This window comes from Apostichopus japonicus, chromosome 13 (assembly GCF_037975245.1).
Source record: "Apostichopus japonicus isolate 1M-3 chromosome 13, ASM3797524v1, whole genome shotgun sequence".
NCBI lineage: Eukaryota > Metazoa > Echinodermata > Holothuroidea > Aspidochirotida > Stichopodidae > Apostichopus > Apostichopus japonicus.
This window is the reverse complement of record NC_092573.1, coordinates 14172026-14415818: the sequence shown is the minus strand read 5'-3', so window position 1 is coordinate 14415818 and position 243793 is coordinate 14172026. Positions and strand designations below refer to the sequence as shown.

The 243793-nt window shown below is 37.5% G+C and overlaps 5 protein-coding genes and 4 long non-coding RNA genes across 18 annotated transcripts; 2 read left to right on the top strand and 7 right to left on the bottom strand.

Annotated features, from left to right (window-relative positions):
- Nucleotides 1–1662: 1662 nt before the first annotated feature.
- Nucleotides 1663–11163, bottom strand: LOC139978586 (uncharacterized). The gene is made up of 4 exons (XM_071988928.1): nucleotides 10873–11163; nucleotides 6516–6854; nucleotides 5993–6201; nucleotides 1663–3765 (listed from the first exon to the last, which is right to left on the bottom strand). Exons 1-4 carry the CDS (start codon nucleotides 10991–10993, stop codon nucleotides 3643–3645), a joined length of 792 nt encoding a protein of 263 aa, XP_071845029.1. The 5' UTR covers nucleotides 10994–11163; the 3' UTR covers nucleotides 1663–3642.
- Nucleotides 11164–19739: 8576 nt separating this feature from the next.
- LOC139978581 (uncharacterized) lies at nucleotides 19740–70196 on the bottom strand. Of its 6 annotated transcripts, XM_071988911.1 has the most exons (6): nucleotides 55955–56571; nucleotides 55769–55905; nucleotides 52371–52706; nucleotides 51477–51689; nucleotides 50900–51096; nucleotides 45385–48176 (listed from the first exon to the last, which is right to left on the bottom strand). In XM_071988911.1, the coding sequence occupies exons 2-6, from the start codon at nucleotides 55893–55895 to the stop codon at nucleotides 48054–48056; spliced, it is 996 nt and encodes a 331-aa protein (XP_071845012.1). In that variant the 5' UTR covers nucleotides 55896–55905; nucleotides 55955–56571; the 3' UTR covers nucleotides 45385–48053. The 6 variants fall into 6 exon arrangements, with proteins under 6 accessions (XP_071845018.1, XP_071845012.1, XP_071845013.1 ...); XM_071988917.1 differs by lacking the exons at nucleotides 45385–48176; nucleotides 51477–51689; nucleotides 52371–52706; nucleotides 55769–55905; nucleotides 55955–56571 and adding exons at nucleotides 19740–21828; nucleotides 24497–24702; nucleotides 26026–26358; nucleotides 28122–28180 and having other exon boundaries at nucleotides 50900–51069; XM_071988912.1 differs by lacking the exons at nucleotides 52371–52706; nucleotides 55769–55905; nucleotides 55955–56571 and adding exons at nucleotides 66428–66763; nucleotides 69811–70196.
- A 3435-nt stretch (nucleotides 70197–73631) lies between these two features.
- LOC139978799 (uncharacterized) lies at nucleotides 73632–77842 on the top strand. Its single transcript, XR_011797013.1, has 2 exons — nucleotides 73632–74148; nucleotides 75489–77842. It is a non-coding gene; the product is annotated as an uncharacterized lncRNA (long non-coding RNA).
- Nucleotides 77843–84662: 6820 nt separating this feature from the next.
- LOC139978582 (uncharacterized) lies at nucleotides 84663–169157 on the bottom strand. Of its 5 annotated transcripts, none has more exons than XM_071988918.1 (5): nucleotides 168754–169157; nucleotides 164536–164871; nucleotides 163832–164028; nucleotides 88647–88742; nucleotides 84663–86714 (listed from the first exon to the last, which is right to left on the bottom strand). In XM_071988918.1, exons 1-5 carry the CDS (start codon nucleotides 168878–168880, stop codon nucleotides 86592–86594), a joined length of 879 nt encoding a protein of 292 aa, XP_071845019.1. In that variant the 5' UTR covers nucleotides 168881–169157; the 3' UTR covers nucleotides 84663–86591. The 5 variants fall into 5 exon arrangements, with proteins under 5 accessions (XP_071845019.1, XP_071845023.1, XP_071845022.1 ...); XM_071988922.1 differs by lacking the exon at nucleotides 88647–88742 and adding an exon at nucleotides 161062–161075 and having other exon boundaries at nucleotides 84664–86700; nucleotides 168754–169148; XM_071988921.1 differs by lacking the exons at nucleotides 84663–86714; nucleotides 88647–88742 and adding exons at nucleotides 102105–104185; nucleotides 161062–161075 and having other exon boundaries at nucleotides 168754–169148.
- On the top strand, nucleotides 113895–119058 carry LOC139978592 (uncharacterized). Its single transcript, XR_011796979.1, has 4 exons — nucleotides 113895–114759; nucleotides 115358–115515; nucleotides 118237–118352; nucleotides 119011–119058. It is a non-coding gene; the product is annotated as an uncharacterized lncRNA (long non-coding RNA).
- On the bottom strand, nucleotides 137202–148455 carry LOC139978593 (uncharacterized). The gene is made up of 4 exons (XR_011796980.1): nucleotides 144405–148455; nucleotides 142239–142644; nucleotides 141431–141636; nucleotides 137202–138778 (listed from the first exon to the last, which is right to left on the bottom strand). It is a non-coding gene; the product is annotated as an uncharacterized lncRNA (long non-coding RNA).
- A 4461-nt stretch (nucleotides 169158–173618) lies between the features above and the next one.
- On the bottom strand, nucleotides 173619–195971 carry LOC139978585 (uncharacterized). The gene is made up of 4 exons (XM_071988927.1): nucleotides 195617–195971; nucleotides 185807–186136; nucleotides 185026–185291; nucleotides 173619–180885 (listed from the first exon to the last, which is right to left on the bottom strand). The coding sequence occupies exons 1-4, from the start codon at nucleotides 195735–195737 to the stop codon at nucleotides 180763–180765; spliced, it is 840 nt and encodes a 279-aa protein (XP_071845028.1). The 5' UTR covers nucleotides 195738–195971; the 3' UTR covers nucleotides 173619–180762.
- Nucleotides 195972–206292: 10321 nt separating this feature from the next.
- Nucleotides 206293–213239, bottom strand: LOC139978594 (uncharacterized). The gene is made up of 4 exons (XR_011796981.1): nucleotides 211929–213239; nucleotides 210241–210574; nucleotides 209036–209241; nucleotides 206293–206444 (listed from the first exon to the last, which is right to left on the bottom strand). It is a non-coding gene; the product is annotated as an uncharacterized lncRNA (long non-coding RNA).
- Nucleotides 213240–231372: 18133 nt separating this feature from the next.
- On the bottom strand, nucleotides 231373–239995 carry LOC139978587 (uncharacterized). Its single transcript, XM_071988929.1, has 5 exons — nucleotides 239817–239995; nucleotides 239631–239767; nucleotides 236256–236591; nucleotides 235509–235705; nucleotides 231373–232848 (listed from the first exon to the last, which is right to left on the bottom strand). Exons 2-5 carry the CDS (start codon nucleotides 239755–239757, stop codon nucleotides 232726–232728), a joined length of 783 nt encoding a protein of 260 aa, XP_071845030.1. The 5' UTR covers nucleotides 239758–239767; nucleotides 239817–239995; the 3' UTR covers nucleotides 231373–232725.
- Nucleotides 239996–243793: the final 3798 nt, after the last annotated feature.

Here is a 243793-nt window from a genome sequence, read left to right as displayed (position 1 = left end):
ACCGTTCAATTAAATGATTGACTAGCCTATATAGGTCACCTTCTCCATATGTGTGTCCTTCCTCCCATCATGTCTTTCATAGATGAAACGGTATAGGTCTAGTGTAAAGTACAATGCCTCTACCATTCCCTAACGTCTATCTCATGTTCTAACTTGCACATTAAACCTTTCTCAGTCCGCTCACATATAGGAACAACGTCAAAAAGTAAGTGACATGTTAACCCTGAACCTACTTCGAGAAAAAGGCGGACATCCGCACGCACTGAGTGCTAACAGTAGCTACTTTTTATTTTGGAAAATCGTGGCTTCACCTGATCAGTGCAAAAATTATAAAGTTGGACAAACAAATGTTAATTACAGAAAACACAATACGACGATTGTCTCATATATAGTAAAATGTCGAATGAATTTAAGATTTGCCACATTGACACATGTAATGTTTGGCGTTAGAGATGGAACATTTGTCTGGTAGTGTAGCCATACGTCGGATGTACATGATAGACTACTCTCCTTTAAGAGAGATGGTGCTCGTTAAGGCCTAGTGTTCTTTGGGTTCATGGACAGGGCGTTTATGTCTAGGTAGGTAATCCTCATACCGAAAATGTAGCTACTCTCTCAGAAGATTAAATGCACACATCTGCTTACAGTGATGGTCATTATGAATAAGTAAAATGTTTTTTGAAGGACGAGTACGGAAAATGCTGGCAGGATTCTGCCATTTTCAACCTTGTGCGTCGTGAAGGTTGAAGCGAAAATTATTATTTGTTATGATTGAGAAGATGCGTTCTAGACCTATGGGTCTATGTAATATGTTGTTAAGGAAAGCGTCGAGTAAGAGTTCCGAGATAATCATTTTCTTAGGCCTGTAGATTAGGGAAATTCATGTAAGGGTATAGTGCCGAAATTCAAATATTATTCCTACAAGCCGTCAGTTATCACACAGTATTCCGGTCGAATTTCAATGTCGCAAGAGAGAACTTCAAGAAATCTATTTGTTGTCATGGGTGTTATCTTTCTCCTAAGAACCTCGTGGAGCAATTGTGTAAAACGAATTTGATTAAATCCTATGTTGTATATATATTACGTTCCTTTAAACATTTTAAGTAAGTTAAGTTGTAACATTAACGTTGGTATGTATCACTGGTCATCGCAATGTCATTCCGATATATATATATATATATATATATATATATATATATATATATATATATATATATAAATGAAAATCGTAATGAGTTGGAAAATCAAGAACAGTGAAAAAACTTTCAGCCTCCACCGGGATTCGAACCACGGGCCTCCCGCTCTGTACGCGGACACCCTAACCACTAGGCTATGGACGCTGATTGTATGTCCAGAGGTTCGAAACCGGTAAGGAAGATCGTAATTCCACTGTAGGCGTATATATATATATATATATATATATATATATATATATGTATAGGGAATAGATAGACCCCTGAGTATACATTTAAGCAGACTATTACCGTTCAAGATAGATGTCATCGTGCATTGTGTGATTTCTTTTTAAATATAAATGGCAAGGATCAAATCAATGGCGAACACAGCTTATGCATCTTCCGTCTATACACAAGTAATAACAAAGCTTTGTAGTACTCGAATTTGGCGACATTCAGCATAAACAATAGAAAGAAAGACATGAAATTTCCTTGTTTCAATAAACATATATTTACACTCTTTTGATTGTCAATATAGTCATTTTGGTTATTGTAAGTAGCTTATCAAAAACTGTAAAACTGCAATTTTGCCTTATTTTTCCATATATATAGTTTTTTTACAACTCCACCAAAACCATGCTAGGCAGTACAATATAAACTTCAGGCAGAACATTTTTACAATGTTATTCAAAGTAGAGTAGGCCTACCTTAATTTCAAATCTCAGAAGTTAAACTAAAACGGTCAATACACTTGCACGAACGAATAATAATGGTCTATTTTGAAACCAGTATAGCTTTTTGAGTTGATTGTAGTAAATGGCCCATAACCAACCAGTTTCTTGTTTCTGACTTAACGGTGTACGTTAGTCTACAGGTTGGATTCTAAATAACAAAGACAATATCGATACATTTGAAAATTCGAGATTTGTGAATTGTATGATCAATATTCGTTAATCCCTAAGAAAGTGTCTTTTATAGAAATTAATGGAAACAATAATTAGTTGCTAATTTAAACTACGCTCATGTTTTTTGGGATATAAAATTCATAAAAAAGGTGTCTTTTACAAAAGTCAGTGATAGATAAAAGTAACAAATAATAAAGCTGTCTTGATAGAAAACCGAGAAAAAGGAACTCTCAATGCAACACGGCGCACGTAAAACCAAAATATAAATATAACAGATTCTACTTAAGATAACTTTCTACTTTCCCTCCACTAAAACTATTGTGGTTATATAAATGCCATCAAGTGGCTTTTCATGCACTCATATTCTGCTGATAATTGAATCAGTATACTACTAATACTGAAGAGGGCCAAGAACAAGCTTCGCCGCCTCTTTAGCTTCCTCAGCTTTAGGCAAATGTTGTTGACCATAGGCTTATTTAATGCGGTCGTAGGTCATATTCAAATGTGACTGCCACTTAGCACTTAGCAAGCTATAATAAAAAAAAAACTTTAATGAAAAAAACACTTTCACGACCCTTTCAACCACACACAAAAAAAATACATATAGGAGCACAAAATTACGTGTAGACCTAATGCTCAGCTTAATATTATTTCTAAAATTTCATTTTTTGGGGGTAGGAGCGGGGAGGGGGCTTCTGGGAGGACCCTTTCCCTCACCTTACACGGGAGTCGGTTTGAACGAGTCCAAGGCCATCCCATTTTTATGTTTTAAACTTACGTCATGGGAGATAATTTCGTACAGACAAACTCGAAATGATTTAAGTGAAGTATAGTACAAAAGAAGAGGGGCAAGATTCTATACCGTTAGTTGGGTGATAATAGAGTTAATCTTCACTGTGTAAAGGATTGGTCATTATGGTTAAGGTTTAACATACACAGTGAATTGCATACTGTTCGCCCTGTATGTTGTGTAATATAGATATATATAGATATAGATGTTCATCACCCTTTTTCTATATACAATACATTATTGAAGAGCCAACGAAAAGTCTGAAAACATTTAACCTTTAAGTTGTGTGGATGTTTATGAAAAGTTCATGATAAACAGAAACGAAATTTGTTAGTCATGGATTATTGTTTAGAATAGGCTTACAAAATGGAATGTACTATATCAAATAAAAATGTTAACACTAACTGCCCAAATGTTTCGGCAAAAGCGATAAAAGTATATACCTGACATGAAATTCCACAGAACAAAAACTTCTTCTGTTTGAGCTAGATTATATAGGTGAAAACTGCATCATCGAAAGAAAACTGCATGATTATATCCTTAGTGCATACATCAGTGTTATATTAACGTGTCTGTATGGGTGAATATATATGCCTTTATATTATTTGTTAATGTAACATGTAATGATCAAAATTTCAACCCAACGCAACATAAACAGCATTATAGATTAACAGTACAAGGACTAGATCCATTCCAACTAGATATGATAGAACAAAATGGCTATGTTATGTTATGTTATGTTTTACTGGTAGTCCGCCATTTTGGTTTGTCTTTATGTACAAGTAGCGTAGGTAGAACCTTCTTTATCTTCTACAATCGCCATGTCCTTCATCTTGATGTCTTCTCCTGCCCCCGATGACTTTCCATCTACTGCCACATACTTAGAGTAGTCATGCTAAAAAAGAAGAAGAAGAAATATTGTGATTAACTTTAAAATACAAACATCAACAATTAGGCGATCCAGGGAGTTGCAGCTTTGACCAAAGACTGTACGATGTCACCAACATGTTCTATAAACAAGCATACACCAGGGAGTTGTTCCATAACAACTCCCTGCACACACCAACAAAGGTTGAAGTACATGGCCTTAACAGTTTAAGGTCATGTTTGCTGCTACACAGTGTTTGTTTTAAGCCTTGAAACGACGTTGACCTTTGAAATGTAATACGATGTAGAAATTAGAAGCCTGATAACTTAAACGGAATCAGTTAGTTTTCGTGATTAATCATGCTACAGTTGTGGTGAAACAAATATAAACCTAGTTTTGGGGTGTTTTAATTACCTTTGATCTCTGACTTTTGACCGTAAAACGTCATCGGCAAAGGTCAATCAAAGTTTGCAGTCCCCATATTTCATGTGCCGTTCTCGAATAATAGTTACCCCGGAATTGTCCCCCTTATTTATGTGCCTTCCCTGAAATATTCATGAAGTTTGTTAAAATGCCCTGAATTAGTTCAAATTTGCCTGTTTGGCTGCCTATTCAAAGAGACAGCTGGAACTTAGGGTGAGTTCAGTGTCTGATAATAACTATGGTACATATATACATATATTTCATACGTGACTCAGAGAAAAAATAGGCAACCAAGATCGTTGACTAATAGCCTGTTTATCCTTGGGCATTTTTGGAAACTAAAACACTGGGTGACCATCACAATGACTTTCATTCAATGTTCATTATAGGTACTAACCCTTGATGTCAACATTTCACCGGATCTCCTGGAAAAAAACTATGGTCACCTTATTCTATCTCTGAACCTTTGACTGAATGACATCATTTAACAAGGATGCTCAGTAGGCCTCACAGAGGCAAACGCAAACCAGATTTGATGCCGTTTATGAAACATCATTTCGTCCAAATTTGGTCAAATCATATTGGGAGACATTTGTGGAGGAGGAAAGTGGGGCAATGGGAAGGGTTTGGTATTGGTTGAACTGGGAAAAAGAGTTTGGTTGCAAACCGATGATAGCAAATATGCTTTTTATTCTCCAAAATGTACAAATGTAATTGTTTGTCAGAACGATTTGAATCGGGCGGAGGGGAAGGGAAGGACCCAATCACCTACCCCACTCCTTCCGGTCATTAACTGTGTGAGTTCCTAGCATTGAATGAATCATGTATGTTTAGTAGACATGAAACCGGCAATTGTCCGAAGTGAATGTTGGGGATGGATTGCTATTTGATGTACACACAAGCTTAAAACGGAACAAACCGAAAATGTTAATAGGTTTTTTTCACATGTAAAAATAATGAAGAATACTCCTTGCGCTTTGCTTGTTAATAGTATGCTTCACTCATTAAATGTATAAGCAGCCTTAGTTGTAGGCTACATGCACTGTAATATAAATTTAGCAGTTCCTTAAGTAAAGGAGAATACGACATATTTGCTTCACGATGAATGATGCTTGAATGGTCAACGAACGATAAACAGCTGTTATCGATATTATATGCCTGTATATATACATACACACACGCCTGTCTGTCTGTGTGTCTGTCTGTCTATCTATCATATCTGTCCGTCTGTCAGTCCATCAATGTATATATAAACATATATATATATATATATATATAAATATATATAAATAAATAAATATATATATACAGTAAATAAAGAACAACACACCAGAAAAAAATCCACTTTACTACCGGTTTCGTCCTTTTGGGACACATCAGACAAAGGTAGGAAACGAACCCCCGGATCTTGTGTCACGAACCGAAGTCCGTACCACTCGATCACAGTGATTCACTGGTATGTGAATGCGTATAAATTGGTTTTGTATAACTGAAATTGAGGGCGAATGACCAAAGTGTTATGATTGTACAGAATGCACCCCTGGTGATTTGAATCTGACAATTTACACATAATAACCATTCTTTATAGGCAAACCAAGCCGTAACTAAGAAATTAATGTGTAGCAAGTGGTATGTCAGATAGATATATAGTAAATAAAGAACAACACACCAGAAAGTGGAATACGGTCGAATAATTAATCACTTTAGGAGCGGAAATTAGCTAGATTCTTATCTTAAGATTGAAACACTCCTTGTTTCTTCTTCAAACAAATCACCATTTTGAAAAGAAAACAAATTCCTATCTTTACGTTCAGACGAAATTCTATCTTACCTGTGTGGCTTCCATTGGGGTGACATAGGTCTCGCAGTAAGTAGGGTTGGAGTTGGAGTCAGGGGGTATTTTGGTGGACGGAGTCGTCTTTCCTCGCTTAGCGAAGTAGTAGGCCAAATAAGCAAACACGAGTATGAAGAAAAATAGGAGCAAGGATAAAGCCACATCGAAGACTAAATACAACCACGAGGGGAAACCTTCTTCTAATTCTAAACGAAAAATGCAAAGAAAACATCCACGCATTATTATAAAAAATAAATCTCGATGTACTTAATTGACATTCTGACAAAGAAGAAATGAACACATTGTGTGTGTATATGTGTGTGTATATATATATATATATATATATATATATATATATATATATATATATATATATATATATATATATATATATATATATATATTTAAGGAGATAATGTTATCATGTAAGATTTTGTTAATACTAACTTCAATATGGTAATAATCCTCTAACGTATTCCCAGAGTATTCTTCATTCAGACGCTCATGCATGTAGACTTACCTTTACAGATGACCCCAAGGTCATTTTCATGATTCCAGGAATTAATTGTCAGCTGGGACGAGTAGGACAAGTCTGTGACGATGCTCTCCCTTTTACTTCTGTCACAGTCAAGGATTGACTCTGCCCCCTCGGAACACTTAATGTTCCATTCCGGTGAGTTGAGGGGTCCAAGATGCTCTGTGGATTTAATCGTTTCTGCTGGACCGTGAAATCCTTGTTGTCTGCATACCACCGTGGTTGTAGTCTCATCAAAGTCGATTGTGGAAATAGTCCCCCACTCATCCTCTAAGAAAACCTCTACGTGTCCCTCGCGAGGATCATCTGACACGATGCGAATATCTATACGAATGTAGAAGGCATAGTACAGGTTGACATGACAGGAATATATTAAATACTGCACTACTTATCATATACAGTTTAATGATTGTTCATTACTGCGAGCCAGACTCGAACACACTTTTCTGTGACTAGTAAAGTGTTATTTTGGATTCCAAGTAAGATTGAACTGGATCCAGCTATCTGCGTTTATATCATTCTGATCTGACAATACCACCAATTGCTTTATTCATCTGAACAAATCATTGTATAAAAATATGCCACTCCCCCTCCTACTCCTCCTCCCCTCCCACTCCCCCTCCCCCTCCCCCTCCCACTCCTCTCCCACTCCCTAATGTTAACAAATGTAAGTGTGAATTCTAGCTCAGTACCCTGTACTAAATTTTCATTTGAGGTCACGAGGGGCCATTTTCAGAAAACGTAACAAGTGTTACTCCTTCTAGAGCGTTCGTTCAAATTTGCTGAAATGTTGTGGATATAATGTTTGTACGGTGGTAAACCAAGTTTTTCAGAAAATTCTTTTTGTCGTCGTGTGAGGGCCCAAAACATGGCCGCCTTCTGTAAATTTTTCAGTTATGTATAAATGTAGGCCACATATCATATTCAAATGGTCAAGAAATTTGTTTGCCAATTTTTAAGTATTCATAACCAGTATGCGTTGTGGTTTGTGAGTAGCAAACTGCCTTACATCTTAATTTCCCCGTCATTTTCGGAAATAATTCCACCCGTGGGAGACTTGATAAAGTTAAATATTTATCTGTTATTCATGCCTGCTATGTAGTTCATTGTCATTCTCTCTAAAAGGGACTACTTAATTGGCAGATTTGAAATTTTAAACTTTTCAATAGTTTGTGTGTGGAATACGACATGTGAGAATGACCTATAGTTGGAGCCGATTCCGTTTTCTGTTCTTTAACGTTTCTTTGTGGTACGTCGGTCGTAAACAAGTTACATGTCATTCTATTATTGTGTACGGGTGCAATTTGTGTGAGCAATTTTGGGTTAGCACTATTCAAAAGTGATATTCACAAAATGTTAGTACATTTAGCAGAGGAATGCTTGTTGTACGTTTTCGTTCTATTATTGCAGGAATGAAAACTACGAAGTGCATATACTGTTGGTCCTTTTTTTTGGCAATGGGGTATAGTTTAACCCTAGTAATAAGTACAAAGATCTATTGTGTAAATTAAGTTCGTGACAGTGTTTCCACTTAGAAGGCAATTCCCCGAAATACAACAATATCGGAAAATATTAATGGGACTAACAAGGGTAAGAGTTAGGGGTTAGGGTTACGGGTCGGGTTCGAATATACCCTACAGTAATCAGGGCTAACAACCGTTGAAATCAGTTCATTTTGGGAAATAGTCACCCGATTTCAGAATATGCAGTGGCGCAATTCGGGGAATTTCATTTCTGAAATATGGAAACACTGTTTATTGATCAAATGTCACAACTCCCTTGTGGAACAATGGTTGTCCATTTACGAAATCAGACGATACGCAACATATCCTATCTAAATCATCTAAAGCATCAGCGTAGTGACGCCATGTCAAGTATAGTGCAGTGCGATATTGTCTTTCTTATCACATCGTTTCTACAGTGCTAGCTAAGATAGTAATGTTTTATACTGTACCAGCGACGTAGCCAGGAATTTTAAAGGGGGGGGGGAGCACTTTTTGCGATTGATATGGATTTTCAAAGTTGTAGGCACGACTATCTGAGCGGAGCGCCACCATCGGTTGGCGCGGAGCGTACAAGAAAATTTTTGGTTTTACAAACCCCCCAGATGGCCGGAAACGGCCCTTCCCGAGTGTTCATTCTGGTTTCCTGGCCTCTTGCTAACTTGAGACACCTCATTCAATATCACTTTTAAACCCAAAAAACAAATGAGTTAAAATAGTACGTAATTCAATACTTCATAATGTATTTAAAATTAGCAAGGTACATGTACAGAGTAGTCTTACGTTTCAACTTCTGATACTTATAGATACAAAGATAGGCCTGAAATGTCTTTGATACAACTATAGCCAGTAATTGTCTTTGATACAACTCTAGCTATTAAATGTCTAATTCAATACTACATAATGTATTTAAAATTAGCAATTAGGTACACGTACAGAGTAGTCTTACGTTTCAACTTCTGATACTTGTAGATACAAAGATAGGCCTGAAATGTCTTTGATATAACTATAGCCAGTAATTGTCTTTGATACAACTGTAGCTATTAAATGTTTAAGTTAGCCTAATAAGAGAAGGCGAGAGGTATCCGACGATTGCCATCTGATGCAAATTTCTCAACTGTTTTCTCAACTGAAATATTATCTGCGTAAACGGGTTCTTAACTACATGTTAAAAAACTGACAAGATCGGATCCTAGTCTTTTTCGGCGAGTAGAGTGTTGAATGAAACGGCACGCGATAGAAATGACAGTCTAGATGACAGAAGAATAGGTCACCTAATTTAGCCATATTCTTGCTACGTTCATTTCAATAGTTTTTCCTGTCTATAGACTCTTAAACTCGTCCAGCAAGCTTATCGATTTGAATTATGGGTGTTTTTAAAAAAAAAAGATAACTTGGCCAAAAAAAATATAGTCCCGGGCCTACAGTGCTACATACTGGCTACGCCCTGATCATATGATATCATAATCAGCAGATTTTGTTTCCTGTTTGAATTCTTTTACATGTTCTTTTACATAATATATCAGAAAGACAAACATAGTGCTCTTTTACATTTTTTCCAGTAGGATGATTCTTGTTTATTGTCCAATGTCTGGACTTTAATACATTTGACGAACTTAACTGATGGACGATATAAACTTTCATATTTTGTAATATTGCCAGATATGCAGTGGCCTAAAAAAAATATCGTTATCGCAGTGTATTAGCAGTGTAATAATTATTACAGGAAGTGCGTATCACGTACGATTGCTAGCTTAGCTTCATAACATGCTGTTCGTGCAACACCTTAGGACGACTCATAGAACGAACGTTGTCGACGTTGTTGTGTATACAGTTCGTGACATTCCATAGAGTGCGGTTAGGTAGGCAATATGTATTTTATTACGCAGTGGCCAACTGTAGGCTTGTAATTGGCTATAAGCTAAATTTAGCTAATTGCATCTGCCAAACTAAGTAAGTAGTTGAATCAGTAGGAGTGAATGTTACTACGATTACAATCGAGTTAACGGAGCTGACGAGTATTCAAGATCAAAAGAGCACTGACAAAATACCATGCTAAAAACGGCAGTTTAAAAAAAAATCGACACTGAAATGGGGGGAGCGGTCGCTCCCCCTGCTCCCCCCTGGCTACGTCCCTGTACTGTACAACCCCGCCTAACACCTTTTGCAATCATGTTACCGTTTTAGGGATTTTATCAATCGTATTCGAGGTCATGAGTCATCTGAAGTAAACAGGACAATACAGCGAAAACTTCTACCTACATCTCATATCTCAAGAATGGAAACATGTAAGTTACCTATTCTGAGTTGGACAAACCCCTTGATATTACTTAAGGCCAAAGTCATGTGACGGTAACTGACCCAAATGGGAAACCGTTGTGACCACCATAGGTAAGGAAATGGAAAATTGACAAGTCTCCTACTTCCGCGAGAAAGTTGTCATATTGAGTATAAATGTATTAATTTTTGTGAGCTCAAAAATTCATCAACGGTCCACAGTATCTGCAGAACTCATTTAAAAAAAAAAAAAAACATTAGCAATTTACACTCATTGTAGCAGAACAATGAGAAACTTTTTTAAGAAAAGTCACCCAAGAAAGAACCTGGACACAAAAAACCAAATAACGAACCGACTGTTCTCAACCCAGCATCCTTGCATCAAGACTGTTACAGTGTGATCATCGTCATGTGTTTATCACGATTCCCCTACAAGGGGGACATAATGTTACACATGATCTTAGCCACAAGGAGAATACATGACAACATTACCACATCCACTGTTAATATTCCAGTTCTACAAATAGTTTTCAAAAGGGAAGGGGTAAAAAGTGTCGACTTACCTCCGTCCATAACTTGAGCTTGGCAAGCGAAAACAGTAACGAGAAAGATACCAATGAGTCTATAAGAGAACATGGCTAACATCGATTTAGCTACTGAATTCAGAGTCATTACGTCTACCATATTCACTGAGAAGCAGACTACAATGGGTCAACTATATCTGAACTGGTATAATCATGAATGTAATGGTTTATCCGTCTTGATCAGTATGCTTATCGCTTTTGACTTCAACCGGGAGGATATTAAGGTTGTCGCTTCACGTCTATCACAGTTTGAAGTGACGGATGAACTAAACGGTAGTTGTGTAGTACAGTAATCTACTCTCTTCTATGTGATACGTCACTGTAACACATGCGGAAGCAGGATGTAACACGACTGGGCAATACATTCCAACTGGTATTATACATAGCAGTACCGGAAACTCCTGTTGTATTTAGCCAATGGGTCGAAGATCAATATTCAACTTTGTGACACAAAGAGGAACAGAACTTCCAAGAGATTGTTTTCTACAAGATGTCTATGTCCGCTGTAAAATGGTTAATTTCGTGAATGCTTCGTTAAGACTAGACAAAGTTTACACTATCCGAAATGTTATTACATATCGTAGACATAGAGGAATGGCTACCCATGACGTTACATTTGACTTGTTTCATCCAGGATAACAACTACCGTCTTCTAGGGGTTGAATAACTGGACAAAAGAAAAGACGTAAATTTCGGATGTATATCATCAGATGTTCAAGAATTATGTGACATCACAAACTATAAACGTGGTTACGAATTTGTAACCTCACTCTCTACGTATGATGTCTGAGTGCCAAAGCTTTGACAGACGATGCATGTGTTCTTGTTGGTTTGACGAACCTCTTCGACATAATGCATGTAAGCTTGAGAAAGGAAGAATCTGAGAGTGTTTATTGTGTATTCGTGTTAGTCCTAAAATAATTGTGAATAATTAATACTGGTCATTAAAAGGCAAACCAAAAATTCCTCACTAGCCATATTTTCGATTTCATATGCCTACGGACATTGGCATGTACGTAATATAAAATGTGTGGGCGAAGGGATGGGTGGGGAGGGGGGGGGGACGGGGGATGAGTACTTCTCCGACTGATTTACATATAGGATGCGAACCATTATGTAAGATCCAGTGAAGAGTCAATGGTTATATATATGAGGGTGTGGCCCTGGGGTCATCGAAGGCGACGCCCATGTAGAGGAGCCGGGAATCCTTCCCCGGATATAAATGCTGGGACGTCAAATGGTGCATTCTGAGACATATTCAGACTATATATAAGGTCTGTAATTCGTAAGGTTGTGCTAATAGTTACTTATGTATTCTACGTTGTGCATTGTGTAGCAAAATCACGTGACCTGAAGCTTTCGTCTCGACATCCATTCCGTCTTAAGGATTGGAGGTAAGTTAAATGTTACATGGACACCACAATGAGATGCACTCGCAAAAGATGGTCGAGATGTATAAAAATTGAATTTTAGATATCAAAGCAATGTCTTTTCTTTCAGTAGTGCTCCAGTACCGAATGAGTGCTAAACTTGTAATTTGTGGAGACCCGTGTGGCATTAGAACTCGGGAACCTTAAATGTGCTTAATATATATTATAACCTGTTATGTACGTGTGTATGATTGTGATAAATAACAAAGAAGTGTTTATAAATCTGTATCTGTGTCGTGGTGTTTGTTTCTGGCATCATTCGCTAGTTTGTGACTATAATATCCGTGTTTTGCTAAACATAACAACACATTAAAACAGAGCATGTCTACGCGTGCGCAATATGTACCGTACGTTGGTTTTGTTCATTCAACTGGTTCACCCAGGACCCTGTGGCTCTGAGGTTTAGTTCTAAAATTGTTAGCGAAACGAATCACAACCATAGCAGTCATGTCTTTGCATGAATAATTGAAAGACACTAACTTGCCTTGTCATAGTATGTCGTATTTCTCTAACAGCTTTTATAAGAGTTGTAGGCGAAGAACCGAAACTAGTCTAAATTTAAGAATAGTCTGAATTTAAGAAATATGGAATTTAGTTATACGAAACAGGAACAGGGTTTTCCCACGTAAGATCCCCTTTTTCGCGTGCGGGACAGTAAACTGTTATGCAAGTTGCAACGGTGTTATTAACTCACCCGAAATGTGAATTGCCTTGATATATCAAATATCAGCTTTTTACTCCTTTTCCAACCAAAATTTTTGACAAATTCTGTGGATGAAATCTGCGCTCAGTAGTACATCACTCGTTTCATGCGAGCGCGCAAACAAATAAGAAAAGATACAGATGGGGATCGCACAATCGAATTAGCCTTATTCTTCCTCCGGTTTATGTGTTATTATTATATGTGTGTGTTTTATGCTTATGATTTGTGTCAAGAACAGTTTAGATGAAGCAAGGGTTACGGGTCCCAGATTCACCTTTGAGCCGGGCAACTACAACTCTAGCTACGCCACTAGGGTCGGGGATGATACGAAGATATCTCGAACTTTGTACTGTGAAAGTCGAACGCAAACGAAAACACCATCTGTGGTGAGCTGTGAAGAAATAGCAAAATAGTCAATCTTTAATACCGAAATTTCTGCTTATTATCTTAAATTTTGACTATTTGACTTTTTTACTACTGATGTCAAACGTTCAGCTTATTGCTATCGTACGTAAGTTAAGCAGCAGTTCATGCATTAACATCGTTCACAATCATCCTGTGTTATTGGTTTGAAGTCATCAGTAGCATAGCACTGTATATACATATACACTCTAAAAACAGTTGGTTAAAAAATTAACCAATGCCTTAATCAACACTGGTTACGTATGCCAAATCCCACTTATTGATGATTTAACCAACACCTGTTGGTTCACGGCTTTATCCAGTTGTTGGGTAACATTGTTAACCAATAAAATAACTAGAAGTTTGTACCCAACAGTTGTTGGTTAAATTAATTGTGTAAATTATGCCCATGATTGGTGAACTTTACAAATGTAGGGATCATTAAATTGGGGAATTAAGAATCATTGTATTGGGCAATTACTACATTTAAATTGGGCAGTGGCTTTCACCATTACAAAAGGGTTGGGGAGTCAAATGAGCCTTCATTGCCCCAATATACGTTAGCGAATGGAATTCATTGGACAGTGACGGATGAGATCCTCAGTCCTCGTGGATGTTACTTAATGTAGTTGAAATAATCCTCAGTTTTGTGTTTTGTTCATGCAGGCCTTATTTGCAACAATCATTGGAATATATATATCAATGCAAAGAGTAAACAATTCCTTGAAAAATATTGAGAAATTAACAACAGTTACATGACAGAAGCCAGGTGGATGACGTTTTGAGAACTTGTTTTTATCGAAAACAATAATCAGCTGTACCATGTGAATAAAATACAAACATAAAAAACACACAAATGTGCTTGGATTTAACAACTTCTAAGCTGTGCTCTATCAGACCTTCTTCAAGAAGAACCGTATTAACACTAAATATGTACACATGTAACTATAGATCAATTAATGTATAAACAATCTATAAATCTAAACAACAATCATGATCTGATAGATGAAGGTTTACCTTAACGTTCAGTTAATTAAGAATTACATTGAGTATCACTTACATGTGTTGTACACGATTATATTTAGAGACATATGTATGATACATCCAGTACATTGCAGCCAGTGCATTGTTCTTATTTCCAGTATTTCAATTTATATTATTTACATCTTCACCATTAATAGAGATACATGTGTAGATGAAATTTAGCTACATTAAACCTTACCAACTCAAGAAAGATCAGTTGATCAGATCGGGATTCCAATAAAAAATTAATAAGGAAAGTTATGACTTATACCATGGCTCTTCAAGATGATGCTATCGGGTGTGTGAATTTTAAAATAGTAATATTATACAAACTTGCTTACAATTATTATATGAGCTTCTTGCTTACAATTTCCTTTTAGTGCACTTCTTACTTTTCAGGACCAAGAATGCTCTAATACAACATTTGCCTCTTTGATTCATAAATCACATTTTGAATGAACTGCCAAACAAGACCACATGAAGGTTGATAAGCCCTGTCCAAAATTTACATTGCCTTGAAACAGAAATATACAGCTTTTAGAAGAGATTCGAGGAACTGACCTCTGTTCTAAAATAGCAAATGTCTGGGTAGGTACCAAGGGAGCTCCTTTGCATACAAAGTGGCTGCAGTATTTTTGTGGCATCAATATCCTTTGAACTTTGTAGAATATCAGCCATGAATATCTTGCTTACAATTCTTTCCTTTTAAGCCACTACTTACTTTTTAACGCCAAGAATGATCTAAGATCGCTTATGCACGTGTTCTTCTTTGATTTCATAAATCACATTTTGAATGAAATGCCACACAAGACAGCATAAAGGCTGGTAAGCCATGTCCAAAATGTACATTGCTTTGAAACAGAAATCGATAGCTGTCGGAAGTGATTCTTGAGGGACTGGCATCCGTTCTAGAATAGCAAAAAGACAAAGAAAAGGAAGTGTTGTTGTCTTAACAAAATGTAAATTAAGGCTATTTTCAGAACAAGATCAGATATATTACAGATAATTGGTCAAACCTGATCTTTTGGAAGTTACTAGTGTGATGCTGGTAAAAGGTTCCAAGGAGTGATCAACATACAAAAGAAACTAAATCAGCTCAACTATGTGCACTGAACTAGAAAGGACTCTTACCAAAAGACAAACTCTCTAGGTAAAAGGCATTGAAGACTTGCCCCAAACCGCGCCTCGCGCTCTGAAAATGTTATCTTTCCATTGCTTGCAAGTGAATTTTTCTTCTTGTCGCTACAAAATGATTTGCTCTCGCTGTTTCCTCCGAACATATATACACGTAACTTACACATATGACAAGTGTACATAAATACATAAATACACAAAACAATCGATATCAAGTCAGCGCGAAATCAAATCTAAATTTTCCGTGGAATGGCAGAGTTAGAAACAAATGCGGCAACCGAAGTTCAAAGTGATAGTGGTTCTTCACCAGGCAGTGAAATTGGGCTAGAATTAGAGTGCCCTTTCTCATATTCGAAGCAGAGAGTGAAGGCAATGATCATGCTCATATTGAACCGAACGTTGAGGGTGGACCTGGGGTGTTACTGTTAGGCAAAGAACTGTATCAGTTCGAGCCTGTAAAACAAGCCGAAATTGAAGCTCCATAACATATCGAAGAAGAAAACCGTTCGGAACTATTACAAGGAGCATACAACGTGGAAAGAATTTTGTAACGAACAAAATTATTTAAAAAATCCAGTACATTCTTTGTATGTGTCGTTGGAATTCGCGGAACTGCCGAAACCGTATTGTTGGTTTTGTTACGGTGACTTAACAACCATAGAATCCTTACAACACATATGTACAGTATGTTGGCTATGTGTTGTACTACACCGGTGCTGCTAATAAGAGTACATCATACATTTACAGTATTCTGCGTAGTACTAGTAGGGTTGGTTGAATACTGAAAGTTGGCTCGGGGATGTAAACTGCATTATGCAGCGATGTTAGGTAGGCATATGTGTCATTTTATGCCCATTGTTAGGCTATTACTTAGGCCTGGAGTTTGCAAATCAATTGTCTGAAACTAAAGAATGTTTCATGTAACATAGAAGGTGTAAATTCATAACAAATGTAACCATAACTGTACATTGTATCACTGCTTGTTATTGTGGACATCATGGGCCCACCACATTTATACATTTGAACTTTCATAATTGTATTTCAGGCAGTACATATACACAGCCTACCGTCAACAGGTTCAATGGTGTTGGGGGTTCCTAGCAAGACACGTCAGGGTTGTGCTACCATCATGTGTAGTACAAAGGATCAGAAGTGAGTTTCCAGTCAATGGTCAGTACATTGAATTCAAGTTGCCATGAGAAAACTCAATCGTATTGGAAGCCTTGGTTGAGAAATCCTTTCAGAAGCACCTTTTCTATTCTACGATTGTGTTGGATTATCAATGCGTCAGTGTTCCCTCAATGTTGTTATATTGAAATTCAAGACTTCTAATTAAGGAAGAAATGGTCATTTTCCAGACCCAACATCAACAATGAAAAAAGAAGGCATGTTTGGAAGCATTTGGACACATTGGCGTGACTATGATGTCATGTAATATGTGCATAAGTGAAAGTGATTGACCTTTATAGGAGCATTTACCTCCCAGACATGTTTGCTTCGATCGTACCTTTAATCTGGAAGTCAAAATATCCATATCTCCAATGATATTTGCGGAAAGTCATAATAAAGACCAATGGAGGCAGCAGAACTCTTGAATGTTAAGACTTTGTTTCTTCAGCAGCAGGTTTGTTTAACAATCTATCTTCAGAAACTCAGCAGTACACCCTGTTAATGGTCTTCGATTGTTTTAATGCGTGTGATGCTGTGTTTCATGTTGCGCGACAGTGTTGTACATGTCGTCGTGCGTGGGTAACATTGTTCCATGTGATTTGCGTTGTGCAGTGTTTCTTGGTTTAAATTACCCTTTATTGTATTTGCTTCTGGTTTATTCTAATTAATTTGTCACAACAACGATTGATAGCGATGGACATGCATCTGTTTTTTAGGCTTAAAGCCAAAAATTTCATGTAAGTTATTTTTCCTTAAACCCCCTTTGTCACAAATTACATCAGTGCAATTTAAAAATGATATTGTCTATGGAAAGTACAGTTTTATTTTTATGTCATATAATACAATGGTTGTTGTTAATGTTGGTTTAGTCACAGGCTTGTTCGTATTGTCCAGCCTGTCTAGAACTGATTTTGAATGAACTACATTGTGTGAATTTTTGGCTCTTTGACTGTTTAAAATAAATCGCTGTGAGATTTAAACACCCTTTGGAATAAAGTCTTTTTAACTACTTATTTTGACCCATCCCTATCACCCCCACTCCCTCCCCAAGAAAAAATGGTTTTCCTGGAATACTTATAAGAATATTGTTGCCATAACTAATTGACCCAGCATATTCCAGAAATAAATTGGGCACTGAGATTTTTCACAAGACGATGTAAGCCATCCCTTCTGAAGCTTACCACATAGCTTACTACACAATAGGGCAATGAAGGGTGTGTTAATTCAGATGATAGAGCAAAAACTCTTCGTCTCTTGCGACTTCAGTGTAGTAACGCTAATACTAGTACTAGTGTTCGGCTGCGCTTCCTCAAAAGGATCGCCACTTGCCCAACTGGAGGTTTCCTCTTCCCCGATCTGGTCTTCGGAGTTTTTAGAAGAACGACTCGTTTACGTATTTGTTTATATCATAAGAAAGAAGGGATCGTAGTCTGCGTCCGTGAAGTGTTCGCTTAATACAGAGCTGTATACTTGCAAGGCCAAGTGAAATCGGCGCTGGTGTTCTGCACTAACTTGGTCATAATCGCAGTGTTTTTTCGTCTTTCGGCCATCGATGAAGGCTATTTGCATGGGATATGACATTACTGCAGCCCCCAACAACACAACGGACCGGAATTTCTCTCGGATATTTACAACATATTGTAAAAAACTTGAAATTTGTAACGAAATAGCGTAATACAGTGGTTGTGCTCTCAGTGTAAATGTGCGTGTGGTGTGAGGGTATGATCGTCGCGGATCAGGTACATGCCTGGGCTTGGCATTTGTGTTCCTAATATGACGTCATCATTGTCTTGTTTTGAAATCGCATTTTTCAGAAGTCTTTGTTCCAATGCGAATATTAAAACGATAATTTCTAATTAGTCCTTGAGAATAGTTTTGAACATAGATTTTCTCATATATTTAGAGGAAGTTACTCTCGATTAGTTGGATTTTACGTGTCATGACCTCTTTAAAGTTCGCCATATAGATATATGTAATGTATGACGTTAGAGATGGAATCTTTGTCTGGTAGTGTAGCAATACTGCCGGATGTACATGTACATGATAGACTACTCGCCTTATATTCCCTTAATTGTCACACGGTCAATTCACAAGTTAAAGAAAAAGGGATGGTGCTCGTTAGGGCCTAGTGTTATTTGGGTTCATGGACAGGGCGTTTATGTCTAGGTAATCCTCACACCGAAAATGAAGCTACTCTCTCAGAGGATTTAAAATGCACGCATCTGCTTGCAGAGATGGTCATTATGAATAAGTAAAATATATTTGAAGGACGAGTACGGAAAATGCTGGCAGTATTCTGCTATTTTCAATATTGTGCGTCGTGAAGGTTGAAGCGGAAAGAATATTATATTATTATTTGTTATGATCGAGAAGATGCGTTCTAGACCTATGAGTCTGTGTAATATGTTGTTTCGGAAAGCGTCGAGTAAGAGTTCCGAGATAATCATTTTCTTAGGCCTGTAGATTAGGGAAATTAATCTAAGGGTATAGTGCCGAATTCAAATATTATTCATACAAGCCGTCAGTTATCACATAGTATTCCGGTCGAATTTCAGTGTCGCAAGAGAGAACTTCAAGAAATCTATTTTTCGTCATGGGTGTTATCTTTCTCCTAAGAACCGCGTGGAGCAATTTTGTAAAACAAATCTGATTAAATCCTATGTTATATATTACGTTCCTTTCAAACATCTAAGTTGTAGCATTAAACGTTGATATCACTGGTCATCGCAATGTCATTCCGATGTATGGGGAATAGACAGAGCCCTGAGTATACATTTAAGCATACTGTTACCGTTCAAGATAGTTGTCATTGTGTGATTTCTTTTTAAATATAAGTGGTAAGGATCAAATCAATACAGAATACAGCTTATGCATGTTCCTTCTAACGTAAAGCTTTAATATACAAGTAATACAAGAACTTTGTAGTACTCGAATTTGGCGACATCCGGAATAAACCATAGAAGGAAAGACATGAAATTTCCTTGTTTCAATAAACATATATTTTATATTCTTTTGATTGTCAATATAATATTTTTTGTGTATTGTAAGTAGCTTATCAAAACTGTAAAACTGCAATTTTGCCTTATTTTCCCATATATTTACCCATATTTATATATATATTTTTTTACAGCTCTACCAAAACCATGCTAGGCAGTACAATATATGCTTCAGGCAGAAAATTCTTACATGATTGTTATTCAAAGTAGAGCACCTTAATTTGAAATCTCAGAAGTTAAACTTAAACGGTCAATACACTCGCACCAAAGGATATTCTGACACCAGTAGCTATTTGAGTTGATTGTACTAAATGGTAATTAAATTCATATTAACATCCTATAACCAATCAGTTCCTTGTTTTGATTATACGGTGTACCGTTAGTCTGCAGGTTTGATTCTAAATAACAAAGACAATATCGATACATTTGAAAATTCGAGATTTGTGAATTGCATGATCAATACTCGTACACCCCCAAGAAAGTGCCTTTTATAGATATTAATGGAAACATTAATTAGTTGCTAATTTAAAATACGCTCATTTTTTGGGAAAATAAACTTTAAAGAAAGGCTGGCTTTTACAAAAGTCAGAGATCATAGATAAAAGTAACAAACCATAAAGCTGTCGTGTTAGAAAACCGAGAAAAGGAACACCTGAACGACACTCTTGATACAACAAGGCGAACGTAAATACCAAAATCTGAAGATAACAGATTTTACTTCCCCTCTATTAAAACAAGGAACTATAGGTTTTACTTCCCCTCAGGCTCCATTAAAACAAGGAACTATAGTGGTTATATAAATGCCATCAAGTGGCTTTCATGCACTCATATTCTGCTGATAATTGAATCAGTGTACTACTAAATACTGAAGATGGCCAATTGCAAGTTTCGCCGCCTAAATAGCCTCCTCAGCTTTAAGCAAATAGTGTTGATCATAGGCTTATTTAATGCGGTCGTAGGTCATATTCAAATGTGACTGACACTTGGCAAGCTATAAAAAAAAACCTTTAAAAAAACACTTTCACGACTCTTTCCACACACAAAACACACGTATAGACCCAATGAACCGCCAAATATGACGTCTAAAATGCCTTCTTTTTTTGGTAGAGGGGTGGGGGCTTCTGGGAGGACCCCTTCCCCCACCTGACATGGGAGTCCGGTTGAACGAGTCAACGGCCATCCCCCTTTATATGTTTTAAACTTACGTCGTGGGAGATAATTTCGTACAAACAAACGCGAAACGATTTAAGTGAAGTATAGTACCGAAGAATATGCGCAAGATTCTATACCGTTAGTTGGGTGATAATATAGTTAATCTATACTTTGGAGGTCACTATGATTTATGTTTAACATACACAGTGAATTGCATACTGTTCGTCCTGTATGTTGTGCAATAGTTAAGGAGAGAGACATGTTCACCCTTTGTGTATAAACATTTACATTAATGTAGAGCCTACGAACAGTCTGGAAACATTTAACCTTTAAATGTGTGGATTTTTATGTAAAGTCCATGAAAACCAGAAATGACATTTTTAGTCATGAATTATTGTTTAGAATAGGCTTACAAAATGGAATTTACTATATAAAATATAAATGTTCACACTAACTGCTCAAAGGTTTCGGCAAAGGCGATAAAACTATATACCTGACATGAAATTCGAAGGAAATAAAACTTCTTCTGTTTAAGCTAGATTATGTAGGTGAAAACTGCATCATCGAAAAAAAAACCCGGATGATTATATCCTTAGCGCATACATAAGTGTCATATTAAGGTGTCTGTATGGTTGATTATATGTGCCTATATATTATGTGTTAATGTAACATGTAATGATCAAAATAACAACCCAACGCAACATATACGCATTATATATTAAACCTATGTAGTACATTGACTAGATCTATTCCAACTAGATCTGATAGAACAAAATACGTTTCACTAGTATTCCGCCATTTTGGTTTGTCTTTATGACATATTAGCGTAGGTAGAACCCTCTTTATCTTCTACAATCGCCATATTGATGACTTCTGCTTCCTCCGATGCTTTTCCTTCCACCAAGGCATACTCGGAGTAGTCATGCTAAAAAATAAGAAGAAGAAATATTGTGATTAACTTTAAAATATAAACATTAACAATTAGGCGATCCAGTGAGTTGCAGGTTTCATCTACGAATTTTGGTCGGTTGCCATTACTTTGACCAAAGACTGTACAATGTCATCACGATGTCATATTTACAAGCATACACCAACCAAGTTTGAAGAACATGACCTTTACAGTTTTAGGTCATATTTGCTGCTACACAGCGGGGTTTTTGTAAGCTTTGAAACTCCACTGACCTTTGAAATGTAATACGATGTAGAAATTAAAATTGTGATAACTTAGACGGAATCAGTTAGTTTTCGTGATTAATTATGGTACAGTTGTGGCTAAACAAATATAAACCCATTTTTGGGGTTTAGTGACCTTTGATCTCTGACTTTTGACCGTAAAGCGTCATCGGCAAAGGTCAATCAAAATTTGCAGTCCATTGTTCTTACGGTAGTCGGGGTTACGGTAGTCTGCACTTTTTCTACATAGTTAAAAACGTTTTGGTCAGTTTGTGAAAGCTTAAGAACGTTTTAATGACCTATATGACTAGACATCCCCGATTTTCGGCGACAGTCCCCATATGTCATGTGCCGTTCCCGGTTTAATAGGTACCCCGGAATTGTCTCCTTGTTTATGTGCCTTTCCCTGGAATATTCATGAAGTTTGGAAAAATGCCCTGAATTAGTTCAAGTTTGCCTGTCTGGCTGCCTATTCCTAGAGACAACTGGAACTTAGGTTGAGCTCAGTAACTGTTTACAACTAGGCTACATACATAAATTTCATGCGTGACTCACAGAAAAAAATAGGCAACCCAGATCGTTGACTAATTTCATAGCTTGTAATTAACCTTCGACATTTTTGGAAACCTGGGACAACCAAACCACTGGGTGACCATCATAATGACTTTTATTCAAAGTACAGTGTAGGTACTGACCCTTGATGTCAACATGTCCCCGGATCTCCTGGAAAAAAACTATGGTCACCTTATTCTATCTCTGAACCCTTGACTGAATGACGTCATTTAACAAGGAGGCTCAGTAGGCCTTACAGAGGCAAACACACACCAGATCTGATGCCGTTAATGAAACATCCTTTCGTCCAAATTTAGTCAAATCATATTGGGAGACATTTGTGGAGGAGAAAAGTGGGGGCAGTGGGAAGGGCTTGGTATTGGTTGAACTGGGGGAAAGAGTTTGGTTGCAAACCGATGATAGCAAATATGTTTTTTATTCTCCAAAATGTGCAAATGTAATTGTTAACCAGAACGATTTGAATTGGGCGGAGGGAAAGGGATGGACCTTGTCACCTACCCCCACTTCCTCCGTTCATTAACTATGTGAGTTCCTAGCAATGAATGAATCATGTATGTTTAGTAGACATGAACCGGTAGTTGTCCGAAGTGAATGTTGGGGATGGAATGCTATTTGATTTTGTTACCCGGGGGCGCGAATTACTATCAAAGCGGAGCGCCATATTTGGTTGGCGCGCAGCGTACAAGAACATTTCTGGTTTTGATAGCCCCCTAATCACCGGAAATGGCACTTTTCGGGCTTGAAAATGACCAACAGATGTACAATTTTGCCTGAGAACCAAGTTTTTGCCAATAGTTTTTTTATTATTCATAACCCTTTTCAAGATTGTCACCAGTCACACATCATGTTCGACCTCATTGCATCTCATGTGAATCATTGCTTTTGTAGGTAATACTACGTAACGGTCCACAATACCCGTCAGCCCCACTTTTCAAAGTTGTAAACCCATTATTTGTTCAGAATTTGAATAATAAATTCACTTCAAAACATACCCATAATGTTGCACAAAATTTCATCTATGGACAACCAATATGGAAAATCCCCTTCAACCCCTAACAAACCGGTCAAAAATTGCACGATTAGAGGGAAGTATGATGAAGAATGTTGGTCACGGAATTTTCGAAAATTCAGACACAGTTAATTTATTGGTGTACAAATATTAAAACCTCTTATAACGGCTAATATAAGACTTGGATATCATAAAAAATATGCTCGAGGGGGCAGTCTCCCCCTTCGCCCACCCCTCCCCCCTTGGCTACGCGCCTGCAGATAGCAATCTTGTAGGAAACAGGCCAAATGGAAACCCAGTGAACCCATATCAATGTGGATCATATATATGATTGTACGTACTTACACTCATACACAAGGGATGTACAGACATTATGATAATAATCATGAAATCACAGAAACGACCACGAAGAGTCATTTACCTAATGCAGCATGTGTTGGATGAAGTTTTAGCCACCGCCAAATAGGATTTGGATAAATAATCTCACGCATTATTTTCTATTTATAGCCACACATAAAAACTATACCACCAAAATTTAAAATTGGGGGGATATTAGATATTATATCCCCCACCTAAAATATTGGGGGACATGTCCCCCCCCCGTCCTCCCCACCCACCCCCGTGATCGCCTCCCATGCATCCATCCATCCATCAATAATTGCACTGTAAAATGCACTGATCCTTTTGTCTGAGTTAGAATAAGCGAAGCTGACGGAAAGTGGAATACAGTCGAATAATTAATCTTTTTAGGAGCGGAAATTAACTTAAGATTGACACACTCCTTTTTGTTTCTTCAAACAAATCACCATTTTGTAAAGAAAAGAAATTACTATCTTACCTGTGTGGTTTCGATTGGGGTGACATAGGTCTCGTAAGTAGGGTTGGATTTGGAGTCAGGGGGTAGTTTGGTGGACGGAGTCGTCTTTCCTCGCTTAGCGAAGTAGTAGGCCAAATAAGCAAACACGAGTATGAAGACAAATAGGAGCAAGGATAAAGCCACATCGAAGACTAAATACATCCACGAGGGGAGACCTTCTTCTAATTCTAAACGAAAAATGCAAAGAAAACATCTACGCATTATTATAAAAAATAAATCTCGATGATTTAATTGACATTCTGACAAAGAAGAAAAGAACGCATTTGCTATGCAATTCTTCTTTTCACTTAAACATTCGAACATACGAAATGGAGTCTGCGAAATATATATATATATATGAAAATATATGAAAATGAAAGTCGTAATGAGTTGGAAAATCAAGAACAGTGAAAAACTCCCAGCCTCCACCGGGATTTTAACCCGGGCCTTCCGCCCTGTACGCGGACACCCTAACCACTAGGCTATGGACGCTGATTGTATGTCCAGAGGTTCGAAACCGGTAAGGAGATTCGTAATTCCACTGTAGGCGTTTGTCACCTGTATCGAACAATACTAGTTCTGTTTTTGGTGACATATTTTGCCTTCCGCCAGAGATTAAACATGATGCTAACCAACTCGAAATCATTTGTGAATCCTAAAGCCGGATCTCGAAAGAGATATTTTGAAAAGACTTTAACTTAATGCAATGGAGGTAAACGACAAAGGCAAATGAATAAATATAAATGAAAATCTTAATGAGTTGGAAAATCAAGAACAGTGAAGAAACTTTCAGCCTCCACCGGGATTCGAACCCGGGCCTTCCGCTGTGTACGCGGACACCCTAACCACTAGGGCTATGGACGCTGATTGTATGGCCAGAGGTTCGAAAGCGGTAAGGAAAGTCGTAATTCCACTGTTAATATAAATATATATATATATATATATATATATATGTGTATATATATATATATATATATATATATAAATGAAAATCGTAATGAGTTGGAAAATCAAGAACAGTGAAAAAACTTTCAGCCTCCACCGGGATTCGAACCACGGGCCTCCCGCTCTGTACGCGGACACCCTAACCACTAGGCTATGGACGCTGATTGTATGTCCAGAGGTTCGAAACCGGTAAGGAAGATCGTAATTCCACTGTAGGCGTTTGTCACCTGTATCGAACAATACTAGTTCTGTTTTTGGTGACATATTTTGCCTTACTCTAGAGATCAAACATGATGCTAACCAACTCGAAAATCATTTTATATATATATATATATATATATATATATATATATATATTATATATATATATATATATATATATATATATATATATATATATATATATATATATATATATATATATATATATATATATATATATATATATATTTTAGGAGATAATGTTATCATGTAAGATTTTGTTCATACTAACTTCAATACGGTAATAATCCTCTGAAGTATTCCCAGAGCATTCTTCATTCAGACGCTCATGCATGTAGACTCACCTTTACAGATAACCCCAAGGTCATTATCATGGTTCCAGGTAGTAAGCTGGGACGAGTAGGACGAGTATATGTCAATGCTCCCCCTTTTACTTATGTCACAGTCAAGGATTGACTCTGCCCCCTCAGGACACTTAATGTTCCATTCCGGTGAGCTGAGGGGTCCAAGATGCTCTGTGGATTTAATCGTTTCTGCTGGACCGTGAAATCCTAGTTTTCTGCAGATCACCGTGGTTGTATCCTCATCAAAGTCGATTGTGGAAATAGTCCCCCACTCATTCTCTAAGAAAACTTCTACGTGTCCCTCGCGAGGATTATCCGACACGATGCGAATATCTATACGAATGCAGAAGGCATAGCACAGGTTGACATTACAGGACTGTATTAAATACTGCACTACTTATCATATACAATTTAATGATTGGTCATTGTTGCGAGCCAGACTCTCACACACTTTTCTGTTATTCATGCTTACTATGTAGTTCATTGTCATTCTCTCTAAAAGGACTACTTGGCAGATTTGAAATTTTAAACTTTCAATAGTTTGCGTGTGGAATACGACATGTGAGAATGACCTATAGTTGGAGCCGACTCCGATTTCTGTTCTTTAACGTTTCTTTGTGGTACGTCGGTCGTAAACAAGTTACATGTCATTCTATTATTGTGTACGGATGTAATTTTTCGTGAGCAATTTTGGGTTAGCACTATTCAAAAGTGTTATTCACAAAATGTTAGTACATTTAGCAGAGGAATGCTTGTTGTACGTTTTCGTTCTATTATTGCAGGAATGAAAACTACGAAGTGCATATACTGTTGGTCCTTTTTTTTTGGCAATGGGGTATAGTTTATCCCTAGTAATAAGTACAAAGATCTATTGTATAAATTAGGTTCGTGACAGTGTTCCCACTTAGAAGGCAATTTCCCGAAATACAACAATATCGGAAAATATTAATGGGACTAACAAGGGTTAGAGTTAGGGTTTAGGGTTACGGGTCGGGTTCGAATATACCCTACAGTAATCAGGGCTAACAACCGTTGAAATCAATCTATTTTGGGAAATAGTCACCCGATTTCAGAATATGCATTGGCGCAATTCGGGGAATTTCATTTCTGAAAAATGGAAACACTGGTTATTGATCGCACCTGTCATGCCATGATCAAATGTCACACATTTGTAACTTCCTTGTGGAAAAAATGGTTGCCCATTGATGAAATCAGATGGAACAATGGTTGCCCATTGATGAAATTAGATGGTACGCAACATATCCTATCTAAATAATTTAAGGCATCAACGTGGTGACGCATTGTCAAGTATAGTGCAGTGCGATATTGTCTTTGTTATCATAACCACGTTTCTACAGCGCTTGCTAAGATAAAGTACTGTGTTATACTGTACAACCCAACGAAAACCTTTTTCAATCATGTTATCGTTTTAGGGACTTTATCAATCTTATCCGAGGTCATGAGTTATCAGAAGTCAACAGAATAATACAGCAAAAACTTCTACCTACATCTCATATCTCAAGCATTGAAACATGTAAGTTACTTATTCTGAGTCAGACAAACCCCTTTGATATTACATTAGGCCAAAGTCATGTGACTTTAACTGACTCAAATGGGGAACCGTTGTGACCACCAAAGCTAAGGAAATGTAAACGTGACAAGTCTCCTACTTCCGAGAGAAAGGCGTCAGATTGAGTATAAATGTATTAGTTGTAGTGAGCTCAAAATTCATCAACGGTCCACAGTATCTGCAGAACTCATATAAACAAATTCAAGAAAACAAAATGGCTTTTAAAACCATTAGCAATATAGACTCATTGTCACAGAACAAGGAGATACTTTTTAAGAAAAGTCACCCAGGAAAGAACCTGGGCACGAAAAAAAAGAACCAAATAACGAACTTACTGATCCGTTTTCAACCCCAGTCTCCTTGCATCGTCAGGTGCGTATCACGATTCTCTAACAAGGGGAATATAATGCTATACATGATATTAGCCACAAGGAGAATACATGACAACATAAACACATCCGCTGTTAAATATTCCAGTTCTACAAATAATATTCAAAAGGAAAAAGGGAACAAAGTGTCAACTTACCTCCGTCCATAACTTGAGCTTTGCAAACGAAAACAGTAATGAGAAAGATACCAATGAGCCTATAAGAGAACATGGTTAACATCAATTTAGGAACTGAAGTAAAAGTCATTACGTCCGCTATATTCACTGGGAAGCAGGCTACTAGAGATCAACTATATCTGAACTGGTATAATCATGAATGTAGTGGCGAAGCCGTCTTGATCAGTATGCTTATCACTTTTGAATTCAACCGGGAGGATATTAAGGTTGTCGCTTCACGTCTATCAAAGTTTGAAGTGATGGATGAATTAGACGGTAGTTCTATAGTAAGCTAGTAACACATACGGAAGCAGGATGTATCACTACTGGGCAATACACTACAACTGGTCTTACACGTAGCAGAACAAGAAGACATGTTGTATTCAGCCAATGGGTCAAAGCTCAACATTCAATGTGACACAAAGATGGAGTCTCCTACCTTGTCTCCTAGAGTCTTGTAATGGAGTCTCCTACCTTGTTAACTCTTTTTAAGACTTTGTAGGAGACTTCCTATACCATTGTACACAATTGGCAATAACAAAAATAAATGAATAGAGAGGTACAGAACTTCCAAGAGATTGTTTTCTACAAGATGTCTATGTTCGCTGTAAAATTGTTAAATTCGTGAACGCTTCGTTAAGACTAGACACAATTTACACTATCTGAAATGTGATTACATATCGTAGACATACAGGAATGGCTACCCATGACGTTACATTTGACTTGCTTCATCCAGGATAGCAACTCCCGGGGGGGTTGAGTTACTGGCCAAAAGAAAAGACATAAATTAGGATGTATATCATCAGATGTTCAAGAATTATGTGACATCACAAACTAGAAACGTGGTTACGAAATTGTAAACTAACTGTCTTCGTATGATGTATGAGTGCCAAACGCATTGGCAGACGATGCAAATGCCCTCGTTGTAAACTATATTGACCAAATGTTGAAGTAGAGATCATTTCATGCATTCTTTTATTTGGTCACTATATCGATAGTTTCTTAGGTGTGCCGAACCTGTTCGACATATAATGAATGTAACCTATTATGTATTAATGTAACCTGTTATAGGGAGAGGAAGAATCTGAGAGTGTTAATTGAGTATTCGTGTTAGTCGTACAACAATTGTAACAATTTAAAATGTCTGATTAGGAGGAAAGTGTAGACCAAGGTGGTGATTGTTAGCGTGTTCGTGATCTTCGAATTGAATATTGAAGTACTGTTGATGTCTGTAAAATTGGCCTTGTTGGAATTATCACTTATTAAATTAAATTAAATTCCGTTTCGGTCTTTGTCAAGCTCACAATCAGGATGCAGGGACGGCTGGGAACGGGGGGGGGGGGCTTCAGCAAGCACCAGGGTAAATTTTGATTTACCGACAAGATTATAAAATCGCCGAGTTAAAAATGTGTTTCACACTCCACCCTTCACACTGCACCCCAACCACCTGTCCATTAATCACACACTTATAGTCTCAAGGATGAGAGAGAACGGTTGCTCACGTGGCTATTTATATTCAAACTATATGTATGCTCTTCGTCGGATATCAAATCATGTTTTATTTTGTAGATTTATTAGATCGGACATTTCTTGATGAGTCAATGTATCAGTGTTACGTAAAAAATCAAAGCAATCAATTCCACACTGAAGTGTTTCATTGTTTCGCCATATTGGAAGCAACCAAATTACCATACATACATGAGCGACATGTATAAATCTTGTCGTTTCACTGCATAGTAAGAAAATGTACCAAGACTGGACGGTCGTATGTGACGTGTTAGCACTTACTTTGATACTCTGTTTTTACCTCGATACCTTTATATTATATGTATTTGTCCTATGGACCATAGCAATTATATGACTTTGGACATCTCATTCCATACTATTAATGATAACTGATTTCTGAACGCTAACCACTTTTTTTTCTAAACCATCTCTTTGAAGAGCCCTACAGTCTTCAAATTGAAGCAATTGTTTTAAGAGCTTACTGAAGCTGGTCAGAAACAAATTTCTTTCTGAAATCCTACAGTGTATGTTACTGTGTCCGAAGACAACTTATAATAAGACCATGTGATGGTACGCTGGTTTGATGTCTTCAGAGTACGGTGTTACCTCCACGAATGTATCCCAGAATGCATCTACCACTGGTTCTTACACGTCATCTGGAAGTTCTTACTGTGTAAGGGAGTAAATATTTATCCTGAACATTTAACGCATGAGTGTTTTATTGTCTTGTGATATATCTTATCGATGTTGTTTCCTTCATTTAGCTCATTTTCTTCATTCACAACGAGTGTTATGAAGAAAACAATTTAATAGGTTTAGACTTTCATTTGGAAGGTGACAACTCTCTCTCTAAGGAGCTTCTCAATCGAAAATTTGTATTTTTAAATCTTTTGAAATTAAAGACGATGATATTCATTGACCGATATAATAGGTGAAAGGAACTTAAATGTCTTTGATTTATAATTTACTGTCCTTGTTTATTCTTTTTAGATCACAATCAAGACTTGTGATCGTGGTGGTAAACACGTTGACAACCGAATGGAATCATTTAGTTACCTGCTAATTAAAGTCCAATAGAGCGTTTTACACAACAATTTGTTAGCTATTGTCTTAGGACACATAGGTCGTTCATATGTTTTGACCTTTATTTACTAAACTGTGTATTGCGGATATGGGAAATTTGTCAGGGCAGATTGTATATACATTTAGACATGGTGTTAGTTGGGGCGCAATACGGTCGTGAATTATAAAGCAGGTGAATGTGTAATGTTATCGGCATTCTTCTTACGGGTGTAAGACCAGATTCGGAACGGGCTGATCATAATTGCATTTCGCAAAGCCCATTATTGAGTTCGTTTTTCATGAAACAACAGTCTCAAAACTATTTTCCAAGGATAAATTAGTTTTGTGGGAACTTACCTCTGTCTAGGGTGCCACGGTCATTACATCATCACAGTGTACTGCATAGGTTATGATTAAGAATTGTCACTCAATGATTAATTGAAATCTGCACTTTTCGTTGCTTTGAAAGCGAGACTTTTACCAGGAAGTTGTTACAACTCCCTGCTTTTACCAATCCGCATAATACTTGTACATGATTGAAACAGGGAGTTATTATGGACAACTCCCTGATTGTAACCATACGAGATTTATCATAACAACCTATCTACCCATCATATTATCGCGAGGTATTATCCGTTGAGTACAATGCATAACACTTTCGCGTCTTCTGTTGTTTATCGGAAAAGAAGTTTAATTTCGACTTTCCTAGCAATTTATTTGATAAAATAGCACTACATGGTAAAATAATTAGGGACACTCAACCAGATATAATAGTGTGACTGGAAGTAATTTTTACAGTGTGAGTTCTGGAGTACTCAAAGCGAAGATAACCTGTCGTACACTTCAAACCCAAATGGCATAATAGGAAATGAACAAGAAATGAAACTTGTCCGTATAATATCTACCACTTGATTCATGCATAATATTAATTCTTCAGTTTGAAGTAAAGGTGATAATGTATAAATAAGGTATAAATAAGGTATCAAGCGTGTTTCCACAAAAGTGTCCTTTATGTATTGGCTACATCTGGTGCCAATTAACATTCCAGTCAAAGTTTTCATCGTTCATCAAAATGTAAACTCATTGACTTGTAGATTACAACGGCAACCAGAAGTCAGTGACATTCTACAATATCCATTTTTGATCACCGACGTGCACAAACAGAGGTCGACATCACACTTTGTTGAAAAATCTTCAAACAATGCTTTAAAATGATCAATAGATAGTTTTGCTGTTCAACTTTGAATATTGTAGAAGATGATAAAATATCTCTCTGAGCGTTTAACTCCATGTATTCTATGGATTGATACAGTCCACCCTAATAGTACAACACTTTAAATTTGAATAATTATATTTAACGAAACTGTCTCTTGGGGTGGGATGAGGGATGGGGATGAGGGTGTTCCCTCATGCTATATAATTTCACTAACGTATGTTTCACTGGGCTAGCGTATATATGCCGAATAAATGAGTTTTTGCTAAGGTTGCTGGAAACTCATGTTCAACACCATGCATGTTTTTGCTTGGCCAACAATAAATGATACCTTTCAATTGCATTGAGTCCACCTACAGTATGTCAAGTTAGCTGTAATAAACAAACCAAGTATAGATACAGAACACTTCCTGAAAAAAAGAAGGCGCTAGTTTAAAACTCAACGCTATTTTAATAGAAAATTATATGATGTCTTATAAAAGCATACATACATTCCGATTTAGGAGAATAGCGCCTCATCAGGCCACATGTTCTTTTGCGGCATCAAAGGGAGACAACGACAAGGAATCATTGGAACACAAAATGCCATACTACCTCCAGAGCGTTATGACTCCAGTTTGACTTGAACCCTATATCACGACTTAGCAACCGGCAGAGCAATAGTGTTTCATCTACCCCGTATAGCACCGCACACCACGTCTGCTGTTTAAATATACTATTAATTTCCAAATAAAGAAAAATGGAAAGCAGTTTTACATAAAGTAACTTCAGATGGATTCGAGCCCGGAACACTCGGTTACCAGTCCACAGCTCTACCCACAGAGCCCGATGACTACAGTCTTTGTAATTATTCATGCAAAGACGTGACTGGTATAGTTACAACCAAACCTTGGAGCCCCATGTAGAGAACTGGGGGGAACTAGTTGAATGAACGAAATCAACGTACGGTACACCTTGCGCACGCGTAGACAAGCTCTGTTTTAATGTGTTGTGTATAGCAAAACAAGGAGTTTAGTCACAAACTAACGAATGATTCTAGAAACATGAACCATGACAAAAAAAAACATAATCACTTCTTTACTCTGTATCAGCATCATACACGTAACAGATTATAATATATATGTTCTTTTGTAACAAGTAAATCAATTAAGCACATTTAAGATTCCCGAGTTCCATTGTCACACGGGCCTCCACAAGTTACAAGTTTATCACTCATTCGGCACTGGAGCAATACTTTTAAAAATAGACATTGCTTTTGATATCTAATATTCACTATTTTTTATACATCTCGACCATCTTTTGCGAGTTCACCTTGTTGTGGTGTCCATGAAACATTGAGCTAACCTCCAATCCTAAAGACGGAATGGATGTCAAGACGAAAGCTTCAGGTCACGTGATTTTGCTACACAGTGCACATCATAGAAAATATGAGTATTTATTAGCACAACCATTTTATGTCTCAGCATTTTTTTTCCGGGCAAGGATTCCCAGCTCCTCTATATGGCCGTCGCCTTCGGTGACCCCAGGGCCACACCCTCATACATATAGCCATTGGCTCTTACATACTGGTTCACATCCTATTCTTAAATCATTTGGGAAAGTTATCCATCCCCTATCCCTCCCTTCGCCCACACCTTTTATATTAGGTACATGCCAATGTCCGTAGCCATAGCAAAGTCGAAAATATGGCGAGCAAGGATTTTTTCTTGCATTTTAATGACCAGTATTAGTACCAGATTACCTATAAATTGGAATGGTTACTACAAACGTATGTGACATAAATATATATGGGTTGCATTTCGTTATTTCATTTTGCACTAGATTCACTCAAGGCGGCATAGTATAATGTTCCCTTGTAACTCTTTACTAAACTAGATATAACTTAGCTGGTAAATGGCTTTCACTCGGTTAAAACAAAGATATCAGCAGTTCTTGTGTAACGAGGAAAAAGTAAGACGCATTCAGAAACAATATGAGTGTATCACCACTCAAAAAGGCCAGTGTGACATAATCTATTGGACTGTCCTTTCCCATTGACAGATAGAAAGCTCTAGGAAAACGAGATGTACAGTATATGACCCCCTCCCCCTAAATATGTATATATATACATACTAATAATACAAATAAAATGAATTAAATTGAGGAAGGAACTAAACCACTCCCTATACCCGTACACCGTACACTCGTTTATATATTCGACATTCACTATGCTAAATTTGACTATTGATCTAAGAGAGAAGCCGTTTCGTGAATTTCAAGAACGTTATCTACTTTTTCCAATTTTCCAATGCGTCGTTATAGAGACGGTCTATTTTCTTACCTGAGAAAGGTGCATTTCTTACTCAATATAGATGTCTCAAATCACATTTCAGTAAACACAAACGAAAAGAAAGGAGTTTTTGAATTTGTTCTTACACTGTTAAAACCATTACATCTCTGTTAAAAACCAAATGTCTTATAAAACATTATAATAGATAGAGCGCCCTCGTTTTCAAATTGACAATACTATAGGTTCGTTCACACAAACCTCGAAAAGTGCTCGTTGTAACTTTAAGAATAAAACACAATAACAAGTTTCGACGTGACGGGTTTTGCAGACTGTTTTAGAACGACAATAATGTAACAAGCTATCATAATAAGCCTTGAAGCAGGAGATGTTGGATGAAGAATGTAGGTATATCTCTAAAGTGCTCATTGCCTTTTTAGTTGTTCATGAGTATATCCCTTAATGTACAACGCAGACAAATACGTTAGCAACTACTATCAAAACGCAAAGGATTTTTCGACTAAAATGTTACCAGAGATCAAAGAAAGAATGTTTGGCGATATTACAACATTGGAAGCACAAAACGATACACACAAACCATTCATACCGTGCTAGTAAATACTGCAACAACAGTCCACGAATTTGTTTTGAAATATTGTCACTTTAGAATATAGCAGTGCATTGGGTCTCTATTGTATTTCATTTAACGTACCATAGTTAAACTTAAGCTTAACAGTTGTTAGGATATACGTGAAATGTAGTAGGGGGAATACACTTTGAGCAGTGACCTGTCAGATTAAGGGAGGTCAGAATGGGAATTGTACGTTCATTGCATTAAGCCCATTTACTATTGACTTGTTACACACCCTTCCAACGTTCCAGTTAGGCCAACGTATTGAAGGAGGGTAATCACTGGGTCCGTGAAAACCCACTTGTTCATCCCAAGTACATGTTGTGGGGTAGGGGGGGGGGCAGGCGTGTTAGTGACGGCGGACTGATATACTTATTTGAAGAACTGAATTGGTGGATACATTTCCCCTCCGTCAGACATTTCTTGATTAATTGAGTCCTGCCTGTACACGTAGCAGTACAGTTGATATGGTGTAATTACGCGTGATAGATTTCAGACACTCTACAATATATGAACAAGCAATGTCACTTTTATGTCTCTTCTCGTTTGTCTATAATCTAGCGGCACCTCCCCCGTGTCCTCCACCCACCTCTCTCCACCTCTCTCCACGCCTCTCTCTCCACCTCTCCACCTCTCTCTCCACCTCTCTCTCTCTCTCTCCTCTCTCTTCCCTTCCCTCAACCCATATCCGAATTTGGTATGTTGTTTTATGTCCTGACTGTAGACTTACCATTCCATTTAACTTATTGTAATAAATCTTGGCGATTTTGTACAGGTTATTGACAAATCGTTAATTTTGTTGTGCGTATTAAGAATCTACATAATGAAAATATATTCCACACTTTAAATTAATACAGAACATTTTGTGAAATAATGCATACAGGTAGAGGAATTGAAATGATTCCCTTAAAGCTTTTGAATGCCTTTAGTACTCTTACTTAGTCTCTCACTATATATACATTCAAATTTATGCTTGGTCCTTCCAGCGAATATATGTAAGTTTACTTCAAATTTCAAATCTACGTCTCTGTTGCATTTATTAGGAAGTGAAATAAAACTGAATAGAAACATAGTATACTGTAAGTCAAATACACATTGCCTTGGCCAAAGGGATGAGGAAGGTGTGTGGGACGATGTCTATTGTCATTAATTGTAGCATTTATGTACTTCTACTTATAGAGATTCAGAATGCTGTCGTAAACTTCGGATGAAATTACCTTTCTGTTCTACATCGCTGAGACCCCATTCTGCCCTCCCCCAGTCCATTCCTCGGTTACTACCCCCCCCTTCCCACCCCGCCCACTCCTCCGAGCCCAGTAGTTTAGAAAGAGTAAATACAACACTACGTCAAAGGTCAAATGAAGTCAAACCTAATGAGGGTCAAGATGGGGCATATGAATATTCATGAGATGATATCATCGCCGAAAATGACGTCATACTTAATGTGGAAGGAGGGCCAAGAGGGGGTTAAATTCATGAGATGGTTTCATCGTCGAAAAAAAATGAATGAAACAATGTATCCGGTGATAAAACCTAACCCAGAGGAAGAATTAACCGGTATATTAACCGGTTGCACTACTAGTACAGCCTACTGCTTTCTAACAGGATTAGTGCGTAGTATATGTACAGTTTGCATACCATATACCAATGCATTACCATTATCAGTAGTGAATACTGCCGATGCGAACATAGAGCTAAATACATAAACACAGGCCATGAAACAGTTATTTTTACGAGGATATGCTGTAATGAATGTGTGAAAAGCCCGCAAGGGCTATGGATTACAACTTCACGTCGGGTGGATTCCGAGTCAACACTTTAACTCAAATTTGAATCTAAAACTAAAACTTGAGTACAATGCATAAGTTGCACCGGTGACGCCGTCGCTGTTTAGTGTTACATCTTCATTACTCAACTCACATGTAGGCGTGGTCCAGCTCTTACAATGAGAACCGTTATTTCAAAAGTGCTTTCAAATTTTGCCGTTTTTTACGCCTTTTCCGTTATTTTTAACCAGTATCACTGTCATTTTCAGTCATTCCTGACATACTTTATCCATGAACAACGCCGGTGCTACATTGAAACATAAATAAATTAAATAAAACAACAAACATTAACTTATGTTTTTCCGGCACGCACGTAATCACTTTAAGTTCCAGGTATGATGGATCGTTGTTATTTCCTCTAAGTTTGAACACAAAACCGTGTTGTGGTCGTTTCCTTCCGCGTTTGAAAAATCGAATGAATTTAAACACGAAGATTTCTTTTACGTTGTATACGAAAATGTGTCAATTATCATTTAAACTTAACCTTTCATAAATTTTCATTCCCCTCCCCCCCCTTTTGTTGTGACAGTTCTTTTCTACAAACTGCAAATGATTGCTATGCAAAGAACGCCGTTCTTCGACCTGACGCCTTGTTTCAAACCGTACAGTTCTGCAAAGACTTTTCCCTTGACATTAAGCTTTTCTAATGCCGCCACCTTGAAGTTTAGACGGGCGAAACAGGGCTCCATGATGTGCAAAGCCGTAGGCAAAAACAATACATTTCCTGAAAGTGTGATAATTTCATTATTTTTCAATATATAGTTTGTATATTGAATGGACGATTGTGGCAGATTCCGACGTTTGCTGGAGTACCCAATTAAAACTAGGAACACTGCATTTGCACTGAAAATATGGTCATTGAAGAACTGGTATGATACTATAGATTTGCTTGAAGTATTTGTGTCATGCTGCTAACCTCTGAAATATTTCCCCAAAGAGAACGCTTTATTAAACCAGCTCGATAGTTTTCGGGAAAGGAGTGGACAGTATGAAGTAATTATTAAAGTTGCGTCTACGGTAGTTTATTTTGATCAATTTTGCGATCATATATCATTTGATGCTGTTAAATCCTATGCATAACACTACAGATCAACAACTTGACTATACGCAAGTTTCATTTCAAGTAATGAATCGAAAATCGACTCATTTGAATATTGTTTTCAATTGCCTGACATTTGTACAGAGTAACAATTAATAATATGATAAGTGCCAGGGGTTGGGGCGGAGTGTCAGAGACATGTATCCACCTCCTCCCCTTAGAAACCTTCAGTTGGTAAAATATCTAAAAACAGGATTTCTCGTAGCCTTGATCTCAGTTTCATCAAGTTTACCATCTTAATTTTGAATTATTCTAGGTAAAGTCTTCGTAACATTGCTGACTAAGCGTAGAGACAGCTGCTTTAATGTCTGATTCAGACCGGAATCTTACTGTAATCTTCCAAATAGCATAACGTAATGCGTATTTAGCGAGACATAGCCATGCCATGCAAATATATTTGAACAGCACGTCAACTGATGCTTCATGAAAGAGGTTTAAAACCTCAAGAAAATCTCGTTCTATGCCTTCTATAGGATACTAGTCAAGTCAAAAGATCATAGGAACGTAAAATTCACCGTAAACGTTCTGACGGAAATGAATTGGCACCTTAGCCCTAACAAAAATACAAATAAATAACAAATACAAGCTAATATTGACTTCATACCTGGTCAGGTAAATGTCAATGACGTCACATTACAAGCAAAACAACAAAATAAGTGTATTGCGTTGTTTCCTTGAAATCGGCTTAAATATTTTCCCCACTGTTGAAGTTTATGTAGCAACAGGATATTATGCATGAACGCAACTTAAGGGGGGGTTTTCCTTCGCGCAACAGTATATTGTAATAATTGGTTAGTTAGATGGAATTCAATGTTTGTGACAAACTAAATTTTAAGAACTAGAAAAACATTGTAATATATAAGATTGAGAACAAATGAGAGGAGGGAAAAAAGTGAGAGCTACTAATTGATCATACACAAGGGCATAGGAAGCGGGGGGCTGGGGGCGCCAGCCCCACCCCCCGGTGAAAAATATGGGGGGCGGAAGTATCATTCCGCCCCCCCAGCTCTGCAAGTCAGAAAACCCCTTTTTCATTTCCAAATCAGAAAAAAATCTCATTTGGAGCACCAAATTCATCTAAGGCCAGGTGAAAATGCAAAATTATTTACAAAATGGAGTGGGTGTTGAAGTGTGCTATATTGCACCAAATTGCATCTGAGGCCACCTGGAAATGCAAAAATATCCAAAGGGAAGGGGGAACCCCCTCCCCTTACACCCCTCCCCCAGGCCGGCCATCAGTCTTCAGCCCCCCCCCCCCCACTCAAAAGTACCTTCCTACTCCACTGATCATACAATGATTTAGATATAAATCTTTATTTAGTATTATCTATCAACGAAGCACAAGATTTTGAGAACGCTTTTGAATCATTGCCAGACATCTCTGGAAATTTTCAAGGTTGACATTTCTTGGTTTGCCCCAGATTAACTGATTACTTTCTATTGCCGTTAATAGTTATATATGCAGACTAGCAATATACAAACATACACGCACCCACACAAACATACACGAATACATACAACATACATAAACAGCCACAAGGCTCGTGCTTTTGTAGTTTTGCATATATGAAGGAATTTCCGACATGATGGATATCATCTCGAAATTAGCTTATACAAATAAATACCAAACGTAGCATTCGCTCCATTGACATAGGTTGTATACGCTACAAGCCGACATATGCACGGTACTGAATAGCTTAGGTTATAGTTTATCACACATTTTGTGTGTGTGTGTTTGTGAGTGAAATTACACTAAGTGTGAGCTGAGATCAAGATCAAGTCGACAGAAGTTTTATGGTCAGCTTCTTCCACCTGCATCATATAGACATAGTCTAAGGTACTTCACGGGACGTATTGTTTTGCTTTAAAATAAATTTAAACGACTTTGAATAATGTCTGTTGACTGACTTGCGTCCCTTATGTAGATTGGAGATAAATTAGCCTTTAGATATCGCACGCCATGTAAATTCCCCTTTGAATTACACGCTAAATCGTCAAAGTGATGTGGCGCACTCTTTAAAGCATTGTAGAAGTTCTCACCGGGTAAAAGCTACCCCTCACTGAATAATTGGGCACAAGTCATCATTCATCGGACCTTTCATTTTCCGTTACATGTCCATGCCTAGATTTCAACAACCGGAGAGCACAAAATTATGTTTGCATCACTTGTTAACAAACCTCGATCTTTTTTATTCACAACTAAGTAAAACATAATAATAATATATATATATATATATATATATATATATATATATATATATATATATATATATATATATATATATATATATATATATATATATACAGGGTTGTCACCAGACTATTTTTAGAGCCGGGTAATTTGTGACAGTGATCCGCGTCCTGGGGGAGGGGTATAAGGGGAGGGGGTGTCCCCCTCCCCTTTTGAAAATTTTTCAAATCCTGATGGTGCCTACATGCAAAATGGTGGCATTTAGAAACTTGGTTTTGATCCTCAAAACTCTCCTGAGATACCTTTGTTTTTTCATGTGGATCACTGAATTTTCCTGGGATCTTTTTTGGTATTTTTTGTATTTAGAGCCCCTCATCACTCACCCCAGTGTTAATGTTCCATATGCACATTGTTCTCATTTAGTACTCCCCCTGTGTCGGTGGTGAATAGCGAGCGAGGGGAATTTGCGTTCCTTTATTTGGAGCGGGGTTAATTACAGTTAAGCTGCGTTTTGCACTGAATCGCGCTAATCTTTACCAAGTTACTTATTGGCGGTACTGTAGGCTGATTTGTGCCGGGCGGTAAGGCTGAAATTGACCTTGAGTACCGGGCGGAAATTTTGAGAGCTGGGTAGCACCGCCGGCATATATATATATATATATATATATATATATATATATATATATATATATATATATATATATATATTATATATATATATATATATATATATATATCCTTCGTTGCTCTTGCCAAGGCCTAAAGTGGCCTAAAATGAGCTCAATGTTCTTATTTCTGCATCACATGTACTTCGATTTATGTACTTTGATATCCAAGCCCCAAACACTTAGTCCTCTTTGATAACATATATGGAAATACATTTTCTCCTGTTGCCTTTCGCCAATGTGTCTGCAAGGAGTAGAGAACATTTGGGCACATTGATTTGATATGGACATTAAATAATGATTGGTTCTACGTATAGCACATGCTTTTCCCCCGACTTTCTCCTGCACTCGTCTTGCCTTCCTTAATCATCATACAGAATTTTGGCGGGTTGCAGAGGTATTGGATGGCCGGGTGGTGGTGGTTGAGTGGGAAGGGAATGGAGGGGAGCGCGGGAGTTGGACGAAAACAAGCAATATTAGCAGATTTTGAAATTGTTAGTAACATCTTGCATGAAGTCATTGCGTGATTTCTTTTTCAATATATGTGGTAATTAAAAGAATCAAATCAATGGAGAATACAGCTTATGCATCTTCCTTTTAACGTTAAGCTTATACACAAGTAATAAAACAAAAAGTAAGATTCGAATTTGGCGACATTTGGAATAAACAATAGAAAGAAAGAAAGACAGACAGACTATGTCCTTGTTTCAATAAACATATATTTTCTATTTTTTCAATTGTCAATACAGTCATTTTTTATTGTAAGTAGCTTATCAAATACTATAATACTGCAATTTTGCCTAATATTCCCATATATGTTTTTTTACAACTCCACCAAAAACATGCTATGCAGTACAATATACTTCAGGCAGAAGTTCCTACAATATTATTCAAAGGAGCGCACGTTAATTTCAAGTCACAGAAGTTAAACTAAAACGGTCAATACACTCGCACGAAAGAATATTAATGGTCTATTTTGAAACCAGTAGCTACTTGAGTTGATTGTAGTAAATGGCGATAAAATACAATGTTAAGATCTCATAACCAATATGTTCCTTGTTTTGACTATACGGTGAACCGTTAGCCTGCAGGTTGGATTCTAAATAACAAAGACAATATTGATCAATTTGTAATATCGAGATTTGTGAATTGCATGATCAATACTCGTAAACCCCCAAGAAAATGTCTTTTATAGAAATTAAGGGAAACAATAATTAGTTGCAAATTTAAAATACGCTCATGAAATTACAAATAAAATAAAGAAAGGTTGTCTTTTACAAACGTCGATGACCGATAAAGGTAACAAATTATATAGTTGTCTTGATAAAACACCAAGAAAGAGGTACAACACAGCGAACGTATCTGATAAAAAGCAGTTTATCACATCTTTCTTTTAGTCATTTCTGAGTAAAACTAGAATCCTCTCTTTGTTAGGCTTAAATCAACGAGTTGCGCTAAATTACAACTTGATAAAACTGATTCTACTTTCCCTCCATTTTAACAAGGAACTATATAGCGGTTTATATAAATGCCATCAATTGGCTTTTAATGCACTCATATTTTGCTGATAATAGATTCAGTGTACTATTACAGGGGCGTATCCAGGATTTTCTAACCCGGGGGGCGCGAATTACTATCTAAGCGGAGCGCCACCATCGGTTGGCGCGCAGCGTACAAGAAAATTTCTGGTTTTGATACCCCCCAGATCACCGGAAATGGCACTTCTCGGGCTTGAAATGACCAACCAGATGTACACTTTTGCCTGAGAACCAAGAATATCCCAATACTTTTTTATCATCCATAACCTTTTGAAGATTGTCACCAGTCACACATCATGTTCGACCTCATCGCATCTCCTGTGGATCATTGCGTTTTGTAGGTGATTCTACGTCGCGGCCCACAATACCCCCACTTGTCAAGGTTTTAAGCCCATTATTTGTTCAGAATTTGAAAATTCACAATTCTCATAAATAAATTCACTTCAAAACATACCCATAATGTTGCACAAAATTTCATCTATGGACAACCAATATAGAAAAACCCCTTCAACCCCTAACAGACCGGTCAAAATTGCACGAGTAGAGGGAAGTATGATGAAGAATGGTGGTCAGGGAATTTTCAAAAATTCAGACATAGTTAATCTATTGGTGTACAGTGGCGTCGCCAAGGGGGGCCAGGGGGCACGTGCCCCCCTGGAAAACCTAGTGCCCCCCGAGTGCCCCCCCATCTGAGATTTGGGTTGGTAAAAAAATATATATATATTTTGTTATATTCAACTCCCATCATCTGAGTTGGTTTTTCATAAGGACAAAGAAGCACAGTAATTCGTATTTTCTTCATATGAGCTGCGAAAAAATGAAAAAGTTTATCCTTGAAAGTCGGGTGTCGAAGTCGTAACCCGCGCCATCACAACAGGTGTCGATATTTACACTGAATGTGTCAGTGCTCACGCCATACCAGCGGATATACACGTCCGCTTCGCGAGCTACATGACTGTGAGAAGGGAGGGTACTGCAATATGTTGCCTTGGTCTGAGGTTGACAGGTTAGGAGCTGACGAAATGTGAGAATGTGAGGGTCCGCAGGCACCATACTTGCCTATATTTGTGGACCCATATATTAACCCTGTTGTGTAGGGGGTGCATAGGTCATTTGAGGTCAGATGCTTGTAGGAACAAATGGCGAATGTTCACACCTGCATACTGAGCCATACTCGATGTGTGATCAAACTTTGGATTGCATGGTGAGATCATTGATAGGAGCCAATAACGATGCTGGAACCTGTAACATCTTAATAGATAATGGGCGTAAACGAGAAGGACAAGAAAGGAGTCGGGGTCATGCATACATTAATTCAACAATGTAGGTTCTATTGATAGGGTTAGGCATAATATCGACAGCATGTGGTTCATATCCTCTGGAAAATTCTGCGCTTGTTAAAATCATTACCTCAAAAATAGCAATTTCTGGAGATATCTTCAGATCGAATTTAGCATCAAATGTGGCAGCATTTTGCATCTAGCCCATCCTCCGTATGCGAAAATTTTCCAAAGGGGAGGGGCACCCCCTCCCCTTAGACCCCTCCCCCAGGACGGCGATCCGTATCCACCTAAGTGCCCCCATCAAATGCTGGTGCCCCCCTGTGCCCCCCAGACTGAAAAGTCTGGTGACGCCACTGTTGGTGTACAAATATTAAAACCTCTTATAACGGCTACTATAAAACTTCGTTGAAGGAATATGAAAAAATACCAAATATTTCCGCAACCGAACACTATACACATTTACAGTTTGGAGGCTGTTCATCCCGCGGAACGCCATTTTTATGCTCACTGATATGATGTGATATCTGCTGTTTGCTTTAAGCATTCGAATAATTGATATGAGACTGAAATAAATAACTATTATCTGTTTATTGTGAAATGCTCGACCAGTGGCGTAACGATGAGCCTGGAGGGGCTCCTGGCCCAAAGGGGCCCCCTATCAGGAGGTCCAAGCAAGGGTGTCCGCAGAAATGTTTACAAGGGAGGGGGGTGAGTAGGTAATATAGGTGTAACGCACTACTTGATACTATCTAAGCGGAGCGCCACCATCGGTTGGCGCGGAGCGTACGACGATTTTTTGGGGCCAAAAAATACTCCTAGATCGTCGGAAAAGACACTTCCCGTTCAAGTTGCATTTACACATCGGTTATTTTGAGATCTCATGTCTTAGGATTTTGACTTTCAATAATTTCAGTAATGCGTTATGGGTTCGTATGCAATGAACATATACTAGAGAACTGTTGGTTGGGGGAAATCATTGAAATGTCAAATGCTTAACTTTTTTCAAGGGGGTGGGAAGGTGCCCCCACCCCCAACTGTATGGAGTAAAATGGAGACTACTGTACAAATACAGCAATCAATCTTAAGCATAGGCCTAATTTCGGTTGAAACTTTGTCTCCATCTAAGCCTAATTTCCTGTGCTTTTAACACGACATCTAGACGTCCCTAATACACAACCCGGTCACTTGTTATCGATGAAGTGGTGCGTTGCCGGATTTTGTCAAGGTCTTGGTACTACGGGCGAAGGTCATTAATTAAGTTTCGTAACTCATCGGGAAGAGATTAGAGGTGTGGGCGTAGGGTTGTGGGCGCGCGTTTTCATGCAGATGGGAAAAAGCTCAAGAAGTGATGGGTGCGTCCGCCCCCCCCCCCCGCCCATGATACGCCCTTGGATCCACTACATGCTATTCACAGACGACGTGCTCAATTCTCCAATCGCATGCGGAATTTATTTTAGATTCATTGTAAGAGTTACGGTACTAGGTTTGGGGTAACAATGAGCATTCAGGTCCGGAGTATATAACATTTTATCTCTTGATGGCAGTGTTGCATCGAAGGACATATGTCTAGTGCAGTTCGCATATAGATCCTGGTCTAATACCGAAATGCGTCATGTTCCCCGACGACTCGGTCGAGTTCGAGACCAGCCACAGCTGGTTTCAAAGCACAATTGATTAAGGCGTCCATACACACACAAGCGTTATGATACACCCTATATATACATATATATATATACATATATATATATATATATATATATATATATATATATATATATATATATATAGATATATATATATATATATATACATACATATAAATATATATATATATATATATATATATATATATATATATATATATATATATATATATATATATATATATATATATATATATATATATATATATATATATATATATATATATATATATATATTAAAAAATTTGAAAACACCACAAACTTTAACTTAAACATCTATTTACCAAAATTGATACAAAAAGAACGACATGTTTCGAAAGTAGCGACTTTCATCATCAGGTTACAGACGCAAAATGAACAAGTAATAGCAGACAAATGTACACTAGCAATAACACACAAGGAAAAATAGATTAACTCAACAAAGATAACACTGGACAGTCAAGCTGTTTGTTGAGATTAGGTTTATCCCAATTGATATGTAGACTTTCTTTGATGATAAAGCATAGCCGCTTATGTGACAACAACTCATTCAAAATTATCGACTCCGCTCCCACTAAACTCCAGCTTATGATACACCCTATATATATATACATTAGTAAGAGTGGAAAAAATGGAGTTGTCGGTGTAAGTGGTAGGGTGAGGCGCACGCCCCCTCCGTGATCCTCGATCCGTCACTGGCTACCCTGTGTATATAATAGTGATCAGCGCTGTATGCAGGGGCGGCGATCTGTTTCAAATATTGGGGGGGACATTTGCTTGGATGCTGGCGAATTACTATCAAAGCGGAGCGCCACCATTGGTTGGCGCGCAGCGCCACCATTGGTTGGCGCGCAGCGCCACCATTGGTTGGCGCGCAGCGTACAAGAAAATTTTTGGTTTTGATAGCCCCCCAGATCACCGAAAATTGCACTTCTCGGGCTTGAAAATGACCAACCAGATGTACACTTTTGCCTGAGAACCAAGTTTTTCCCCCCAATTTTTGTTTTCATTCATAACCTTTTTTCAAGATTGTCACCAGTTACACATCATGTTCGACCTCATTGCATCTCCTGTGGATCATTGCTTTTGTAGGTAATTCTACGTAACGCCCCACAATACCCGTCAGCCCCACTTTTCAAGGTTTTAAGCCCATTATTTGTTCAGAATTTGAATAATAAATTCACTTCGAAACATACCCATAATGTTGCACAAAATTTCATCTATGGACAACCAATATAGAACCCCCCCCCCCTCAACCCCTAACAGACCGGTCAAAATTGCACGAGTAGAGGGAAGTATGATGAAAAATGTTGGTCAAGGAATTTTTGAAAATTCAGACACAGTTAAATTATTGGTGTACAAATATTCAAACCTCTTATAACGGCTACTATGAAACTTCGATATCATAGAAAATACCCCAAAAAATATGCTCGAGGGGGAGGGCGGTCTCCACCCTTCACCCTCCCCCTCCCTTGGCTACGCACCTGCGGTTAGAAATATTGTAGGAAACAGGCCAAATGGAAACCCAGTGCACCCATATCGATGTGGATCATATATATGATTGTACGTACTTACACTCATACACAAGATGCAAACCAAATTTCATTACGGATGAGTACCGTCTAGCTATTCATTCCGAGAAAAAAAGTAAAAACTACGGTACTTTCGGTCATATATAGTAACAAATTGTGACACCTTTAGATAGGGGCCTTGCAAGGAATTTGCCAAGGGAGGGGCAAAGCTTGTACACAGACTTTCTAAGCGTAGCGCCACCATAAGTTGGCGCGAGGCGCAAAAGAAAATTTTGGCCGAAAATGCCTCCCAGATCGCTGGAAATGGCACTTCCCAGGCCTTGTAAGTTGCATCTAAGCATTTTCTATTTTGAAATTACTAGCGATATCATAGAAACATACAAAACATATGCTTAAAAAAATTGATGCCACCAAATATTGGGGGGGATATTAGATACTATATCCCCCCACCTAAAATATTGGGGGGGACATGTCCCCCCCGTCCCCCCCATGATCGCCGCCCATGGCTGTATGTATGACTGTTCCTCTTCTCTTCCCGGAGTCTTGGGGTTTATCTTTCACTCCCTCCTTTTCTCCTTTTTCTCTCTTTCTTCTTTTTCTTTTCCCTTCCTTCCTCTCCTTCCTCCTCTTTTTCCCCCCTCTTTTTTCCCTTTTTCTTCTTTTTTTTTCTCTCCTCTTTTTCTTAGCCGGGGGGCGCGCGCCCCCAACGCCCCCCCCCCCCCTGGATACGCGCCTGTATTACTACTGAATATGGCCAATAACAAGTTTCGCTTTCTCTTTAGCTTCCTCAGCTTTAGGCAAATGTTGTTGACCAAAGGCTAATTTAATGTAACTTCATAGCTACAATAGAAATTAACACCTTTGTATGCGTCGTAGGTCATATCCAAATGTGACTGACACTTAGCAAGCTATAACAAATATTTTGAAAATCCGTATCACGACCCTTTCAACCACACACAAAATGTAAACATAGAGGAGCACAGCATTACGTGTAGACCTAATGAAAAGCCAAATATGACGTCTAAAATTTCTTCATTTTGTTTGGTGGGGGCTTCTGGGGATATAAAATATTAAGACTAACTGCCCAAATCTTTTCGGCAAAAGGGATAATAGAAATTCCTAGGAAACAAAAGCTTCTTTTGTTTTAGCTAGATTATATCGGTGAAAACTGCATCATCGGTAAAAACACATGACTATATCGTTAGCGCATACATCAGTGTTATATTAGCAGGTCTGTATGGGTGTATATATATGCCTATATATTTTGTGTGAATGTAACATGATTTGGTCAAAATTACAACCCAACGTAACATATATATCATTATAGATTAACCCTATGCAGTACAAAGGACTAGATCCATTCTAACTAGATATGTTAGATGGCTATGTTTTACTGGTAGTCCGCCATTTTGGTTTGTCTTTATGTAAAAGTAAAGTACGAATGAACCACTTTATCTTCTACAATTGTCATGTCCTTCATCTTGATGTCTTCTGCTTCCCCCAATGCCCTTTCTTCTACCACCACACACCTGGCGTACTCATACTAAAAAGGAAGAAAAAGAAATATTGTGATTAAATTTAAATAGCAAACATTAACAATTAGGCGATCCAGGGAGTTGCAGGTCTCATCTAAGAATTTGATCGTATGCCATTACTTTGACCACGGACGGTACGATGTCATCACAATGTACTATTTGCCACCATCCAAGTTTAAAGTACAGGACCTTTGCAGTTTAAGAGCAGTTGGCTACACATTTTCCTTTTTAACTTTGAAAATCCACTGACCTTTGAAATTAAGTGGTTTCCGTGATTGTTCATGCTACTGTTGTTTTTTGTTTTTGTTTTTTTTAACTAATAAAAATCCAGTTTGTTGGTTTTAATGACCTTTGGTCTCTGACGGTTGACCCTAAAACGTCTACGGCAAAGGTCAATCAAAATTTGCAGTCCAGTGTTCTTATGGTTAAAGAGAAGTTTGCAACACAATTTTAAGTCTGATCACGAGACCTTTATACGGTTTTTGATAATTAGTGCGAACTGAATATTGGTAGTTAGCAGTTTTTCAAGTAGCATGAAACCTTTGGTCAGGTTTGTGAAAGCTAAAGAAAAAGTTTTAATGACCTTCTATCTGACCAGACGTCCCAATTTCCGGGGACAGTCCCCATATTCCATGCGTCGTCCCCGGATTAAGAGGGTCCCGGAATTGCCCCCTTATTTATGTGTCTTCCCTTGAATTTGAAATTTGAAAAATGCCATGAATAATTGTAAGTTTGTCTGTTTGCCTTCCTATTCGCAGAGACAGCTTGAACTTAGGCTGAGCTGTGACTGTTTACAACTATAGGCTACATACATAAATTTCATGCATGACTCACAGATAAAGATAGGCAACCCAGATCGCTGAATAATTTCATAGCCTGTAATTAACCTTGGGACAATTTTGGAAACCTGGACAACCAAAACACTGAGTGACCATCATAATGACTTTCTATCAAAGTACAATGTAGGTACTAACCCTTGATGTCAACATTTCACCGAATCTCCTGAAAAAAAACTATGGTCACCTTATTTTAACTCTGAACCTTTGACTGAATGACGTCATTTAACAAGGAAGCTCAGTAGGCCTTACAGAGGCATACGCACACCAGAACTGATGCCGTTTATGAAACATCCTTTCGTCCAAATTTGGTCAAATCCTATTTGTTGAGGAGGAAAAGTGGGGGCAGTGTGAAGGGCATGGTATTGGATGAACTTGGGAAAAGAGTTTGTTTGCAAACCGATGAAGGCAAATGCATTTTATTCTCCAAGATGTGTAAATGTAATTCCTTCCCACAACGATCTGAATGGAGTGGAAGGGAATGGGTAGACCTTGTCACCTACATCCACTCCCTCCCGCCAAAAACTGTGAGAGATCCTAGCAGTGAATGAATCATGCATGTTTAGTGCACAGGAGTCCGTCAATTGCCCGAAAGTGAAAGTTGGGCGGATGGAAAGCTTTTTGGTGTTCATACAAGCTTAAAGCGGAACAACCCGATAAGGTTAATAGGTTTTGTCACTTATAGAAATAATGCAGAATACTCCTAGTGCTTTGCTTGTTAATATATGCTACACTTATTAAAATAACGTATTAGCAGCCTTAGGTGTAGGCTATATGTACTGTAATATAAATTATGCAGTTCCTTAAGTAAAGGAGAATACGACATATTTGGTTATAAATTAACTGTTATCATATCAAAACGATGAGAGATACTTGATCATCGATCCATACAGCTCGATTAAAACAAAGGCGCTAGGCTTTTACATCCATACTCCATTGTTATCATTAATAAATATCAATTAAGTTGGTAAATCAACTGATGATCGATGTTTCTCGATTAATTATCCTGGTTATAGAAATAATCTGGCCTATCAATTAGTATCTAACACAACCTATTAATTCAGTCACATGCCCACCCGATTTAAAAGGTGGGAGCTGTAAGCAGGGAATGCAAATGTTCCCCCGACTTAGGTAGGAGGAGCGTAAACCTTTATGGACGGGTTGCTACAGGCGAATGATGCATGTAGTGGTGGGTTGATGAATGCAAGTCCCCTACAGGGGAAGTCTGGGGAACCCCCTGGCTAAACAGTAAGTCTAAACGAAAGGTTTTGCTAATAAGTTTATTGAATTTGGTTAAAAACAATCTCCATACTAAACGTATTCGCCGCGACTGACAATGGATTTTGGAAAACCTGCGCCTCCCCCCCCCCCACCCACGCCCACTCCTTCCCTTGTGCACACCACTGGAACAATAATAAATGTTTATTTCGATGAGTGAAAACCTGGCTTACGTTTATCTGATAGCTGTTAGCCTGTAGTGTTAGAACATAAAATCATCTATAAGATGTCATGACGAAGATACATATATATATATATATATATATATATATATATATATATATATATATCCCCTTATACCCCTCCCCCAGGACGCGGATCACTGTCACAAATTACCCGGCTCTAAAAATAGTCTGGTGACAACCCTGTATATATATATATATATATATATATATATATATATATATATATATATATATATATATATATATATATATATATATATATATATATATATATATATATATATATATATACTACAGTCGAATAATTAATCCACTTACGAGCGGAGCAGCAAGATTCTTATTTTAAGATTGAAACACTCTTTTTATAAACAACACCAGTTTTGAAAAGAAAAGAAATTTCATTCTTTACGTTCAGAGGAAATTCAATCTTACCTTTGGGGCGTCGATAGTGGTGAAATAGCCATCGTTGGAAGAAGGGTCGGGGTTGGGGGTTGTAGTGGTCGGCGGAGTCGTCTCCCCACGCTTAGCGCAGTAGTAGGCCAAATAGGCAAACAAGAGTATGAAAGCAATCAGGAGCAGGGATAATGCCACATCGACTACTAACATCCTCGTCGGTGAACTTTTTTTTTCTAAACGAAAAATGAAAAGAAAACATCTCTGTATCATAATGAAAATTAAATCTCGATGTCCTTAATTGACGTTCTTACAAAGAAGAAAAGAAAACGAATTCGAGCATACGCAATGTAGTCGGCAGAACAGTTTGATGTGATTGGTCTTATGAGTTGTTTATAAAAGGCGATATTTTATTCAATAAATTCCCCCAAGATATATAGAAACTAGAAACGGAAACTGAACTCCTCCCTCCAATTTTCAAACCAAATACATTTACTTCGATATTGTAACCAGGGTTAGAATATATATATATATATATATATATATATATATATATATATATATATATATATATATATATAACTGGTTCCCCGAGTTTGTGTCACTGTTTCTGGACCTGTCGAAGTAACTGCCTGTGTTCCGGTTTGAACAGACGTGGAAGCATCGCTTGATGTTATTGGAATAGATGTGGAACCAGGAAAAGATGGCGATATGCTCTGTGTATTCGAAGATGATGGTTCACCTGAAACAGTTCCAGTTGAGGGCGTAGAGCTCATTACATCACGAGAAACTGAACTGGTTCCCTGGGTTGGTGTCATCGTTTGTGGGTCTGTGTTGGAAGTCATTTGGAACAGATGAATCAAACCATTGAAAGGACTATGACCATTTCATTATGTAATATGAAGCGCCTTTGTAGAGTCAAATCTGGCTTAACCATATTTAAAGTTGACAAAAGAACAACATTTGATATAGAATATAATATCATAGTCATGGAATTTGCAAATTCTCTCACCAACAGTTGAGGGAAAAAACGAAAATTTGCTCTATTGCTGAGAGTAAATTAATTAAACTTTCCATTTTAATCCTAAAATGAACCACCGATACCGTTTTTTAAATTGCAATATCTTTCTATTAGTTTCTGGCCAGAATAATATTTAGGTTATGAGCAAATGACCCAAAATGTTGTGATGATGTCACGGTATTCGTGATATATAGAAACTAGAAACGGAAACTGAACTCCTCCCTCCAATTTTCAAACCAAATACATTTACTTCGATATTGTAACCAGGGTTAGAATATATATATATATATATATATATATATATATATATATATATATATATATATATATATATATATATATATATATATATATATATATATTAGAAGATAGTGTTATCGTGTAAGATTTTGTCAATACTAAATTCAATATGGTATAAATCTTCTTTCTATATATCCCAGAGCATTCCTCATTCAGAAGACAAGGGGACGTGGCTATTCGTACGCTTACCTTTACAGATGACCCCGAGGTCATTGTCATGCTTCCAGGAAGTAAATGTAAAGTTCATGTAGGGCAAGACTTGGACATTACCCTCCCTTTTACTTCTGTCACATTCAAGGATTGACTCTGCCCCCTCAGAACACATAATGTTCCATTCGGGTGAGCTGAGGGGTCCAAGATGCTCTGTGGATTTAATCGATTCTGCCGGACCTTGAAATCCTTGTTGTCTGCAGACCACAGTGGTTGTAGCCTCATCAAATTCGATTGTGGAAATAGTCCCCCACTCATCCTCTAAGAAAACTTCTACGTGTCCCTCGCGAGGATTATCTGACACGATGCGAATATCTGTACGAAAGTAGTAGACATAGTACATGCTAACATGACAGGACTATATTAAATACTAAACTACTTATCATATAAAATTTAATGACTGGTCATTGCTGCGAGCCAGACTCGAACACACTTTTCTGTGACTAGTAAAGTGTTATTTTGGATTCCAAGTAAGATTGAACTGGATCCAGCTATCTGCGTTTATATCATTCTGATCTGACAGTACTTCCAGTGGCTTTTTGTATCTGTACACATTAGTACATGAAAATATGTCATTTCCCCTCCCCTCCCCTCCCTAACCCCTCCCCCTCCCTATATGTTACAAACTGAAAGTTTAAACTCTAGCTCAGTATCCTTTACTTATATACACGATTGTGATTAGTTAACGCTATTGATTATGCAGAATCTCCTTACCTATGTATTCTTTATTAGAAGTCGAGGATGGAATTTGTCGATCATGTAGGCCTGTATTATTTAAAATAATATACAGTAATAAAATAATAATTGAAAAGTCTCTTCTTGTTTACGTAGTTAATTGTATGTGACTAGCTCTTGCCGTAACTGCAAAGTTGAAAGATATTTCACTTGAATTTTTTACAATTATAACCAAATCCTTTTTGTTCAGTCTGCTACCATCAAACAAAGATGACATATTATATGAATTTACGGATGCTTTTGGTAAAAGCCTTGATTTATCTTTTTGAACGCTTTGTTCGGTATATTCGGGGAATTTATTTGAATTTTGACTTCCTGAAAGATGAAAATTGTAAAAATGAATTCGTTTATTTTCTTTCACTTTCTTGCACCTTTCACTTATGCTACATATCATAAGCACCACATACACATAACTACACTGTTAAGAAAAGTGTTGTAATTTTACGGTAGATTACCGACAGTCAATGTGCTATGTAGCCCCTGTTATAGCCCTGTGCTATAAGACGCAATTGAACTGCAGTTTTTAAGGGGGGAAACGGTGCGACGTTTTTTTTTTGACGTTCGAACGGTAAAATCACGTCATTAGAATTCAATTAAAGAACAGCTCCTCTCCTGTAAACGATTCTACTGTTATCAGATCAATGTTGACTAATTATGAACTTACATTATAAACTTATTCTGTATAATTACGAATGAGTACCACAACAGATTAATGTGTACGTTTTTTTAGAAAAGTCACCCAGGAAAGAACCTGGGCACCATAACCAAACAACGGAACGACTGATCCGCCCCTATAGTCCCCTTGCATCGAGACTGTGAGATATCGTCAGGATGTGTATCACGCTTCCCATTCAAGGGGAACATATTCAACACATGGTACTAGTGATCTGTTTAACTTTTTAAGAAAAGTCACCCGGGAAAGAACCTGGTATACGAACAACCAAACTACTAAACGACTGATCCGCTCTCAACCCTATAGTCCCCTTGCAACGAGACTGTGACTGTGTGATCATCGTCACGTGTATCACGATTCCACTAAAAGGGGAAAATATACTACACATGATCTTAATCAAAAGGCCGAAAAGTGATCTGTTTAACGTGCTTAAGTAATAGATGAAGTGCACTTGTGTAGGTTATAATAGTTGAAAGCCAAGTCAGCTATACATTCCGATTTTGTGTATTGAAGATTATAGTGAACACTGTCACTTTAGTGTAAATGCACAAAATTTGACACGAAGGGTAAATAATATGTTTCGAGTCATAATATCCACGGTTAATTTAAAGTGCATTCTCACTGTTATTCTACGACCAAAGGTGAATGTTAGTATATGGTATCATAGTATTTTTACTTCAATTACGTCCTGTGGTTTTATAGATGGGAAAGTGTAGGTACACAATGAATAAACATGCTTTATAACGGTTACTTTTATTTTAGCAGTAAAAACCGCTGTACTATACAAACGGCGTGCCACATTAATGTTACATTTCACCTTTAATTGACAGTTGCTAGCTCAGCTGAATGTTTTCTGCAAAACTGCAAAACTCATATAAACAAACCATTTCAAGATATCTTAGGATAACATTGACTCATATCCTGTTACGTTAAAGTCATCCATCAAAACTCAATATAGTTTTGCATTCTGGTTAAAAGATAATATAGAGGCAGCTCTGCATTTTAAGTATTCAAGAACACAGCCATTTTACTTTTCAATCTAATTTCAAACTTGTATCATGGTTTATTTCCTTAAAAAGAAGGAACATGAGACAAGGAAAAAGGAGATGAGAGGAAAGGAAATGACACTGTTATCCCTTGTCTTATATTTTTCTCAAACCTAAATGGATAAACTGCGTAGAAATATTCTCAGAGATCAATCATGATTCAAACCGACCCGCAATCATTTGTGAATACCGAAGTTCGAATCACGGTGGCGGCTGGAAGGTTTTTCACTGTTCTGGATTTTCCAAATCACTACAATTTTAACTCACGGACCCTCCAGTCTTGGTACGTTTCCTTGCTATGCAAGGAACGGCAAGATTTATACATGTCGCTCATGTATACATGGTGAATGGTTTGCTTCCATTATTGCGAAACTATGAAACACTTCATTGTGGGATTGATAGCATTGATTAATTACGTAACACTGGTCCATTGACTCATCCAGAAATGCTCAATCTAATAACTCTACAAAATAAAACATGATTTGACATTCGAAGAAGAGCATACATATAGATTGAATGCAAATAGCCACGTAAGCGACCGTTCTGTCTCTCATTCCTTTTCAATATTATAACGTTTAAGACCAAATTATACATATTTATTTAATATGTAGATATAAATAGATATATATATATATATATATATATATATATATATATATATATATATATATATATATATATATATATATATAAATAAATATATATATATATATATATGTGTGGGTGTGTGTGTGTGTGTAACGAACCGACTGGTTCGCTCATCGTCAGTTGTTTATCACAATTCTCTAACAAGGGGAACATAATGTTACACATGATCTTTGCCACAAGGACACATGACAACATAAACACATTCACTGTTGATTTTCCAGTTCTACAAATAATTTTTAAATTAAAAGGAAAAGGGGTAAAAAGTGTCAACTTACCTCCGTCCATAACTTGAGCTTGGCTAACGCAAACAGTAACAAGAAAGATACCAATGAGTCTATAAGAGAACATGGCTAACATCGATTTAGGAACTGAATTCAGAGTCATTACGTCCACCATATTCATTGAAAAGCAGACTACAGGAGGTCAACTATATCTGAACTGGTATAATCATGAATGTAATGGTTTAGCCGTCTTGATCAGTATGCTTATCGCTTTTGACTTCCACCGGGAGGATATTAAGGTTGTCGCTTCACGTCTATCACTGTTTGAAGTGATGAATGAATTAGACGGTTTTTGTGTAATAAGCTAAGTTCTTCTATGTGATGCGTCACTGTAACACATACGGGAAGCAGGATGTATCTCGACTGAGCAGTACATTCCAACTATGGTATTATACATAGCAGTACCGGAAACACCTAGTGTATTTAGCCAATTGGTCTTAGTTCAACATTCAAATGTGACACAAAGAGGAACAGAACATCCAAGAGATTGTCTCTACAAGATGTCTATGTCTGCTGTAAAATGGTTAATTTCGTGAACGCTTCATTAAAGAGGTTATGAAGTGGTGGGTTTTCATGTCTTGGAATGGTTTATCTACATAATTATAACACCACCCATGCACAACTTTCCGTAAATGCGGCTTCAAACGCCAGCAATTTGCTGTCAAAGTATTCCCTAGAGACCTCTCGAGCTGCCACTCATAAACAATTCAAAGCGGCCCATCGCAGTTCATATGACGTCATCAAAGAAACCATTTCAGCCAAAGCCGACTCCCCGTTTTTTACCGATACGGCGTCATACAGTTTACTACATGTAACCACAACACTTTGCTCATCAATTGAACATGTGTTTTTTCGAATCTTCCGATTCCGAGGAAATAGGAATAACCTCTCAGAAACTTCGTCAAGCTTTGACGAAAATGATTTTCTTGAAGAAGAAGATGAAAAATAGTTTTCGAGGGTGATGAGGATATCGGTATTTTTCCATATCAATTGAGCCCCTTGCAGAAGAATTGTAAAACGATCCCGATGGCCGAGACGCGTCGCTGCCGATCGAAGTCACCGAGCAGAACGGTTGGACTATCCTGAAACTGGTCGGTTGAGCATAAACAAAACCACCGTTATTAACACCATAATATGATTTATAATTTAAAATGATCCTGCTACTTAACTTCGTAGCGAAGTTTCTAGAATTTTTTTTACTTACAGTGCAAGGAAGGTGTGATATTCTGTGCAAGTGGAATCCTATAGTACTAGTCTTGGTAACATGGGGTCTAGACCTAACTAATAGACGTTGTATAACAGGCTAGCCTTTGTAATTGTATCATCAAACTGTTACGTAAAATCATAACACAAGGCCAGTTTTACCACAAAAGAAAAATTGCAGATGTAGTATTGATTGTTCTAAAAACCAACTGGCTTTAAGATTTGTAAAAAATATTAGGTAACCAAAAAAAAAATCGTCATTTACTGCATCAAGGAGGCCTAAGCTATGTTCATAACAAGTTATTTGACAATAGTATAGGCCCACAGGCACTCGTGACATTGTTTATGTGTAGTGTTTTGAACGAGTCGTGTCCAAATTCTTCGATTTCTGTCATCTTTTGGAAAAGCGTGCACTTTAATTCCGTCTTTACTAGTGGTGGAGCAACCTGCAACCACACATCGGCTCGGCATATTTAACAGTTACGAGATATATTTACGTAAAAACAAAACTACAAATCTCATAGCACTGTAACAGAGTAACGTCGTGTGTTCTTAGACGTTTAAGAATGTAAACATAGTGTTCTGGAAGTGAGCTGAGTTCCTCGACTGACATCACGCCGCATTGCCGTATATACAACAATATTTAGAAAGGTTTTATTACCCTCGAATGTTTGATCGTTTATTCCTCGAGGATGCAAGCTTTGTTCGACACAAATTGGGTATCATTGGAAAGCTACGAGTATATAGCAAACGATGATTTATATAAATGTTTCCATTTCACCCCCTCTTTAAGACTAGGCACAGTTTACACTGTCCTAAATTTGATTACATATACATGACGTAACATTTGACTTGTTTCATCCAGGATAGCAACTCCCTTCTTCTAGGGTTGAATTACTGGACAAAAGAAAAGACCTATATTAGGATGTATATCATCAGATGTTCAAGAATTATGTGACATCACAAAATGTAAACGCGGTATGTAATTGTAACCACACTGTCTACGCATGATGTATGAGTGCCAAAGCTTTGGCAGACGATGGATGTGCCCTTGTTGTATACTATATTGACCAAATGTTGTCATATGTATGCTCTTCGTCGGATATCAAATCATCAACAATACATCTACAAAATAAATACTATATGTATGCTCTTCGTCGGATATCAAATCATCAACAATATTTCTTCAAAATAAATATTTTGTAGATGTATTAGATTTGACATTTCTTGGTGAGTCAATGGATCAGTGTTACATAATTAATCAATGCAATCAATTCAACACTGAAGTGTTTCATTGTTTCGCCATCATGGAAGCAAACCATTTACAATGTATTAATGAGTAACATGTATAAATCTTGCCGTTTCACTGTATCAAAAGAAACTGTACCAAGACCGGAGAGTTGCATGTGACGTGTTAGCACTTACTTACTTTGATACTTTGACATATAAGCATATCCTACGCGATACCTTTATATTATATGTATATGTCCTATGGCCCATAGCAATATGACTTTGGACATCTCGTTTCCATACTATTAAATGATATCTGTTCTCTGAATTCTAACCACTTTTATTTTAATCCATCTCTTTGAAGAGCCGTTGAGTCTTCAAATTAAATCAATTGTTGTATTGCAATTTTCTTGAAAGCTTACTGCGAGCGGGTCGGAAACAAGTTTCTTTCTGAATTGATACAGTCTAAGTTTATGCGTCTACAGACAACTTATAATTAGACCATGTGATGGTACGCTGGTTTGAGGTCTTCAGAGCACGGTGTTACCTCCACGGATGTATCCCAGAATGCATCTACCACTGGTTCTTACACGTCATCTGGAAGTTCCTACTGTGCCAGATAGTATATATTTATCCAGAAAAAATCACTCATGAGCGTTTTATTGTCTTGTAATATATCTTACCGATATTGGGTCCTTTATTTACCTCATTTTACTTCATTCACAACAAGTGATGAAGAAAACAAGTTTATAGGTTTGACCTTCATTTTAAGGGCAACAGCTCATTGTCTAGAGCTTCTCAATCGAAGAATTGAACTTTTGTAACCTTTTTGAAATTAAAGACGATGATATTCATTGACCGATTTATTAGGTGGAAGGAACTTAAATGTCTTTGATGTACCATTACTGTCTTTGTTTATTCTTTTCAGATCACTGTCAAGACTTGTGATTGTGGTAGCAAACACGTTGGCAACCGAATAGAATCATTAGTTACCTGCTCAAGTCCAATAGATTGTTTTACACGACAATTTGTAAACTACTCACCGAGCACGCATAGTTCGTTCATATGGTTTAACCTTTACTTGCCAAACTGTAAATTACGGATATGGGAAATTTGTCTGGCAGAACGTATATGCATTTGACATGGTGTTAGTCAGGGCGCAATACGGTCGAGAATTATAAAGCGGGTGAATGTGTTATATTATCGGCATTCTTCGTACGGATACAAGACCAGATTCGGAACGCGGTGATCACAATTGCATTCGCCCATGCCCCTTGTTGACTTCGTTTTTCATGAAACAACAATCTCAAAAATCTTTTTCAAAGAGAAATTAGCATTTTGGGAACTTACTCCTGTCTGGAGTGTCAGTATATCATCAAAGTGTACTGCATAGGCTCTATTAAGAATTGTCACTCAATGATTAATCTGCAATTTTCGTTGCTTTGTAAGCTTGCGTGACTTTTACCAGGCCAAGTAATACTTGTACATGATTGGAACAGGGAGTTATTATGGACAACTCCCTGATTGAAACCATACGAGATTTATTATAACAAGCTGTCTACTCATCATATTATCGCGAGTTATTATCCGGCAAGTACTGTGCATAGCACTTCCGCGTCTTCTATTGTTTATTGGGAAAGAAATGTAATATCAACTTTTCCTGGTAATTTTTTGATGGAATAGCATTACTTGGTTATGTATTTAGGGATATAGCCAGATAGAATAGTGTTATTGGAAGTCAGTTTTTTACAGTGTCAATTGGAGTAATCCTAGCAAAGATAACGTACACGTCGAAACAAGATGACATAATAGAAAATGAACAGGAAACGAACAGTCAAAGCTTTCATTGTTCATCTGAATGTAAACTCATTGACTTGTAGATTGCAACGGCAACCAGAAGTCAGTGACATTCGTCAATATCCATTTTTGAAGACCGACGTGCACAAACACAGTTCGACAGCACACTTCGTTGAAAATCTTCAAGCATTCCAAAAAAATGATCAACAGATAGTTTTGCTGTTCAACTTTGAATATTGTAGAAGAAGAATCTCTCTGAACGTTTAACCCCATGTATTCTATGGATTGATACAGTCAACTCTAATAGTACAACAATCTTTAAATTTGAATAATGATATTGAACGAAGCTCTCTCTTGGGGTGGAAAGAGGGATGGCGATGAGGGTGTCCCCTCGTGTGATATAATTTAACTAGCGTATGTTTCACAAGCGTATATATGTCGAATAAATTATTTTTTGGCTAAGGTTGCTGGAGACTCCGGGCCTGTTCATCCCCATGAATGTTTTATTGTTTTTATTGGCCAACAATAAATGATTGAATTGAGTCCATCTACAGTATGTCAACTTTGCTGTAACAAACAAACCAAGTAGAGATACAGAACACTTTGTGAAAAAAGGGCGCTAGTTTAAAACACAACTCTATTTTAATAGAAAATGTTAATATGTCTCTTAAATGCATACATATATTCCGTTTTAGGAGAATAGTGACTCATCAGGCGACATATTCAATGGAAGGTGCCTTTACAGATGCCGGTCGAAAAGAGTGTTTCAACCCCCTGGCCATAAACAAGGATTCACGCACGCCACCTAGACCAACCCTCTGCGCATCCGTCCGGGTTTTTTTTTGCGCCATCAAAGGAGAAATGGGCACGGGATCCTAGGCCACAAATTGTGTCATACTACCACCAGAGCGTTACGAATCCCAGTTTGACTTGAACCATATAGCACGACTCAAGCAACGTTCTGCCCTGACATCGATTCCGCCAAGTGGTTCAGCCAAGTTATTTCGGTGTTCCGAATACCTTTCAAGTTTCCTTTTACTGTAAAGTTGATCCGTGAATTTTATATCAGCGATTTCAAAGAACAGTTTATGTACGGTGGTTTGAGTGCGAGAGTGTAGTATGTGCAACGCTACGTACGTATACCAACTGGGCATGGTATAGTACGCTGTATACGCTCGCGATATGAACGTATTGATAATAGGCAATCACCTGTGCGTGTACACACGAGAGTGTATTTGCTGCGGAAATAGGAGTGCTAACTTCAAGTCGCTCAAGTTTGCCTATTTGCCTGCACTACGTCAATCACCAAATTGATGCGTTCGAACAAACGGTGCTTTTGGTGAGAAACTATTTGAAAACCAGATTTCTACGAGAAGAAAATGTCGAATGGGGACAATTTTCATATGGTTAGAAAGAAAAAAATAATAACTACAAGGATAATGTATCAAAATTTCCACCAGACAATTCCTTTAAATCAACCTGTTGCGTTTAAATACCAAAACTTGATAATAACAGATTCTACTTTCCCTCCATTAAAACAAGGAACTGTAGTGGTTCATATAAATGCCGTCAAGTGGCTATTCATGCACCAATAGTCTGCTGATAATAGATTCAGTTTACTATTACTACCAAAGATGGCCAATTGAAAGTTTTGCCTCCTCTTTAGCTTCTTCAGCTTTAGGCAAATGTTGTTGACCAAAGGCTAGTTTAATGTTCATAGCTACAATAGAAAGTAACACCTCTTATGCGGTCGTAGGTCATATCCAAATGTGACTGACACTTAGCAAGCTATAAAAAATATTTTTAAAAACCCGTTTCACAACATATATCATCATAGACTAACCCTATGCAATACAATGGACTATATCCATTCCAACTAGATATGGTAAAACAAGGTGGCTATGTTTTACTGGTAGTCCACCATTTTGGTTTGTCTTTATTCACAAGTAGCGTAGGTAGAACCGTCTTTATCTTCTACAATCGTCATGTCCTTCATCTTGATGTCTTCTGCTTCCCCCAATGCCCTTTCTTCTACCACCACACGCCTGGAGTACTCATGCTAAAATGGAAGAAAAAGAAATATTGTGATTAACTTTAAATAACAAACATTAACAATGATGCGATTTAGGGATTTGCAGGTTTCATCTACGAATTTTGGTCTTATGCCATTACTTTGACCTAAGACGGTACGAAGTCATCACAATGTCCTATTTACCACCAAACAAGTTTGAAGTACAAGACCTTTACAGTTTAAGAGCAGTTTGCTACACAGTTTCTTTGTTGACTTTGAAACTCAAATGACCTTGGAAATGTAATACAATGTAGAAATTAAAAGTCTGATAACTTAGACGGAATCAGTGGGTTTTTAAAAATAAAAACCCAAAGTTCTGGTTTTAATGACCTTTGATCTCTGACGGTTGACCCTAAAACGTCTACGGCAAAGGTCAATCAAAATTTGCAGTCCACTGTTCTTATGGTTAAAGAGAAGTTTGCAACACAATTTTAAGTCTGATCACAAGACCTTTATACGGTTTTTGATAATTAATGCGAACTGAATATTGGTAGTTAGCAGTTTTTCAAGTAGCATGAAACCTTTGGTCAGGTTTGTGAAAGCTAAAGAAAAAGTTTTAATGACCTTCTATCTGACCAGACGTCCCAATTTCCGGGGACAGTCCCCATATTCCATGCGTCGTCCCCGAATTAAGAGGGTCCCGGAATTGCCCCCTTATTTATGTGTCTTCCCTAGAATTTGAAATTTGAAAAATGCCATGAATAATTGTAAGTTTGTCTGTTCGCAGAGACAGCTTGAACTTAGACTGAGCTGTGACTGTTTACAACTATAGGCAACATACATAAATTTCATGCATGACTCACAGATAAAGATAGGCAACCCAGATCGCTGAATAATTTCATAGCCTGTAATTAACCTTGGGACAATTTTGGAAGCTTGGACAACCAAAACACTGAGTGACCATCATAATGACTTTCTATCAAAGTACAATGTAGGTACTAACCCTTGATGTCAACATTTCACCGAATCTCCTGGAAAAAACTATGGTCACCTTATTTTAACTCTGAACCTTTGACTGAATGGCGTCATTTAACAAGGAAGCTCAGTAGGCCTTACAGAGGCATACGCACACCAGAACTGATGCCGTTTATGAAACATCCTTTCGTCCAAATTTGGTCAAATCCTATTTGTTGAGGAGGAAAAGTGGGGGCAGTGGGAAGGGCTTGGTATTGGATGAACTTGGGAAAAGAGTTTGTTTGCAAACCGATGAAGGCCAATGCATTTTATTCTCCAAGATGTGTAAATGTAATTCCTTCCCACAATGATCTGAATGGAGTGGAAGGGAATGGGTAGACCTTGTCACCTACATCCACTCCCTCCCGCCACAAACTGTGAGAGATCCTAGCAGTGATTGAATCATGCATGTTTAGTGCACACACAGGAGTCCGTCAATTGCCCGAAAGTGAAAGTTGGGCGGATGGAAAGCTATTTGGTGTTCATACAATATATGTATATATATATATATATTCATATATATATATATATATATATATATATATATATATATATATATATATATATATATATATATATATAGATATAGATATATATATATATATATATATATATATATATATATATATATATATATATATATATATATATATATATATATATATATATATATATGAATATATATGTTCTATCGACGCTTACGTCTCCGTGAATTTTTTGTCGACGAAAATGGCAACAACACCACGCAACAAACCAACGACTTGCATTCCAATTTTAAGCCAAAAAGCTCGTGGAATCCACCCAAGGCCCATTGTGCGCCTCTTGAATCATTTATTTCGGCCATTGGAGAGGATGTAAAAACACAGACCTCTGCAGCAGACTTCCGCGACAATCTCAACAAAACTGAGAGACAGGCCATCCATGAACTCCGGAAGCGCGATGACATTGTCATCAAGCCAGCCTACAAGGGTTCTGCAATTGTCGCTATGGGCAAACAATTCTACAGAGAGGAAGCCAACAGACTCCTCGGCAACCCTCAACACTACAAACGCCTGGATTCTGATCCTACTCAAGAAATCACACAAACCGTGTAAAGAGTCATCCAAAAGATAGTATCTAACGGTTCCATTGACCGCAAGTTAGGCCAAAACCTCCTGGAAAACGACCCAAAACCTGGTCGCTTTTATTTTCTGCCTAAAATTCACAAAGAAGGCAATCCCGGGAGGCCCATAATATCGGGTAATGGTACAGCGACTGAAAAAATTTCCAAATTCGTGGATCTTCTCATCCAACCTCTTGTTTCGGCCCTACCGTCCTATGTGCAGGACACTACGGATTTCATCCGGAAAATTGGGGAAATAAAAAATCTTCCCCTATCTACTCTGTTAGTTACCTTGGATGTGTCTTCGTTATACACATATATCCCTAACGAAGAGGGCATTTCGGCCTGCACAAAAGCATTCAAACCGAAACGTGGCAAAACCCCCACGAAGAAAGAATTGGCCGAATTAATACAACTTATCTTGACCAACAATAATCTGGTATTTGGCAAGAAAACACTACCTCCAAATTCATGGCACCGCAATGGGTACCAAAATGGCACCGTCTTTTGCCAACATCTTTATGGGAAACCTCGAGAAAGAATTTCTATCTAGACAAAACTTGGAACTACACACGTGGTTACGTTTCTTTACGAAATCTTCATGATATGGACCCATGGCGAGCCAAATCTAAAACTCTTCATTGATGACATAAACTCGTTTCATCACACTATCAAATTTACTGCTGATTTTTCTGGACATGGCGTTCACTTCCTGGACACCACTGCGACCCTACAAAATGGTTCACTCAAAACAGACCTGTTCAATAAACCCACGAACAAGCACAACTACCTCTTACCAAGCAGTTGCCATCAACGTCACTGTACCAGAAATATTCCGTACAGTCAAGCGTTGCGCATTCAACGCATTTGCTCCTCTGAAGTCGATTTTGATTCACGCACTAAAGAATTGTCACAACACCTCCTAAACAGACAGTATTTTCGGGGTACTATTGAAGATGCCATCAAAAAGGCTAAAAGCAAACCCCGTACCGAAACATTGACGTACAAAACTCGTCAAACCAGTTCCAAAAGGGTACCGTTGGTTACTGAATTCCACCCTGGTCTCCCACCACTGGCTAATATCATTCAGAAGAATTTTCACCTACTTCAAGGCACCGAACGCCTGAAATCAGTTTTCTCAGAACTACCTGTTATCGCATTTAAAAGACCCAGCAACCTACGGGATATTTTAGTTCTGGCATCCTTTCGGGATTACACCGCATTAGGGGAAAGCAAAACAGAAACTACGGGATCATCGCCCTGTACACAAAATTGCAAAACGTGCTCACTTGTCGATTCGACTGGGGCCTTTCAGAGCAACCAAACCAAACGCACGTTCCAAATTCGGCACAAAATTAACTGCCTATCTAAAAATGTCATTTACCTCATCTACTGCAATATTTGTAACTTACAATACGTTGGAGAGTCCAAAAACACTCTTAGAATGAGAATGACACAACATAGATCGGCGATCAAAACAAAAAAGATCAATCAACCTGTTGCAAATTACTTCAATCTCCAAAATCATTCAATTCAGAATTTGCGTGTTATTGCCATTGACCAAAACGATTCTTGGACAGATAAATCTAGGAAAGGAAAAGAAAATTTCTGGGAACTATACCTAAAGACCACGGCACCATTCGGTTTAAACATCAGAAACGATTTGCCGTCCCAGATAAACCAAAACAGCTCCTTTGCAATTTCGACGGAATCGGATTAAAATAATCCGACGTGGATTAAAATAATCCGAATTTCTAAAACTTCTGCTCAATTCAGCAGAAATCAGTAAGTCGCTTTGACTTCACAACCATGCCGACACTCTTCGCTATAAAATAGTTTCAATTCCTGCTACTCCTTGTCACTTTCGGTGATCATGCACTGAAGAAGAGCTAGTTTTGCTCGAAAGCTCTGCAAAAACCAAACAATGGTTGTTTTACTTCCAATCACTTAATTTAATTATTGTATCTCACTCGAGATCCAGTCTTTCTCTAAATGCAGCATAGTTGTTTAACAGTTTTCCCGTTATTCCTATATATACACACACACACACACACACACACACACACACACACATATATATATATATATATATATATATATATATATATATATATATATATATATATATATATATGTATCTATATATATATATATATATATATATCAATATGTCAGGAGATAGTGTTATCATGTAAGATTTTGTCAGTAATAAATTCAATATGGTATAAATCTTCTTTCTTATCCCAGAGCATTCCTCATTCAGAAGACAAGGGGACGTGGCTATTCGTAGACTTACCTTTGCAGATGACCCCAAGGTCATTGTCATGCTTCCAGGAAGTAAATGTAAAGTTCATGTAGGTCAAGACTTGGATATTACCCTCCCTTTTACTTCTGTCACAGTCAAGGATTGACTCTGCCCCCTCAGAACACATAATGTTCCATTCGGGTGAGCTGAGGGGTCCAAGATGCTCTGTGGATTTAATCGATTCTGCCGGACCTTGAAATCCTTGTTGTCTGCAGACCACAGTGGTAGTAGCCTCATCAAATTCGATTGTGGAAATAGTCCCCCACTCATCCTCTAAGAAAACTTCTACGTGTCCCTCGCGAGGATTATCTGACACGATGCGAATATCTGTACGAAAGTAGTAGACATAGTACATGCTAACATGACAAGACTATATTAAATACTGCACTACTTAACATATACAATTTAATGACTGGTCATTGCTGCGAGCCAGACTCGAACACACTTTTCTGTGACTAGTAAAGTGTTATTTTGGATTCCAAGTAAGATTGAACTGGATCCAGCTATCTGCGTTTATATCATTCTGATCTGACAGTACTACAAGTGGCTTTTTGTATCTGTACACATTAGTACATGAAAATATGTCATTTCCCCTCCCCCTCCCCTCCCTAACCCCTCCCCCTCCCTATATGTTACAAACTGAAAGTGTAAACTCTAGCTCAGTATCCTTTACTTATATACACGATTGTGATTAGTTAACGCTATTGATTATGCAGAATCTCCTCACCTATGTATTCTTTATTAGAAGTCGAGGATGGAATTTGTCGATCATGTAGGCCTGTATTATTTAAAATAATATACAATAATGAAATAATAATTGAAAAGTCTCTTCTTGTTTACCTAGTTAATTGTATGTAATTAGTTTCTTGCCGTAACTGCAAAGTTGAAAGATATTTCACTTGAAATTTTTTACAATTATAACCAAATCCTTTTTGTTCAGTCTGCTACCATCAAACAAAGATGACATATTATATGAATTTACGGATGCTTTTGATAAAAGCCTTGATTTATCTTTTTGAACGCTTTGTTCGGTATATTCGGGGGAATTTATTTGAGTTTTGACTTCCTGAAAGATGAAAATTGTATAAATAAATTCGTTTATTTTCTTTCACTTTCTTGCACCTTTCACTTATGCTACATATCATAAGCACCACATACACATAACTACACTGTTAAGAAAAGTGTTGTAATTTTACGGTAGATTACCGACAGTCAATGTGCTATGTAGCCCCTGTTATAGCCCTGTGTTATAAGACGCAATTGAACTGCAGTTTTTAAGGGGGGGGGGGGGGAACGGTGCGACGTTTTTTTTTTTTGACGTTCGAACGGTAAAATCACGTCATTAGAATTCAATTAAAGAACAGCTCCTCTCCTGTAAACTTTTCTACTGTTATCAGATCAATGTTGACTCATTATGAACTTACATTATAAACTTATTCTGTATAATTACGAATGAGTACCACAACAGCTTAATGTGTACGTTTTTTAGAAAAGTCACCCAGGAAAGAACCTGGGCACCATAACCAAACAACGGAACGACTGATCCGCCCCTATAGTCCCCTTGCATCGAGACTGTGAGATCATCGTCAGGATGTGTATCACGATTCCCATTCAAGGGGAACATATTCAACACATGCAGGTACTAGTGATCTGTTTAACTTTTTAAGAAAAGTCACCCGGGAAAGAACCTGGTATACGAACAACCAAACTACTAAACGACTGATCCGCTCTCAACCCTATAGTCCCCTTGCAACGAGACTGTGACTGTGTGATCATCGTCACGTGTATCACGATTCCACTAAAAGGGGAAAATATTCTACACATGATCTTAATCAAAAGGCCGAAAAGTGATCTGTTTAACGTGCTTAAGTAATAGATGAAGTGCACTTGTGTAGGTTATAATAGTTGAAAGCCAAGTCAGCTATACATTCCGATTTTGTGTATTGAAGATTATAGTGAACACTGTCACTTTAGTGTAAATGCACAAAATTTGACACGAAGGGTAAATAATATGTTTCGAGTCATAATATCCACGGTTAATTTAAAGTGCATTCTCACTGTTATTCTACGACCAAAGGTGAATGTTAGTATATGGTATCATAGTATTTTTACTTCAATTACGTCCTGTGGTTTTATAGAACGGGAAGTAAAGGTACACAATGAATAAACATGCTTTATAACGGTTACTTTTATTTTAGCAGTAAAAATCGCTGTACTATACAAACGGCGTGCCACAGTAATGTTACGTCAACATTTCACCTTTAATTGATAGTTGCTAGCTCAGCTGAATGTTTTCTGCAAAACTGCAAAACTCATATAAACAAACCATTTCAAGATATCTTAGGATAATATTGACTCATATCTTGTTACGTTGAAGTCATCCATCAAAACTCAATATAGTTTTGCATTCTGGTTTAAAGATAATATAGAGGCAGCTCTGCATTTTAAGTATTCAAGAACACAGCCATTTTACTTTTCAATCTAATTTCAAACTTGTATCATGGTTTATTTCCTTAAAGAGAAGGAACATGAGGCAAGGAAAAAGGAGACGGGAGGAAAGGAAATGACACTGTTATCCCTTGTCTTGTATTTTTCTCAAACCTAAATGGATAAACTGCGTAGAAATATTCTCAGATCAATCATGATTCAAACCAACCCGCAATCATTTGTGAATACCGAAGTTCAAATCACGGTGGCGGCTGGAAGGGTTTTCACTGTTCTGGATTTTCCAAATCACTACAATTTTAACTCACGGACGACCCTCCAGTCTTGGTACGTTTCCTTGCTATGCAAGGAACGGCAAGATTTATACATGTCGCTCATGTATACATGGTGAATGGTTTGCTTCCATTATTGCGAAACTATGAAACACTTCATTGTGGGATTGATAGCATTGATTAATTACGTAACACTGGTCCATTGACTCATCGAGAAATGCTCAATCTAATAACTCTACAAAATAAAACATGATTTGATATTCGAAGAAGAGCATACATATAGATTGAATGCAAATAGCCACGAAAGCGACCGTTCTGTCTCTCATTCCTTTTCAATATTATAACGTTTAAGACCAAATTATATATATTTATTTAATATGTAGATATAAATAGATATATATATATATATATATATATATATATATATATATATATATATATATATATATATATATATATGTGTGTGTGTGTGTGACGAACCGACTGATTCGCTCATCGTCAGTTGTGTATCACAATTCTCTAACAAGGGGAACATAATGTTACACATGATCTTTGCCACAAGGACACATGACAACATAAACACATTCACTGTTGATATTCCAGTTCTACAAATAATTTTTAATTTAAAAGGAAAAGGGGTAAAAAGTGTCAACTTACCTCCGTCCATAATTTGAGCTTGGCAAACGCAAACAGTAACAAGAAAGATACCAATGAGTCTATAAGAGAACATGGCTAACATCGATTTAGGAACTGAATTCAGAGTCATTACGTCCACCATATTCATTGAAAGCAGACTACAGGAGGTCAACTATAGCTGAACTGGTATAATCATGAATGTAATGGTTTAGCCGTCTTGATCAGTGTGCTTATCGCTTTTGACTTCAACCGGGAGGATATTAAGGTTGTCGTTTCACGTCTATCACTGTTTGAAGTGATGAATGAATTAGACGGTTTTTGTGTAGTAAGCTAAGTTCTTCTATGTGATGCGTCACTGTAACACATACGGGAAGCAGGATGTATCTCGACTGAGCAGTACATTCCAACTAGTATTATACATAGCAGTACCGGAAACTCCTATTGTATTTAGCCAATTGGTCTTAGTTCAACATTCAAATGTGACACAAAGAGGAACAGAACATCCAAGAGATTGTCTCTACAAGATGTCTATGTCTGCTGTAAAATGGTTAATTTTCGTGAACGCTTCATTAAAGAGGTTATGAAGTGGTGGGTTTTCATGTCTTGGAATGGTTTATCTATATAATTATAACACCACCCATGCACAACTTTCCGTAAATGCGGCTTCAAACGCCAGCAATTTGCTGTCAAAGCATTCCCTAGAGACCTCTCGAGCTGCCACTCATAAACAATTCAAAGCGGCCCATCGCAGTTCATATGACGTCATCAAAGAAACCATTTCAGCCAAAGCCGACTCCCCGTTTTTTACCGATACGGCGTCATACAGTTTACTACATGTAACCACAACACTTTGCTCATCAATTGAACATGTGTTTTTTCGAATCTTCCGATTCCGAGGAAATGGGAATAACCTCTCAGAAACTTCGTCAAGCTTTGTCGAAAATGATTTTCTTGAAGAAGAAGAAGATGAAAAAATAGTTTTCGAGGGTGATGAAGATATCGGTGTTTTTCCATATCAATTGGGCCCCTTGCAGAAGAATTGTAAAACGATCCCGATGGCCGAGACGCGTCGCTGCCGAACGAAGTCACCGAGCAGGACGGTTGGACTATCCTGAAACTGGTCGGTTGAGCATAAACAAAACCACCGTTATTAAGACCATAATATGATTTATAATTTAAAATGATCCTGCTACTTAACTTCGTAGCGAAGTTTCTATAATTTTTTTACTTACAGTGCAAGGAAAGTGTGATATTCTGTGCAAGTGCAATCCTATAGTACTAGTCGTGGTAACATGGGGTCTAGGCCTAACTAATAGACGTTGTATAACAGGCTAGCCAATGTAATTGTATCATCAAACTGTTACGTAAAATCATAACACAAGGCCAGTTTTACTACAAAAGAAAAATTGCAGATGTAGTATTGATTAAAATATTAGGTAACCAAAAAAAAAATCGTCATTTACTGCATCAAGGAGGCCTAAGCTATGGTCATAGCAAGTAATTTGACAATAGTATAGGCCCACGGGCACTCTTGATATTGTTTATGTGTAGTGTTTTGAACGAGTCGTGTCCAAATTCTTCGATTTCTGTCATCTTTTGGAAAAGCGTGCACTTTTTTCCGTCTTTACTTGTGGTGGAGCAACCTGGGACCACACATCGGCACGGCATATTTAACAGTTACGAGATAAATTTACGTAAAAACAAAACTACAAATCTCATAGCACTGTAACAGAGTAACGTTGTGTGTTCTTAGACGTTTAAGAATGTAAACATAGTGTTCTGGAAGTGAGCTGAGTTCCTCGACTGACGTCACGCCCATTGCCGTATATACAACAATATTTAGAAAGGTTTTATTACCCTCGAATGTTTGATCGTTTATTCCTCGAGGATGCAAGCTTTGCTTGACACAAATTGGGTATCACTGGAAAGCTACGAGTGTATAAAAAACGATGATTAATATAAATTTTTCCATTTCACCCCCTTTTTAGACTAGGCACAGTTTACACTGTCCGAAATTTGATTACATATACATGACGTAACATTTGACTTGTTTCATCCAGGATAGCAACTCCCTTCTTCTAGGGTTGAATTACTGGACAAAAGAAAAGACGTAAATTTAGAATGTATGTCATCAGATGTTCAAGAATTATGTGACATCACAAAATATAAACGCGGTATGTAATTGTAACCACACTGTCTACGCATGATGTATGAGTGCCAAAGCTTTGGCAGACGATCGATGTGCCCTCGTTGTAAACTATATTGACCAAATGTTGCAGTGGATATATTTATATTCAAACTATATGTATGCTCTTCGTCGGATATCAAATCATTTATTTTGTAGATTTATTAGATTTGCCAATTCTTGGTGAGTCAATGGATCGGTGTTACGTAATTAACCAATGCAATCAATTCCACACTGAAGTGTTTCATTGTTTCGCCATAATGGAAGCAAACCATTAACAATGTATAAATGAGCAACATGTATAAATCTTGCCGTTTCACTACATCATAAGAAACTGTACCAAGACTGGAGAGTTGCATGTGACGTGCTAGCACTTACTCTGATACTTTTACATATCCTACATATCCTACGCGATACCTTTATATAATATGCATATGTCTTATGGACCATTGCAATTATATGACTTTGGACATCTCGTTTCCATACTATTAAATGATATCTGATTTCTGAATAGTAACCACTTTTATTTTAATCCATCTCTTTGAAGAGCCGTTGAGTCTTCAAATTAAATCAATTGTTGTATTGCAATTTTCTTGAAAGCTTACTGCAAGCGGGTCAGAAATAAATGTCTTTCTGAATTGATACAGACTAAGTCAATGTGTCTAAAGACAACTTATATTAAGAACATGTGATGGTACGCTGGTTTGATGTCTTCAGAGCACTGTGTTACCTCCACGGATGTATCCCAGAATGCATCTACCATTGGTTCTTACACGTCATCTGGAAGTTCCTACTGTGCCAGAGAGTAAATATTTATCCAGAAAAAAAATCACTCATGAGTGTTTTATTGTCTTGTAATATATCTTACCGATAATGGGTCCTTTATTTACCTCATTTTACTTCATTCACAACAAATGTTATGAAGAAAACAATTTAATCGGTTTGACTTCATTTTAAGGGCGACAGCTCATTCTCTAGAGCTTCTCAATCGAAGAATTGAACTTTTGTAATCTTTTTGAAATAAAAGACGATGATATTCATTGACCGATTTATTAGGTGAAAGGAACTTAAATCTGTTTGATTTGTCATTACTGTCCTTGTTTATTCTTTTCAGATCACTGTCAAGACTTGTGATTGTGGCAGCAAACAGGTTGACAACCGAATAGTCTCATTAGTTACCTGCTCAAGTCCAATAGATTGTTTTACACAACAATTTGTTAACTACTGTCCAACCACGCATAGGTCGTTCAGATGTTTTAACCTTTACTTGCCAAACTGTAAATTACGGATATGGGAAATTTGTCGGGGCAGAACGTATATGCATTTGACATGGTGTTAGTTGGGGCGTAATACGGTCAAACTTATAAGGCGGATGAATGTGTAATGTTATCGGCATTCTTCTTACGGGTACAAGACCAGATTCGGAACGGGCTGATCACAATTGCATTCGCAAAGCCCCTTACTGACTTTGTTTTTCATGAAACAAAATTCTCAAAAATCTTTTTCAAAGAGAAATTAACTTTTTGGGAACTTTCTCCTGTCTAGAGTGTCAGTATATCATCAAAGTGTACTGCATAGGCTCTACTAAAAATTGTCACTCAATGATTAATATGCGATTTTCGTTGCTTTGTAAGCTTGCGTGACTTTTACCAGGCCACTCTCTTAAAATGTTAGACTGAAGAATTCAGTCTTCTTTGAGACTGAAATTTTTTTCAGTGTTATACACTGAGTTTAGACTGAGAAACACTCTACTTAGACTGTATTATCAGTTACACCGTTCAGTCGCTGTTTTGGACTGACTTTATTAACCAATCAGCTAATCACATGTGGCATGTCATCTTACCATTTTCAGTCTCTGTATTCCACTGAAAAATGTATCCAATCAGAGAACAGAAATGCGCCTACGTCATCCGAAAACTTGCAAATACGCCTCACAAAAATAAGTGTGACAACGAGCGCTACAACTTGTGTACATATATACTACTATATTCTTCGCTTAGCCAGGTACTCGCTGTACTGTACGTACGCACGCCGTACACACAGCTAGGCATGAACGAGACAGACGACCGTATGTCTAAGCTAGAGTAAAGGTTATAAATTAGCAATGGCTGAGTCTTTAAGAACTTTTCTTACAAATAAAGGTTTCCACGAAGAAGTGATAACAGTGTTCGAGGGTATGTATGTATGTTTTTTGTTGTTTTCCAATTAATACAGAATAAAAGCTTGGCAGTTCGTAACGTTAGTTATTCTAGGCTTGTGCGCGAGGTAGGCCTAGCTAGGCTGTACTATAGCAAATAGGGCCTAGGCTGTTGTTATAATTGGTGGGGCCTATTAACACGATCGTCGGGCGAATAAGCACGCCGGTCCTGCATATGTACCCGATCGTCGGGCAAATCAGCCCGCCTGTCCTGCATATGTACCCGATCGTCGGGCGAATAAGCACGCTTGTCCTGCAGTATGCATGTACTCGATCGTCCCAAAATGAATCTAGGCTAGGTTAACCTCATAACAAATACTTGGACATAATAATGCTCAAGAAATTGCAAAACACAGTACTATTATGCATAGATTGTAAGCACCCTTAATTATTTGAAAAATGTAGTGACTGCTACAGCCATTACAGCATGAAGCTATCACGGTACCAGATCGTTGGGCAAATTAGCCCGCCTGTCCAGCATATGAACCCAATCGTCGGGCGAATAAGCACGCTTGTCAGGACTGCAATATGTACTCGATCGTCCCAAATGAATCTAGGCTAGGTTAACCTCATAACAAATACTTGAACATAGTAATGCTCAAGAAATTGCAAAACACAGTACTATTATGCATAGATTGTAAGCACCCTTAATTATTTGAAAAAATGTAGTGACTTCTACAGCCATTACAGCATGAAGCTAACACGATTCTGTTAAACCATTACCATTGTATTTAAATCATGTGGAAACTGGAAAAGAATTGGTATGCTTTTGTTATTTTATTAAACATATAGTGGGCCATCAGTCTTTATTATAAGATTTTACAGTAATATTACCATTCACTAATGTTATGAAATCAGTTTCTTTTACAAGCAGATAGACATATTAGTGAAATCAGTAGGCTAAAATGTAAATCATATTCCTTGTTCACTGGTTTTCTATGCTGATGTAATGGAATCAGGAGATGTCATGAACAATTTATCCTTAAAAAGAGAAATTTCTGAAAACAACTAACAACAAACCTTGCTTGGTAACCATGTACCTGCCAAAATCAACATGACAACCCATAAATGTTAGGTTGAATTTGAAACCACCTTCACATAACACATCTCACCCGCCATGGATGACATATTGCTGCCTATCGTGAATTGATATATCTCCTTTGTACAATGCCAGTCATGTTCTTGTTTCTCCATTCTCTCCTAAATATTATTCTAGTCTAGTCTCTCTACCTCTCAACATATCTTTTTTTAAGAATGTTTTGATTTATACCATATTGCTTGTCCTTTATCACATTTATTTTTATCTTCACCAAACAGGAGGGCACAGATATTGAGAGTGCAGCACAGGGCAGACAAGGACAATATTGACAGCCTTTCATCCTATCTCTCGGACCAGAATTGAACCCCAAACAATTCTTCATTGTGGCAGATAAACTGGCCATTCCAGCTGGGACAGAGGCGTAGAACATACATTTAACATAGACTATGCTCCCCCTCTACAACACTAGTTTTGTGTATGGAATTTTGCAACCAACAGAAGTGAAGTCTCTCGTCCGTATCCATGCCACATCTATAAGGGCAGCCAGCATGGAGTTACTTCAAGGAGTGAATGTTACTTTTTTATTGCTCTGTAGTCCGGAACCACGTGTGTCAGCATGGAATAGCTTTAAAAGGGTGTGAAGACTCGCGCAAAAAGAACGTCTAATGCCGGTAATCTGACCTAGTTTCGAATGAGGTGTAACAGAAGTGTTAGACACTGCCATCGATCCCAGAAAATACAAACACAGCTTGCTACCGTCGGTAATTAGACACTAGTGTACAGTCAGTACATACAGCTACGGTCAATACCCACATTACAGTGTATAAACGATACAGCGATGAACATCTCAGGTCCAGCTAAAGATATCAAGGTATCACGTTTCATTACTGTCTGTCTTTTTTAGCGACACGAACAAACATCACTTGCAAGCAACAGAAAGTTAACTTTTTCAGATGGCTGCATGCTGTTTGGGACAAATCTTCAATGCCTTTAAGGAGTAACTAACACATACCCTAAAATGTTAAATTGATTACCCGGAGTTTACAAACAGTTTTATATGAATAGGGAGGGCTCCAGAAATAAATATTTAATTGATTTTTGGTTTTTAAAAATGTTTTTTAATGATACTGATCTAATTATGAATGTAATTAAACAAACACCTAGTTGCCAAAAAAAATTTGTTGTATGATTTTTCGAGCATGTTATTTTAATGTTTACTTTAATGTTCCTACATTTCACTGCACTCACTATGTTGAAGGTTTATTTAATTAAGCAATTAATTAAGCTAATATTATTTATTGTGCACAATATTCCATTATTTTGTTCCATGAAAAGCAAGTAACCTGATTATTATAAAGTCAGTAACTGTAGAAAATTCCATTTGAGAATATCCTTTCCTCATTATTCCCCCCCCCCCCATTTTTTTTAAATTTTAGTGATGTAATGAGTCAAAACTGTTTTCAATTTTTTAGTCGACTCTCGAGTGACATTTCTTTTTCAGCTAGAGGCCGACATTAAAGGATTCACGTGAGATAATTTATAAAACTTTAAAATTTGATTGAAATCCCAATCAAAATCACTATATATGATTACTATCAGAAAGTTAAGAAATAATTAGAGGGTGGTATAATAGTCACATGTACTGTTTTTGCATACAAATTTGCTTTATATGAATGCCATATCATGAAATCGTGAATGCAGTATATAATAGTTCATGTTTATCTAATAGCCATTATGAAGTTTGTGCCATTCTGTCAACTGCTTGCTTGTAACATTTTGTTTTGTGTGTGCTGGATAATGACTTTCAGCAATCGCCAATCTATATCATTGAAACACAAAGTATTAAATGTTCACCGCACTGATATATAGTTTGACCATTCCTAATATTTTATAAATAACCTGCTGAAAATTTGTCATATGTTTCCCCCATTTTGAAATCATTCTAAGAAAATTGTTGCTACTATACATTAATGATTCACAACTGGAAAAAAGGCAATGTACCAGATCCATTGTACTATCGTCGTGTTTCCATCATATCCCTTTTGTAAAGGCAGGATCGTATAGTTACTATATCCTTTACAGTGGAAAATTTAAAGTTCAGTGAGATCGGGAGATGGGATCAGCTGGGTATATAACCACTCAATTTACAGCTGTGTTGTCAATGAATTCCAGGGTATTACCACCTGGTGGTGACATACAAAGAATTTAAAGTGCTTTCTGTTACAGTGGTGTTGCCAGACATTTGAATCTTGGTTGGTGATATGTCTATTTGTGAATTCCTTCTCGGGGGAGGGGTTGCCCAGGCCACCCATTGGCGACACCACTGATCTGTTCTCAGCTCACCTAATCCTTTCCAAAAAAATTAAAGAACATTTTAGATCCAGGCCCAATTCAAGCAGAAATTTGACAGATTAATATTGAACTGAAAATATGTCACTGTTATGTAAAGTATCTTTATAATTTGAACGTTTGTTGCAAAGATAACATGTTTTGTTGAACATCCCTCAGAATATTGTAGTTTTGATTTCTGTTTTTTTTTAATATATTAAAAATTATATAAGAATATATAAGTGGGTTAGTGGGAATAAAATTACTGTTCGGTGGATATTGACAATTATATTTCTTGATGGAATACCATTTTTAATGTACTTTGTGTGTGACTGTCACAATGATTTTCTGGTCTTTATAGCCTAACATGATTGGATGTGAAGGTGAAGTCACTCCATGAAGTAGCACCTTTCAGTAAATTCCCCTGCATTAACAGATCATTGAATGTTGTCTTGATGACCTTAACTGCATCTTTATTGAAGAATTCCAGCACTTAGCCAACACAGAGGATCTATAGAAAAGCTTGTTCAATCCAGAATTTGCAATTTATAAAATTGACAGTATAGCTGTGATGTGTAATAATTCAGTCTAAAGGACCGACTGTTCAGTCTGATATCAGTCTTATAGACTGAAAGTATTCAATCTTATTAAGACTGGTGCTGCAATAAATCAGTCTAAACTGCTGACTGTTCAGTCTAAAGTGGTTTGATTTTCAGTCTATTAGACTGAAGAGTATTTAGTCTAATTAAGACTGACCTTCAGTCTTTACATTTCAGACTGGAATTCAGTCTAAGTAGTCTGATCCCTTATCCCATCCATCATTAGACTGAAATTTCAGTCGATTAGACTGAAATTTCAGTCTCTCATTTTAAGAGAGCAAGTAATACTTGATGATTGAATCAGGGAGTTATTATGGACAACTCTCTGATTGGAACCATATTAGATTTATCATAACAACCTTACCCATCATATTATCGCGAGTTATTATCTGTCAAGTACTGTGCATAACACTTCTGCATCTTCTATTGTTTTTTGGGAAAGAATTGTAAGTTCAACTTTCCTAGTAATGTTTTGATAAAATAGCATGACTTGGTAATGTATTTAGGGATATAGCCAGATAGAAAAGTGTTACTGGAAATCATTTCACAGTGTGAATTGGAGTAATCCTAGCAAAGATAACCTGTCGTACACGTCCAAACAAGATGACATAATAGAAAATGAACAGGAAACGAACAGTCAAAGCTTTCATTGTTCATCTGAATGTAAACTCATTGACTTGTAGATTGCAACGGCAACCAGAAGTCAGTGAAAATTCGTCAATATCCATTTTTGAAGACCGACGTGCACAAACACAGGTCGACAGCACACTTAGTTGAAAAATCTTTAAACAATGCATTAAAATGATCAACAGATAGTTTTGCTGTTCAACTTTGAATATTGTAGAAGAAGATAAAGAATCTCTCTGAACGTTTAACTCCATGTATTCTATGGATTGACACAATCAACTCTAATAGTACAGTACAACCATCTTTCAATTTGAAATATGATATTGAACGAAGCTTTCTCTTGGGGTGGAAAGATGGATGGCGATGAGGGTGTCCCCTCGTGTTACATAATTTAACTAGCAGATGTTTCACAAGCGTATATATTTCGAATAATTTTTTTTGTTGCTAAGGTTGCTGGAGACCCGGTCCTGTTCAACCCCATGTATGTTTTATTGTTTTTGCTTGGTCAACAATAAATGATTGAATTGAGTCCACCTACAGTATGTCAACTTTGCTGTAACAAACAAACCAAGTAGAGATACAGAACACTTTATGAAAAAAGGCGCTAGCTTAAAACTCAACGCTATTTTAATAGAAAATTTTATTATGTCTCTGAAAAGCATACATACATTCCGTTTTTTGAGAATAGTGCCTCATCAGGCCACATATTCAGTGGAAGGTGGCTTCACACATGCCGGTCGAAAAGAGTGTTTCAACCCCTGGTTATAATCAAGAATTCACTCACGCCACCTAGACCAACCCTCTGCGCATCCGTCCGGGTTTTCTGCGCCACCAAAGGAGAAATGAAAACGGGATCCTAGACCACAAATTGTGTCATACTACCACCAGAGCGTTACAAATCCCAGTTTGACTTGAACCATATAGCACGACTCAAGCGACCGGCAGAGCAATAGTTGTTCATCTACCCGGTATAGCACCGGCCACCACGTCTACTGTTATAAATATACGTAACTTCAGATGGACTCGAGCTCGGAACACCTGGTTACCAGTCCACATCTCTACCACTGAGCCCAATGACTAGGTAGCCTACTTCTTAAATAAATTAAATTTATCGTGACGGTTGTACAATGTGTATTCATCGCAATACATTCCCGTACTTTCAACAAACATTCCTTGCAAACAACGTTACTGACATTAGCACAATGGATGAGTATTCTTAAGTGCACAATAATGTTGCAATGTTTATTACATCGCAACACACTGGAAGCGAGTAATGTTCTCTTTGAAAGATCTAAATGTACAATAGACTTACACTGCAATGCTATTGATGACTTCAAAGCAAGTAGAAGAATATTGAAGAGATATAGTTAAGCTACAACGATTGCTATTAATTGTAGCGCACAGAAAAAAGAATGTTGGTTTCTTTGTGATATCTATATGTATATTCAGTACTATATGATACTGACGACTTCAAACCAATAATAGAGGATGATCGTTAACGATGTTAATGCATGAAATGCTGCGCCAACTTACGTACGATAGCATAAGTCGAACGTTTGAAATAACTAGTAAAAAAGTTGAAATAGTCAAACTTTAGATAAAACGCAGAAACTTCGGTATTAAAGTTTGACAATTCGAGAGCAAAAGTCAGAATTTTTTAGACAAATCCAAACTCCGAGGAAAAAGGTGAAAGTTGTGAAAGTGTGCACATTTTTAGATAAATCGTTGAAATTTTCAGTGTCACATCTAGTTCAACTTAGCATGAACGAAAGTAACTAAGTTCGTTTTTCGAAGATAGCAAATCTGTTCAACGTTTTGCACTAACCCCCGCCAGCTCCCCGCCCCCCCCCCTCCCTCCATATTTTGTTATATCTTCGTAGCTCAACCACCGATGGTGATCTTGTTTGCGTTTGACTTTTCTGAGTTCTAAGTTCAAAACAAGGCAATTCACATCTTTTTCATAAGTTTCCCGAGTTCCAATGCCAAACATGCCTCCACAAATTACAAGTTAATAACTCATTCGGCACAAGGGTACTACTGAACAAAGAAATGCATTCCTAACAAATCTAAGTTTCACTATTTTTTATACATCTCGACGATCTTTTGCGAGTGCACCTCGTTGTGGTGTCCATGAAACATTGCGCCCACCTGCAACCCTCAAGACTGAATGGATGTCTAGACAAATGCTTCAGGTCACGTGATTTTTCTAAACTGTGCATAACGTAGAAATTATGAGTATTTATTGGCAAAACCTTGCGAATTACAGACTGAAAGATTCCCAGCTCGTCTACATGGGCGTCACCTTCAGTGACGCCAGGGCCACACCCTCATATAACCCTTGACTCTTCACTGGCTCTTACATAATGGTTCACATCCTATCCTTCAATCAGTCGGAGAAATTACTCATCCCCCCCCCCCTCCGTTCCTTCGTCCACATCTTTCATTACGTACAAGCCAATGTCCGTAGGTATGTGAAATCGAAAATAAGGCGAGTTAGGAAATTTTTGTTTTTATTTATAATGAACAGTATTAGACTCATTTAAACTAAGTAACAATCAATTTTGCACAACTCATACCCTTAACATATATTTTTATTGGTTACATGATTTGCTATGATCGAGAAGATGCGTTCAAGACATATGTGTCTGTGTAATATGTTGTTAAGGAAAGCGCCAGAAAGAGTTTAGAGACAATAACTTTCTTAGGCCTATAGATGATGGAAATTAATCTAAGAGCATAGTGCCGAAGTTCAAATGTTATTCCTACAAGCCGTCAGTTTTCACATAGTATTCCGCATTTCAATGTTGCAAAAAGGAACTTCAGGTAATCTATGATGTTGTATTGAGGGCACATTGACAGACCAATTATGTGATTCTACTTACTTTACACTCTGCCGTTTTTACCTTTGAATAAGGGTACCTTGCTACAACTTTCAGTTTATCGGTTCGAAAAGCACGTTTATATTTATATTCGCATACATCCAAGTTTAAATCTAAAAGTTATAAAAAAAACTTATTTACCTTTATAGTCCATTAAACTACTGTTATACATTACATAAGTGGCTTCCTAGTATATTCCCTACTTTCCAGCTGTTATTTGCATTTACTTTTCGTCAGTACAATTTGTCTCCTAAGAACCTCGTACAACAACTGTGTACAACGAATCTGATTAAATCCTTTGAAGTCTACACACAAGTCGTCAGCTCTGAGACTAACCAGTCAAACTCTCCTCTGCGCAGAACACACGACAGCCTCCCAAGAAATGAGTGTACAGCACTCTCCTCACTGATGTCTCGCAGTGACATTATCATCAAGCCAGCCGACAAAGGTTCTGCAGTTGTCATCCAGGATCGACAGGATTACATCAAGGAAGCCATGCGTCATCTCTCCAACAGCGAGATATGTACCAGCGGAACCAGATCTTTAAGAAGGATGTTTCTTTCCTTTCTCCCACAGACTGTAAGGCAGCCAGGTTTTATCTTCTGCCCAACCCTGGTAGGCCTATCATCTCAGGTAATGGGTCCCCCACCGAGAAGATATCCTTGTTTGTTGACCACTTCATCAAACCTCTAGTTCCTCAGATTAACTCTTACATCTCTTACACTCCAGTTTTCCTCGGGAAACTTTAAGATATCAAGAACCAAATCCCTAGTACAGCTATCATCGGTTCTTTCGACGTCACTTCTCTTTACACTAACATCCCTCATGCTGAAGGCATCGCAGCCACGTGTGCAGCCCTGTCTAAGAAGGTCCACCGTTGTCCACCCATCTCTGACATCAAAGTTCTCATGCAACAGGTTCTCACCAAAAACAACTTCACGTTCATGGACAAGCATAACCTTCAAAGACACGGGACTGCCATGGATACCAGGATGCCTCCTTCCTTTGCTTGCCTGTTCATGTCTAGCCTTGAAGAACGCATGCTCAGTACAGCTCCCTGCCGTCCTGTTATCTGGTGGCGCTACATTGATGACATCTTTTTCGTTTGGACCAGTGATGAGGATAGCCTGCTCACCTTCATCAATCACATCAATTCTTTCCATAGCACCATCAAATTAACCTCTGATTACTCTCACCAACAGGTTAACTTTCTCGATGTGACTGTTCGCAAGGAACACGGTTCTCTCTCTCTCTACAGACTTATACACCAAGCCCACAGACACACACCAGCATCTCCATTCTTCAAGCTGCCATCCCCGTCACTGCAAGTCTGGAATTGCTTACAGTCAAGCACTTCGTCTTCGTCGCACTTGCTCTAACAATTCCTCTTTCATTCGCCTTACAGATGCTTTGGAAAAAACACCTTACAGCCAGGGGACATGGTGCCAGAAGGATGCGTAAAGCCATTCAGAGAGTCCGCTCCCTTTCCAGATCATCTACTTTGGCAGTGAAGAACAAAAAGGGACGAGATTGCAACAACAAGCTCCCCCTAGTTGTTACTTTCCACCCAAATCTTCCTCCTCTTCAGCAAGTCACCTCTAACAACCACAACATTCTCCTCACTTCAGATAGACTCCAACGAGCCGTCCCTGAAAACCCATCATCGCCTACAGACGACCACGCAACCTACGAGACCTTGGACGTGCTGCTGTTCCACCTCTCACTTCTAACCCTACACCCATTCAGCATGGTACTTTCAATGTGATCGTACTTCGAGATGCATCATCTGCAGCCACCACATTGTTGAATCCAATTCCATCACCAGCCACAGCATGCAACTCACACACAAGACAAGACTAAGGGTCACATCACTTGCACAACCACTAATGTCATATATCTGATCTCTTGTAGAGTTTTCGGCATCCAGTATGATGGTGAAACCAAAACCACCCTCAAGAAGCGATTCTATGGTCACAGATCCACAGTAAACACCATGAAGACTGAGACCCCAGTTGGAGAACACTTTAACCTTCCCAACCATACCATTAATGACATGTCCCTACAGGGGATTGAATCCTTAGGTAGCCGTCCTGACCTAGTACGAATCAGCACAGAGAGGCTGTGGATGCAACGCCTGCGCACCATTCAACCCCTTGGGCTCAACACTCAGGAAGGACATGACTAACTTTTCTTCTGACCCCCTTCCTTCTCCCCTTGTTCCCCCCCCCCATCACTCCTCTTCTCATAGCTCTCTTCCACCCTTTTTTCTCCACACCTTTCTGTCTTTGTCCTTCTCCAGTTTATTTCCCTACCCCCCCTTCCCTTAATCCACTCTTTGTCCCTCCACTGTTCATCTCCCACCTCTCCTCTTCCCTTGTTGGTTTCTTTCTTTCTTCTCTCCATCCCTTGTCTACTAATCCCCTTACATCTATCTCCTTGTGTTCACCATGCTCATTAACTGTCTGTATTCTGTGCGTGTTTTTTGTCCCTTCTGTTACTGTTACTTGTCATTTAGCCTTTGAAGAAGATCCTGCTAGGATCGAAACGTCAGGCAAACTTACTTTTACACATTCTCCTACACAGGCTCTTTAGTGGATAAGCGGTTTGCTAACAGTTCTATTTTATTTGTAAATCCTATGTTATATATGACGTTCCTTTTAAACATCTAAGTTGTAGCATTAACGTTGATTTCCCTGGTCATCGCAATTGCATTCCGATGTTAGGGAATAGGTAGATGTCATTGTGTGGTAAGAATAAATTCAATGGAGAATACAGCTTATGCATCTTCCTTCTAACGCTAAGCTTATACACAAGTAATCAAAAAACCTTTGTAGTGCGTCAATTTGGCTACATTTGGAATAAAACAATAGAAAGAAAGACAGACTTTGTCCTTGTATCAATAAACATATATTTAATATTCTTTCTATTGTCAATATAGTCATTTTCTATTGTAAGTAGCTTATCAAATACTATAAAACTGCAATTTTACCTAATTTTCCCATGTATTTTTTTTTGAAAATTTCACCAAAAAACATGCTGTGCAATATACTTCAGGCAAAAACAATCTAACAATATTATTCAATGGAAATTCAATTCAATATATTTAGATCCTATAACCAATTTGTTCCTTGTTTTGACTATACTTTGTACCGTTAGTCTGCAGGTTGGATTCTTAATAACAAAGGCAATATCGATCAGTTTGAAAATTTGAGATTTGTGAATTGCATGATTAATACTCGTAAACCCCCAAGAAAAGTGTCTTTTTTAGAAATTAATGGAAACATTCACTAGTTGTTATTAAAGTACGCTTATGTTTATTGGATATAAAAAAAAACATAAAGAAAGGTTATATTTTACAAGAGCCGGTGACCGATAAACGTAACTAATTATAAAGCTGTCTTGAAAGAAACCCGAGAGAAAAGAACACCTGCACGGCACCCTCGGTAAAACACGACGAACGTATCTGATAATAAGCAGTATATCACATCTTTCTTTTAGTCATATCTGAGTGAAACTAGAACCCTCTCTTTGTTAGGCTTAAAAGGAATGTCTGGTAGCCCTAAGAATTTACCTTAAAAAACGATAAATTATTTTCCAAACATGTTGTCGAAGTATGAGAACGCTAATTTTGCGTTTGACAGTGAAACGTCATCTTCGCAAATTCAGATTGCGACATAACCCACGTTCCATACAGTACCTACAGTAATCACAGCAAAAAGCGCGTTTGTATTAAGCTTAATTTCTTCCTTAATTGATGGTGAAATTTCTTATAAATTAGATAGCCGCCATATATATATGTAGTAGATCAGTGGTTTCGTGGTCTTTGTGTAACACAAGATAAGTTTGAACAGCAGACTCTTCGTTGTTTACATTGCGATGTTCAGCTCCAATGCGAAGAATGTTCGCATGTAGGCTGCTCTAACGTTTACAATCGGACAGTTCTGCGAGCCTTAGCTTCTCGGTACTACGTTCTGCCCTGACATCGATTCCGCCAAGTGGTTCAGCCAAGTTATTTCGGTGTTCCGAATACTTTTCAAGTTTCCTTTTACTGTAAAGTTGATCCGTGAATTTTATCTCAGCGATTTCAAAGAACAGTTTATGTACTGTGGTTTGAGTGCGAGAGTGTAGTATGTGCAACGCTACGTACGTATACCAACTGGGCATGGTATAGTACGCTGTATACGCTCGCGATATGAACGTATTGATAATAGGCAATCACCTGTGCGTGTACACACGAGAGTGTATTTGCTGCGGAAATAGGAGTGCTAACTTCAAGTCGCTCAAGTTTGCCTATTTGCCTGCACTACGTCAATCACCAAATTGATGCGTTCGAACAAACGGTGCTTTTGGTGAAAAACTATTTAAAAACCAGATTTCTACAAGAAGAAAACGTCGAATGGGGACAATTTTCAAATGGTTAGAAAGAAAAAAAATAATAACTACAAGGACAATGTATCAAAATTTCCAACAGACAATTCCTTTAAATCAACCTGTTGCGTTTAAATACCAAAACTTGATAATAACAGATTCTACTTTCCCTCCATTAAAACAAGGAACTATAGTGGTTCATATAAATGCCGTCAAGTGGCTATTCATGCACTAATAGTCTGCTGTTAATAGATTCAGTTTACTATTACTACTAAAGATAGCCAATTGAAAGTTTTGCCTCCTCTTTAGCTTCTTCAGCTTTAGGCAAATGTTGTTGACCAAAGGCTAGTTTAATGTTCATAGCTACAATAGAAAGTAACACCTCTTATGCGGTCGAAGGTCATATCCAAATATAACTGACACTTAACAAGCTAAAAAAATATTTTTTTAAAAACCCGTTTCACAACATATATCATTATAGACTAACCCTATGCAATACAATGGACTATATCCATTCCAACTAGATATGGTAAAACAAGGTGGCTATGTTTTACTGGTAGTCCACCATTTTGGTTTGTCTTTATTCAAAAGTAGCGTAGGTAGAACCGTCTTTATCTTCTACAATCGTCATGTCCTTCATCTTGATGTCTTCTGCTTCCCCCGATGCCCTTTCTTCTACCACCACACGCCTGGAGTACTCATGCTAAAATGGAAGAAGAAGAAATATTGTGATTAACTTTAAATAGCAAACATTAACAATGATGCGATTTAGGGATTTGCAGGTTTCATCTACGAATTTTGGTCTTATGCCATTACTTTGACCAAAGACGGTACGAAGTCATCACAATGTCCTATTTACCACCAACCAAGTTTGAAGTGCAAGACCTTTACAGTTTAAGAGCAGTTTGCTACACAGTTTCTTTGTTAACTTTGAAACTCAACTGATCTTGGAAATGTAATACAATGTAGAAATTAAAAGTATGATAACTTACAAGAAATCAGTGGGTTTTCTTTAAATAAAAACCCAAAGTTCTGGGTTTAATGACCTCTGACGGTTGACCCTAAAACGTCAACGGCAAAGGTCAATCAAAATTTGCAGTCCACTGTTCTTTTGGTTAAAGAGAAGTTTGCAACACAATTTGAAGTCTGCAGTTTTCCAACATGGCAAGAAACATTTGTGTAAGTTTTGTGAAAGCTAAAGATAGTTTAATGAACTTCTATCTGACCAGACGTCCCGATTTCCGGGGAGAGTCCCCATATTTCATGCGTCGTCCCCGGATTAAGAGTGTCCACGGAATTGCCCCGCATTTATGTGTCTTCCCTGGAATATCCATGAAGTTTTTTGAAATACCATGAATAATTTCAAGTTTCCTTGATTGGCCTCCTCAGCTTGAACTTAGGCTGAGCTGTGACTGTTTACAACTAGGCTACATATATACATTCCATGCATGTCTCACAGATAAAGCTAGGCAACCCAGATCGCTAAAAAATTTCATAGCCTGTAATTAACATTGGAGCAATTTTGGAAACCCAGACAATCAAAATACTGAGTGACCATCAAAATGCCTTTTTTTCAATGTACAGTGTATGTATACTAGCTCTTGATGTCCACATGTCCCGGATCTCCTGGAAAAAAAAACTATAGTCACCTTATTCTATCTGTGAACCCTTCACTGAATGACGTCATTTAACAAGGAGGCTCAGTAGGCCTTACAGAGGCATACGCACACCAGATCTGATGCCGTTAATGAAACATCCTTTCGTCTTTTGTGGGAGACATTTGTGGAGAAGCAAAGTGGGCAGTGGGAAGGGGTTGGTATTGGTTGAACTGGGGAAAAGCGTTTGTTTGCAAACCGATGCAAATCTAATTTCTTGCCTCGACGATCTGAATGGAGCGGAGCTGAAGAGGTGGACCTTGTCACCTACACCCACTCGCTCGCGCCATCAACTGTCAGAGATCCAAACAGTGAATGAATCATGCATGTTTAATGCACAGGAAACCGCCAATTGCCCGAAATTGAAAGTTGGGCGGATGGAAATCTTTTGGTGTTTATACAAGCTCAAAACGAAACAACCCGATCATAGGTTTTGTTACATGTAGCAGAAATAATCAAGAATATTCCTTGTGCTGTGCCTGTTAAAAGTATGCCACGTACACTCATATAACGTATACGCAGCTTCGTACGCTATATGTCCTGTAATATAAATTATACATATATGCTTATAAATTAACTGTTATCATATATTAAAACCATGAATGGTCAAAGAACGATAAACTAAACGATGAATATATATATATATATATATATATATATATATATATATAAATATATATATGTATATATATATATTTGTATATGTATATGTATATATATATATATTTGTATATGTATATGTATATATATATATATATATATATATATATATATATATATATATATATATGCCTATATATTATGTGTGAATGTAACATGATTTGGTCAAAATTACAACCCAATGTAACATATATATCATTATAGATTAACCCTATGTAATACAAAGGACTAGATCCATTCTAACTAGATATGTTAGATGGCTATTTTTCACTGGTAGTCCGCCATTTTGGTCTTTATGTAAAAGTAAAGTATGCATGAACCTCTTTATCTTCTACAATCGTCATGTCCTTCATCTTGATGTCTTCTGCTTCCTTCGATGCCCTTTCTTCTACCACCACACGCCTAGAGTACTCATGCTAAAAAGGAAGAAGAAGAAATGTTGTGATTAAATTTAAATAGCAAACATTAACAACTAGGCGATCCAGGGAGTTGCAGGTCTCATCTAAGAATTTGATCGTATGCCATTTACTTTGACCAGAGACGGTACGATGTTTTCACAATGTACTATTTGCCACCATCCAAGTTTAAAGTACAGGACCTTTGCAGTTTAAGAGCTGTTTGCAACACATTTCCTTATTTAACTTTGAAAATCCACTGACCTTTGAAATGTAATAAGATGTAGAAATTAAAAGTCTGATAAATTAGACGGAATCAGTGGTTTCCGTGAGTGTTCATGCTACTGATGTTTTTTGTTGTTAAATAAATGAAAACCCAGTTTTTTGGTTTTAATGACCTTTGATCTCTGACTTTTGACACTAAAACATCATCGGCAATTGTCCATCAAATACGTGCAGTCCAGTGTTGTTATGGTTAAAGAGAAGTTTGCAACACAACTTTAAGTCTCATCACGAGACCTTTATAAGGTTTGTGATAAGTAATGCGAACTTAATGTAGTTCTGCAGTTTTCCAACATTGCAAGAAATATTTTGGTAAGTTTTGTGAAAGCTAAAAAAGTTTTAATGACCTTCTATATGACCACACGTACCCGATTTCCGGGGACAGTCCCTGCATTTATGTGTCTTCCCTGGAATATCCATGAAATTTTTAAATTCCATGAATAATTTCAAGTTTCCTTGTTTAGCCTCCTCAGCTTGAACTTTAAGTTGAGCTATGACTGTTTACAACTGGGCTACATACATAAATTTCATGCATGACTCACAGATAAAGCTAGGCGTCCCAGATCGCTAAAAAAACGAAAAATGAAAAGAAAACATCTCTGTATCATAATGAAAATTAAATCTCGATGTCCTTAATTGACATTCTTACAAAGAAGAAAAGAAAACGAATTCGAGCATACGCAATGTAGTCGGCAGAACAGTTTGATGTGATTGGTCTTATGAGTTGTTTATAAAAGGCGATATTTTATTCAATAAATTCCCCCAAGATATATAGAAACTAGAAACGGAAACTGAACTCCTCCCTCCAATTTTCAAACCAAATACATTTACTTCGATATTGTAACCAGGGTTAGAATATATATATATATATATATATATATATATATATATATATATATATATATATATATATATATATATATATATATATATATATATATTAGAAGATAGTGTTATCGTGTAAGATTTTGTCAATACTAAATTCAATATGGTATAAATCTTCTTTTTTTTCCCAGAGCATTCCTCATTCAGAAGACAAGGGGACGTGGCTATTCGTACACTTACCTTTACAGATGACCCCGAGGTCATTGTCATGCTTCCAGGAAGTAAATGTAAAGTTCATGTAGGGCAAGACTTGGTCATTACCCTCCCTTTTACTTCTGTCACAGTCAAGGATTGACTCTGCCCCCTCAGAACACATAATGTTCCATTCGGGTGAGCTGAGGGGTCCAAGATGCTCTGTAGATTTAATCGATTCTGCCGGACCTTGAAGTCCCTGTTGTCTGCAGACCACCGTGGTTGTAGCCTCATCAAATTCGATTGTGGAAATAGTCCCCCACTCATCCTCTAAGAAAACTTCTACGTGTCCCTCGCGAGGATTATCTGACACGATGCGAATATCTATACGAATTTAGAAGGCATAGTACATGTTAACATTACAGGAATGTATTAAATACTGCACTACTTATCATATACAATTTAATGATTGGTCATTGCTGCGAGCCAGACTCGAACACACTTTTCTGTGACTAGTAAAGTGTTATTTTGGATTCCAAGTAAGATTGAACTGCATCCAGCTATCTGCGTTTATATCATTCTGATCTGACACTACTGCCAGTGGCTTTTGGTATCTGTACACATTAGTACATGAAAATATGTCATTTCCCCTCCCCCTCCCCTCCCTAACCCCTCCCCTTCCCTATATGTTACAAACTGAAAGTGTAAACTCTAGCTCAGTATCCTTTACTTATATACACGATTGTGATTAGTTAACGCTATTGATTATGCAGAATCTCCTCACCTATTAGAAGTCGAGGATGGAATTTGTCGATCATGTAGGCCTGTATTATTTAAAATAATATACAATAATAAAATAATAATTGAAAAGTCTCTTCTTGTTTACCTAGTTAATTGTATGTGACTAGCTCTTGCCGTACTGCAAAGTTGAAAGATATTTCACTTGAATTTTTTACAATGATAACCAAATCCTTTTTGTTCAGTCTGCTACCATCAAACAAAGATGACATATTATATGAATTTACTGATGCTTTTGATAAAAGCCTTGATTTATCTTTTTGAACGCTTTGTTCGGTATATTCGGGGAATTTATTTGAATTTTGACTTCCTGAAAGATGAAAATTGTATAAATGAATTCGTCTATTTTCTTTCACTTTCTTGCACCTTTCACTTATGCTACATATCATAAGCACCACATACACATAACTACACTGTTAAGAAAAGTGTTGTAATTTTACGGTAGATTACCGACAGTCAATGTGCTATGTAGCCCCTGTTATAGCCCTGTGCTATAAGACGCAATTGAACTGCAGTTTTTAAGGGGGAGAAACGGTGCGACGTTTTTTTTTTTGACGTTCGAACGGTAAAATCACGTCATTAGAATTCAATTAAAGAACAGCTCCTCTCCTGTAAACGATTCTACTGTTATCAGATCAATGTTGACTCATTATGAACTTACATTATAAACTTATTCTGTATAATTACGAATGAGTACCACAACAGCTTAATGTGTACGTTTTTTAGAAAAGTCACCCAGGAAAGAACCTGGGCACCATAACCAAACAACGGAACGACTGGTCCACCCCTATAGTCCCCTTGCATCGAGACTGTGAGATCATCGTCAGGATGTGTATCACGATTCCCATTCAAGGGGAACATATTCAACACATGGTACTAGTGATCTGTTTAACTTTTTAAGAAAAGTCACCCGGGAAAGAACCTGGTATACGAACAACCAAACTACTAAACGACTGATCCGCTCTCAACCATATAGTCCCCTAGCAACGAGACTGTGACTGTGTGATCATCGTCACGGGTGTGTATCACGATTCCACTAAAAGGGGAACATATACTACACATGATCTTAATCAAAAGGCCGAAAAGTGATCTGTTTAACGTGCTTAAGTAATAGATGAAGTGCACTTGTGTAGGTTATAATAGTTGAAAGCCAAGTCAGCTATACATTCCGATTTTGTGTATTGAAGATTATAGTGAACACTGTCACTTTAGTGTAAATGCACAAAATTTGACACAAAGGGTAAATAATATGTTTCGAGTCATAATATCCACGGTTAATTAAAAGTGCATTCTCACCGTTATTCTACGATCAAAGGTGAATGTTAGTATATGGTATCATAGTATTTTTACTTCAATTACGTCCTGTGGTTTTATAGAACGGGAAGTGTAGGTACACAATGAATAAACATGCTTTATAACGGTTACTTTTATTTTAGCAGTAAAAATCGCTGTACTATACAAACGGCGTGCCACAGTAATGTTACATTTCACCTTTAATTGACAGTTGCTAGCTCAGCTGAATGTTTTCTGCAAAACTGCAAAACTCATATAAACAAACCATTTCAAGATATCTTAGGATAACATTGACTCATATCCTGTTACGTTGAAGTCATCCATCAAACCTCAATATAGTTTTGCATTCTGGTTAAAAGACAATATAGAGGCAGCTCTGCATTTTAAGTATTCAAGAACACAGCCATTTTACTTTTCAATCTAATTTCAAACTTGTATCATGGTTTATTTCCTTAAAAAGAAGGAACATGAGACAAGGAAAAAGGAGATGGGAGGAAAGGAAATGACACTGTTATCCCTTGTCTTGTATTTTTCTCAAATCTAAATGGATAGGTACTGCGTAGAAATATTCTCAGAGATCAATCATGATTCAAACCAACCCGCAATCATTTGTGAATACCGAAGTTCGAATCACGGTGGCGGCTGGAAGGTTTTTCACTGTTCTGGATTTTCCAAATCACTACAATTTTAACTCACGGACGACCCTCCAATCTTGGTACGTTTCCTTGCTATGCAAGGAACGGCAAGATTTATACATGTCGCTCATGTATACATGGTGAATGGTTTGCTTCCATTATTGCGAAACTATGAAACACGTCAGTGTGGGATTGATAGCATTGATTAATTACGTAACACTGATCCATTGACTCATCGAGAAATGCTCAATCTAATAACTCTACAAAATAAAACATGATTTGATATTCGAAGAAGAGCATACATATAGAGTGAATGCAAATAGCCACGTAAGCGACCGTTCTGTCTCTCATTCCTTTTCAATATTATAACGTTTAAGACCAAATTATATATATTTCTTTAATATGTAGATATAAATAGATATATATATATATGTGTGTGTGACGAACCGACTGATTCGCTCATCGTCAGTTGTGTATCACAATTCTCTAACAAGGGGAACATAATGTTACACATGATCTTTGCCACAAGGACACATGACAACATAAACACATTCACTGTTGATATTCCAGTTCTACAAATAATTTTTAATTTAAAAGGAAAAGGGGTAAAAAGTGTCAACTAACCTCCGTCCATAATTTGAGCTTGGCAAACGCAAACAGTAACAAGAAAGATACCAATGAGTCTATAAGAGAACATGGCTAACATCGATTTAGGAACTGAATTCAGAGTCTTTACGTCCACCATATTCATTGAAAAGCAGACTACAGGAGGTCAACTATATCTAAACTGGTATAATCATGAATGTAATGGTTTAGCCGTCTTGATCAGTGGGCTTATCGCTTTTGACTTCAACCGGGAGGATATTAAGGTTGTCGCTTCACGTCTATCACTGTTTGAAGTGATGAATGAATTAGACGGTTTTTGTGTAGTAAGCTAAGTTCTTCTATGTGATGCGTCACTGTAACACATATGGGAAGCAGAATGTATCTCGACTGAGCAGTACATTCCAACTGGCATTATACATAGCAGTACCGGAAACTCCTAGTGTATTTAGCCAATTGGTCTTAGTTCAACATTCAAATGTGGCACAAAGAGGAACAGAACATCCAAGAGATTGTCTCTACAAGATGTCTATGTCTGCTGTTAAATGGTTAATTTTCGTGAACGCCTCATTAAAGAGGTTATGAAGTGGTGGGTTTTCATGTCTTGGAATGGTTTATCTACATAATTATAACACCACCCATGCACAACTTTCCGTAAATGCGGCTTCAAACGCCAGCAATTTGCTGTCAAAGTATTCCCTAGAGACCTCTCGAGCTGCCACTCATAAACAATTCAAAGCGGCCCATCGCAGTTCATATGACGTCATCAAAGAAACCATTTCAGCCAAAGCCGACTCCCCGTTTTTTACCGATACGGCGTCATACAGTTTACTACATGTAACCACAACACTTTGCTCATCAATTGAACATGTGTTTTCTCGAATCTTCCGATTCCGAGGAAATGGGAATAACCTCTCAGAAACTTCGTCAAGCTTTGACGAAAATGATTTTCTTGAAGAAGAAGATGAAAAAAATAGTTTTCGAGGGTGATGAAGATATCGGTGTTTTTCCATATCAATTGAGCCCCTTGCAGAAGAATTGTAAAACGATCCCGATGGCCGAGACGCGTCGCTGCCGATCGAAGTCACCGAGCAGAACGGTTGGACTATCCTGAAACTGGTCGGTTGAGCATAAACAAAACCACCGTTATTAAGACCATGATATGATTTATAATTTAAAATGATCCTGCTACTTAACTTCGTAGCGAAGTTTCTAGAATTTTTTTACTTACAGTGCAAGGAAAGTGTGATATTCTGTGCAAATGCAATCCTATAGTACTAGTCGTGGTAACATGGGGTCTAGACCTAACTACTAGACGTTGTATAACAGGCTAGCCTGTGTAATTGTATCATCAAACTGTTACGTCAAATCATAACACAGGCCAGTTTTACCACAAAAGAAAAATTGCAGATGTAGTATTGATTGTTCTAAAAACCAACTGGCTTTGAGTTTTGTACAAAATATTAGGTAACCAATAAAACAATTCGTCATTTGCTGCATCAAGGAGGCCTAAGCTATGGTCATAACAAGTAATTTGACAATAGTAAAGGCCCACAGGCACTCGTGACATTGTTTATGTGTAGTGTTTTGTACGAGTCGTGTCCAAATTCCTCGATTTCTGTCATCTTTGGGAAAAGCGTGCACTTTAATTCCGTCTTTACTTGTGGTGGAGCAACCTGGGACCACACATCGGCACGGCATATTTAACAGTTACGAGATAAATTAACGTAAAAACAAAACTACAAATCTCAGAGCACTGTAACAGAGTAACGTTGTGTGTTTCTAGACGTTTAAGAATGTAAACATAGTGTTCTGGAAGTGAGCTGAGTTCCTCGACATTGCCGTATATACAACAATATTTAGAAAGGTTTTATAGCCCTCGAATGTTTGATCGTTTATTCCTCAAGGATGCAAGCTTTGTTTGACACGAATTTGGTATCATTGGAAAGCTACGAGTGTATAGAAAACGATGATTTATATAAATGTTTCCATTTCACCCCCTCTTTAAGACTAGGCACAGTTTACACTGTCCGAAATTTGTTTACATATACATGACGTAACATTTGACTTGTTTCATCCAGGATAGCAACTCTCTTCTAGGGTTGAATTACTGGACAAAAGAAAAGACGTAAATTTAGAATGTATGTCATCAGATGTTCAAGAATTATGTGACATCACAAAATATAAACGCGGTATGTAATTGTAACCACACTGTCTACGCATGATGTATGAGTGCCAAAGCTTTGGCAGACGATGGATGTGCCCTCGTTGTAAACTATATTGACCAAATGTTGCAGTGGATATATTTATATTCAAACTATATGTATGCTCTTCGTCGGATATCAAATCATTTATTTTGTAGATTTATTAGATTTGCCAATTTTTGGTGAGTCAATGGATCGGTGTTACGTAATTAACCAATGCAATCAATTCCACACTGAAGTGTTTCATTGTTTCGCCATTATGGAAGCAAACCATTAACAATGTATAAATGAGCAACATGTATAAATCTTGCAGTTTTCACTACATCATAAGGAACTGTACCAAGACTGGAGAGTTGCGTGTGACGTGCTAGCACTTACTTACTCTGATACTTTTACATATAAGCATATCCTACGCGATACCTTTATATAATATGCATATGCCTATGGACCATAGCAATTATATGACTTTGGACATCTCGTTTCCATACTATTAAATGATATCTGATTTCTGAATAATAACCACTTTTATTTTAATCCATCTCTTTGAAGAGCCGTATAGTCTTCAAATTAAATCAATTGTTGTATTGCAATTTTCTTGAAGCTTACTGCAAGCGGGTCAGAAATAAATTTCTTTCTGAATTGATACAGTCTAAGTCAATGTGTCTAAAGACAACTTATATTAAGAACATGTTATGGTACGCTGGTTTGAGGTCTTCAGGGCACGGTGTTACCTCCACGGATGTATCCCAGAATGCATCTACCATTGGTTCTTACACGTCATCTGGAAGTTCCTACTGTGCCAGAGAGTAAATATTTATCCAGAAAAAATCACTCATGAGTGTTTTATTGTCTTGTAATGTATCTTACCGATAATGGGTCCTTTATTTACCTCATTTTACTTCATTCACAACAAATGTTATGAAGAAAACAATTTAATAGGTTTGACTTCATTTTAAGGGCGACAGCTCATTCTCTAGAGCTTCTCAATCGAAGAATTGAACTTTTGTAATCTTTTTGAAATAAAAGACGATGATATTCATTGACCGATTTATTAGGTGAAAGGAACTTAAATCTGTTTGATTTGTCATTACTGTCCTTGTTTATTCCTTTCAGATCACTGTCAAGACTTGTGATTGTGGCAGCAAACAGGTTGACAACCGAATAGTCTCATTAGTTACCTGCTCAAGTCCAATAGATTGTTTTACACAACAATTTGTTAACTACTGTCCAACCACGCATAGGTCGTTCATATGTTTTAACCTTTATTTGCCAAACTGTAAATTACGGATATGGGAAATTTGTCTGGCAGAACGTATATGCATTTGACATGGTGTTAGTTGGGGCGTAATACGGTCAAACTTATAAAGCGGGTGAATGTGTAATGTTATCGGCATTCTTCTTACGGGTACAAGACCAGATTCGGAACAGGCTGATCACAATTGCATTCGCAAAGCCCCTTACTGACTTTGTTTTTCATGAAACAAAATTCTCAAAAATATTTTTCAAAGAGAAATTAACTTTTTGGGAACTTTCTCCTGTCTAGAGTGTCAGTATATCATCAAAGTGTACTGCATAGGCTCTACTAAAAATTGTCACTCAATGATTAATATGCGATTTTCGTTGCTTTGTAAGCTTGCGTGACTTTTACCAGGCCAAGTAATACTTGATGATTGAAACAGGGAGTTATTATGGACAACTCTCTGATTGGAACCATATTAGATTTATCATAACAACCTTACCCATCATATTATCGCGAGTTATTATCCGGCAAGTACTGTGCATAGCACTTCCGCGTCTTCTATTGTTTATTGGGAAAGAAATGTAATATCAACTTTTCCTAGTTATTTTTTGATGGAATAGCATTACTTGGTTATGTATTTAGGGATATAGCCAGATAGAATAGTGTTATTGGAAGTCAGTTTTTTACAGTGTCAATTGGAGTAATCCTAGCAAAGATAACCTGTCGTACACGTCAAAACAAGATGACATAATAGAAAATGAACAGGAAACGAACAGTCAGAGCTTTCATTGTTCATCTGAATGTAAACTCATTGACTTGTAGATTGCAACGGCAACCAGAAGTCAGTGAAATTCGTCAATATCTATTTTTGAAGACCGACGTGCACAAACAGAGGTCGACAGCACACTTAGTTGAAAAATCTTCAAACAATGCATTGAAATGATCAACAGATAGTTTTGCTGTTCAACTATAAATATTGTAGAAGAAGATAAAGAATCTCTCTGAACGTTTAACTCCATGTATTCTATGGATTGACACAATCAACTCTAATAGTACAGTACAACCATCTTTAAATTTGAAATATGATATTGAACGAAGCTCTCTCTTGGGGTGGAAAGATGGATGGCGATGAGGGTGTCCCCTCGTGTTACATAATTTAACTAGCAGATGTTTCACAAGCGTATATATTTCGAATATTTTTTTTTTTTTTGCTAAGGTTGCTGGAGACCCGGTCCTGTTCAACCCCATGAATGTTTTATTGTTTTTGCTTGGTCAACAATAAATGATTGAATTGAGTCCACCTACAGTATGTCAACTTTGCTGTAACAAACATACCAAGTAGAGATACAGAACACTTTATGAAAAAAGGGCGCTAGCTTAAAACTCAACGCTATTTTTATAGGAAATTTTATTATGTCTCTGAAAAGCATACATATATTCCGTTTTTTGAGAATAGTGCCTCATCAGGCCACATATTCAGTGGAAGGTGGCTTCACACATGCCGGTCGAAAAGAGTGTTTCAACCCCTGGTCATAATCAAGAATTCACGCACGCCACCTAGACCAACCCTCTGCGCATCCGTCCGGGTTTTCTGCGCCACCAAAGGAGAAATGAAAACGGGATCCTAGACCACAAATTGTGTCATACTACCACCAGAGCGTTACAAATCCCAGTTTGACTTGAACCATATAGCACGACTCCAGCGACCGGCAGAGCAATAGTTTTTCATCTACCCCGTATAGCACCGGCCACCACGTCTACTGTTATAAATATACGTAACTTCAGATGGACTCGAGCTCGGAACACCTGGTTACCAGTCCACATCTCTACCACTGAGCCCAATGACTAGGTAGCCTACTTCTCAAATAAATTAAATTTATCGTGACGGTTGTACAATGTGTATTCATCGCAATACATTCCCGTACTTTCAACAAACATTCCTTGCAAACAACATTACTGACATTAGCACAATGGATGAGTATTCTTAAGTGCACAATAATGTTGCAATGTTTATTACATCGCAACACACTGGAAGCGAGTAATGTTCTCTTTGAACGATCTAAATGTACAATAGACTTACACTGCAATGCTATTGATGACTTCAAAGCAAGTAGAAGAATAATGAAGAGATATCGTGCAGCTACAACGATTGCTATTAATTGTAGCGCACAGAAAAAGGAATGTTGGTTTCTTTGTAATATCTATATGTATATTCAGTACTATATAATACTGACGACTTCAAACCAATAATAAAGGATGATCGTTAACGATTTTAATGCATGAAATGCTGCGCCAACTTACGTACGATAGCATAAGTCGAATGTTTCAAATAACTAGTAAAAAAGTTGAAATAGTCAAACTTTAGATAAAACGCAGAAACTTCGGTATTAAAGTTTGACAACTCGAGAGACAAATCCAAACTCTGAGGAAAAAGGTGAAAGTTGTGAAAGTGTGCACATTTTTAGATAAATCGTTGAAATTTTCAGTGTCACATCTAGTTCAACTTAGCATGAACGAAAGTAACTAAGTTCGTTTTTCGAAGATAGCTAATCTGTTCAACGTTTTGCACTAACCCCCGCCAGCTCCCCCGCCCCGCCCCGCCCACCCCCCTCCCTCCATATTTTGTTATATCTTCGTAGCTCAACCACCGATGGTGATCTTGTTTGCGTTTGACTTTTCTAAGTTCTAAGTTCAAAACAAGGCAATTCACATCTTTTTCATAAGTTTCCCGAGTTCCAATGCCAAACATGCCTCCACAAATTACAAGTAATAACTCATTCGGCAAAAGGGTACTACTGAACAAAGAAATGCATTCCTAACAAATCTAAGCTTCACTATTTTTTATACATCTCGACCATCTTTTGCGAGTGCACCTTGTTGTGGTGTCCATGAAACATTGAGCCCACCTGCAACCCTCAAGACTGAATGGATGTCTAGACAAATGCTTCAGGTCACGTGATTTTGCTACACTGTGCACAACGTAGAAATTATAAGTATATATTGGCAAAACCTTGCGAATTACAGACTGAAAGAATCCCAGCTCGTCTACATGGGTGTCACCTTCAGTGACGCCAGGGCCATACCCTCATATAACCCTTGACTCTTCACTGGCTCTTACATAATGGTTCACATCCTATCCTTAAATCAGTCGGAGAAATTACTCCGATAGACTCCAACGAGCCGTCCCTGAAAACCCATCATCGCCTACAGACGACCACGCAACCTACGAGACCTTCTTGTGCGTGCTGCTGTTCCACCTCTAATTCCTAACCCTACACCCATTCAGCGTGGTACTTTCAAATGTGATCGTACTTCGAGATGCATCATCTGCAGCCACCACATTGTTGAATCCAATTCCATCACCAGCCACAGCATGCAACTCACACACAAGACTAAGGGTCACATCACTTGCACAACCACTAATGTCATATATCTGATCTCTTGTGAAGTTTTCGGCATCCAGTATGATGGTGAAACCAAATCCACCCTCAAGAAGCGATTCTATGGTCACAGATCCACAGTAAACACCATGAAGACTGAGACCCCAGTTGGAGAACACTTTAACCTTCCCAACCATACCATTAATAACATGTCCCTACAGGGGATTGAATCCTTAGGTAGCCGTCCTGACCTAGTACGAATCAGCACAGAGAGGCTGTGGATGCAACGCCTGTGCACCATTCAACCCCTTGGGCTCAACACTCAGGAAGGACATGACTAACTTTTCTTCTGACCCCCTTCCTTCTCCCCTTGTCCCCCCATCACTCCTCTTCTCATAGCCCTCTTCCACCCTTTTTTCTCCACACCTTTCTGTCTTTGTCCTTCTCCAGTTTATTTCCCTACCCCCCCTTCCCTTTATCCACCCTTTTTCCCTCCACTGTTCATCTCCCACCTCTCCTAGCTCTTCCCTTGTTGGTTTCTTTCTTTCTTCTCTCCATCCCTTGTCTACTAATCCCCTTACATCTATCTCCTTGTGTTCACCATGCTCATAAACTGTCTGTATTCTGTGCGTGTTTTTGTCCCTTCTGTTACTGTTACTTGTCATTTAGCCTTTGAAGAAGATCCAACTTACTTTTACACATTCTCCTACACAGGCTCTTTAGTGGATACGCGGTTTGCTAACAGTTCTATTTTATTTTTAAATCCTATGTTATATATGACGTCCCTTTTAAACATCTAAGTTGTAGCATTAACGTTGATTTCCCTGGTCATCGCAATTACATTCCGATGTATAGGGAATAGGTAGATGTCATTGTGTGGTTAGAATCAATTCAATGGAGAATACAGCTTATGCATCTTCCTTCTAACGTTAAGCTTATACACAAGTAATCAAAAAACCTTTGTAGTACTCCAATTTGGCTACATTTGGAATAAACAATAGAAAGAAAGACAGACTATTTCCTTGTATCAATAAACATATATTTAATATTCTTTCTATTGTCAATATAGTCATTTTCTATTGTAAGTAGCTTATCAAATACTATAAAACTGCAATTTTACCTTATTTTCCCATGTATTTTTTTTTTTTTTTTTTGGACAATTTCACCAAAACCATGCTGTGCAATATACTTCAGGCAAAAGAATCTAACAATATTATTCAAAGGAGCGCACGTTAATTTCAAATCTCAGAAGTTAAACTAAAACGGTCAATAAACTCGCACGAAAGAATATTAATAATTTTTTTTTTAAACCAGTAGCTTTTTGAGTTGATCGTAGTAAATGGAAATTCAATTCAATATTTATATCCTATAACCAATTTGTTCCTTGTTTTGACTATACTGTGTACCGTTAGTCTGCAAGTTGGATTCTTAATAACAAAGGCAATATCGATAAGTTTGAAAATTCGAGATTTGTGAATTGCATGATTAATACTCGTAAACCCCCAAGAAAAGTGTCTTTTATAGAAATTAATGGAAACATTCATTAGTTGTTATTTAAAATACGCTTATGTTTCTTGGATATAAAAAATAGCATAAAGAAAGGTTATATTTTACAAGAGCCGGTGACCGATAAACGTAACTAATTATAAAGCTGTCTTGAAAGAAACCCGAGAGAAAAGAACACCTGCACGGCGGCACCCTCGGTAAAACACGACGAACGAATCTGATAAAAAGCAGTATATCACATCTTTGTTTTAGTCATATCTGAGTAAAACTAGAACCCTCTCTTTGTTAGGCTTAAAAGAAATGTCTGGTAGCTCTAAGAATTTACCTTCAAAAAACGATAAATTATTAGCGACATAACCCACGCTCCATACAGTACCTACAGTAATCACAGCAAAAAGCGCGTTTGTATTAAGCTTAATTTCTTCCTTAATTGTTGGTGAAATTTCTTATAAATTAGATATGCTTTTAAAAACTTCTTAAGCCGCCATATATATATGTAGTAGATCAGTGGTTTCGTGGTCTTTGTGTAACACATGATAAGTTTGAACAGCAGACTCTTCGTTGTTTACATTGCGATGTTCAGCTCCAATGCGAAGAATGTTCGCATGTAGGCTGCTCTAACGTTTACAATCGGACAGTTATGCGAAGCCTAAGCTTCTCGGTACTACGTTCTGCCCTGACATCGATTCCGCCAAGTGGTTCCACCAAGTTATTTTGATGTTCCGAATAATTTTCAAGTTTCCTTTTACTGTAAAGTTGATCCGTGAATTTTATCTCAGCGATTTCAAAGAACAGTTTATGTACTGTGGTTTGAGTGCGAGAGTGAAGTATGTGCAACGCTACGTACGTATACCAACTGGGCATGGAATAGTAGGCTGTATACGTTCGCGATACGAAAGATAAACGTAACTAATTATAAAGCTGTCTTGAAAGAAACCCGAGAGAAAAGAACACCTGCACGGCACCCTCGGTAAAACACGACGAACGTATCTGATAAAAAGCAGTATATCACATTTTTGTTTTAGTCATCATTGAGTCTAGAACCCTCTATTTGTTAGGCTTAAAATGAATGTCTGGTAGCTCTAAGAATTTACCTTCAAAAAACGATAAATTATTAGCGACATAACCCACGCTCCATACAGTACCTACATTAATCACAGCAAAAAGCGCGTTTGTATTAAGCTTTATTTCTTCCTTAATTGTTGGTGAAATTTCTAGTTAGATATGTTTTTAAAAACTTCTTAAGCCGCCATATATGTAGTAGATCAGTGGTTTCGTGGTCTTTGTGTAACACAAGATAAGTTTGAACAGCAGACTCTTCGTTGTTTACATTGCGATGTTCAGCTCCAATGCGAAGAATGTTCGCATGTAGGCTGCTCTAACGTTTACAATCGGACAGTTATGCGAAGCCTAAGCTTCTCAGTACTACGTTCTGCCCTGACATCGATTCCGCCAAGTGGTTCCGCCAAGTTATTTGATGTTCCGAATAATTTTCAAGTTTCCTTTTACTGTAAAGTTGAATTTTATCTCAGCGATTTCAAAGAACAGTTTATGTACTGTGGTTTGAGTGCGAGAGTGTAGTATGTGCAACGCTACGTACGTATACCAACTGGGCATGGAATAGTACGCTGTATACGTTCGCGATATGAACGTATTGATAATAGGCAATCACCTGTGCGTGTACACACGAGAGTATATTTGCAGCGGAAATAGGAGTGCTAACTTCAAGTCGCTCGTTTTCCCTTTTTGCCTGCACTACGTCAATCACCAAATTGATGCGTTCGAACAAATGGTGCTTTTGGTGAAAAACTATTTGAAAACCAGATTTCTACAAGAAGAAAATGTCGAATGGGGACAATTTTCAAATGGTTAGAAAGAAAAAAATAATAACTACAAGGATAATGTATCAAAATTTCCACCAGACAATTCCTTTAAATCAACCTGTTGCGTTTAAATACCAAAACTTGATAATAACAGATTCTACTTTCCCTCCATTAAAACAAGGAACTATAGTGGTTCATATAAATGCCGTCAAGTGGCTATTCATGCACCAATAGTCTGCTGATAATAGATTCAGTTTACTATTACTACTAAAGATGGCCAATTGAAAGTTTTGCCTCCTCTTTAGCTTCTTCAGCCTTAGGCAAATGTTGTTGACCAAAGGCTACTTTAATGTTCTTAGCTACAATAGAAAGTAACACCTCTTATGCGGTCGTAGGTCATATCCAAATATGACTGACACTTAACAAGCTATAAAAAAAAAATTAAAAACCCGTTTCACAACATATATCATTATAGACTAACCCTATGCAAGACAATGGACTATATCCATTCCAACTAGATATGGTAAAACAAGGTGGCTATGTTTTACAGGTAGTCCACCATTTTGGTTTGTCTTTATTCACAAGTAGCGTAGGTAGAACCCTCTTTATCTTCTTCAATCGTCATGTCCTTCATCTTGATGTCTTCTGCTTCCCCCGATGCCCTTTCTTCTACCACCACACGCCTGGAGTACTCATGCTAAAATGGAAGAAGAAAAAATATTGTGATTAACTTTAAATAAAGAACATTAACAATGATGCGATTTAGGGATTTGCAGGTTTCATCTACGAATTTTGGTCTTATGCCATTACTTTGACCAAAGACGGTACGAAGTCATTACAATGTCCTATTTACCACCAACCAAGTTTGAAGTGCAAGACCTTTACAGTTTAAGAGCAGCTTGCTACACAGTTTCTTTGTAAACTTTGAAACTCAACTGATCTTGGAAAAGTAATACAATGTAGAAATTAAAAGTATGATAACTTAGACGAAATAAGTGGGATTTTTTAAAAATAAAAACCCAAAGTTCTGGGTTTAATGACCTCTGACGGTTGACCCTAAAACGTCAACGGCAAAGGTCAATCAAAACTTGCAGTCCACTGTTCTTATGGTTAAAGAGAAGTTTGTAACACAATTTGAAGTCTGCAGTTTTCCAACATGGCAAGAAACATTTTTGTAAGTTTTGTGAAAGCTAAAGTTAGTTTAATGAACTTCTATCTGACCAGACGTCCCGATATCTGGGGACAGTCCCCATATTTCATGCGTCATCCCCGGAGTGTCCACGGAATTGCCCCCGCATTTATGTGTCTTCCCTGGAATATCCATGAAGTTTTTTGAAATACCATGGATAATTTCAAGTTTCCTTGATTGGCCTCCTCAGCTTGAACTTAGACTGAGCTGTGACTGTTTACAACTAGGCTACATACATACATTTCATGCATGACTCACAGATAAAGCTAGGCAACCCAGATCGCTGAATAATTTCATAGCCTGTAATTAACATTGGAGCAATTTTGAAAAACCTAGACAACCAAAATACTGAGTGACCATCAAAATGCCTTTTTTCAAAGTACAGTGTATGTATATTAACCCTTGATGTCCACATGTCCCCGGATCTCCTGGAAAAAAAACTATGGTCACCTTATTCCACTGTGAACCCTTGACTGAATGACGTCATTTAACAAGGAAGCTCAGTAGGCCTCACAGAGGCATACGCACACCAGATCTGATGCCGTTAATAAAACATCCTTTCGTCCAAATTTGGTCAAATCATTGTGGGAGACATTTGTGGAGAAGCAAAGTGGGGGCAGTGGGAAGGGGTTGGTATTGGTTGAACTGGGGAAAAGAGTTTGTTTGCAAACCGATGCAAATCTAATTTCTTGCCTCGACGATCTGAATGGAGCGGAGCTGAAGAGGTGGACCTTGTCACCTACACCCACTCGCTCGCGCCATCAACAGTCAGAGATCCAAACAGTGAATGAATCATGCATGTTTAGTGCACAGGAAACCGCCAATTGCCCGAAATTGAAAGTTGGGTAAATAAATAAAGAATAACACACCAGAAAAAAATCCACTTTACTACCAGTTTTGTCCTTTTGGGATATATCAGACAAAGGTAGGAATCGAACCCCCGATCTTGGGTCACGAACCGAAGTCCGTACCACTGGACCACAGTGATTCACTGGTATGTGAATGCGTATAAATTGGTTTTGTATAACTGTTATTGAGGGCGAATGACCAAAGTGTTATGATTGTACAGAATGCACCCCTGGTGATTTGAATCTGACAATTTACACAGAATAACCATTCTTTATGGGCAAGCCAAGCCGTAACTAAGAAATTAATGTGTAGCAAGTGGTATGACAGATATATAGTAAATAAAGAACAACACACCAGGAAGTGGAATACGGTCGAATAATTAATCACTTTAGGAGCGGAAATTAGCTAGATTCTTATCTTAAGAATGAAACACTCCTTGTTTCTTCTTCAGACAAATCACCATTTTGAAAAGAAAACAAATTCCTATCTTTACGTTCAGACGAAATTCTATCTTACCTTTGTGGTTTCGATTGGGGTGACATAGGTCTCGCAGTAAGTAGGGTTGGAGTTGGAGTCAGGGGGTAGTTTGGTGGACGGAATCGTCTTTCCTTCCTTAGCGCAGTAGTAGGCCAAATAAGCAAACACGAGTATGAAGACAAATAGGAGCAAGGATAAAGCCACATCGAAGACTAAATACATCCACGAGGGGAAACCTTCTTCTAATCCTAAACGAAAAATGCAAAGAAAACATCCACGCATTATTATAAAAAATAAATCTCGATGTACTTAATTGACATTCTGACAAAGTAGAAATAAACACATTTGCTATGTATATATATATATATATATATTTAAGGAGATAATGTTATCATGTAAGATTTTGTTAATACTAACTTCAATATGGTAATAATCCTCTAACGTATTCCCAGAGCATTCTTCATTCAGCAGCGGCTGCATATAGACTTACCTTTACAGATGACCCCAAGGTCATTATCATGCTTCCAGGAATTAATTGTCAGGGACGAGTAGGACAAGTCTATGTCAATGCCCTCCCTTTTACTTCTGTCACAGTCAAGGATTGACTCTGCCTCCTTAGGACACTTAATGTTCCATTCCGGTGAGTTGAGGGTTCAAGATGCTCTGTGGATTTAATCGATTCTGCTGGACCGTGAAATCCTTGTTGTCTGCATACCACCGTGGTTGTAGCCTCATCAAATTCGATTGTGGAAATAGTTCTCCACTCATCCTCTAAGAAAACTTCTACGTGTCCCTCGCGAGGATTATCTGACACGATGCGAATATCTATACGAATGTAGAAGACATAGTACATGTTAACATAATAGGACTATATATAATACTGCACTACTTAACATATACAATTTAATGATTGGTCATTGCTGCGAGCCAGACTCGAACACACTTTTCTGTGACTAGTAGTGTCGTTTTTGGATTGCAAGTTACATTGAACTGGATCCAGCTATCTGCGTTTATTTCATTCTGACCACCAATTGCTTTATTCATCTGAACACATCATTATATGAAAATATGTCACCTCCCACTCCCCTCCCACTCCCCTCCCACTCCCCTCCCACTCCCCTCCCACTCCCCTCCCACTCCCCTCCCACTCCCCTCCCACTCCCTAATGTTAACAAATGTAAGTGTGAACTCTAGCTGAGTACCCTGTACTTATTTTTCATTTGAGGTCACGAGGGGCCATTTTCTTAAAACGTAACAAGTGTTACTCCTCCTAGCGCGTTCGTTCAAATTTGCTGAAAAGTTGTGGATATAATGCTTGTACGGTAGTAAACCAAGTTTTTCAGAACATTCTTGTTGTCGTCGTGTGAGGGCCCAAAACATGGCCGCCTTCTATAAATTTTTCAGTTATGTATAAATGTAGGCCACATATCATATTCAATGGTCAAGAAATTTGTTTGCCAATTTTTAAGTATTCATAACCAGTATGCGTTATGGTTTGTGAGTAGCAAACTGCCTTACATCTTAATTTTCCCGTCATTTTCGGAAATAATTCCACCCGTGGGAGACTTGATAAAGTCAAATGTTTATCTGTTATTCATGCTTGCTATGTAGTTCATTGTCATTCTCTCTAAAAGGACTACTTGGCAGTTATGCAATTTTAACTTTTCAATAGTTTGTGTGTGGGATACTACTTGTGAGAATGGCCTATAGTTGGAGCCGATTCCGATTTCTGTTCTTTAACGTTTCTTTGTGGTACGTCGGTCGGAAACAAGTAACATAGTTTAGTAGAAAAAAAGGATCAGGAGGGACACTTGAGTCCCCATCAAGGACCCTATAAAGAGAGGGAAAAAACTGAAGACACAAACACTCAGACCCGATTACAATGCTTAAAGTGCTTGTCCAAAGCATTCTTAAACCCATTGACACTACTTGCAAGTACAACTTTCTCAGGCAAACTATTCCACTCATTCACAACCCTATTAGAAAAAAAGTTATGCCGAATATTAATCCTACTATGCGACTTTTGAAGTTTAAGACAATGACCTCTAGTACAACTACTGTTTGCAAACATGAAAAAAGTCGGTAAAGGATAAATTGTCGAAACCATACACAATCTTGAAAACCTGGATCAAGTCCCCACGTAACCTCCTAAGCTCCAGTGTGGTGAGATTCAACAGTTGTAATCGCCTATAATAAGGAACCCTCTTTAAGGAACTAATCATCCTAGTAACTCTCCTCTGGACCTTTTCAAGTACTTCCTTATCCTTCGCAAAATAAGGGTTCCAAGCCTGCACAGCATACTCCAGATGAGGCCTAACCAACTGCTTATAAAGCCTAACTACGATGTCCTCTTTCAGAAAACTGAAGTTCCTCTTGATCATACCTAAAACCCTGTTACCTCTTTTAGCAGCTTCAAGACAATGTTTGGAAGGTTGCAGAGACGAGTCAATGTAGATATCTAGGTCTCTTTCAACAGAGACCTCCTGTAACTCCACACCATTTAGATTGTATGTAAACTTTTGGTTACTACTACCAATGTGCATTATCTTACATTTATCAATATTCAAAAGCATTTGCCACCCCTGACCAGGAAAAAATCTTATCTAAATCCGCTTGAAATTTCTCAGAATCGCTTTTGGAAGAGACCTCAGAATACAATTTGGTGTCATTAGCAAACTTCTTAGCTGTACACAAAATATCTCCGTCGATGTCATTTATATAGGCAACAAACAACAGGGGACCTAATACAGACCCTTGTGGAATCCCACTAGTAGCGTTCTGCCAAGAAGAAGCACAGCCATTAATTACCACCCTCTGTTCCCTATTACCAAGCCAATTCCCGATCCAAGACAGTAAATTCCCTATGATACCCATGCTCTTCAGCCTAAGTAAAAGACGCTGGTGGGGAACTTTATCAAAGGCCTTCTGGAAATCCAGGAACACAACATCTACAGACCTCTGCCTATTTAGTGAGCTTGTTACATCTTCCATAAACTCAAGGATATTAGTGAGACAAGACCTTTTTTGACAAAAGCCATGCTAAGACTCTCTGATCAAAGACTGACTGCTGAAGTGACAGACCAAAGACTTTTTAACAATAGACTCCATGACCTTACAAACTACACTAGTGAGACTAACGGGCCTATAATGACAGGGCTTAGTCTTATCACCCTTCTTGAAAATTGGGGTAATATTAGCACATCTCCAGTCCCTAGGAACATAACCTTCATCCATAAATTTACTAAAAATCAACGAGAGTGGAACGCAGAAATAGTGTGCAAAAGTCTTCAACAAATACGGATGGATTACATCCGGTCCAGAAGCTTTAGAAACATTTAGACGAAGCAGCTCCTTTAAGACAACGTCATCTGAAAATAAGACCGTATCCAGTTTAGGCCTATCTCTGTCCCCCTGAAAATCTGGAATACTGCTCCTATCTTCCCTTGTGAAAACCGACACAAAATAGTCGTTCAAAAGATCTGCTAGATCCTAACTATCAGTAACTATCTTATCAGCCTGTGGTGCCCTAAGGGAAACAATTGCATCTTTAACTTTCTGCTTTGACCTGACATAAGACAAGAAGGCCTTTGGGTTATCCTTAATTTTTAGGGCAATGCTTTTTTCGAAATTCAATTTTGCATCAGAGACTAAGCATTCTACCTTCAGCTGATGAATTTTAAACTTGGCCAAAAGAGATTCAGATTTAGTCCTCCTAAACAACTTCCACATTCTACGTTTTTGCCTAATTGCACATCTAACTTTCTTATTCATCCAGTGAGGCATACTGCTTTTACGACGACGATTCTTCCACGGAACATGATTTTCCATAATGACCTTTAATTTATCAGCAAAACAAATCCAAGACTGAGAAGCACTCATATCACTAAGCAAATTAATCCAATTTGTACCCTTTAGTAAAGTTTCAATTGCCTCTGTATCTGATCTCGAAAAATCAGGGACTATTTCCTTGCTAACAGAACTTACGACCTTGCAAACAACATCAAAAGCTAGTATATCATGATCACTAGTTCCTAGTTTTCCTAGACCGGTCAAATCAACAACATTGCTTGGATTAGAACTCAAAACAAGATCCAGGATGTTATCCCCCCTAGTAGGGAAAGTAACATGTTGATGTAAAAAGCAATCTTGCACAACGTCTAGAAAATTACTACCTTTCCTACTACTAGAACTATCTATCCAATTAATGTCAGGAAAATTAAAGTCGCCCATTATAACAACATCCCCTTTAGCAGCCTTTCTAATTGAATCAAACAGCACGACATCATTATCATCGCTGCTGTTAGGAGAGCGGTAAACAACACCCACAGTGATAACGTCCCTGGACCTCTTGGAGTTGTTTGTGGACAACTCGCACCAGACAGAATTAACAAAAGACCCTTGCAACTGAGATTTCTCAACACTTACAATGTCATCCCTAACATACAGTAAAACTCCCCCACCAACCCCATTATGAGTATCCCTTCTGTCCTGACGATACACAACATACCCCGGGTGAGAAACCTCAGCACTATCAATGTCCTCCATTAACCAAGACTCGGTGATACCAAACACATCCGGTTTCAGATCTTCGAGAAGCACAGTAAATTCAGCAAAATTTTTACGAATACTTCTAGCATTGGTAAAGACAATCTTCAGCTTATCCCTGAAACTATGTACCTTAGCATGTCTCCTAAAGTTAGAACTATGACTATCACTTTTCTTGCTCTCAAAACGCCTATAATCGCCTCCACTAGGAACATAATCCTTATCCAAACTAATTCCTGACTTCATCGCCCACCAATTTAGTTTAAACATAGCTGTTCAACAGAGTAATTCACCATCCTACCAATCAACGAGGCCCCAGTATTAGCTAAGTGAAAATCATCCCTGGCGAACAGATCCCTTCTACCCTGGAAAGATGACCACATGTCAACAAAAGTGAAGCCGAAGTCGGCACACAGACTATGCAATAAACCATTCAAAGTTACAATCTTTTCTGACAGAACCTTGTTGTCAAATCTTGGCAACAAACTACATATGACAACTTTAGCCCGAGTTGATGCTAGTCGACACATCAATTCGTGGTACCTAGACTGAATAATGTTTTGCGACTCCTTCTGCACATTATTGGTGCCTATCTGGACTACAACCACCTCCTCATCTGACACGATTTTGTTCACCCTTTTAGAGACATCCTGCATTTTAGCACCTGGCAAACATACCCTGACCCTTTTTGCTTTATCCGCCCTGCAGAACTCTCGGTCTACATACCGTACTATTGAATCCCCACAAAATACCATTCTTCCTTTCGACTTCTCCTGTCCCCACTTACCGCTGTATACAACCACACTACCATCTTCTATCACATCACAATCACCACGCACTTCGTCCACTACTAGCCACTCACTATTTCCCTCCTGGGAGACTTCATTCCCATCATCAACATCACGCAACTCCTCCACAGGTAACACGTCAAAACCATTACAAGTTGGAACAACCTCGCAACAATCCCTTTCAGCAACTGCACTTCTCACAGCCCTACTATTCCCGACTTCCGTCCATACACAACTACAACTTTTCAATAGCTCCTCTAATTCCTTAAGTTTCACACACTTATCGCAAACAAACACAATAGCTTCACTAGACGCTGATTTAAAATCACATTCCAAGCCAGAAATCTCAAACTCAATCCACATATTACACGCATCACAGCAGACTAAACGATCAGGCACAGCCATAACGAAAATACTAAGTCAAAGAAAAAAAAACAGCGTACACAGAAAATCGAACACACGACTGGCAGCTTAGGCTAAATAGAGACTATGCACTGAACGATAGGATACACTGACGCTACAGACCTAAAACCACGGACAGAACTGAAACAAGACAAAAAAAAGCTCAGATTGAACACAAAAACATGCAGAATGAAAGTTTCAGACAATAAATAACGAATACACTGAGGCACAGAAAACCCGCGATCACAGAAAATCGATACTCACAAATAGCAGCTTAGGCTTAACAGAGACAATATACTGAACGAAAGGATACACTGACGTTACAGACCTAAAACAACGGACAGCACTGAAAGAAGACGAAAAACAGCACAGATTGAACACATAAACATGCAGAATGACAGGAACAGACAATAGTAACGAATACACTAAGGCACAGAAAAACCCGCGAACGCGGAAAAACGATACTCACGATTAGCAGCTTAGGCTCAACATAGACTATACACTGAACGATAGGATACACTGACGCTACAGACCTTAAACCACGGACAGCACCGACACAAGACAAAAAACAGCACAGATTGAACAAAAAATATGCAGAATGACAGGAACAGACGAAAATAACTCCAAATAAACAACAAAACGAATCACAAGGTGTTTGATAAAAAAAAACGATCCCAAAAATCCCAAAAATGAACGAAATGCAAGAGCTCCGAAAAAGTACGTGTAAACGCTTCAACGAAAATTATTAAAAAACATGTCGTTTTATTGTTGTGTTTGGGTGCAATTTTTCGTGAGCAGTTTTGGGTTAGCACAATTCAAAAGTGATATTCACAACATTTTTGTACATATAGCAGAGCAATACCTTTTAAACGTTTTCGTTTTATTATTGCAGGAATGAAAACTACGAAGTGCATATACTGTTGGTCCCTTTTTTTTGGCAATTGGGCATAGTTTATCCTTGGTAATAAGTAAAACGATCTATTGCATAAATTAAGTTCGTGACAGTGTTTCCACTTAGAAGGCAATTCCCCGAATAACGGCAATATCGGAAAATATTACTGGGACCAAGAAGGGTTAGAGTTAGGGATTAGGGTTACGGGTCGGGTTCGAATATGCCCTACATTAATCAGGGCGAACAACCGTTGAAATCAGTCCATTTTGAAAAATAGTCAGAATATACCGTGGCGCGATTCGGGGAATTTCATTTCTGAAATGTGGAAACACTGTTTATTGATCAAATGTCACACATTCGTAACTCCCTTGTGGAACAATGGTTGTCCATTTACGAAATCAGACGATACGCACCATATCCTATCTAAATTATCTAAGGCATCAGCGTAGTGACGCCATGTCAAGTATAGTGCAGTTCGATATTGTTTTTGTTATCATATCGTTTCTACAGTGCTAGCTAAGATAGTACTGTTTTATACTGTACAACCCCTCCTAAAACCTTTTTCAATCATGTTACCGTTTTAGGGATTTTATCAATCGTATTCGAGGTCATGAGTCATCTGAAGTCAACAGGACAATACAGCGAAAACTTCTACCTACATCTCATATCTCAAGAATGGAAACATGTTAGTTACCCATTCTGAGTCAGACAAACCCCTTGATATTACTTAAGGCCAAAGTCATGTGACTATAACTGACCCAAATGGGAAACCGTTGTGACCACCATAGCTAAGGAAATGTAAACGTGACAAGTCTCCTACTTCCGAGAGAAAGGTGTCATATTGAGTATAAATGTATTAATTTTTGTGAGCTAAAAAATTCATCAACGGTCCACAGTATCTGCAGAAATCATTTAAAAAAAAAATGGCTTAAAAAAACCATTAGCAATTTACACTCATTGTAGCAGAACAATGAGAAACTTTTTTAAGAAAAGTCACCCAAGAAAGAACCTGGACACAAAAAACCAAATAACGAACCGACTGATCTCAACCCAGTATCCTTGCATCAAGACTGTTACAGTGTGATCATCGTCATGTGTTTATCACGATTCCCCTACAAGGAGGACATAATGTTACACATGATCTTAGCCACAAGGAAAATACATGACAACATAACCACATCCACTGTTAATATTCCAGTTCTACAAATAGTTTTCAAAAGGGAAAGGGGTAAAAAGTGTCGACTTACCTCCGTCCATAACTTGAGCTTGGCAAGCGAAAACAGTAACGAGAAAGATACCAATGAGTCTACAAGAGAACATGCCTAACATCGATTTAGGAACTGAATTCAGAGTCATTACGTCTACCATATTCACTGAGAAGCAGACTATAAGGGGTCAACTATATCTGAACTGGTATAATCATGAATGTAATGGTTTATCCGTCTTGATCAGTACACTCTAAAAACTGTTGGGCAAAACTGGTTGGGCAAACAAAGCATTGCCCAATATGAGTAAATATTAACCAACAACTGAGTAAAAGAAATTACACAACTGATATGGGTAAACTTTGTTGTGCAAAAATTAAGATGTAGTTTATTGTTACTTTCTGTTGGGCAAACAAGCTTGATTTGCCCAATGTTGTGCAAAAACCAGCATTTTTGCGCCATTACTATACTGGTACTCTGCGCGATGTGCATGCATCATGAGTAGATCGTATATAGTGAACGTGTTATAACTTACACATTGGCTGACGAATTTGTTAGCGCAGCACTCAAGAGGTGGGAAATGCCAGAGTTATGTGCTACATTTGAAGGTGAGCGTAAAGAAAAACAATCCTCTGCTTGGTGTGTGCATCGAACACTGCGATCTCTACATATCAGTGGTATCGAATGATCGCTCGTTCTCTCGGTGCTACATGTAGGCTATACCAGGCCTACGTAAAGGCTACTAATACTAATTGTATTTCCAGCATAGTTGTATTACGTTAGGCTAGCTTGTAGTGAAGCGATTGACAGGCGCCACAGGCGCGCCCGCAAGTGTGTAACTAGGCCTAAGTTACTCATATTGTATTAACGTTGCGAACGCCTGTGTAATGCAGATCCTTGTCAACTTACGGTAAGCTATGCGTATGCACCAGGTCTCTCTAGCCTATATCTTGGCTAGACAAGGTTTCATTGTAGCACATTTTCGTTGTAAATCATAAATTGTACTCCCTTTTTTTTCTTTTAAGTTTTATACGGCAAATGACCACATGAACCCTTATTAGCTTAACGTTAGACCTAGCCTGTCATAACTTAGGCCTAATGTTAGACTTACACGTACGTTGTTAATGCTAGTAGTAGTACGTACATACAGTAGTATAATATTGGACCCTTTGAAGTTCGAACACTTTAGCACTAAAATGCTCCAGAATTGTATCTGTTCACACTTCTTTTAAGATGATACTATCGATGGCAGAAGAAATATTCTCGTTAGAAAAAAAGTCGCTTCATAGGTTTCGTCAAATTGATCCTATTGTATTTGTGCCATGGTGAAATTATGCATTCGTTAGGGGTGTCCGAACTTCGAGGGTTTTTCAAACTTCAAAGTAGCCTAAGTTAGGCCTGGCATTTAATGAGTTCTAGGCTATAATAATATTAGTATAGCATAGAACATCAGCGCTAGTAATGTTATAGGCCTATAATGCTGTTTGTATATTTTTTCTTTCCTACAGGTAGAACAGGACTTCGAATTATTACAAAAACCAACTGCCAACAAATTATACAACAGAGTGGGATATTTGACAATGGACATTTTGTGCTATACAGGCGATCACCCCAAACTGGCCGAACTTTTTGCATTTAGAGAAGACGTTGGATGCACTGACTGATGGTAAGCCAAATTTATTGTATAGTCATGGCCTGTGAATTCATAGCTAGCTTCATTTCATTTCATTTATTTGTTTTTCACAACATGCAATTAAACGTTTACAAATAACAAGTAACAACAAGTAGTAGTGGATAATACATGAAGTGAAGGAAGCGGAACAAAAAACCCTTGCGGGCTTGACGGGGTGCTTCGCTCCCTAAAATAAAGAGAAAGAGACCAATCAAAGTACAACAAAGCAAAATACACAATTTCAAACAATAGGACAACACGACCATAACAAAACAATAACACCCCCCCCCCCGCAAAAAAAAACAAACAATCCAGTGCATCTGAACACCTGAGTTTGTCCATACAACAAGTTGGAGTCTTTCAGTTACTTGTCAAGAGTTAGTACTTGTTTAAATAATAATTACTTAAGTTATACCTAAAAGATTTTAAGCTAGGCTTGTCACTTATTGCCTTGGGTAATGAGTTCCAAAGATTAGTGGCACGATAATGAAGGCTTGAGTGGGAAGAAGTGCGATTTACAGTATGCAAAAGAAGCTGAGGATTCCGTGTATTGTAGTTATGAATGAGGGAATTGATTGTGAAAAAGTTAGAGAGAGCGTCTGGTAGCAGATTGTGTATGAAACGATACGTGATTGAAGCAGTTCCTAGATTGATTATGTCCTGAAGTTTCAATAAATTTAATGTTTTAAATAGAATATCAGTGTGATCACGGGGGCCACAATGACAAATATGTCGAACAGCTCGTTTCTGCAGAAGAAACAGACGATTCAAGTAAGACTGCCTGGTACACGACCATACAGTACTGCAATAAGTAAAGTGCGGATATATCAAAGTGAAGTACAAAGTGCGAAGAACGCTCTTTGGCAGTACATATTTAAGTCTACCAATAATACCGACTCCACTTGCAATTTGTGAGGATAAACTATGGATATGCTCTTGCCAATTGAGATTACAATCAATAATTACCCCGAGAAATTTAATCTTACTAATAGAATTCAGAGTGTGACCATTCATGTTAATGTTGAAACTATAATCGTTGTAATGCTTAAGTTTGTTAAATACCATGAAGTTTGTTTTGCTGATATTTAAGGATAGCTTATTAGCTGCAAACCAATCATAATAAGCTTTTAGTTCAGAACAAACAGTCCTCTCTAACCGTTTAGGGTTATCGTCTGAAAAGAAAATGTTCGTGTCGTCAGCAAAAAGAACTAATGAAGAATTTCGTGAGACAGATGATATGTCGTTTACATAAATAATAAATAGAAGTGGGCAAAGGATTGAACCTTGGGGAACCCCGCAACGGACAGTAGCCAGGTCAGAGTCTGTATTATTATTATAGTTGAGTGTATTGTTGCCTGAGATTCAAGTAACTATCGAACCATTTGAGCGGAAGTCCCCTAATTCCATAGTGTGACAGTTTGCGTAGTAAAATGTTGTGGTCGACTGTGTCAAAAGCTTTGGATAAGTCTAAGAAGATTCCAATCGAAGTCTCTTTCTTCTCGGCAGCTTTGTTTAATTTGTCAATAGCATCTACAAGAGCAGTTTCGGTAGAATGACCTGGGCGGAATCCGTACTGACTGTTTGAAAGAACTTTGTGCTTGTCTAAAAAGTTTTGTACTCTGTTAAATGCTAGTCTTTCTATAATTTTTGAAAGGCAGGGCAATACAGAAATTGGACGATTCAGAGCTTATGCCATGAAAATATAGTTTCTCTTTCCAGTATGTCTGTAAAGATGGGTCAATATTTGGATTAACCTTCAAAATATGTTTTTGGTGGTTTGTTACTTTTAAAAATCTATCAAAATCAACTGATCTGAAAGGACCAAATCAGCTGGTTAATGTCAAATGGTGGCTTCTAAACCTTTCTGCAAACTTTCTCCAAACATTGCACTCAATATGATTAATTGGCTACTATTTTATTTGTAGTCGCGTTCGGGTTTGTGTGTGGTTGAAGTGAGACCCAGCCCTGTTATAATATTAACTCAATGACAGTCACTTGGACATGTATCAGTGTTGTTTGTAGGTTCCACATAGGGTTTGAATAATTCCTGTTGATTTCTCAACAAGTGAAATGTTTTTTTGACAGCAGGAGTAATGACTGAAAACCTCATTATTAGCCTTGTTTACTCATTAATGCTCAATTGAATATAATATTTGGATTAATTCTACTGTCGATAAGCACAAATTTGAAAATGGCCAATGAGATGGATTCCTTATGTGTATACTTTTCCAATGCTGAGGAAAAGAAATTAGCTTGTTGTGTTGTGTACTCTTCTCAAGATGTTTTATGAGCAGGAAGATTAAACATGTTAAAACGTCTAGAAGTTGATTTTTCCAAAAATCTTTGGACAATTGTATTCAGATTTTAGTACGACTGTGTCAATGAAAGGTTAGCACATACTATGGGCTTTTTCATTTTTTTCCTTCAAAATCTTATAAAATTTGGCTTGAAATTCGTGTGTAGGGTAGGTAATTAAGTCTTCTAATACAAATGTGTAGGTCCCCTATGAGTACACCTGCCACATTAACTTTCATGTTGCTGTTATTAATGTGTATGAGCATAAAGTTGTGGAGCATATTTAGGGCGGTGTAGATCCCATGAATTTTATCCTCAGTCCTTGAAGTTTTATATGGTCAGACTATAGTGTGCCTTATTAATGTTTTTGTCGTTTGTACCTGCAAGCATTCTCATTTCTTGCCTTAATCTCTTTTACAGATGAAAAGAAGAACTTAGCTTTCTTTCTGTTGCCATTGCTTTTTCGAGGACGGGCAAAGAAAAGCGGATCTACTACGGTGACTAGTTGCCTTCAAGCATTCATAGACGATCAGCCAGTAAGCAAAATCATTAATTATATATATATATTTTTTTTGGTATTCTTTTGGTGGTACACCTTTTGGTTCATACCAGCTCAGCTGAAAGTTTGTTTAACCTCATAAACTTGGTGTGTTGTTGTTTATAGTGAGCAGAAGAATGCTACTTATTGTGCTAGTGGTCAAAGGTCAGTTGAGGTTAACAAGGGCCAAACACTTAAAACCTTGTAAATATGCTAACTTAAAGAGTGAAAGTTAGATGAATCTCATATGTGATGCATATAGGTTTGCCAACATGAGTACATGAATCCCATTGATTATAGTAGAGGTCAGAGGTCATTAGAAGCCACCAGGGCAATTTTTTTTAAATTACACTAGTGATGAAATGGGGGAAGGTTCAATAAATTTCATCGTCGGTATGTAAACCCTGGTCATAATAATGAAGTGATCCGGTACTTGATAGTGCAAGGGAAAGGTCATTTGACATTAATGGGGTGGGCGTTACACTTTGAAAACCTTGTCAAGATAACTATGTTGACTTTCCTGACCTGTTTTTTCTTTTAATTATACTGGTCCACAGTATCATAGCATTGTGCAGAAGTCTTAAAACTCTGTCTATCCACCTGTTTTTGTTACATTTTATTTGCAACTCGATGAGTTTATTTTCTTTAATTTGCAGTCGGTGACAAGTGTTAGAGGACTACTGCAAGACAATATCGAAGGATGACCACAGCCATTCAATCTGTGCTTAGGAGAGAGCAAAGGTTCCCCTCAGCATTTTTTTGTGATAATTGAGAGACATCCAATAATGCAATCCTCACTCCTAACGGCAGTAGACTATTTGTTTTAAAGTCATTATGTGTTGGACATTAACTTCCAAACTCAATGTAAGGGGGTTTGGGAGTTTTTTCATGCTGAGGTATATGAACTTGGTTTTATCAAAAGTCGTTCACTGAGTGCCTTAGGAGCTTTCGTAGCAAACAGAAGTGTTTGAGGGTCAAAGTGTCTTGCTACAAACTTTTCAAATGATTTCTTGGTATTAACCTGACATGTTTACATTTTAAGTTTGCTTTAGTTTCATATATATTTACATACTAAAGGGAAATACTGTACCTACAAAAAATCTGTATTTTGGGGGGGGGGGGGTGGGGGTAGATTTGTTATTGTATACAGTTGTGAAAAGTTGAGGCAGGGTTGGGATATCAAACAAACATTTAATTTTGTGTGTTTAACAGATCAGGTGCCAGCAGTGTCCCTATGATCACTTATAATTGTGATCTTGAAGCTGCTTTTATTTCTAGTATGTAGAATCAATGTGGGATGTGTAACCATTTGGCTTTTGTTTGAAAAGATGTTTAAATTTTACAGTTCATCAATCATCTAAGCACAATCAAAATGTTAGCAAAATATGCCTTGGCTCCTTGTTAAAGCAATTGCAGATACAATGGTGTATCAACATAAAATGGTTAGCTTCAATTGACTATATGTTGGAAATTATCAGTGATATTATATTCACTTATTAAGACCAGAGTTGCTTGAAAGAGACCAACATTAGGCTGTACATGATTGTGTGTTGCACCTGTACCTTGTGTAGTTGATGTCAACATACAGGAGGTCTTCTGTGGTCAACACATTTCAAGAACTGAATATAGTAAACAATGGCAAAACATGGATAGCTAATATTTTCAGCTTTAATATTGTTGATATGTGTTTATCCCCATTGTGAGTTTATGAAATTGTTGCTTTGGATGGAAGTCACAGATCATTTAACTAGGTAAATAGAGGTCAAGCACTGAATGCTGTGAGAATTCATACTGGAAGAACAATCTGAAGTCGGCAAAGACCAGAAAAAATAAAAGTATGAAAAACATGTATTACTTGTTTGTTCTTTATCATTCTCTGTTTAAGCTTTATAACCTATTAAATAAACCCAGTTGTATGAAAAATGTTACAATCCAATGTTGGTATTGTATTAGTTAACCAACCACTATTATTTTTAACTAGCTGTTGGGCAAGAATCATTGGGTAAAGAAAAATCCATTGGTAAAAGGTTTTACACAACCATTGGGCAAATCGCTGACCAACATTGTTGGGTAAAGGCGTTGGGCAAAGGTGTTGGGCAAGGGTGTTGGGTATTTATTTAACCGTTTTCTGGGCAAAATCATTAACCAACTTAGTTGGGCACTTTTTTGCCCAATATCAACCAGGAGGCATACGGACCCAACGGTTGTGTAAATAATTGCCCAGGTTGGGCAATAATTTGCCCAACAATTTTAAGAGTGTATGCTTATCGCTTTTGACTTCAACTGGGAGGATATTAAGGTTGTCGCTTCACGTCTATCACAGTTTGAAGTGACGGATGAACTAAACGGTAGTTGTGTAGTACAGTAATCTACTCTCTTCTATGTGATACGTCACTGTAACACATACGGAAGCAGGATGTATCACGACTGAGCAATACATTCCAACTGGTATTATACATAGCAGTACCGGAAACTCCTGTTGTATTTAGCCAATGGGTCGAAGATCAATATTCAACTTTGTGACACAAAAAGGAACAGAACTTCCAAGAGATTGTTTTCTACAAGATGTCTATGTCCGCTGTAAAATGGTTAATTTCGTGCATGATTCGTTAAGACTAGACACAGTTTACACTATCCGAAATGTTATTACATATCGTAGACATAGAGGAATGGCTACCCATGACGTTACATTTGACTTGTTTCATCCAGGATAACAACTCCCGTCTTCTAGGGGTTGAATAACTGGACAAAAGAAAAGACGTAAATTTCGGATGTATATCATCAGATGTTCAAGAATTATGTGACATCACAAACTAGAAACGTGGTTACGAATTTGTAACCTCACTCTCTACGTATGATGTCTGAGTGCCAAAGCTTTGACAGACGATGCATGTGTTCGTGTTGGTTTGACGAACCTCTTCGACATAATGCATGTAAGCTTGAGAAAGGAATAATCTGAGAATGTTTATTGTGTATTCGTGTTAGTCCTAAAATAATTGTGAATAATTAATGCTGGTCATTAAAAGGCAAACCACATTTGAAAATCCGCCCTTTAGTGGTACGGACATAAGGATTTTTGCTGCCTCGGGCATTCTTGCGGTATTCGCTGGAAATTTGATCTTCCGTAGCTATTGCCTATGCTCCATTCCTTTTCTATCCGACAGACGAAACTCGATTTTGGTATTTAGGATGCCAACATTTGAAATGCTCGAACGATTTAGTACGAAATTGCACCCTTAAAACGAAAAAATAGTCGTCTATAAAGCATTTTTCACGAAAACTTGTAATCCGGTTTACAATTCAAAACAGATATTCTTCACGGCAAACTTCCTCCCCATCTTTATTTTGGCTTGAATCTCGTCCGTTTCAACTTGGACTGTACCATTATCTTTTGGTGTTGAGAATATACATTGTTATTAATTGAAATATGACTAAGCCATTAAAGAGATTGATATGATTCTAAGCTCCCCTTTTCTAATTATTAATAATGATTTATAAGTGATTGACATTAATTTATGTAATGATTTAAACGCATTACAGTTAATAAAAGGATTATCTAAAATCCACTCTCCCCCATCGTTTATCAACATCGAACATGCCAAAAGTAAATGTTACATCGTATTGTACAGAACTTTCGTGCGTCAGCGGGGAAAATGTATAGAGCTAACTTGCGTTAGCAGAAATAGTGGAACCCATACCTATACATGAATCATACGATACTGTGCAACGATATACCCCTATCGTGATTTGCAAAATGTGGCTCAAAGGCGAAAACTTGTATCATTTAATATATAGCATAAGTGGATGCTTGATGTTGCATTTTTTCCTAAATTATCATAATTGGCTAGTTGTACAGAAACTTTGCTTGAAATAAGTCACTAGTAATATTATAGCATCAGCCATAGATTTAATAATATGATGCTACAATAAGAGGGTTTGCTTGCTTAAATGATCCTATTATTATGTACAGCAAAACAATCATTTTATCCATACATCGCCCATCATGCATTTTTTCTTTAGGTCATCATCCGAGATATTCAATCTCACCATGACTGTTGTAGGCGCAACACTACATAAGGTAATTTCTCTGTAGCGCTCGTTAACGCGTCCACTGCAATCAGTACACCAACACGAATTATAAGTGAATCTAGTTTTATTTACTCTTCATGTCCAACTATATGGACTTCGTATGGACTTCACACATACTCCTTTAAACGTACTCGGGACGTACTCTGGACGGTTCACTACAATAAACAAAGAAGATATATTCCTACATAAAAATCTGTATTAAGCAAGACATATAAGTAAACAACGATTAAACATCCAACCGTTAAAGGTAAGCACATAAACTTAAACTGGCAGTGTCATCACGTAACTTAAACCTTAATACAGGTGCATAACACAAGCCAGCAAAGAGTACCAATTCTGCGAACATAATAACGGAGTCTATGAGTAAATCGCAAACACGTTAGAAACTAACAATACAATGAGTTGGCCCCAGCCGTACACTATTTATACAAACAATTATCTCCCCCCAGTTACAAGAACACCTGGCATACAAATTAATTAAAGGCTTAATATAATAATTACCGATTGTAGCTACTCCTGACTTGCAAACAGAACTCTACCTCTCTCACTAGGAATATTTATATATATCTGGTCTTTGTTTGAGTAGGAGAAGGGAGACAATGGAAAAAATTAAAAGGGCCTGTGACTGGAAATGTCATGTGAAAGGTCAACAATTATATATATACACACAATTAATAAGTCCCACATGAAAACATGGGGGTGGGGCGGGGGTGGGGAGGTGGGGGAGAGTGGAACATTGTCAGGCTCTGACTAGTAGTATGTGATGAACCTTAACAGTGTCATTAGTTCCCTCTTACATGCAGTCAGGGTGGGGTGGAGAGGGACACTGTTTGGTACAGGCAAAATAATGAAAAGCACAAAGAAAAGGATAACAAACAAGATTTTATCATTGCTATGTTCTTTTTATTGTGGCCTGTCACAGTGAACAGCTGAAGAAGGCAAGGTATAAAGGTTTTCAGCATAAACATCAAGCTTCCTTTGGGTAGGATTTGTTCATGGGAGGGGCACAACTTTTATTATGGGGGGTGGGGGTCTGATTGACTCTAGCGTTGCTTTGAAAGATCACAGATGGCATCATTGACATCTTTTGTAGCGCTTTTAAAAAATTCCCATTTGATAGGTCACTGGAACTCAAATTGTTGCTCTGTGTGAGAGCCTCTAGATGTAAACACATTCACTGCACTTATGTACAGTAAATACCAAAAGTTCTGAATTGTTTTGAAATCTATTTTACACGATTTTGGGAAATCTATGTTTAACAATGACAACTACTAAAAACTGCATATTATAGGCTCACAGAGAAAACAATATTCACTAGCAGCATTTCTTGTTCAGAAATATACTTTCACCTTTTGTTATGATTTCATGTATTGATTCTGACAAGAATATTCAAATGAAAAAAAAAATTCCAGTCCAGTTAATAATATCATGTTGTTCACATGGATTTGAAATCACATTCTACTGACATCAGATGACCATTGCCTTGTTAACACAATTGCAGAGAATGAGTAATTTCTGTGAGGAAAAACCTGTACAGCTTATTAAGAAAAAAGAGAAAGACAAGTCACACACTTACCTGAAGAGAAAATATCCACAGCAAGGAACCAAGTTCATTACAATCTTCTCCATGTTGTTGATTAAGTGCATGAAAATGTGTACCTTCTTTTGCTTTAAATCGATCCCAAATGTTGCTGCCGCTTGCATTAGACCAATTAGCAAAGAGTATTGAGACGTGACAATTAATACTCACATCGGCAGCTGATGACCAAAATTATTGTCTTCTTGTGCTCAGCATATAGATATGGTTTGCAAGGTTTTCACATTCTGACTACACATGACCTTTGACCACTAAAAACAATAAGTCTCTTGATTCTTGAACTCAACATGTCACAACAACGTTTTTAATATGAAATTGGTCCAAGCTTCCTTTCTTGAGATATCAAGTTTAAAAGCAACGCATCACAAACACATCACTCATCCACCTGCATGACTACAAATTATCATTGGAACCAAAAACTGATATTTCTATCAATACAGAAAATATCTTGGGAACATTTCAACAACTGAGACAGCTTTTAATTTAATTTTTAGGGGGAGAAAAGGATAGATCATTTGGAAGGAAACTGCACAACAATAAAATGTAATATATTGACATAACTTCACTGTAAAAAGGGCAACATACTGTGGTGCAAAATCTACACAATGATAAAATATTTCAGCCATTGACTGCAAAATGAAAAGCATGTGGCTAAGCTTGAAGCCTAACTAGACCGTATGTGCTACCTTCACACTCTCACGAATAAGTCACCTGATATTGCACACCACATTAAAATCCTATGCTATTCTTTGTGTAGGCCTGCTGACATTTGTACCATTTGATGAACCTACTGTACAATAGCCTGTTCTGGGTTGGGGGGGGGGTGGGATGGGTGGTTTATTGCTTACTCTACACACTAGTGATATCTTAAAATATACTAACACTCTCATAACTAAGAGAAACCTATATTGTATGATATACATATCATATAAAGTATAGTCTACTGATCTATTAGATATATGCCCCCAGTGTAGACCTTAAGTATTACAAAGTACTATTCAGCCACTAACAGAAACAGTAAAGAGTATGTGGCAAAGCTTCACACCACACAATATGGTGTGTGCTGCATGCACACTCTCACTTATTCCAGTTGCATGACAATACCTTAAGCCAATTGCCTATCATATACAGTATAGTCTACTGATCTATTGGATATATGCCCCCAGTGTACACCTTAAGTATTACAAAGTATTATTAAGCCACAAACAGAAACAGTAAAGAGTATGTGGCAAAGCTTCACACCAAGCAATATGGTGTATGCTGCCTTCACACTCTCGCTTATTCCAGTTGCATGACAATACCTTAGGCCAATTGCCTATCATATACAGTATAGTCGACTGATCTATTAGATATATGCCCCTAGTGTAGACCTTAGGTATTACAAAGTATTATTAAGCCACTAACAGAAACAGTAAAGAGTATGTGGCAAAGCTTCACACCAAGCAACATGGTGTGTGCTGCCTTCACGCTCTCACTTATTCCAGTTGCATGACAATACCTTAAGCCAATTGCCTATCATATACAGTATAGTCGACTGATCTATTAGATATATGCCCCCAGTGTAGACCTTAAGTATTACAAAGTATTATTAAGCCACTAACAGAAACAGTAAAGAGTATGTGGCAAAGCTTCACAACAAGCAATATGGTGTATGCTGCCTTCACACTCACACTTATTCCAGTTGCATGACAATACCTTAGGCCAACCGCCTATCATATATAGTATAGTCTACTGATCTATTAGATATATGCCCCAAGTGTAGACCTTAAGTATTACAAAGTATTATTAAGCCACAAACAGAAACAGTAAACAGTATGTGGCAAAGCTTCACACCAAGCAATATGGTGTGTGCTGCCTTCACACTCTCACTTATTCCAGTTGCCTGACCTTAGGCAAACCATATTAACTTAACTACTATACATACATAGACCTATCTTGGGATAAACCTACAGACATTAGTGCCATTCAATGAGATTCACTGTAGACTAGTCTTGATAACATACTTGTACTGTAGCTATGGGTTTGTGGGTTTGGGGACGGTCGGGGCAAATTGACTTGACTTGGAGAATTGCCATACCTTCAGTGTGAAAAAGGGCAACCAGACCTACTTCACAATGATACAGTATTCAGCGATTGACTGCAAAAACGAAAAGCATGTGACCATGTGGTTTGTGCTGCCTCAAAGCTCTCACACATAACAGTCTCCTTATGCAAACGACATTTGAATTTTATATTAGACTATTTGTTGGATAGTCCTGACAATAGTTGTATAATCCAATAACACTAAAGCAGCCTATTCTTAGGGTATTTAAACTTAAGAGGAAAGGAAGGTGTTGGTGGTTGACTGCTGGCAAACAAAATAAAAGCCATGATCCTCACACTGCACGAGATGGTAGGTACTATCTTCATTGTCTCAATCAAATGGGTCACATGCAAATGAAAATATTAGTTTCCTCGACTCCATAAACCCATCCAAAAGTTTATCCTCAATGTTGTTTTGTTTTTTAACATTACATCTGCACCTTGTATTTGAAGGAGTGCCATCACCTGTACTTTTGTCAGGCAGTTTATGCGCTGGTAGTTGAAGCCTTCCAACCACTTTGTTGGCCTTTCAAGCTCTGGCTACTACCGGGAAATGGAGAACGACAGGACATTCTTCCAAGTTGTTTTCTGCCATCCGTGACAGAACTTTTCTGTCACAACTCACTTCTTCAGAAGCGGAGCGTCTACTTTGTTTCTGGATTTGCTTAGCTTTGCTCCTTTTTTACTTTCTCCTTCTCTATTCCTCTCAAGGCCAACAGTTAGTTCTACAAGAAAAACAAGCAATAAATGAACAGTGGGTAAAGATCATAATCTGTGACTTGGCTTTTAGTTTCAAAGTTTTCTTTTGTATGGGCCCAATTCAATTAGGTTGGTAGGGGTGGGGTTGTAATGATTTGTCTGAAGATTTTTGTGGTACTCAACTCAACTGTGCCAACTGTGTAGTTCTCAACTGTGCCATGTGAAAAGTAAAAGTCAATATGGTGTCTCATTAATGAATGGGTTCTATTTGACCCTACCAGAGATAACAATACATTGCCCATGTTTTCATTGAAATATCCCACCCCCCCCCCTTGCAATCGAACTGTCCTGCTGCATTATGGTCACAAGATACAATACTTTTTCAAAAGTGGAGAATGGAGAGGCGGGGTGTGCAACGTCATGCATTAATTGAAAGGGATTTGAGCCCAAAATTTAAAATTATATATACGGTAATGGAGTGCAGTGGTAGTCACAAGCCTCCTCCTCCTGTAAATTGATCATTTAGCTCATTTGTTAAAAACTTGTTGGTGGCTGTTTACTCTTGAGAATTGTGCCCCTTGCCATAAAGCGAGAGATCTTGGTATTTTGTTATTAAACAGAACAATTAGTTTATCTGCAATGTGGCTTCAGAACAACTACTAATTATGATTAGGTAAAAAATATGTCAGCCCAACTTAAAACTCTTATGATAAGCAAAGTGCTTTTTCCTGTAGGTCTATACAAACGGTCTTACAAGCCATAAAGACTAAAAACTGACCTGGCACATGGAACTAGGCTTAGCCTAGTCAGAGCCTAGAGTTTACTAGGATGGATGCACTCATTTTGTGCATGCATCAAAATGGCATTGGTCCTATATATGCCAGATATTCAAATATGGTCACCTTTGGTCAATTTGCCTCAGCTCTAGACATCAGTCACCTTGATTGTTCATTGATAATAACTGAGAACAAATTTTGGAAAGTACCGGATTTTAAGTGAAAACTGATTTTAATTAGGCTCCACCTTGGCTAGGTCACAGCTAGTAAGACCCGGCCTAGCCTCGTAAGTTTAGATAAGTTATATTTTTGTATAACTTGTAATAAACTAATAATAGTAGAAAAGAAAGCATCAGGAGGGACAGTCGAATACACATCAATGACCCTATGGCAGAGAAAAAACCTGAAGGCACAAAATATCAGAACCGATTATAATGCTTAAAGTATATACTTGTCCAAACATTGTTTAACTCATTCACACTACTTCTAGACTAAGCTTGTACTGTAGTTCTTGCAATGCAACTACAAGTAGGCCTCGGCTAGTGTTCTCAGTAGTATTACTATTAGTATTAGGCTAGGCCTATGCTATAATACACAAAAAATACCGTGATGCGCATGGCTACAAATTTCGCGGATGCAAAACATAAACAAAGGCATAGAACCTAGCCTATATCTAAGCTTCCTTAGCATTTGAATCGTTTAGGCCTAACATTTTAGATAATCTTAACTAACGTTCCGACTATGCTTCGCCTAGTATTAGTAAGTTTGTCAAACCTGAAACGAAACAAGGATTGGAGTGATGTGAATGTGATACAGGGCAAGCCTTGGCCACAGGCACTCGTAACGTTATGTAAGTCTATAGTATATTATCTCCGTGTTTATATACTATACACCCACATAACGTTACGAGTGACTGTGGCCTAGGCTAGATAGCGTAGCATAGTTCTAACTAGAAGTTGTAGGCTACATAGCGTAGTACTCACCTCTTCAATCAAAGTCTTTTCTGTACCATCCTACTTGATCAAAGGGCCGAGACACAAATAAGGGCATTTATTTCTAATTTTAACTTGATATCGACCAAATCTTTAGACCAAGGCAAAGTGTTTACAACGCTGTAGTGCATCAGATTCACGATCGCCGGGCTTTGCTGGTCGCGCCGGAACTGAAATACGCGGGTCTTTCTTCTAGGGAGGGTGCACGCTGAGAGATCGGCACAATTTGAACGTTCAGATCAGAATTAAACTTCTCAAACTGACCTATTTTGATGAATACTGCATCAAATTGGTTAATTCGACCACTACATATGGTATAAATGATCCAGCTAAGGCTCTTAAAATATTAAATCAATCATCAAACTTAAAAATTATGTTTAATTTGCGTGCATGGCTAAGGTGAATCACACTACTTGAGAGGGAAATAGTTACGTAATATACAAGCTCACTTTCCAAACTAATAACCTTGAATGGTGCAGAGACGGCCAGTGTCCATCAGTGAACGTCCGTGCTACTAAAGGCCGGATTCTCACATGAAAAATTCCTCACTAGCCATATTTTCGAGTTCATATGTCTACGGACATTGGCATGTACGTAATATAAAATGTGTGGGCGAAGGGACGGGTGGGGGGGGGGCGGGGGATGAGTACTTCTCCGACTGATTTACATATAGGATGCAGACCATTATGTAAGATCCAGTGAAGAGTCAATGGTTATATATATATGAGGGTGTGGCCCTGGGGTCACCGAAGGCGACGCCCATGTAGAAGAGCCGGGAATCCTTCTCCGGAAATAAATGCTGAGACATCAAATGGGCATTCTGAGGCATATTCAGACTATAAATAAGGTCTGTAATTCGCAAGGTTGTGCTAATAAATACTCATATTTTCTATGATGTGCACTGTGTAGCAAAATCACGTGACCTGAAGCTTTCGTCTCGACATCCATTCCGTCTTAAGGATTGTAGGTTAGCTAAATGTTACATGGACACCACAACAAGGTGAACTCGCAAAAGATGGTCGAGATGTAGTAAAATTGAATTTTTGATATCAAAGCAATGTATTTTCTTTCAGCAGTGCTCCAGTGCCGAATGAGTGCTAAACGTGGAGGCCCGTGTGGCATTGGAACTCGGGAACCCTTAAATGTGCTTAATTGATTTACTTATCACAAAAGAACATATATATTATAACCTGTTACGTGTGTATGATTCTGATAAATAACAAAGAAGTGTTTATAAATCTATATTTGTGTCGTGGTGTTTGTTTCTGGCATCATTCGCTAGTTTGTGACAATAATCTCCGTGTTTTGCTATACATAACAACACATTAAAACATAGCTTGTCTACGCGTGCGCAATGTGTACCGTACGTTGGTTTCGTTCATTCAACTGGTTCACCTAGGACTCTGTGGCTATGAGGTTTGGTTCTAACATATTTAGCGAAACGAATCACAACCATAACAGTCATGTCTTTGCATGAATGACACTTACTTGCCTTGTCATAGTATGTCGTATTTCTCTTATATCTAGCTTTTAAAAGAGTTGTAGGCGAAGAGCCGAAACTAGTCTAAATTTAGAATAGTCTAAATTTAAGAAATCAGGAATTTAGTTATACGAAACAGGAACAGGGTTTCCCACGTAAGATATCTCGAACTTTGTACTCTGAAAGTCGAACGCAAACAAAAACACCATTTGTGGTGAGATGTGAAGAAATAACAGAATAGTCAACCTTTAATACCGAAATTTCTGCTTATTATCTTAAATTTTGACTATTTGACTTTTTTACTACTGATGTCAAACGTTCGGCTTATTGCTATCGTACGTAAGTTAAGCAGCAGTTCATGCATTAACATCGTTCACAATCATCCTGTGTTATTGGTTTAAAGTCATCAGTAGCATAGTACTGTTTACATATTCACTCTAAAAACAGTCAACTTGGTTAAAAAATTAATCAATACCATAACCAACACTGGTCACGTATGTCAAATTCCACTTATTGATGATACTTTAACCAACACTCTTTTGTTAACGGCTTTATCCAGTTGTTGGGTAACATTTTTAACCAATAAAATAACTAGAAGTTTTTACCCAACAGTTGTAGGTTAAAAATAATTGTGTAAATTATGCCCATCATTGGTGAACTTTACAAATGTAGGGATCATTAAATTGGGAAATTAAAAATCATTATATTGGGCAATTACAACATTTAAATTAGGCAGTGGCTTTTACCATTACAAAAGGGTTGGGGAGTCAAATGAGCCTCCATTGCCCCAATATATATACATTGGCGAATGGAATTCATTGGACAGTGACGGAAGAGATCCTCAGTCCTCGTGGATGTTAATTAATGTAGTTGAAATAATCCTCAGTTTTGTGTTTTGTTCATGCAGGCCTTATTTGCAACAATCATTGGAATATAGCAATGCAAAGAGTAAAAAAAATCCTTGAAAAATATTGAGAAATTAACAAACAGTTACATGACAGAAGCCAGATGGATGACGTTTTGAGAACTTGTTTTTATTAAAAACAATAATCAGCTGTACCATATGAATAAAATACAAATATAAAAAAAAAAACACAAATGTGCTTGGATGTAAAAACTTCTAAGCTGTGCTCTATCAGACCTTTAAGGTGACACAATATAATAATCCTCTACTCTTCAAGAAGAACCTTATTCGTAGAAAACTTGTAACACTAAATATCTCACATATGTAACTATAGATCAATTAATGTATAAACAATATATCAATCTAAACATCAATCATGATCTGATAGATGTTGGTTTACCTTTACGTTCAGTTAATTAAGAATAACATTGAGTATCACTGACATGTGGTGTACACGATTATATTTAGAGACATATTTATGATATATGCAGTACTTTGCAGCCAGTGCATTGTTCTTATTTCCAGTATTTGAATTTATAGTATATATATCTTCACCATTAATAGAGATACATGTGTAGATGAAATTTAGCTACATTAAACCTTACCCACTCATGAAAGATCAGTTGAACAGATCGGGATTCCAATAAAAATTAATAAGGAAAGTTATGACTTATTTCATGTCCCTTCCAGATGATGCTATCGGGTTTGCGAATTTTAAAATAGTAATATTATACAAACTTCTTGCTTACAATTATTATATGAGCTTCTTGCTTACAATTTCCTTTAAAGGCACTTCTTACTTTTCAGGACCAAGAATGCTCTAATACAACTTGGCACATTTGCCTCTTTGATTCATAAATCACATCTTGAATGAACTGCCAAACAAGACCACATGAAGGTTGATAAGCCCTGTCCATAATGCACATTGACTTGAAACAGAAATATAAAGCTTTTACAAGAGATTCGAGGAACTGACCTCTGTTCTAAAATAGCAAATGTCTGGGTAGGTACCAAGAGAGCTTCTTTGCATACAAAAGTGGCTGCAGTATTTTTTCTGGCATCAATATCCTTTGAACTTGTAGAATATCAGCCATGAATATCTTGCTTACAATTCTCTCCTTTTAAGCCACTACTTACTTTGAAAGGCCAAGAATGATCTAAGATCGCTTATGCACATGTGCTTCTTTGATTTCATAAATCACATTTTGAATGAACTGCCACACAAGACAGCATAAAGGTTGGTAAGCCATGTCCTAAATGTACATTGCTTTGAAACAGAAATCGATAGCTGTCAGAAGTGATTCTTGAGGGACTGGCATCCGTTCTAGAATAACAAACAGACAAAGAAAAGGAAGTGTGGTTGTCTTTACAAAATGTAAATTAAGGCTATTTTGAGAACAAGATCAGATATATTACAGATAATTGGTCAAACCTGATCTTTTGGAAGTTCCTAGTGTGATGCTGGTAAAAGGTTCCAAGGAGTGATCAACATACAAAAGAAACTAAATCAGCTCAACTATGTGCACTGAACTAAGAACCACTCTTACCAAAAGACAAACTCTCTAGGTTAAAGGCATTGAAGACTTGCCCCAAACCGCACCTCGCGCTCTGAAAAAGTTATCTTTCCATTGCTTGCAAGTGAATTTTTCTTCTTGTCGCTACAAAATGATTTGCTCTTGCTGTTTCCTCCGAACATATATACACGTAACTTACACATATGACAAGTGTACATAAATACACAAAAAAAATCGATATCAAGTCAGCGCAAAATCAAATCTAAATTTTCCGTGGAATGGCAGATTTAGAAACAAATGCGGCAACCGAAGTTCAAAGTGATAGTGGTCCTTCACCAGGCAGTGAAATTGGGCTAGAATTAGAGTGCCCTTTCTCATATTCGAGGCAGAGAGTGAAGGCAATGATCATGCTCATATGGAACCGAACGTTGTGGGTGGACCTGGGGTGTTACTGTTAGGCATAGAACCATATCAGTTCGAGCCTGTAAAACGAGCCGAAATTGAAGCTCCATAATATATCGAAGAAGAAAACCGTTCGGAACTATTACAAGGAGCATACAACGTGGTAAGAATTTTGTAACGAAAAAAAATATATAAAAAATCCAGTACATTCTTTGAATGTGTCGTTGGAATTCGCGGAACTGCCGAAACCGTATTGTTGGTTTTGTTACGGTGACTTAACAACCATAGAATCCTTACAACACATATGTACAGTATGTTGGCTATGTGTTGTACTACACCGGTGCTGCTAATAAGAGTACATCATACATTTACAGTATTCTGCGTAGTACTAGTAGGGTTGGTTGAATACTGAAAGTTTGGCTCGGGGATGTAAACTGCATTATGCAGCCATGTTAGGTAGGCATTTGTGTCATTTTATGCCCATTGTTAGGCTATTACTTAGGCCTGGAGTTTGCAAATCATTTGTCTGAAACTAAAGAATGTTTCATGTAACATAGAAGGTGTATATTCATAACAAATGTAACCATAACTGTACATTGTATCACTGCTTGTTATTGTGGACATCATGGGCCCACCACATTTATTCATTTGAACTTTCATAATTGTATTTTAGGCAGTACAGATACATAGCCTACCGTCAACAGGTTCAAAGGTGTTGGGGGTTCCTAGCAAGACACGTCATGGTTGTGCTACCATCATGTGTAGTACAAAGGATCAGAAGTGAGTTTCCAGCCAATGGTCAGTACATTGAATTCAAGTTGCCAGGAGAAAACTCAATTGTATTGGAAGCCTTGGTTGAGAAATCCTTCCAGAAGCACCTTTTCTATTCTACGATTGTGTTGGACTATCAGTGCGTCAGTGTTCCCTCAGTGTTGATATATTGATATTCAAGACTTCTAATTAAGGAAGAAATGGTCATTTTCCAGACCCAACATCAACAATAAAAAAAGAAGGCAATTTTTGGAAGCATTTGGACACATGTATTGGCGTGATTTTGATGTCATGTAATATGTGCATAAGTGAAAGTGATTGACCTTTATAGGAGCATTTACCTCCCAGACATGTTTGCTTCGATCGTACCTTTAATCTGGAAGTCAAAATATCCATATCTCCAATGATATTTGCGGAAAGTCATAATAAAGACCAATGGAGGCAGCAGAACTCTTGAATGTTAAGACTTTGTTTCTTCAGCAGCAGGTTTGTTTAACAATCTATCTTCAGAAACTCAGCAGTACACCCTGTTAATGGTCTTCAATTGTTTTAATGCGTGTGATGCTGTGTTTCATGTTGCGCGACAGTGTTGTACATGTCGTCGTGCGTGGGTAACATTGTTCCATGTGATTTGCGTTGTGCAGTGTTTCTTGGTTTAAATTACCCTTTATTGTATTTGCTTCTGGTGTATTCTAATTAATTTGTCACAACAACGATTGATAGCGATGGACATGCATCTGTTTTGTAGGCTTAAAGCCAAAAATTTCATGTTAGTTATTTTTCCTTAAACCTCCTTTGATGTCACAAATTACATCAGTGCAATTTAAAAATGATATTGTCTATGGAAAGTACAGTATTATTTTTGTGTCATATAATGCAATGATTGTTGTTAATGTTGGTTTAGTCACAGGCTTGTTCGGATTGTCCAGAATGCCTGTCTAGAACTGATTTTGAATGAACTACATTGTATGAATTTTTGGCTCTTTGACTGTTTAAAATAAATCGCTGTGAGATTTAAACACCCTTTGGAATATAGTCTTTTTAACTACTTATTTTGACCCATCCCTATCACCCCCACTCCCTCCCCAAGAAAAAAAAATGGTTTTCCTGGAATACTAATAAGAATTATTGTTGCCATAACTAATTGACCCAGCATATTCCAGAAATAAATTGGGGCACTAAGATTTTTCACAAAAAGATGTAACCCATCCCTTCTGAAGCTTACCACATAGCTTACTACACAATAGGGCAATGAAGGGTGTGTTAATTCAGATGATACAGCAAAAACTCTTCGTCTCTTGCGACTTCAGTGTAGTAACGCTAATACTAGTACTACTAGTACTAGTGCTCGGCTGCGCTTCCTCCAAAGGATCGCCACTTGTCCAACTGGAGGTTTCCTCTTCCCCGATCTGGTCTTCGGGGTTTTTAGAAGAACGACTCGCTTACGTATTTGTTTTATATCATAAGAAAGAAGGGATCGTAGTCTGCGTCCGTGAAGTGTTCGCTAAATACGGAGCTGTATACTTGCTAGGCCCAGTGAAATCGGCGCTGGTGTTCTGCACTAACTTGGTCATAATCGCCGTGTTTTTTCGTCCTTCGGCCATCGATGAAGGCTATTTGCATGGAATATGACATTACTGCAGCCCCCAACAACACAACGGACCGGCATTTCTTTCGGATATTTACAACATATTGTAAAAAAACTTGAAATTTGTAACGAAATAGCGTAATACAGTGGTTGTTCTCTCAGTGTAAATGTGCGTGTGGTGTGACGGTATGATCGTCGCGGATCCGGTACATGCCTGGGCTTGGCATTTGCGTTCCTAATATGACGTCATCATAGTCTTGTTTTCAAATCGCATTTTTCAGAAGTTTTTTTTCCAATGCGAATATTAAAACGTTAATTTCTAATTAGTCCTTGAATGTGTTGAGAATAGTTTTGAACATAGATTTTCTCATAGATTCAGAGGAAGTTACTCACGATTAGATGGATTTTACGTGTCATGACCTCTTTAAAGTTTCGCCATATAGACACATGTAATGTTTGGCGTTAGGGATGGAATCTTTGTCTGGTAGTGTAGCAATACTGCCGGATGTACATGATAGACTACTCGCCTTTTATTCCCTTAATTGTCACACGGTCAATTCACAAGTTAAAGAAAAAGGGATGGTGCTCGTTAGGGCCTAGTGTTTGTTGGGTTATGTCTAGGTAATCCTCACACCGAAAATGAAGCTACTCTCTCAGAGGATTTAAAATGCACGCATCTGCTTGCAGAGATGGTCATTATGAATAAGTAAAATATATTTGAAGGACGAGTACCGAAAATGCTGGCAGTATTCTGCCAACGACTTTCAACCTTGTGCGTCGTGAAGGTTGAAGCGGAAAGAATATTATATTATTATTTGTTATGATCGTGAAGATGCGTTCTAGACCTATGGGTCTGTGTAATATGTTGTTTCGGAAAGCGTCGAGTAAGAGTTCCGAGATAATCATTTTCTTAGGCCTGTAGATTAGGGAAATTAATGTAAGGGTATAGTGCCGAAATCAAATATTATTCCTACAAGCCGTCAGTTATCACACAGTATTCCGGTCGAATTTCAGTGTCGCAAGAGAGAACTTCAAGAAATGTATTTGTTGTCATGGGTGTTATCTTTCTCCTAAGAACCGCGTGGAGCAAATGTGTAAAATGAATCTGATTAAATCCTATGTTATATATTACGTTCCTTTCAAACATCTAAATTGTAGCATTAACGTTGATATCACTGGTCATCGCAATGTCATTCCGATGTATAGGGAATAGACAGAGCCCTGAGTATACATTTAAGCAGACTGTTACCGTTCAAGGGTAGATGTCATTGTGTGATTTCTTTTTAAATATAAGTAGTAAGGATCAAATCAATGGAGAATACAGCTTTCGCATGTTCCTTCTAACGTTAAGCTTTAATATACAAGTAATAAAAAAGCTTTGTAGTACTCGAATTTGGCGAAATTCGGAATAAACAATAGAAAGAAAGACATGAAGTTTCCTTGTTTCAATAAACATATATTTATATTCTTTTGATTGTCAATATAGTAATTTTTGTGTATTGTAAGTAGCTTAACAAAAACTGTAAAACTGCAATTTTGCCTTATTTTCCCATATATTTACCCATATATATATATATTTTGTACAGCTCTACCAAAACCATGCTAGGCAGTACAATATATGCTTCAGGCAGAAAATTCTTACATGATTGTTATTCAAATTAGAGCACCTTAATTTGAAATCTCAGAAGTTAAACTTAAACGGTCAATACACTCGCACGAAAGGATATTTTGACACCAGTAGCTTTTTGAGTTGATTGTAGTAAATGGTAATTAAATTCATATTAACACCCTATAACCAATCAGTTCCTTGTTTTGATTATACGGTGTACCGTTAGTCTGCAGGTTTGATTCTAAATAACAAAGACAATATCGATACATTTGAAAATTCGAGATTTGTTAATTGCATGATCAATACTCGTACACCCCAAGAAAGTGCCTTTTATAGATATTAATTAGTTTAAAATACGCTCTTGTTTTTTGGAAGATAAACTATAAAGAAAGGCTGGCTTTTACAAAAGTCAGTGATCATAGATAAAAGTAACAAACCATAAAGCTGTCGTGTTAGAAAACCGAGAAAAGGAACACCTGAACAACACTCTTGATACAACACGGCGAACGTAAATACCACAATCTGAAGATAACAGATTTTACTTCCCCTCTATTAAAACAAGGAACTATAGGTTTTACTTCCCCTCCATTAAAACAAGGAACTATAGGTTTTACTTCCCCTCCATTAAAACAAGGAACTATAGTGGTTATCAAATGCCATCAAGTGGCTTTCATGCACTCATATTCTGCTGATAATTGAATCAGTGTACTACTAAATACTGAAGATGGCCAATTGCAAGTTTCGCCGCCTCTTTAGGATCCTCAGCTTTAGGCAAATAGTGTTGACCATAGGCTTATTTAATGCGGTCGTAGGTCATATTCAAATGCGACTGACACTTAGCAAGCTATAAAAAAAAAACACTTTCACGACCCTTTCCACACACAAAACACACGTATAGACCTAATGAACAGCCAAATATGACGTCTAAAATGCCTTCTTTTTTTGGTAGAGGGTGGGGGCTTCTGGGAGGACCCCTTCCCCCACCTGACATGGGAGTCCGGTTGAACGAGTCAATGGCCATCCCCCTTTATATGTTTTAAACTTACGTCGTGGGAGATAATTTCGTACAAACAAACGCGAAATGATTTAAGTGAAGTATAGTACCGAATAATATGCGCAAGATTCTATACCGTCAGTTGGGTGATAATAGAGTTAATCTATACTTTGGAGGTCACTATGATTTATGTTTAACATACACGGTGAATTGCATACTGTTCGTCCTGTACGTTGTGCAATAGTTAAGGAGAGAGACGTGTTCACCCTTTGCGTATAAACATTGACATTAATGTAGAGCCTACGAACAGTCTGAAAACATTTAACCTTTAAATGTGTGGATTTTTATGTAAAGTCCATGAAAACCAGAAATGACATTTTTTAGTCATGAATTATTGTTTAGAATAGGCTTACAAAATGGAATTTACTATATAAAATATAAGTGTTCACACTAACTGCTCAAAGGTTTCGGCAAAGGCGATAAAACTATATACCTGACATGAAATTCGAAGGAAATAAAACTTCTTCTGTTTAAGCTAGATTATATAGGTGAAAACTGCATCATCGAAAAAAACAAACCCGGATGATTATATCCTTAGCGCATACATAAGTGTCATATTAAGGTGTCTGTATGGTTGATTATATGTGCCTATATATTATGTGTTAATCTAACATGTAATGATCAAAATAACAACCCAACGCAACATATACGCATTATATATTAAACCTATGTAGTACATGGACTAGATCTATTCCAACTAGATATGATAGAACAAAATACGTTTTACTTGTAGTCCGCCATTTTGGTTTGTTTTTATGTACAATTAGCGTAGGTAGAACCCTCTTTATCTTCTACAATCGCCATCTTGATGACTTCTGCTTCCTCCGATGCTTTTCCTTCTACCAAGGCATACTCGGAGTAGTCATGCTAAAAAATAATAAGAAGAAATATTGTGATTAACTTTAAAATATAAACATTAACAATGATGCGATCCAGGGAGTTGCAGGTTTCATCTACGAATTTTAGTCGGTTGTCATTACTTTGACCAAAGGCTGTACAATGTCATCACGATGTCATATTTACAAGCATACACCAACCAAGTTTGAAGAACATGACCTTTACAGTTTTAGGTCATATTTGCTGCTACACAGTGGGTTTTTTGTAAGCTTTGAAACTCCACTGACCTTTGAAATGTAATACGATGTAGAAATTAAAAGTGTGATAACTTAGACGGAATCAGTTAGTTTTCGTGATTAATTATGGTACAGTTGTGTCTAAACAAATATAAACCCATTTTTTGGTTTTAATGACCTTTGATCTCTGACTTTTGACCGTAAAGCGTCATCGGCAAAGGTCAATCAAAGTTTGCAGTCCATTGTTCTTACGGTAGTCGGGGTTACGGTAGTCTGCACTTTTTCTACATGGTTAAAAACGTTTTGGTCAGTTTGTGAAAGCTTAAGAACGTTTTAATGACCTATATGACCAGACATCCCCGATTTTCCGCGACAGTCCCCATATTTCATATGCCGTTCCCGGATTAATAGGTACCCCGGAATTGTCTCCTTGTTTATGTGCCTTCCCTGGAATATTCATGAAATTTGGAAAATGCCCTGAATTAGTTCAAGTTTGCCTGTCTGGCTGCCTATTCCTAGAGACAACTAGAACTTAGGTTGAGCGCAGTAACTGTTTACAACTAGGCTACATACATAAATTTCATGCGTGACTCACAGCAAAAGATAGGCAACCCAGATCGTTGACTAATTTCATAGCTTGTAATTAACCTTCGGCATTTTTGGAACCTGGGACAACCAAAACACTGGGTGACCATCATAATGACTTTTATTCAAAGTACAGTGTAGGTACTAACCCTTGATGTCCACATGTCCCCTGATCTCCTGGAAAAAACTATGGTCACCTTATTCTATATCTGAACCCTTGACTGAATGACGTCATTTAACAAGGAGGCTCAGAAGGCCTTACAAAGGCAAACAAAGACCAGATCTGATGCCGGTCATGCAATATCATTTCGTCCAAATTTGGTCAAATCATTTTGGGAGACATTTGTGGAGGAGAAAAGTGGGGGCAGTGGGAAGGGCTTGGTATTGGTTGAACTGGGGGAAAGAGTTTGTTTGCAAACCGATGACAGCAAATATGCTTTTTATTCTCCAAAGTGTGCAAATGTAATTGTTTGCCAGAACGATTTGAATTGGGCCGAGGGAAAGGGATGAACCTTGTCACCTACCCCCACTTCCTCCGTTCATTAACTGTGTGAGTTACTAGCATTGAATGAATCATGTATGTTTAGTAGACATGAAACCGGTAGTTGTCCAAATGAATGTTGGGGATGGAATGCTATTTGATTTTGTTACCCGGGGGCGCGAATTACTATCAAAGCGGAGCGCCACATTTGGTTGGCGCGCAGCGTACAAGAACATTTCTGGTTTTGATAGCCCCCTAATCACCGGAAATGGCACTTCTCGGGCTTGAAAATGACCAACAGATGTACAATTTTGCCTGAGAACCAAGTTTTTGCCATTAGTTTTTTCATTCATAACCCTTTTCAAGATTGTCACCAGTCACACATCATGTTCGACCTCATCGCATCTCATGTGAATCATTGCTTTTGTAGGTAATACTACGTAACGGTCCACAATACCCGTCAGCCCCACTTTTCAAAGTTGTAAACCCATTATTTGTTCAGAATTTGAATAATAAAATCACTTCAAAACATACCCATAATGTTGCACAAAATTTCATCTATGGACAACCAATATCGAAAATCCCCTTCAACCCCTAACAAACCGGTCAAAAATTAGAGGGAGGTATGATGAAGAATGTTGGTCACGGAATTTTCGAAAATTCAGACACAGTTAATTTATTGGTGTACAAATATTAAAACCTCTTATAACGGCTAATATAAAACTTCGATATCATAAAAAATATGCTCGAGGGGGGTCTCCCCCTTCGCCCACCCCTTCCCCCTTGGCTACGCGCCTGCAGATAGAAATCTTGTAGGAAACAAGCCAAATGGAAACCCAGTGAACCCATATCAATGTGGATCATATATATGATTGTACGTACTTACACTCATACACAAGAGATGTACAGACATTATGATAATAATCATGAAATCACAGAAACGACCACGAAGAGTCATTTACCTCATGCAGCATGTGTTGGATGAAGTTTTAGCCACCGCCAAATAGGATTTGGATAAATAATCTCACGCATTATTTTCTATTTATAGCCACACATAAAAACTATACCACCAAAATTTAAAATTGGGGGGATATTAGATATTATATCCCCACCTAAACTATTGGGAAGACATGTCCCCCCCCCGTCCTCCCCACCCACCCCCGTGATCGCCGGCCATGCATGCATCCATCCATCAATAATTGCACTGTAAATTGCACTGATCCTTTTGTCTGAGTTAAGAATAAGCGAAGCTGACGGAAAGTGGAATACAGTCGAATAATTAATCTTTTTAGGAGCGGAAATTAGCTTAAGATTGACACACTCCTTTTTGTTTCTTCACACAAATCACCATTTTGTAAAGAAAAGAAATTCCTATCTTACCTGTGTGGTTTCGATTGGGGTGACATAGGTCTCGTAAGTAGGGTTGGATTTGGAGTCAGGGGGTAGTTTGGTGGACGGAGTCGTCTTTACTCGCTTAGCGAAGTAGTAGGCCAAATAAGCAAACACGAGTATGAAGACAAATAGGAGCAAGGATAAAGTCACATCGAAGACTAAATACATCCACAAGGGGAGACCTTCCTCTAATTCTAAACGAAAAATGCAAAGAAAACATCTACGCATTATTATAAAAAATAAATTTCGATGTTTTAATTGACATTCTGACAAAGAAGAAAAGAACGCATTTGCTATACAATTCTTCTTTTCACTTAAGCATTCGAACATACGAAATGGAGTCTGCGAAATATATATATATATATATATATATATATATATATATATATATATATGAAAATATATGAAAATGAAAGTCGTAATGAGTTGGAAAATCAAGAACAGTGAAAAAACTCCCAGCCTCCACAGGGATTTGAACCCGGGCCTTCCGCTGTGTACGAGGACACCCTTACCAATAGGGCTATGGACGCTGATTGTATGGCCAGAGGTTCGAAAGCGGTAAAGAAGGTAATAATTCCAGTGTTAATATAAATATATATATATATATATATATATATATATAAATATATAAATATATATATAAATATATATATATATATATATATATATATATATATATATATATATATATATATATATATATATATATATATATATATATATATATATATAGTTATAGTTATAGTTATACATTAAAGGAGATAATGTTATCATGTAAGATTTTGTTCATACTAACTTCAATACGGTAATGATCCTCTGAAGTATTCCCAGAGCATTCTTCATTCAGACGCTCATGCATGTAGACTCACTTTTACAGATGACCCCAAGGTCATTATCATGGTTACAGATAGTAAGCTGGAGCGAGTAGGACGAGTATATGTCAATGCTCCCCCTTTTACTTCTGTCACAGTCAAGGATTGACTCTGCCCCCTCAGGACATTTAATGTTCCATTCCGGTGAACTGAGGAGTCAAAGATACTCTGTGTATTGAATCGATTCTGCCAGACCGTGAAATCCTAGTTTTCTGCAGATCACCGTGGTTGTAACCTCATCAAAGTCGATTGTGGAAATAGTCCCCCACTCATTCTCTAAGAAAACTTCTACGTGTCCCTCGCGAGGATTATCTGACACGATGCGAATATCTATACGAATGAAGAAGGCATAGTACAGGTTGACATTACAGGACTGTATCAAATACTGCACTACTTAACATATACAATTTAATGATTGGTCATTGTTGCGAGCCAGACTCTCACACACTTTTCTGTTATTCATGCTTACTATGTAGTTCATTGTCATTCTCTCTAAAAGTACTACTTGCAGATTTGAAATTTTAAACTTTTCAATAGTTTGCGTGTGGAATACTACTTGTGAGAATGACCTATAGTTGGAGCAGATTCCGATTTCTGTTCTTTAACGTTTCTTTGTGGTACGTCGGTCGTAAACAAGTTACATGTCGTTCTATTATTGTGTAAGGGTGCAATTTTTCGGGAGCAATTTTGGGTTAGCACTATTCAAAAGTGATATTCACAAGATTTTAGTACATTTAGCAGAGGAATGCTTTTCGTACGTTTTCGTTCTATTAATGCAGGAATGAAAACTACGAAGTGCATATACTGTTGGTCCTTTTTTTTGGCAATGGGGTATAGTTTATCCCTAGTAATAAGTACAAAGATCTATTGTATAAATTAGGTTCGTGACAGTGTTCCCACTTAGAAGGCAATTCCCCGAAATACAACAATATCGGAAAATATTAATGGGACTAACAAGGGTTAGAGTTAGGGTTTAGGGTTACGGGTCGGGTTCGAATATACTCTACAGTGATCAGGGCTAACAACCGTTGAAATCAGTCTAATTTGGGAAATAGTCACCCGATTTCAGAATATGCAGTGGCGCAATTCGGGGAATTTCATTTCTGAAAAATGGAAACACTGGTTATTGATCGCACCTGTCATGCCATGATCAAATGTCACACATTTGTAACTTCCTTGTGGAAAAAATGGTTGCCCATTGATGAAATCAGATGGAACAATGGTAGCCCATTGATGAAATTAGATGGTACGCAACATATCCTATCTAAACAATTTAAGGCATCAACGTGGTGACGTATTGTCAAGTAAAGTGCAGTGCGATATTGTCTTTGCTATCATAACCACGTTTCTACGGCGCTTGCTAAGATAAAGTACTGTGTTATACTGTACAACCCCACCGAAAACCCTTTTTCAATCATGTTATCGTTTTAGGGACTTTATCAATCTTATCTGAGGTCATGAGTTATCAGAAGTCAACAGAATAATACAGCGAAAACCTACATCTCATATCTCAAGCATTGAAACATGTAAGTTACTCATTCTGAGTCAGACAAACCCCTTTGATATTACATTAGGCCAAAGTCATGTGACTTTAACTGACTCAAACGGGGAACCGTTGTGACCACCAAAGCTAAGGAAATGTAAACGTGACAAGTCTCCTACTTCCGAGAGAAAGGCGTCAGATTGAGTATAAATGTATTAATTGTAGTGAGCTCAAAATTCATCAACGGTCCACAGTATCTGCAGAACTCATATAAACAAATTCAAGAAAACAAAATGGCTTTTAAAACCATTAGCAATATAGACTCATTGTCACAGAACAAGGAGATACTTTTTAAGAAAAGTCACCCAAGAAAGAACCTGGGCACGAAAAAAAAAAAACCCAAATAACGAACTTACTGATCCGCTTTCAACCCCAGTCTCCTTGCATCGTCAGGTGTGTATCACGATTCTCTAACAAGGGGAATATAATGCTATACATGATATTAGCCACAAGGAGAATACATGACAACATAAACACATCCGCTGTTAAATATTCCAGTTCTACAAATAATATTCAAAAGGAAAAAGGGAACAAAGTGTCAACTTACCTCCATCCATAACTTGAGCTTTGCAAACGAAAACAGTAATGAGAAAGATACCAATGAGCCTATAAGAGAACATGGTTAACATCAATTTAGGAACTGAAGTAAAAGTCATTACGTCCGCTATATTCACTGGGAAGCAGGCTACTAGAGGTCAAGTATATCTGAACTGGTATAATCATGAATGTAGTCGCGAAGCCGTCTTGATCAGTATGCTTGTCACTTTGGAATTCAACCGGGAGGATATTAAGGTTGTCGCTTCACGTCTATCAAAGTTTGAAGTGATGGATGAATTACACGGTAGTTCTGTAGTAAGCTAGTAACACATACGGAAGCAGAATGTATCACTACTGGGCAATACACTACAACTGTTCTTACACGTAGCAGAACAAGAAGACATGTTGTATTTAGCCAATGGGTCGAAGCTCAACATTCAATGTGACACAAAGATGGAATCTCCTACCTTGTCTCCTAGAGTCTTGTAATGGAGTCTCCTACCTTGTTAAATCTTTTTAAGACTTTGTAGGAGACTTCCTTCACCATTGTACACAATTGGCGATAACAAAAATAAATGAATAGAGAGGGACAGAACTTCCCAGAGATTGATTTCTACAAGATGTCTATGTCCGCTGTAAAATTGTTAAATTCGTGAACGCTTCGTTAAGACTAGACACAATTTACACTCTCTGAAATGTGATTACATATCGTAGACATACAGGAATGGCTACCCATGACGTTACATTTGACTTGCTTCATCCAGGATAGCAACTCCCGGGGGTGTTGAGTTACTGGCCAAAAGAAAAGACATAAATTAGGATGTATATCATCAGATGTTCAAGAATTATGTGACATCAAAAACTAGAAACGTGGTTACGAAATTGTAAACTGTCTTCGTATGATGTTTGAGTGCCAAACGCATTGGCAGACGATGCAAATGCCCTCGTTGTAAACTATATTGACCAAATGTTGAAGTAGAGATCATTTCATGCATTCTTTTATGTGGTCGCTATATCGATAGTTTCTTAGGTGTGTCGAACCTGTTCGACATATCATGAATGTAACCTAGGGAGAGGAAGAATCTGAGAGTGTTAATTGAGTATTCGTGTTAGTCGTACAACAATTGTAAAAATTTAAAATGTCTGATTAGTGTTACGAGGGCCCATTGTAACCTAACGCTAGTTACTGCTAGTGAGGAACATAATGTTATATGATAGAAAGTATTTAAAATTGCCTACGTGATAAATCAGTATTTGAGAAATTAGGTCGGGTTACCGTGTCAGAATGTTATAATACACGATTGTTCTGGTATATTCCTTATGATGACACGCTGGTCTCGGGTTAACGTCGCTTTACGTGAAATCGCGTGTAAGCTGTGCAATCTTCGTGGATTCTCTGGAACGTTCGCTAGATATTCAAAGGACTTCCAAGAATAGAGAAACTGGGTCAGGTGTATCGAGAAAGATCTGGAGGATTCTTGACATGGCGAATCGTATATAAAAGCCCTCCCAGATCGGAGAGTTTCTCAGTTTCTGAACGAATACAAGCGACGACACATATTATACCATTCTACTATATATCGTCAGTGCTCAACTACCAGTACTTTCTGAGGGATTGAGATATCGATAACAAGATTGATTCTTCACTTCCATTCAGAAGTTTGAAGAGGACTTTGCTGTGAAAGTACAGTTTTTCAGTCTTTATTTCGGAGAAGGTGAAGAATTTCTGTCTCCGTTGAGGAAGTTCGTTACGCCAGGAGTTAGTGGCTATAAAGCTGATTTTGGACTGACTCTGGTAATATTTAGTCGGCGAGAAGTTCGACTTGTGCTTCACTCTATTGTGGCTGGAAGTTCGTCTTCTATTTTGGAGCATCGCCGGAAAGAAGGTGACTGCTGTTTCTGGGATCGCGAGAAACTTCGTCGAGGACCAGTGAATTTCGCGGTACAACGGACCGAGAATCGTCGTCATCAAGGTCGTGGCCGCTAAGGGATATCGCCGTTGGAAGAGACCAGCGTGTTTTAAAGTGTATCCTATCTTGTTAAGTTTGTGACTAACTTTCTATATATTTGTAATTACCACTTCTTGTTGTTGGTTCGAAATCCATTGTTCAATATAGTTTACGTTCTCATTTAAAATCTCTAGACTCGTCAATTTGTCTGTGTTCCTTACGGAAACAAACCCAGGCTTGTGTCTCGTTAAAAATTAGTTATCGAGACCTCTCGTATTTCAACGTAACATTAGGAGGAAAGTGTAGACCAAGGTGATGATTGTTAGCGTGTTCGTGATCTTCGAATTGAATATCAAAGTACTGTTGATGTCTGCAAAATTGGCCTTGTTGGAATTATCACTTATTAAATTAAATTAAATTCCGTACTCCGTCTTTGTCAAGCTTACAATCAGGATGCAGGGACGGCGGGACCGGGGGGGGGGGGGGCTTCAGCAAGCACCAGGGTAAATTTTGATTTACCGACAAGATTATAAAATCGCCGAGTTAAAAATGTGTTTCACACTCCACCCTTCACACTGCACCCAACCACCTGTCCATTAATCACACACCTATTTGAAAAGGAATGATATGTGAGAGAGAACGGTTGCTCACGTGGCTATTTATATTCAAACTATATGTATGCTCTTCGTCGGATATCAAATCATGTTCTATTTTGTACCTTTATTAGATCGGACATTTCTTGATGAGTCAATGTATCAGTGTTACGTAAAAAATCAAAGCAATCAATTCCACACTGAAGTGTTACATTGTTTCGCCATATTGGAAGCAAACAAATTACCATACATACATGAGCGACATGTATAAATCTTGTCGTTTCACTGCATAGTAAGAAAATGTACCAAGACTGGACGGTCGTATGTGACGTGTTAGCACTTACTTTGATACTCTGTTTTTACCTCGATACCTTTATATTATATGTGTTTGTCCTATGGACCATAGCAATTATATGATTTTGGACATCTCATTCCATACTATTAGCGATAACTGATTTCTGAACGCTAACCACTTTTTTTCTAAACCATCTCTTTGAAGAGCCCTACAGTCTTCAAATTTAAGCAACTGTTTTCTTGCAATGACTTTGAGAGCTTACTGAAGCTGGTCAGAAACAAATTTCTTTCTGAAATCCTACAGTGTATGTTACTGTGTCCAAAGACAACTTATAATAAGACCATGTGATGGTACGCTGGTTTGATATCTTCAGAGTACGGTGTTACCTCCACGAATGTATCCCAGAATGCATCTACCACTGGTTCTTACACGTCATCTGGAAGTTCTTACTGTGTAAGGGAGTAAATATTTATCCTGAAAATTTAACGCATGAGTGTTTTATTGTCTTGTGATTTATCTTATCGATGTTGTTTCCTTCATTTAGCTCATTTTCTTCATTGACAACGAGTGTTATGAAGAAAACAATTTAATAGGTTTAGACTTTCATTTGGAAGGTGACAACTCCCTCTCTAAGGAGCTTCTCAATCGAAAATTTGTATTTTTTTAAATCTTTTGAAATTAAAGACGATGATATTCATTGACCTATATAATAGGTGAAAGGAACTTTAATGACTTTGATTTATCATTTAATGTCCTTGCTTATTCTTTTTAGATCATAATCAAGACTTGTGATCGTGGTGGTAAACACGTTGTCAACCGAATGGAATCATGAGTTACCTGCTTAAGTCCAATAGAGCGTTTTACACAACAATTTGTAAGCTATTGTATTAGGACACATAGGTCGTTCATATGTTTTGACCTTTATTTACTAAACTGGTGTATTGCGGATATGGGAAATTTGTCAGGGCAGATTGTATATACATTTAGACATGGTGATAGTTGGGGCGCAATACGGTCGTGAATTATAAAGCAGGTGAATGTGTAATGTTATCGGCATTCTTCTTACGGGTGTAAGACCAGATTCGGAACGGGCTGATCATAATTGCATTTCGCAAAGCCCATTATTGAGTTCGTTTTTCATGAAACAACAATCCCAAAACTATTTTCCAAGGATAAATTAGTTTTGTGGGAACTTACCTCTGTCTAGGGTTCCACTGCCATTACATCATCACAGTGTACTGCATAGGTTATGATTAAGAATTGTCACTCAATGATTAATTGAAATCTGCACTTTTCGTTGCTTTGAAAGCGAGACTTTTACCAGGAAGTTGTTACAACTCCCTGCTTTTACCAATCCGCATAATACTTGTACATGATTGAAACAGGGAGTTATTATGGACAACTCCCTGATTGAAACCATACGCGATTTAACATAACAACCTATCTACCCATCATATTATCGCGAGGTATTATCCGTTGAGTACAATGCATAACACTTTCGCGTCTTCTGTTGTTTATTGGAAAAGAAGTGTAATTTCGACTTTCCTAGCAATTTATTTGAAAAAATAGCACTACATGGTAAAATAATTAGGGACACTCAACCAGATATAATAGTGTGACTGGAAGTAATTTTTACAGTGTGAGTTCTGGAGTACTCAAAGCGAAGATAACCTGTCGTACACTTCAAACCCAAATGGCATAATAGGAAATGAACAAGAAATGAAACTTGTCCGTATAATATCTACCACTTGATTCATACATAATATTAATTCTTCAGTTTTTTATAAATAAGGTATAAATAAGGTATCAAGCTTGTTTCCACAAAAGTGTCCATTACGTATTGGCTATATCTGGTGCCAATTAACATTCAGTCAAAGTTTTCATTGTTCATCAAAATGTAAACTCATTGACTTGTAGATTGCAACGGCAACCAGAAGTCAGTGACATTCTACAATATCCATTTTTGATCACCGACGTGCACAAACAGAGGTCGACATCACACTTTGTTGAAAAATCTTCAAACAATGCATTAAAATGATTAATAGATAGTTTTGCTGTTCAACTTTGAATATTGTAGAAGATGATAAAATATCTCTCTGAGCGTTAACTCCATGTATTCTATGGATTGATACAGTCCACCCTAATATTACAACACTTTAAATTTGAATAATTATATTTATCGAAACTGTCTCTTGGGGTGGAATGAGGGATGGGGATGAGGGTGTTCCCTCATGCTATATAATTTCACTAACGTATGTTTCACTGGGCTAGCGTATATATGCCGAATAAATGAGTTTTTGCTAAGGTTGCTGGAAACTCATGTTCAACACCATGCATGTTTAATTGTTTTTGCTTGGCCAACAATAAATGATGCCTTTCAATTGCATTGAGTCCACCTACAGTATGTCAAGTTAGCTGTAATAAACAAACCAAGTAGAGATACAGAACACTTCCTGAAAAAAGAAGGCGCTAGTTTAAAACTCAACGCTATTTTAATAGAAAATTATATGATGTCTTTTAAAAGCATCCATACATTCCGATTTAGGAGAATAGCGCCTCATTAGGCCACATGTTCTTTTGCGGCATCAAGGGAGACAACAACAAGGAATCATTGGAACACAAAATGCCGTACTACCTCCAGAGCGTTATGACTCCAGTTTGACTTGAACCCTATATCACGACTTAGCAACCGGCAGAGCAATAGTGTTTCATCTACCCCGTATAGCACCGCACACCACGTCTGCTGTTTAAATATACTATTAATTTCCAAATAAAGAAAAATGGAAAGCAGTTTTACATAAAGTAACTTCAGATGGATTCGAGCCCGGAACACTCGGTTACCAGTCCACAGCTCTACCCACAGAGCCCGATGACTACAGTCTTTGTAATTATTCATGCAAAGACGTGACTGGTATAGTTACAACTAAACAGTGGAGCCCCATGTAGAGAACTGGGGGAAGTAGTTGAATGAACGAAATCAACGTACGGTACACCTTGCGCACGCGTAGACAAGCTCTGTTTTAATGTGTTGTGTATAGCAAAACAAGGAGTTTAGTCACAAACTAACGAATGATTCCAGAAACATGAACCATGACAAAAAAAACATAATCACTTCTTTACTCTGTATCAGCATCATACACGTAACAGATTATAATATATATGTTCTTTTGTAACAAGTAAATCAATTAAGCACATTTAAGATTCCCGAGTTCCATTGTCACACGGGCCTCCACAAGTTACAAGTTTATCACTCATTCGGCACTGGAGCAATACTTTATAAAAAAGACATTGCTATGATATCTAATATTCACTATTTTTTATACATCTCGACCATCTTTTGCGAGTTCACCTTGTTGTGGTGTCCATGAAACATTGAGCTAACCTCCAATCCTAAAGACGGAATGGATGTCAAGACGAAAGCTTCAGGTCACGTGATTTTGCTACACAGTGCACATCATAGAAAATATGAGTATTTATTAGCACAACCATTTTATGTCTCAGCATTTTTTCCGGGGAAGGATTCCCAGCTCCTCTATATGGCCGTCGCCTTCGGTGACCCCAGGGCCACACCCTCATACATATAGCCATTGGCTCTTTCATACTGGTTCACATCCTATTCTTAAATCTTTTGGGGAAGTTTTCCATCCCCTATCCCTCCCTTCGCCCACACTTTTTATATTACGTACATGCCATTGACCGTAGCCATAACAAAGTCGAAAATATGGCGAGTTAGGATTTTTTTTTTTGTGGGCATTTTAATGACCAGTATAAGTACCAGATTACCTATAAATTGCAATGGTTACTACAAACGTATGTGACATAAATATATATGGGTTGCATTTCGTTATTTCAATTTGCACTAGATTCACTCAAGGCGGTATAGTATAATGTTCCCTTGTAACTCTTTACTAAACTAGATATAACTTAGCTGGTGAATGGCTTTCACTCGGTTAAAACAAAGATATCAGCAGTTCTTGTGTAACGAGGATAAAGTAAGACGCATTCAGAAACAATATGAGTGTATCACCACTAAAAAAGGCCAGTGTGACATAATCTATTGGACTGTCCTTTCCCATTTCATTTTTTCATTTATTTATTTCCAGTATAAATATAAATATATATAAAAAGGACATCAAAAGTGAGTATGTAACAAGAAATTATTTTAAAATGTTAGTGTACAAAACACAAAACAATAAATAAATATATATATATATATACCTATATACAAACATATACATATACACACATACATACATATATACACATATGAACACATACATGCACATACACATACACATACACGCACATACACATATACATACATATACATATACAAAACGTACAAGTGCAGCTGTCTACAATAAATTTTCCAGATTACCATTTTGTAAAAAAAATAGCAGCACGATAAATAAAACTATTTCTAAACACATTAATTCTGAATTTTGGTGTTATTGCTTTGTTTCTCAAATTATACCTAGTAGTTTCTCGAAGTAGAGAGTTAAGTTCGGTATGCAAAAAATGTCTGTCATTTTTCTGTATGCAATTTACACTTCTAATGAACTCATTTTTAGCAGCATTGTTTACAGTACTCATAAGAAAGTTAAAATCTATATTAAATATTCTAGAACAATACTTTAAAAGAATAATAATTCTCTTATTATCTTTAATTAGTAAAAAGTGATACCAAGCAGAAACAGCATATGTTAGGTGTGGTAAGATATTGGCAGTAAAAACTCTTATCCTTACATCAACATGAAAATATGGAACTATATACGATAGAGTTGAGACTATGAAGTACACCCGTTTAAGTATTCTGCTTATATAACCAGTGAAACTTAGTTTGTCATCAACACAAACACCTAGATATACTGTATGATGAATGCGTTCTACTTCCGCATCTTTAATTGAGATTTTAGTTAACTTACATGATACAAGACCTTCATGTTTAATATTTATATTCTCAAAAACCATTTCCTTAGATTTCTTTGGATTGAGTCTTAAATTCTTCCCATCACACAGATCTACAATATTTGATACATCAGTTTTATAACTTGCTTGGTCAGCCTGATGCGTTCGCTTTGATACATTGCACACTATAGCAGTGTCATCAGCATATTTCAGCACAGTACACATTTAGAAGTAGATCTTATTTCGTCAGTATATATTGTGAACAGAAGAGAAGACAGAGGACCGCCTTGAGGGACACCAACAGTTTTGATTTTTCCGTCAGACCTTTAGAATATTTTACCTGTCTAGACCAGCCATTCATAAAATTTGATATCCAATGTAACAACCATGGCTCTTCAGCGAACCCTTGCATGTCCTTGATTAAACGATTTGGAAGAACCGTGTTAAAAGCACTGGAAAAATCGAGAAATAAGACCTTAGAAATAGTAGTATCTTTGTTATTTAATCCTGTGACAATATTGTGAATAAGTGTTAAAACAGCATCGGTAAATGACAACCCCTTCCTATAGGCAAATTGATTGCTATCTCCATATTGATCAATGGCTTGGGTTATTTGAGGCACGATCAATTTCTGCATACAATTAATACTTATACAGGCAAGATCAATTGGTCTAAATTCATTTACCGATTGACAGATTGAAAGCTCTAGGAAAACGAGATGTACAGTTTATAACCCCCTCCCCCTAAATATGTATATATATATATACATACTAATAATACAAATAAAATGAATTACATTGAGGAAGGAACTATACCACTCCCTATACCCGTACACCGTACACTCGTTTATATATTCGACATTCACTATGCTAAATTTGACTATTGATCTAAGAGAGAAGCCGTTTCGTGAATTTCAAGAACGTTATCTACTTTTTCCAATTTCCCAATTCGTCGTTATAGAGACGGTCTATTTTCTTACCTGAGAAAGGTGCATTTCTTATTCAATGTAGATGTCTCAAATCACATTTTAGTAAAGAAAAGCGAAAAGAAAGTAGTTTTTGAATTTTCATTTTTTCTTACACTGTTAAAACCATTACATCTCGGTTCAAAACAAAACGTCTTATAAAACATGATAATAGGTAGAGCGCCCTCGTTTTTAAATTGACAATATTAGGTTCGTTCACACAAACCTCGAAAAGTGCTCGTTGTAACTTTAACAATAAAACACAATAACAAATTTCGTCTCATTTTCTTTCGACGTGATAGGTTTTGCAGACTGTTTTAGAACGACAATAATGTAACAAGCTATCATAATACGCCTTGAAGCAGGAGTTGTTGGATGTAGAATGTAGATATATCTCTAAAGTGCTCATTGCCTTTTTAGTTGTTCATGAGTTTATCCGTTAATGTACAACGCAGACAAATACGTTAGCAACTACTATAAAACGCAAAGAGATTTTTCGACTAAAATGTTACCAGAGATCAAAGAAAGAATGTTTGGCGATATTACAACATTGGAAGCACAAAACGATACACACAAACATTCAAACCGTGCAAGTAAATACTGCAACAACAATCCACGAATTTGTTAAAGAGCACACTCTCAATTTTTGAAATATTGTCACTTTAGAATATTGCAGTGCATTGGGTCTCTATTGTATTTCATTTCACTTGTATGTCTCTTCTCGTTTGTCTATAATCTAGCTGCCCCTCCCCCGTGTCCTCTCTCCAACTCTCTCTCTCTCTCTCTCCTCTCTTCCCTTCCCTCAACCCATATCCGAATTTGGTATGTTTTTTTATGCCCTGACTGTAGACTTACCATTCCATTTAACTTATTGTAATAAATCTTGACGATTTTGTACAGGTTATTGGCAAATCGTTAATGTTGTTGTGCGTATTAAATCTACATAATGAAAATATATTCCACACTTTAAACTAATACAGCGCATTTTGTGAAATAATGCATACAAGTAAAGGAATTGAAATGATTCCATTAAAGCCTTTGACTGCCTTTAGTATTCTTACTTTGTCTCTCAGTATATATACATTCAAATTTATGCTTGGTCCTTCCAGCGAATATATGTAAGTTTACTTCAAATTTCAAATCTACGTCTCTGTTGCATTTATTAGGAAGTAAAATAAAACTGAATAGAAACATAGTATACTGTAAGTCAAATACACATTACCTTAGCCAAAGGGATGAGGAAGGTGTGTGGGACGATGTCTATTGTCATTAATTGTAGCATTTATGTACTTCTACTTACAGAGATTCAGAATGCTGTCGTAAACTTCGGATGAAATAACCTATCTGTTCTACATCGCTGAGACCCCATTCCTATCAAAATTCTGCCCTCCCCCAGTCCATTCCTCAGTTACTACCCCCCCCCTCCCACCCCGCCCACTCCTCCGAGCCCAGTAGTTTAGAAAGAGTAAATACAACACTACGTCAAAGGTCAAATGAAGTCATACCTAATGAGGATCAAGATGGGGCATATGAATATTCATGAGATGAAATCATCGCCGAAAAATGACTTCGTACTTCATGTGGAAGGAGGGCCAAGAGGGGGTTAAATTCATGAGATGGTTTCATCGTCGAAAAAAAAAATGAATGAAACAATGTATCCGGTGATAAAACCTAACCCAGAGGAAGAATTAACCGGTATATTAACCGGTTGCACCACTAGTACAGCCTACTGCTTTCTAACAGGATTAGTGCGTAGTATATGTACAGTTTGCATACCATATACCAATGCACCATTATCAGTAGTGAATACTGCCGATGCGACCATAGAGCTAAATACATAAACACAGGCCATGAAACAGTTATTTTTACGAGGATATGCTGTAATGAATGTGTGAAAAGCCCGCAAGGGCTATGGATTACAACTTCACGTCCGGTGGAATCCGAGTCAACACTTTAACTCAAATTTGAATCTAAAACTAAAACTTGAGTACAATGCATAAGTTGCAACGGTGACGCCGTCGCTGTTTAGTGTTACATATTCATTACTAAACTCACATGTAGGCGTGGTCCAGCTCTTACAATGAGAACCGTTATTTCAAAAATGCTTTCAAATTTTGCCGTTTTTTTACACCTTTTCCGTTATTTTTAACCAGTATCACTGTCATTTTCAGTCATTCCTGACATACTTCATCCATGAACAACGCCGGTGCTACATTGAAACATAAATAAATTAAATAAAACAACAAACATTAACTAAGTTATGTTTTTCAGGCACGCACGTAATCACTTTAAGTTCCAGGTATGATGGATCGTTGTTATTTCCTCTAAGGTTGAACACAATACCGCGTTGTGGTCGTTTCCTTCCGTTTGAAAAATCGAATGAATTTAAACACGAAGATTTCTTTTACGTTGTATACGAAAATGTGTCAATTATCATTTAAACTTAACCTTTCATAAATTTTCATTCCCCCCCCCCTTTTTGTGACAGTTCTTTTCTACAAACTGCAAATGATTGCTATGCAAAGAACGCCGTTCTTCTACCTGACGCCTTGTTTCAAACCGTACAGTTCTGCAAAGACTTTTCCCTTGACATTCAGCTTTTCTAATGCCGCCACCTTTAAGTTTAGACGGGCGAAACAGGGCTCCATGATGTGCAAATCCGTAGGCAAAAACAATGCATTTCCTGAAAGAGTGATAATTTCATTATTTTTCAATATATAGTTTGTATATTGAATGGACGATTGTGGCAGATTCCGACGTTTGCTGGAGTACCCAATTAAAACTAGGAACACTGCATTTGCACTGAAAATATTGTCATTGAAGAACTGGTATGTATGGTACTATAGATTTGCTTGAAGTATTTGTGTCATGCTGCTAACCTCTGAAATATTTCCCCAAAGAGAGCGCTTTATTAAACCAGCTCGATAGTTTTCGGGTAAGGAGTGGACAGTATGAAGTAATTATTAAAGTTGCGTCTACGGTAGTTTATTTCGATCAATTTTGCGATCGTATATCATTTGATGCTGTTAAATCCTATGCATAACACTACAGATCAACAACTTGACTATACTCAAGTTTCATTTCAAGTAATGAATCGAAAATCGACTCATTTGAATATTGTTTTCAATTGCCTGACAATTAAACAGATTAACAATTAATAATATGATAAGTGCCAGGGGTTGGGGCGGAGTGTCAGAGACATGTATCCACCTCCTCCCCTTAGAAACCTTCAGTTGGTAAAATATCTAAAAACAGGATTTCTCATAGCTTTGATCTCAGTTTCATCAAGTTCACCATCTTAATTTTGAATTATTCTAGGTAAAGTCTTCGTGACATTGCTGACTAAGCGTAGAGACAGCTGCTTTAATATCTGATTCAGACCGGAAGCTTACTGTAATCTTCCAAATAGCATAACGTAATGCGTATTTAGCGAGACATAGCCATGCCATGCAAATATATTTGAACAGCACGTCAACTGATGCTTCATGAAAGAGGTTTAAAACCTCAAGAAAATCTCGTTCTATGCCTTCTTATAGGATACTAGTCAAGTCAAAAGATCATAGGACCGTAAAATTCACCGTAAACGTTCTGACGGAAATGAATTGGCACCTTAGCCCTAACAAAAATGTAGGTGAATGTCCTTGTTTGGTCAAATACAAGCTAATATTGACTTCATACCTGGTCAGGTAAATGTCAATGACGTCACATTACAAGCAAAATAAGTGTATTGCGTTGTTTCCTTGAAATCGGCTTAAATATTTTCCCCACTGTTGAAGTTTATGTAGCAACAGGATATTATGCATGAACGCAACTTAAGGGGAGTTTCCCTTCGCGCAACAGTATATTGTAATTATTGGTTAGTTAGATGGAATTCAATGTTTGTGACAAACTAAATATTAAGAACTAGAAAAACATCGTAATATTTAAGATTGAGAACAAATGAGAGGAGGGAAAAAAGTGAGAGCTACTAATTGATCATACACAAGGGCGTAGGAACCGGGGGCTGGGGGCGCCAGCCCCCCCCCCCCGTGAAAAATATGGGGGGCGGAAGTATCATTCCGCCCCGCCCCCTCTCAGCAAGTCAGAAAACCCCTTTTTCATTTCCAAATCAGAAAAAAATCTCATTTGGAGCACCAAATTGCATCTAAGGCCAGGTGAAAATGCAAAATTATTTACAAAATGGAGTGGGTGTTGAAGTGTGCTATATTGCACCAAATTGCATCTGAGGCCACCTGGAAATGCAAAAAAAAAAAAAAAATCCAAATTGGAGGGGGACACCCCCTCCCCTTAGACCCCTCCCCCAGGCCGGCCATCAGTCTTCAGCCCCCCCCCCCCACTCAAAAGTACCTTCCTACTCCACTGATCATACAATGATTTAGATATAAATCTTTATTTAGTATTATCTATCAACGAAGCACAAGATTTTGAGAACGCTTTTGAATCATTGCCAGACATCTCTGGAAATTTTCAAGGTTGACATTTCTTGGTTTGCCCCAGATAAACTGATTACTTTCTATTGCCGTTAATAGTTATATATGCAGACTAGCAATATACAAACATACACGCACCCACGCACGCATACACCCACACACATACACACACCCACACGCACGCACACACACGCACATACACGCATGCATACAACATACATAAACAGCCACAAGGCTCGTGCTTTTGTAGTTTTGCATATATGAAAGAAATTTCCGACATGATGGATATCATCTCGAAATTAGCTTATCCAAATAAATACGAAACGTAGCATTCGCTCCATTGACATAGGACAAAAAAAAAGAGGGATTTTCCAGTGGCAGAAATTCATTGTGTGAACAAAAATTGCTGTACGACCGCTCCACCAATAAACTGAGATTAGAAACCATTTCCTTGTAGCTTATCTGATATATCGAAACATACAGTCGCTATTGATGTTTCATGGTGTGAAATATCGTGGTTGTATACGCTACACGCCGACATATGCACGGTACTGAATAGCTTAGGTTATAGTTTATCACACAGTTTGTGTGTGTGTGTTTGTGAGTGAAATTACACTAAGTGTGAGCTGAGATCAAGATCAAGTCGACAGAAGTTTTATGGTCAGCTTCTTCCACCTGCATCATATAGACATAGTCTAAGGTACTTCACTGGACGTATTGTTTTGCTTTAAAATAAATTTAAACGACTTTGAATAATGTCTGTTGACTGACTTGCGTCCCTTATGTAGATTGGAGATAAATTAGCCTTTAGATATCGCACGCCATGTAAATTCCCCTTTGAATTACACGTTAAATCGTCAAAGTAATGTGGCGCACTCTTTAAAGCATTGTAGAAGTTCTTACCGGGTAAAAGCTACCCTCACTGAATATTGGGCACAAGTCATCATTCATCGGACCTTTCATTTTCCGTTACATGTCCATGCCTAGATTTCAACAACCGGAGAGCACAAACTTATGTTTGCATCACTTGTTAACAAACCTCGATCTTTTTTATTCACAACTAAGTAAAAAATAATATTATATATATATATATATATATATATATATATATCCTACGTTGCTCTTGCCAAGGCCTAAAGTGGCCTAAAATTAGCTCAATGTTCTTTTTTCTGCAACACATGTACTTCGATTTATGTACTTTGATATTCAAGCCTCAAACACTTAGTCCTCTTTGATAACATATATGGAAATACATTTTCTCCTGTTGCCTTTCGCCAATGTGTCTGCAAGGAGTAGAGAACATTTGGGAACATTGATTTGATATGGATATTAAATAATGATTGGTTCTACGTATAGCACATGCTTTTCCAGTGACTTTCTCCTGCAGTCGTCTTGCCTTCCTTAATCATCATACAGAATTTAGGCGGCTTGCAGAGGTATTGGATGGCCGGGTGGTGGTGGTTGGGTGGGAAGGGAAGGGAAGGGAAGGGAGGGGAGCGCGGGAGTTGGACGAAAACAAGCAATATTAGCAGATTTTGCAATTGTTAGTAACATCTTGTATGAAGTCATTGTGTGATTTCTTTTTCAATATATGTGATAAGAATCAAATCAATGGAGAATACAGCTTATGCATCTTCCTTTTAACGTTAAGCTTGTACACAAGTAATAAAACAAAAATTAAGATTCAAATTTGGCGACATTTGGAATAAACAATAGAAAGAAAGACAGACTATGTCCTTGTTTCAATTAACATATATTTTCTATTTTTTCTATTGTCAATATAGTCATTTTTTTATTGTAAGTAGCTTATCAAATACTATAATACTGCAATTTTGCCTCATATTCCCATATATGTTTTTTTACAACTCCACCAAAAACATGCTAGGCCAAGGGTGTAGGAACCGGGGGGCTGGGGGCGCCAGCCCCCAGTGAAAAATATGGAGGGGCGGAAGTATCATTCCGCCCCCCGCTTCGCAAGTCAGAAAGCCCCTTTTTCATTTCCAAATGAGAAAAAAATCTCATTTGGAGCACCAAATTGCATCAAAGGCCAGGTGAAAATACAAAATTATTTACAAAATGGAGTGAGTGTTGAAGTGTGCTATATTGCACCAAATTGCATCTGAGGCCACCTGGAAATGCAAACAAAAATCCAAAGGGGAGGGATTCAGCCCCACCCCCCACTCAAAAGTACCTTCCTACGCCACTGTTCTGGGCAGTACAATATACCTCAGGCAGAAGTTCCTACATTATTATTCAAAGGAGCGCACGTTAATTTCAAGTCACAGGAGTTAAACTAAAATGGTCAATACACTCGCACGAAAGAATATTAATGGTCTATTTTGAAACCAGTAGCTACTTGAGTTGATTGTAGTAAATGGCGATAAAATACAATGTTAAGATCTCATAACCAATATGTTCCTTGTTTTGACTATACGGTGAACCGTTAGCCTGCAGGTTGGATTCTAAATAACAAAGACAATATTGATCAATTTGTCATATCGAGATTTGTGAATTGCATGATCAATACTCGTAAACCCCCCAAAAAATGTCTTTTATAGAAATTAAGGTACAACACAGCGAACGTATCTGATAAAAAGCAGTTTATCACATCTTTCTTTTAGTCATTTCTGAGTAAAACTAGAATCCTCTCATTGTTAGGCTTAAATCAACGAGTTTTTGGCTTTTAATGCACTCATATTCTGCTGATAATAGATTCAGTGTACTATTACTACTGAATATGGCTCATAACAAGTTTCGCTTTCTCTTTAGCTTCCTCAGCTTTAGGCAAATGTTGTTGACCAAAGGCTAATTTAATGTAACTTACAATAGAGCTACAATAGAAATTAACACCTTTGTATGCGTCGTAGGTCATATCCAAATGTGACTGACACTTAGCAATCTATAACAAATATTTTGAAAATCCGTATCACGACCCTTTCAACCACACACAAAATGTAAACATAGAGGAGCAAAGCATTACGTGTAGACCTAATGAAAAGCCAAATATGACGTCTAAAATTTCTTCATTTTGTTTGGTGGGGGCTTCTGGGGATATAAAATATTAAGACTAACTGCCCAAATCTTTTCGGCAAAAGGGATAATAGAAATTCCTAGGAAATAAAAGCTTCTTTTGTTTTAGCTAGATTATAACGGTGAAAACTGCATCATCGGTAAAAACACATGACTATATCGTTAGCGCATACATCAATTTAATATTAGCAGGTCTGTATGGGTGTATATATATATATATATATATGCCTATATATTATGTGTGAATGTAACATGATTTGGTCAAAATTACAACCCAATGTAACATATATATCATTATAGATTAACCCTATGCAGTACAAAGGACTAGATCCATTCTAACTAGATATGTTAGATGGCTATGTTTCACTGGTAGTCCGCCATTTTGGTCTTTATGTAAAAGTAGCGTATGCATGAACCTCTTTATCTTCTAAAATCGTCATGTCCTTCATATTGATGTCCTCTGCTTCCTTCGATGCCCTTTCTTCTACCACCACACACCTAGAGTACTCATGCTAAAAAGGAAGAAGAAGAAATATTGTGATTAACTTTAAATAGCAAACATTAACAACTAGGCGATCCAGGGAGTTGCAGGTCACATCTAAGAATTTGATCTTATACCATAATTACTTTGACCAGAGACGGTACGATGCCAACACAATGTCGTATTTACCACCATCCAAGTTTGAAGTACAGGACCTTTGCAGTTTAAGAGCTGTTTGCTACACATTTCCTTATTTAACTTTGAAAATCCACTGACCTTTGAAATTTAATAAGATGTAGAAATTAAAAGTCTGATAAATTAGACGGAATCAGTGGTTTCCGTGATTGTTCATGCTACTGATGTTTTTTTTTTTTTTGTTAAACAAATGAAAACCCAGTTTGTTGGTTTTAATGACCTTTGATCTCTGACTTTTGACACTAAAACGTCATCGGCAATTGTCAATCAAAACTTGCAGTCCAATGTTCCTATGGTTTAAGAGAAGTTTGCAACACAATTTTAAGTCTCATCACGAGACCTCAATAAGGTTTGTGATAAGTAATGCGAAATTAATGTAGTCTGAAGTTTTCCAACATGGCAAGAAACATTTTGGTAAGTTTTGTGAAAGCTAAAGAAAGTTTTAATGGCCTTCTATCTGACCACACGTACCCGATTTCCGGGGACAGTCCCCGCATATATATGTCTTCCCTGGAATATCCATGAAATTTTTAGAAATTCCATGAATAATTTCAAGTTTCCTTGTTTGGCGTCCTCAGCTTGAACTTAAGTTGAGCTGTGACTGTTTACAACTAGGCTACATAAATATATGTTCATGCATTGCACACAGATAAAGCTAGGCAACCTAGATCGCTGAATAATTTCATAGCCTGTAATTAACCTTGAGTCGATTTTGGAAACCTAGACAACCAAAATACTGAGTGACCATCAAAATGCCTTTCTTTCAAAGTACAGTATAGGTACTGACCCTTGATGTCAGCATGTCCCCGGATCTCCTGGAAAACAACTATGGTCACCTTATTCTATCTGTGAACCCTTGACTGAATGACGTCATTTAACAAGGAGGCTCGGTAGGCCTCACAGAGGCATACACACACCAGATCTGATGCCGTTTATGAAACATCCTTTCGTCCAAATTTGGTCAAATCATATTGGGAGACATTTTTAGAGGAGGAAAGTGGGGCAGTGGGGACGGGTTGGTATTGGATGAACTTGGGGAAATAGTTTGTTTGCAAACCGATGAAAGCAAATATGCATTTTATTCTCCAAGATGTGTAAATGTAATTCCTTCCCACATCTTCCCATGATCTGAATGGAGTGGAAGGGAATCGGTAGACCTTGTCACCTACATCCACTCCCTCCCGCCACAAACTGTGAGAGATCCTAGCAGTGAATGAATCATGCATGTTTAGTGCACAGGAGTCCGTCAATTGCCGAAAGTGAAAGTTGGGCGGATGGAAAGCTTTTTGGTGTTCATACAAGCTTAAAGCGGAACAACCCGATAAGGTTAATAGGTTTTGTCACATATAGAAATAATGCAGAATACTCCTAGTGCTTTGCTTGTTAATAGTATGCTACACTCATTAAAATAACGTATTAGCAGCCTTAGGTGTAGGCTATATGTACTGTAATATAAATTATGCAGTTCCCTAAGTAAAGGAGAATACGACATATTTGGTTATAAATTAAATGTTATAATATCAAAACGATGAGAGATACTTGATCATCGATCCATACAGCTCGATTAAAACAAAAGCGCTAGGTTTTTACATCCATACTCCATGGTTATCCTTACTAGATATCAATTAAGTTGGTAAATCAACTGATGATCGATGTTTCTCGATTAATTATCCTGGTTATAGAAATAATCTGGCCTATCAATTAGTATCTAACACAACCTATTAATTCAGTCACGTGCCCACCCGATTCAAAAGGTGGGAGCTGTAAGCAGGGAATGCCAAATGTCCTCTGACTTAGGTAGGAGGAGCGTGAACCTTTATGGACGGGTTGCTATAGGCGAATGATGCATGTAGTGGTGGGTTGATGAATGCAAGTCCCCTACAGGGGAAGTCTGGGGAACCCCCTGGCTAAACAGTAAGTCAAAACACAAGGTTTTGCTAATAAGTTTATTAAATTTGGTTAAAAACGATCTCCATACTAAACGTATTCGCCGCGACTGACAATGGATTTTGGGGAAACCTGCGCCTCTCCCCCCCCCCCCACCCATGTCCACCCCTTTTCTTTGTGCACACCACTGGAACAATTATAAATATTTATTTCGATGAGTGAAAACCTAGCTTACGTTTATCTGATAGCTGTTAGCCTGTATAGTGTTAGAACATGCAATCATCTATAAGATGTCATGACGAAGATACATAACATATATATATATATATATATATATATATATATATATATATATATATATATATATATATATATATATATATATATATATATATATATATATGTATATATATATATATAAATATATATACATATATATATATATATATATATATATATATATATATATATATATATATATATATATATATATATATATATATATATATATATATATATATATATATATATATATATATATATATATATATATATATATATACTACAGTCGAATAATTAATACACTTACGAGCGGAGCAGCAAGATTCTTATTTTAAGATTGAAACACTCTTTTTTTATAAACAACACCAGTTTTGAAAAGAAAAGAAATTTCATTCTTTACGTTCAGAGGAAATTCAATCTTACCTTTGGGGCGTCGATGGTGGTGACATCGTCATCGTTGGAAGAAGGGTCGGGGTTGGGGGTTGTAGTGGTCGACGGAGTCGTCTTCCCACGCTTAGCGCAGTAGTAGGCCAAAAAGGCAAACACGAGTATGAAAGCAAACAGGAGCAGGGATAATGCCACATCGACTACTAACATCCTCGTAGGTGAATTTTTTTTTTCTAAATGAAAAGAAAACATCTCTGTATCATAATGAAAATTAAATCTCGATGTCCTTAATTGCATTAATTACAAAGAAGAAAAGAAAACGAATTCGAGCATACGCAATGTAGTCGGCAGAACAGTTTGATGTGATAGGTCTTATGAGTTGTTTATAAAAGGCGATATTTTATTCAATAAATTCCCCCAAGATATATAGAAACTACAAACGGAAACTGAACTCCTCCCTCCAATTTTCAAACCAAATACAGTTACTTCGATATTGTAACCAGGGTTAGAATATATATATATATATATATATATATATATATATATATATATATATATATATATATATATATATATATATATATATATATATATATATATATATATATATATATATTAGAAGATAGTGTTATCGTGTAAGATTTTGTCAATACTAAATTCAATATGGTATAAATCATCTTTCTTATCCCAGAGCATTCCTCATTCAGAAGACAAGGGGACGTGGCTATTCGTAGACTTACCTTTGCAGATGACCCCGAGGTCATTGTCATGCTTCCAGGAAGTAAATGTAAAGTTCATGTAGGGCAAGACTTGGACATTACCCTCCCTTTTACTTATTTCACAGTCAAGGATTGACTCTGCCCCCTCAGAACACATAATGTTCCATTCGGGTGAGCTGAGGGGTCCAAGATGCTCTGTGGATTTAATCGATTCTGCCGGACCTTGAAATCCTTGTTGTCTGCAGACCACCGTGGTTGTAGCCTCATCAAATTCGATTGTGGAAATAGTTCCCCACTCATCCTCTAAGAAAACTTCTACGTGCCCCTCGCGAGGATTATCTGGCACGATGCGAATATCTGTACGAAAGTAGTAGACATAGTATATGCTAACATGACAGGACTATATTAAATACTGCACTACTTATCATATACAATTTAATGATTGGTCATTGCTGCGAGCCAGACTCGAACACAATTTTCTGTGACTAGTAAAGTGTTATTTTGGATTCCAAGTAAGATTGAACTGGATCCAGCTATCTGCGTTTATATCATTCTGATCTGACAGTACTACCAGTGGCTTTTTGTATCTGTACACATTAGTACATGAAAATATGTCATTTCCCCCCTCCCCTCCCTAACCCCTAACCCCTCCCCCTCCCTAATGTTACAAACTGAAAGTGTAAATTCTAGCTCAGTATCCTTTACTTATATACACGATTGTGATTAGTTAACGCTATTGATTATGCAGAATCTCCTCACCTATATGTATTCTTTATTAGAAGTCTAGGATGGAATTTGTCGATCATGTAGGCCTGTATTATTTAAAATAATATACAGTAATAAAATAATAATTGAAAAGTCTCTTCTTGTTTACCTAGTTAATTGTATGTGACTAGCTCTTGCCGTAACTGCAAAGTTGAAAGATATTTCACTTGAATTTTTTACAATTATAACCAAATCCTTTTTGTTCAGTCTGCTACCATCAAACAAAGATCAAATATTATATGAATTTACGGATGTTTTTGGTAAAAGCCTTGATTTATCTTCTTGAAGGCTTTTTTTCGGTATATTCGGGGAATTTATTTGAATTTTGACTTCCTGAAAGATGAAAATTGTATAAATGAATTCGTTTATTTTCTTTCACTTTCTTGCACCTTTGACTTATGCTACATATCATAAGCACCACATACACATAACTACACTGTTAAGAAAAGTGTTGTAATTTTACGGTAGATTACCGACAGTCAATGTGCTATGTAGCCCCTGTTATAGTCCTGTGCTATAAGACGCAATTGAACTGCAGTTTTTAAGGTGGGGGGGGGGGGGGGGAAACGGTGCGACGTTCGAACGGTAAAATCACGTCATTAGAATTCAATTAAAGAACAGCTCCTCTCATGTAAACGATTCTACAATTGAACTGCAGTTTTTAAGGTGGGGGGGGGGGGGGGAAACGGTGCGACGTTCGAACGGTAAAATCACGTCATTAGAATTCAATTAAAGAACAGCTCCTCTCATGTAAACGATTCTACTGTTATCAGATCAATGTCGAGTAATTATGTACTTACATTATAAACTTATTCTGTATAATTACGAATGAGTACCACAACAGCTTAATGTGTACGTTTTTTAGAAAAGTCACCCAGGAAAGAACCTGGGCACCAAAACCGAACAACGGAACGACTGATCCGCCCCTATAGTCCCCTTGCATCGAGACTGTGAGATCATCGTCAGGATGTGTATCACGATTTCCATTCAAGGGGAACATATTCAACACATGGTACTAGTGATCTGTTTAACTTTTTAAGAAAAGTCACCCGGGAAAGAACCTGGTATACGAACAACCAAATTACTTAACGACTGATCCGCTCTCAACCCTATAGTCCCCTTGCAACGAGACTGTGACTGTGTGATCATCGTCACGGGTGTGTATCACGATTCCACTAAAAGGGGAACATATACTACACATGATCTTAATCAAAAGGCCGAAAAGTGATCTGTTTAACGTATTTAAGTAGTAGATGAAGTGCACTTGTGTAGGTTATAATAGTTGAAAGCAAAGTCAGCTTTACATTCCGATTTTGTGTATTGAAGATTAAAGTGAACACTGTCACTTTAGTGTAAATGCACAAAATTTGACGCAATGGGTAAATAATATGTTTACTGCTATAGTGTGCAATGTATCAAAGCGAACGCATCAGGCTGACCAAGCAAGTTATAAAACTGATGTATCAAATATTGTAGATCTGTGTGATGGGAAGAATTTAAGACTCAATCCAAAGAAATCTAAGGAAATGGTTTTTGAGAATATAAATATTAAACATGAAGGTCTTGTATCATGTAAGTTAACTAAAATCTCAATTAAAGATGCGGAAGTAGAACATCATACAGTATATCTAGGTGTTTGTATTGATGACAAACTAAGTTTCACTGGTCATAGAAGCAGAATTCTTAAACGTGTGTACTTCATAGTCTCAACTCTATCGTATATAGTTCCATATTTTCATGTTGATGTAAGGAAAAGAGTTTTTACTGCCAATATCTTACCACACCTAATATATGCTGTTTCTGCTTGGTATCACTTTTTACTAATTAAAGATAATAAAAGAATTATTATTCTTTTAAAGTATTGTTCTAGAATTTTAATATAGATTTTAACTTTCTTATGAGTACTGTAAACAATGCTGCTAAAAATGAGTTCATTAGAAGTGTAAATTGCATACAGAAAAATGACAGGCATTCTTTGCATACCGAAGTTAACTCTCTACTTCGAGAAACTACTAGGTATAATTTGAGAAACAAAGCAATAACACCAAAATTCAGAATTAATGTGTATAGAAAAAGTTTTATTTATCGTGCTGCTATTTATTTACAAAATGGTAATCTGGAAAATTTATTGTAGACAGCTGCACTTGTACGTTTTGTATATCTATGTATGTATGTGTGTGTGCGTGTATTTGTGTGTGTATGTGTATGTGCATATGTGTATGTATTTGTGTGTGTATGTGTATGTGCATATATGTGTACATGTGTGTATATGTATATGTGTGTATATATGTATATATATATATATATATATATATATATTTAAATATATATTTATTTATTGTTTTTGTGTTTTGTACACTAACATTTTAAAATAATTTCTTGTTACATACTCACTTTTGATGTCCTTTTTATAAATATTTATATTTATACTGGAAATAAATAAATAAATGAAAAAATAAATGAAATGAAAAAAAATGAAATGAGTCATAATATCCACGGTTAATTAAAAGAGCATTCTCACTGTTATTCTACGACCAAAGGTGAATGTTAGTATATGATATCATAGTATTTTTACTTCAATTACGTCCTGTGGTTTTATAGAACGGGAAGTGTAGGTACACAATAAATAAACATGCTTCATAACGGTTACTTTTATTTTAGCAGTAAAAACCACTGTACAATACAAACGGCGTGCCACAGTAATGTTACGTCAATATTTCACCTTTAATTGACAGTTGCTAGCTCAGCTGAATGTCTTCTGAAAAACTGAAAAACTTTTCAATCTAATCTCAAACTTGTATCATGGTTTATTTCCTTAAAAAGAAGGAACATGAGGCAAGGAAAAGGAGATGGGAGGAAAGGAAATTACACTGTTATCCCTTGTCTTATATTTTTCTCAAACCTAAATACTTCGTAGAAATATTCTCAGAGATCAATCATGATTCAAACCAACCCGCAATCATTTGTGAATACCGAAGTTCGAATCACGGGGGCGGCTGGAAGGTTTTTCACTGTTCTGGATTTTCCAAATCACTACAATTTTAACTCACGGACGACCCTCCAGCCTTGGTACGTTTCCTTGCTATGCAAGGAACGGCAAGATTTATACATGTCGCTCATGTATACATGGTGAATGGTTTGCTTTCATTATTGCGAAACTATGAAACACTTCAGTGTGGGTTTGATAGCATTGATTAATTACGTAACACTGATCCATTGACTCATCGAGAAATGCTCAATCTTATAACTCTACAAAATAAAACATGATTTGATATTCGAAGAAGAGCATACATATAGATTGAATGCAAATATATATATAATGTATATCACAATTCTCTAACAAGGGGAACATAATGTTACACATGATCTTTGCCACAAGGACACATGACAACATAAACACATTCACTGTTGATATTCCAGTTCTACAAATAATTTTTAATTTAAAAGGAAAAGGGATAAAAAGTGTCAACTTACCTCCGTCCATAACTTGAGCTTGGCAAACGCAAACAGTAATAAGAAAGATACCAATGAGTCTATAAGAGAACATGGCTAACATCGATTTAGAAACTGAATTCAGAGTCATTACGTCCACCATATTCATTGAAAAGCAGACTACAGGAGGTCAACTATATCTGAACTGGTATAATCATGAATGTAATGGTTTATCCGTCTTGATCAGTGGGCTAATCGCTTTTGACTTCAACCGGGAGGATATTAAGGTTGTCGCTTCACGTCTATCACTGTTTGAAGTGATGAATGAATTAGACGGTTTTTGTGTAGTAAGCTAAGTTCTTCTATGTGATGCGTCACTGTAACACATACGGGAAGCAGGATGTATCTCGACTGAGCAGTACATTCCAACTGGTATTATACATAGCAGTACCGGAAACTCCTACTGTATCTAGCCAATTGGTCTTAGTTCAACATTCAAATGTGACACAAAGAGGAACAGAACATCCAAGAGATTGTCTCTACAAGATGTCTATGTCTGCTGTAAAATGGTTAATTTCGTGAACGCTTCATTAAAGAGGTTATGAAGTGGTGGGTTTTCATGTCTTGGAATGGTTTATCTACATAATTATAACACCACCCATGCACAACTTTCGGTAAATGCGGCTTCAAAGCAATTTGCTGTCAAAGTATTCCCTAAAGACCTCTCGAGCTGCCACTCATAAGCAATTCAAAGCGGCCCATCGCAGTTCATATGACGTCATCAAAGAAACCATTTCAGCCAAAGCCGACTCCCCGTTTTTTACCGATACGGCGTCATACAGTTTACTATATGTAACCACAACACTTTGCTCATCAATTGAACATGTGTTTTCTCGAATCTTCCGATTCCGAGGAAATGGGAATAACCTCTCAGAAACTTCGTCAAGCTTTGACGAAAATGATTTTCTTGAAAAAGAAGATGAAAAAATAGTTTTCGAGGGTGATGAAGATATCGGTGTTTTTCCATATCAATTGAGCCCCTTGCAGAAGAATTGTAAAACGATCCCGAAGGCCGAGACGCGTCGCTGCCGATCGAAGTCACCGAGCAGAACGGTTGGACTATCCTGAAACTGGTCGGTTGAGCATAAACAAAACCACCGTTATTAAGACCATGATATGATTTAAAATTTAAAATGATCCTGCTACTTAACTTCGTAGCGAAGTTTCTAGAATTTTTTTACTTACAGTGCAAGGAAAGTGTGATATTCTGTGCAAGTGCAATCCTATAGTACTAGTCGTGGTAACATGGGGTCTAGACCTAACTACTAGACGTTGTATAACAGGCTAGCCTGTGTAATTGTATCATCAAACTGTTACGTCAAATCATAACACAGGCCAGTTTTACCACAAAAGAAAAATTGCAGATGTAGTATTGATTGTTCTAAAAACCAACTGGCTTTGAGTTTTGTACAAAATATTAGGTAACCAATAAATAAATTCGTCATTTGCTGCATCAAGGAGGCCTAAGCTATGGTCATAACAAGTAATTTGACAATAGTATAGGCCCACAGGCACTCGTGACATTGTTTATGTGTAGTGTTTTGAACGAGTCGTGTCCAACTTCTTCGATTTCTGTCATCTTTGGGAAAAGCGTGCACTTTAATTCCGTCTTTACTTGTGGTGGAGCAACCTGGGACCACACATCGGCACGGCATATTTAACAGTTACGAGATAAATTTAATTAAAAACAAAACTACAAATCTCAGAGCACCGTAAAAGAGTAACGTTGTGTGTTCCTAGACGTTTAAGAATGTAAACATAGTGTTCTGGAAGTGAGCTGAGTTCCTCGACTGACGTCACGTCGCATTGCCGTATATACCAAAATATTTAGAAAGGTTTTATTACCCTCGAATGTTTGATCGTTTATTCCTCGAGGATGCAAGCTTTGTTTGACACAAATTGGGTATCATTGGAAAGCTACGAGTATATAGAAAACGATGATTTATATAAATGTTTCCATTTCACCCCCTCTTTAAGACTAGGCACAGTTTACACTGTCCTAAATTTGATTACATATACATGACGTAACATTTGACTTGTGTCATCCAGGATAGCAACTCTCTTCTAGGGTTGAATTACTGGACAAAAGAAAAGACGTAAATTAGGATGTATATCATCAGATGTTCAAGAATTATGTGACATCACAAAATATAAACGCGGTATGTAATTGTAACCACACTGTCTACGCATGATGTATGAGTGCCAAAGCTTTGGCAGACGATGGATGTGCCCTTGTTGTATACTATATTGACCAAATGTTGTTATATGTATGCTCTTCGTCGGATATCAAATCATCAACAATACATCTACAAAATAAATACTATATGTATGCTCTTCGTCGGATATCAAATCATCAACAATATTTCTTCAAAATAAATATTTTGTAGATGTATTAGATTTGACATTTCTTGGTGAGTCAATGGATCAGTGTTACATAATTAATCAATGCAATCAATTCAACACTGAAGTGTTTCATTGTTTCGCCATCATGGAAGCAAACCATTTACAATGTATTAATGAGTAACATGTATAAATCTTGCCGTTTCACTGCATCAAAAGAAACTGTACCAAGACCGGAGAGTTGCATGTGACGTGTTAGCACTTACTTACTTTGATACTTTGACATATAAGCATATCCTACGCGATACCTTTATATTATATGTATATGTCCTATGGCCCATAGCAATATGACTTTGGACATCTCGTTTCCATACTATTAAATGATATCTGTTCTCTGAATTCTAACCACTTTTATTTTAATCCATCTCTTTGAAGATCCGTTGAGTCTTCAAATTAAATCAATTGTTGTATTGCAATTTTCTTGAAAGCTTACTGCGAGCGGGTCGGAAACAAGTTTCTTTCTGAATTGATACAGTCTAAGTTTATGCGTCTAGAGACAACTTATAATTACACCATGTGATGGTACGCTGGTTTGAGGTCTTCAGAGCACGGTGTTACCTCCACGGATGTATCCCAGAATGCATCTACCACTGGTTCTTACACGTCATCTGGAAGTTCCTACTGTGCCAGATAGTATATATTTATCCAGAAAAATTCACTCATGAGCGTTTTATTGTCTTGTAATATATCTTACCGATATTGGGTCCTTTATTTACCTCATTTTACTTCATTCACAACAAGTGATGAAGAAAACAATTTTATAGGTTTGACCTTCATTTTAAGGGCAACAGCTCATTGTCTACAGCTTCTCAATCGAAGAATTGAACTTTTGTAACCTTTTTGAAATTAAAGACGATGATATTCATTGACCGATTTATTAGGTGAAAGGAACTAAAATGTCTTTGATGTTCCATTACTGTCTTTGTTTATTCTTTTCAGATCACTGTCAAGACTTGTGATTGTGGTAGCAAACACGTTGGCAACCGAATAGAATCATTAGTTACCTGCTCAAGTCCGATAGATTGTTTTACACGACAATTTGTAAACTACTCTCCGAGCACGCAAAGGTCGTTCATATGGTTTAACCTTTACTTGCCAAACTGTAAATTACGGATATGGGAAATTTGTCTGGCAGAACGATATGCATTTGACATGGTGTTAGTCAGGGCGCAATACGGTCGAGAATTATAAAGCAGGTGAATGTGTAATGTTATCGGCATTCTTCTTACGGGTACAAGACCAGATTCGGAACGGGCTGATCACAATTGCATGCGCACGTACCCCTTGTTGACTTCGTTTTTCATGAAAAAACATTCTCACAAATCTTTTTCAAAGAGAAATTAACTTTTTGGGAACTTTCTCCTGTCTAGAGTGTCAGTATATCATCAACGTGTACTGCATAGGCTCTACTAAAAATTGTCACTCAATGATTAATATGCGATTTTCGTTGCTTTGTAAGCTTGCGTGACTTTTACCAGGCCAAGCAATATTTGATGATTGAAACAGGAAGATATTATGGACAACTCTCTGATTGGAACCATGTTAGATTTACCATAACAACCTTACCCATCATATTATTGCGAGTAATTATCTGTCAAGTACTGTGCATCTTCTATTATTTATTGGGAAAGAATTGTAAGTTCAACTTTCCTAGTAATGTTTTGATAAAATAGCATGACTTGTTAATGTATTTAGGGATATAGCCAGATAGAATAGCGTTACTGGAAATCATTTTTACAGTGTGAATTGGAGTAATCCTAGCAAAGATAACCTGTCGTACACGTCGAAACAAGATGACATAATAGAAAATGAACAGGAAACGAAACGAAATAATTCCAGTCAAAGTTTTCATTGTTCATCTGAATGTAAACCCATTGACTTTTAGATTTCAACGGCAACCAGAAGTCAGTGACATTCGTCAATATCCATTTTTGAAGACCGACGTGCACAAACACAGGTCGACAGCACACTTAGTTGAAAAATCTTCAAACAATGCATTGAAATGATCAACAGATAGTTTTGCTGTTCAACTTTGAATATTGTAGAAGAAGATAAAGAATCTCTCTGAACGTTTAACTCCATGTTTTCTATGGATTATTACAGTCAACTCTAATAGTACAGTACAACAATCTTTAAATTTGAATTATTATATGGAACGAAGCTCTCTCTTGGGGTGGAAAGATGGATGGCGATGAGGGTGTCCCCTCGTGTTACATAATTTAACCAGCAGATGTTTCACAAGCGTATATATTTCGAATATTTTTTTTTTTTTTGCTAAGGTTGCTGGAGACCCGGTCCTGTTCAACCCCATGAATGTTTTATTGTTATTGCTTGGTCAACAATAAATGATTGAATTGAGTCCACCTACAGTATGTCAAATTTGCTGTAACAAACAAACCAAGTAGAGATACAGAACATGAAAAAAGGGGCTAGCTTAAAACTCAAGCTATTTTAAAAGAAAATTTTATTATGTCTCTGAAAAGCATACATACATTCCGTTTTTTGAGAATAGTGCCTCATCAGGCCACATATTCAGTGGAAGGTGGCTTCACACATGCCGGTCGAAAAGAGTGTTTCAACCCCTGGTCATAATCAAGAATTGACGCACGCCACCTAGACCAACCCTCTGCGCATCAGTCCGGGTTTTCTGCGCCACCAAAGGAGAAATGAAAACGGGATCCTAGGCCACAAATTGTGTCATACTACCACCAGAGCGTTACAAATCCCAGTTTGACTTGAACCATATAGCACGACTCAAGCGACCGGCAGAGCAATAGTTGTTCATCTACCCCGTATAGCACCGGCCACCATGTCTACTGTTATAAATATACGTAACTTCAGATGGATTCGAGCTCGGAACACCAGGTTACCAGTCCACATCTCTACCACTGAGCCCAATGACTAGGTAGCCTACTTCTCAAATAAATTAAATTTATCGTGACGGTTGTACAATGTGTATTCATCGCAATACATTCCCGTACTTTCAACAAACATTCCTTGCAAACAACGTTACTGACATTAGCACAATGGATGAGTATTCTTAAGTGCACAATAATGTTGCAATGTTTATTACATCGCAACACACTGGAAGCGAGTAATGTTCTCTTTGAAAGATCTAAATGTACAATAGACTTACACTGCAATGCTATTGATGACTTCAAAGCAAGTAGAAGAATAATGACGAGATATCGTTAAGCTACAACGATTGCTATTAATTGTAGCGCACAGAAAAAAGAATGTTGGTCTCTTTGTAATATCTATATGTATATTCAGTACTATGTGATACTGACGACTTCAAACCAATAATAAAGGATGATCGTTAACGATGTTAATGCATGAAATGCTGCGCCAACTTACGTACGATAGCATAAGTCGAACGTTTGAAATAACTAGTAAAAAAGTTGAAATAGTCAAACTTTAGATAAAACGCAGAAACTTCGGTATTAAAGTTTGACAATTCGAGAGCAAAAGTCAGAATTTTTTAGACAAATCCAAACTCTGAGGAAAAAGGTGAAAGTTGTGAAAGTGTGCACATTTTTAGATAAATCGTTGAAATTTTCAGTGTCACATCTAGTTCAACTTAGCATGAACGAAAGTAACTAAGTTCGTTTTTCGAAGATAGCCAATCTGTTCAACGTTTTGAACTAACCCCCGCCAGCTCCCCCGCCCCCCCTCTCCCTCCATATTTTGTTATATCTTCGTAGCTCAACCACCGATGGTGATCTTGTTTGCGTTTGACTTTTCTGAGTTCTAAGTTCAAAACAAGGCAATTCACATCTTTTTCACAAGTTTCCCGAGTTCCAATGCCAAACATGCCTCCACAAATTACAAGTTAATAACTCATTCGGCACAAGGGTACTACTGAACAAAGAAATGCATTCCTAACAAATCTAAGCTTCACTATTTGTTATACATCTCGACGATCTTTTGCGAGTGCACCTCGTTGTGGTATCCATGAAACATTGAGCCCACCTGCAACCCTCAAGACTGAATGGATGTCTAGACAAATGCTTCAGGTCACGTGATTTTGCTACACTGTGCACAACGTAGAAATTATGAGTATTTATTGGCAAAACCTTGCGAATTACAGACTGAAAGATTCCCAGCTCGTCTACATGGGCGTCACCTTCAGTGACGCCAGGGCCACACCCTCATATAACCCTTGACTCTTCACTGGCTCTTACATAATGGTTCACATCCTATCCTTAAATCAGTCGGAGAAATTACTCATCCCCCCCCCCCCCTTCCGTTCCTTCGTCCACATCTTTCATTACGTACAAGCCAATGTCCGTAGGTATATGAAATCGAAAATAAGGCGAGTTAGGAAATTTTTGTTTTTATTTATTATGAACAGTATTAGACTCATTTAAACTAAGAAACAATCAATTTTGCACAGCTCATACCCTTAACATATATCTTTATTAGTTACATGATTTGCTATGATCGAGAAGATGCGTTCAAGACATATGGGTCTGTGTAATATGTTGTTAAGGAAAGCGCCAGAAAGAGTTTAGAGACAATAACTTTCTTAGGCCTATAGATGATGGAAATTAATCTAATAGCATAGTGCCGAAGTTCAAATGTTATTCCTACAAGTCAGTTTCCGTCAGTTTTCACATAGTATTCCGCATTTCAGTGTTGCAAAAAGGAACTTCAGGTAATCTATGATGTTGTATTGGGGGCACATTGACAGACAAATTATGTGATTCTACTTACTTTACACTCTGCCGTTTTTACCTTTGAATGGGGGTACCTTGCTAAAACTTTCAGTTTATCGGTTCGAAAAGCACGTTTATATTTATATTCGCATACATCCACGTTTAAATCTAAAAGTTATAAAACAAACATATTTACCTTTATAGTCCATTAAACTACTGTTATACATTACATAAGTGGGCTTGCTTGTATATTTCCTACTTTCCAGCTGTTATTTGCATTTACTTTTTGTCAGTACAATTTGTCTCCTAAGAACCTCGTACAGCAACTGTGTACAACGAATCTGATTAAATCCTATGAAGTCTACACACAAGTCGTCAGCTCTGAGACTAACCAGTCAAACTCTCCTCTGCGCAGAACACACGACAACCTCCCAAGAAATGAGCGTACAGCACTCTCCTCACTGATGTCTCGCAGTGACATTATCATCAAGCCAGCCGACAAAGGTTCTGCAGTTGTCATCCAGGATCGACAGGATTACATCAAGGAAGCCATGCGTCATCTCTCCAACAGCGATATTTACACTCTTCTTGATTCTGTTACCACAGTTATTTTCTCCCAGCAGATAAAACAGACCATCACTGATATGTACCAGCGGAACCAGATCTCTAAGAAGGATGTTTCTTTCCTTTCTCCCACAGACTGTAAGGCAGCCAGGTTTTATCTTCTGCCCAAAATTCACAATCCTGGTAACCCTGGTAGGCCTATCATCTCAGGTAATGGGTCCCCCACCGAGAAGATATCCTTGTTTGTGGACCACTTCATCAAACCTCTAGTTCCTCAGATTAACTCTTACATCTCTTACACTCCAGATTTCCTCGGGAAACTTTAAGATATCAAGAACCAAATCCCTAGTACAGCCATCATCGGTTCTTTCGACGTCACTTCTCTTTACACTAACATCCCTCATGCTGAAGGCATCGCAGCCACGTGTGCAGCCCTGTCTAAGAAGGTCCACCGTTGTCCACCCATCTCTGACATCAAAGTTCTCATGCAACAGGTTCTCACCAAAAACAACTTCACGTTCATGGACAAGCATTACCTTCAAAGACACGGGACTGCCATGGGTACCAGGATGCCTCCTTCCTTTGCTTGCCTGTTCATGTCTAGCCTTGAAGAACGCATGCTCAGTACAGCTCCCTGCCGTCCTATTATCTGGTGGCGCTACATTGATGACATCTTTTTCGTTTGGACCAGTGATGAGGATAGCCTGCTCACCTTCATCAATCACATCAATTCTTTCCACAGCACCATCAAATTCACCTCTGATTACTCTCACCAACAGGTTAACTTTCTAGATGTGACTGTTCGCAAGGAACACGGTTCTTTCTATACAGACTTATACACCGAGCCCACAGACACACACCAGTATCTCCATTCTTCAAGCTGCCATCCCCGTCACTGCAAGTCTGGAATTGCCTACAGTCAAGCACTTCGTCTTCGTCGCATTTGCTCTAACAATTCCTCTTTCATTCGCCTTACAGATGCTTTGGAAAAAACACCTAACAGCCAGGGGACATGGTGCCAGAAGGATGCGTAAAGCCATTCAGAGAGTCCGCTCCCTTTCCAGATCATCTACTTTGGCAGTGAAGAACAAAAAGGGACGAGATTGCAACAACAAGCTCCCCCTAGTTGTTATTTTCCACCCAAATCTTCCTCCTCTTCAGCAAATCACCCCTAACAACCACAACATTCTCCTCACTTCAGATAGACTCCAACGAGCCGTCCCTGAAAACCCATCATCGCCTACAGACGACCACGCAACCTACGAGACCTTCTTGTGCGTGCTGCTGTTCCACCTCTAACTTCTAACCCTAGACCCATTCAGCATGGTACTTTCAAATGTGATCGTACTTCGAGATGCATCATCTGCAGCCACCACATTGTTGAATCCAATTCCATCACCAACCACAGCATGCAATTCACATACAAGACTAAGGGTCACATCACTTGCATAACCACTAATGTCATATATCTGATCTCTTGTAGAGTTTTCGGCATCCAGTATGATGGTGAAACCAAAACCACCCTCAAGAAGCGATTCTATGGTCACAGATCCACAGTAAACACCATGAAGACTGAGACCCCAGTTGGAGAACACTTTAACCTTCCCAACCATACCATTAATAACATGTCCCTACAGGGGATTGAATCCTTAGGTAGCCGTCCTGACCTAGTACGAATCAGCACAGAGAGGCTGTGGATGCAACGCCTGCGCACCATTCAATCCCTTGCGCTCAACATTCAGGAAGGACATGACTAACTTTTCTTCTGACTCCCCTTCCTTCTCCCCTTGTTCCCCCCCCCCCCCCCCCTCATCACTCCTCTTCTCATAGCTCTCTTCCACCCTTTTTTCTCCACACCTTTCTTTCTTTGTCCTTCTCCAGTTTATTTTCCCAACCCCCCCCCCTTTCCCTTTATCCACTCTTTGTCCCTCCACTGTTCATCTCCCACCTCTCCTCTTCCCTTGTTGGTTTCTTTCTTTCTTCTCTCCATCCCTTGTCTACTAATCACCTTACATCTATCTCCTTGTGTTCACCATGCTCATTAACTGTCTGTATTCTGTGCTTGTTTTTGTCCCTTCTGTTACTGTTACTTGTCATTTAGCCTTTGAAGAAGATCCTGCTAGGATCGAAACGTCAGGCCAACTTGCTTTTACACATTCTCCTACACAGGCTCTTTAGTGGATAAGCGGTTTGCTAACAGTTATATTTTATTTTTAAATCCTATGTTATATATGACGTTCCTTTTAAACATCTAAGTTGTAGTATTAACGTTGATTTCCCTGGTCATCGCAATTGCATTCCGATGTATAGGGAATAGGTAGATGTCATTGTGTGGTAAGAATCAATTCAATGGAGAATACAGCTTATGCATCTTCCTTCTAACGTTAAGCTTATACACAAGTAATCAAAAAACCTTTGTTGTACTCCAATTTGGCTACATTTGGAATGAACAATAGAAAGAAAGACAGACTATGTCCTTGTATCAATAAACATATATTTAATATTCTTTCTATTGTCAATATAGTCATTTTCTATTGTAAGTAGCTTTTTGAGTTGATTGTAGTAAATGGAAATTCAATTCAATATTTAGATCCTATAAACAATTTGTTCCTTGTTTTGACTATACTTTGTACCGTTAGTCTGCAAGTTGGATTCTTAATAACAAAGGCAATATCGATAAGTTTGAAAATTCGAGATTTGTGAATTGCATGATTAATACTCGTAAACCCCCAAGAAAAGTGTCTTTTATAGAAATTAATGAAAACATTCATTAGTTGTTATTTAAAATACGCTTATGTTTCTTGGATATAAAAAAAGCATAAAGAAAGGTTATATTTTACAAGAGCCGGTGACCGATAAACGTAACTAATTATAAAGCTGTCTTGAAAGAAACCCGAGAGAAAAGAACACCTGCACGGCACCCTCGGTAAAACACGACGAACGTATCTGATAAAAAGCAGTATATCACATCTTTGTTTTAGTCATATCTGAGTAAAACTAGAACCCTCTCTTTGTTAGGCTTAAAAGGAATGTCTGGTAGCTCTAAGAATTTACCTTAAAAAACGATAAGTTATTCGCGACATAACCCACGCTCCATACAGTACCTACAGTAATCACAGCAAAAAGCGCGTTTGTATTAAGCTTAATTTCTTCCTTAATTGTTGGTGAAATTTCTTATTATAAATTAGATATGTTTTTATAAACTCCTTAAGCCGCCATATATGTAGTAGATCAATGGTTTCGTGGCCTTTGTGTAACACAAGATAAGTTTGAACAGCAGACTCTTCGTTGTTTACATTGCGATGTTCAGCTCCAATGCGAAGAATGTTCGCATGTAGGCTGCTCTAACGTTTACAATCGGACAGTTCTGCGAAGCCTAAGCTTCTCAGTACTACGTTCTGCCCTGACATCGATTCCGCCAAGTGGTTCCGCCAAGTTATTTTGATGTTCCGAATACTTTTCAAGTTTCCTTTTACTGTAAAGTTGATCCGTGAATTTTATCTCAGCGATTTCAAAGAACAGTTTATGTACTGTGGTTTGAGTGCGAGAGTGTATGTGCAACGCTACGTACGTATACCAACTGGGCATGGAATAGTAGGCTGTATACGTTCGCGATATGAACGTATTGATAATAGGCAATCACCTGTGCGTGTACACACGAGAGTGTATTTGCTGCGGAAATAGGAGTGCTAACTTCAAGTCGCTTGTTTTGCCTATTTGCCTGCACTACGTCAATCACCAAATTGATGCGTTCGAACAAACGGTGCTTTTGGTGAGAAACTATTTGAAAACCAGATTTCTACAAGAAGAAAATGTCGAATGGGGACAATTTTCAAATGGTTAGAAAAAAAAAATAATAACTACAAGGATAATGTATGAAAATTTCCACCAGACAATTCCTTTAAATCAACCTGTTGCGTTTAAATACCAAAACTTGATAATAACAGATTCTACTTTCCCTCCATTAAAACAAGGAACTATAGTGGTTCATATAAATGCCGTCAAGTGGCTATTCATGCACCAATAGTCTGCTGATAATAGATTCAGTTTACTATTACTACTAAAGATGGCCAATTGAAAGTTTTGCCTCCTCTTTAGCTTCTTCAGCTTTAGGCAAATGTTGTTGACCAAAGGCTAGTTTAATGTTCATAGCTACAATAGAAAGTAACACCTCTTATGCGGTCGTAGGTCATATCCAAATGTGACTGACACTTAGCAAGCTATAAAAAAATATTTTTAAAAACCCGTTTCACAACATATATCATCATAGACTAACCCTATGAAATACAATGGACTATATCCATTCCAACTAGATATGGTAAAACAAGGTGGCTATGTTTTACTGGTAGTCCACCATTTTGGTTTGTCTTTATTCAAAAGTAGCGTAGGTAGAACTCTCTTTATCTTCTACAATCGTCATGTCCTTCATCTTGATGTCTTCTGCCTCCCCCGATGCACTTTCTTCTACCGCCACACGCCTGGAGTACTCATGCTAAAATGGAAGAAGAAGAAATATTGTGATTAACTTTAAATAACAAACATTAACAATGATGCGATTTAGGGATTTGCAGGTTTCATCTACGATTTTTGGTCTTATGCCATTACTTACCACCAACCAAGTTTGAAGTGCAAGACCTTTACAGTTTAAGAGCAGTTTGCTACACAGTTTCTTTGTTAACTTTGAAACTCAACTGATCTTGGAAATTTAATACAATGTAGAAATTAAAAGTATGATAACTTAGACGAAATCAGTGGGTTTTTTTTAAATAAAAACCCAAAGTTCTGGGTTTAATGACCTCTGACGGTTGACCCTAAAACGTCAACGGCAAAGGTCAATCAAAACTTGCAGTCCACTGTTCTTATGGTTAAATAGAAGTTTGCATCAAAATTTGAAGTCTGCAGTTTTTCAACATGGCAAGAAACATTTTTGTAAGTTTTGTGAAAGCTAAAGATAGTTTAATGAACTTCTATCTGACCAGACGTCCCGATTTACGGGGACAGTCCCCATTTTTCATGCGTCGTCCCCGGATTAAGAGTGTCCACGGAATTGCCCCCGCATTTATGTGTCTTCCCTGGAATATCCATGAAGTTTTTTGAAATACCATGAATAATTTCAAGTTTCCTTGATTGGCCTCCTCAGCTTGAACTAAGGCTGAGCTGTGACTGTTTACAACTAGGCTACATACATACATTTCATGCATGACTCACAGATAAAGCTAGGCAACCCAGATCGCTGAATAATTTCATAGCCTGTAATTAACGTTGGAGCAATTCTGGAAACCTAGACAACCAAAATACTGAGTGACCATCAAAATGCCTTTTTTCAATGTACAGTGTATGTATATTAACCCTTGATGTCCACATGTCCATATGGTCACCTTATTCCACTGTGAACCCTTGACTGAATGACGTCATTTAACAAGGAGGCTCAGTAGGCCTCACAGAGGCATACGCACACCAGATCTGATGCCGTTAATAAAACATCCTTTCGTCCAAATTTGGTCAAATCATTGTGGGAGACATTTGCGGAGAAGCAGATCTACAAGCATATGTAATCCGTTCTTTGCTCCTTAATCCGCTTCCTGTATAGTCATGGTTTATTTGGTTTTAATTCCATCATTGCAACTTACACTTATCTAGCGTCATATTTTCATTGTGACACATTTTGTACTTCTCATTCGACTGCCAAGTATTGCTGACGAAGGTCCCAGGGGGACCGAAAATTCCAATATATTTTCTAAAACTTACTCTTTATTTGTCAATTATGAGTCATATCTTATTTCTCTGGTTTTCTCTAATAATATATATATATTTATATATATATATATTTATATATATACTACAGTCGAATAATTAATACACTTACGAGCGGAGCAGCAAAATGTATATAGTAAATAAATAAAGAATAACACACCAGAAAAAAATCCACTTCACGACCGGTTTCGTCCTTTTGGGACTAATCAGGCGAAGGTAGGAATCGAACCCCCGAATCTTGCGTCACGAACCGAAGTCCGTACCACTCGACCACAGTGATTCTACTGGTGTGAATGCGTACAGTTATACAAAGCTAATTTTAATGATGACGATATTGACGATTGTAAACCTTGGCAACAGTTAAGGTGCATATGACACACACAGAAGACACACATTTAGCATTTCCATCGTCAAGTGCCGTTGACTTCTGTTTCAGCATATGTTGTCACCCCTAAAAATTTGGACATCCCTTCCATCCAGAAAGATGGAGATGGCCACCCATGAATTAGGGCAAAGCACTTAAGACAGGCCTATGCAACTGTTTGTAGAATCCTGCAAGTTTGCATTACAGTCTATATGTACATTTTAACATTAAACAATCTCTTCTGTGTTTCGAAAGTGACAGAAGAGGAACTTGGAATAATCGCTTTGCATACGTGTTGCAAAGTCGCCAAAAGTTGCTCAGCGTGTAATCGGTGCTCAATTACGATCGTTAGAGTAGTTGTATCATGAGAGGGTCTGCAATAAATTGAAACAAATCATGCACGACCCAACACACTCTTTGTTTGAGCACTACAATTACAACCGCTCTGGACTGCGTTTATGCCCACCACGTGCACTTATGGGCCGCTACAGATACTCATTTGTGCCTAATTCTATCCATATATTTAAGTCACAAGTGAGAAGATAAGTTTCTTATTTGTAGGACTTGCTGTATATATGTTTGTATTACTGTATGTGTATCGCAGTCTATTGATACTTATACTATTGCTATTCTTTTCTTTTTTCGTTTAAGACCTGTGTATGGCGAATTTCCAATTGTGGGCAATAAATTCAAACAAAAAAAAATAAAAAAAAGAGAATGAAGGACAGAGGATCAATGTCAGTTTCCGCCGGTGTTAAAGCACTCATTGACATCCGACTTGAAAGTATTGATTCATTCGATGCATACATGATGGTGGCTGGATATATATACATATCTGTTGGCAGCCTATGACCATATGAACTTACACTTGTGATATGCCATGAAATGCCATGAACTTACTTGATATGCCATGAAATGCAGTTAAACAAAGATTTGTCTTCAGACAGGTCCAACATATTCCACAATATTGACAACATAATTTGTTATTACACAGTGAGGAGATTTTTCATCGATATGTCAAGGTCAGCACCACAAGCTACATTTTAGAGTGAAAGATACCAATTTTGGGGGGAGTATCACATTTTTGCTTGTTCAAATTGAAACCAAGTGGTAATCCTGTTGGGGAATTGTTACGTAATCATACGTACAGGCGCACTCAAACCTTGCACCACAAGATAAAGAAAAGAATACCTAACTGTAAGAGCAGTTGTTTAAATTGTCATTTGTTTGAAAGAAAGTGAAAAATAAAGTAGTTTGCGGATCAGAAATTTACTGTGGTCTATTCTGTTATTTTGATTTGCATTTTTGTTATCGCTGTATAAATAAAGGATCAACTGAAGCAAAAAGTGACCAATTTTAGAGAATAGTAAGTGCTAGAAATTGGGGAAACATAGAACATGCAATGTAGTAGTCCTTTTGCTAAACTGTATTTAGCACAGGATATTCTTAAACCTTTTGGTAAAATATTTCATAAATATTGGGTAAATATGACATTGCCCATAGTTTAGCAACTTAGGTATTGCCACATTTTGAAGAATACTGTTACTCAAAAGTTTAGGAAAAGCCTGTACTAAACACTCTTTAGCAAAAAAGTTCTAATATTTTTCCACGCGCTATGTTTAACCAATTTCTAGTAATTACATTCTTCAATGTTAGGCACTCTTTGCTACATCGTTCTTAGCGTGTATATGACAAGCCACTGTGGCTCAATACTGAAATTAAGACTGTTTCCGGTGGTAGATCTCATCTATCGATCGATAGAGCTCGATTAACAAACGAAACGCCTGGCTTATACAAGTTGTTAAATCAACCAATGATCGATGTTTCTCGATCGATTATCCTGGTTATAGAAATAATCTGGCCTATCAATTGATATCTAACACAACCTATTAATTCAGTCACGTGCCCACAATATTTAAAGGTGGGAGCTGTAAGCGGGGAATGCAAATGTTCCCCCGACTTAGGTAGGAGGAGCGTGAACCTTTACGGACGGGTTGCTATAGGCGAATGATGCGTGTAGTGGTGGGGTTGATGAATACAAGTCCCCTGCAGGGGAAGTCTGGGGATCCTCCCAATGGCTATACAGTAGGTCTAAACACAAGGTTTTGCTATCAGAAGTACTATTGGACTTGGAAAAACAATCTCCATGCTGCGACTGATAATGGACAATGGACGAATATACATAACAAATATATATATATAGATCTATATATATTTATATATATATATATATACATATATATATACATATATATATATATATACATATATATACATATATATATATATATATTTATTTATTTATATTTATATATTATCGCACTGCAAAATGAGCTGATCTGTTTGTCTGACTTAAAGCGAATAGGAATAAGAATAAGCGAAGCTGGCAGGAAGTGGAAAACAGTCGAATAAATAATTATTTTCTTATCTTAAGTTTGAAACAGTCTGACATATCACCAGTTTTGATAATAAAATAAGTTCCTATTTTTACGTTCAGAGGAAATTCCATCTTACCTTTGGGGTTCCGATTGGGGTGATATAGTTAACGTTGGAAGAAGCAGCGGGGTTGGGGGGTGAATTGGTGGACGGGTCGATTTGGGTGAAATAGCCATCGTTGGAAGAAGGGTCGGGGTTGGTGGGTGTATTGGTACACGGAGTCGTCTTCCCACGCTTAGCGAAGTAGTAGGCCAAATATGCAAACAAGAGTATGAAGGCAAACAGGAGAAGGGATAATGCCACATCGACTACTAACATCCAAGAAGGGAAACTTCCTTCTAATTCTAAACGGAAAATGGAAAGAAAACATTTCTGTATTATTATAAAAATTGAAAACGAGTTTTTATACAATTCGATATTGTATTCAATAACTTTGCCCAAGATAGGAACTGGGTACGGAAACTGAACACCTCCTCCACTATTCAAACCAAATACCTTCACGTCGACATTAAAACATGGTGAAATATAATATATATAGCATATATATATATATATATATATATATATATATATATATATATATATATATATATATATATATATATATATATATATATATGAATATATATATATACATAGATATATAAATATATATATAAATATAAATATATATATATATATATATATATATATATATATATATATATATATATATATATATATATATATATATGTCAGGAGATAGTGTTATCGTGTAAGATTTTGTCAATACTAAATTCAATATGGTATTAATCCTCTTTCTTATCCCAGAGCATTCCTCATTCAGAAGACGAGGGGACGTGGCTATTCGTAGACTTACCTTTACAGATGACCCCAAGGTCACCGTCATGCTTCCAGGAAAGCATGGTCCCGTAGGCCAGGTCTATGACATTGCCCTCCCTTTTACTTCTGTCACAGTCAAGGATTGACTCTGCCCCCTCAGGACACTTAATGTTCCATTCCGGTGAGCTGAGGGGTCCAAGATGCTCTGTGGATTTAATCGATTCTGCTGGACCGTGAAATCCTAGTTGTCTGCAGACCACTGTGGTTGTAGACTCATCAAAGTCGATTGTGGAAATAGTCCCCCACTCATCCTCTAAGAAAACTTCTACGTGTCCCTCGCGAGGATTAGCTGACATGATGCGAATATCTATACGAATATAGAAGGCATAGTACATACTAACATGATAGGACTATATTAAATACTGCACTACTTATTATATACAATTTCTTGATCGGTCATAGCTGCGAGCAAGACTCGAACACACTTTTCTTTGACTAGTATAGTGTCGTTTTGGATTCCAAGTAAGATTGAACTGGATCCAGCTATCTGCTTTTATTTCATTCTGATTTGACAATACTACAAATGACTTGATGCATCTGTGCACATTATTATATGAAACATAAGTCACTCCCCTCACATAATTATATCTTTTATCAGATATCTAGGCTGGAATTTGTCGCTCATCTGGGCATTTATTATTTTTAAAAATCTCTTCTGGTTTACCTAGTTAATTTAGGTCATTTTTTCTTGCGGTAACTGCAAAGTTGCAAGATATTTGAGGAAGTATTTGAATTTTGACTTCCCGAATAATAAAAACTGTATGAATGAATAAGTTCACTTTCTTTCAGTTTCTTGCACCCCTACATATCATAAACACCACATACAACTACACTGTGAAGCAAAGTTGTAGATAACCGACAATCAATGTGCTATGCAGCCCCTGTTATAGCCCTGTGCTATAAGACGCAATTTAACTGCAGTTTTTAAGGGGGAAAAACGGTGCGACGTTTTTTTGACATTGGAGCGGTAAAATCACGTCATTAGAATTCAGTTAAAGAACAGCTCCATCTCATGTAAACGTTTCCTACTGATATCAGATCAATGTTGACTAATTATGTACTTACTTTATAAACTCATTCCGTGTAATTAAGATTGAGTACCACAACAGCTTAATGTATACGTTTTTTAGGAAATGTCACCCGGGAAAGAACCTGGGCACGAAATCCAAACAACCAAACGACTGATACGCTCTGAACACTAGTCCCCTTGCATCGATACTGTGAGATCATCATCAGGATGTGTAGCACGATTCCCATTCAATGGGAACATTTTCAACACATGGTACTAGTGATCTGTTTAACTTGTAATAAAAGTCACCCGAGAAAGAACCTGGTCACGAAAAACCAAACAACCGAACGACTGATCCGCTCTCAACCCCAGTCCCCGTGAATCGAGACTCTGACGGTGTGATCATCGTCAGGTGTTTATCACGAGTCTCATCGAAGGGGAACAGATACCACACGTGATACTTTTTAAGAAAAAGTCACCCAGGAAAGAACCTGGGCACGAAAACCAAACTACCAAACGACTGATCCGCTCTCAGCCCCAGTCCCCTTGCATCGGGACCACACGTGATCTTAGCCAAAACGCCGGCAAGTGATCTGTTTATCTTGCAAGTAATAGATGAAGTGCAGTTATGTAGGTAATAATAGTTGAAAGCCAAGTCAGATAAACATTCAGATTTTGTGTGTTGCAGATAACAGTGAACACTGTCACTTTACATTCAGCCCAAACGAGAACCGTTTTCGAGCAAAAAATACACCCTTTCATATCAAATGCAATATTTGTAACAGCCTACCTTATAGTTAAACACATGAGGTTCATAATCAAGCACCGAAATCACATAACGGGAATCTAATCAAGAAAATTTGGGTAACACCTTCACTATGAATATGCATAGGGGCCTATGAATATGAATATGCAGTGTCCCGATGTGTGTTAAATGAGCCAAAACGGTAATAAGTGTAATTGCACATTCACAAAAAGGGTAAAATATATGTATCGAGTCATATATCCACGGTTAATTAAAAGTGCATTCTCACTGTTCTTCTACGACCAAAGGTGAATGTTAATATTCGTCCTTTTACTTATTATAACGTCCTGTGATTTTATAGAGCGGGAAGTGAAGGTACATACATAAATGCACATGCTTAATAACATTTTCCTGTTATTTTAGAAGTAAAAAGCTGCTGTACTATACAAACGGCGTGCCACAGTAATGTTACGTCAAACTTTCACCTTTAATTGACAGTTGCTAGCTCAGCTGAAAGGTGTCTGCTTAGTAGGCCATCAGCTGAAGCTCAAAATGTGGCTGTAAAATCAGTTTCGTTCCAGCAACACCGGGTCTAGACTTTTAATGCATTTTTGGGTAGTTTAATGCATCACAAACATTATATCAAAAGTTCTCCAAACAATTTTCTGCAGTATTTTTGTAACGCACCCTTGAAATTGGGTATGTTATGTAGATATTACGTGCTACGATGCTATGTATTAGGAACACAGGTGCTAACGTTAGATTTGGTACAGTGGTGCATACATACCACTCTTTTCTTATATGTTTAATTACGACTGATATATTTTTTTTGTATAATAGTTGGGTCAGGGTTACAAGAATGGTGGAAGAGGATTCTGGTCTAAGGGTCAGTGAGGGTTGTTTTCAGGCATTACAAGTTGTGCCCCCCCCCCCTCCATTTTCGCCAAAATGGTAAAAAATCACATTTTCAACTTTGAAATATGAAATACAATTTTTGCACATTATAACTTAAGGGTTTTAATTATAAAAATGTACCACTTTCAATAAACTCAGATATAATGCTTTGTAATAAATCAAATATTTTTAGATTTCCCCCCTATGTTATGAATGCATTTCGTCTGTGCATGTATGCGTAAATATACACATATAATGAAAAGTTCCTCTCCATAATTGTTACACTCCCCATTCAAACTGTTTTACACATGTGACCCCCTCCCCCTCTACTTTACATGTAGCTAAATCCCTAGTTACAGTGAGATGTGCCAATGCCCCAAGACCAGTGAGTTATTTCTTTTGTATAAATCAATATATAAGTTGGCACACTAAGACATCATGGCATATCGTAGATGTGAAATAAAGTTAGTCGGTATATATCGGTTACCTTAGTACTCTTTCTACAGTCTTCTGCAAAACTAGGTACTTTCTCCATGTTACGGAAACGACATGTTTATAATTCGTATTCCTGCAAAAAGTGTTTCCAAGGGAGTTAACGTATAAAAGAAAAGATCGACAAGGTTTCGAATGGTATTTTGAATAGTAATAGTTCTATATTCTACAAATAATATGAATAATAAAGGTGAATGGTACAAATAAGTGAATAACGAAGACAGTTAACTTAAGCCCCAGATAGAAAGAAATAATATATCTATTAAGACTGGGTCCATACACTCAATGGTGTAGTAGAGCTGGACCTTTGCGATGATTCAAGATACAGGTTCTTCATCAAAAGGCGCGGCGAGGAATTAATAAGTGATTAAAAGTTCATCCAAGGACAGTTGTACTAGTTATAACAGGATCCACTTCAATTCACTGCATGGAAGTCAGATATGGTATGGAAAAGGGAAAGTCCATTCCGTAGTAGAGGTGAAGATAATTAGATGAAATAAAAGTCACTAAAGACTTGAATATCCTTCAGTCAAAACTTGAACAGATGCACAAAACGTGTTAACAATATGAATAAAACAGGTAACGAAATGTTGCGGCAAAACAATAAAGAACCGTGATATTGGAACAGGGTCAGGGGCGATGGTTCCCCAACAACAGTATATAAACCTCTGACTGGTTTCAGGACGCGGTATTTGCGTCATCGTCATCAGTAAATGTAGTTGTGAATATGCAAGAGGTAAAGCATGCCCATAACACCCTCCTCCCCCCTCCCCTTTCAGCAAAAAAAAGTGTGATTTGAAGAAAATGTGGATATTTATCATAAGGTGTCTGGTAGGTAGGGTAATCTACGTAAAACTACTAATAGCTAAAATGAATATATGAATAAGATCATGTTTTCTGGTTCCTTTAAACTCTGGGGAACAAAATAATGACAACATGACTTTGAAAAAGTTAACCCTCTTCACAAACTTCAAACTTGATTAAAATTTCAGACTAAGATATCAAGATTTAACACCATCACAGTTCATCCTCCAAATCATCTTCCCCTGCATCAACAATCTCAACATCTTCTTGGAAGTTGCTGCAATTTCTATATTTACATAGGTCTGTACACGGTAGTTGTGCATTCATTCAGGAACATCTTCCTTTAAGACATTTGCCGACTCTACAGCTACTGCTGACACACTGAAGCAAAACATCTGGGTCAGGTGGCTTCGTCATCCAAGTGATTATAAGGTCATCATTTTCAAGTTTCCATCCATGTCCCTCTGGTGAGAGTGCATCAATCCTTTGCTGCAATGCCCTACTGTGAATAGCAGACTGGTTGGTGCAGCGCTTAACATGCTGGATCAGAGCATCTTTTGTTGGTGGTAAACTCTGCTCTGAGGAGGAGATGAACAGAACACCTTGCACCATGAAATTGGATATTTTTGAGTCTCACATTTTATGATGGGGTACCAATATAATTACAATTCAGCTAGAAATATGTTGCAAATTACTTTAATAATTTCAATGGAAAGATTAACCTGATATTGCATCTCAAAGCGTTTAGAGAATTTTTTAATTTTCCTTGGGGGAGGACCCCCATATTCCAAAAGTCCTAGATCCACCCCTGAACACTCAATGAACCACACATTGAAGAGAGTACTTTACCTTTCAAGATCTGTATGTCTTCCTTGTCAAGAATTGTATCTAGTTTCTTCAACATAGAGAGTGGTACCTCACTTCAATGGCAACACGGTCTTTTCCTCTAATATTCATAAAATCTGGGCTCATCTTTTTTCCGCTCTGCTGCTTGTCGAAGCAATACTTTAATAAAATGAAATAAAAAAAGCAAATTGTTTTGCATTTTCTGTTGATCAAAATGTCAGTTTGAACAAATAAGTACTAAGACAATTTTATTTATATACCATGTGATCTGCTCATCTTCTATGGACAAACAAAGACACATTCAAATTTTGCAAACCAGTGTCATGCAAAAAAGAATTAAAACAGGCTTTTTTTTTGACAGTACAGTACATTATCTCTTAATGTTATGGTTTAAATTATACAATGGTAGATTATATCTGTTACTAATAATAAAGGAGACAGATACTTGTTCATTTTGGTAAAGCTAGACAGGCTGACCATAAGACCTTGCAAACCTAACCTTATTGCACCTTTGTTACACTTATTTTTCTAACTAATATAATATCTCTATCATTCAAATAAAGGGCCACAGTAAGAAAACTATGAAGCCTGTATTTAACACTTAGGCTAGTGCCCCAGATAAAGAATTTGAAACAAATTTCCATTCCTACCACCTTATAACAAAACAAATCAGATGACCATGCCACTAATTATATTATGTTCAGGTCCAACACTGTGCCCTTTGACTTGGATTCTATCCCTCAAGAGCTACTGATCTTGCATTATGCAACTTCTCTTAACACTTCAACTATGCCACAGAAGTACAAGTAAAGTCGTGTAGTATGCTTAGGCTTACCTCCATCGAAAGTCTCTGCCTGCTGCAGCTTGTCCTGCACCCGTTTGCAACGCCGAGTAATGTATTGTTTCTTTTCCCACATATAATAAATTGAACAGGCATACACCAGAGCTTCTGCTTGGTTTCCTCGATCTTTTCCGTCAATTCTTCGTTTAAAATCATATGGGGTCTCCTGATAAACTGTCCGTTTTCTTGCAGCAATGTGCTTGCTATCAATGAACGGCCTGTAACACTTATCGTGGAACCCCATCATACTATGCTGTTGAACACACGCTTGATCGTAGTAGGCCATGGAGTAATCAGTAGTACGGCGATATCACTGTCTCCGCCGTAACTTTAGTCCATCGTTTATTCGTCAGTGCCTTAACTGCTTCAAATTTTACAGATTCAATGTACACTGAGCACTGTAGATTTCCGTGTGTCGGAGACTGACTAGCGCCCGTGGGAGCCGCCATGTTTGTTGTTTTCTACAAAGATTGCACACAGAACTCATGGCTCATTGGACAATTCATATCACATGGTACATATATCTCACTGGCGCACAACTTTTGAACGTAAAACGGCAGGTTTCTTAACATACGCAATAAAAAATATAGTTCGATCTTTCGAGCGGAATTGCAAAAAAACTGCAGGAAAGTACATGGAGAACTTTTGGATCATTAATCTTAGTTAATTTATGTATTCAATGCTGTACAGAAATTTTAGACCCGCAGTTGCTGGAACGAAACAAGCGAATTTCGACCTTCAGCTGATGGCCTATAGCTAGAGCGATCGTGCGATTCTGCAGAAATTGTGTCACTTTTTGACACCGTGTTCGAATGACTCACATTTCCTCATTTTGCATTTGATTTGACTGGAATTTCGTCAGTGGTCTGTGTGAGTTAATTTTTCATACATAATTTGACGGCCATTTGAGGTCACGAGAGGCCATTTTCAGAAAACCGTTACAAATGCTACTCCTCCTAGAGCGTTTGTCCAAATTTGTTGAAATGTGGATATAATGTTTGAAGGGTGATGAACCAAAGTTGTTCAGGAAAAAGATTTTAATCGTCCTGTGAGGGCCCAAAACATGGCCGCCTTCTGTAAAGTGTTCAGTTACGTATAAGTGTAGGCCAAATATCATATTCAATGATCATGAATTTCTTTACCAAGTGTTTAATGTTCATGACCAGTATGCGTTTTGGTGTGAGTAGCAACCTGTCTTCCATCCTAATTTTCCCGTCATTTTCGGAAATAATTCCACCCGTGGGAGACTTGATGAAGTTAAATCTTTACTGGTTAGTCTAGCTTGCTATGTAGTTCGATGTCATTCTCTCCAAAAAGTACTACTTGGCAGATTTGAAATATTAACTTTTCAATAGTTTGTGTGTGGAATACGACATGTGAGAATGGTCTATAGTTGGAGCCGGTTCCGATATCTGCTCTTTAAAGAGGTTATGAAATGGAAAAATGTTCTTTATCATCGTATTCTGTATACTCGTAGCTTTCCAATGACACCCAATTTGTGTCAAACGAAGCTTGCATCCTCGAGGAATAAACGATCAAAAATTCGAGGGTAATAAAAACTTTCTAAAAATTGTTGATTTTACGGTAATGCGGCATGACGTCAGTCGAGGAACTCAGCTCACTCCCGAGACGCTATGTTTACATTCTTAAACGTCTGAGAACACACAACATTACACTGTTGCAGTGCTCCGTAGTAATTGAGATTTGGTGTTTGGAGTTTTGTTTTTACGTAAATTTATCTCGTAACTGTTAAATATGCCGAGCCGATATGTGTTATCAGGTTGCTCCACCACAAGTAAAGACGGATTTCTACTGCAAGCCTTTCCAAAAGAAGACAGAAATTGAAGAATTTGAACACGACTCGCTCAAAACACTACACACACATACACAACGTTACGAGTGCCTGTAGGCCTATACCAGGGAGTTGTTCCATAACAACTCCCTGCCTATACTGTTGCCAAATTACTTGTTATGACCATAGCCTAGGCCTCCTTGATACAGCAAATGACAATTTTTTTTTGGTACTAATATTTTGCACAAAACTTAAAGCCAGTTGGTTTTAGAACAATCAATACTCGATCTGCAAGTTTTCTTTTGTGGTAAAAATGGCGTTGTGTTGTGATTTTACGTAGCAGTTGGATGATACAATTACACGGGCTAGCCAGTTATACAACGTCTATTAGTTAGGTCTAGACCCCATGTTACCACTACCCTATAGTACTATAGGTTTGCACTGTACAGAATGTCACATTTTCCTTGCACTGTAAGACACAAAATTCTAGAAGCTTCGCTGCGAAGTTCAGTAGCAGGATCATCGACATTCGAGATAATTTAAATCATATGATGGTCTTAATAACGGTGGTTTTGTTTATGCTCAACCGACCAGTTTCGGTTCAGGGTCGTCCAACCGTTCTGCTCGGGGACTTCGATCGGCAGCGACGCGTCTCGGCCATCGGGATAGTTTTACAATTCTTCTGCAAGGGGCTCAATTGATTGGGAAAACACCGTTATTATCTTCATCACCCTCGAAAACTATTTCCTCCTCTTCTTCCTCAAGAAAATAATTTTCGTCAAAGCTTACGAATGTCCTGAGAGGTGAAGTCCTATTTCCTCGGAATCGGAAGATCCGGGAGAAAAAATTTTCAATTGATGAGAAGAGTGTTGTGGTTACATGTAGTAACCTGTGTAACGCCGTATCGGTAAACAGCGGGGAGTCGGCTTTGGCTGAAATGATTCCTTTGATGACGTCAGATGAACTGCGGTGGGCAGCTTTGCTTTTTTTTACGAGTGACAGCTCGAGAGGTCTCTAGGGAATACTTTGACAGCGAATTTCTGGCGTTTGAAGCCGTATTTACGGACTGTTGTGCATGGGTGGTGTTGTAGTAATGTAGATAAACCATTCCAAGACATGAACATTTTTCATTTCATAACCTCTTTAACGTTTCTCTGTGGTACGTCGATTATAAACAAGTTGCAGGTCTTTCTATTAATGTATGGGTGCAACTTTCGTGAGCAATTTGGGGTTAGCACAATTCAAACGTGAGGTTCACAACATTTTAGTAGATTAGGCAGTGAAATATTTGTTTTACGTTTTCGTTTTATTATTGCATAAATGAAAACTAAGAAGTGCATAGACTGTTGGCTCTTTTTTCCCTTTTTTTGCAATGAGGTAAGTTTATCCCTAGTAATACGTACGACGATCTATATATTGCATAAATAGATTCGTGACAGTGTCTCACTATTAAGGAATTTGAAGGAAAAATTCACCGAAATATGACAATATCAGGAATTATTTCTGGGACTAACAAGTGGGCGGGTTCGCATATCAGTAATCAAGGCGAGGTAACAAACGTTGAAATCAGTCCATTTTGGGAAATTGTCACCCGATTTCAGAATATGCAGTGTCGCAATTCGGGGAAATTTATTTCTGAAATGTGGAAACACTGGTTATTGATCGCATCTGCAATGCAATGATCATATGTCGCACACTCGTCACTCCCTTGTGGAACAATGGTTGTCCATTGAGGAAATCAGATGGTACGCAACATATATCTAAACCATATAAGGCATCATCGTGGTTACACCATTGTCAAGTATAGTGCAGTGCGATATTGTCTTTTTTTATCATAACCACGTTTCTACAGCGCTTGCTAAGATACAGTACTGTGTTATACTGTACAACCCCTCCGAAAACCTTTTTCAATCATGTTAGCGTTTTAGAGAACTTATCGATTTTATCGGAGGTCAAGGGTCATCTGAAGTCAACAAGACAATACAGCGAACAACTTCTACCTTCCGTATCTGAAGAATGGAAACATGTTAGTTACAAGAATGGAAACATGTAAGTTACCCATTCTGAGTTGGACAAACCCCTTGATATTACATAAGGCCAAAGTCATTTGACGTTAACTGACTCAAATGTGAAACCGTTGCGACCACCATAGCTAAGAAAATTTCTCAACCCCAGTCTCCTTGCATCGAGACTGTGACTGTGTGGTCATCGTCACTGAGGTGTATCACGATTTCCCTACAAGGGGAAAACAATGCTACACATGACCTTATCCAAAAGGAGAAAAATGACAACATAAACACACTCGCTGGTATTTATTCCAGTTCTACAAATTATATACAAAAGCGAAAAAATGTGCCAACTTACCTCCGTCCATAACTTGAGCTTGGCAAACGAAAACAGTAATAAGAGATATACCAATGAGCCTATAAGAGAACATGGCTAACATCGATTTAGGAACTGAAGTAAAAGTCATTTCGTCCACCATATTCACTGAGAAGCAGGCTACTAGAAGTCAACTATATCTGAACTGGTATAATCATGAATGAAATGGTGTAGCCGTCTTGGTCAGTAGGCCTATCGCTATTGAATTCAACCGGGAGGATATTAAGGTTGTCGCTTCACGTCTATCAAAGTTTGCATTGATGGATGAATTATACTGCAGTTGTGTAGTAAGCTACTCTCTTCTATGTGATGTGTCACTGTAACACATGCGGAAGCAGGATGTATCACGACTGAGCAATACATTCCAACTGGTATTATACATAGCAGTACCGGAAACTCCTGTTGTATTTAGCCAATGGGTCGAAGATCAATATTCAACTTTGTGACACAAAGAGGAACAGAACTTCCAAGAGATTGTTTTCTACAAGATGTCTATATCCGCTGTAAAATGGTTAATTTCGTGAATGCTTCGTTAAGACTAGACACAGTTTACACTATCCGAAATGTTATTACATATCGTAGACATAGAGGAATGGCTACCCATGACGTTACATTTGACTTGTTTCATCCAGGATAGCAACTCCCTTCTTCTGGGGGTTGAATTACTGGACAAAAGAAAGAACGCAAATTTCGGATGTAAATCATCAGATGTTCAAGAAACATGTGACATCACAAACTATGAACGTAGTTACGAATTTGTAACCTCACTGTCTACGTATGATGTCTGAGTGCCAAAGCTTTGACAGACGATGTATGTGTTCTTGTTGGTTTGACGAACCTCTTCGACATAACGAATGTAAGCTTGAGAAAGGAAGAATCTGGGAGTGTTCATAGGGTATTCGTGTTAGTCCTTAAATAATTGTGGATAATTAATACTGGTCATTAAAAAGCAAACCCAAAAATTCCTTATTCGCCATATTTTCGATTTCATATGCGGACATTGGCATGTACGTAATATAAAATGCGTGGGCGAAGGGACGGGGGGGGGGATGAGTAATTCCCCGACTGATTTAAGTATAGGGTGCAAACTAATATGTAAGATCCAGTGAAGAGTCAATGGTTATATATATGAGGGTGTGGCCCTGGGGTCACCGAAGGCGACGCCCATGTAGAGGAGCCGGGAAACTTTCCCGGGAAAAAATGCTGAGACGTCAAATGGTGCATTCTGAGTCATATTCAGACTATAAATAAGGTCTGTAATTCGTAAGGTTGTGCTAATAAATACTTATATATTCTACGGTGTGCATTGTGTAGCAAAATCACGTGACCTGAAGCTTTCGTCTCGACATCCATTTCGTCTTAAGGATTGGAGGTTAGCGAATGTTACATGGACACCATAACGAGATGCACTCGCAAAAGATGGTCGAGATGTTTAAAAATTGAATTTTTGATATCAAAGCAATGTGTTTTCTTTCAGTAGTGCTCCAGTGCCGAATGATTGCTAAACTTGTAATTTGTGGAGGCCCGTGTGGCATTGGAACTCGGGAACCTTAAATGTGCTTAATTGATTTACTTATCACAAAAGAACGTATATATTATTACCTGTTACGTGTGTATGATTCTGATAAATAACAAAGAAGTGTTTATAAATCTGTATTTGTGTCGTGGTGTTTGTTTCTGGCAATCTTCGCTAGTTTGTGACTATAATATCCGTGTTTTGCTATACATAACAACACTTTAAAACAGAGCATGTCTACGCGTGCGCAATGTGTACCGTACGTTGGTTTCTTTCAGTCAACTGGTTCACCCAGGACCCTGTGGCTCTGAGGTTTGGTTCTAAAATTGTTAGCGAAACGAACCACAACCATAACAGTCATGTCTTTGCATGAATAATTGAAAGACACTAACTTGCCTTGTCATAGTATGTCGTATTTCTCTAACAGCTAGCTTTTATAAGAGTTGTAGGCGAAGAACCGAAACTAGTCTAACTTTAAGAATAGTCTGAATTTAAGAAATATGGGATTTAGTTATACGTAACATACAGGGTTTACCCACGTAAGATCCCCTTTTTCGCGTGCGGAACAGTAAAGTGTAGTGCAAGTTGCAACGGTATTATTAACTCACCCGAAATGTGAATTGCCTCGATATGCATCAAATATTAGCTTTTTACTCCTTTTCCAACCAAAATTTTTGACAAATTCTGTGGATGAAATCTGCGCTCAGTAGTACATCACTCGTTTCATGCGAGCGCGCAAACAAATAAGAAAAGATACAGATGGGGATCGCACAATCGAATTAGCCTTATTCTTCCTCCGGTTTATGTGTTATTATTATATGTGTGTGTGTTTTATGCTTATGAATTGTGTCAAGAACAGTTTAGATGAAGCAAGGGTTACGGGTCCCAGATTCACCTTTGAGCCGGGCAACTACAACTCTAGCTACGCCACTAGGGTCGGGGATGATACGAAGATATATCGAACTTTGTACTCTGAAAGTCGAACGCAAACGAAAACACCATCTGTGGTGAGCTGTGAAGAAATAACAAAATAGTCAACCTTTAATACCGAAATTTCTGCTTATTATCTTAAATTTTGACTATTTCACTTTTTTACCACTTATGTCAAACGTTCGACTTATTGCTATCGTACGTAAGTTAAGCAGCAGTTCATGCATTAACATCGTTCACGATCATCCTGTATTATTGGTTTGAAGTCATCAGTAGCATAGCACTGTATATACATATACACTCTAAAAACAGTTGGTTAAAAAATTAACCAATGCCTTAATCAACACTGGTCACGTATGTCAAATCCCACTTATTGATGATTTAACCAACACCTGTTGGTTCACGGCTTTATCCAGTTGTTGGGTAACATTTTTAACTTATACAATAACTATAAGTTTGTACCCAACAGTTGTTGGTTAAATTAATTGTGTAATGTATATCCATCATTGGTGAACTTTAAAATGTAGGGATCATTAAATTGGGAATTAAAAATCATTGTATTGGGCAATTACTACATTTAAATTGGGCAGTGACTTTCACCATTACAAAAGGGTTGGGGAGTCAAATGAGCCTTTATTGCCCCAATATACGTTAGCGAATGGAATTCATTGGACAGTGACGGATGAGATCCTCAGTCCTCGTGGATGTTACTTAATGTAGTTGAAATAATCCTCAGTTTTGTGTTTTGTTCATGCAGGCCTTATTTGCAACAATCATTGGAATATATATATCAATGCAAAGAGTAAACAATTCCTTGAAAAATATTGAGAAATTAACAACAGTTACATGACAGAAGCCAGGTGGATGACGTTTTGAGAACTTGTTTTTATCGAAAACAATAATCAGCTGTACCATGTGAATAAAATACAAACATAAAAAACACACAAATGTGCTTGGATTTAACAACTTCTAAGCTGTGCTCTATCAGACCTTCTTCAAGAAGAACCGTATTAACACTAAATATCTCACACATGTAACTATAGATCAATTAATGTATAAACAATCTATAAATCTAAACAACAATCATGATCTGATAGATGAAGGTTTACCTTAACGTTCAGTTAATTAAGAATTACATTGAGTATCACTTACATGTGTTGTACACGATTATATTTAGAGACATATTTATGATAAATCCAGTACATTGCAGCCAGTGCATTGTTCTTATTTCCAGTATTTGGATTTATAGTATTTATATCTTCACCATTAATAGAGATACATGTGAAGATGAAAGAAAAGACTTATACCATGGCCCTTCAAGATGATGCTATCGGGTGTGTCAATTTTAAAATAGTAATATTATACAAACTTCTTGCTTACAATTATTATATGAGCTTCTTGCTTACAATTTCCTTTTAAGGCACTTCTTACTTTTCAGGACCAAGAATGCTCTAATACAACTTGGCACATGCCTCTTTGATTCATAAAGGTTGATAAGCCCTGTCCAAAATTTACATTGCCTTGAAACAGAAATATACAGCTTTTAGAAGAGATTCGAGGAACTGACCTCTGTTCTAAAATAGCAAATGTCTGGGTAGGTACCAAGAGAGCTCCTTTGCATACAAAAGTGGCTGCAGTATTTTTGTGGCATCAATATCCTTTGAACTTTGTAGAATATCAGCCATGAATATCTTGCTTACAATTCTTTCCTTTTAAGCCACTACTTACTTTTAAACGCCAAGAATGATCTAAGATCGCTTATGCACATGTTCTTCTTTGATTTCATAAATCACATTTTGAATGAAATGCCACAAAAGACAGCATAAAGGTTGGTAAGCCATGTCCAAAAGGTACATTGCTTTGAAACAGAAATCGATAGGTGTCAGAAGGGATTCTTGAGCGAATTGCATCCGTTCTAGAATAACAAACAGACAAAGAAAAGGAAGTGTTGTTGTCTTAACAAAATGTAAATTAAGGCTATTTTGAGAACAAGATCAGATATATTACAGATACTTGGTCAAACCTGATCTTTTGGAAGTTCCTAGTGTGATGCTGGTAAAAGGTTGCAAGGAGTGATCAACATACAAAAGAAACTAAATCAGCTCAACTATGTGCACTTAACTAAGAAGCACTCTTACCGAAAGACAAACTCTCTAGGTTAAAGGCATTGAAGACTCGCCCCAAACCTTGCCTCGCGCTCTGAAAAAGTTAACTTTCCATTGCTTGCAAGTGAAGTTTTCTTCTTGTCGCTACAAAATGATTTGCTCTCGCTGTTTCCTCCGATCATATGTACACGTAACTTACACATACGACAAGTGTACATAAATACACAAAACAATCGATATCAAGTCAGCGCGAAATCAAATATAAATTTTCCGTGGAATGGCAGATTTAGAACCAAATGCGGCAACCTAAGTTCAAAGTGATAATGGTTCCTCACCAGGCAGTGAAATTGGGCTAGAATTAGAGTGCCCTTTCTCATATTCGAAGCAGAGAGTGAAGGCAATGATCATGCTTATATTGAACCTAGGGTGGACCTGGGGTGTAACTGTTAGGCATAGAACCGTATCAGTTCGAGGCTGTTAAACGAGCCGAAATTGAAGCTCCACAACATATCGAAGAAGAAAACCGTTCGGAACTATTACAAGGAGCATACAACGTGGTAAGAATTTTGTATCGAACAAAAATATTTAAAAATCCTGTGCATTCTTTGCATGTGTCGTTGGAATTCGCGGAACTGCAGAAACCGTATTGTTGGTTTTGTTACGGTGACTTAACAGCCATAGAATCCTTACAACCCATATGTACAGTATATTGGCTATGTGTTGTACTACACCGGTGCTGCTAATGAGAGTACATCATACATGTCCAGTATTCTGCGTAGTACTAGTAAGGTTGGTTGAATACTGGCATTTTTGCTCGGCGATGTAAACTGTATTATCCAGCCATGTTAGGTAGGCATATGTGTCATTTCATGCCCATTATTGGGCTATTACTTAAGCCTGGAGTTTTGCAAATCAATTGTCTGAAACTAGAGAATGTTTCATGAAACATAGAAGGTGTAAATTCATAACAAATATAACCATAACTGTACATTGTATCACTGCTTGTTATTGTGGACATCATGGGCCCACCACATTTATACACTTGAACTTTCATAATTGTTTTTTCTGGCAGTACAGATACATAGCCTACCGTCAACAGGTTCAATGGTGCCGGGGGTTCCTAGCAAGACACGTCAGGGTTGTGCTACCATCATGTGTAGTACAAAGGATCAGAATTGAGTTTCCAGCCAATGGTCAATACATTGAATTCAAGTTGCCAGGAGAAAACTCAATTGTATTGGAAGCCTTGGTTGAGAAATCCCTTCAGAAGCACCTTTTCTATTCTACGATTGTGTTGGATGATCAATGCGTCAGGGTTCCCTCAGTGTTGATATATTGAAATTCAAGACTTCTAATTAAAGAAGAAACGGTCATTTTCCAGATCCAACATCAACAGTGAAAGAAAAGGCATGTTTTGAAGCATTTGGACACATATATTGGCGTGACTATGATGTCATGTAATATGTGCATAAGTGAAAGTGATTGACCTTTTTAGGAGCATTTACCTCCCAGGCATGTTTCCTTCGTATCTTTAATCTGGAAGCCAAAATCTCCATATCTTCAATGATATTTGACGGAAAGTTATAATTAAGACCAATGGAGGCAGTAGAACTCTTGAATGTTTAGACTTTGTCTCTTCAGCAGCAGGTGGTTTGTTTTACAATCTTTCTTCAGAAACTCAGCAGTACACCCTGTAAATGGTCTCCAGTTGTTTTAATGCGTGTGATGCTGTGTTTCACGTTGCGCGTCAGTATTGTACTTTTCGTCAAGCGTGGGTAACATTGTTGCATGTGAGTTGCATCGTGGAGTGTTTCTTTGTTTATTTTACCCTTTATTCTATTTGCTTCTGGTTTATTCTAATTAGTTTGTCACAACGATTGATGGCGATGGACATGCATCTGTTTTGTAGGCTTTATGCCAAAAAGCTGTTTTTCCTTAAACCTCCTTTGATGACACAAATTTCATCAGTGTAATTTCAGAATGATATTGTCTATGGAAAGTACAGTTTTATTTTTATGTCATATAGTACAATGATTGTTGTTAATGTTGGTTTAGTCCAGAATGACTGTCTAGAACTGATATTGAATCAACCTTGTTCAATGATTTAATATTTGAACTACATTGTGTGAATTGTTGGCTCTTTGACTGTTTAAAATAAATCGCTGTGAGATTTAAACACACTTTGGAATATAATCTTTTTAACTACTTATCTTGACCCATCCTTATCACCCCCCACTCCCTCCCCAAGAAAAAAATGGTTTTCCTGGAAAACGAATAAGAACTATTGTTGCCATAGCAAATTGACCCAGCAAATTCCAGAAATAAATTGGGGCACTGAGATTTTCACAAGAAGATGTAACCCATCCCTTCTGAAGCTTACCACATAGCTTACTAACACAATAGGGCAATGAAGGGTGTGTTAATTCAGATGATACAGCAAAAACTCTTCGTCTATTGCGACTTCAGTGTATTAACGCTTATACTAGTACTACTAATACTAGTGCTCGGCCGCGTTTCTTCCAAAGGATCGCCACTTGTCCCGCTGGAGGTTTCCTCTTTCCCGATCTGGTATTCGGAGTTTTTAATGTGGGTTACTTAACAGAAGAACGACTCGTTTACGTCGACCGGTTAAAGCTAATTTGTTTTATTTCATAAGAAAGAAGGGATCGTAGTCTGCTTCCGTGAAGTGTTCGCTCCATACGAACCTGTATACTGGCTTGGCCCAGTGAAATCGGCGCTGGTGTTCTGCACTAACTTGGTCATAATCGCCATGTTTTTTCGTCCTTCGTCCATCGAAGAAGGCTAATTGCTTGGGATATGACATTACTGCAGCCCCCAACAACACAACGGACCGGCATTTCTCTCGAATATTTTACATGTTGTAAACAAAAAAACTTGAAATTTGTAACGATATAGCGTAATACAGTGGTTGTTATCTCAGTATAAATGTGCGTGTGGTGTGACGGTATGATCGTCGCGCATCCGCTACGTGGCTGGGCTTGGCATTTGTGTTCCTAATATTACGTCATCATTGCCTTGTCTTGAAATCGCATTTTTCAGAGGTCTGTTTTCGGATGCGAATATTAAAACGTTAATTTCTAATTAGTCCTTGAGGTTTTGAAGGTGATGAGAATAGTTTTGAACATAGATTTCCTCATAGATTCAGAGGAAGTTACTCTCGATTAGTTGGATTTTACGTGTCATGGCCTCTTAAAAGTTTCGCCATATAGATACATGTAATGTATGGCGTTAGAGATGGAATCTTTGTCTGGTAGTGTAGCCATACTGTCGAATGTACATGATAGACTAGACGGTCAATTCACAAGGGATGGTGCTCGTTAGGGCCTAGTGTTATTTGGGTTCATGGACAGGGCGTTTATGTCTAGGTAATCCTCATACCAAACATGTAGCTACTCTCTCAGAGGATTTAAAATGCACCCATCTGCTTACAGAGATGGTCATTGTGAATAAGTAACACACTTTTTGAAGGACGAGTACGTAAAATGATGGCAGTATTCTGCTTTTTTCAATCTTGTGCGTCGTGAAGGTTGAAGTGGAAAGAATATTATATTATTATTTGTTATGATCGAGAAGATGCGCTCTAGACCTATGGGTCTGTTTAATATGTTGTTTCGGAAAGCGTCGAGTTATAACAGTTCCGAGATAATCATTTTCTTAGGCCTGTAGATTAGGGAAATTAATGTAAGGGTAAAGTGCCGAAATTCAAATATTATTCCTACAAGCCGTCAGTTATCACATAGTATTCCGGTCGAATTTCAGTGTCGCAAGAGAGAACTTCAAGAAATCTATTTGTTGTCATGGGTGTTATCTTTCTCCTAAGAACCTCGTGGAGAAATTGTGTAAAACGAATCTGATTAAATCCTATGTTATATATTACGTTCCTTTCAAACATCTAAGTTGTAGCATTAACGTTGATATCACTGGTCATCGCAATGTCATTCCGATGTATAGGGAATAGACAGAACACTGAGTATACATTTAAGCAGACTATTACCGTTCAAGATATATGTCATTGTGTGTTTCTTTTTAAATATAAGTGGTAAGGATCAAATCAATGGAGAAGACAGCTTATGCATGCTCCTTCTAACGTTAAGCTTTAATATACAAGTAATAAAAAACTGTGTAGTACTCGAATTTGTCGACATTCGGAATAAACAATAGAAAGAAAGACATGAAGTTTCCTTGTTTCAATAAACATATATTTTATATCCTTTTGATTGTCAATATTATAATTTTTGTGTATTGTTAGTAGCTTATCAAAAACTGCAATTTGGCCTTATTTTCCCATATATTTACCCATATATATATATATATTTTTTTTACAGCTCTACCAAAACCATGCTAGGCAGTACAATATATGCTTCAGGCAGAAAATTATTACATGATTGTTATTCAAAGTAGAGCACCTTAATTTGAAATCTCAGAAGTTAAACTTAAACGGTCAATACACTCGCACCAAAGGATATTCTGACACCAGTAGCTACTTGAGTTGATTGTAGTAAATGGCAATTCAATTCAATATTTAGATCCTATAACCAATTTGTTCCTTGTTTTGACTATACAGTGTACCGTTAGTATGCAGGTTTGATTCTATATAACAAAGACAATATCGATACATTTGAAAATTCGAGATTTGTGACTTGCATGATCAATACTCGTACACCCCCAAGAAAGTGCCTTTTATAGATATTAATGGAAACATTAATTAGTTGCTAATTTAAAATACGCTCATGTTTTTTGGAAAATAAACTTTAAAGAAAGGCTGGCTTTTACAAAAGTCAGTGATCATAGATAAAAGTAATAAATCATAAAGCTGTCGTGTTAGAAAACCGAGAAAAGGAACACCTGAACGGCACTCTTGATACAACACGGCGAACGTAAATACCAAAATCTGAAGATAACAGATTTTACTTCCCCTCATGCTCCATTAAAACAAGGAACTATAGTGGTTATATAAATGCCATCAAGTGGCTTTCATGCACTCATATTCTGCTGATAATTGAATCAGTATACTACTAAATACTGAAGATGGCCAATTGCAAGTTTCGCCGCCTCTTTAGCCTCCTCAGCTTTAGGCAAATAGTGTTGACCATAGGCTTAATTAATGCGGTCGTAGGTCATATTCAAATGTGACTGACACTTGGCAAGCTATAAAAAAAACCTTTAAAAAAACACTTTCACGACCCTTTCCACACACGAAACACACGTATAGACCTAATGAACAGCCAAATATGACGTCTAAAATGCCTTCTTTTTGTGGTAGAGGGGTGGGGGCTTCTGGGAGGACCCCTTCCCCCACCTGACATGGGAGTCCGGTTGAACGAGTCAATGGCCATCCCCCTTTATATGTTTTAAACTTACGTCGTGGGAGATAATTTCGTACAAACAAACACGAAATGATTTAAGTGGAGTATAGTACCGAAGAATATGCGCAAGATTCTATACCGTTAGTTGGGTGATAATAGAGTTAATCTATACTTTGGAGGTCACTATGATTTTTGTTTAACATACACAGTGAATTGCATACTGTTCGTCCTGTATGTTGTGCAATAGTTAAGGAGAGAGACATGTTCACCCTTTGTGTATAAACATTTGCATTAATGTAGAGCCTACGAACAGTCTGGAAACATTTAACCTTTAAATGTGTGGATTTTTATGTAAAGTCCATGAAAACCAGAAATGACATTTTTTAGTCATGAATTATTGTTTAGAATAGGCTTACAAAATGGAATTTACTATATAAAATATAAATGTTCACACTAACTGCTCAAAGGTTTCGGCAAAGGCGATAAAACTATATACCTGACATGAAATTCGAAGGAAATAAAACTTCTTATGTTTAAGCTAGATTATATATTAGGTGAAAACTGCATCATCGAAAAAAAAACCCCGGATGATTATATCCTTAGTGCATACATAAGTGTCATATTAAGGTGTCTGTATGGTTGATTATATGTGCCTATATATTATGTGTTAATGTAACATGTAATGATCAAAATAACAATTTAACGCAACATACACGCATTATATATTAAACCTATGTAGTACATGGACTAGATCTATTCCAACTAGATATGATAGAACAAAATACGTTTTACTTGTAGTCCGCCATTTTGGTTTGTTTTTATGTACAATTAGCGTAGGTAGAACCCTCTTGATCTTCTACAATCGCCATCTCGATGACTTCTGCTTCCTTCGATGCTTTTCCTTCTACCAAGGCATACTCGGAGTAGTCATGCTGAAAAATAATAAGAACATTAACAATTAGGCGATTCAGGGAGCTGCAGGTTTCATCTACGAATTTTGGTCGGTTGCCATTACTTTGACCAAAGACTGTACAATGTCATCACGATGTCATATTTACAAGCATACACCAACCAAGTTTGAAGAACGAGACCTTTACAGTTTTAGGTCATATTTGCTGCTACACAGTGGGGTTTTTGTAAGCTTTGAAACTCCACTGACCTTTGAAAAGTAATACGATGTAGAAATTAAAAGTGTGATAACTTAGACGGAATCAGTTAGTTTTCGTGATTAATTATGGTACAGTTGTGGCTAAACAAATATAAACCCATTTTTTTTTTGGTTTTATTGACCTTTGATCTCTGACTTTTGACCGTAAAGCGTCATCGGCAAAGGTCAATCAAAGATTGAAGTCCATTGTTCGTACGGTAGTCTGCAGTTTTTCTACATGGTTAAAAACGTTTTGGTCAGTTTGTGAAAGCTTAAGAACGTTTTAATAACCGATATGACCAGACATCCCCGATTTTCGGCGACAGTCCCTATATTTCATATGCCGTTCCCGGATTAATAGGTACCCCGGAATTGTCTCCTTGTTTATGTGCCTTCCCTGGAATATTCATGAAATTTGGAAAAAAATGCCCTGAATTAGTTCAAGTTTGCCTGTCTGGCTGCCTATTCCTAGAGACAACTGGAACTTAGGTTGAGCTCAGTAACTGTTTACAGTTAGGCTACATACATAAATTTCATGCGTGACTCACAGAAAAAAATAGGCAACCCAGATTGTTGACTAATTTCGTAGGTTGTAATTAACCTTCGGCATTTTTGGAAACCTGGGACAACCAAAACACTGAGTGACCATCAAAATGACTTTTATTCAAAGTACAGTGTAGGAACTAACACTTGATGTCAACATGTCCCAGGATCTCCTGGAAAAAAAAAACTATGGTCACCTTATTCTATCTGTGAACCCTTGACTGAATGACGTCATTTAACAAGGAGGCTCAGTAGGCCTTACAGAGGCAAACACACACCAGATTTGATGCCGGTCATGCAACATCATTTCGTCAAATTTGGTCAAATCATTTTGGGAGACATTTGTGGAGGAGAAAAGTGGGGCAGTGGGAAGGGCTTGGTATTGGTTGAACTGGGGGAAAGAGTTTGTTTGCAAACCGATGATAGCAAATATGCTTTTTATTCTCCAAAATGTGCAAATGTAATTGTTTGCCAGAACGATTTGAATTGGGCGGAGGGAAAGGGATGAACCTTGTCACCTACCCCCACTTCCTCCGTTCATTAACTGTGTGAGTTCCTAGCATTGAATGAATCATGTATGTTAAGTAGATATGAAACCGGTAATTGTCCGAAGTGAATGTTGGGGATGGAATTTTATTTGATTTTGTAACCAGGGGGCGCGAATTACTATCAAAGCGGAGCGCCACATTTGGTTGGCGCGCAGCGTACAAGAACATTTCTGGTTTTGATAGCCCCCTTATAACCGGAAATAGCACTTTTCGGGCTTGAAAATGACCAACAGATGTACACGTTTGCCTGAGAACCAAGTTTTTGCCAATAGTGGTTTTTTCATTCATAACCTTTTTCAAGATTGTCACCAGTCACACGTCATGTTCGACTTCATCGCATCTCCTGTGAATCATTGATTTTGTAGGTAATACTACGTAACGGCCCACAATACCCGTCAGCCCCACTTTTCAAAGTTTTAAGCCCATTATTTGTTCAGAATTTGAATAATAAATTCACTTCAAAACATACCCATAATGTTGCACAAAATTTCATCTATGGACAACCAATTTAGAAAATCCCCTTCAACCCCTAACAGACAGGTCAAAAATTGCACGAGTAGAGGGAAGTATGATGAAAAATGTTGGTCACGGAATTTTCGAAAATTCAGACACAGTCAATTTATTGGTGTACAAATATTAAGACCTCTTATAACGGCTACTACAAAACTTCGATATCATAAAAAATATGCTCGAGGGGGTCTCCCCCTTCGCCCACCCCCCCCCCCCTTGGCTACGCGCCTGCGATAGAAATCTTGTAGGAAACAGGCCAAATGGAAACCCAGTGAACCCATATCAATGTGGATCATATACATGATTGTACGTACTTACACTGATACACAAGAGATGGACAGACATTATGATAATAATCATGAGTGACAACATACTATACGGTCAAAGGTCACAGAAACGACCACGAAGAGTCATTTACCTCATGCAGCATGTGTTGGATGAAGTTTTAGCCACACAAAAAAACTATGCCACCAAAATTTAATATTGGGGGGATATTAGATACTATATCACCCACCTAAAATATTGGTGGGACATGTCCCCCCCCCGTCCCCCCCCCCATTATCGCCGCCCATGCATCCATCCATCCATCAATAATTGCACTGTAAAATGCACTGATCCTTTTGTCTTAGTTAAGAATAAGCGAAGCTGACGGAAAGTGGAATACAGTCGAATAATTAATCACTTTAGGAGCGGAAATTAGCTTAAGATTGACACACTCCTTTTTGTTTCTTCAAACAAATCACCATTTTGTAAAGAAAAGAAATTCCTATCTTACCTGTGTGGTTTCGATTGGGGTGACATAGGTCTCGTAAGTAGGATTGGAGTTGGAGTCAGTGGGTAGTTTGGTGGACGGAGTCGTCTTTCCTCGCTTAGCGAAGTAGTAGGCCAAATAAGCAAACACGAGTATGACGAAAAATAGGAGCAAGGATAAAGCCACATCGAAGACTAAATACAGCCAAGAGGGGAGACCTTCTTCTAATTCTAAACGAAAAATGCAAAGAAAACATCTACGCATTATTATAAAAAATAAATCTCGATGTTTTAATTGACATTCTGACAAAGAAGAAAAGAACGCATTTGCTATGCAATTCTTCTTTTCACTTAAGAATTCGAACATACGAAATGGAGTCTGCGAAATATATATATATATGTATATATATATATATATATATATATATATATATATATATATATATATATATATATATATATATATATATATATATATAAATGAAAATCGTAATGAGTTGCAAAATCAAGAACAGTGAAAAAACTCCCAGCTTCCACCGGGATTTGAACCCGGGCCTTCCGCTCTGTACGCGGACACCCTAACCACTAGGCTATGGACGCTGATTGTATGTCCAGAGGTTCGAAACCGGTCAGGAGATTCGTAATTCCACTGTAGGCGTTTGTCACCTGTATCGAACTATAGTAGTTCTGTTTTTGGTGACATATTTTGCCTTCCTCCAGAGATCAAACATGATGCTAACCAACTCGAAATCATTTGTGAATCCTAAAGCCGGATCTCGAAAGAGATATTTTGAACATACTTTAACTTAATGCAATGGAGGTAAACGACAAAGGCAAATAAATAAATATAAATGAAAATCGTAATGAGTTAGAAAATCAAGAACAGTGAAGAAACTTCCAGACTCCACCGGGATTCGAACCCGGGCCTTCCGCTCTGTACGCGGACACCCTAACCACTAGGGCTATGGACGCTGATTGTATGGCCAGAGGTTCGAAACCGGTCGTAATTCCACTGTTAAAATAAATAAATAAATATATATATATATATATATATATATATATATATATATATATATATATATATATATATATATATATATATATATATATATATTTAAGGAGATAATGTTATCATGTAAGATTTTGTTCATACTAACTTCAATACGGTAATAATCCTCTGGAGTATCCCCAGAGCATTCTTCATTCAGACGCTCATGCATGTAGACTCACCTTTACAGATGACCCCAAGGTCATTATCATGCTTCCAGGTAGTAAGCTGGGACGAGTAGGAGAAGTCTATATCAATGCTCCCCCCTTTTACTTCTGTCACAGTCAAGGATTGACTCTGCCTCCTTACGACACTTAATGTTCCATTCCGGTGAGCTGAGGGGTCCAAGATGCTCTGTGGATTTAATCGATTCTGCTGGACCGTGAAATCCTAGTTTTCTGCAGATCACCGGGGTTGTATCCTCATCAAATTCGATTGTGGAAATAGTCCCCCACTCATCCTCTAAGAAAACTTCTACGTGTCCCTCGCGAGGATTATCTGACATGATGCGAATATCTATACGAATGCAGAAGGCATAGCACACGTTGACATTACATGACTGTATTAAATACTGCACTACTTATCATATACAATTTAATGATTGGTCATTGTTGCGAGCCAGACTCGAACACACTTTTCTGTTATTCATGCTTACTATGTAGTTCATTGTCATTCTCTCTAAAAGTACTCCTTGCAGATTTGAAATTTTAAACTTTTCAATAGTTTGTGTGTGGAATACGACATGTGAGAATGACCTATAGTTGGAGCCGATTCCGATTTCTGTTCTTTAACGTTTCTTTGTGGTACGGTTAGAGTTAGGGGTTAGGGTTACGGGTCGGGTTCGAATATACCCTACAGTAATCAGGGCTAACAACCGTTGAAATCAGTCCATTTTGGGAAATAGTCACCCGATTCAGAATATGCAGTGGCGCAATTCGGGGAATTTCATTTCTGAAATATGGAACACTGGTTATTGATCGCACCTGTCATGCCATGATCAAATGTCACACATTCGATAAAATCAGATGGAACGCAACATATCCTATCTAAACAATTCAAGGCATCAACGTGGTGACGCCATTGTCAAGTATAGTGCAGTGCGATATTGTCTTTGTTATCATAACCACGTTTCTACGGCGATTGCTAAGATACAGTACTGTGTTATACTGTACAACCCCACCGAAAACCATTTTTCAATCATGTTATCGTTTTAGGGACTTTATCAATCTTATTCGAGGTCATGAGTTATCAGAAGTCAACAGAATAATACAGCGAAAACTTCTACCTACATCTCATATCTCAAGCATGGAAACATGTAAGTTACTCATTCTGAGTCAGACAAACCCCTTTGATATTATATTAGGCCAAAGTCATGTGACTTTAACTGACTCAAATGGGAAACCGTTGTGACCACCAAAGCTAAGGAAATGTAAACGTGACAAGTCTCCTACTTCCGAGAGAAAGGCGTCATATTGAGTATAAATGTATTAATTGTACTGAGCTCAAAATTCATCAACGGTCCACAGTATCTGCAGAACTCATATAAACAAATTCAAGAAAACAAAATGGCTTTTAAAACCATTAGCAATATATGCTCATTGTCACAGAAGAATGAGATAATTTTTAAGAAAAGTCACCCAAGAAAGAACCTGGGCACGAAAAAAACCAAATAACGAACTTACTGATCCGCTTTCAACCCCAGTCTCCTTGCATCGTCAGGTGTGTATCACGATTCTCTAACAAGGGGAATATAATGCTATACATGATATTAGCCACAAGGAGAATACATGACAACATAAACACATCCGTTAAATATTCCAGTTCTACAAATAATATTCAAAAGGAAAAAGGGAACAAAGTGTCAACTTACCTCCGTCCATAACTTGAGCTTTGCAAACGAAAACAGTAATGAGAAAGATACCAATGAGCCTATAAGAGAACATGGTTAACATCAATTTAGGAACTGAAGTAAAAGTCATTACGTCCGCTATATTCACTGGAAGCAGGCTACTAGAGATCAGCTATATCTGAACTGGTATAATCATGAATGTAGTCGCGAAGCCGTCTTGATCAGTATGCTTATCACTTTTGAATTCAACCGGGAGGATATTAAGGTTGTCGCTTCACGTCTATCAAAGTTTGAAGTGATGGATGAATTAGACGGTAGTTCTGTAGTAAGCTAGTAACACATACGGAAGCAGGATGTATCACTACTGGGCAATACACTACAACTGGTCTTACACGTAGCAGAACAAGAAGACATGTTGTATTTAGCCAATGGGTCGAAGCTCAACATTCAATGTGACACAAAGATGGAGTCTCCTACCTTGTCTCCTAGAGTCTTGTAATGGAGTCTCCTACCTTGTTAAGTCTTTTTAAGACTTTGTAGGAGACTTCCTATACCATTGTAAACAATTGGCGATAACAAAAATAAATGAATAGAGAGGGACAGAACTTCCAAGAGATTGTTTTCTACAAGATGTCTATGTCCGCTGTAAAATTGTTAAATTCGTGAACGCTTCCTTCGTTAAGACTAGACACAATTTACACTATCTGAAATGTGATTACATATCGTAGACGTACATGAATGGCTACCCATGACGTTACATTTGACTTGCTTCATCCAGGGTAGCAACTCCCGGGGGGTTGAGTTACTGGCCAAAAGAAAAGACATAAATTAGGATGTATATCATCAGATGTTCAAGAATTATGTGACATCACAAACTAGAAACGTGGTTACGAAATTGTAAACTGTCTTTGTATGATGTATGAGTACCAAACGCATTGGCAGACGATGCAAATGCCCTCGTTGGAAACTATATTGACCAAATGTTTAAGTAGAGATCATTTCATGCATTCTTTTATGTGGTCACTATATCGATAGTTTCTTAGGTGTGCCGAACCTGTTCGACATATAATGAATGTAACCTAGGGAGAGGAAGAATCTGAGAGTGTTAATTGAGTATTCGTGTTAGTCGTACAACAATTGTAAAAATTTAAAATGTCTGATTAGGAGGAAAGTGTAGACCAAGGTGGTGATTGTTAGCGTGTTCGTGATCTTCGAATTGAATATCAAAGTACTGTTGATGTCTGTAAAATTGGCCTTGTTGGAATTATCACTTATTAAATTAAATTAAATTCCGTACTCGGTCTTTGTCAAGCTTACAATCAGGATGCAGGGACGGCGGGGAACGGGGGGGGGGCTTCAGCAAGCACCAGGGTAAATTTTGATTTACCGACAAGATTATAAAATCGCCGAGTTAAAAATGTGTTTCACACTCCACCCTTCACACTGCACCTCAACCACCTGTCCATTAATCACACACTTATAGTCTAAAGGATGTTTAATTGGTCTTAAACGTTATAATGTTGAAAAGGAATGATATGTGAGAGAGAACGGTTGCTCACGTGGCTATTTATATTCAAACTATATGTATGCTCTTCGTCGGATATCAAATCATGTTTTATTTTGTAGATTTATTAGATTGGACATTTCTTGATGAGTCAATGTATCAGTGTTACGTAAAAAATCAAAGCAATCAATTCCACACTGAAGTGTTACATTGTTTCGCCATATTGGAAGCAAACAAATTACCATACATACATGAGCGACATGTATAAATCTTGTCGTTTCACTGCATAGTAAGAAAATGTACCAAGACTGGACGGTCGTATGTGACATGTTAGCACTTACTTTAATACTCTGTTTTTACCTCGATACCTTTATATTATATGTATTTGTCCTATGCCCCATAGCAATTATATGATTTTGGACATCTCATTCCATACTATTAATGATAACTGATTTCTGAACGCTAACCACTTTTTTTTTCTAAACCATCTCTTTGAAGAGCCCTACAGTCTTCAAATTGAAGCAATTGTTTTCTTGCAATTACTTTGAGAGCTTACTGAAGCTGGTCAGAAACAAATTTCTTTCTGAAATCCTACAGTGTATGTTACTGTGTCCGAAGACAACTTATAATAAGACCATGTGATGGTACGCTGGTTTGATGTCTTCAGAGTACGGTGTTACCTCCACGGATGTATCCCAGAATGCATCTACCACTGGTTCTTACACGTCATCTGGAAGTTCTTACTGTGTCAGGGAGTAAATATTTATCCTGAACATTTAAACGCATGAGTGTTTTATTGTCTTGTGATATATCTTACCGAGGTTGTGTCCTTCATTTAGCTCATTTTCTTCATTCACAACGAGTGTTATGAAGAAAACAATTTAATAGGTTTAGACTTTCATTTGGAAGGTGACAACTCCCTCTCTAAAGAGCTTCTCAGTCGAAAATTTGTATTTTTTTAAATCTTTTGAAATTAAAGACGCTGATATTCATTGACCGATATAATAGGTGAAAGGAACTTAAATGTCTTTGATTTATAATTTACTGTCCTTGTTTATTCTTTTTAGATCACAATCAAGACTTGTGATTGTGGTGGTAAACACGTTGACAACCGAATGGAATCATTTAGTTACCTGCTAATTAAAGTCCAATAGAGCGTTTTACACAACATTTTGTTAGCTATTGTCTTAGGACACATAGGTCGTTCATATGTTTTGACCTTTATTTACTAAACTGTGTATTGCGGATATGGGAAATTTGTCAGGGCAAATTGTATATACATTTAGACATGGTGTTAGTTGGGGCGCAATACGGTCGTGAATTATAAAGCAGGTGAATGTGTAATGTTATCGGCATTCTTCTTACGGATGTAAGACCAGATTCGGAACGGGCTGATCATAATTGCATTTCGCAAAGCCTATTATTGAGCTCGTTTTTCATGAAACAACAATCGCAAAACTATTTTCCAAGGATAAATTAGTTTTGTGGGAACTTACCTCTGTCTAGGGTGCCACGGTCATTACATCATCACAGTGTACTGCATAGGTTATGATTAAGAATTGTCACTCAATGATTAATTGAAATCTGCACTTTTCGTTGCTTTGAAAGCGAGACTTTTACCAGGTTACAACTCCCTGCTTTTACCAATCCGTATAATACTTGTACATGATTGAAACAGGGAGTTATTATGGACAACTCCCTGATTGTAACCATACGAGATTTATCATAACAACCTATCTACCACCCATCATATTATCGCGAGGTATTATCCGTTGAGTACAATGAATAACACTTTCGCGTCTTCTGTTGTTTATTGGAAAGAAGTGTAATTTCGACTTTCCTAGCAATTTGTTTGATAAAATAGCATTACATGGTAAAATAATTAGGGACACTCAACCAGATATAATAGTGTGACTGGAAGTAATTTTTACATTGTGAGTTCTGGAGTACTCAAAGCGAAGATAACCTGTCGTACACTTCAAACCCAAATGGCATAATAGGAAATGAACAAGAAATGAAACTTGTCCGTATAATATCTACCACTTGATTCATACATAATATTAATTCTTCAGTTTGAAGTAAAGGTGATAATGTATAAATAAGGTATAAATAAGGTATCAAGCGTGTTTCCACAAAAGTGTCCATGATGTATTGGCTATATCTGGTGCCAATTAACATTCCAGTCAAAGTTTTCATTGTTCATCAAAATGTAAACTCATTGACTTGTAGATTACAACGGCAACCAGAAGTCAGTGACATTCTACAATATCCATTTTTGATCACCGACGTGCACAAACAGAGGTCGACATCACACTTTGTTGAAAAATCTTCAAACAATGCATTAAAATGATCAATAGATAGTTTTGCTGTTCAACTTTGAATATTGTAGAAGATGATAAAATATCTCTCTGAACGTTTAACTCCATGTATTCTATGGATTGATACAGTCCACCCTAATAGTACAACACTTTAAATTTGAATAATTATATTTAACGAAACTGTCTCTTGGGGTGGGATGAGGGATGGGGATGAGGGTGGGTGTTCCCTCATGCTATATAATTTCACTAACGTATGTTTCACTGGGCTAGCGTATATATGCCGAATAAATTAGTTTTTGCTAAGGTTGCTGGAAACTCATGTTCAACACCATGCATGTTTAATTGTTTTTGCCTGGCCAACAATAAAGTATGTCAAGTTAGCTGTAATAAACAAACCAAGTAGAGATACAGAACACTTCCTGAAAAAAAGAAGGCGCTAGTTTAAAACTCAACGCTATTTTAATAGAAAATTATATGATGTCTTTTAAAAGCATCCATACATTCCGATTTAGGAGAATAGCGCCTCATTAGGCCACATGTTCTTTTGCGGCATCAAGGGAGACTACGACAAGGAATCATTGGAACACAAAATGCCATACTACCTCCAGAGCGTTATGACTCCAGTTTGACTTGAACCCTATATCACGACTTAGCAACCGGCAGAGCAATAGTGTTTCATCTACCCCGTATAGCACCGCACACCACGTCTACTGTTTAAGGCCCAGTCACATCTCACCGGATTGCACGAACGGACAAGAGTACGCGCGAAAAACAGTCATCCGGTTATTTCCGTTGGCAAAAGTTGTCGCGCATGCATCTGGGGGTTACAACGTACCGGACGTTCAACGGTGAAAGCGGGTTACAAACGTACAAGGGACGGACAGCAACGGACGAACAACGAAATAACAACGAACGAACTAACGAACACCAACGGATAGTAACGAATTTACAACGGACAATTAACGGATAAAGAACATACAAAACGTAGGAGTACCGGAAAAGTAACGGACATACCGGACTAGCAACGGAGAAGAAACGGTCTAAAACCTGGGCCTCCGGAGTGCCTCAAAATCAGGGGGCATTCCCATGAAGTTGATGACAGATTTTGGTGTTCCATTCGCAGCTCCTGCATTAGTTGGTCCATGGAGCTATAAACGAGCTCCATGGTTGGTCATAAAGACTAAACTGCCGTCTTCTCTGTGAACCTAGCAAGGCCCTAGACCAGCATTTAAGCCGAGCACGTCTCTTTCTTCTCTTCTTGACTATATATTCATTGGTCTTGATGTTGGCTTCAATGATAAGCATCTGTGCTTTTAAAGCTGACAGTGTGTTCTGAAGCTTGAATCTTTCTGAAGGGTCCATGATGTAGGTGTTGACGGTAGAGGTTATAGAAGCAGAATGAGGCGTGGGACGCTTGGAGTGGACAAGGTGGAGGTACGCTGCATCTCCGTTCTATGTCCGTCTGTTATACTTTCCTGGCCTGAGTTCTTCCGTTTCTTCCGTGTAACGTCCGTTACCTATCCGTTCATTGTCAGTTCTATTCCATTGCACTTCCGTTATTTCTACGTTAGCGTCCGTCGAATATACGGTGTAGGTACTGTACTTCTACGTTTCATCCGTTCTTTGTCCGTTAATGATCCGGTGAGCAATAGCAATAACCAGAGACGAACGGAGAAATACAGTATACCAAACGCATACAGAACGAACAAAACGCATGAGAAACTGATAAAACGGAAGCTTAACGGATTAGTAACGAATAAATAACGGAGACAATTTACGGTGGATGTCCGTTCCAAGTTTTATGCATGTTCAAAAACGACACCGGACAAACGGACCCTCCCGGTAATGAAACGTAGACGGACGGAGGAGAACCGCATACTAAACGGATACTAACGTACATCAACGGAGTGCCATTTTTTGTCTTCGCTCCCTCTCCGTTATTGCAATCCGGTGAGATGTGACTGGGCTTTTAAATATACTATTAATTTCCAAATAAAGAAAAATGGAGAGCAGTTTTACATAAAGTAACTTCAGATGGATTCGAGCCAGAACACTCGGTTACCAGTCCGCAGCTCTACCCACAGAGCCCGATGACTACAGTCTTTGTAATTATTCATGCAAAGACGTGACAGGTATAGTTACAACCAAACCTTGGAGCCCCATGTAGAGAACTGGGGGAACTAGTTGAATGAACGAAATCAACGTACGGTACACCTTGCGCACGCGTAGACAAGCTCTGTTTTAATGTGTTGTGTATAGCAAAACAAGGAGTTTAGTCACAAACTAACGAATGATTCCAGAAACATAAACCATGACAAAAAAAACCATAATCACTTCTTTACTCTGTATCAGCATCATACACGTAACAGATTATAATATATATGTTCTTTTGTAACAGGTAACACAATTAAGCACATTTAAGATTCCCGAGTTCCAATGTCACACGGGCCTCCACAAGTTACAAGTTTATCACTCATTCGGCACTGGAGCAATACTTTTAAAAAAAGACATTGCTTTGATATCTAATATTCACTATTTTTTATACATCTCGACCATCTTTTGCGAGTTCACCTTGTTGTGGTGTCCATGAAACATTTAGCTAACCTCCAATCCTAAAGACGGAATGGATGTCAAGACGAAAGCTTCAGGTCACGTGATTTTGCTACACAGTGCACATCATAGAAAATATGAGTATTTATTATCACAACCATTTTATGTCTCAGCATTTTTTTCCGGGGAAGGATTCCCAGCTCCTCTATATGGCCGTCGCCTTCGGTGACCCCAGGTCCACACCCTCATACATATAGCCATTGGCTCTTACATACTGGTTCACATCCTATTCTTAAATCATTTGGGAAAGTTATCCATCCCCTATCTCTCCCTTCGCCTACACCTTTTATATTAGGTACATGCCAATGACCGTAGCCATAACAAAGTCGAAAATATGGCGAGTTAGGATTTTTTTTTTTGGCATTTTAATGACCAGTATTAGTACCAGATTATCTATAAATTGCAATGGTTACTACAAACGTATGTGACATACATATATATGGGTTGCATTTCGTTATTTCACTTTGCACTCGATTCACTCAAGGCGGTATAGTATAATGTTCCCTTGTAACTCTTTACTAAACTAGATATAACTTAGCTGGTGAATGGCTTTCACTCGGTTAAAACAAAGATATCAGCAGTTCTTGTGTAACGAGGATAAAGTAAGACGCATTCAGAAACAATATGAGTGTATCACCACTAAAAAAGGCCAGTGTGACATAATCTATTGGACTGTCCTTTCCCATTTCATTTTTTCATTTATTTATTTCCAGTATAAATATATATAAAAAGGACATCAAAAGTGAGTATGTAACAAGAAATTATTTTAAAATGTTAGTGTACAAAACACAAAACAATAAATAAATAAATATATATATATATATATATATAAATATATATATATATATATATATATACCTATATACAAACATATACATATACACACATACATACATACATATATACACATATGCACACATACATGCACATACACATACACGCACATATACATACACATATACATATATATACATATACAAAACGTACAAGTGCAGCTGTCTACAATAAATTTTCCAGATTACCATTTTGTAAAAAAATAGCAGCACGATAAATAAAACTATTTCTATACACATTAATTCTGAATTTTGGTGTTATTGCTTTGTTTCTCAAATTATACCTAGTAGTTTCTCGAAGTAGAGAGTTAAGTTCGGTATGCAAAGAATGTCTGTCATTTTTCTGTATGCAATTTACACTTCTAATGAACTCATTTTTAGCAGCATTGTTTACAGTACTCATAAGAAAGTTAAAATCTATATTAAATATTCTAGAACAATACTTTGAAAGAATAATTATTCTCTTATTCTCTTTAATTAGTTAAAAGTGATACCAAGCAGAAACAGCATATATTAGGTGTGGTAAGATATTGGCAGTAAAAACTCTTATCCTTACATCAACATGAAAATATGGAACTATATACGATACAGTTGAGACTATGAAGTACACCCGTTTAAGTATTCTGCTTATATGACCAGTGAAACTTAGTTTGTCATCAATACAAACACCTAGATATACTGTATGATGAATGCGTTCTACTTCCGCATCTTTAATTGAGATTTTAGTTAACTTACATGATACAAGACCTTCATGTTTAATATTTATATTCTCAAAAACCATTTCCTTAGATTTCTTTGGATTGAGTCTTAAATTCTTCCCATCACACAGATCTACAATATTTGATACATCAGTTTTATAACTTGCTTGGTCAGCCTGATGCGTTCGCTTTGATACATTGCACACTATAGCAGTGTCATCAGCATATTTCAGCACAGTACACATTTAGAAGTAGATCTTATTTCGTCAGTATATATTGTGAACAGAAGAGAAGACAGAGGACCGCCTTGAGGGACACCAACAGTTTTGATTTTTCCGTCAGACCTTTAGAATATTTTACCTGTCTAGACCAGCCATTCATAAAATTTGATATCCAATGTAACAACCATGGCTCTTCAGCGAACCCTTGCATGTCCTTGATTAAACGATTTGGAAGAACCGTGTTAAAAGCACTGGAAAAATCGAGAAATAAGACCTTAGAAATAGTAGTATCTTTGTTATTTAATCCTGTGACAATATTGTGAATAAGTGTTAATACAGCATCGGTAAATGACAACCCCTTCCTATAAGCAAATTGATTGCTATCTCCATATTGATCAATGGCTTGGGTTATTTGAGGCACGATCAATTTCTGCATACAATTAATACTTATACAGGCAAGATCAATTGGTCTAAATTCATTTACCGATTGACAGATAGAAAGCTCTAGGAAAACGAGATGTACAGTATATAACCCCCTCCCCCTAAATATGTATATATATACATACTAATAATACAAATAAAATGAATTAAATTGAGGAAGGAACTAAACCACTCCCTATACCCGTACACCGTACACTCGTTTATATATTCGACATTCACTATGCTAAATTTGACTATTGATCTAAGAGAGAAGCCGTTTCGTGAATTTCAAGAACGTTATCTACTTTTTCCAATTTCCCAATTCGTCGTTATAGAGACGGTCTATTTTCTTACCTGAGAAAGGTGCATTTCTTACTCAATGTAGATGTCTCAAATCAAATTTTAGTAAAAAAAAGCGAAAAGAAAGTAGTTTTTGAATTTTCATTTTTTCTTACACTGTTAAAACCATTACATCTCGGTTCAAAACAAAACGTCTTATAAAACATGATAATAGGTAGAGCGCCCTCGTTTTTAAATTGACAATATTAGGTTCGTTCACACAAACCTCGAAAAGTGCTCGTTGTAACTTTAACAATAAAACACAATAACAAATTTCGTCTCATTTTCTTTCGACGTGATAGGTTTTGCAGACTGTTTTAGAACGACAATAATGTTACAAGCTATCATAATACGCCTTGAAGCAGGAGTTGCTGGATGTAGAATGTAGATATATCTCTAAAGTGCTCATTGCCTTTTTAGTTGTTCATGAGTTTATCCCTTAATGTACAACGCAGACAAATACGTTAGCAACTACTATCAAAACGCAAAGAAATTTTTCGACTAAAATGTTACCAGAGATCAAAGAAAGAATGTTTGGCGATATTACAACATTGGAAGCACAAAACGATACACACAAACATTCAAACCGTGCAAGTAAATACTGCAACAACAATCCACGAATTTGTTAAAGAGCACACTCTCAATTTTTGAAATATTGTCACTTTAGAATATTGCAGTGCATTGGGTCTCTATTGTATTTCATTTCACTTGTATGTCTCTTCTCGTTTGTCTATAATCTAGCTGCCCCTCCCCCGTGTCCTCTCTCCAACTCTCTCTCTCTCTCTCTCCTCTCTCTTCCCTTCCCTCAACCCATATCCGAATTTGGTATGTTTTTTTATGCCCTGACTGTAGACTTACCATTCCAATTAACTTATTGTAATATATCTTGACGATTTTGTACAGGTTATTGACAAATCGTTAATTTTGTTGTGCGTATCAAGAATCTACATGATGAAAATATATTCCACACTTTATTACAATTAATACAGCGCATTTTATGAAATAATGTACACACGAAAAGGAATTGAAATGATTCCCTTAAAGCTGTTGAATGCCTTTAGTATTCTTACTTAGTGTCTCAGTATACATTCAAATTTATGCTTCGTCCTTCCAGCGAATATATTTAAGTGTACTTCAAATTTCAAATCTACGTCTATGTTGCATTTATTAAGAAGTGAAATAAAACTGAATAGAAACATAGTATACTGTAAGTCAAATACACATTGCCTTGGCCAAAGGGATGAGGAAGGTGTGTGGGACGATGTCTATTGTGACAGTCATTAATTGTAGCATTTATGTACTTCTACTTATAGAGATTCAGAATGCTGTCGTAAACTTCGGATGAAATACCTATCTGTTCTACATCGCTGAGACCCCATTCCTATCAAAACTCTGCCCTCCCCCAGTCCATTCCTCAGTTACTACCCCCCCTCCCACCCCGCCCACTCCTTCGAGCCCAGTAGTTTAGAAAGAGTAAATACAACACTACGTCAAAGGTCAAATGAAGTCATACCTAATGAGGGTCAAGATGGGGCATATGAATATTCATGAGATGAAATCATCGCCGGAAAATGACGTCATACTTAATGTGGAAGGAGGGCCAAGAGGGGGTTAAATTCATGAGATGGTTTCATCGTCGAAAAAAAATGAATGAAACAATGTATCCGGTGATAAAACCTAACCCAGAGGAAGAATTAACCGGTTGCACCACTAGTACAGCCTACTGGTTTCTAACAGGATTAGTGCGTACTATATGTACAGTTTGCATACCATATTAGCATTACCATTATCAGTAGTGAATACTGCCGATGCGAACATAGAGCTAAATACATAAGCACAGGCCATGAAACAGTTATTTTTACGAGGATATGTTGTCATAAATGTGTGAAAAGCCCGCAAGGGCTATGGATTACAACTTCACGTCGGGTGGATTCCGAGTCAACACTTTAACTCAAACTTGAGTACAATGCATAAGTTACACCGGTGACGCCGTCGCTGTTTAGTGTTACATATTCATTACTAAACTCACATGTAGGCGTGGTCCAGCTCTTACAATGAGAACCGTTATTTCAAAAATGCTTTCAAATGTTGCCGTTTTTTACGCCTTTTCCGTTATTTTTAACCAGTATCACTGTCATTTTCAGTCATTCCTGACATACTTTATCCATGAACAACGCCGGTGCTACATTGAAACATAAATAAATTAAATAAAACAACAAACATTAACTTATGTTTTCCGGCACGCACGTAATCACTTTAAGTTCCAGGTATGATGGGTCGTTGTTATTTCATCTAAGTTTGAACACAATACCGCTGTGTAGTCGTTTCCTTCCGCGTTTGAAAAATCGAATGAATTTAAACACGAAGATTTCTTTTGCGCTGTATACGAAAATGTGTCAATTATCATTTAAACTTAACCTTTCATAAATTTTCATTCCCCTCCCCCCCCCCCCCCTTTTTTTAGTGACAGTTCTTTTCTACAAACTGCAAATGATTGCTATGCAAAGAACGCCGTTCTTCGACCTGACGCCTTGTTTCAAACCGTACAGTTCTGCAAAGACTTTTCCCTTGACATTAAGCTTTTCTAATGCCGCCACCTTTAAGTTTAGACGGGCGAAACAGGGCTCCATGATGTGCAAAGCCGTAGGCAAAAACAATACATTTCCTGAAAGTGTGATAATTTCATTATTTTTCAATATATAGTTTGTATATTGAATGGACGATTGTGGCAGATTCCGACGTTTGCTGGAGTACCCAATTAAAACTAGGAACACTGCATTTGCACTGAAAATATGGTCATTGAAGAACTGGTATGATACTATAGATTTGCTTGAAGTATTTGTGTCATGCTGCTAACCTCTGAAATATTTCCCCAAAGAGAACGCTTTATTAAACCAGCTCGATAGTTTTCGGGAAAGGAGTGGACAGTATGAAGTAATTATTAAAGTTGCGTCTACGGTAGTTTATTTTGATCAATTTTGCGATCATATATCATTTGATGCTGTTAAATCCTATGCATAACACTACAGATCAACAACTTGACTATACTCAAGTTTCATTTCAAGTAATGAATCGAAAATCGACTCATTTGAATATTGTTTTCAATTGCCTGACATTTGTACAGATTAACAATTAATAATATGATAAGTGCCAGGGGTTGGGGCGGAGTGTCAGAGACATGTATCCACCTCCTCCCCTTAGAAACCTTCAGTTGGTAAAATATCTAAAAACAGGATTTCTCGTAGCCTTGATCTCAGTTTCATCAAGTTTACCATCTTAATTTTGAATTATTCTAGGTAAAGTCTTCGTAACATTGCTGACTAAGCGTAGAGACAGCTGCATGCTTTAATGTCTGATTCAGACCGGAATCTTACTGTAATCTTCCAAATAGCATAACGTAATGCGTATTTAGCGAGACATAGCCATGCCATGCAAATATATTTGAACAGCACGTCAACTGATGCTTCATGAAAGAGGTTTAAAACCTCAAGAAAATCTCGTTCTATGCCTTCTATAGGATACTAGTCAAGTCAAAAGATCATAGGAACGTAAAATTCACCGTAAACGTTCTGACGGAAATGAATTGGCACCTTAGCCCTAACAAGAATACAAATAAATAACAAATACGAGCTAATATTGACTTCATACCTGGTCAGGTAAATGTCAATGACGTCACATTACAAGCAAAACAACAAAATAAGTGTATTGCGTTGTTTCCTTGAAATCGGCTTAAATATTTTCCCCACTGTTGAAGTTTATGTAGCAACAGGATATTATGCATGAACGCAACTTAAGGGGGGGGGGGGGGGGTTTCCTTCGCGCAACAGTATATTGTAATAATTGGTTAGTTAGATGGAATTCAATGTTTGTGACAAACTAAATTTTAAGAACTAGAAAAACATTGTAATATATAAGATTGAGAACAAATGAGAGGAGGGAAAAAAGTGAGAGCTACTACTTGATCATACACAAGGGCATAGGAAGCGGGGGGCTGGGGGCGCCAGCCCCCCCCCCCGGTGAAAAATATGGGGGCGGAAGTATCATTCCGCCCCCCCCCCAGCTCTGCAAGTCAGAAAACCCCTTTTTCATTTCCAAATCAGAAAAAAATCTCATTTGGAGCACCAAATTGCATCTAAGGCCAGGTGAAAATGCAAAATTATTTACAAAATGGAGTGGGTGTTGAAGTGTGCTATATTGCACCAAATTGCATCTGAGGCCACCTGGAAATGCAAAAAAATCCAAAGGGGAGGGGGACACCCCCTCCCCTTACACCCCTCCCCCAGGCCGGCCATCAGTCTTCAGCCCCCCCCCCCACTCAAAAGTACCTTCCTACTCCACTGATCATACAATGATTTAGATATAAATCTTTATTTAGTATTATCTATCAACGAAGCACAAGATTTTGAGAACGCTTTTGAATCATTGCCAGACATCTCTGGAAATTTTCAAGGTTGACATTTCTTGGTTTGCCCCAGATTAACTGATTACTTTCTATTGCCGTTAATAGTTATATATGCAGACTAGCAATATACAAACATACACGCACCCACACAAACATACACGAATACATACAACATACATAAACAGCCACAAGGCACGTGCTTTTGTAGTTTTGCATATATGAAGGAATTTCCGACATGATGGATATCATCTCGAAATTAGCTTATCCAAATAAATACGAAACGTAGCATTCGCTCCATTGACAAAAAAAAAAGGGATTTTCCAGTGGCAGAAATTCATTGTGTGAACAAAAATTGCTGTACGACCGCTCCACCAATAAACTGAGATTAGAAACCATTTCCTTGTAGCTTATCTGATATATCGAAACATACAGTCGCTATTGATGTTTCATGGTGTGAAATATCGTGGTTGTATACGCTACACGCCGACATATGCACGGTACTGAATAGCTTAGGTTATAGTTTATCACACATTTTGTGTGTGTGTGTGTTTGTGAGTGAAATTACACTAAGTGTGAGCTGAGATCAAGATCAAGTCGACAGAAGTTTTATGGTCAGCTTCTTCCACCTGCATCATATAGACATAGTCTAAGGTACTTCACGGGACGTATTGTTTTGCTTTAAAATAAATTTAAACGACTTTGAATAATGTCTGTTGACTGACTTGCGTCCCTTATGTAGATTGGAGATAAATTAGCCTTTAGATATCGCACGCCATGTAAATTCCCCTTTGAATTACACGCTAAATCGTCAAAGTGATGTGGCGCACTCTTTAAAGCATTGTAGAAGTTCTCACCGGGTAAAAGCTACCCCTCACTGAATATTGGGCACAAGCCATCATTCATCGGACCTTTCATTTTCCGTTACATGTCCATGCCTAGATTTCAACAACCGGAGAGCACAAAATTATGTTTGCATCACTTGTTAACAAACCTCGATCTTTTTTATTCACAACTAAGTAAAAAATAATATAATATATATATATATATATATACAGGGTTGTCACCACCAGACTATTTTTAGAGCCGGGTAATTTGTGACAGTGATCCGCGTCCTGGGGGAGGGGTATAAGGGGAGGGGGGAAATTTTCAAATCCTGATGGTGCCTACATGCAAAATGGTGGCATTTAGAAACTTGGTTTTGATCCTCAAAACTCTCCTGAGATACCTTTGTTTTTTCATGTGGATCACTGAATTTTCCTGGGATCTTTTTTGGTATTTTTTTGTATTTAGAGCCCCTCATCACTCACCCCAGTGTTAATGTTCCATATGCACATTGTTCTCATTTAGTACTCCCCCTGTGTCGGTGGTGAATAGCGAGCGAGGAGAATTTGCGTTCCTTTATTTGGAGCGGGGTTAATTACAGTTAAGCTGCGTTTTGCACTGAATCGCGCTAATCTTTACCAAGTTACTTATTGGCGGTACTGTAGGCTGATTTGTGCCGGGCGGTAAGGCTGAAATTGACCTTGAGTACCGGGCGGAAATTTTGAGAGCTGGGTAGCTGGGTATATATATATATATATATATATATATATATATATCCTTCGTTGCTCTTGCCAAGGCCTAAAGTGGCCTAAAATGAGCTCAATGTTCTTATTTCTGCATCACATGTACTTCGATTTATGTACTTTGATATCCAAGCCCCAAACACTTAGTCCTCTTTGATAACATTATATGGAAATACATTTTCTCCTGTTGCCTTTCGCCAATGTGTCTGCAAGGAGTAGAGAACATTTGGGCACATTGATTTGATATGGACATTAAATAATGATTGGTTCTACGTATAGCACATGCTTTTCCCCCGACTTTCTCCTGCACTCGTCTTGCCTTCCTTAATCATCATACAGAATTTTGGCGGGTTGCAGAGGTATTGGATGGCCGGGTGGTGGTGGTTGGGTGGGAAGGGAAGGGAGGGGAGCGCGGGAGTTGGACGAAAACAAGCAATATTAGCAGATTTTGAAATTGTTAGTAACATCTTGCATGAAGTCATTGTGTGATTTCTTTTTCAATATATGTGATAAGAATCAAATCAATGTAGAATACAGCTTATGCATCTTCCTTTTAACGTTAAGCTTATAAACAAGTAATAAAACAAAAAGTAAGATTCGAATTTGGCGACATTTGGAATAAACAATAGAAAGAAAGAAAGACAGACTATGTCCTTGTTTCAATAAACATATATTTTCTATTTTTTCTATTGTCAATACAGTCATTTTTTATTGTAAGTAGCTTATTAAATACTATAATACTGCAATTTTGCCTAATATTCCCATATATGTTTTTTTACAACTCCAGCAAAAACATGCTATGCAGTAAAATATACTTCAGGCAGAAGTTCCTACAATATTATTCAAAGGAGCGCACGTTAATTTCAAGTCACAGAAGTTAAACCAAAACGGTCAATACACTCGCACGAAAGAATATGAATGGTCTATTTTGAAACCAGTAGCTACTTGAGTTGATTGTAGTAAATGGCGATAAAATACAATGTTAAGTTCTCATAACCAATATGTTCCTTGTTTTGACTATACGGTGAACCGTTAGCCTGCAGGTTGGATTCTAAATAACAAAGACAATATTGATCAATTTGTAATATCGAGATTTGTGAATTGCGTGATCAATACTCGTGAACCCCAAGAAAATGTCTTTTATAGAAATTAAGGGAAACAATAATTAGTTGCAAATTTAAAATACGCTCATGAAATTACAAATAAAATAAAGAAAGGTTGTCTTTTACAAACGTCGATGACCGATAAAGGTAACAAATTATATAGTTGTCTTGATGAAACACCGAGAAAGAGGTACAACACAGCGAACGTATCTGATAAAAAGCAGTTTATCACATCTTTCTTTTAGTCATTTCTGAGTAAAACTAGAATCCTCTCTTTGTTAGGCTTAAATCAACGAGTTGCGCTAAATTACAACTTGATAAAACTGATTCTACTTTCCCTCCATTTTAACAAGGAACTATATAGCGGTTTATATAAATGCCATCAATTGGCTTTTAATGCACTCATATTTTGCTGATAATAGATTCAGTGTACTATTACAGGGGCGTATCCAGGATTTTCCAACCCGGGGGGCGCGAATTACTATCTAAGCGGAGCGCCACCATCGGTTGGCGCGCAGCGTACAAGAAAATTTCTGGTTTTGATACCCCCCAGATCACCGGAAATGGCACTTCTCGGGCTTGAAATGACCAACCAGATGTACACTTTTGCCTGAGAACCAAGAATATCCCAATACTTTTTTATCATCCATAACCTTTTGAAGATTGTCACCAGTCACACATCATGTTCGACCTCATCGCATCTCCTGTGGATCATTGCGTTTTGTAGGTGATTCTACGTCGCGGCCCACAATACCCCCACTTGTCAAGGTTTTAAGCCCATTATTTGTTCAGAATTTGAAAATTCACAATTCTCATAAATAAATTCACTTCAAAACATACCCATAATGTTGCACAAAATTTCATCTATGGACAACCAATATAGAAAAACCCCTTCAACCCCTAACAGACCGGTCAAAATTGCACGAGTAGAGGGAAGTATGAGGAAGAATGGTGGTCAGGGAATTTTCAAAAATTCAGACATAGTTAATCTATTGGTGTACAGTGGCGTCGCCAAGGGGGGCCAGGGGGCACGTGCCCCCCTGGAAAACCTAGTGCCCCCCGAGTGCCCCCCCATCTGAGATTTGGGTTGGTAAAAAAATATATATATATTTTGTTATATTCAACTCCCATCATCTGAGTTGGTTTTTCATAAGGACAAAGAAGCACAGTAATTCGTATTTTCTTCATATGAGCTGCGAAAAAATGAAAAAGTTTATCCTTGAAAGTCGGGTGTCGAAGTCGTAACCCGCGCCATCACAACAGGTGTCGATATTTACATTGAATGTGTCAGTGCTCACGCCATACCAGCGGATATACACGTCCGCTTCGCGAGCTACATGACTGTGAGAAGGGAGGGTACTGCAATATGTTGCCTTGGTCTGAGGTTGACAGGTTAGGAGCTGACGAAATGTGAGAATGTGAGGGTCCGCAGGCACCATACTTGCCTATATTTGTGGACCCATATATTAACCCTGTTGTGTAGGGGGTGCATAGGTCATTTGAGGTCAGATGCTTGTAGGAACAAATGGCGAATGTTCACACCTGCATACTGAGCCATACTCGATGTGTGATCAAACTTTGGATTGCATGGTGAGATCATTGATAGGAGCCAATAACGATGCTGGAACCTGTAACATCTTAATAGATAATGGGCGTAAAGGAGAAGGACAAGAAAGGAGTCGGGGTCATGCATACATTAATTCAACAATGTAGGTTCTATTGATAGGGTTAGGCATAATATCGACAGCATGTGGTTCATATCCTCTGGAAAATTCTGCGCTTGTTAAAATCATTACCTCAAAAATAGCAATTTCTGGAGATATCTTCAGATCGAATTTAGCATCAAATGTGGCAGCATTTTGCATCTAGCCCATCCTCCGTATGCGAAAATTTTCCAAAGGGGAGGGGCACCCCCTCCCCTTAGACCCCTCCCCCAGGACGGCGATCCGTATCCACCTAAGTGCCCCCATCAAATGCTGGTGCCCCCCCTGTGCCCCCCAGACTGAAAAGTCTGGTGACGCCACTGTTGGTGTACAAATATTAAAACCTCTTATAACGGCTACTATAAAACTTCGTTGAAGGAATATGAAAAAATACCAAATATTTCCGCAACCGAACACTATACACATTTACAGTTTGGAGGCTGTTCATCCCGCGGAACGCCATTTTTATGCTCACTGATATGATGTGATATCTGCTGTTTGCTTTAAGCATTCGAATAATTGATATGAGACTGAAATAAATAACTATTATCTGTTTATTGTGAAATGCTCGACCAGTGGCGTAACGATGAGCCTGGAGGGGCTCCTGGCCCAAAGGGGCCCCCTATCAGGAGGTCCAAGCAAGGGTGTCCGCAGAAATGTTTACAAGGGAGGGGGGTGAGTAGGTAATATAGGTGTAACGCACTACTTGATACTATCTAAGCGGAGCGCCACCATCGGTTGGCGCGGAGCGTACGACGATTTTTTGGGGCCAAAAAATACTCCTAGATCGTCGGAAAAGACACTTCCCGTTGAAGTTGCATTTACACATCGGTTATTTTGAGATCTCATGTCTTAGGATTTTGACTTTCAATAATTTCAGTAATGCGTTATGGGTTCGTATGCAATGAACATATACTAGAGAACTGTTGGTTGGGGGAAATCATTGAAATGTCAAATGCTTAACTTTTTTTCAAGGGGGTGGGAAGGTGCCCCCACCCCCAACTGTATGGAGTAAAATGGAGACTACTGTACAAATACAGCAATCAATCTTAAGCATAGGCCTAATTTCGGTTGAAACTTTGTCTCCATCTAAGCCTAATTTCCTGTGCTTTTAACACGACATCTAGACGTCCCTAATACACAACCCGGTCACTTGTTATCGATGAAGTGGTGCGTTGCCGGATTTTGTCAAGGTCTTGGTACTACGGGCGAAGGTCATTAATTAAGTTTCGTAACTCATCGGGAAGAGATTAGAGGTGTGGGCGTAGGGTTGTGGGCGCGCGTTTTCATGCAGATGGGAAAAAGCTCAAGAAGTGATGGGTGCGTCCGCCCCCCCCCCGCCCATGATACGCCCTTGGATCCACTACATGCTATTCACAGACGACGTGCTCAATTCTCCAATCGCATGCGGAATTTATTTTAGATTCATTGTAAGAGTTACGGTACTAGGTTTGGGGTAACAATGAGCATTTAGGTCCGGAGTATATAACATTTTATCTTGATGGCAGTGTTGCATCGAAGGACATATGTCTAGTGCAGTTCGCACAATTGATTAAGGCGTCCATACACACACACGCGTTATGATACACCCTATATATACATATATATATACATATATATATATATATATATATATATATATACATACATATAAATATATATATATATATATATATCTATATATATATATATATATATATATATATATATATATATATATATATTCAAAAATTTGAAAACACCACAAACTTTAACTTAAACATCTATTTACCAAAATTGATACAAAAAGAACGACATGTTTCGAAAGTAGCGACTTTCATCATCAGGTTACAGACGCAAAATGAACAAGTAATAGCAGACAAATGTACACTAGCAATAACACACAAGGAAAAATAGATTAACTCAACAAAGATAACACTGGACAGTCAAGCTGTTTGTTGAGATTAGGTTTATCCCAATTGATATGTAGACTTTCTTTGATGATAAAGCATAGCCGCTTATGTGACAACAACTCATTCAAAATTATCGACTCCGCTCCCACTAAACTCCAGCTTATGATACACCCTATATATATATACATTAGTAAGAGTGGAAAAAATGGAGTTGTCGGTGTAAGTGGTAGGGTGAGGCGCACGCCCCCTCCGTGATCCTCGATCCGTCACTGGCTACCCTGTGTATATAATAGTGATCAGCGCTGTATGTATGACTGTTCCTCTTCTCTTCCCGGAGTCTTGGGGTTTATCTTTCACTCCCTCCTTTTCTCCTTTTTCTCTCTTTCTTCTTTTTCTTTTCCCTTCCTTCCTCTCCTTCCTCCTCTTTTTCCCCCCTCTTTTTTCCCTTTTTTCTTCTTTTTTTTTCTCTCCTCTTTTTCTTAGCCGGGGGGCGCGCGCCCCCAACGCCCCCCTGGATACGCGCCTGTATTACTACTGAATATGGCCAATAACAAGTTTCGCTTTCTCTTTAGCTTCCTCAGCTTTAGGCAAATGTTGTTGACCAAAGGCTAATTTAATGTAACTTCATAGCTACAATAGAAATTAACACCTTTGTATGCGTCGTAGGTCATATCCAAATGTGACTGACACTTAGCAAGCTATAACAAATATTTTGAAAATCCGTATCACGACCCTTTCAACCACACACAAAATGTAAACATAGAGGAGCACAGCATTACGTGTAGACCTAATGAAAAGCCAAATATGACGTCTAAAATTTCTTCATTTTGTTTGGTGGGGGCTTCTGGGGATATAAAATATTAAGACTAACTGCCCAAATCTTTTCGGCAAAAGGGATAATAGAAATTCCTAGGAAACAAAAGCTTCTTTTGTTTTAGCTAGATTATATCGGTGAAAACTGCATCATCGGTAAAAACACATGACTATATCGTTAGCGCATACATCAGTGTTATATTAGCAGGTCTGTATGGGTGTATATATATGCCTATATATTTTGTGTGAATGTAACATGATTTGGTCAAAATTACAACCCAACGTAACATATATATCATTATAGATTAACCCTATGCAGTACAAAGGACTAGATCCATTCTAACTAGATATGTTAGATGGCTATGTTTTACTGGTAGTCCGCCATTTTGGTTTGTCTTTATGTAAAAGTAAAGTACGAATGAACCACTTTATCTTCTACAATTGTCATGTCCTTCATCTTGATGTCTTCTGCTTCCTCCGATACCTTTCCATCTACCACCACACACCTGGAGTACTCTTGCTAAAAAGGAAAAAAAAAGAAATATTGTGATAACTTTAAATAACAAACATTAACAATTAGGCGATCCATGGAGTTGCAGGTCTCATCTAAGAATTTGATCGTATGCCATACTTTGACCAGAGACGGTACGATGCCAACACAATGTCCTATTTACCACCATCCAAGTTTGAAGTACAGGACCTTTGCAGTTTAAGAGCAGTTTGCTACAGTTTAACTTTGAAAATCCACTGACCTTTGAAATTAATAAGATGTAGAAATTAGAAATCTGATAACTTAGACGGAATCAGTGGTTTCCGTGATTGTTCATGCTACTGTTGTTTTCTTGTTTTTGTTTTTTTTTTAACTAATAAAAATCCAGTTTGTTGGTTTTAATGACCTTTGATCTCTGACATTTGACTTTAAAACGTCATCGGTGATTGTCAATCAAAGTTTGCAGTTCATTGTTCTTAAGGTTAAAGAGAAGTTTGCAACACAATTTTAAGTCTGATCACGAGACCTTTATACGGTTTTTGATAATTAATGCGAACTGAATATTGGTCGTTAGCAGTTTTTCAAGTAGCATGAAACCTTTGGTCAGGTTTGTGAAAGCTAAAGAAAAAGTTTTAATGACCTTCTATCTGACCAGACGTCCCAATTCCCGGGGACAGTCCCCATATTCCATGCGTCGTCCACGGATTAAGAGGGTCTCGGAATTGCCCCCTTATTTATGTGTCTTCCCTTGAATTTGAAATTTGAAAAATGCCATGAATAATTGCAAGTTTGTCTGTTTGCCTTCCTATTCGCAGAGACAGCTTGAACTTAGGCTGAGCTGTGACTGTTTACAACTATAGGCTACATACATAAATTTCTTGCATGACTCACAGATAAAGATAGGCAACCCAGATCGCTGAATAATTTCATAGCCTGTAATTAACCGTGGGTCAATTTTGGAAACCTAGACAACCAAAATACTGAGTGACCATCAAAATGCCTTTCTTTCAAAGTACAGTATAGTTACTGACCCTTGATGTCAACATGTCCCCGGATCTCCTGGAAAAAACTATGGTCACCTTGTTCTATTTCTGAACTTTTGACTGAATGACGTCATTTAACAAGGAAGCTCAGTAGGCCTTACAGAGGCATACGCACACCAGATCTGATGCCGTTTATGAAACATCCTTTCGTCCAAATTTGGTCAAATCATATTGGGAGACATTTATGGAGGAGGAAAGTGGGGCAGTGGGGATGGGTTGGTATTGGATGAACTTGGGGAAATAGTTTGTTTGCAAACCGATGAAAGCAAATATGCATTTTATTCTCCAAGATATGTAAATGTAATTCCTTCCTACAACGATCTGAATGGAGTATAAGGGAAGGGGTGGACCTTGTCACCTACATCCACTCCCTCCCGCCAAAAACTGTGAGAGATCCTAGCAGTGAATGAATCATTCATGATTAGTGCACAGGAGTCCGTCAAATGCCGAAAGTGAAAGTTGGGCGGATGGAAAGCTTTTTGGTGTTCATACAAGCTTAAAGCGGAACAACCCGATAAGGTTAATAGGTTTTGTCACATATATAAATAATGCAGAATACTCCTAGTGCTTTGCTTGTTAACAGTATGCTACACTCATTAAAATAACGTATTAGCAGTCTTAGGTGTAGGCTATATGTACTGTAATATAAATTATGCAGTTCCTTAAGTAAAGGAGAATACGACATATTTGGTTATAAATTAACTGTTATCATATCAAAACGATGAGAGATACTTGATCATCGATCCATACAGCTCGAGTAAAACAAAAGCGCTAGGTTTTTACATCCATACTCCATGGTTATCCTTAATAAATATCAATTAAGTTGGTAAATCAACTGATGATCGATGTTTCTCGATTAATTATCCTGGTTATAGAAATAATCTGGCCTATCAATTGATATCTAACACAACCTATTAATTCAGTCACGTGTCCACAATATTTAAAGGTGGAAGCTGTAAGCAGGGAATGACAAATGTCCTCTGACTCAGGTAGGAGGAGCGTGAACCTTTATGGACGGGTTGCTACAGGCGAATGATGCATGTAGTGGTGGGTTGATGAATGCAAGTCCCCCACAGGGGAAGTCTGGGGATCCTCCCCTTGGCTATACAGTAGGTCTAAACACAAGATTTTGCTTATAAGTTTATTGAAATTGGTTAAAAACAATCTCCATACTAAACGTATTCGCCGCGACTGACAATGGATTTTGGGGAAACCTGCGCCTCCCCCCCCCACCCACGCCCACCCCTTCCCTTGTGCACACCACTGGAACAATAATAAATGTTTATTTCGATGAGTGAAAACCTGGCTTACGTTTATCTGATAGCTGTTAGCCTGTAGTGTTAGAACATGAAATCATCTATAAGATGTCATGACGAAGATACATAACATATATATATATATATATATATATATATATATATATATATATATATATATGTATATATATATATATATATATATATATATATATATGTATATATATATATATATATATATATATATATACTACAGTCGAATAATTAATACACTTACGAGCGGAGCAGCAAGATTCTTATTTTAAGATTGAAACACTCTTTTTATAAACAACACCAGTTTTGAAAAGAAAAGAAATTTCATTCTTTACGTTCAGAGGAAATTCAATCTTACCTTTGGGGCGTCGATAGTGGTGAAATAGCCATCGTTGGAAGAAGGGTCGGGGTTGGGGGTTGTAGTGGTCGACGGAGTCGTCTCCCCACGCTTAGCGCAGTAGTAGGCCAAATAGGCAAACAAGAGTATGAAAGCAATCAGGAGCAGGGATAATGCCACATCGACTACTAACATCCTCGTCGGTGAACTTTGTTTTTCTAAACGAAAAATGAAAAGAAAACATCTCTGTATGATAATGAAAATTAAATCTCGATGTCCTTAATTGACATTTTTACAAAGAAGAAAAGAAAACGAATTCGAGCATACGCAATGTAGTCGGTAAAACAGTTTGATGTGATTGGTCTTATGAGTTGTTTATAAGAGGCGATATTTTATTCAATAAATTCCCCCAAGATATATAGAAACTTGAAACGGAAACTGAACTCCTCCCTCCAATTTTCAAACCAAATACATTTACTTCGATATTGTAACCAGGGTTAGAATATATATATATATATATATATATATATATATATATATATATATATATATATATATATATATATATATATATATATATATATATATATATATATATACATATATATATATATATATATATATATATACATATATCAATATGTCAGGAGATAATGTTATCATGTAAGGTTTTGTCAGTAATAAATTCAATATGGTAAAAATCTTGTTTCTTATCCCAGAGCATTCCTCATTCAGAAGACAAGGGGACGTGGCTATTCGTAGACTTACCTTTGCAGATGACCCCGAGGTCATTGTCATGCTTCCAGGAAGTAAATGTAAAGTTCATGTAGGGCAAGACTTGGACATTACCCTCCCTTTTACTTCTGTCACAGTCAAGGATTGACTCTGCCCCCTCAGAACACATAATGTTCCATTCGGGTGAGCTGAGGGGTCCAAGATGCTCTGTGGATTTAATCGATTCTGCCGGACCTTGAAATCCTTGTTGTCTGCAGACCACAGTGGTTGTAGCCTCATCAAATTCGATTGTGGAAATAGTCCCCCACTCATCCTCTAAGAAAACTTCTACGTGTCCCTCGCGAGGATTATCTGACACGATGCGAATATCTGTACGAATGTAGAAGACATAGTACATGTTAACATAATAGGACTATATATAATACTGCACTACTTAACATATACAATTTAATGATTGGTCATTGCTGCGAGCCAGACTCGAACACACTTTTCTGTGACTAGTAAAGTGTTATTTTGGATTCCAAGTAAGATTGAACTGGATCCAGCTATCTGCGTTTATATCATTCTGATCTGACAGTACTACCAGTGGCTTTTTGTATCTGTACACATTAGTACATGAAAATATGTCATTTCCCCTCCCTCTACCCTCCCTAACCCCTCCCCCTCCATATATGTTACAAACTGAAAGTGTAAACTCTAGCTCAGTATCCTTTACTTATATACACGATTGTGATTAGTTAACGCTATTGATTATGCAGAATCTCCTCACCTATGTATTCTTTATTAGAAGTCGAGGATGGAATTTGTCGATCATGTAGGCCTGTATAATTTAAAATAATATACAGTAATAAAATAATAATTGAAAAGTCTCTTCTTGTTTACGTAGTTAATTGTATGTGACTAGCTCTTGCCGTAACTGCAAAGTTGAAAGATATTTCACTTGAATTTTTTACAATTATAACCAAATCCTTTTTGTTCAGTCTGCTACCATCAAACAAAGATGACATATTATATGCATTTACGGATGCTTTTGGTAAAAGCCTTGATTTATCTTTTTGAACGCTTTGTTCGGTATATTCGGGGAATTTATTTGAATTTTGACTTCCTGAAAGATGAAAATTGTAAAAATGAATTCGTTTATTTTCTTTCACTTTCTTGCACCTTTGACTTATGCTACATATCATAAGCACCACATACACATAACTATACTGTTAAGAAAAGTGTTGTAATTTTACGGTAGATTACCGACAGTCAATGTGCTATGTAGCCCCTGTTATAGCCCTGTGCTATAAGACGCAATTGAACTGCAGTTTTTAAGGGGGGAAACGGTGCGACGTTTTTTTTTTTGACGTTCGAACGGTAAAATCACGTCATTAGAATTCAATTAAAGAACAGCTCCTCTCCTGTAAACGATTCTACTGTTATCAGATCAATGTTGACTAATTATGAACTTACATTATAAACTTATTCTGTATAATTACGAATGAGTACCACAACAGATTAATGTGTACGTTTTTTTAGAAAAGTCACCCAGGAAAGAACCTGGGCACCATAACCAAACAACGGAACGACTGATCCGCCCCTATAGTCCCCTTGCATCGAGACTGTGAGATTATCGTCAGGATGTGTATCACGATTCCCATTCAAGGGGAACATATTCAACACATGGTACTAGTGATCTGTTTAACTTTTTAAGAAAAGTCACCCGGGAAAGAACCTGGTATACGAACAACCAAACTCCTAAACGACTGATCCGCTCTCAACCCTATAGTCCCCTTGCAACGAGACTGTGACTGTGTGATCATCGTCACGGATGTGTATCACGATTCCACTAAAAGGGGAACATATACTACACATGATCTTAATCAAAAGGCCGAAAAGTGATCTGTTTAACGTGCTTAAGTAATAGATGAAGTGCACTTCTGTAGGTTATAATAGTTGAAAGCCAAGTCAGCTATACATTCCGATTTTGTGTATTGAAGATTATAGTGAACACTGTCACTTTAGTGTAAATGCACAAAATTTGACACAAAGGGTAAATAATATGTTTCGAGTCATAATATCCACGGTTAATTTAAAGTGCATTCTCACTGTTATTCTACGACCAAAGGTGAATGTTAGTATATGGTATCATAGTATTTTTACTTCAATTACGTCCTGTGGTTTTATAGATGGGAAAGTGTAGGTACACAATGAATAAACATGCTTTATAACGGTTACTTTTATTTTAGCAGTAAAAACCGCTGTACTATACAAACGGCGTGCCACATTAATGTTACATTTCACCTTTAATTGACAGTTGCTAGCTCAGCTGAATGTTTTCTGCAAAACTGCAAAACTCATATAAACAAACCATTTCAAGATATCTTAGGATAACATTGACTCATATCCTGTTACGTTAAAGTCATCCATCAAAACTCAATATAGTTTTGCATTCTGGTTTAAAGATAATATAGAGGCAGCTCTGCATTTTAAGTATTCAAGAACACAGCCATTTACTTTTCAATCTAATTTCAAACTTGTATCATGGTTTATTTCCTTAAAAAGAAGGAACATGAGACAAGGAAAAAGGAGATGGGAGGAAAGGAAATGACACTGTTATCCCTTGTCTTGTATTTTTCTCAAACCTAAATGGATAGGTACTGCGCAGAAATATTCTCAGAGATCAATCATGATTCAAACCAACCCGCAATCATTTGTGAATACCGAAGTTCGAATCACGGTGGCGGCTGGAAGGTTTTTCACTGTTCTGGATTTTCCAAATCACTACAATTTTAACTCACGGACGACCCTCCAGTCTTGGTACGTTCCCTTGCTATGCAAGGAACGGCAAGATTTATACATGTCGCTCATGTATACATGGTGAATGGTTTGCTTCCATTATTGCGAAACTATGAAACACGTCAGTGTGGGATTGATAGCATTGATTAATTACGTAACACTGATCCATTGACTTATCGAGAAATGCTCAATCTAATAACTCTACAAAATAAAACATGATTTGATATTCGAGGAAGAGCATACATATATAATGAATGCAAATAGCCACGTAAGCGACCGTTCTGTCTCTCATTCCTTTTCAATATTATAACGTTTAAGACCAAATTATATATTTATTTAATATGTAGATATAAATAGATATATATATATATATATATATATATATATATATATATATACATATATATATATATATATATATATGTATATATATGTGTGTGTGTAACGAACCGACTGGTTCGCTCATCGTCAGTTGTTTATCACAATTCTCTAACAAGGGGAACATAATGTTACACATGATCTTTGCCACAAGGACACATGACAACATAAACACATTCACTGTTGATATTCCAGTTCTACAAATAATTTTTAAATTAAAAGGAAAAGGGGTAAAAAGTGTCAACTTACCTCCGTCCATAACTTGAGCTTGGCAAACGCAAACAGTAACAAGAAAGATACCAATGAGTCTATAAGAGAACATGGCTAACATCGATTTAGGAACTGAATTCAGAGTCATTACGTCCACCATATTCATTGAAAAGCAGACTACAGGAGGTCAACTATAGCTGAACTGGTATAATCATGAATGTAATGGTTTAGCCGTCTTGATCAGTATGCTTATCGCTTTTGACTTCAACCGGGAGGATATTAAGGTTGTCGCTTCACGTCTATCACTGTTTGAAGTGATGAATGAATTAGACGGTTTTTGTGTAATAAGCTAAGTTCTTCTATGTGATGCGTCACTGTAACACATACGGGAAGCAGGATGTATCTCGACTGAGCAGTACATTCCAACTATGGTATTATACATAGCAGTACGGGAAACAACTAGTGTATTTAGCCAATTGGTCTTAGTTCAACATTCAAATGTGGCACAAAGAGGAACAGAACATCCAAGAGATTGTCTCTACAAGATGTCTAAGTTACATTCTAAGTTTATGCGTCTACAGACAACTTATAATTAGACCATGTGATGGTACGCTGGTTTGAGGTCTTCAGAGCACGGTGTTACCTCCACGGATGTATCCCAGAATGCATCTACCACTGGTTCTTACACGTCATCTGGAAGTTCCTACTGTGCCAGATAATATATATTTATCCAGAAAAAATCACTCATGAGCGTTTTATTGTCTTGTAATATATCTTACCGATATTGGGTCCTTTATTTACCTCATTTTACTTCATTCACAACAAGTGATGAAGAAAAAAAGTTTATAGGTTTGACCTTCATTTTAAGGGCAACAGCTCATTGTCTAGAGCTTCTCAATCGAAGAATTGAACTTTTGTAACCTTTTTGAAATTAAAGACGATGATATTCATTGACCGATTTATTAGGTGGAAGGAACTTAAATGTCTTTGATGTACCATTACTGTCTTTGTTTATTCTTTTCAGATCACTGTCAAGACTTGTGATTGTGGTAGCAAACACATTGGCAACCGAATAGAATCATTAGTTACCTGCTCAAGTCCAATAGATTGTTTTACACGACAATTTGTAAACTACTCACCGAGCACGCATAGTTCGTTCATATGGTTTAACCTTTACTTGCCAAACTGTAAATTACGGATATGGGAAATTTGTCTGGCAGAACGTATATGCATTTGACATGGTGTTAGTCAGGGCGCAATACGGTCGAGAATTATAAAGCGGGTGAATGTGTTATATTATCGGCATTCTTCGTACGGATACAAGACCAGATTCGGAACGCGCTGATCACAATTGCATTCGCCCATGCCCCTTGTTGACTTCGTTTTTCATGAAACAACAATCTCAAAAATATTTTTCAAAGAGAAATTAGCATTTTGGGAACTTACTCCTGTCTAGAGTGTCAGTATATCATCAAAGTGTACTGCATAGGCTCTATTAAGAATTGTCACTCAATGATTAATCTGCAATTTTCGTTGCTTTGTAAGCTTGCGTGACTTTTACCAGGCCAAGTAATACTTGTATAGGGATTGGAACAGGGAGTTATTATGGACAACTCCCTGATTGAAACCATACGAGATTTATTATAACAACCTGTCTACTCATCATATTATCGCGAGTTATTATCCGGCAAGTACTGTGCATAGCACTTCCGCGTCTTCTATTGTTTATTGGGAAAGAAATGTAATATCAACTTTTCCTAGTTATTTTTTGATGGAATAGCATTACTTGGTTATGTATTTAGGGATATAGCCAGATAGAATAGTGTTATTGGAAGTCAGTTTTTTACAGTGTCAATTGGAGTAATCCTAGCAAAGATAACCTGTCGTACACGTCGAAACAAGATGACATAATAGAAAATGAACAGGAAACGAACAGTCAAAGCTTTCATTGTTCATCTGAATGTAAACTCATTGACTTGTAGATTGCAACGGCAACCAGAAGTCAGTGACATTCGTCAATATCCATTTTTGAAGACCGACGTGCACAAACACAGTTCGACAGCACACTTCGTTGAAAATCTTCAAGCATTCCAAAAATATGATCAACAGATAGTTTTGCTGTTCAACTTTGAATATTGTAGAAGAAGAATCTCTCTGAACGTTTAACCCCATGTATTCTATGGATTGATACAGTCAACTCTAATAGTACAACAATCTTTAAATTTGAATAATGATATTGAACGAAGCTCTCTCTTGGGGTGGAAAGAGGGATGGCGATGAGGGTGTCCCCTCGTGTTATATAATTTAACTAGCGTATGTTTCACAAGCGTATATATGTCGAATAAATTATTTTTTGGCTAAGGTTGCTGGAGACTCCGGGCCTGTTCATCCCCATGAATGTTTTATTGTTTTTTCTTGGCCAAAAATAAATGATTGAATTGAGTCCACCTACAGTATGTCAACTTTGCTGTAACAAACAAACCAAGTAGAGATACAGAACACTTTGTGAAAAAAGGGCGCTAGTTTAAAACACAACGCTATTTTAATAGAAAATGTTAATATGTCTCTTAAATGCATACATATATTCCGTTTTAGGAGAATAGTGACTCATCAGGCGACATATTCAATGGAAGGTGCCTTCACAGATGCCGGTCGAAAAGAGTGTTTCAACCCCCTGGCCATAAACAAGGATTCACGCACGCCACCTAGACCGACCGTCTGCGCATCCGGCCGGGTTTTTTTTGCGCCATCAAAGGAGAAATGGGCACGGGATCCTAGGCCACAAATTGTGTCATACTACCACCAGAGCGTTACGAATCCCAGTTTGACTTGAACCATATAGCACGACTCAAGCAACCGGCAGAGCAAGTTTTTCATCAACCCCGTATAGCACCGGCCACCACGTCCGCTGTTAAAAATATATATACGGTTTAATTTAATACATAAAGACTTCAAAGAGAAGTGTGTGAAAAGGAAAAGCAGTTTTGCATAAAGTAACTTCAGATGGATTCGAGCACCCGATACTCATAGCTAGTAGTGGTACAGTAACTACTATTCATGTTCCACAACCGTGCATCAGTAACTACTGCGCTGTGTTCGCAACACGGTAACATGTATTACAGTTGGTACAGTAATTACTGAAAAGCTGTTACACGTTGAACTACGAGTCCGACAAGTGAAAATTTTTAAAAACAATTTTTTTAAAAAATTTTAAATTTATTTATTTATTTTTTTTAAACATTTTAAATTTTAACTTTGAAAAATTAAATTTGCAGTTATTTTTATTTTTATTTTTTATGACCAGTATTAGACTCATTTAAACTACGAAACAATCAATTTTGCACAATTCATGCCCTAAACATATATCTTTATTGGTTACATGATTAGCTATGATCGAGAAGATGCGTTCAAGACATATGGGTCTGTGTAATATGTTGTTAAGGAAAGCGCCAGGAAGAGTTCAGAGACAATAATTTTCTTAGGCCTATAGATTTTGGAAACTAATCTAAGAGTATAGTGCCCAAGTTCAAATAAATATCCTACAAGCCGTCAGTTTTCACATAGTATTCCAAATTTCAGTGTTGCAAAGGGAACTTCAAGTAATCTATGATGTTGTCTTGGGAGCACATTGGCATTATGTGATTTTACTTACTTCACACTCTGTCGTTTTGACCTTTGAATGAGGGTACTTTGCTACAACTTTCAGTTTATCGGTTCGTAAAGCTCGATTAGATTTATATTCGCATTCATCCACGTATAAATCTAAAAGTTATAAAACAAACTTATTTACCTTTATAGTCCATTAAACTACTCTTATATACATCATATAAGTGGGCATGCTAGTATATTCACTACTTTCCAGCTGTTATTCACATTTACTTTTTGTCAGTACAATATGTTTCCTAAGAACCTCGTGCAGCAACTTTGTACAACGAATCTGATTAAATCCTATGATATATAGTACGTTCCTTTTAAAGTTGTCGCATTAACATTGGTATCACTGGTAATCGCAATGGCATTCCAATGTATAGGGAATAGGTAGAGCCCTGAGTATACATTTAAGCAGACTATTACCGTTCAAGATAGATGTCATTGTGTGGTTTCTTTCTAAATATATGTGGTAAGAATCAAATCAATGGAGAATACAGCTGATGTATCTTCCTTCTAACGTTAAGCTTATACACAAGTAATAAAAAAACCTT

Bases quoted from the DNA above. Each gene is read 5' to 3' on its own strand.
- LOC139978581 (XM_071988912.1), bottom strand. From the start codon at position 69,937: ATGAATATGGTGGACGTAATGACTCTGAATTCAGTTCCTAAATCGATG. The intron at 66,764-69,810 runs GTAAGTTGACAC...ACTTTCGTACAG, and splicing joins AGCTCAAATTATGGACGGAG to ATATTCGCATCGTGTCAGAT. The intron at 48,177-50,899 runs GTAAGATTGAAT...CTTCCTTTTTAG, and splicing joins CCACTATCGACGCCCCAAAG to TATGAGTACGCCAGGTGTGT.
- LOC139978585 (XM_071988927.1), bottom strand. From the start codon at position 195,737: ATGGTGGACGAAATGACTTTTACTTCAGTTCCTAAATCGATGTTAGCC. The intron at 186,137-195,616 runs GTAAGTTGGCAC...ATATTCGTATAG, and splicing joins AGCTCAAGTTATGGACGGAG to ATATTCGCATCATGTCAGCT. The intron at 185,292-185,806 runs GTAAGTCTACGA...TTTTCCGTTTAG, and splicing joins CCTTGGGGTCATCTGTAAAG to AATTAGAAGGAAGTTTCCCT.
- LOC139978582 (XM_071988918.1), bottom strand. From the start codon at position 168,880: ATGAATATGGTGGACGTAATGACTCTGAATTCAGTTTCTAAATCGATG. The intron at 164,029-164,535 runs GTAAGTCTACGA...CTTTTCATTTAG, and splicing joins CCTCGGGGTCATCTGCAAAG to AAAAAAAAAATTCACCTACG. The intron at 88,743-163,831 runs GTAAGATTGAAT...CTTCCTTTTTAG, and splicing joins CCACCATCGACGCCCCAAAG to CATGAGTACTCTAGGCGTGT.
- LOC139978586 (XM_071988928.1), bottom strand. From the start codon at position 10,993: ATGGTAGACGTAATGACTCTGAATTCAGTAGCTAAATCGATGTTAGCC. The intron at 6,855-10,872 runs GTAAGTCGACAC...ACATTCGTATAG, and splicing joins AGCTCAAGTTATGGACGGAG to ATATTCGCATCGTGTCAGAT. The intron at 3,766-5,992 runs GTAAGATAGAAT...CTTCTTTTTTAG, and splicing joins CCCCAATGGAAGCCACACAG to CATGACTACTCTAAGTATGT.
- LOC139978587 (XM_071988929.1), bottom strand. From the start codon at position 239,757: ATGAATATGGTGGACGTAATGACTCTGAATTCAGTTCCTAAATCGATG. The intron at 236,592-239,630 runs GTAAGTTGACAC...ACATTCGTACAG, and splicing joins AGCTCAAGTTATGGACGGAG to ATATTCGCATCGTGTCAGAT. The intron at 232,849-235,508 runs GTAAGATTGAAT...TTTCCTTTTTAG, and splicing joins CCACTATCGACGCCCCAAAG to CAAGAGTACTCCAGGTGTGT.